This window comes from Leucopleurus acutus (assembly GCF_964270905.1).
Source record: "Leucopleurus acutus genome assembly, chromosome: 1".
Classification (NCBI taxonomy): domain Eukaryota; kingdom Metazoa; phylum Chordata; class Mammalia; order Artiodactyla; family Delphinidae; genus Leucopleurus; species Leucopleurus acutus.
Window position 1 is genome coordinate 146,173,410 of NC_139142.1, and position 288,358 is coordinate 146,461,767.

At 43.9% G+C, this 288,358-nt stretch overlaps 1 protein-coding gene across 2 annotated transcripts; it reads right to left on the bottom strand.

The window, feature by feature from the left end:
• Positions 1–29,371: 29,371 nt before the first annotated feature.
• On the bottom strand, positions 29,372–225,784 carry OTUD7A (OTU deubiquitinase 7A; the record flags this gene model as incomplete). 2 transcript variants are annotated; one of them, XM_082841749.1, is made up of 12 exons in its annotated part: positions 29,372–30,805; positions 31,902–31,986; positions 32,161–32,275; positions 53,079–53,228; positions 55,350–55,477; positions 76,752–76,864; positions 77,603–77,730; positions 81,138–81,239; positions 117,547–117,765; positions 133,243–133,425; positions 206,465–206,619; positions 225,723–225,784. In XM_082841749.1, the coding sequence occupies 12 exons, from the start codon at positions 225,782–225,784 to the stop codon at positions 29,372–29,374; spliced, it is 2,874 nt and encodes a 957-aa protein (XP_082697875.1). The 2 variants fall into 2 exon arrangements, with proteins under 2 accessions (XP_082697875.1, XP_082697876.1); XM_082841750.1 differs by lacking the exon at positions 225,723–225,784 and having other exon boundaries at positions 76,752–76,843; positions 206,465–206,615.
• Between the last annotated feature and the right edge of the window lie 62,574 nt (positions 225,785–288,358).

Sequence of the window (288,358 nt, forward strand, 5' to 3'; positions counted from 1 at the left end):
TCTGCTTCCAGTTTCTTGGGAGGTGACACTGCTAACTCCCTTACAGTCAAGGGTCATGTGACTCGTGGTGGCTGTGCACTGTGAGTGGAATGCTGTCTGTGACATCCAGGGCGAGGCATGATTCTCCGGGCCCTCTCCCTCTTCCATACACATTGACCAGATAGGAGGTCTTGAGGGGAGACAGAGCCACAGGGTGGGTGCAGCTTGGAGGGCCACCTGCCACTTGGCTAATCGCATCCCTGAGAGTGGCCCAGATCTGAAGCGTACTGTGTGTGAGAAACAAACGTACAGAAGTGAACTAAACCTTTGCTGTGCTCAGACTCTAAGATCTGGGGCTGTTTGTTGCTGTAGCATAGCGTGACCTCTCCTGACAAATACACCTTGACAGTCTTTTGGACAATTTGAGACCTGGCTTTGCTCTGAGATGGCCCCAGTCTGTTCATCCTTTCAGTCTCTCAGGATCTACACCCCTGCCTTCCTTCTTCTCTATCAAATATTCCTGGCTGGCTGATGGGGTGCTCATTTGAGCTAAGGTCTGAATGGCCTATGAGGGTTAATCTTGCCCATCCAACATTCTCTCAACCTTAAACTCTAACCAAACTGAGCATCCTCCGGAGTCCTCTCCCCGGGATCTTTGTTGTCCAGGGCCTTTCCCTCCTGTTCCTGCCATGGGGCCTCGCTGCCCGCTTGGATGCGTGCGGTCATAACAGTCCCTTCCCACCGGCTCATATCAGGCTCCTGGACGACCTTCCCCAGGAGGTCCATGCGGACCCAGCCTGGACTCTCCTGCAGGCTGAGCTTGTAGCTTCATCTCGGAACCACGTCTGTGCTCGTCTGCCTCTCGACATACTGGGGCTCCTGGAGGGGAGGCGGGGCCAGCCTGGCCCCCGGCGCCCAGGGACTTTCACCTGCGCACGGACCTCACTTTAGCAGAACTGTCGATGCGAGTCAAGGGCACTAAGACACCTCCTCCCGCCCAGCTCGCGGCTTCGTGACGGGGTCGGGGGTGGAGGTGCAGAACGCCCGGGGACACCCTGAACCCCGCCGCTCGCTCAGTCGTCCCTTCTGTGGCACTTGCGGCCGCCCACAGGCAAGGCAGCGGGTGGCCCGCGCTAACCTCGCCGACATTTCCTGTCCCGGGAAACGCCCCGCGGAGAGAGCGGAAAGTGCAAGTCTGGGCGAGCGCGGCGCCGAGGTCACGGTGACCTGCCAGGGAGAGCGGTACCTGCGGCCCTACGGGGAGACGCCCGCGCCCCCAGGCCCTCCGCCGCCCCCGCGTGCCACTGCGCCCCAGCCAACGCGACCTTCCGCGACCCCGCGGCGCCGGCCCTGCTAGCGCACCGCCAAACCGCGCACCCGGCCTCAGCTAAACCCAGAGCCTATTTTTAAACCTGGAAGCTGGCTGGAGACCAGTTTGCAAAGACAAACCTTTAATAGAAAGAGGTCCATGAATGAAAGAAAAAGCAAGGCACGTTAGTGTGGGGACTAGTCAGTGGCCACAGAAAACCCTTGGTGTCTTTTCTGTGGTTCCAGCGACGGGGCAGCTAATTCCCACATAACACCATTTGCTGAACACTTACCTGTACTGGGAGAGGGGCGGGTGATGATAGCGATGGCCGCCGCTGTTTGCTGCTTGAGTACGTGCTGTGTGCCAGGCGCGTCGCCAGCCACTTTATGTACATTGTCTCAGGGGTTACCCCAACAACAACTTTTTTTTTTTTTTTTTTTTTTCGGTACGCGGGCCTCTCACTGTTGTGGCCTCTCCCGTTGCGGAGCACAGGCTCCGGACGCGCAGGCTCAGCAACCATGGCTCACGGGCCCAGCCGCTCCGTGGCATGTGGGATCTACCCGGACCGGGGCACGAACCCGCGTCCCCCGCATCAGCAGGCAGACTCTCAACCACTGCGCCACCAGGGAAGCCCCCAACAACAACTTTTTTTACTGAAGCATAAATACGTCAGTCCAAGGCACTTCCGTCTTCGCACAGCAGGAGATTGACTCTTACCCGTCTTCAATTTCGACATCAATGCACACTTCCCAGTCACTATGGTTGTGTGGCAAACCATCCCCAAACTTAGTGGCTTAACAATGACATTTATTTTGCTCATGAATCTGCAAAATAAATTCCCCTGGGGCTCAGCAGGGAGCGTTGTTTCAAAAACACCCACCTGCCCCCAGGAGGCGTTTTGCCAGGACAGAAATTTTTCTTTGGCCAGAGCCACCTAGGCTTTGCTGGAGGTGGGCAGGGGGGAGGGTGGGGGATGGACGTCACGGGCTGCCAGGGCCTGTGGAGCCACTCTATTCCTTCATTCTGTGCCCTTAGATTGGAGAGAACAGAGATCAGGAGGTGAGATCTACAAAGAACAAAGGATCCAGTCTGGTTATCCAGAGTTACTAGGCAGTTAAATTAGGATGAATTTAATTAATTAGGCGAACTTAGAAAGGGGGACACATTGGTACCCAGGGCTTCTTCACAACGTGGCTCACAGCCGGGTCTTCCATCGCCAGTGCACTTGGCATCTCTCCTACAGGTCCCAGTCCAGGGTGTTGTGATTTACACTCAACCTCAATGACCCCAGCTGGCCTGGGGCAGATGCAGGAAGGGATGGGGCTCTGAGAGGCCCAGTTGGAGGCCCACAGCTGGGAGGAGGATGCCAGTCCCTGGCCCCTGGCCTGCAAGGATGAGTCTCATCATAGAATAGGCCTTCATTTTATTCATCAAGACTCGATATTTTTTTTTCTCTTCTAACTCATTTACTTTTGTTTTTATCCTTGTGCATGCCCAAAACACAGTCCTCACGTCTTATTTCTCTTTTTTGAAGACATCTCATTTCTATTCATTCCTTCTTGCTTGGTTATAGAACAGGTGGTGGCCATGTCCTGGGAGTTTGGCTGGGCAGTTTTCTCATCGTTCCTGTCTGTGTTAATTGCAGTTTCCATTTCTTCTGTCATACAACATTTATCTAGGAGAGTGTTTTTATTTTCAGTTTCCAGTGGGTAGATTTTTAGGGTTGAGGTATGATTTGCATTTTAAAAATTAAACAAGTTAGTAACTTGTACATTTATTGCACTGAGGTTTTAGGACTTCCGTACACTTTCTGCCTTTTGGTATTTATTGAGATTTTCCTGCAATATGTAATCATTTTTTATAAATATTTCTTGACTGCTGGGAAGGAAAGTGGTCTTTTTAAAAATAAAATTTGATGTAGTTATGGCTCACGGGTCACCAGCCTATGACCACAAAGTAATAGACAAGTCCTTCTTATACCTAAATTATACCCAAACTATGAAGACACAGTGCACCCCCATGTCCCATTGCCAAGGACACAGACCTCTGCAGAAAATGGCCTGTCTTCCCATAACAGTGGAAAGACTGATGGGGTCCATCAGTTCTAAGCCACACTTTGTCACCTGGACCAAGCAGAACTCCTCTTGGGCCCCAGTCTGACCTCCAAGACTTTGTCCTCAAAGGTTAGGTGACCTCTGACTATAACCCCATGGCTCAGACATTTTCCACATTGCTCCAGAAACATCTATTCCTCAGCTCCTGCCCTCACTCTCAACACCAAGAGCTCAAACCCAGTCCAGGCACCTGGGAAAGGGCATCTGCCATGGTGTCCCCTCTACTCCATGCACTCACCAGTCCCCCCAAAAGGTTCCTGGTCCTGAAATAAACTCCTCCATTAAAAAAAGTGAAAAGTTCACATGACCACGGATGTGTCTGAACAAAGCTTTATGGTGCTGAAGGGAGAGGTGGGGGTTGATCCAGAATCACTGCTGCTGATTTTGCAGCCTGTATCAATACTTTACTTTTATTGCCAGTTAATATTCTGTTGTATAGATATACCAGGTTTCATTTATCCACTCTTCAATTGATGGATATTTAGTGTGTTTGCCTATTATGAATAAGGCTGTTGTGAACATCAGTGTGTAAGTATTTGTGTCGGCATACGGTTTCATTTTTCTTGGGAATAGACCTAGGAGTGGAATTGTTGGGCCATACAGGATCTCTATCCTTAACCATTTTAAAAACTGCCAGACCATTTTCCAAAGTGGTGGCATGATTTTACATTCATGCCAGCAGTGTATGAGTGTTCTGATTTCTCCACATCCTTGCCAGCATTTGTTGTGATCTGACTTTCATTCTAGTCAGATCTAGTCTGGTAAGTGATATCTAATTGTGGATTTGATTTGTATTTCCCTGATGGTTAATGATGTTGAGCATCTTTTTATGTCTTGTTTGTTGAAATATCTGTTCATTTTTAATTGGGTTATTCGCCCATTTTTAGTTGGATTATTTGACTTTTTGTTGTTAGGATATCATAGTTCATTATGTATTCTAAATGCAAGTTCCTTATCAGATATATGATCTGCAGTTTTTCCCCTCCCGTTTTGTGGGTTGTCCTCTTACTTTTTTGTGTCCTTTGAAGCACAAAATTATTTAATTTTGTGAAGTGCAATTTATCTATTTTTTTCTTTTGTTGTCTTTGCTTTTGGTGTCTTATCTAGCCTAACCCAAGGTAATGAAGATTTATTTCTATTTCCTATGAAAAGTTTTATAGTCTTAGGTGTTTCATTTAGTTCTATGATTCATTTTGAGTTAGTTTTTTGTATGGTGTGAAATCTCAACCACAAAAGGGCCTTCAACTGATGGGATGAGTTCCATCCATATTATGGAGGGTAATCTGCTTTACTCAGGATCTACTGATTTAAATGTTAATCACATCTAAGAGATATATTTATACACATATACATATATAAATATATATATATATTTATAGATAGATAGATATAAATATCTATCTAACTATAGAGAGATATTTGTTGTAAGGTATTGACTCATGCAATTACAGAGGCTGAGAAGTTCTGTGATCTCTCACCTACAAGTTAGAGACCGAGGAAAATAGGTCATGTAGTTTGAAGGTCCAAGAGCTAGTCCAAGGCTGAAGGCCTGGGGACCAGCGGCACTGAAGGCAAGAAAAGATCAATGCCCCAGCTCATGCAGTCAGGCAGAGAGCCAATCCAACCTTCCTCTGCCTCTTTGTTCTATCAGATCCTCACCAGATTGGATGATGCCTACCCAACTTGGGGAGGACCATCTGCTTTGCTCAGGCTCCCAATTCAAATGCTAAAAATCTCTTTCCAAAACACCCTCACAGCTACACTCAGAAGTCACGTTTAGCCAGAGATAGGAGCATCCTGTTGATCTTGGTTGGCCTCGGCCTGCAGTGGCTTGAAGGATTTCAGTTCCTGGCCAGAGATTGAACTCACAGGCCAAGGCAGTGAGAGTACTGAATCCTAGCCACTAGACCAGTGGCCAGTGACAAGGCCCTGGCCTGTATGGCTTTGCAGAAAATGAATTTCCACAAAGAAACAGAAAGTAGTGAAACAGGTAAAGTGTTTATTAGGAGGAAAAAGAGTACGTGTGGATAGACAAATGGGAGGGCTCAGGGAGAGAGAGCTGCGCCCTCATGGTAGTTTGAATCACTTATATGGGGCACTTCTTCTGGGCTTCATTTGGCCAGTCATCTTGTTTTGCCTCATTCTGAGTCCGTATTTGGTTTATCTCAGGGTCCTCGCGTGTGTGCACGTGCATCACTTAGCCAAGATGGATTCTAGTGAAGAGGCCTATGGGTAGGTTGACATCACTCCCTTTTTGACCTCTAAGGAGACTTTCTGTGCATGTATGGTTGGGAAGGTCTCCTTGACCTTGAGAATGAGAAATATGTGGTTTCCACCTTTTATCTGGGCAAGGCTCAGCTCCTCTCTCACTCCTGCTATTTTGGAGTATCTGTCCACAGGGGACAAACTCCAGTGGCGCAGCATGGGACCCATCTATCTCCTGCCTCACTGTGGCCAAGCCAAGGTGACACATACAGTTAATCATCACAATTTTCATTCATTTCCATGTATTTAAATCTTTCCAGTGAGATTTCTTCTTTGATGCATGGATTACTTAGAAGTGTGTTGTGTAACTTTCAGTGTTTATAGATTTTTCTGTTGTGTTTTTGGCATTGAGGTCTAGTCTGATTCCATCTTGGTAATAGGACATCCTCTGTACGACTGTCTGCAAGTTTTAAAAGAGCAGATCATTCATCTGACCAACTCCTCGTTCTTCAAATGTGACCAGAGACGCCTGTTCTATAGGAGGAGGCTTCAGGTCCACAGGGTGGGAAGCAGCATTGTCTTCATGAGGTCCAAGAGCTGTCATTGTGTCCTTTCTAAGTGGTCTGCAGACAGTGCTGGGTGAATGCAGAACCCTGGATGGTAGGGCCCAGGTGAAGCGTCTGATCGTCCACGTGGGGCCTGAACCCACCGGTATCAGAATGGGGCTGCTATACCATACAGTGTATCAGACTCAGGCTTGGTCTGCGCCACCAGCCCACACTCAGCAGTGAATTCAGGAGTGGGAGTCACTGACCTGGGACCTGGGACCCTTTGCTGCAGTGCTTGCACCTGGACAAAGGTCTCCTGGAGCAACAGAATACCAAGAAACTGTAAGGGACTAAAAATAACTGTGTGCATGCGCAGTTGGGACAAATTATGCGCAACAAGATACAAAGAGACCAAAAAAACCCCCAACTGCCGCTTCTGAAGAGCCAGGAGCAAAAACAGGGTGTGGGGAGCAAAAGTAGGGTACTGCGCATACCCCCTCACACAGCACCACCAAGGGGGTGGGCAGATCACCTAAGCCAACCCTCCGGCCTGACCCTGGGCACACCCCTTCCCTCACCCCATATTAAGAATCAGCTCGCTAGTGCCCCCAGCCCAGGGAGGGAGCTAGCAAAGGAAACTGTTACTTGTTCTCTCTCCTCCCTGCTGCAATAGGGGCCCCAGTAAAGCCTTGCCTGAATTTCTTGTCTGGCCTCTGATCAATTTCTATTGATTAAGGAGGCCAAGAACCCTGGTCCGTAACAATTGGGTGGAGCCCACCCACAGGCCCCCAGGCAGCAGAAGGCACTCTGGGTCCTGGCTGGAGGCCTCCGCTACCCTCTAAGTCCGCAGGTGGGTCCCAGACCCCGATGGCCTAGGAATCCCACTTGTGGCCGCCTCCCGTCCTGGGTGCCTTGGCCCAGGCAGAGGTATGGAACGTGAGACACAGAAGACAGGCTTGGCTATGGGGCCAACTTTGGGAGGGATGAACCGGAGCTTGAGGGGATAAAGATGGAGGTTGACGAATGACGCTTAAGCTGGGCCCCGCATTGACTCTGCTTGCCTCCTAAGTGCAAGAAAACGCCGCTCTTCCCACGCTAGTGCAGAAGCAGCTTGCCCTTGCCAGCTGCCTCCTGCTCCTCTGGCCGGCGGGTCAGCAGGGACATGGGCCCCGGTGCTCCTCTCAGCCTGGTCCTGGGTGGGGAGAGCTCGGTGGGCATTGACACCGCCTCATCTGGTGCTGAGTGTCTCTCCAGCTCCCCCCAGCCCCCGCCCCCAGGGTGGTGTGGCAACAGGTGGCACTTGTCACCTCTCTGGGGCACCCTGGCTCTGCTCCTTTGGCCCCCACTGGGCATGTGGCTGAGGTTGGTGGCTGCATGGCTAGTGTCTGGCCACTCCTGGCTCTGCCCGCCTCCATGTGCTGGGGCACCAGCAGTATCATTCCACATGTGTTTGCACACAACTGACTCAGTGCTTCTGCCTGGAGGATTTTATCCTGCAAAGGTACTCGAAATTGAGTGAAGACAAATGACAAAGTTGGGCTTGTGACCAAAGAAACACCTACTGCTCACGATATGGCCCAGTTTCAGTCTAGGATTGCCCACTCACACAGTGGCCCACGTCTGCTGCCGTAAAGCGAAATTCTGCTTTCGGTGCTGACTTTGACGTGTGCACAGTCAGCTCCCACGGGTGTGGAAGCACTTGCCCAGGCATCCTTCTCCAGGCTCACGCAGGCCTGGACACCCGGACACACATGAGCTCTGCAGGCTACGGCTGTTGCCTTGGGGTATGCGTGTCAGACCCCAACTCCCTGCATCACTGTTTCCTTTACCTAAATCAGGATTCCATCCCTTTTAAGTCTGCTTTCCATGTCCTTCTATCATGCATGTTTAAAATTCATTCACAGTTTTATCAAAACATCTCTTTGGGAAAAAGTGAGCCTGGCATGAGCTGCTTGGGAATTTCCTGTTTATTTACTGAGGCTTCCAGACATACCTGGGCTCCTGTCCCACACAGCACGGCCAGCAGCCGCTTTGGCCTGAGGAGCCATCTGGACCGGAGCTAAGAGCGACTCACCTCAAACCTTCCCACCCCAGCAGCCCCTGCCCACGGTGGACCCCAGGCTGCTGCAGAGGAAGGCACCAGGTGCCTCCAGGCCAGAAGGAAACCCCCACAGGATGCCTTCCAGCAGGAGAGGGATACCAACAGGATCTCAGCCTGCAACGGAGCAGGCCTGTTTCCCCCTCTTAGCCTCCCTTGGGCAGAATTGGGGGGACAGCTGTGGAGGAAGAAATGTGCCCCCCCATGGTCACAATGTGTGCACAGGAGACGCACAGACCCACAGACCCCTCACCTCTGCAGACACGCTGCCAGGCACAGACACACGTGCACGCGTGCGCACACACACACACACACACACACACACACACACACACACAGGCACTCACTCTGCTCAGCCTCCTGTACACTCATCTCCTCTTCTGTGGAGGCTGCGTCAGAGCCAGGCTTGCAGCCGCCCTGCCAGGTCCGAGACCAAGGAGCCTTTTCTCTCAGGTGCCGGCAAGGCTGTCAGATGCACCAGCCTCACACCCACGTCCACGCTGGGAGCAGGGAGAGGGTTGGCCCCTTCCCCACCTGCTGCTGCTCTCCTTGCAGAGGCCTCCAGAGCTCTGTCTCAGACCCTGCTGTTCTGCTCTGCCCATTGGCCCATTTCTCAGACTCGAGTAAGTGAATTCCCACAGTCAGGAAGGAGTAGCCTCCGTGTTCCAGGGCTGCAGAGGTCTGAGCACTAGATGGTCCCTCCGAACATGGAGCTGAGGGGCCCTTCAGCCAGTGCATCCTGGGCCACCCAGCCCTCTTTCCCCCAGCCCCTCCAAGCCCACTTGGCCAGCAGGTCTGTCACAAGGCCAAGCCCTCCGGTGATGGGAGACCAGGAGTGATGTGTTCCCTGCTTTCGTTTCCTTTCTCCCAGATTTGCTTCCCCGTCAAGAGCAGGTCCTCAACTCAGGGGAGTCAGACATGGGATCATGAATTCTGGTGATGGAGTTTTCATGATGGTTTAATGTCAGCATAAGTGTTGAGGGCCCTTCTCCCACCTCTGTGCCCAGATAGTTGAAGGGACATTTGTCCCTGAGGAGTTGCTAGGCTGGACTTGCCAGAGAAAATCCTTGATGCCCACATGCTGTGGACTCAAAGTTTATGTGGCAGCCCTGCTCCCCCTAATTCTTATGTTAAATCCTAATCTCCAATGTGATGGTATGAGGAGGTGGGGCTTTTGGGAGGTGATTAGGTCATGAGGGTGGGACCTTCATGAATGGGATTAGTGTCCTTATAAGAGAGCTCAGAGAGCTCCCTTGCACCTCCTGCCAGATGAGGACCCAGGAAGAGGTTGGCCATATATGAACCAGGAAGCGGGCTCTCGCCACACGTGAACCTGCCAGCACCTTGATTTTGGACTCCCAGCCTCCAGAACTGTGAGAAATAAACATCTGTTGTTTATAAGCCACCCAGGCCATGGTATTCTGTTGTAGCAGCCCAAACGGACTCCTACACCAGTTGAATTTGAATGGAAAGTCAATGGAAAATTGTTTTTAGTGTATGTCCCAAATAGCGCATGGGACATACTTATACTAAAAATTGTATTTGTTGTTTATCAGAATTTGAAATTTAACTGAGTACCCTATATTTTGTGTTTTCTTTCTAAACCTGGCCACCCTGCCCAGACCCATCTATCTGAGGCTCGCTTTTCCTTCACGAAGCAGCTGACTGGAGGATGCTGTGCGGGCCTCTTCCTGCAGGACCAGCCCTGAGAGGAGGTAGCTCCTGGTGGGCCCTCTCCCAGTGTCAGTCCTCCCAGCCCCGCTGGTCTTCATTCTGCCCAGCTTGCCCTCCCCACCCTGTCCCACCCTTGGCCTCCTGAGCCTTGCCTCCAGTACTCTTGAAAGGTGCCCACCCCAGGCATTCCTTCTGCCCCTGCTGGGCCTCTGGTCCTTCACCCTCTCTGTGCTTCTCCCCCAGCAGAGGTTCACTGAGTACTTTCTCAGCTCCAGGCCAGGCAGAGGGGGAAGGGGGAGGCGGGTGGGGGTAGCAGGACCACAGGGCCCTGCCCTCAGGAGCCTGAGTGCCAGGGTGGAGGCTAGGTACTGGGAAGCATTCCAGGGCTCTGCCCCTGGTGATGAGCTGCTAGCAGATATGCTTCCTGGTAAGGGCTTGCTTTGGCATTTGCAGATGGCCGTCTTCTTGCTGTGCCCTCCCTGGGGGGAGGGGGGTGTGGGGGGTGGGGAGAGAGAGGAAGAAGAAGCTCTCTGGCCTCTCCTTATAAAGACATTAATCCCATCACAAGGATCCCCCTCATGACCTAATCACCTTCCAAAGGTGCCACCTCCAAACACCATCATATTTCAACATATGAATTTTGAGGGGGACACAAATATTCTGTCTATAACCATCTATAACAGAAGGCAAAGACAGGGACTTCCCTGGTGGTCCAGTGAGTAAGAATCCGTGCTCCCAATGCAGGGGGGCCTGGGTTCGATCCCTGGTTGGGGGGCACTATATCCCACATGCATGCTGCAACTAAGAGTTCACATGTGGCAACTAAGGAGCCCGCATGCCACATCGAAGATCCTGCGTGCTGCAACTAAGATCCAGTGCAGCCAAAATAAATAAATAAATAATTTAAAAAAAAACATGGAGACGGATGTCCATTTGCAGCATCCTATGCCAAAATAAAAAAAAAAAAAAGAAACTAAAGACAGAGGAGGCTTACAACTATTATCGGACAGCTTTCGCGGGACGCGGGTCACGAACAAGTGTTCCTCACAGCCAGGTCCTGCCCAGGGGCCCTCTGCCCTCTCCTTACTCACTGTTTTCTCTGTCTACTCTTCAGCATCTGGGAGCTCAGCACACCTGCAGGAGTGGGTACCCAACGGGTTTCATCCATGATCACAAAGCACCTGCAATATGGCCACCAGAATAACAACACCTGTGGCAGTGGGTAATCACAGCATTAACCAAATGGGAAAGATCCCTAGCATTTTGGGGGGGTTATTGTTGGTGGAGAGGTGCCTTAAAAAATATTCAATGGGATCCTAACCTTGAGACCATTAAAACCACTTTTGAAGCATTTTCCTCTGGAGGCAGTGGTTTGTGATTATATCTATTGCATCTCTCTTTGAGGCATCCAGAAAAGGATTCTTTAACACATGGTGTCAAAAAATCTAACTGATGGAATTGATTATCTTTAAATAAAAAGTTGTTTTTGAAGTGGATGTTTTTTGGTATCATTATTCATTTCTATTTCCCAGCAGGGAAATGGATGGATTGGGCATTTCCCCAATCACTTGTCGGTGGCAAAGAGACTGGGCTTTATTTTATCATAAACAAAATGTTGTGTTGAGTCCAAACTTCTGATTTAGTTACTGTTGGGTGCACCATAGTTATTGTCGGGTGTGATCACAGATCACAAACTGCAGCAAAATCTAGAACTACAGAATCAACCGGTCTTGGATTTGAAAGGAGAAGTAAGTGGTGGGTTTGCTAAAGACAATTTGCAGAGTATTTTGTCCCCTTCTGGGTAAAGGAAACAACACGATGAAAACCCTGTTGTGGGTTTCCTGGCCCTCCTGACACCTCAGGAGAGGAGAGCTTGGGAGACCATCCTTCACAGCCTCCCCAGAGCCTCAGGCCCTGCGTGGAGGCCCCGACCACCAGGGGGCAGCGCTGGGCTGCTTGTGGCTCCAATGTCCCTGCTTGGTCTGTCTGCCGGCGGGGCGGGGTGCGGCGGGGCGTGGCGGCCGCAAGCAGGCTGGTTACCTTCTCTCTGCCCCAGAAGCAAATACAAAAGTCACCCGTAGTCTCCAGCTGGATTGCGTGTGAAGGGCAGAATTAATACATTTACTACTGTTGAAGTTTAAAATGATTAATCAACAGAATTAGAATTAGTCCCAGATCCAAAGGACACGTTAGTCCTCCATTTGGGTCAGTGTAATTTACGCTGCCCAGGACGCATAGCCTTCTCCCTTTTATGGCTTCAAATCTATCTACAGAAAACAAAAAGCAGTTAAAAGCCCTCCAAGACTGAGTCGAAGGTAAAAAATTTACTCCCTGCACTTTCTTATCATCATATGGGTCTCTGTTTACAACTTAAATGCAGCTTTGCACACCGTAAGGACAAAGCCAAAAGTCCTGCGAATGCAGCAAAGCCTTTTTTTTAGAAGCACAGGAGCCACCAACCACTCATCCAAAGACATCTCCAGATGCAGTTTCGTTGACGTTAGTATTTGTTGTGCGCAGAACGTGTGGTCTCCTCTGGCTCTGACATCCCCTTAGTAACACTGCTGTTGGCCCGTCTCACAGGGTGGACACAGTGACTGGACAGGTGTCACGGTCATCATAGGACAGCAGACCTCCTTTGATTGCACTGCACTTTACTGCATTTTTTACAGATTGAAGGTTGGTGGCAATCCTGTGTTGAGCAAGTCTATACGCACCATTTTCCCAACAGCATTTGCTCGCTTCGTGTCTCTGTCAAAGTTTGGTAATTCTGGCAATATTTCAAACTTTTTCATTATAATTATATTGTTATGATGATCTGTGATCAGGGATCTTTGAAGTTGCTTTCTGAGGGTTCAGATGATGGTTAATATTTTTTAGAAATAAAGTATTTTTAAATTAAGGTATGTATATTGTTTTTTAAAAGACATGCTATTGCACACTTAATAGATTACAGTATACTGGGAACAAAACTTATTTTTTAATGATTTTTAAATTGAAGTATAGTAAACTTACAACATTGTGTTAGTTTCAGGTGTACAGCAAAGTGATTCAGTTTTTTATATATATATATATATTCCCTCAGATTCTTTTCCATTATAGGTTATTACAAGATATTGAGTATAGTTCCCTGTGCTATACAGCAGGACCTTGTTGTTAGTGTGTATCTGCTAATCCCAAACTCCAATTTAATCCCTTCCCACCCCTTTCCCCTTTGGTAAACACAAGTTTGTTTTCTATGTCTGTGAGTATATTTCTGTTTTGTAAATAAGTTCAGTTGTATCATATTTTAAATTCCACATATAAGTGATATCATATGATATTTGTCTTTGTCTGACTTACTTCACTTAGTATGATAATCTCCAGGTCCATCCATGTGCCTGCAAATGGCATTATTTTGTTCTTTTTTATGGCTGAGTAATATTCCATTGTATATATGTACCACCTCTTCTTTATCCATTCATCTGTCGATGGACATTTTGCTCCTTCCACGTCTTGGCTAATGTAAACTGTGCTGCAGTGAACATTGGGGTGCACGTATCTTTTCCAATTACAGTTTTCTCTGGATATATGCCCAGGAGTGGGAATGCTGGATCATATGGTAGCTCTATTTTTATTTTTTTAAGGAACCTCCATACTGTTCTCCATAGTGGCTGGACCAGTTTATATTCCCATCAGCAGTGCAGGAGGGTTCCCTTTTCTCCGCACCTTCTCCAGCATGGGAACATAACTTTTATATGCATTGGGAAACCAAAAAAATAGTGCAACTCTCTTTATTGTGGTCAGGAACTGACCCTGCAGATCTCCGAGGTCTGCCTTAGCCAGAAGGTTCCAGGTGGAGAAGGGAGAAACAGTGGGGGGACTCAAGGGCCAGCCGTGGGTGACAGACCTCAGCCGAGTGCTGCTCCTCAGGGCGCCAACCTCCTCACCCACATTCTCTTGTCCAGACAACATCCTCTTGGGTCCAGCACCAAGATTTCTCCTTCCTCACGAATCCAAAAACCTCTGGAGCCGGCCAGTTCCTGCTGTGTGTCCATCCTGGGAGGGTCCAGAGCTCACTCCGGCATCGCAGGCAGCAGCCCCTCTGCTCTTCCTGCTGTGCGTCGTGGTCCAGCCCTCCCCCCAGGGGACCTGTCTGCTCCATCAGTGGACTTAGCTGTCAGCTTCTGCATTCATGTCCCCTGGTTGGGGTTTAGCCCACACCATCACACCTGGGGAGCTTTCCTTCCGTGGTGGTCATAAAATGGCTTTCCGTCTCATGTCACTGATTGTGGCCAGCTATTTTCCAAGATCCCTGGACTGACAGGCAAGAAGCAGTTTGACCCCTTGTTTGTTCACACCCCTGCCATCCTCTGAGTTGCTTGCTTGTCCTTGGGGCTCACCGTCCTCTCCTCGCAGCCCCCTTCCTCGGGCTGCTGGGCTTTCCAGAGGCAGAGGGCACGAGGCACGGACGCTCCCAACCCAGGTCCCATGGTGAGTGCTCATTCCAGCAACTGTGCTGCTTTTACTGAGATCTGGAGGTTCAAACATTCAGACCACACGTTTGGACCTGATGGATGTCAGGGCTCTGCCAGGGTAGAGGGGGCCTCGGGAAGGCAGGACTGTCCCCACTTCTCTGTCAGGGGGCCTTGCCACCACCTCAGGGCTCGTTCTAGGGCACCCGTCCTGCCAGAATGAGCGTGGGTGCTGGCCTTTGGTCGAAAGTTCAGACAGCGCTGTGCACATCATGTGTGTTCTGCTCAGACAGGCAGGGGACAGAGGCCAGGGATAGCTGAGTGCAGTGCAGGGAGGGCTGTGCTGTCTTCCTGGGGGGCAGCCTGGGCTGGGCTGAGGACTTGCCTTTGGGGCCCCTGTGTGGGGTGTGTGATTGACAAGGGGAGGTGAAGAGGCCAGAGAGGATGGTCTTCTTGGCCCCCTACCTCTAGGCCTGGCCAGCACCACCAGCTGCTGGACACACGGTGTTCCTGAAACCCTCAGCTTCCCCTCTCTCCACAAGCACATCGGGGACAAGCACGAACCTCGGGGCCAGTGGTGCTGTCTGCAGCCCATCCGCTGCTTCTTTGCTGTGGTACCTGGGGAGGAGGCTCTTACTCTCTCTGGGCCATGGTTTCTTGGTCCACCAGCTGCAATGGTGATCCTCCCTGTTGGTGGGAGAGTGGCCAGGCTGTGCCAGGATGGCCCCAAGTCCCCTGCAGGGGCTCCCCAAAGCCTTCCCCAGTCCTGGGACCCAGGGCTGAAGTGGCCACTGCCATGGGGCCACTGTCCCTGTCCATCCTCTTCCCAGCAGCCTCTACACTAACCGGTTGCTGCCCCCTTTCTGCCTTCTCCCCTCCCTGCCCCCCACCTCCCGGGGGCGGGGTGGGAAAGGAAGCTGGTCTGTCGTATTCATGGGCGGGTCCCCAGCACTGATGAGCCCAGCACAAAGCAGGCTCCTGATCAGTGTTTGTGTAAGGAGTGTTCACCCTGCCTGCTGGAGAGTCGTTTATCCCCTTCTCTGTCTGATTCAACTCTCAGCTCTCTGAGAAGTCTCCCTTACCTGGCGATCCCTGCTTAGAGCCGAGCTCAGCCCCAGTGCCCCGCTCCCAGCTGCTACCTGGAAAATGCAGAGCAGGTAGTCGCCCCCATTCCCTGGGCGGCTGCTTGCTGGGCTCACCTGGGCACACAGGGGAGGGCTCCTCTTCTGCACGGAGGGAAAATGTGCCGGTCACACCCATGGTCTGGGCCCCCTGGGCATCGGGGAAATCAGACAACAGTTCCGATGTCCAGGAGCCGAACACCCAAGCAAGGAGATGCACGCATGTGAGTCTGGCCAGGGCAGAGGGCAGACGGAGCTCAGCCTCCCAGAGAAAGGCGTGTAAAAGCCTGTGTGTGCCGAGAGCCCACGTCCACCCAGGCTGCTCCAGGGAGGGGGTTGTTGGAAGGCCTTGGGGCCTACTGCATGGGCTCCAGAAAAGAAGGACAGGGTATGTTCATGTCTCAGGTAACCAAAACCATTTTCTGGTAGGATTGGAAAACCATACAACCTACTTGGAACACTGTTTGGAAATTTCTAATAAAGTGAAATATACACTCATTCTGTGATCCAGCAATTTTGCTTCATTTGTATTTATCCAGAAGAAATGAAACTTTATGTCCACAAAACATTCACGAAGGCTCATAGTGACTTTATTCATAATAGCCCCAAACTGGAAGCAACCTGTCCATTAACAGGAAAGTGGATACACAAATTATGGTACAGTCACAATGCCCAGCAATAAAAAGTTACAAATGACCGATGCCGATACCAATGTGGGTGAATCCCCCAAACCAGTGGAACAAATGAGAACTGGCACCAAACAGTACATATATTGATTCCCTTTGTATGTTTGTAAGGACAGAGCAAATCTAGAGCAGTCTGGATAAGAGCTGCTTTTGGGGGTGGGATGCACTCGGTGTGGCAGGGTGTGAGGGTGATGTTCCGCATCTCGACCATGCTGGTTGTGACCAGGGAGTAGACATTTGTCAAAACGCATCCAACTGTACGTTTGATATTTGTGCCTTTGGCTGTACATAAAATACGCCTCAATGAAACTGATGTTATAAAAAATCACTTTTGGTTTGAAAGAAAAATTCCTCGCTTAAGTAACCACACGGTAGAGTCACAGCTGTTCATGGACTTGGCAGGTCTGAGCCACTTCACACGTCTGGAGCCCCTTGGCTCCCCTGAGAAAGCCCTGCCGTATCGCCTGGCTGACACTGCACATCCCCTCCAGATCTCCTCCAAGGGGCCTGAGACCTTTCCCGAGGGCAGCTGTGGCCTGCAACTGACAGACGTGTTCTGACAGATGTCTCTTCCCCTGTAACCGCGGGGAGACAGGGATACTCTGAGAATTCAGGGTACTCAGCACTGGCTCTGAGTTGTCACTCATTTCTGGTGACTTCAAAATACCACCGTGGTTCCACAGTCAAAGTGGGGGCTTGTGGAGGTCAGGAGACAAAAAGAGTTTTGTCCCAGGTGCGGGTGTCCATGGCGCTGGTGGGTCTGTGGTCATCTCCCCAGCTTCCAGTGCGTCGTTGGCAGCTGGCTGAGCCCCCACATCAGTTCTCCCGCCTTGGAGTGGATGCTACTTTGGTAGAAATGGGACAAAAGGGAAAGTCCTGACACTTCCCCTCCCTACCATGAGAGTAAATCCAAGGTGATTAATTTGCATCCTGGAGGAATTGCAGAGATTCGTGGGGCTATCAGTGACTCGAGAAGGTTCCTAATGCATCCCTTTATCGTTCCACAGCGTGGGCGCTGATGGGTGGCTTTGGTTCTCCCTGGGCATCTGCAAGGACCACCAGGAGCAGTTTGCTCATGTCCGGGGGTGCCTGGGACTCATCCTGTTTTCCTGCCACAGCACAGCTGGCAGAGGTCCAGCAGAACACCACGCTGGATCCCACAATTGATGTCCTCATGCAGATTGCACCTGCCTCCCTGAGACACAAAAGAGGGAGAAACCCCCCCACACAAATATTCAGGGGCCCATCCTCTTGACGAAGCTGTGGGGAGACCATGGAACGTTTCAGGACAGCCCAATACAGTGAAAGAGACATCATTATACCTAAAAAAAGCAGGCATGACGTTTGCGGAGACTTTCTGGAGTTTAAAAGCAACATATTGGCCATTTGGGTGTACCCTCCCAAAGCCTTTACCAAGGAACCTGTAAGGCCACCAGGTGTGAGGGGCCCCTGGACCTCATCTCCTAATAGACCCAGTGACACTCAGTGTTTGTGGCCAACAGCAATGCTACCAGTGGGCAGACCACCGTGCAGAACACCAGAGTTCTGGACAAGGCCATGCCCTCCTCTGCATGTGACTATTCTTCTCTCCAAGAAAGAGGTCCTGGCTGCTACTGGGTCCTGGTGGGGACTGAACAGCTGAGGGGACATCAGTGGACTACAGTCCTGAGCTCAGTGCATTATGGGCGGGGTGTGATCTGCCCCGCCCTCCCAGGAAGTCGGGTCTATGTGGTTGCAATCTGTCATCTCGTGGAGATGGTGTGTGAGAGCCTAAGAAAACCCAGAAGGCACACGCAGTTGCGTGAACAGGTGGCTCAGACCCTGCAACATGTCCTCTTGCTTGTGGCCTCCTCTCCCGCAATTGATACCTCCTGGGAAGTTCCCAGTAACCAAATGGCGGAGGAGGCTTGCTTTCCGGTGGTTCTCTGTGACATGCTGGCTCCAGCTGAGAGCAGGCTATGAGGGCATTACAGCCCCAGCCTCAAGTGTCCCTGGAAGATGGTGGGGAAGGGAAATCATCCCAGTGGACAGAGCTTGAGCAGAACAAATGGTTATCACTTTTCTGGAATGAAAGACAGCCAGAAGAATTCACCTACACCAGTGATTCTTCCCCTCCCCCCACCGCCTTGGGGATATTTGGCAATGTCTGGAGGCATTTTTGACTGTCACATCCAGGTGGAGAGAGCTATTGGCATCTAGTGAGTAGAGGTCAGTCAGGGACTTGCTGCACATCTTACCATGCACACAGGACTGCCAAAAAGAACGATCTGGCCCCAAACATCATTCGCGCCACTGTCGAGGAATCCCAATCCACACTGATTTATGGGCAGGGACAAATAGTTGACTGGACAGTCAAGAACTTGGAAAGAATAGGATTCAAAGATCAGTGACAAGGAGGTGTGGTGACGAAGGAAGATGTCTGGGGACGGCTCTCCTAGAGCGTGGAGATATCATGTCCCATGTTTATGCTCATTAAATGTACCCTGTGCAGAGGAGGCTCTCAGGAATCGGTTGGACAAGATGGCAGGTCCTGTGATGTCAGCCAACCCTTTCTCCAGGCTCAATCGGCCCCAGTACAGAGGGACCCATTTGCAGCGATGCAGGCTGGGGATGAGCGAAACTACACGATTTCCCCTCCTCAAGGCCAGCCTGGAGGCCGCCCCTGCTGAGCGCGAGTGACATTTGGCAATGGGGAACGGTGCAGAGCCTCCGTATGGTTCCCTCCCTAGGGTGGCCAGTCAGACGTGGCTGGCTGATTGCGCTGGACCCTTTCCATTATGAAGTAAGGCCATTTCTCTCACTGGAATACATGTATTCTGGATTCAGGTGTGCCTTCCCTGCCTGTAACACTTCTGCCAAAAACTACCATTCATGGGTTCAAAGGATGCCTTGCTCACCATGATGGAGCTCCACAGTGTTGCTTCCGCAGAAGAATTTCAGCTTCATGTCTATGGGATCACACACAGGGGCTTCACTCACTGCGTATCCAGCTGACCTGGGAGCAGCTGGCCTGATGGAGCCGGGAACAGCCCGCTGGAGATTGAGCGATGGTGCCAGCAGGGAGGCAGCTCCTGCAAAGGCAGGAGCTTGGTCTTACAGATGGACCTGATGATTTGAATCAGCCACAGCCGTACGGTGGGGTCTGTCCCATGGCCAGAACACATGGTCTGGGAGTGGGAGTGGCTCTTGTCACCATTTTGCCTCGTAACCAAGAACCTGTGCTTTCCCGCCCCCACCCCGTTCCCAGGGAGGGAGGGCCTCCTCCAGGAGCCATTCAGGGTGTCACTGGTCTGGAGGCTGAGACCCAGCCATGGGGGCTTCTCAGGCCACCGCCTCAACGCAGAGGAGGGAGCTATTATTTGGCTGGTGACGAACTTTAATCATCAAGGCAACATGGAGCCGCTGCTACACAGAGGGGTTGATCTGTGACATTCAGGGGACTCTTGGGGGTGCCTTTTATTACATCCACGCCCCCAATAAAAGTTAATGGTCAACTACAGCATCCAACAGGGGGCTTGTGATGATTCAGACCTCTCGGGAATGAAAGTTTGGGTTATTTCATCAGAAATGAAAGATCCCAACAAGCTGAGGTCCTGGCTGAGGGCAAAGGAAACCAGACTCATTCTGGAAGGAGGAGGTCAGGAATGTCAGCCATGGTCCCCGGCTGGTGACAGACACGCGGCTTGTCTATTCTCATTTTCCTCCTTGCTTGGGGTGTGTGTGTGTTTGTGCGTGTGTGTGTATACAGACAATACGTGTATATGTACACACATACATATGCGTACATGCACATGGGCGTGCATGCATGCACATGTGCACACGCGCGGGCGCACACACACACACACACACACACACACACACACACACACACACAGGACTTGCTCTTTTCTTTTACTTCCAGTATCTCTCAGCGTTGTCCTGGCAACAGTTCGCCACTTGCCAGCTGCAGTTTGTTCTAATTATGTTTTCCCCCACACGGAAGGTCCTGCCGAACCGTGTCCCCCTCAGAGACACCAGCTCTTCCTCCTCAGAGGCCTGCTTCCAGCCCTGGGTGCCCCCCACCCCTCATGCTTGTAGCTCATAACCACCTGGCCCCTGAGCTTTGCCCCCAGCCCTGTGATGAGCTTCACTTTCTCCATGCTGCCTCCATGGGCCCTTTTTGTTCTTTTCAGTCTTCTGATCCCTGTTCAACCAAGTCCCCATATTAAATTCTCTCTGTTAAAATAACTGATATGACTTCTCTTTTCCTAAATGATACACGGATTCCATGACGTGTTGGGGATTTAGAGATCCTTCCCTCAAGTCCCTCATTTTACAGAATATACTGAAATTTTATAGAAAACTGGGACCTGGAAAGGGGAGATGCCTTTCTCAAGGTCACTGTAATTTAGGGGCCAGAATTTCTTTCTTCCTGTGCAGGGCTCCCACCACCATCCTGTAACGCCTTTTAAGCACCTCTCAAAGCTGCTGGTGGAGGAGTGTGCCTTTCATGTGGGATTCTCCACCTATCCTGCAAGAACTAAGTACAGTCTCCTATTTTCTAGTGGAGAAGAACGTCCGAACCAGAAATGGAAGTTGGAGCCCTGGCCGGACGCTGTCCCCAGGGCCACAGTGCATCCCACAGGCCAGCTGAGCATCTTTCCTCTCCCTCTCCTTCTCCTTGTGTGTCAAGTCCACCCACTGGACAGGCTGGGAGTTGCTCCTGGGTGGCCCTGCAGCTGGGAGCGCGGGTTCTTCCATCAGGCAAATTAGAGCTGCAATCTTGGTTTCGCCACTTACCTTGCCAAACTTCCCTTCTTGTCTGCACAACAGGGATTTTGACATCTAACTCGCAGGGTTGTTGCCTGGATAGAATCCCACGATGTCCATGATGTGCCTGAGGCAGAGCACAGCACGTGGTGGCCGCCACCACCACCACCACCGCCCCTGCCCCAGCTCCTGGGAGGTGCTCAGCTGTGACTGTGCTGGAGCCCATCGCCTGCCTGGGACAGGCCCGCAGCCCACAGGGAAACGACTTGCTTTCTTTTACAGACACCATGCCTCTCCTGCACAGAAAAACATGTGCAAATAAAAATCCACAGTAAAATCCTCTCATTCTCTGTGGCCTCCCAGTTGCCGTCTTGCTGACCTCTGGCGAACACACGTTAAGGGAAGCTCTATTGTTTTCATTTTGACAGAAAGTGTCCTGACCATTTAAAAAGGACAGAAACTCTTGTCTCACATAAAACTGTGATACCTAGGTTTACATCTCATCTGATTGGAAGAACACTTAAAATAAAAATGGGTAAGGATGGACACCTGTTAGAATCCTCTTCCTCCGTGCCGTAAAACTTTTCTTAGATGGTGTTTTACCAGGGACACTGGAGTGGGTAAATAATTGGACCAGCCAGTGCTTTACAAACATGTTAATTTATTGAGTAGGCATCAAAGCTTCTCTCCATGTCAAGTAATGGAGAAGCCATATCACACGGATTACAGGGCTATTGTTACTTGAAATAATCTTTCATAAAAGAAAGAAATGAAATACAGTTCTTCTATAAAAAGTGCAGTAGTAGTCATTACTGGAAGTTTTCCAAAATGAAAGCAAGATTTACTACATATTGCAAAAATCGGTTTAGTGCTTTAATACTTTACAAAGTAACAACCCAACCACCAAAGACAAGCTCTTACAATGGGTTCCTTCTCCAAGGATAGACCAGATGGAAAAGAATATTTGCATTGAATCAGAAAAGGGTTCTGGACAACTCGGTTGAAGCAACAGGGATTTCTGACCCCTTTCTGACTCAATGTTTTCCTTCGTCCATGGTAACAAGTAAACTGGGGAAACAAAGTCATGTATTTCATCCCAAATCAGTCAAATGAACCAGTAAAAGAAAAAAGAAAGGGAAAGAAACAGAGGAACTACATTCACTTGCCAATGCGTGTTGGAAGGAACCAAGCAAATACACATCAGCAATCATCAGTTAAAACGAGACACACTGGTCAAAGCTGAGGGTGAACGGGGTTCAGGTTCTGAGTGCAGACTCAGGGGAGCCCCCTGTGGCTCTAAGGGCCCCGTGGGTGGTGGAGGGCCCTGGGCTTCCTCGGGGTGTTGAATGATGACTGGCTCTGGGAGGTGGCGTTTGCCTCGTGTACAGGGACTCTGGGCCACTTGCCCGTCTCCAACTGTGCTCACGGTGGCTTTACTAGTTTTGGTCACGAGTTAGTGGGGACAAGCTGCCCCACTCCCACCTACCAAATCATCACTCCAGGGCAGGCGTTTGGATTCCATTCCAGGCAAGCAGGAAAAACTGGACGGGCTGCAGCGCTCCTGCCTTGGAGGAAGTTTTGCAAGGGCCAAGGAAGCAGCCCTGGAAAGGTCGCCCTCTCTGAGCACTGGCCAGGAACATGTCTGCCACACCCGCGTGTGTCAGGGCAGCAATGAAAGGGGCCTTGTGTATTTGGCAATTCAAGCAAAGGGACACACACGTGTGGGCTCACTCACTGTCTGCAGCTGCCGAGGGAGTGCTACGAGGGAGCTCCTGGCCCCCCAAATGGGGGACCCTAAAATATGGCACCCAGAGAAGTGACGTCAGAACCACGGAAAGGGAACAAGAGAAGGACAAAGACTTTTAACCAGGCCACAGTAGGACAAGGGTCCTATAAGAAGCTTGTAACAGTATTTTGCCAACAACTGGTAGAGGAAAACACATTTGGCCAAAGGACCTAGAAGTAAACACCAAGGTTAGGTAGTTGGGAAGATCATCCCGCAGGGGTAGGAAGTTCAGAGGGGGAAGCATCCCTCCCCTGCTGGTGGGCGAGGCCACCAGGGGGCCTGGCCGAGGAGGCTGTGTTGTTTGGCTCTGCTATGTCCAGGCTCTGCCCCTGCAGTACACACACACCTGTGACCAAGGGGCGACAGGGGGCCTCCAACTTTGTCAATGCAGTCCCCCCACACCTGTGTGAGCAGCACCCCTTCCCTGAAGGCCTGCTTTTGGTGACATAAGAACGGGTCCTGCTAGTGGTCAGGCTGATGCCCTTTCCTGGGCAGGGTCATCTGCTGCCACTGAGTTTGCTCTAGGAAGGAAGGCCTATCTCCCTGGAGACACTGTGAAGGCACAGCGTCCTAAGGACCCATTATAAGGGACTCTCCAGAATGGTCCAGGCCCATGACGACCTCATGGAGGGGGTGTGATCACGAGAGGTGCCCTGGAGGAAACTGTCCCCACCTCATCCTGTCCCAGAGGGCCCTCTGTAAACAGCGGAGTACCTTCTCTATGAGGGAGGGCCCCGGGGCAGGCGTTTACACGGAAGACCTGCCACCATCAGGTCTGGTGCTCACTGCCGCATCCGGCCTTCGTAAACCACAGGCTGGAGAAGCAGCCAGGCTGCTGTATCAGCTAAAATTCTCCCCATTTAGGGGCAAGAGTAGAATCTCGACTTGATAAAGGCTGCAACTGATACTTTTAGGCTTCTTAATAGCTATCAAATTATTGATTTCATTTTCTTTTTTCAACAAGTGTTTATCCAGCACCTAATACATGTCAGGCGCTGTTGTAGGCACCAGAAGTACAGCAGTGAGCAAAACATACAAAAATTCCTGCCCGCGTGGAGCTTACATTCTATGGGGGCTGGAGGGAGGCATACAATGAATGAATGAATGAATAATTCACACGCAGCCCTCAGGTGGCGATAAATGCACAAGAGGAAGACGCACAGGGAGGCGGCAGGGAGGGTGGGATGTGTTGGCTTATTAAATAAACAAGTCAGGGAGAGCCTCATTGAGAGGTGACATTGGAACAAAGACTGGCAGGTAGTGAAGGGTGGCTGAGGGTGGGTGTTGGGAGAGGACATTCCAGGCAGAGGGCATGTGCAAAGGCCCTGGGCCAGGCTTGTGTCACTGGGGCAGAGGTTGGAGAAGTACAGGGGTGGGAGTGGTCTTTGTCAGAACCTAGTTGTTTCTTTGAAGTCATCCTGCAGTGTCTGTTCTATCACAGATGTTCTCAAGGAGCTGGCTCCACTAATTTACCCTCTTTAAAATAATGGGTTGCTTTGGTCTTGAGCATATTCAGCCTATATTTAAAAAGCCAGTGGTACCCCTCTTCTTACATTAAAGAACTGATTGTGCGTGTGTGTGTGTATTCTTGAGATGCTTTCTTGGAGGAATAAAAAAGGATAAGCAATGGGCATCATTTTGTACATACATAATTAGGGTGGGACTCTTTTTGCAAGCATCAAACAGCAAAAATTGAAATTTCAGCAAATTATTTTGCAAAATAAAATGGAAATAGTAATATTTTAGCCTTGTTTGGAGATTCTGGTTTCTGTGCTGTTCCTGCAGTGATGTGTGTATTAAGTCAGCCGGTGGGGGGTGGGGGTGGGGGTGGAGGAGCACGGCATCTTGACACAGCACAGACTACACACTTGTTCCCGAGAGGTCTGTGCAGGGCAGCCCCCTCTCTATTCTCTGCTGGGGGTGGGCATGGAGCGAAGAGGAAGGACTGGTTTTGGGGAACAAAGTTACCCACATGCCTGCGAACAGACCATCTCGCGCATTGCTCGGAGCAATCATGAAAGTCTTCCTGATCAGGGTGCCTCGGAGCGCTCCCTGCAGCCTCCAGGCCCCCTGAGGGGAGTGGGGGCCCCTCGTCATCATGTGTGCCCTGTGGGTCTCCTGGGGATGAAGCGCCCTGGGCCCAACCCCGTGTCAGCAGATCCACCATTAGAATCACGCTCTGGGCCGCTGGGACCTGTGCTGGAGAGTGGATCTGGGCACTGGGGGGACGAGACAGAAACAAGAATGAAGCTGGGCACCTCTCCCCACCCTGGAGCCCCACACCAAAGCGGCCCAGTTCCAGTAGCAAGGAGAACTTATAGTTAGGACTGAAGGGCAAGGTGGGGCCCGGAGGTCTCCAGAGAGCCACCGCTTTAAGGCTTTTTGGAAGGGGGTGTCTGCTCCCTGATGCCAGGGGTGCCAGCCACTGTGGGGCCCTTTCTTGGATGTGCTTGCGCTCAGATGACAGCAGAACCAGACTCTGGACAGAGGCAATGTCACAGCGGCCGGGGTCTGACAAGGCAGGGTCCGCTCAACCACGACACACGTTTTCTTCTTATTTATTATAACCGTTGGAACAAAGAAAAAGAAAAAAGCACTCGAGGAACTTAATTTGTAAAGTCCACACCACAATGAGGAAAACTGAATCGTGTCCTAAAGAAAGAAACCCTCCCAAACGTGCATTACTCCACGTCTCTTAGTAAACATGAAAGACACAGCGAATGGAACACATGGTTTGGCAAAGCCTTTTTTTTTTTCCTCACACAAATTTCCCACCACTGATGGGTACAGCCCTTTTTTCTTAACCAATGTGAAATATATTTTGATCGGTTAAGTTTATTTCTGCAAAGTAGAGTAGTTCGCAAAATAAGCTTGAAGTCGCTAAGCGAGGAGGTGAGAGCCACGTAGCCACGGCCCTGCCCCAGAGGCGGTGGGCACTGCCTGGAGGATTTCACACCTCGAGGTGTGCCCCCTGCTATCTTGAGTCACTAAATTCCTGACAGTAAGCTACCAGAATTAATAAATCAAATCACTTTGGAAAACATAAAGTTTGTAAAGTAACAGATCCCAACTTTTCAGAACGCCACTGGAGCCACTGGGTGGTGATAGGCAAGAAAAAGGTCCACAGTAACTTAGTGAATAGAAAGTATTCATTTAAGAGGAAAGATGCAGTACCAAAATCCAGGAACAGAAAACAAATCAAGCCTTCCATGGAAAAAGAGGAGACATTTACACAGTTCTACTTTCAGAGGGGATTTGAACAAAGAGCAGAAAACATTTCACCCCCAAGAGCCCACAGCGGAGCCCCACCCAACCTAAAGTTAGCCCCCCGAGGGGGTAACCCTGTGACAATATAAGGGTGCAAAATATTGCTCTCTGGCATATTCTGAAAATAATATAAAAATAATTTCTATAGTACAGTTTAAACTTGGCTTGTAAAATCTCAACATAACAGCATAAAATCTACAAACAGAATACACTTAAAAACGCCTTCCTTTCACAATATATTATTTTTTAAAAAGTCATATACCCAGGTAACGCAGTTGCAGGAAGTGTGAAGCAAATGACTGAAATAACCTCCACTGGGGTTTAGAAGTATCTGGGATCCTTCTGGAAACTTGCTGTCACTTAAGAGACATCTGACCTTTCCAGAAAGGGAAGTTTGGCCAGGTCAGACCGGCTGGGGAAGGCGGCCCACAGGTGGGGCAGCTGCTCAGCCCGTGTCCAGGACCTGTGCCTAGGTGGGGCTCATGTCCTTTCTAGAATCGGAACTGGCCGTCTCCCTTTTCTCTAGCACCCCCAATCCACTTCCTTTTCCTCCCACTCCACAAAGGGCCCCCAAGTCACAGAAGGGCATTAGAGGACCTCTTGACCCACACGTGAGAAACACAGCAGTTTCTAATAGTTCCCGTCCAGCCTGATGAACTCATTTCGCCTGAGAGATGTCTGGCTTGGGACCAGGGCTAAAGGTCTCTTGTGAACACTGGGGCGGGGGTGGGGTGGGTGGCTGGACTAGCACATTTAAGGGAACAGTGGGCTCTCTCAGTTTTTAACATTGTTTTTAGAGGAAGGATGGATCCAGATCTCTCACAAGAGGAGACGTCTATTTGTAAACGATGTGGACGGAGGGCATCGTACCAGATGGGAGTGACACCCACAGGCGCCCTGCACATGGAGCGGCCGGTGCAGGGGTCTTCCATTTTGTGGGGGGGGGGGGGAGGGGAGGAGCCTGGGGGTGGGGTCTGGGGTTGGATCTCAGGCTCTTATTTATGGCATATATGTCAGATGTGGGTGTGGTGGTGGTGACCCTGAAATCCGAGGAGCTTGAACAGGTCACTGTTTTTTGATATTACCTACAAATAACACTGCCTGGCTTTAAAGGTTTTCCTTTTTCCTCTGGTACTACAAATGGACGCCTTTTTTTTTCCTTTTTTTTTTTAACCTGGCAGAGAGCATGAGAAAGATAAAATATTTGCACAGCCAGTTTTGGAAATTTCTGGTTGGCTGTTTTCATGTTAAAAAAATTAAAAAACAAACACGAGATTACTTTCTGCCTCCTTGACTTCTTGTGCGTGTGTGTTTGGTTTCTGAATGCGCAGGGGAGCATTTTCCAGGCTGGCTGTTCCACCTTCTGTGAGATGCAGGGCAGGAACTGGCGTCTACACGTGAAGCCATATTTATTTCCTGTGACCTCACAGCTTTGGATGGCAAAGCAGTTGGTCAGCATGACGTGAAGAATCAGTCCAAAAAGCTGCCACAAACCCTCTTGAGGAGAGAATTTTTAAAAACTACTTTTTTTTAACAAAAGAAACCCCAGTAATATGAAGGACATGAATGTTAGTAATTACCACACACTGAAAGTATCGTTTAGCATGAAAAGTAAAACTTTCGAAAAATTTAAGATCCTATTTAATAAATAATTTTAAGGAACCACTTACGTAAACCTTGAATAAATTACTGAAAACTCCACGTGCTGTGGATAATTAAAAACAAAAAGAAATTACTCACAGGAGATACTCAAATTAGTTTATTATATCAATAATTCTTCAAACAAGTAAAAACAAAAATCCCCTTCCGTATTTTTTTTTTTTTTTTCTGCTCTTTATCTCGGGGGAAAGCATCCTTTCTGGAGAAGGAGAAGCTGGCGCCAATGAAGAGATGGTCTACCTCCTGTGTTTTCTGAAGATACACCCACAGAGAAGCTGGGTGCTTTCTCCTCTCTTTCTTGGGATTATTAGAGGCTATTCTAAGGCTCTCACAGGTTTTAAAGGATTCTTTTGCTAGTGAGGATTTTACCCATCGTATCTGTATTTCTTGGAAACGAGATCTTTCCTTAGTGAGGCAGGTTTAACGCCTCAGTGTCCTTGGCCAAGAACGGTATTCTCCAGAGGTAATCTTGGAAGGAAGACGCTGCATATTGCTGCTCAGAACAGGGTAGCTAAGGACACATTATTTTTTCCTCAAGAAATGTAAGGAGGCACCAAAATAGGGACTGCTCAGGGATGGGGCTGCCCCTCATGTGCTCTGGAGCCACAGTCAGGGTTACCCGCACCCTGCAGAGGGGACCCCGATGGGAGCGGTGCCCCTCCACCTGGCTGATCCCAGACAGATGCGGGTGGAGGTGGAGGTGGGGGTGGGCTTCCGTCCCGGCGGCCCTCAGCCCCTCCCCTCTGGAAAGAGGCGCAGGCCGGGTTTCAGGGCGGCCTAGAGGGGGCTTACACAGTGACCGCAGGGTCAAGTTCTCGCCTCTCTCCTGGGGCACCGACGGTCGCTTCCTAGTGGCCACTCTGGTGACAGAGCATTGTGGAAGTGTCTTCGAAGGAGAAATGTGAGCAGGCTGTCATCTTTGCTCATATATGGTCAACTCCAAATTGTGAGTTCGGAACCTTGCCTTTGGGCCCCGAGGTGTCTTTGGAAAGCTCCTGTCGCCTGAGCTGCCCGGCACCGGGAGTGATCGCTACACCTCACCGCGCCCTGCGAGGTAGGTTGTCCGGTGCCCATCCTACAGACGCCCGCGACTTTGATGGCAGTGTGAATGTCGCTCGAGCCGGGGACTGTGGGAGGAGGTTTTGCTTATGAGATGGAGCCGTGTATTCCTAAAGGGTCACAGGGACCACCAGGGCGCCAGTGGGAGGCCAACCGCCCTGTCCTCCAGGGACCCGGGAGGGGCACAGGTGGGAGCCCGAGGCAGAGCCGCCACCGCGGTCCCGGGGCCGCGCGTTTGCTTCGAAACCCTGGGTGGCAACAATCGCACGCAGGTGACCGCTACATGGAAGAGGTCAGTCGCCGGGTTAGGGAAAAAAGAAAAAAAAAAAAAAGGCATGTAAAACACTCCCTTCTAAAAACAAAGGGCTGCAAATTTCTTTATTTCTCTTATTGAAGAACAAAAATACCCTTGCAATGGCTATTGAGTTTCCACAGGTACGAGGCAGATGCTAGCTAGCACACCCACTTCCAACAGTATGACTTGTTTCCTATCCGTCTACTACCTGAGTGGCGTCAGTGTAGGTTCAGGCACCATTAGGAACGTTTGACCAAACACGTACACAGCACGGACAGAGGATCGCCGGCCTCCCGGTGGACCAGGGCGCGGAGGAGACACCAACAGCGTGGAGAGGACAGCCCAGCCGGCGGGGCCGCGGCGCGCGCTCAGGGCCGGGCCGCGCGCGCCTCGCGCCGCCGCCGCAGCTCCTCGCGGTAGCAGTACGAGCAGTAGTGCTCGGTCTCTGCGCGTCCGTAGAACGCGCAGTTCTCGCGCTGGCAGCGCCGCTGCGCCGGCCCCGCGCCGGGGCCGCCCCGGCCGCCCTCACCGTTCGATCGCGCGGCCGGCGCGTCGGCGTCGGCAAACTCCAGGCCGTCGCGCGCCGCGCCGAAGCCGTTGGTGTAGGTCTGCGACTTGGGCTCGGCCGCGCCCGCCGCCCCCGCCGCGCCGGGCAGGGTTATTGGGACGGCGCGCGCCAGCGACTCGACCGTGTTGACGGTGCGCAGGGCAGCGGCGCGAGCCGGGCTGTAGCTCTGCGACGACAGCGAGCGGTTCTGCTGCGGGTACGTGGCGCACGGCCGCAGCGCGCCCACGGCCGGGGCGCACGCCTCGTCCCGCGCGCCCGCCGCCTGCACGTGGATGACGCTCTGGCGCCCCGGCGCCGGGGGGCTGCGGCCCGGGACCGGTCCGCTGGCACCCGCGCGTCGCGCGCCGCCGCCGGGGCCCGGGGAGGCCGCGCCGCCCGCCGCTGCCCGCGTCGCCCGCGCGCCCGCCGCTGGCCCGGGGCTCGGGCGCTCCTTGAGCTTGAGCACCAGCTGCGTGGGAGGCCCGGCCGGCGGGCCGGGCGAGGCGCGCTCGGGGCCCGGCGCGCCCTCGGCCTCTGGCCTGCGCGGCGGCCGCTTGGCCGTGGAGGCGGCGGCGGCGGCATCGCGGCGCCGCTGCTCCTGCTCGGCGCTGAAGCGCTCCTGCGCGCTGGTCAGGTAATAGCCGATCATCTCCTCGTGGAACTGGTGCCGGTGGCTGGTGAGCAGCAGGCCGGCGAATATGAACTTGCGCTCGCCCTGCATGGCGGCGCGCAGGATGTTGAGGCTCAGCTTCACGTCCGTGCTGTACTTCCAGGCGTCGCCGCGGGGCCCGCCGCCCTTGTCGGCCGGCGACGCGCCCGCCGTCTTGTCCGTGGGCGACGGCGTGGTCTTCTCCGAGGGCGACGTGCTGGCCGAGGCGCCCGACTCCTCCTTGCTGCCCTTGCGCGCCTTGGCCTTCTTCTCCTTGCCGCGCTCGGGCGGGTCGCTGTGCTTGCCGTTGGCGGAGTTGGCGCGGCTCATCTTGCCGTGCACCAGGCCGCCCAGGCCGCCCATGTTTTTCTTCAGCTTGATGCCCAGCGTCTTGCTGAAGCTGCCCAGCTTGTTGGCCACAGAGTCCGCGCGGGTCTTGTCCTTGTCCTTGCGCTGCTTCTCCTTCTCCTTGTCCTTGCCATTCTTGCCATTATTGCTGTTGGAGTTGCTGCACACCGAGTCGCGGTCCGAGTCCAGCGAGTCGGGCAGGGACTGCACGTCCTCCCCCGCCGAGGCCGTCGGGGACTCCGGCTGCGCCAGAGGGGCCTGCAGGGGAGAGGGAGGGCAGGGACGGGAGGAGGTTAGAGATCAGTTGGCCCCACGCGGCCGGTGGAGGCAGACCCCGCCGCCGCGGTGTGGCTTCCGGCCTCACTGCCCGAAACCCGAGCTGTGTCCCAGCTTGAGAGTCTCCTGATTCTCGATCTAGAGCCGCTGCCTTCACAGCCCTCGTGGGGGTGAGAAAAGAACACCCACAGCCACGTCATGACATACTCCAGGCAGCTGGACTCTGGAGCCAGACTGCCATCCACTGTCACTCGTGCCATCAGTAACATGGGGTATCGGGACCTGCCTCAGGGAGCCCTGTGAAGTTTAGATACACGTAAACGCTGGAGTACAAAGCACTCTGAGCAGTGCCAGTTTGTCCTGGGTACTGTGTGCCAGGCACTGCCCTCCTTGCTTTCCTCATGAAACTTAAAAAATATTCGTTACGAGCCCCACTTTATGGGTAAGTAAATTTATGTCTGGGGAGGGCCAATTATTTGTAATTTTTGTTTTTTAAACAAATCCCTTTTCCTGGGACTTTACTACTGAGATCACAAAAACATCGGTCAGATACTTAAAGCGAATCCCTCTTAGCATCTGGAGGCAGGGCCAGCATGGGTCCTCCCTGGGGGAGGGGGCCAAGTGGGGCGCCAGCCCCCTGTCTCACAGCCCTCCCCTCATGGAGGGGAGAAAAAGAGGGGAGAGAAGAAGAAAAGGAGGGGGTGCCGAGGAATCGCGCCCTCGGTTCCCTGCCTTTTCCAAGGACCCACACACAATTTTATAGTTAATTCCGCTCCGTGGCAGCACATCGTGTTCCCATCTCGGCAAGAGAGAGTTTTGTGTTGTGAGTTGCCTACGGTTTGTTTTCTGAGTGGGCGTGTTTATTCCTGTCGCTCTGGAGAAAGTAAGGGGACAAAAACTCCCCTAGCCGGAGCGCGCGCCTACGTCCAGACTCGCAGGCACAGGCGCACAGAGGCACGCGTTGCAGCCCAGCCAGGGCGGCAGGGCGGCGGGGCCGCGGGCAAGGCTGCGATGCACTTCGCCTGCCCGCCCCGGGCCGAGTGCGCCTGCCGTCCGTCCCGGCGCGCGCCAGGCTCACCCGGGTCTCAGAGGGGATCCGGATCCACGTCACATTCATGTAGCTGTGCAGAAGGTTCAGCTTGGCTTCTAGCGACAGGATCAGGCTACCGAGAGAGGAACACCAAGTGAGATGCGCCCCAGCTCGCCCTCGCGCACCCCGCCAGTGCAGCCAGCCACCCCCGAGGAGCAGGGGCGCCGTGTCCAGCCCCTCCCTGGGAAGCCCGGAGACAGACCGCCCCGTAGGGCGCCAGGGGAGGGGACACAGGGTAGGGTCTTACTGGGCCAGCCGGGCGTTATCATTGTCGTCTTTCCCCCACTCCCAGTCCTTCCCGGGGTCCACCGCAAAGTGCAGAGGCAGCAGCTTGTGCTCTGAATCCGTCAGGGGGATCACGGCTGGAACGCAAAAGAGAGAGACCCGTGCCAGGTGGCTCGGGGGCGGGGACGGGAGGCTCGAAGTCCCCGTGACCCCCAGGGAAGACAGGAAAAGGCCACCGAGACCAGGTGTCTCCATGATTGAGGAAACCGAATGGAGTTGTACACAGGACCTCTACGCCAGGAGTGGTGTTAAGGCCGGAGGTTTCAAACGCACCATGAACAGTTTAAAAAGTTTCCTCTTTATTGTGGAGGCTGAAGAGCATTTGGAGACCTGGGCTTGACCTGGGTCAAAAGACAGGTGCCGTCCTTGGGCAGCAGACAAAAAACAGCTATTACTGCTTCTGTGGTTTCTAACGAACGACCCAGGCCAGACAGCGCAGTGAGCGAGGTCACCTGGGAGGGGGCTTGGGGCCAGGCCCGCCCATCTCCTCCCAGAGAAGGGGAGCGAGGGCTGCCTGCGCATCTGCTCTGTGTTGCTGCGGGACCCACGGACCCTGTGGCCCTTGCCACAGGGAGCTCACATCCTGTACTAGGGACATGATGAACAGGTGACATACAGCTCAGGCTGAGGGTGAACAGCAGGCTGAGGGAGCTTTGGCAAGCTTTTCTAGGGCTGACCAGTGAGCCTTCTGGGGAGGGAACGCGTAGGTGGACAAGGCAGTGAGGAGAGATGGGCTCCACACTGCACCCAGGGATGGATTCATCAAAACACACCCCTGCCCTGGGGGAACCTGGGCCCTCCTCAGAAAGGCTGGGCTGGAGGCTGCTGTTTACAGGTTTGTCTGGGATCTGCTGGGAGCTTCTGAGCCTGGTGGGATCAGCTCCCTAGTGACGGGCTTACTCTTGTTGTCAGGGCCAGAAAGAATGCGGGGAGAGGACAGGCGCCATCCCGTTTCTGCCCTCTGGGCACAGCGTTGCGTGGGGACTGCACTAAGCTTCCCTGCAGGCCTCACCTGAGCATCAGGCCCCAGCAGAGTAGCACAGCCTGGGGCTCCGCCAGGCCAGCTGCTATGTTTGCTGGAGCTGGGCTCCATGCCTGTGGCTGGTGGAGAGAGCACTGGGTGCTGCCCTGAGTGCTGCCTGGGGAACCAGCCTGCCCAAACGCTGGGGCTGGCACGTGTGGGTGCAGGGCCTGGTGCACCTTCAGGTGTGACACTCAGACCCTGCTGCGGCCTCCACAGGGAGGTCTCGCCTCCGCTGTCGCACCGGCTTAGGAGGCAGTTGTGGCCGGGCCCCTTTCTAGAGGGGGAAGTGGGCTAGGAGCTGAAAGCTCATGGATGGGGCCCTCCCTGTTTCAGGCTTATCCTTGCCTATTCAGGCCCTGGAGCACCTCTTTCCTGCTCCTATGCTGGCGGCCAGATGTTGCCTGTGCCTGATTGAACACATGGGGCCTCCCACACGCTGCTTTCCTTTGGCACCGAGAGCCCCATCTTTGGGGACACTGAGCCCCCAGGCACCACTCCAGGATGCACGGGGCCTTGCTCCTTCCTGGGGTTTACCTTACCTTCTCCTTACGTCCCCCCCTCCCCCACCCCATGCTGGTCATGAACCTGGTGTCACTTCCCCAAGATTCATGACAAGGGAATCATGGCAAAAACAGAAAAGACAAATCAATAAACAATAAATACATAAAATCTATGATTGAATACCATTAATAATTGATTTTCTGGTAAGAAATCAGAAACATTGACTCAGTGCTGCCCTCCAGTTGCTAAAGACACACAAATAATCCTCTTCCTCTACCCCAGCCCCTAACCCCTCATATCAGGGAAACACAGCTTTGCTCCAGAATTTCCTTTTCATCTCGATGTGGCTGGGTGGCACTGTGCTCTGGTTTGGGAGGTCAGGGGCCACGTGGTCTGCCTAGGCCACAGACTGCTCAGTCCAGCCTTGATGTGGCTGTGACACACAGGCTGCCCCTCCCCAGGCTGAGCTGCAGGGTAGTCACACCCAGGGAGGGCTGCAGGATAGCTCAGGACCAGCCTCCCTTGGGCCATACCCAGGAGCTAGTCCCATAGTTCCAAGGGTCACCACGACAACAGAGAGAGGGTTGCCCTGGCTTCCCACCCATGGGGGTGGGCAGGGGGTAGAGGCTCCCTCTGTAGACAGGGCAGCATGGCTCCCTGGAGGGCTTGGTAAAGGCACCCACTCCAGGCGCCATGCAGATGGCCAAACCAGTGTCCAGGAAACGGGCCCAAGGACTCTTTTAAATAAGCATCCCCTGTGGGTCTTAAAATCAAGCAAATCTGGGAAACATTGTTCTAGAATAATCTGTTAGGAGCAGTTTCTGTGGGTGCAACGTGGGCGATTTGGGGTCTGGCCGTCCACCTTCCCAGGGGAGAGGTGCCTTGAGGGTGCCTGCCCAGGCCCCCACCCTAGCATTAGGAAAGAGCACATGCTTACTCGCACCCATGGGGCGTGAGCAGAAGTGCTGGGGGAAGCCCTGGGCGATGTGGTTGTGGGGCGGGTGTGCCTTCTCCCCTTCACCCCTTCCCGCCGTGATGCCTTCTGATCATGGCAGCCCTACAGGATATCAGGAATGCGCTCCTGACTCCCCACTTGGAGGGGAACTGCCCGCCCGTCAGGAACACCTGTTTTAGACTTTATCTGCAGGAGAACCAAACTCCTATCACATGAAGCCACTGTGATTTTGGTTTATTTGTTTCAGATAAACCAGCTAAAGTAGTACAGCTGTACAGCCCCCCTCAGCCTCCCTACCAAAGGGCTCCTGGAAATTCCTACACTCAGTAGCTGGGCTGGAACGGACTTCCTGGACTCCCCACCCTGACCTCCCCAGCTCCCCCGCCCAACACACAAAGCAGAAGGTTGGAATCACCTGAAGGTGCTAGGGCCTGACCACCCAGCAGGCTCCTGGCAGCCTCTCAGCCTGGATGTCAGAAGGCGTCTTCTGTGCAGAGGGCACAGCTGTGGCCTGCTGGTCAGGGCTGGGGCTGCAGGGCCCAGGAGCCCCACCTGTAGCCGTACAGCCTAGAGCGGCCTCAAAAACAGGCCTCTGTGAGCCTCAGGTACTTTCGTTGCCTCTGCCTCTCACTTTACACACTTACTTTTCCCTGTTGGAAACCTGGCCTCACCCAGTGAGAGGGGGAGTGATGCGGTGACTTGCCCTCTGGTGGCAAATGTCAGGAACAGCAAATACTTTTCAAAATAAACCTGCAACCTTTTTTTTCCCCTTTGAAAAAACTCTCTTCTATCTTTTAACCTGGAAACATATAGGCATCATCTCAAACTAGCCTGGACAAAGGATAACCGAAGCAGCAACCAATTTTCAGTACTTATTTTCCAAAAAAGAGTGGAGACCTCTGGTTTCTGTTTGGGATGTAAAAAGCCGAAGGAGCAATGTCCCACCAGTATAATAACAACAAGCTGGACGAACTGCAGATTCACAACTTTCCTTTAACCCGTCTGAGAGCTGAAGTCACAGGCAACTGGCCAGCCACAGGTGGAAAGACAGGTGCCTTTGAGGAGGGATGGACATGAGCTTAATTGGACCCCAATAAGCTGGACCCCACTAAGAAGAATTCAGCTAAAATTGTTAACAAGTTGGTAAAGGAAGGGTGTAGCCTAGTGAAAGAATACAGAACCTTGGGGGCCACAGACATAAGGGAAATTCACAAGAACTTGCAGGCCCCTCTCCATGGGACCTGACCTGGTGCTCACAAAAAGACTGGCCAGAATTCTGAGAAAGTGTCCTTCACGGACCTCTCCCATCTGCTAAGGAAGGAACTGCAGAGAGCAGGGCAACACACACTGTTGGTCTTAGGGCACTGGGCCTTTCCAGTCACTCCCTCCCCCCAGATCCAGGGACACAGCACCCACCTAAGATAGAGGCTTAATCAGAACAACAGAAACATTACCCTTCTGGGCTCTGCCTCCTGCACCCAGGCTAACAAGCTGCTAGAAAAGGGGCAAGAATATGGAGAGAGACCCTCAGCACAAAGGTATAGCAGACAATGAGAAATACCAGCCCCACCATAAACACAAGATACAACTAGAAGGATTTGAAGGCTGGATAACCAGGGCAGCATCAGATCCTGACTAGGCTGATCCAAACCCCGTGCAGCAAAAGGGAAGGAGTCAGAACGATATGCCTTAGTCTTTGTTGCCCTACTCAAGATGGCTAGCTTTCAACGAAACATTTTCGGCATAAGAAAAGACAGGAGAAAACCAACACATTAACAAGAGAAAAGACAGGTGACGGAACAAGACAGATATGACACAGGTATCGAAACTATAGGATGTGATTTAAAATAACTGATTAGGGACTTCCCTGGTGGCCCAGTGGTTAAGACTTTGCCGTCCCATGCAGGGGGTGCGGGTTCGATCCCTGGTCAGGGAGCTAAGATCCCACATGCCTTGTGGCCAAAAACCCAAAAAACATAAAATAGAAGCAATATTGTAACAAAGTTAATAAAGATTAAAAAAATAAAACAACTGATTAATATCAACAATAAAATAATATTGTAACAAAGTTAATAAAGATTAAAAAAATAAAACAACTGATTAAAAAAATAAAACAACTAATTAAAAACAATTTTCTAATAGAAAAAGTAGGTACCATGCAGAATTTGATGGTTAATTTCAGCAGAGAGTAAGAAAGAGTCAAATCGAAATGCTAAAAATAAAAAAACACAATAATGGAAGTAAAGAATGACTTTGAGGGGCTGATCAGTAGACTTTACACACCTGAGGAAAGAAGCTGTGAACAGTAAGATAGGTCAATAGACATTAATCAGATTGAAACAGAAAGAGAAAAAAGTGGGGGGAGGGTTGCAGAACAGAAAACCCAAGATCGGCGGGGCAGTATCAGATAGCACCAGATCTGTGTAAGTGTAATCCCAGAAGGAAAAGAGAGACAGAAAAAACCAGAAGAGATATTTAAATAAATAATGGCTGACATTATTTATCTAAATATTTCCAAAATGAATGACAAACTCTACCACAGATCAAAGAGGCTAAGAAAAAAACAAGCAGGAAAAACAACAGCAACAAATCTGTATACATAGTATACTCAAACTGCTAAAAACCAAAGACAAAGAGAAAATCTTGAAGGCAGCAGGGGAAGAAGACACATTACATACAGAGAAACAATTCTAAGGATCACAGCAGACCTCTCATGATAAAACAGGTAAGACAGAAGACAATGGAGTTATATCTTTAAAGTGCTGGATGAAAAAACCCTGCTAATCCAGAATTCTATACACAGCAAAAATAGCTCTGAAGCACGAAGGAGAACTTTCTCAGACAAAAATGAGAAAACTCGTCCTCTGTATACCTGCACTAAGAAATGTTAAACGAAATTCTTTAAGGGGAAGAATATGTTCCCAGTAGAAACTTGGATTTACACAAAGAAATGAAAAGTGATAGAAATAAAATAAATGAATTTGAAAATAAAATTCAGCTTTCTTCCTTTTAATTACTCTGAGAAGTAAGGCAAAGAGAGCAATAGTGTATTACATGTTTACAGCACATGTAAAAGTAAAGAGCTTGATAATGATAGCCCAGAGGATGGGAGGGAGGGGTTGGGAATACATTGTCATGAGATCTGTATACAACACATGAAGTAGAATGTTACTTGAAAACAGAGTCTCAGTAATTAAAGATGTTCACTGTAAACCCTAGGGAAATCACTAATAATTAAAAATACAGGTATAATAGTAAATCAACAGTGGAGATAAATGGAACCATTAAGAAGCCCAATTAACACCAATGAAAGAAGCGAAAGATCCTTAAAAAACTAAAAATAGAACTATTGGGTTGGCCAAAACGTTTGTTTGGGTTTTTTCCATAAGATGTTTGGAAAAACCCAAACGAACTTTTTGGCCAACCCAATACCATATGATCCAGCAATCCCACTCCCAATCCCATATATCCAGAGAAAACCATAACTCAAAAAGATACATGCATCTCAGTGTTCATAGCAGCACTATTTGCAATAGCTAAGACACAGAAGCACCCAAAATGTCTATCAACAGAAAAATGGATAAAGAAGATGTGGTGCATATATACAATGGAATATTAGCCATAAAAAAGAACTAAATAATGCCATTTGCAGCAATATGATGGACCTAGAGATTGTCATACTGAGTGAAGTAAGTCAGACAGAGAAAGACAAATACCATATGATATCACTTATATGTGAAATCTAAAAAAAGGGTACAAATGAACTTATGTACAAAACAGAAATAGAGTTACAGATGTAGAAAACAAATCTGTGGTTACCAGGGGGTAAGGGCAGGGGAGGGATAAATTGGGAGATTGGGATTGACATATACACAGTACTATATATAAAACAGATAACTAATAAGGACCTACTGTACAGCATAGGGAACTCTACTCAGTACTCTGTAATGGCTTATATGGGAAAAGAGTCTAAAAAAGAGTGGATGTATGTATATGTATAACTGGTTCACTTTGCTGTACACCTGAACCTAACACAACATTGTAAGTTAACTATACTCCAATAAAAATTAAATAGAAAAGTAAGCAAAAGGAGACAGGGAAAGAGAAAAAAAGAACAAAAAACAGACGGAACAAATAGAAAAGAGCTACCATTAAACGTAAATAGTTAAAATGTGCCAATTAATAAGTGACATTGTCAGATTGGATATAAAAGCAAAACTGAAGTATATACTGACTGTAAGAAATCCATTTTAAATATGAAGACATACATAGGTTAAAAGATACTAATAAAAATAAAAAAACTGGAGTGGCTCCAGTGCACGGCCAGTTACCAAAGATATAGAAGAACATTACAGTTCTCCATGAAGCTATCACAATCCCACATGTGTGCATGGGCTTCAGAGTACATGAAGCAAATACTAACAAAAATGAAAGGAGAAGGACACATTCATTATGGATGGAGACTGCCACTTTTCCCTTAGGAAACGACAGAACAATAAGAAAATCAGCAAAGATATAGAAAACTGAACTATGTCATCAGAGACCTTGAATTAATGGACATTTATGGAACCCAACAACAGCAGAACACGCATTCTTTTCAAGACCCCATGGAATATTCACCAAGGTGGAACATATTCTTAGCCAACCTTCACAGATTTAAAAGAATAGAAATCATAAAAAGTTTGTTCTCAGACCATAACTAAATAAAACTATGTACCCATAACCAAGAAAGATATTTGGAGAATCCTCAACTATTTGCAATTTAAACAGTGTGCTTCTAAATAATCCTATCGGTCCCTAATCCCTGTCCACCGCTGTGAAGGTTAATGTTATGTATCAACGTGCCTGGGCTAGGGGATGTCCAGAGAGCTGGTACACATAATGTCTGGGTGTGTCTGGGAGGTGGTCCTGGTAAAGATTAGCATTGGAATTGATAGACTGGGTACAGAGAACTGCCCTCACCAACATGGGCAGGCAGCATCCATTCCATGGAGGGATCGAATAGCACAAAAGAGCCAAGGAAGGAGGAATTTGCTCTCTTTGAGCTGGGACATTGATCTTCTCCTGCCCGCAGACATCGGTGCTACTGGTTCTTGGGCGTTTGGACTCAGACTGAATTACACCACTGGCTTTCCTGGTTCTTCAGCTCGCAGTTGGCAGATGGTAGAACTTGGCCTCCATAATTATGTGAACAAATTCCTATAATAAATCTCCTCTTATATATATATATCTATATGTATCCCATAGGTTCTGTTTCTCTGGACATCCCTAACAGAACCACTCATCTGTTTTCCATCTCTATAATTTTGTCATTTCAAGAATGCTATAGATCTAGAACCATACAGAATGCAGTCTTTGGGGATTGGTTTTTTCCCTTCAGCATAATTCCCTTGAGATCCACCCAAGTAATTGCATGAGTCATAGTCATTCATTTTTATTGCTGAGTAGGATTCTGTGGCATAGACGGTATGTTGAACCATGCACCCGGGAAAGACATTTGGGTTGTTTCCAGTTTTTGGATATTACAGATAAAGCGGCTATAAACATTTGTGTACAGGCTTTTGTGTGAACATAACTTTTCATTTTTCTGGGATAAATGCCCAGGATTACAATTGCTAGGTTATATGGAAAGTGATGTTTCCTTTTATAAGGAGCTGCCAAACTGTTTTCCAGAGTCACTGAACCCTTTTTACATTCTCACCAGCAATACAGGAGCAATCTGGTTATTCCACATCCTCTCCAGCATTTGGTGTCGTCAGTTTTTAAGATTTTAGTCATTCTGATAGGTGTGTAGGGACGTCTTACAGTGGTTCTAATGTTGACCATCTTTTCATGTGCTTATTTGCCATCCGTATATCCTCTTTGGTAAAATGTTTGTTCATGTCTTTTCCCAGTTTTTATTTGGATGGTTTGGAGATTTTTTTTGCTATTGAGTTTTGAGGGGTCTTTGTATATTTTAGATGTAAGTCCTTTGTTGATAGGTGGTTTTCAGATATTTTCTCCCAGTCTATAACTTGTCTTTCCTTCTTTCTTCCTTCCCTCCCTTCCTGTCCCCCCCTCTCTTTTTCTCTTTCTCTCTTTGCAGAGCAGAGGTCCAAGTTATTAATTTCAGCTTTTTTGGGGGATCATTCCAATCCCAAAAGACTGCATTCTCTGTATGATTCCAGTTATGCAACATGCTGGAAATGACAAAATTCTAGAGATGAAGAACAGATTTGTGGTTCTATTAGTCAGGGATCTCCAGAGACACAGAACAAACAGGAGACATATATAAGAACTCTTGGGGCTTCCCTGGTGGCGCAGTGGTTGAGAATCTGCCTGACAATGCAGGGGACACGGGTTCGATCCCTGGTCCGGGAAGATCCCACATGCCACGGAGCAACAAAGCCCATGTGCCACAACTACTGAGCCTGTGCTGTAGAGCCTGCGAGCCACAACTACTGAGCCTGCATGCCACAACTACTGAAGCCTGCACGCCTAGAGCCTGTGCTCTGCAACAAGAGAAGCCACCGCAATGAGAAGCCCGCACACTGCAATGAAGAGTAGCCCCCCTGTGCCGCAACTAGAGAAAGCCCGTGCGCAGCAACGAAGACCCAATGCAGCCAAAAATAAATGAATAAAAAAAAATAAATTTATATTTAAAAAAACCAACTCTTCACCTACCTCTAGGTCCATAGTTGTGCATTTTACATTTACTTTATGGTTAATTTTGAGTTAATTTTTGTATAAATGAGGTTTGGGTTTAAGTTTTTGTTTTTTTTTTTGCTTATGGATGTCCAATGACTTCATCACCATTTGTTTGAAAAGACTATCCATCCTCTATTGAATTTATTTTGTGTCTCTGTCAAAATCATATTTTGTGGGGTTATTCCTGGGTTCCATATTTTGTTCCATTGATCTCTGTGTCTAACTCTCCGTCAATACCAGGTACTGTGTCAGGAGCTCTACATTCATTACTTACAAGTCTTACACCAGCTACAGGATTTTTGCTCCAACTTTACAGAAGAGGAAGTGAAACTCTGGTACATAAGTGACTCCAAGCCAAAGCTGGAGCTGTGATTGAAAAGCAGGTCTGCCCTCCTCCACACTGTGTACTTTGTCTTCCACTACTGTGTCACCCTGCCTTTTTTTGAATTATCTGAAATTAGTAGATCGTGAGCATCTAATCTCGTTCATTCATTCATTTGTTCATTCAACATTTAATTGCCTCCCAGGTGTCTTGGTGCTGGAGACACAAAGATGAGAAAGACAGGACATCTGGCTTCAAGACATCCAGGATCTGGCCAGTGAAGAACAGGAGCCTCCGAAAGGTGGTCCTTGTCATCCTTCTCCTCTCCCTGTTCCCACCTCCACGGCGACCTTGGCTGTGGCTCACCAGTGCCTGAGAACAACCTCCAGCGGGCCTGACGTAGAGTCCCCGGCTGGGCGAGAACCTTGCATCCTTGCGCCTCTGGGAAAGATCAGACTTGCTTTATGAGGATTTGCTTCATGAGACCTCGAGGTGCAAAGCAATGGCAGCCCTGTCCGCTCCACAAATGCAAGGAAAGTGGTGAGTTCCTGCTCGATGAGCTGCCCATGGCCTCATGCCCCAGACCACCCACTAGGCTCTGATCAGGATGCTTTCTTTCCCACAGACCCTTTCCCCAGAAAAACGTCCCCAGAGACAATTCTCTGAGCGGACTCAGGTTATCAGGAAGCCGGCCATTTCTTCTGGATACGTGTCCTCTCATGCATCAGACGCAGCCCTGGGGGACGGTGTTGAGGGGGGCTTCTCGGAGAGCAGAAGCAGGCTGTCACGCTGGCTGACCAAGAGGTTCCCTCCCCATGTCCAGGGGGCAGGACAGGTGCCTGGGGCTTTGTTTTCCTTCTCTTCTGCAGGAGGATTGATGAAGGCCGTGTCCTGTTCTGACACCACCCATCAGAAGCCTGCAGGTCCACAGGGAGCCTGGGGCAGCCTGAGGGAGAGACGGCACTTCATATGGAGATGGGGGCTGGGCTGATTCAGGAGTGGGGGAGATGGCGGCTGGGGGTGCTCCTGGGGCCACTCTTTCTGTGGCTTAGACACCCTGGGGAGGCCTGAGGGAGCCTGTGTCTGTGCCTCCTGCTCCCTCATCTCTCCAGGCCCCGATTTCCTCGTGAAAGACCCTTGGCCAGTTCTTTCCGTGTAGCTGAGCACAGCTGGCATCTCTCTGGAACTGAGTCTCAGGCTCCAGAGCTGATGGTCCTTGGGGTGATGCAGGTGTTGGTGGACAACTGGACTCTTGGGCATTTGATCAGCAAGACCCAGCTCTCTGAATTCGCGTCCCCCTGCAAGGCCAGGACAGAGCTCATGGCCTTGAAGTTCCACACATGGCTCCTGGTCACGTAGGGGCCCTTCGAGATATTCTTGGGTCAAGAACCAACAATGTCAAAGATGACACCCCTCGTCTGGTCCCCAGGCCCTGGGGTGCAGGGTCTGAGCTAAGAGTTTGGATGCCCCCAGAGACTCTTCCTCTTCTCCAACAGTGAGGGGCCTTTGCAGGCGTGGCCCAGGCCTCCAGGGGCCATGCTCGAGGCTACAGCAGGAGCAGCAAAGGAACGGGGCGAGTGGTTCAGTAAGGCTGCCTGCAGACCACGCGGGGAGGCAAGTTGGCTCTGCACGCCCAGGCCGAGTGTGTCTTTTAGTGGCAAACTGCAAGCCTAGAAGGTGGCTGAAGAGGAAGGAGCCTGACTGCAAAGACAATGCAGGGAATTTGCATTTTTTAGGCACTTTCTGGTTTCTACAAGCCTTCTTGCTACCATGAGTTCATCTGATTCTTATAATGTCCAGTAACAGGTGGGTTGGTACGTAATTCCTCCCATTATTGTATTCAGACAGGTCCACAGATGGGCCAGTTTGATTAGAATATGATGATGAAGTGATTTTTAAGTAAAAATCACTTTATTTTAGATAGCTATATTAACAAAATTATATTATAAAATCCATTTAAATGGAATATTTAATAATATTCGTAGCCTAAGACCAATTTCTACTTAATAGGAGATAGGTGCTGTTTATTATAAATCAGTCCTGTAAGAAAGAGCACAGTTTGTCGTCAAATAGACTGGAAATGAAATGTCACATTATATATGGTTCAAGAAATCATAAAATATAGATTGGCATTTAATTTAACTATGAGCTGTGCATAAAATACAGATTGAAGACAGAGTTCATGTCCTGTGTGTGGGGTTATTCTGTTTGGCTCCACAAAATTCCCAAATTGCTCAGTTTTGTAAACGTGGGGTGTTGTTTCTAAGTGGCAAGAGATAAAGTTTCAGGCTGCTCTTGCAAAAACTTTTTTTTTTTCCAAATATCACATTTTGGGTGTGTTGAGTCTGTTTCCAGTAAATAAACTACAAATTCTGGTGTGATCATCCGTGGATGTCAGTCTCAGCCTTCAGAGCTGTCTGACAGCTGCGTGGGCATCACTGTCCAAGCCCCTTGTTCACATCAGCATCCCCTCCTCCATCTGGCTCCTTAGAGGCTGCAGAACGCAGCTCTCTGGGTCACCTGAGCGGGAACCCCTAGGGAAGGCACAGGGACACCGTGAGGGCACCCTGACCCCCATGTGGCCCCTGGATGTGCCCCAGAGGCTCTCAGGCTGTTTGCATTTAGGAGGAAAAACTATTGAAATAATTTCTCTCTCTCTCTCTCTCTCTCTCTCTCTCTCTCTCTCTCTCTATATATATATATATATATATATATATTTATTTATTTATTTAAAAAGAATAGAAACAGATGGTATTAACATCTCCCAGGAAGCGGGGCACCCCTCCCCCACCTTCTCCCATCCTGAAGGTCCCTAAGTCACCAGGTGTGAGTTGCCTTTATATCCCAAGCAAACTTTGGCTTGGGTACCACTTCCCGGACCTTGTCTCTGGGAGATGCCTGTTCCCTGATTATCACCCTGTTTGGCCAAGTCTCCTTTTTGGAAGTCGCACCATCCACCCTACTAACCTGCCCTAGTGACCCTTCACCGGCTGTGACCATTCCCTGGGGATGGCCCTCCTTCCTCAGTGTCCTCCTCTGTCAGGTGGGCACAGAACATGCAGAGGGTCAAGTGTTGCCCTTGGAAAGGACCTAGACCAGGCCTGCACACAGGAAGTGCCTGCAAGTACTGGCGTGACTGTGGGGTGCAGACTCAGCCCAGGTCTGAGTTTTGCAGAGCCATCTGAGGACGTGGCACAGGGAGGCCACGGGCACCATGCTGTGGGCATGGGAGGATCCTTCCTGCAAGCTGCAGAACTAGGGTGCAGGTGTCCTGGGGGCAAAGGACTAACATCCTCCCCATGGAGAAAGCAGGGGACCATCAATCATCTGTGGAAGTTACCACGAAAGTACGGGTAACTGTTATTTACAAAAAGTTCCAAAATGCGCTGGCAAAGCCTTGCCCACTCAGCTTGCCCACACCTGACCAATCCCTCCAGCCCAAGCTTGCCCACTGCAAGCAAGCCCTGCCTTCTCCCCACAGGAACCCCAGCCTGCAGGACACAGCGGGGTTCTTCTTAGAAGCCGGCCAACCTCAGCAGCGGCAGGGGCGGGGCGGCGGGGGAGGCAGAAAGAGCTGTAAGGGAGCAGTGGATTCTTTCCCAACATAGTTTCAACACAGGGAAGGACGAGAGGTTTAAAGGACACCTCATGGAATTTTTAAGCCGCCAGGAGCTTGGACACATTCAGATGAGACGCACTGGGCCAAGCAGAAGGAAGGGAGTGGCGGGAAGAAGGCAGTCCCATGTCACATCCTACAACACATTTTGTCTCATTCTCAGGCTCCCAGAACATCATTCCTCAGACGCAAGAACAAGACAGCTGCTCTCTCTGGGCCTGTGATGACTGTACCTGTCAGCCTCCATCCCAGGGTGCTGGGAGGTCCGGGGTGGGGGGCGCCCTCCACAGGTGTCCTTTGCTTGGGGCAGGGCGACAGCTCTGCTTGGCAGTGGGGGACCAGCAGGTGCCCTGGACTTTGATGCTCTGTGTCCTACACCCTTGCCTCCTCCCCAGGCTCCGAGACCACAGGCCTGGTGGCTCGGTCCTGAGTCTGGGCCCCGCTGTGGTCTGAGAGTCTCTTATCTTGGCTTCAGAGAATGATGCCCGGTTCCATCCTAGAAACTGGTGTTACTGTACTTTCTTAGTCCCTCTCCTAGCCGAGCTGAGGGCACAGGCTGGGACTCTGTTTTCTTGTCTGCCACACTGAAGGAGGGCTGCAGGCAAGAGAACCGATGGGGCCAGCAGGTGCATGACAAAGAGCCCCACCGCCCCCCGGCCCTCCTTCCTAAGGCCTCCAATCTGAGGACACCAGCCCCTGAGTTTGGGGTACCTGGTAGTAGAGCTTGTTATGGCCACTTATGAGCTGTCTCTGGGGCCCAGCTCACCTGGTGAGGCTCAGCTCCACTCAGACCCATGCCTGAGGCCTGGCTGACCCCGGGATGGAAGGAATTCAACTCCAAGCTCTTACCATGCCAGGTGTGGGCTGTCTGGTACTGTCACTGTCACAAGTGTGCTGTCACACTGAATACTTGTTGAATGAACCTCCCCGTGGCTCAGGCCCGTGCGGCTGTACACAAGAGAGCTGGAGCCCGCCCACAGCCTGTCCCCTGGACCACGGCCAGCTGCTCATCCCCAGACCCAGACCTTGCTCTCAGAGCAGCTGGCGCCCACGGCAGGTTTTGGGGGCTCTCGACCATGCATACAGTGGGCCTGCTCTTTGTTCTGCTGGGCCTCCCAGTGGGACCACCCCTTCCCCTGGAGAGGAGTTGAGAGACTAGCCACGTTCCAAACATCTGCTGGGACCTGGATCTACAGAGCTTGCAGAATATTACTTTGTAAAAAGTCCGCCACCAGCTACAACAGGTCCCAGGACCCCCACGCATGAGCTGCTGAGGGGTGGGGAGCTCACACACTCTGACCAGGCCCCTGATGGATCTGAACGCAGCATCCGCTGGTCAAGAAGGTGACAGTGATGAACTGAGCCAGAAATAATGAGAAACATGGCAGTTTCTCATTCATTCCCATGGGCTTGAATAACCTGGTATTCTCATTCTGTCTGAATTGGTTTGCTCGGGTGGCCATAACAGTGGAACACAGAGTGAGGGGCTTAAAGAGCAGACATTTATTCTCTCACAGTCTGCAGGCTGGAAGTCCAAGGACAAGGTGTCAGCAGAGTTGTTTCTTTTTGAGGCCTCTCTCCTTGGCTTGCAGGTGACTGTCTTCTCTGTGTCCTCCTGCAATCTCCTCTCCGTGTGTGTCTGTCCTAACCTCCTCTTCTTATAAGACCACCAGTCACAGTGGATGAGGGTCCACCCTGATCACCTCACTGTATTTTAATTACTCCTCTGAAGACCCCATCTCCAAATACAGTCGCAGCCTGAGGCCTGGGGGTTAGCTCTTCAACACATGAATTCAGCCCTTACCAACACCTCTCCCTTCATGACAAGCCAGGGTACCTGAACTCAGAGGAAGGTCCCGTCACTAGTTCACCAAGGAAACGCAGGATCTCGCCTGATACTTTCCTGCTTTTTATGTTTCCAAGGTGGTGGACCTGAGCTTCCTGGAGAGCTGATGAGGGAGGCTTTCCCCGAGCATCATCATGAATTCCTGGACCGAAGCAACTTCATCATGTTTCTACTCTTTCCAGTGGTGGTCCTCACTGTCCCTCTCGTCCTGTAGGAGCCTCGTCCATCAGCCCGGAAGCCCTTCTGACACTACCCTCGCGGTCTTTGAAGATGCCTTGTTTCTTCCAGGACAAGATGCGATAGGATCTTTGTGCATACTTCCTGCCCCAGATCTGGCCATGCTCTTAGACACCGGAGTTTGGGGGCGAACAGGACCTGCTTGCAGCAGGGGATGGCGGCAGGGGCTTGCCTGGAACAGAAGGTGAGGAGGCTGCAGGCAGGGTGGAGGTGCCTGGTCATCTCCAACATTCCTGAAACGCCCCACCTGCCCCGGGGGACCTGCCTGCCCCACAATGTTGAGAGTGTGGTGTGTGTGACAACCAGCCCTCTTCCTGTCTGAGCCATGTCGGCTTTTGGTGACCTGTGGTCGAAGGGGCTCTAACCTGCAACCAGGAAGCCCTGTGAACTGACGGAAGCCCCGCACGGCAGGGAAGGGCAGGAAGGAAGAGGATGGTTTCCCACTATCTTTCCTCTCACTGAGCATCCTTGGTCCCCGTAGGCAAGGATGCTATGGGGGTGGTGACCTTAGTGTCTGTAAAGAGCTTCCTGGGAGGCTCCCTGGGGGCAGAGTGCAACGCAGCTTGAAGGCACAGAGCTGGAGACTTTCTGGAAGACGGAGTGAAAAGCCCCGGGCCAGGCCGAGGTCTCAGTTCAGCAGGGTCAGAAGGCTCCTGCCCGCTTTGGGGTGGGGGTGGGTTCTGGCACAGAACCAGGGCTCTAGGAGAGAAAGCCTCTGGGCATGAAACTTCCTGGTGGCATTTAGATGTGTGTGTGGGGGGGTGGAGACAGGAGCGTGCCATCAAGTTAGCCGCGTGGCGCCAGGTCTGTCTCTCAGCAGGACCGCCCCCGCCCCGGCTCTTCCTCCTGTGGGGGCGTGGCCACGGCCAGGACCGCAAGACGCATGCGCCACCCTCACCCAGGCAGCTCGGAACTTGACATCCACGGTTGGTACACGGCGGCCCTGGGAGTAAGGCTGCTTCTCTCTCTGCGTTGAAAGAGAATGGATTTTCTCCTAAGGAGCACAGCACTGACAGCCTCACGCACCACCGCTTTTTAGGGAATTAAGAACCTAACAGCCAACGTGGTTTATTTCCAGATGAGGACCCAAGTTGGTAAAGAACTCATTTTTGCACTTTTGCTCTTCCCCAGATGAGTGGTCATTGCTGGTGAAATAAAGAGGAGAGTCCAGATGGAACTGCCTGGAAACATCACATCCTCTCCCTGATTCAGAGCTGGCTCACTGAACCCCCACCCATCACCTCACCCCCTTCTTCCTCCACTGCACTCATTTCTCAGGCTGCTCTGAAGCCGGGAAATTGCAAGTATAGAGCTCAGCCTTAGTAAGATGCCAGCACGTGTCGAGGGAAGGTGTTCTTCCCAACTAAAATGACAAAGTTTCAAGAAGAGAGGCATTTGGTCCAGCCTGGAATATGGATGTGATGCCTGGAGCTGCAGCACCTATTCTATGACCATAAGGCTGAAACCACACAATAAGGATGGTGGAGCAGGGAGAGGCTGGAGCCTGAGTACCTAAGAATGTCTAGAGCTGATGCACCAGCCCTGGACCACCTACCTCAGGACTCCCTGTTAGAGAAGCAGCTGCAGCAGCCATTTTCTCCTTTGAGCCCCTTGCATCCCAATGCTATTCTGAACTGTCTTCTTTTGGGGGCTAATATCATGGCCTTCTGTGGTTGCTTCCATTTTCTTGGCATCATAAAGGCTGAGAAGAGAGGCTGAGTCTGTTCCCTGAGCAGGTTCCTGACGTCTTCTCAGCTTCTCCCCACCATCCTCAACCACTGGGTAACAATGGCAGAATTGCTAGGATCTGGTATTTGCAGAAAGCCCCCGACAGCCTCTACCATCGGGCTGGAAGGTAGGACAGTGCCCCACAGGAACCCTGGGGTAGGCTTCCTCTGGTGATGGCTCCCCGGGCAATGTCTGCTCTGTTCCTCCTGCCCATGGCAGGTCCTTTCAGGGAGATGCTGGGCACTAATGGTGGCCAGGAAGGGAGCCAGTCAAGGCCTTTAGGTTTATCTTAGAAGCAGCATTTAAGGATCAGGGGACAGGCCTGGCTTTGCGACAGGCAATGTCATTCCCAGGGCTGACTGAGGACTTCAATGTGTGGAAGTGACCATGGTGGTCACTTTGTAATTAAGTGGTGATGTCCTTAAATGTGTCAAATGAAAAGAGACCAAATGGGAGAGTGGGCAGAAAGGAAGAGGAAGGGCAGAGGACAGGGGAGGGGGGAGGGAATGAGGGTGAGGAAGGGGAGGAGAAAGCATTCATTTCCAGGGAGATGGGTGTTATTGTACCGGCAACAGATAAGGGGACAGGCTGGGAGGGCACATGGCGCCCCTCGGGCAACGCGGTGAGGACACGGCAGCACCCAGGCCCAACACCATCACGCTCCTATGACATGTGCTTGCTGGGCCACACCAGCAACATGCCAGCCACCCACCAGCAACACCCCTGCATCAGCCCAGCACTTCTGCTCAGGTCTATCTGTCTGTTCTTCCCAATTAGAGTAATTGCTCCCCTGCTGAATGGAGCTCGTGACTGCTCGGGAAACATCCTGCCTTGTGTAGTGTGTGGCTTGATGGGGGTGCCTGTCTCCCCTACAAGGTGGTAAGGGCCCCAAGGCAAGGACACTGTCATCTTTGGGTCCCCAAACCTGGATGCAACAGGTGCTTCACTGAATGGGCCCTCGGCCCCCCAAACAAATACTGCATGCAGGACCACTGGACTTCAGGCCAGTGGGAGGAGCAGGAAGCAGGGTTGCGCCTACCAGCACCCACCAGCTCAGTGAGGGTGGCACAGGGGATGTGTCGGTAGCAGTACTTAAAGCCTCAAAGTCTGCAGAGCATTTGTATTCTTTCCCAATGTGTGAGGGCCTGACGTGTAGCACAGAGGTTACCCAGCCAGTGGGAGCCGCTTACATGTTCTTTGCTTCTGCTTGTGCGATGGTCGTGAGGACTGAATGGGTCAACGTGCAGCTCTGCACATTGGTCACGTGAGGGCTGTGGAGGCAGGGACCACACTGCTATTAGGAGCAAGCCAGCAGGCGGAGCTGCAGGAGCCTACGACACAGCCGCTCAGAACCCACACTGGGACCAGAATCCACTTATGGGAAAAAAAGTCTTCAGAGGTGAAACCACCTGCACCTCTGCAACGCTCCCTTGCTAGGCGGTAACCCCTCCACATTTGTCCTTTTATTGAAGAGCACCTTCATATTGGCCTTGAAAGCATCCATAAGCAGTATCTGGAAGGCCTGAAAGAAAGCTCAGTGCCTCTGTGAGGAGGGAGCCGGGCTCTGAAGGCCCTGCTCAGCAACTGGAGATGCCAGCCCTGGGACTTTGATCTCTCCCTGACCACAGAGTCTCTGGGAGACTGGATGAGAGGCCCCGCACCTGGCCTGGATCCCTGGTCCTGAGAAGGGCCCTCTTTTTAAAATTTTCTAAATGAAACACAGCCAATTTTATTCAAATTCTCCAAAATTTATACTCGATATGTTAATTGTTTCTAAAATGTTTCACCTTTAAATCATGGATTTATTATTTCACCTTTCTTTTGGAGTTTTTTTTCATTTTTTTCTGTATAGTTCTTCTATAGAAGTCAAAGTCCTGAGTTGCCCAGTTAGGAGCCTCTGACCTACTATCCTGATTAAGTTTCTTCTTAATATTCATGGCCAACATCTGGCTTCTAAATGAAAGGCTTTTGGTCTTTTCAATCACTTGCTGATAGGGTGAGGCTGCAGAGAAAGGGCCCTCCTGTCTCTCCAGAGCCACGGTGAGCTTTGAGAAGAGCTGGAAGCCATGAGGGAGGTGCCAGCTCTCACTGGCCAACACGCAGAGAGACAACAGAAAAGGCAAATGACACCTAGGCCTTAATGACGAAACATGTCTTCCTACGGCTAAAGTGAGATGTCTGTAAATAGCACAGGAAAAGGACGTGATAGTCCCCTTACAGCCAGTGGCAGCCCTGCTCCCTCTCCTTCTGGACTCACATCACCACAGGATGAGCCACCATGGATTTCCTGGGACCACATCCTATGGCAGGGACCCTGAAACTGGCCAGTCTTTCCTTCTTTTAGTATCCTGGGAGTTCTCTGTCTAACCAGACACAGAAGTGAAAAAGGAAGAGTTTCCCTTTATTTGCTCAGTTAGTCACACGTCCGTCAGCAGTTAACATTCCAAACAAAATCCCGCCATTTCCACAGCAGACACATAATGCATTGACTGAAGACAGGCCCCACATGAGTCTATGTGACTGCTGGTTGGAGTTGTGCAGTGCACAGCCTGTGGGCCCAGCCCGGCAAGCCTCTCTGCAGCACTGAAATGGCTTCTGGCAGGAAACTCCCATGTAATGATTTGAATGGAAAAATCCATCTTTTGATTCAAAAGCTTACTTTAGAGCAGAGGCTGGCAAACATTTTCCGTAAAGTGCTCATTAGTAAACATTTTAGTCTTTGCAGGCCACACAGCCTCTGGGGTTGCTTCTCAACTCTGCTGTTAGGGCACAAAAGCAGTAGCCACAGACAATACGTCTTTGAACAAGTGTGGCTGTTTCCGATAAAACTTTATTTACAAACAGGCAGTGGGCTGTAATTTGCTGACTCTCTGCACTAGACGGGCTTTTAATTAATTATTTATTTATTTGTTTATTAAGTGTAAGTTTATTACTAGTCCAGAGTTTTAATATTTTGATCGTCTGGTTGGTCTAACAAAGTAGACAGGCTTTTAAAAATTACATCTGAGGGCTTCCCCGGTGGCACAGTGGTTGAGAGTCCTCCTGCTGATGCAGGGGACACAGGTTCGTGCCCCGCTCTGGGAAGATCCCACATGCCGCGGAGCGGCTGGGCCCGTGAGCCATGGCCGCTGAGCCTGCGCGTCCGGAGCCTGTGCTCCGCAACGGGAGAGGCCACAACAGTGAGAGAGGCCCGCGTACCGCAAAAAAAAAAGAAAAAAAAATTACATCTGAGATTAATTACATCCATATAGTATATGCGTACATGTGAAAGGGAACCACAGTGAAAGTTATTTAAGGGTGGCTTGATTATTAATTTGCTTCATAATTTAAATTAAAAGTTGTCTGTGGCATTATTTTCTTTTTTTAAAAACTGAAGTATAATTGATTTACAATGTTGTGTTAGTTTCAGGTGTACAAGCAAAGTGATTCAGTTATACATATATATTCTTTTTCAGATTCTTCTTTCTTAGAGGTTATTAGAAAATATTGAGTATAGTGGTATATAGTAGTTTCTTGTTATTCATCTATTTTATATATAATAGTGTGTATATGTTAATCCCAAACTCCTAATTTTTCCCTCCTCCCCTTTCCCCTTTGGTGACCATAAGTTTGTTTTCTGTCTGAGTCTGTTTCTGTTTTGTAAATAAGTTCAGTTGTATCATTTTTTTTTAGATTCCACGTATAACTGATATCGTATGATATTTGTCTTTGTCTGACATCACTTACTATAATAATCTAAGTTTCTTAGTATGATAATCTATGATAACGATAATCTAAGTCCATTCCATCCATGATGCTGCAAATGGCATTATTTTCAATGATATTTTTTTGCATGCATATGGTAGTTTTAGGCAAAATCTATCATTGCTGAGTGCGCTTCCCAGGGAGGTCTCCACATTCCGCCTCCTGCCCCTCCCGGCCCACCCCTTCCCCACCTTGCACTGTTAGGTGGCGCCGGGTGTACCTTGTTCTCTCTGCTGGTCTCTCTGCTCCATGGACACAAGGGCAGAGAAATGCGCTTGGTCGTAGGCAAGAACCAGAGGTGAGCAGTGGCATCTGTTGGGAGGCACCTCCAAGGGCAGGTAAATCCCTCCGAAGGGGATTGGAGCAAATGCTGCAGACACAAACAAGGGTGAGGGCATGTGGATCTGGAGGGGGCGTGGACAGCATCCCTCACCATCCTGGGGGAGGTGACAGGGCGGAGGGAAGGGAGGGCGGGCTCAGGCTGCAGCCCCGGGTGTTGTCATCTGTCACCTACTCCACAGCAGAGGGGCCTCCACCCACCTGGCAGGAGCTCCCTGGGAGCTAGGTGACGCTTGCCACTGATGGATAGGGAAGCCCAGGCTCGCAGGGGCCAGGCCCATTAGACCCCAAGTCCTGTACCTGACCAGGGCACCCTGCTCCACCTGCCTCCTTGGGCAGAGTCCTCCTGGCTCGTTTGTCCCTGCACCCTGTCAAGCTGCACCCTAGGAACAAGCAGGGCTGAGGGGATTCTGCTGTGACCTGCCGGGCCTGCCTGCTGCCCTGAGTCCGGCCAAGGTGATCAGAACGCCCACCCCAGATGGTCAGCCAGGACGTGTGCTGATGGCCACCTAGAAACCCGTGTTTTCCTGAATGTACTTATTCCTCTCCTGTGTTCACAAAAGCATCTGCATACAGAACAACGTATGTGCTGCTTGAGAGCTTATTTGTTCTAGGTTTTGAGAAGCTCAGTGAGAGCACTCCAGGCCCAAGTCGTGAGTCAGATGGGAAATGAGGCACGGGGATCAGCTCCTTTAGCAACCGGGACACAGTCTTGTTCATTTCCTTACCAAAAGGAGGAAAAAGCCTAAATCCTCACTGAAATACAGTAACTACTGGAAATACCTGCCCTGACACGGCATCTGTTTTTTAATTACAAAGAACCTTGCCTCTTGGCCTCAGACTCAGTGACTCACTGCCCTTCTGTGGAAGGAAAAGACAGTCGACATCAGGGATGGCTTTGATGAACTCAGGATTCCTCCCCACCCTTGCATTGTCTATATCAGTGACCATGGTTCTGCCCCCCTCTCTGCTGAGAGGCAGGGTGGGTCCGCCTTTGAGAGGGCTGCACCCTCCAGGACAGGTGCAAAGGAAGGAAGTGTGGACCCAGCTCTGTGGGATCTGATGAGTACAGGGACCCCGATGGGAGGCCGGGCTCTGCACCCAGAGAGCTGCAGACCCCGGCAGGCCTGTGTCACTGGGAGTGACCAAGGTACTCCCAGCTCCCTGCCTTCTGTGGTAACCACAGCCACGAGAGGCAGGACACTTACACTAGGGTGACCTTCCTGGTCCATCCACCATCCTGGCCCCTCCTGTGTCCCTCCTTTTCAGAGAGCATGGTGCCCTGTGGGCTCCAGCAGAAAGGCTAGAGGGAGGACACACGTGGAGCCCTCCCTGCCTGGGTCGACCCTGCTTCCTCAAGGCCTCAGCTGAAGGCGGGGGCACATTGTGTGGCCTCTCTGAGCTTCGGGCTCCTCGTCTGTAAAGCGGGAGGCAGTGTCTACCCTGGGAGGTAGTGGCCTGGCCGAGGGAGAGGGTGCACATGATTGGCAGTGCAGCGGGTACCGGCCTTGGGAAGTCCTCCATCCCTTCCTCCTTCTCCCCCAGCCCTGGTCCCATCACAGCCTTGCGGATGACTTTGCATTTTCTGCCTTTCTTGTTTCTTCTTTAAGACACATGCGAGGGGCAGGAGGGGACTGGAGTGGCTGAGTGGCCAAGTGGCCCTGGGATGAGGCCGGCACTGCTGGAGGGTGTGGGCAACGGGTGGGGCCCGGAGCCCCTCGGGGTTCATCCCCACCCCCACGCAGCCACATTTCTCCTGCCGTGGACACACAGGGTGGATGGACGGCCGAGAGTAATCTCTCCTGGGAATTCCCTGGCTGTCCAGTGGTTAGGACTCTGCACTTTCACTGCTGAGGGCCCGGGTCCAATCCCTGGTCGGGGAACTAAGATCCCACAAGCCGTGTGGCACGGCCAAAAAAAAATATAAAAAAAAAAAAAATAAAAAAGAGTAATCCCTTCTCTACTGGGAGGAGCCAGAAACATGTGGAGTCGAGGAGAAACGAGGAGAAATAAGACCTTTGTCCAGGCAGAGTAAGGCTCTGTGTCCTTCTGGAGGCTCAGCCATTACGTTGGACTGTCCCTTCCTTACTCGGGATGTTATGCTTTCTGGGTGATGAATAAAATACATCTGTTTCATTATGAGTAAACTTACCTTCCCCGCCTGAGTCCCTCAGCATCGTATCTGCTACAACGACGATGGGCCTCCTTAATATGTGGGCAAGGACGAAAACGTGGAACTCCTCCAGACTCTCGTACACAGGGTCCTCGGCGTTGTCCATGCTGGGGACACAGTGAAGCAAGCCCGTCACTGGAGCGAGTCGGGACAGGGAGTGGAGGACAAAACACCTCCCTGTGGCCCTTCCCTGCGTGGACCCTGGCCGTCGCGGCCAGCTGAGGCCACGGCCCCCCTCCACGCCACTCGATGTTGGCAAGCACACTGAACCCAGCTCTCCACCCTGACCCTGGGGTGGGTGGTCTCAGGAGAGAAGCCGAAGCAGAGAACCTGGCAATGTGGGCAGCCAGCTCCCTTTAAGATGCAGTCTCCCTGGGGGCAGAGGCGCCCAGAGTGTGTGACAACATGCGGGCTGGTTCTCTGGGCGGGTTGACGGGGATGCAGTTGGGGCAAGAGGCATGGAGGTTCCCCCTTGGGTTCATGCTCACAACCAGCAGCTTAGGCTGAAGCTTTACCCTCAGGGGGTCAGGTATGCCTGGGCATGTCTGATGGGCCGGTGGGTCCACTGCTACCAAGATCTGTGGGCCTTTCTAGGGGATACCCCGACTGAAGATGGTGGTAAGAAGGCTGTCTTGAGTGGTAGTGGAGGGAGTGACAGAATGCCCAACCCAGGCCACTCGGACCCTCCCCAGCCAGCCCCTGGCTCTTCTCCGAGGCTCAGGGGAAGAGTGGGCTCCAAAATCTGCATCACTCATGACTCTAGGACATGGGCAGAGAACTGTAGCCTTGACGTCTCTCAACAACCAGGCCAGTCCAAAGGGAAGAAGCATGGAGAGAGGAAGGCCAGTGCCCCGAGGTTGATGGGGCCTCTTGGGCACTCGAATGGGGCGGGGCACCCAGAATTAACTGAGGGCGGTCTCTAAGCAGGTGGGGCAGAGTTAGCAAGTGTGGCCCTGCTTGAGAATTCTGGGGTGGGGTGGCCTGGGGAAAGGGTTCTATGTACATAGCCTGCAGCCAACTGCTTGTGTGGCTTCTAAAACAAAGGCTCTGAATCCTTGGGGATGCCTCATAATCACCTGGGGAGTTTTGTTGTTATTGTACCAATAGTTTTTTCTTGTTCTTTTTCTGGTGACTCAATATACCTTATCTTAAGACTTAAAAAAAATTGGCAGCACCTAAAAGCTCACAAAAAATTTGCAGAGTATAAGTAGCTTTTTTTCCTTCTGAACCATTTGAAAGTAAATTGCCAACCTGAAATCCCATCACCCGGCAGAACTTCTTGTGCACTTCCTGTGAGTGGGGTTACGTTCCTGCAGATATATTCTCCTACATCACCACCAGAACTGGGAATTCATCTAATCACGAAGGCAACAATGCATCTGTCACCGTGAAAGACCCCAGTCACCACGTGCCATCTGCCCCAGTTCTGGATGGTGTACTGCATTCAGCTGCGGTGTCTCTTTAGCTGTCCTCAGTCTGGAACATTCCTCAGGGTACTTGACGTTCAAGACCTAGGCCGTTTTGAAGACCACAGGCCCAGTATTGTGTAGAATGTCCAAGGTCTGGGTGTGTGTTTCCTCACAATCAGAGCAGATTGGGTTACACTGCATCCTTCTCGTGGTGTCCAGTTGGGTGGATCTCTCTCGTGGCCGTCAGCCAGGCTCCCCCTTGCAGAGCTGCTCCCTTCCGCTCCGTAATTAATAAGCATTTTATGGGGAGGAACTTGGAATCTACAGACATATTCCACTCCTCACCAAGCCTTGATACATTTACTGATTCCAGGCTTCTATTTGATTCACTGTGTTATAATCCATCCATGTGATTATTTTGATGCTCAGATACCCGCCCTGGTCAGTGGGGCTTGTTCAAGTGGGATCTGTGTCTGTGTGACAGCCCCCGTCATTTTTTAGAGCACATCCTTGCTTTCCAGCACAAGAAGATGGTCAAGGTTGTGAACTAAAGACGCCGCCTGCCATTTCAGTAAACAAAGGCTGTTGCAGCCATCAGCCACTACAGGTGCCCTAATGGTGAGCCCTGAGGGAACTCAGGATGGAAGCAGGATTCCCCCCCCCCCCCCAACATCTAGCAGTCAGCTGCGGCAGCCACCCCCGACGGTGCACACTGAGAGGACTCAGGATGAGAAAACACAGAATACTGGCCACAGAGAGCTGAGGTACATATTGACAGGAATGATTTCAGTGAGCCCAGACTCTTGCATCTTCCCATACATAGAAAAGCACTGAATTCCTTAACTTGAGATGTCTGGTTTTCTTTAATTAACAGTAAACTTTTGATGTTCTGACCACCCGGTCTTTGTTACAAAAATGCCTACGTATCCTGGTTCCCCTCCTTACCTCTTTGGAGCAGTCCCTCAGAGCCACCTGACAGTCTGTGTCCCAGGCTTAAGTCCTCAGTTCTGTCCATCGAGTAAAACATAACTTTCAACTTTTAGGCTGTGCATTTTTTTTTTCAGTCAACAAGATTCATCTTGTATCTCTTCTGCTTCAGCCCTGGATTCAGCCATTTCTCCTGTTTGTTTTTGTTTTTTAAGATAGTGGATAATGGTGTTTAGAAGCCAAAATATGATTATTGCTGATGTCATTGCTCCTAGACTCAGTAAGTAGAGCTGGGGAACGCGTGTGTGCATGCGTGTGTACACATCCACACGTGTACAGACATTTTCATCTGTCATCTATCTATCCATCCATCTATTATCTATCTATCTACCTATCATCTATCTATCTGAAACTCTGAGCCCCCTGATACTCCCAATTCCAATCTAACACCCCAGAGTTCATTCTACTTGTAACTCCTTTCTCCGAAAGTGAGAAACCTGGTTTCTACCAATCTTAAGCTATCTCCTTATTTGATCCTGCTATGTAAACAGCCCCCAACCAATGCTGCTTCCCTTCCCCTGAGTTGCCCTCTTCACTCTGTCTGGCTCTGACACCCTGATCTTGGTCTCTGTGTCCTCTAGGTCCTGAGCTGGGGAGAAAGTGGGGAAGATTTGGGTGTGCATATGCCCCCGGAACTGTCCCGGCTCCTTCCATAGTAAAAGTATTTGTATTCTGAGAAGTGTCCTTCCCACCTTGGCCATCCAGAGAGACTTCTCTGGTCTTTCTGGGGTCTGTATGGCCTCATCCAAAACCTGGCCCAGCTGCCAAAAGGAGTTGGGGAGAAGGAGGTGGGAGGGCCAGACTCAGTGCTGCTCTGGGGCTAGATGTTTCCCTTTTCTGCAAGGGTGGACTGACCTCTAATCCAAGTTGAGTGCAGTTGAAAGGTTCTTCCAGAGTTTTGTTTTTTTCCCCTTTTAACGATGTCACTTAGTGTTACACTGGTTCTGCAATGTCTCTGAGGTGCGAAGAATGCCCTTTTCCCCTTGGGGCCCTGAGTTTGCCTTTTCTGCCAGGCAGTTACCATACTTCCCTGCCCCAGCCTGTTTCTTTTGGCCTCGTTTGGACCACAGTCTTCTGCTACCTGAGATTTTAGAGCCCCCTGCTCTAGAAAACAGTTGTCAGTTTAAGAAATCATTGGCCCCTTCCCAGCACATCAAGTGGGGAAGAAAGAGCTGTGATTTAGTCACCCAGCACTAACTCCACCTCAGTTCTCCCTGGAGAACAGCCTCTCCCTCCAGCCCCTTGCTCTAGGATGACACAATGAATAACACCTAGTCATAGAAATCAGTCTCTTTGGTTTGTTTTGTATTATGTTGTACATCATTAAAGATCTAAATACAAAGGATATACAGTCTTGATGAATCTAAAGTAATTTGCTAACTATTTTGATTTTTCAGAGAGAACTACTAATAAAAACCTAAAAGGTAAAAAAACCCACAAAACACCACTCTGCCCACTGCAGGTGCCCACCTTGCTTTGATGAACCTATGGATTTAGGACTGAATTTTTCAGGGAGGGAAGGGAAGTGGAAGGGGAGTGTGTTAAATACATACACACATGCTGAGTCTCACACAATGCTCTCGGGTGTACATTTCCAAACATCCTGGGTAGTTATCCTGTCCAGCCATGGGTATGTGAGGTCAAGGGCTCTGAGCGGGTGCTCACTCACCCCTGTCACACAGTGAGCGCTCACAGGCAGGTGCATGGCTGAACGAGACAAGCAGCAGCACGGAGAAGACAGAACACAGACTTACAGCCTGCGTACTCAAGAGAAAAATACCCGACCAGCTACGCAGAGGGGACCCACAACAACCACGGTGCAACGTCTGACTATTAGGCACCACTGTAGTGGCGTGGCTTTCTGCTCATGCAAAACTCAAAGCAGGGCCATTGTATTTCAAACTGAAAAAACAGCACATATTTATTGAGTACTTGCTACAAGCTGGCACCATGAAAGGCACTGCAGAGGCCCCCAGGTAACATCTGTCCATCCAGCCATCTTTTATCCCTCCATCCACTCATCCACCCACCATCCATCTGTTCACCTGTCCATCCATCCATCCAAGCACCCATTTGTCTATCTATTTGCCCATCCATCCATCCATCTACCCATATATCCATCCATCCAATCATCCATTTGTCCAGTAATTCACCTATCTACCCATCTACCCATCCATCTATCCATCCATCCACCCATCCATTTGTCCATCCATCCATCCACCCATCCACCTGCCCACCTGTCTGTCTGTCCATCCATCCCAGATCTGTGCTAGGGCTGGAGCATGCAGTTTCACCACATACATCAGGAGGCCTCATGGCCAGACATGGGCAGCAGTGATGGGGGTATAGGCCCAGCTGGGAGGGGGTTATGGAGACGAGCCTGGAGCAGAGCGACCTTTCTTCACTCCTGTTTTGGTGTTGAACATGAGAGCCAAAAGTCAACTGTGACTCTGCTCAGTGGCCCAGGAGGTTGCAGAGGGGGTCCCAGCTCTAGCCTGGGCATAGGTTGCAGAGAGGGTCCCAGCTCTAGCCTGGGCGTAGCCGGAGAATCCCAATATCCTTCCCTACTTGCTCCAGCTCCTTGTTCCCAGGGTGCAGGGAGCAAATTTGAACTGGGGGTGGGTCCTGGTTCTGTGCTCTCCCTTCAAAACCATGGCCATGCCCTTGTGCTTCAAAAGCCTCAGTGACTATTCCTGTTCATTAAAGGCAGGCTGGAACATTGGCTCGACAACTCCTCAGGCTCCTCTGCGGGGCAAATGGGCTCATGACTGGGATGACGCTTTGGAACAGTGACCTGCGCATGTGAGTTACTGTGACAGAGCCCGTTGGTAGAAATCAGCTCCAGCAAAACCAGTCCTGAATATTAACGTCCACTTCTCATCCCAAGGCTTCACATCACAGTAAACCTGTGAGTTTACTGAGCAAATGCTGGATGCGGGATTGTAAATAGGATCTCGCCTCTGGGAAAAAACACTTAAAATCCCTAAAATACAACACCTAATTGGTGTTGACTGTTAAGACTAACACGCAATATAACTGCTTCATCCTCACATCTGGGCGTGTCTGAGAGCTTCCTCACATGCTCTAGGCCACAGCACACCTGTTCCCTCTTCTTCAGTGTGTACCTGGGGAGGGGGAATCAGGAGCATTGGGATACCTCACCCACCCAGTGAAAACCCCCTGAGGAAGACAAGGGGTGACCTGGACTGAGGCTGGGCCAGGCCCCCCCTCCTGGTGGGACCAAGAAGCAAGAGCGGTGGAGTGAGGTCCAGATGGCATGGAAGTCGGTGGCAGGAATGAAAAGGCACAGTGCAGATTTGGGGGTGTCCTGGCTTAAACGGCAGCCACAGCCTTAGCGGCCACCCCAGCAAGAGCCCATGTCATGGACAAGGAAGCCGGTCTGGGCAGCCGGTGGGGTCTTGCCCAAGGGCAGTCACCCGGCCGCACAGAGGCACAGCTTGGGTGCAGGCCCCCCAGGACACTTCCCCTGTCCCCCTCCCCAAGGTGAGGTGACCACACCTCCTGTTTTGCTTAGGAAAGTCCTGCTTTATGTGTCACCAATGACCAGTGGCCACTCTCCCTCCTCCAAATGTACCAATTTGGATAAATTATAGAGTCGTCATCCATGGTGATTATCTATGGTGACATAGTTATCAGTTTCTGGTGTACCCTCCCATCCAAACGTATAAGCACACATGGATGGACCTAGAGATTATCATACTAAGTGAAGTAAGTCAGAGAAAGATAAATATCATATGATATCACTTATGTGTGGAATCTAAAAAATGATACAAATGAACTTATTTACAAAACAGAAACAGACTCACAGACATAGAAAACAAACTTATGGTTACCAAAGGGGGAAAGGGGGAGTGATAAATTAGGAGTTTGGAATTAGCATATACACACTACTACATATAAAATCAATAAACAATAAGGACCTAATGTATAGCACAGGGAACTATACTCAATATCTTGTAATGACCTATAATGGAAAAGAATCTGAAAAAGAATATATATATATGTACAACTGAATCACTTTGCTGTACACCTGAAACTAACACAATGGTGTAAATCAACTATATTTCAATAAAAATTTAAAAAATATAAGCATATATGTGTTTGTGTGTGTGTGCATACGCGCACATATATAGGAATATGAATGTATGTGCATATTTAGATTCTATACACATACCCTCCCCCTACCTCTAGGTGAAAGGCAGGGCACTACATGGGCTATTCTGACCCTTGATTTTCCTAACAGTACATCTCAGAGAGGCCTCCGTCATAGTATGTGGGTCTCCTCCCCTCTCACTGCTGCACGGCAGCATTTCTGCCAGTGGTGGGACTCGACCCCTTCTCCCAGGCAGGGTTTGGAGCCATGATGACATCTTTGATGAGCTGGCACATAGGTGCAGAGCAGGGCTGGAGAGTCAGCCTGAGGGGCTCACAGGGACTGAGGCCAGCCGGTGCCCTGCTGTGGGCCTTTGTATCCAGTCAGGAACTGTGTCTGCCCAGACGGGAAGCTTTTCCAAAAGATTTCCTAAGGCACAGTGTAGGCTGCTGGGGCCTTACTAAACGCTATGGCCTGGGGATCCAGGACGGAAGGAGGGTGGCACCTCTGGCACTTTGAGGGGACAAAGAGGGTCTCGGGCTCTGACAGGAGCTTCTCAACTGTGGCCAGGGTAGCCTGGGGGTGAGGACTCATTTCACTGCCTAAAATGAATACGCTGGGGTCATTTGTGTGACAAATATTTACTGAATATCTGCTCTGGGTATAGCACTGTTGCTAGGGGTGTGTGTGTGTGTGTGTGTGTGTGCGTGCATGTGTGCACATGCATGCAGGTCTAAGTGGTAGAGACAATTAACAGATGATCAAACAAATAACTATCAGGTGTTAATAAGCACAGTGGTAAAAAGGGGCTGCTTTATACAGGAAGGTCAGGGAAGGCTCCTGACAGATGAAGAGTTGGCTTCAATCATATTTTCAATTAGCAATGTCTTTAAAAATTTGACCTGGATTCCACGTTTGCAAATGTGAGAACTCGTTAGGTGAACAAACATTCTTCCTGCTTGGTTCACTGGTAAAAGTCACAGCACCTTGAGGAATATTTGTAAGAAAGCCTCCTTTTCCACAAGGGGCCAAGCCCTGACCCTGCGGGGTGGGCACCTCCCAGCAGTGGCCTGCCACTCACCTTTCCTTAAAAGACTGACTTAAGTTCATACCTCTGAGACTGTACATCAGGTAACCATTTAGGATTCTAGTTATTTCTGAAAAAGTCCAATAAAATAGAAAGGCAGCAAACATATTATGAAATTATGTAGACACAGCAATGAAATTATGGAAAGTCAGTTACAAAATGAGCAGCACACAAGAGAAATAGGGGCCTGGGGTGTCAGTCACTCTGTGGGGGCTGCCCAAGAGTCCTTGAAATGGCCCCCCTCTCTCAGTCTCTTTTTCTCTTTGTTCAAACAGCCTCTCAGCCTCCATAACCTGTCTCATCTAATGGTGAGCAAGTAAGCTTTTCTTTTATAAAAGGTTAAAGAACAAAATTGATTACTTTCATCACAAATCTCAGGATAAGTTCTTGATTCTTGCTTTTCATGCCTGTTTTGCATTTGATAAGAGCATGGGTTTATGTTTGTGGTCAGTTCCAAGTTCAGATCCTGGCTCTGTCTCTTCTGGGCTGTGGGATGCTGGGAACTGACTTAATTTTCTGAAACTCAGGTTTCTGTCATTGGCCATGATAAGGACAGCTTTGCAGCCCTGCTTGACGCAGAACATAACACGTGTGCTCAGTAGACGACATGGCTCTAATTCCTGCCTGATGATGCTATTCTTCCCCATCTCTAGGGAATCCTTATCCTCTAAGAAGGCCAGCCCTCCCTGCACGAGTGTGGGAAAATGGTGTGAGCACTCATCCCACGAGGGCTGGCCTTTGCTCCCCGCCTGCTAATGGCTCAGGTCTGGGCACTGGTGTCATGGGCTCCAGGCAGGAATGCCTCCCCTGGGGGTGTGTGGAGGCACAAGTGCTTAGCTCCGTGCCTGCTGCTCCTGGATCTGGCTCTGTAGGTACACACAGCCCCAAGTGGCCAGCACTGAGCTAGGGTTTGGAAAAGAATCAAAAAGAAGCATTGGGTTGGCTGCACCAACAGGATACTGCAGTCTGAAGGGGAGACAATATAAAACATACACAAGTCCTGCATGAGCAGGGTGCAGGACAGGGCTATGTGCACAGTGGTGCATTCTGGCTGGAGGACAGAAAAGGAAGTCCCAGGGAACCAAAAAGTACCTGGAAGATTATAAAAAGAGGGCTTCAGAAAACAATCCCATGAGGTTGTTTATGAACTCCTGGACTCCCCTCTCCCCAGCTGTGAGCTGTGCATGCGTGGATCTGTCCTAATCAGTACACCAAATGCTCTGACGACTTACTGAAGAGACCCCCGCCCAGGTCACAGACTGCATAATGTGAAGCTTAGCCAAATAGGACAGCAAAGGCTTTGAAAACCACAGCCCAGAGAAGGCAGGTTGAAATTTACAGTATGAACCTACCTGATAGAATTAAAAAGTCAACATGTTTCTTAGATTATAAACAAGACTCAGAATCTCATAAGATCCAAAATGTCCAGGATGCAATCCAAATGTACTCGACATATGGAGAACCACAAAAATCTCAATGCCCAAGGAAGGGAACAATCAAAAGACACCAACTCTGAGTTGGTAGATATCGGAATTATCTGACAAAGATTTTAAAGAAGTCATTATGAAAATCCTCCAATAAGTGATGGAAATTTTAGAACCTAAATATACAACAATTGGAAGAAAAAATTCACTGAGTGGACTCAACAGCAGATTGGAGATGAGAAAGAAAAAGGGTCAGTAAATCTGAAGATGGATCAACAGATGACCCAATCTGAAGAAGAGGGAGAAGAAAAGATTGACAAAATGAGGATTTCGGTGACTTGTCAGTCAACGCCAAAGGTGTAATACTCATGTCATGAGGGTCCAATAAGGAGAAAGAGTACAGTGCCCCTAAAAAGAAAAAGAATATTTAAATAAATAATGACTGAAAGCTTCCTAAGCTGTGCAAAGATACAAACCTGTAGATTTAAGAAGCTCAGAGAACTAAAGAGGATAAACCTAAAGAAATCCATGGCCAGACACAACAAAATCAAATTGCTGAAACCTAAGGACAGAGGAAAAATGTTGAAAGCAGCCAGATAAAAGTGACACTCTCAACAGGGGAACAATAATTCGAATGACTGTAGATTTCTCATCAGGAACCACTGGAAGCCAGAAGAAGGAGAAACAAGATTTTTAAAGGATGTTAAACTAGAATTCAATATCCAGTAAAAATATCCTTCAGGTATAAAGGTGAAATAAACATATTCTCAGATGAAGAAAAGGGGATTCATAACCACCAAATCTTCCTAAAAAAATTAAAGGAAAATGTTCAGATTGAAAGAAAATGATACAAGAAGAAATGTTGGAATATCAGAAATGAAGGAAGCACAACCGAAACAGTCATGATCTGCATACCTATTAACAGACTATCCTTTTCCTCTTGAGTTCTTTAATATATATTTGAAGACTCACGTTAAAATTATTATATTGGCTGGTGGGGTATTTAAAGTATGTAGATGCAATACATAAGAAAATTAAAACATAAAGGAGAAGATAAGGGACCCATATAGTGACAAGGATTTTGAATTTCACTTGAATTCCAAAAGGGATTGCTTAAAGTATGTATATTGTAATTACTAGAGCCACCACTTTTTTTTTTTTTTCGGTACGTGGGCCTCTCGCTGTTGTGGCCTCTCCCGTTGCGGAGAACAGCCTCCGGACCCGCAGGCTCAGTGGCCATGGCTCACGGGCCGAGCCGTTCCGCGGCATGTGGGATCTTCCCAGACTGGGGCACGAACCCGTGTCCCCTGCATCGGCAGGCAGACTCTCAACCACTGTGCCACCAGGGAAGCCCTAGAGCCACCACTTAAAAATTATATGAAGAGATGTTAAAATCACAAAAGTTAAATTAAAATAGAAACTTAAAAAATTCAAATAACTGAAACAAGGAAAGGGTAACATAGGAACAAAAAAAAAAAAACACAAAAGGAAAAAGAGAACAAATAATAAAACGAAAAAGCTAAATTCAAGCATGTCAATCATTACATTAAATACAGATTGTTTAAATGCAGCAGTTAAAAGATAGAAATTGTTAGAATCAATAAAAACTATTTGCTGTGTTGAAGAAACTCACTTCAAATATAATGATATAGGTAGGTTAAAGGTAAAAGGATGGAAAATTACAGATCATGAAAATTTTAATCAAGAGAAAACTAGAGAAACTTTATCAATATCAGGCAAAGTAGACTTCAGAGCAAAGAAAATTGCCCCAGATAAAAAGAAATACTACATAATGATAAAAGGATAAGATTCAGTAAGAAGATAGAATAGTCCTAGATGAACGTGGATTTAACAATAAGACTTCAAGATACTTAGAAGAAAAAACTGACAAAACTGAAAGGAGAAACAGAAACAGCCACAAGTATAATTGTAAGGCTACAAACTTCTCTCTTGGTAACTGAAAGAACAAGTAGACAGAAAATCATCAAGTGTATAGGAAATTTGAACAAAACCATCAGTCGATTGGATCTAACTGACATCAACAGAATACTCCATCTAACAAGTACAGAATACACATCTTTTTAAAATGCACATGGAATATTCACAAAGTTGGACAATATGCTTACTCCTTAACAAAACTGAACACATTTTAAATAATTTAAATCATTAAATTTAAATTTAAAATGTCAGACCATAATGCAATTAAACTAGAATTAGTAAAGAAAGACAACAAAAACATATTACACAATACACTTTTAAATAATTCAGTGGTAAAAGAGAAAGTCTCAAGGGAAATTAGAAAATATTTTAAACAGAATGAAAATAAAAATGCAACGTATAAAAATTTGTTGTATGCAGCTAAGCAGTTCTTAGAGGGAAATTTATAGCCCCAAAATGCATATATTACAAAAAAGAAAGATCTCAAATCAATAATCTAAGCTTTCACCTGAACAAAGTAGAAAAATCAGTGTAAAATAAACCCAAAGCAAGCAGAAGGAGGGAAACTCTAAAGGTAAGAGCAGAAACCAATGAAATTAAAATCTAAAAGTCAATAGGGATAATCAATTGAGACAATATTGGTTCTTTTAAAAGAACTTTAATAAAATTGATAGAACTTTAGCAAGGCTGACCAAAAAAAAAAAAAAAAAAAAAGAGAAAGACACTAATTGCTGAGTCTGAAAAGAAAAGGAATATCACTAAAGTCCCTCCAAGATATTTATAAGTTAAAAAAGGGAAAATTACAAACAATATTATGCACATAAATTCAACAACTTAGATGAAATGGAACAACTTCTCAAAAACAACAAGCTACCCAAACCTACTTATTTGTTTTCTGTAACTATTAAAAAAATTGAATTTATAGTTAATAAACTTCTGAAATGGAAATGTTTGGTTGCAGATGATTTCATAGGTTCAGTGAAGTCTACCAAACATTTAAAGAATAAATATTACCAGTTCTATACAATCTCTTCTAGAAAATAGAAGAGGAGGTAATAGTTCCCAACTTGTTTTATGAGACTAGCATTACTCTGATACCAAAACTAGACAAAGACAGTAGTATATAAAAAGAAAACTACATTCCAATAACCTCCATGGTCACAGGTACAAAAATTCTCAACATAATATTGCCAAATTGAATGAACAAAATAAAAAGTTCAGTACACCAAGAGAAAGTGGAATTAATCCCTGGAATTCAAGGATTCCCTGCAATGGAATCCCTGGTTCAATATTCAAATATCATTCAATGTAACCCACCACATTAATGGTCTAAAGACAAAAAAAAACCACATGATCATATTAATTGATGTAGAAATGTATTTGATAAAATTCAGCTTTCATCAATGACAGAAACTCTTGACAAAAGGAATAGAAAGAAACTTCCTCAACCTGATAAAAGATACCTACTAAAAACCTATAACAAACATCATATTGATGAAAGATTTCTGACTAAGACTGATAACCAGGGAAGGGTGTCCTCTCTCACCATGTCCACTCAACATCATACTAGAAATCCTAGTTAGTGCGATAAGTCAAGAAAAAGAAATAAAAGGCATAGAGATTGGAAAGGAAGAAATAAAACTATCCCTACCCATAGATGATATGAATGTCTATGTGGAAAATCCCAGGGAATCGATAAAAAACCTCTTAGAGCTGATAAATGAGTTTCGTGACATCACAGAATACAAAGTCGAAACAAACATCAAATCACATTTCTATAACTAGCAATGAATAATTGCAGACCCAAATGAAAACACATACACATGTGCATGTACACACACACACACACATACACACATTTACAATAGCTCCAAATGAAATATTCAGGTATAAATCTAATAAAACATGTATGGAACTTGTGTGATGAAAATTATAAAATGTTAATGAAACAAATCAAAGAAGATCTAAATAAATGAAGAGACATATAGTGTCTCCCTAATACATGGAAAAAGATGTGTAAGTAGACTCAACATTTTAAAGATTTCAATCCTCCCCAAATTCATGTATAGATTTAATGCAATACCAATAAAAATCCTAGCAGGATAGTTTTCAGATATAGATAAGATGATTCTATAAATTTGTATGGGAAAGCAAGAAAAAAAAGACCAGAAATATTGAAAAAAGAGAATAAAGTTGGAGGAATGATGCTACCCAATTTTAAGACTTATTATAAAGTGACAGTATTCAAGAGGGTGATATTGTCAAAAGCATTGACACATATTTCAATGGAACATAACAGAGAAACTCCCCTCAAAACCCATATAAATATTGCCTATTGGTTTCTGAAAAAGGTAAAAGCAATTCAGTGATGAAAGAATAGTCTTTTCAAGAAATGATATTGGAAAGGTGGACATTCATGTGTAAGTAAATGGAACCCTGATCTGTTCTCTATCACTATAGTTTTGCCTTTTGGATAATGTCGTATAAATGACATCATACATACAACATAAAACTTTTTGAGACTTGACCCTTTCATGCAAGTTGTTGCATGTATCAATAGTTTGTTTTTAATTCATGAATAGTATTCCATAATATTGATGTACTCCAATTTGTTTATCAATGGACATTTGAGTTATTTCCAGTTTTTGGCAATCATGAGTAGAACTTCTATAAACATTTTACATAGAACTTTGTGTGAATGTACATTTTCATTTCTTTGGGGCAGATTTTCTCAATCTTGGCACTATTGAAATTTTGGACCAGATAATTCTTTGTTTTGGGGGGCTGTTCTGTGCATTTTAGAAGGTTTAGCAGCATCCCCGGCTTCTGCTCATTAGATTCTAGCAGTATCCAGCCCACCCTCCAGTTGTGACAACCAAAATATCTCTAGACCTTGCCAAATGTCCCATGGGGGCAAAATCATCCCTGGTTGAGAACCACAGCTCTAGGGTAAATACTTAGGAGTAGGACTGCTGGGTCATATGGCAAACGTATTTTTAAATTTACAAGAATCTGTCAAACTGTATTCCAGAGTGGTTGTGTCATTTTACATCACCAACAATGTGATGTAAAATTTGCTTTGCATTCTCACCACCACCTGGTATTGCCAGTATATTTTCTTTTCGACTTTCTTACAGGTATGTAGTGGTTTTAATTTTCATTTCCCTAATGGGGTCTACATTGTATTCTTCAAACTGAGAGGGTCCTGGTTTTCTCCCTGCCTCCCAAGAGTATAGTGACTGTTGGATATTGCTTGGTAATTTAAAATAATTCCTCTCATTAATTCATCATAGAACTAGTGCTTACAAAGGTTTTCAATATTTGGCAAGGAGGAAAGGGAGACTCAGGGAGGCTGAGTTGGAAAATGCCTTTCTGTACATTCACAGAGAAAGACAACTGATGGTAAAGGTTTAGTCTGTTGTTAATGAAGGCTGGGATCTGAAATGATACTCCCTTGAAACACATCCTGGAATTGGACTAGAAAACAAAGAGGCCTTATTCTATCACTCACAGAAAAGAGCAAGAACCCAATTCTCTATAAACAGAGACAGAGGCTTCTGAGCCAAGGGGTAGGAGGAAAAGCAGGGACCAGGGAACCTGGGAGGCAGAATACCTGAATTTGAACTATGGCTTTTCCACTCAGTAGATTACCCTGGACAAATCATTTTTATCCTGAATCCAAGTTTCCTCATACTTTAAATGAGAGTTACAATCCTTATCTCACAGGGTTACTGTGATGGCAGAATGAGATAGTGTGTGTGCAAATGCACAGCACATAGCAGGCAATTAATACATGTTGATTTAATGAATAAATCTTTTTCAGAGCCTATAAAGACAAAGTAAGAAGTTGAATATATTTAGTCTTTGATTTTATATAATTGTTTTATTTCAAATTAGCCAACCTGGACTGAGTGCCAGGAAGCTGATAGCTTTCTGTCTGATTTATTTCCTTTGATGACATCATTCATTCCATGAATTTAAAGTTAGAATTTTATACCCAAACTATCCACCAAGGGTGAGACAGAATAAAGACAGATTCAGATACGCAAGGACCCAAAAAAGTCTATTTGCAAGTACACTCTTTCTTGAGAAGCTATAAAGCTTGTCAAAGTGTATGCTCTGGGAAACTGCAGGGTTCTGGACTCAGGTCTGGGTCTGCATTCTAGCCCCAGCAGTTACAAACTGGAGGTAAGTCAATTAATCTCTCAGAGCATTAGTTTTCCAATGTACAAAGAAGGATGATGCCTAATTTATAAAGTGGAGATAAAGGGTGTAAGGTGGTGACACTTAGGTAGTATGTAAGGCAGGTAGGTGCCCAGTAGAGGTTCATGCCTTCCTCTCTCCAATCCTCACTGTGTCCAGTGCAATCCTATAAGCTGTTTTTGTGTTCCATTCCCAGAGGTCCAGGCTCTGGAGGTCAGGCTGCAGAATATACAGTGCAGTAACCCTGACATATAAGCTCATAGGAAGGATCTGCTCTACAGTCAGAGACTCCTGAAAGCCCCTAAAAGCTCCAACGTTTTCAAGACTCAAAGGAATGAATTTCTAAGGGTGGAATATCAGACACTGAGATGAGCGAGTGTGAGGCGAATGTGATAACCACTACACTATGGACAGTGAGATGAACCAGTGGAAAGTCAGGGAAAAGGAACACATTTCAAGTATTTGGGATGGGCCTTTACAACATACCATATAGGCAGCAGGCAGGCCAGCTCACAGGCTGAGTGTGAACAATGTCTTAATAAACATTATTTTTACAGTTGTATAAACTTCTCTCCAAACACTTTCAAACCCATGATTTCACCGCCTCATCCCAACAGCATCAGAGAATGTGGCTGATTGCTTTCATGGCCACAGAGCCTTCTTACTGCTGTGTGCTTGTCTATTTGCAATGTGACCTTGCCCCTCCTCTTATTAAGGATGGAGTCTCTTTCTCTGCCCAGAGGCTGGCTCAGCCACGGGACTTGCTTTGGCAAGTGGGACATTAGTAAACACGATGCAAGCAGAGAGTTGAGCCGCACCTCCACCATGGGGGCTGCCTCCTCTTTCTGCTCTGATCCATGTTGTAAGGAGCCTGAGCCTTCTCAAGGATGAAAGCCCATCTGGACAGAGGCCCAGCGAGAGCCAGAGCTGTGAACCAGGCCATCCTGGACTATGCAGCCCCACCCACACCAACTGCCAGATGCTGCAGCCCCAGGAGCAGCTCCAGGCAATTCCAGACCAGACTGCTGACCCCCAGCATACGAGCAAATCCAGTGGGTCTGCTTTAAGCCACCCAGTTTTGGTGTGGTTTTCTCCACAACCATCAAAAACCGATACAGCCTGGCAGGGACGTTATTACCAAGTGCATTTTGCATCTGAACAACACGGACGTTCAGAGAGCTTGGGAGACGGGCCTGAGATCACACGCCCAGCCTGGGACTCTAACCCAGGTCATCTGAGTCTGGGCCTCTGGTCGGGGTCCACCAGGCATCCCCCCTTCCTAGTTCTCAGTTGCCTTGAAACCAGATGAAGCACCCAGAGGCCACCACTAACTGACTGCTTTCAGAGATTTTACCAGTTTTGGAACAAGTAATGGATTCCTCCTGTTGCACACACCCCCTCTTCCCGCAGTGTCCAGCATGGGGGGGGGGGCAGCGCTGCACGTGCCAGCCGGTGACAGACAACTTCACCTCAGCACTGCTTTGCCTGCAGACCTGCATGACTTAGGCTGGACTTATTTTCTTCTCTCCTCCGTGTCTTCCTTTTCCTTCTGGGGAGCAGTCCTCTTCCCCATGGCCCCACTTGTAGCCCTGGTGACGGGCGAGCCTAGTTCACCTTTGGTGGAGGGGCTGTAAACCCCAGCAGCAGTGTGAAGGAGGTCACACTTCACACGTCGTGCCTCAGAGGGTCTCTGGAGGAGCAGCAGCACAGAATGTCTGATTTCTCATTTTAGCCACAGAGAAACATACACATTTTGATTTGCAAGTAGGAGCAGCAGAGACAACGGGTCCTGTAGTTCTGAGTGCGCCTGCGTGGAAGCCCCCGCCTCTGCCTGCTTCGGCTCTCACCATGTTTGCCGCTTCTGCGGGTGCAGGTGCCACCCCATCTTTCTCACGCATCTGAACTCAGCAGGGAGCTCACACTTGCCTTGCCTTCCTGAGGTCTTGGAGGGCATCCCACTCTGTGGTCACCAGTCCTGAGCAGCCTGTCCATGGTGGCTCTCTGGCTGGTGGCCCGCCCTGCCCAGACCCCAGCCTGGTCTCCACCCTTCTCCGTGGTCAAGTTGTGGACAGGCATCCCTGCCTCCAGGGTCTCCTGCTGGGGCTTGGCCAGTGAGCCTGGGGACCGACCACTGCGAGTCGTGCAGGAGGAATGCAGGAAGCAGGCCAAGTGCATCCCTGGGTCTGGCCCTTGGTCCCTTCTGGCCTCTTCAGATACTTAACCTGGTTCCTTTCTGGAAAAAAAATGATACTGGGCCAGTGTCCATGCTGGGAGCCACAGTGTGGCGTCTGTCTCCATCTGTCCCAGGGCCAGGCAGCCAGGGGCTGGCTGGGCAGGAGCAGTGCTTGCACTTGTCACTCACCATGGTGGCCAGGTTCCCAGGGCGTGGGGGGAACACGAGGAAAGCCACTGTAGTTTTTCTCGCCATTGTACCTGCAAATGCACTCATTTGCCCAGCTCTCTCCTTTCCTCAGGATAAACTCTGTGTGGCCTTTCTGGTCACTTTTCCTAGTTCTGTTCAGGGGGCTATCACATCAGCCCTGAGCCGAGCCCACTGCAGGCCTAGCCGGTTCTTCTCTGTTTCTCGCTTCACCTCCTCCCCATTCTCTGGCAGCACCTGTGCCCCCTGAGGGGCCAGCACAGGCCAGACAGGAGAGGCCAGAGGGCAGCCAAGGCCATCTTGGCTCTCCTCCTTTGGGTGCCCACTGGGCTTGGGGGAGGTCCTAATGCTGACTCCAATTCCAAGGACGTGCTTTTGCAGGTCTTCAGACCTCCCCCCAGCTGAGGGTCTCTGCCCTCCATTCCCTGGACAGAGGTAGTGGTGCCCCAAGCCAATGGCTGTGCCCGCCCTTCAGGCCTGGCCTCTGGGCTTCTCCCTCATAGGCAGAGTCCTGAAGACAGCGTGGCCCAGGCCTCCTCCCAGGATTCGCGCTCAGTCTCCGCAACCCTGGAGCCCCAGGGATGCTCCCCGTCCCTCAGCTCAGCACGAGGAGGGGACCCTCTTCCCCTTGCCAAGAGAAGACAGAGGCAAAATGCAGAGATGCTGACAACTTGCTCAAGAAATGTCTCTCTTTTGGACTTTTGCACCCCAAGAGAAGGTGGACCCCCCAGCAGGGGTACACCTCCTAGAAGGAGGAAACAGTCCTGTTCTCTGTGGTGTGACCGCATAAGAGCTCTCCAGGGAGGAGGATGTGGGGAGGTCCTGTGAGAGTGACTAAAAGCCTCTGTGAGGTCTCTCTCACAGAGCTCAAATGTTACCATAGTAATGTGTCAGAACCAAAACAGCCTTGGTTCTAGAAGCTCCCCACCTGTGTCTGGGATCTACCTGCTGCTGTGGGTCCAGATGACTGTCCGGAGCCCACACACAGCCCTGCAGACTGCAGTTATTGGGCCAGAAAACCCTGTGCCCTCCACATATATACAATGGAATATTACTCAGCCATAAAAAGAAACAAAACTGAGTTATTTGTAGTGAGGTGGATGGACCTAGAGTCTGTCATACAGAGTAGAGTAAGTCAGAAAGAGAAAAACAAATACCGTATGCTAACACATATATATGGAATCTAAGAAAAAAAAGAAAATGGTCATGAAGAACCTAGGGGGCAAGATGAGAATAAAGACACAGACCTACTAGAGAATGGACTTGAGGATATGGGGAGGGGGAAGGGTAAGCTGTGACAAAGCGAGAGAGTGGCATGGACATATATACGCTACCAAATGTAAGGTAGATAGCTAGTGGGAAGCAGCCGCATAGCACAGGGAGATCAGCTCGGTGCTTTGTGACCACCTAGAGGGGTGGGATAGGGAGGGTGGGAGGGAGGGAGACACAAGAGGGAAGAGATATGGGGACATATGTATATGTATAACTGATTTACTTTGTTATAAAGCAGAAACTAACACACCATTGTAAAGCACTTATACTCCAATAAAGATGTTAAAAAACAAACAAACAAAACAAAAAATCCCTGTGCCCTGGCTTGGGAGGGCATGGGGTGGGGGAGGATTGGAGCCCCTGGGATCATTTAAAATCCAGGAGAAACCAGACATGGGGCTGGGACACCACCTGCAGAGCATTTCTGTGCCATGATCTGTGCAGAGCGACAGGCAAAGGGATCCTCCCGAGGCCCTGGCACGTGTCAGAATCCTGCCCGCACCTGGGGTTGCCCGCCCAGCACCTCTCACGGAAGAGGACACTAGTGGCCAGTATGATGCTTACCTGCTCCCCAAACCTTCTGGTCCAAGTTGCATGGAGGGAACTTAAAAAGACCAGGGCGGGAGTTCCCTGGTGGCCTAGTGGTTAGGATTACAGGCTTTCATTGCCGTGACCTGGGTTCAATCCCTGGTCAGAGTTGCGTGTTGTGGCCAAAAACACTTCCATCTTTACAACTGAAACCAAACTAATGGTGAAGGGGTCCTGCGAGGAGGGGGGCATTTGGAGGCACAGGGCAGCTACCATCGGGTTGGCAGGTCTCAGCAATGCCCGAGCGCCGGGCGAGTGGTCAGCTGGTCCAGCATCTTCTCCCCCGACCCCATATCCTCAGGGCGTAAGGAGTGGGAGAAAGAGGAGGGGACAGTAGGGGACACAGCCGCTGCCCATCACCTAGGGGCCTCTATGTGGTGGTCCTGCCTCGGCCTTGGCAAACCCGAGTCCCTGTGAGGGGCGACAGGGACAAACAGATGTCGTCTGCTGCCTGCCCCCACTCTCCTGCTCTGAGTCCTCCGGGGCCCCAGGGAGCAGCAGCAGTGCCCAGGCCATGGCCTTAGGAGTCAGATGACCCGAACCAGCCATGTGACTGTCCGTCAAGTGCCTCCTGGATGGGAGGACTTGGGGGGGGACACAGTATGTGGTGACTGTGACCTGTTATTCTTATCATTACTGCTGTCATTCCCCACATCTTCCCCACCCTGGAAGAGTCACCAAGCAGGATCCAATGTACCAGCGTCTACAGAGCAGCAGGGGCTGGAGAGACAATGGGGAAAAGGATGGCGAGGAACCCTTTAGACGTGTCCCAGGCAAGACTCAGCAGTGTGGGAAAGTAGAGAGCAGGCTTTCAGGAGTGGATTGAGTCTTTAGGATATTTGTCCCCAAATGTCCTCAACAAGACAGACTTTTGGTGTTGACAAGTCTCCCGATTAAAACAAAGTGACAGGGAATTCCCTGGCTGTCCAGTGATTGAGACTTTCGCCTTCTAATGCAGGGGGTGCGGGTTCAATTCCTGGTCGGGGAATTAAGATCCCACATGCTTCGGGGCCAATAAAACAAAATGTAAAACAGAAGCAATATTGTAACAAATTCAGTACAGACTTTAAAAGTGGTCCACACAAAAAAACACAGAAAAACAAAGTGACAAAACAACCCTGTAGGAATAGTGTTTACAGGTTCCCTTATCATCTCTAAGCCTTGTCTTTGAAGGGCCTCTGTCTGGTGCCGGCCTGGAAAGCGCTAGGTCCTGCTGCAGAGGCTGAGGACCCGGATGCAGAGATGCATGGGGGCAGGGTAGGGCCTGGGATGCACTGCCTGCAGGGGCTGTCTAGAGCCTCTGATCCTTTCTTGGGTCTCCCGGCTGTCAACAAGCACCCTCTCTCGTGTTTGGCTGAGACTTTTTCTGGGGGGTGACAACCTGGCCCTCGGTTTCAAAAAGCTGGGGCCAAAGGGGCTGCAGCTGCCCTGTTGGCTGCACCTTCATTCCCATGTGGGGACGGTCCAGCCATGTCTGCAGGAAGAACAGCCGCTGCCCACGTGTGCAGAGCAGTAGAGCCTGGGTGCCAGGAACATGCAGGATGTCCCTGGAGCCCGTCTGGGAGACGCTGGGCTCGCCTAACTATCTTTTGTTTCACTGTGACTTCTTAAAGTCAGAAATTAGACGTTCAGATGAAAAAACCCAAATCAGCAGCCTGAGGCTTCAGAGCCTGGTGAGTGCGTGGGCAGTGTGGGCCCTCCCGAGGCTGGCTGGGCGGTGAGTCCCTCCCTGCTGTGGTGTCGGGGGGCACATGTGAGCTCATGAGATGCACACGGGGACTGTGCACACTTTCGCCCAAACATCTGGCAGGGTCCTGCTGTCCCGCCCGCCCCCCCACCACCACCTGCCCTGCATCCTTGGTAGAATCTAAGGTCTGAAGGCGGGAGTCGTTCTCATGTCACCCCCAGCTTGGGAGTCCCGCGTCCTCCCAAACTTCCTGCGCCGCTGGGGGTGGGGGCACGGCCGGGGCAGCACTTACCCCCCGCCCGAGCCGCCGTGCTTGCTGATGTGCGTGCGTGGCTCGCTGGAGGCCAGCTTCAGCAGCTCTGTCCACTCTCGCTCCCACTCTTCCTCCGTGTACACCAGCCCTGACTGGCGCAAAGGGGGGCGGGCTCAGGAGGGGGCGGCCACCCCTTACCCCCCACCCAGGTGATCCTGGCCGAGAGCCTCACCTCCCGGTTTCGTCAGCCCCTGGGCCTGGGGCACCTGTTAGTGGCCGAGGACCATCCCCATTTGCTCTGACAGAATTTGTTCAGAACCCCCAATCTCCAACCTCCATGCCGTTGGGAGTCCACCCAGCAATAGGGGTCATTCCCAGGGGTGAGAACGACCAGTGTAACCTGTACGCGCACCGGGCAGGGCACTGACCACTGACACGTGCGTAGGGACCCGGGCAGACCCATCTTCAAGGGCTTCCAGGCCAGCGAAGGGCCAGTGCTCACCGAGGTTCAGGGATGAGGATTCCCTTTGGACTGAGCACACACACTGGGGCTGGGGCCGTGGGCCGTGCCAGGGCCAATCTGTGGCTGCACTGGCAGTGACCTGACGGGTGACCATCTAATTCACCATTCAGGTCGGGACAGCCTTGCGAGTGAAGGCGATTGGTTTTCATAATTACACCAGGACGGGTGGGGGAAATGGACGTCTGGTCGCTGTGGGCGGGGCCTGACTGTTGCAATGGGCTCCTCTTTAGTGGATCTGAGTGGGGGATGGAGCCATTGCTGCTGATCTCACAAGACATACTTGGCCTCGGGGCCCAGATCCGGACCCCACCCTGGCTTTGGCCACGCATGGTGTGGTCCCGGCTCTGCCACGCCGACAGGTACCTACCTCCTTGTTCTGCTGCGTCTGCTGCCACCTCCATCTTCGCTTCAGGGCCTCCCTCTCGGCCCCCGTCCTCATCATGGTGTAGAGAGCTTTCCGCAAAACCAGGTCCCGGTCGTGAAAGCCCCACATGCCTGCAGCCGGGAGGCCCGTGAGGGGCAGAGGAGAGAGGAGGGACGTGAGGAGGAGGGGGGCAGGCCGGCAGGCGCTGAGACCACCACCGCCTTCCAGCCTTGGCCCCCGCAGCTGTGTGAGCAGACTAGCTCAGTAGCCAGCTGTTCAGTTCTGATGATTAGCAAGCAGCTGCCCTCTGTGCTCCCTTGTGATGTTTCCCGTGGAAAACACGGCCCCTCCTTAGAGCAACAACAGTTTCGCTAAGTGCTGCCTGTCTCAGGGGCCCTTGGCAGGCTGCCCTCAACCTCTCAGGTTTGCTCTGAGGGATATAATGTTTGTGGTTCGGGCCTTGTGTTCGAGTGGGAGAGAGCCTGTGGGGACAATCGGTGATGTGCCCTCACACAGGGCCCAGAGCCAGGATGGCAGTCAGACTCCGGCTTCATCGAGGGTCTGCCGCATCTGATGTCTGTAGCCCTGAGGCATCTCAGCACACATCTGGGGCCCGCGGAGGGCACCTGCTTCTGAAGGAAGTGCCCCTCCCGGCCTGTGCCGGGTGCCCAGGGGTCAATAAAGACAAACCAGCATCTCGAGTACGCCTTTGGCGCAGCTCAGAAGTGGCCAAGAAACCCAACCAATGGAAGAAGCGTCGTGAAAGAGAGATGCAGCTCTGGCTACAGGGAGAGAGTGGGGGAATTCATTCATTCATTCATTTGTTTAATTGAATCCCATTAATTCCACCTAATTCCATACTTATTTCACAGTAGGGGTGAGGCACCATTCTGAGTGCTGGGAATATCCACAGCAGCAACCAGGACAGACTGAATTCCTAAAATCCCACGGAGCCCACATTGAGGGGAGGAGAGGCAGGCATCGAATTAGCATGGAACACCCTATGTTGCGGGCAGCAGCACCGTCGGGGGGATGAAGCAGGCCAAGAGGGCAGAGTGGTGGGTGGTTTGGTCACGGCGTGAGTGGAGACATTGGAGCAAAGACTTGAGTGGTGAAGGACGGGGCTGAGTCACAGGAAGAGGCCAGGGCTGGCCCCGAGGAGGCCCACGTGGCATACTAGGGAGGGAAAGGTGGCTGGGATGGAGGGGAAGAGGTGGAGACTGGAAGGGTGGACTTGAAGTGAGCTGGGACCCCCTGGAGAGCTTTCAGAGAGCAGTGACCCGCACTGACTGCTGATCAAAAGCCCAAACTGGCTGTACATCCTTTAGTGCAAAGACACGCGGATAACCTTGGGCTGCTGCGGGCTTTCTGTCCAGGGAGGCTTTGGTCTTTTTCTGCAGCACAGGCGGAGGGAGGTGGCTATCAACACTCCTTTTATGAACAGGCTGAGCTGAGCTTTCTCATCCCTCAGACCTGCCTGCAGCCTCCTCCCAGGCAGGGCAAGTCCCGGGTCCAGTCTACAGGCCATGGCTCCTTGTTTGGGTCTCTTTTGCAAAGAGGGTCTCCTTGTCCCATACATGTTTGCCCACAAGCCTGACCCCAGGATTACCGTCATTTCTATGTGTGCCCCACACCCTAGGTCAATGCCAGGGCTGGTCAGCAGGTCCATTAAGCACTGCTGGTGAGTGTGGCATGGCCACTTCGGGCAGTCCTGCTCCTGTGGGGTTCAGCAATTTAAGTACAAAAGGGGAACAAAGTACTGGGAGAAAAGAACCAACAGGCCACGAGTCCCAGGCTCAGTCTTGGCCTAGCCTCTCTTGCAGCTGGAGTGAGGGCCACCTGCAGAAGGCTTTCTCTTCCCAGGCAGACCTGGAGGGCCTGCTGGGCTCATGGGGAAACACATGCCATCAGACAGGACCACAGTGGCGTGTGGCCAGCTGGTTTGTGGCCTTATCCACCCATGGTCATGCCGGGGACAGTGCCTCTGCATGCTGCAGTTTCAGAAGGACAAAGGCATTTCCATGCCTGAAACTTTGTAAAGAGGCTGCTGGTTGACACAGAGGAGAGATCTCTTCTTTCATTTTCCTTCTCCAGGTTTTATACAGAACAAGATGAAATAAGTTCCATAAGAGGGAGATAGTGAATACATTACGATGGAATAGGACACAACTAGCAAAAATATGTTTTTGAAGAACAGCATGGAAAATTCTCAATACAATTTTAAGGGAAAAATGTTGGATTCCAAACTGTGAACACCGTGAGATCCTAATTTCACTGGAAGAATAGACAAAAGTGTGGAAGACAATATACTAAAATGTGAAAAGCAGCCATCGCTGGGCAGTGGGATTGCTGATTGTTATTTTACTATGATGAATGTGGAGTCAACAGACAGAAATGCGTTAGTTTTGAAAGGGAGGAGGTGGGTGGGTACCCTTGTCTTCCCCATCACTCCTTGTCAAGCCCATGGAATGTGGGATGTTCCCTTTGCTCTTGGGCTCCATCCTCCTCTGGGCATCTCGGGGCCCTTTCCAGGTCCCCTCATTACCCTCTAAGTCTTTTCAGGCTCATCTCAGCCCACCTCTTACAGAATAGGCCTCATTACAGGTCTGAGGCAAGGTCTGGGGCGTCCTTGCTCTGGGACACAGCATCGGGTTAAGGTCATGTTTACCTGGGGACGCGAGTTTGACCAACAAGGACCATACTCTCGTCGGAGGGGCCCATCCCTGGAGAGGGTCCTCATACTGCAGGACTGATAAGGCGCCACTGGCACTGATACTGGGGTCCCCGGCACAAATTCAGTTCTGCCTGTGTTGTAAGCCTGGGTCCAGAGGGGTTAAGTGAGCTTCCAGAAAGTCTACCGTGACCTTCCATCATCCAAATATTGCCACCCACACTTGTGCATTTGCTGGTGTCGCTTTTTGTAACCAGGAAGCTTGCATCTCCGTTGGAGGAGGTTGCTGACCTCTCTCTGGTGTATTCTGACTGTGCCGTGTTATTTACCCAAGCAGTACCTATGTCTGTCTTTTTGTCAGTCTGAGTGCATCAGCTGCAGTCAGTGTGGTGGCCCCAGACCTACCCAACCTCATGCATTGCTCCCCAGACTTCCTGCTCGAGCCCAACAGGGCTTAGCCCCGACCCCAAACACCATGTTAATTTCTGCCTTTCTGCTTTATCTTTGTGGTCTCCCTGCCTGGAAGGTCCTTTTTTATAGTCTTTCAAGTTCTTCAAGTCTCAGTAAAATCTCACCTCCTCCAGGAAGTCCTCCTTGATTGCTCTAGATCACGATGTCTAATGCCCATCCCTGCAGCTCTGCTCAGGCCTCCTTCTATCAGGACAGGCCTTTTCTCGTGTGTGCTCTATGTCCCCACCAAGCCTGCCAGCTGCTTGACAAGAAGGGCAGGAATTGTTGGCTCCATCCCTTGGGGATTCTTCCAGATGACAGTAATGCACGTGGTTCTACTTAGTACATGATTGTCTTTTAATGACGCACAGAGCAGGCCTGGGCACTGCCACCCTCTGTCTACACTGTGGGGCTTACCCAGTGAGGCAGCGTGTAAAAGGCAGTTCCCGTCCCCTGTCGTGGCCAAAGGAAGAAGCCGTTTACAGCTCGTGCACACGGTGGACCACCAGTTCAGGCGACCTGGAACAGAAGCTCACGTTTAGAATCCCAGGACAGGCAGGGATGTTTGCTGAGTAAGCTTAAACATTGGCGGATGATTTTCTAGAGGATTCTAGAGAACTTCATTGGTAAGGTGGAGGGTTATGGCTACTTATTCTCAAAAAATATATAGATTTTTTTCCTAAGATAAAAAACGGCCAAATTCTCCCATTAACTAGCAAGAAACTCAAGACTAAAGCCTTCTCTCCTTGAATCTGGGAACACATTTTACACAAAATGTAAAATTTTTCTTTGTGTAATTTCCTTGAATACAGTTTCCCCTCCCAAAAGTTATTTTTCTAAAAAAATATCATCCTTCTTTGTTGATGCATACACACCTTTGAGAGTATGGTTTATATTTAATTTTTTTAATTGACGTATAGTTGATGTACAATGTTCCAGGTGTACAGCAAGGTGGTTCAGTTATACATACATGTATATATATATATATATATATATATATATAAAATTTTTCAGATTCTTTTCCATTATAGGTTATTACAAGATATTGAATATATTTCCCTGTGCTATAGAGTAGGTCCTTGTTGTTTATCTGTTTTATATATAGTAATGTGTATCTGTTAATCCCAGACTCCTAATTTATCCCCCCTTTCCCCTTTGGTAACCATAAGTTTGTTTTCTGTGTCTGTGGGTCTATTTCTGTTTTGTAAATAAGTTCATTTGTATTATTATTTTTTTAAGATTCTACATATAAGTGATGTCATGTTATATTTGTCTTTGTCTGACATTGTAGCTATTTTGGTAAGTCATGTTAAATTTCATCAACACATCTCGAGACTTCTGCTTGCAGGAAGACAGAGTAGACATCCTCTCCACTACCCTTTCTACTAACTACAACTAAAACCCCTGGACATTACGTATAAAACAACATGGGAAGACTGAAAGGTGGAGAGAAGAAGGCAGACTGGCTAGGAACCTCAGGACTTGAGGCACAACCTGGTGGTAGGTGCCCTGGGTTCCTCTTTGCCTCAGAAACCCCAGAGTAGATGCTAGAGAAGGTTACAATCTGGAAATAATGGAGGCTGTCAAAAAAATCATGCTCTCTCTAGTCAGAACACCAGGAGAGGGGCCTCTTAGCCAGACAGCCACTGCTTAGAAAACAGCTGTTCTATTCCAGCCACACCCACAGAACAAACTGTAGCCCTCCCACCACTCTTCTAGCAGAGGCCGAGTGGGGAGCTGAGGCTTCATCCTTGCCAGGCTGCCATGAGTCACTCTCTACCCCTCCCCCACTGCCAGGTGGTGCGGAGTCAGCAATTGAACCCTGCTGGATGGTAATGAGGATTCCACCCTTACCAAATGGAGAACATATGGGGAGCCTGGACTTTCACCCCAATCTGATGGTGATGAGGTTCGCCCACTACTGCCCAGCAGTACCAAGAAGCCCATGCCACATTAGGTTCCAGCAGAGGCAGTGTGGAAAACATGTACGTTCACCCCCATCTGATGGCTGTGAATCAATGGTGTCCTACACCTAATGGAATGGTGTCAGAGAAGGTCTGCTAAAACACAAGATTTAAATGATTCAGAGTCTTATAACTTAGTACTCAAAATATACAATTTTCAACTGAAAATTATTTACACCAAGAACCAGGAAGATCTCAAATGGAATGAGGAAAGACAACTAACCAACACCAACACAGATGACACAGATGTTAGAATTATCTGACAGAGATTTTAAAGCAGGCATCATAAAAAATGTCTCAACAAGCAATTACAAACAGGCTTGAAACAAATGAAAAAAAAAAGAAAAATGTCAGCCAAAAAGTCTTAACAACAACAAAAGAAGATACAGAAAAGCCAAATTAGGATTTTGGAACTAAAATAATCCAACAATTGGTTAAAAAAATTCAATGGATGTGCTTGATAACAGAATGGAGAGAATAGAAGAAAGAATATGTGGATGACAAGGTATAACATAGAAATTACAGAAACTGAATAATGGAGAGAAAATAAACTAAAAAAGATCACGTGACCATAGTCCCATAGGAGAGGAGAAATAGGGTAGAGCTGAGAAAAGTATTCAAAGAAATAATCACTGAAAACTTCTTAATTTTTGTAAACAAACAAACCTATAAATATATGAATTCAAGAAGCTGAGAAAATTCTAAATGGGAAAAACCCATGGAAATTCATGCCAAAACACATCATAGTCCAATTTCTGTAAACTAAAGACAAAGAAAAAGCCTTAAAAGCTTCTAAAGAGAAACAACTCCTTACCTATATGGGAAAAACGATTGTAATGACAGTGAATTTCTTATCAGAAACCATGGAGATCAGAAAGAAGTGGAACAATGTTTTTCAAGTGCTAAAAGAAAAGAGCCATCAGTCCAGAATTCTATGTACAACAGAAGTATCCTTCAGAAATAAAGGGGAAATCAACACATTCTTAGATGAAGGAAAACTAAGAGAATTTAGGTTTCCAGTAGACCTAATTTAAAAGAATGGCTAAAGGAAGTTCTCTAGACAGAAAGGAAATGACAAAAGAGGAAATCTTCAAACATTAGGAAGGAACAACATGGAAAGAGCAAAAATATGAATGAATACAGAGACTTTCCTTCTCCTCTTGAATTTTCTAAATTATGTCTGACAGTTGAAGAAAAAATTATAACATTGTCTCAATGTGTGTATAAGAAATATTTAAGACAATTATAGATGGTGGAGGATAAAGGAGCATAAAGGCAGGTAAGGTTTCTATGCTTCATAAAAGTGGTAAAGTGTCAGCACTTTATGTGTATGCTTTGATAAAGTATGTATATAACATAATATCTAGAGCAACCACTAAAAAGCCTATACAAATAGACATACTCAAAAAATCCTATACAAACTCCTGCAGAAAATGGCCAGTATTACCTTGATACCAAAACCAGACAAAGAAAATATAAAAAAGAGAGAAGTACAGATCAATACCTCTCATGAATATGATACACAATTCTTACCAAAATAAAAACAAGTAGAACTCAGCATTTTATAGAAAAATTATACACTACATTTAAGTGGGGTTTATTACTGGGATGCAAGGCTAGTTTAATATTTGAAAATCAATCAATTAATATAATTCACCATATTAACAGTTTACAGAAGAAAAATCACTTGATCATATCATCAATGCAGAAAAAGCATTTGACAAAATTTGATACTCATTCATGACAAAAACTCCCATTAAAAGTAGGAACAGAGGGGAACTTTCTCAACTTGGTAAAGAACATCTACAAAAACCATACAGCTAACATCATATTTAAATGTTAAAGACTGAATTCTTTCCCCTTAAGACTGGGAAAAGGTGAGGATGCTCTCTCTCTACCTGCTCTTCAACATAGTACTGGAAGTCCTAGCCAGTGAAATAAGTCAAGAAAAAGAAATAAAAGTAACACATATCAGAAAGAAAGACCTAGCACTGTCCTTATTTGCAGATGACAGGATGGTTTATGTAGAAAATCAGACGGAAGCTACAAAAAATACTATAACTCATAAATGATTTTGTCAAGGTCACAGAATACATGATCAACATACACAAATCAACGGTATTTTGACATACTAACTCTGAACACATGGGCCTCAAATTTTTAAATATCATACTATTTACAATAGCTCAAAAATTAAATACTGAAGTATAGGTATTACATTTCAAAATAACATTTTCAGTACTTGTATGCTAAAAACTATAAAATGCTGATGAAAGAAATCAAAGAAGATCTAAACAACTGGAGAGATATACCATATTCATGAACTGGAAGACTCTCAACACAGTAAAGATGTGAATTCTCTCTAAATTGATGCATAGATTAAATGCAATTTCTATCGTAATCTCAGCAAGGTGTTTTGAAGAAAGGCGATTATTACCAATTTAGAATTCTATACCCCAGAAAAATAGAAAGAAAAAAATTCATCACCAGCACACCTGCAGTAAAGAATTCTAAAGGGAGATCTCCAGACAGAAGGAAAATGACTCTATGGGAGGCAGGGTATACAAAAGGAATAAAGAGACTTGAAAGGGCAAATATGTTGGTAAATATTGATTGTTTAAAGCAATACTAGTAATGGCTTTTGGGGATCAAGTTATATGTAGAATTAAAACACATGACAGCAACAACACAAAATATGGGAGTCTGTAACAAATGACATAAATTCTAAGGTTCATACATTGACCAGAAAGAGGTAAAAGTGCTAACTTAAGATAAATTCTAATAACTCAAAAATGCATGTTGTAAACTCTAGTGTAACCACGAAAAGAATAATAAGAAATGTATAACTAACAAGATAGTAGAGGGGAAAACAGAATGATAAACATCCTTAAATAATTCAAAACAGTACAAGAAAGAGAAAAAAGAAACACAATAACAAAAAACAAACAGCAAGATAACAGATTTAAACCAAAAGAGCATTTATATTAAATGTGGATGGACTAAATATTCCAATTAAAAGACACTGTCAGCCCTCCTTAAAAACCAACTATATACTGTTGACAAAAGAAACCATAAATATAATGACACAGAAATTTGACAGTAAGTAGGTAGAGAAAGATATATCATTCAAAAATAAGCAAAAGTAAAGCTGGTAAACTTTTACTGCTATCAGATGAAGTAGACATCATTAAGACATGAGATAAAGAGGGATATTTCATTGTGTGGTCCGAGCACATACTCTGAATGATTTCAAATCCTTTGAAATTTATTGATACAATCTTTATGTCCCACCATGTAGTCAATTTGGAAAATTGTTTACTTGAAAAGAATATATATTTATTCTGCAATTGGTAGGTGCCATGTGGTATATATGTAAATTAGGTTAAGCTCTTTATTTATGTTCATCTGATCCCTACTGATTTTTTTGAATATTGATTCTATCATTTATCAAGAGAATTCTGTTAAAAATCTCCAGTTTTGATTTTAGATTTGTCTATTTCTCTTTCGAGTCTGTCAATTTTTGCTTTATATATATTTTAGGCTAAATCTTAGGTGTATACACATTTAATACTGTTATATTTTCAACTGACTTGACTGTGTTGGAGTTTCCTAAGCTATGGGCTCTGAGCTTTGACACAAATCCACTGTGTGCACAGTATCCCCCCATCCCTGCTTCTGCAACACCCATGGGGTTTGGAGGGCAAGGGAAACTGACATAAACATGGAACTCGTGCTGCTTGCTATGCTGTGAGTGATGAAGTCCTCTGTCTCTGACCCAGGAGTCTCATGTCTTTTGCCAGCATCCTTGAACCTGTGTTGGGCTGACTAGCTAGCTTGCAAGCAGAGTAGGATCTTCACAGTTCTGGACAGTTTTTGAAGATGGGGATGAGATTCCAACAGACACCGGGCTTTCTAAAAGAGACAGGACATGGGGCCTCTTGGGCTAGGTTAGGAGATGGGAAAAGATGCCCTAGGATCCTGTAGGGAACTCTCTTACCCAGGTGATAGGCAAAGGGCCAGTGACTAAGGGCCTAACAGTCCTATCAACAACTGTTTAGAGGTGAAGCAGTGAGAGGTAGCGCTGAATGGGGGCCGATGCTCACTCCCGTCCTGTGTGACTCCAAGGAGCCCCCAAAGTTGATACAGGGCTTCTGGTGGACCAGACCATGGGAAGTTCATTTGGCTGAACTGCAAAAGTGCTCAGATGTGAAAGTAACTGCACCTGGCTCTCTCCCTCTGTACCTCCTGGCCCCTCCCTACTTCTCTACCCTGGCATCAGCTGCTTTCATGAAAGGTCGTAGGGATGGGGCCCAGGTCTCCCTGCCCCAGAGGAGGACCAGAGGTCACATGTACCTGTCCAAGTGAGCTGGGACACCTCACGGAGGAGAGGAGCTCAAACTTTTATGGCTATGTTGGAGAAAGGTGCCAAAGTCACCATCCCACACAGTCACGGGGGAAGGGGCATCTGAGTTCAGCTGATGGGGGTTGGGTATGCTCATAGTGGGGAACAGAAGCTCGCGGGATCCTGTGAGTGGTAGTGCCCTTGGGTCTAATCCAGGGCAATCTTGTTGCTGCTTCTACACTTGAATGTACCACAGGAATTAAGTCCACATGCATGGACATCCCATCCCATAAGTGCCAGAGGGGATTCTCCTGATCAGAAGAGCCAAAGGTAGAGAAGGGCCAATGGGGAAAATGCTCCTGCCATTTACTCCTCATGGATGGGTCAGGGTTGCATGTAAGGGCTCTACCCACTGTGTCCGAGCTTTCACCTTGTAGATGGTGACTGCTGGCCTGCACGTCAGAAGCTCAGCCTCGGGGCCTGGACTGTGTGATATCACACCTCAGCCAGCGGGGTGGCTGATAAGTCCCAAAAAAATTCAGGGGCCTCCTTGCCAAGTCAAGTTCCTTGGGAGGCTGTTGGGGATTCACAATGCTCAATCCCTCTGGTAGTCAAGGAAAACTGCTGTATCTTCAGCCCCCACACCCCACTGCCAAAAGAAGGCTCCTCCTTGCTCTGGGATGAAGATGCAATGTGCCTCAGCTGGGCATTCTAGTTGGTCTTTTATGACCTCCAACTTGCAAATCAGCCTCCTGTGAGTGGAGCCAGCCTATCAGGCTATGTTGAAAGTGGTCCAGCAAACTCTTGGCATATTTGCTACTTTTGGGGGCCCTTTGAGTGCCAAGTGTCTGTGGCCAGTGCTCTCGCTGACCAGAACCTCTGGCAAGGGGAGGCGGCATCCACCCAGAGGTGCCCCTTGGGGTTTCAGACTTGTCACATCCCTGACATGGCTACCATGTTCATCCCTTTGGGAAAGCTGCAATTAACCTGCTACTGGACTCCAGCCAAAACTGGACATCTCCCCCGTGGAGGCCCAGTGACCCTGGCCTGATATTCCCATTTTGGGGTGGTCAACTCAGCTTCAGTGCAAAACAAGGTGAGAAGTGCCCGGTGAGCATCACTCGTCAGATGCAAATGGTGTATTCAATCACACAGCAGGCCTGGTCACAGCAGCCTCTGGGTTTTACATGAAAAAGTAGCAGCTGCCCCTCTGGAAGAAACTATCCCCCACCCTGAGCCTGAAGCAGAGCTGCTGGCTCAGCAGGGCCCTGGACGCAAGGAAGCCCCTGAATGCCTAGGCTGTGCACTGATGCATCAGCTAAGCTGAGCCTGGTAGTGGTGGCTGGACCATGGTGGCTGTGTGGCCCCAGTGCCAGCTCTGCAGATACCAAAGTGGACTTGGTCATTCTGTCCAGTGGGCAGGGCTCAAGGCTGTTCTCATAGCTCTGGCCAGCACTCCCTGGAGGAAGTTTGCTATGTCTTTACTGACCCTTGGGCTGTTTGGCCTACTGGTTTGGTCTGTTACTTGGAAAACTACAGACTGGTAGATTAAAGACACACTTTTTTGGAGCCAGGAAATGTGATGAGAAATCACACATGCTGATCAAACTATCTGGGTCAGTCTTGTCCACGGGCATGGTGAGGGCCCGTCCTCTGATGAGACTAACTGGAATCAAGCTGTTTGTTGAGGCTGCACCTCTCAGACCACCACCACTGCTGCCTGGACCCCTTGCTGCACTGCACATGGTGACTGCCACCACACAGGGCCAATGAAGGAAGGACTCCTAGGTCTGATGCAGAGGCTGCCACTGCACGCCACACCTGGGACTCCTGCCAAGAGTCAACCCATTTGTCTTGTGGTGGAGGAGGATGCCCTGCCCCTGCCTGTTCCTGGCGGGCTGACTGTCAGCTTCGCCTCACCGCTGTTGACACTTTTAACAGAGTTAACTCAGGCCACACCACTGTGACCCTTGAAACTAATCCATGATATGCTTTTGGCTTTCCAGACCACGTTCAGTCTGACAATGAGAAAAGGGAACACTCTTGCACTGCTGGTGGGAATGTGAATTGGTACAGCCACTATGGAGAACAGTATGGAGGTTCCTTAAAAAACTACAAATAGAACTACCATATAACCCAGCAATCCCACTACTGGGCATACACCCTGAGAAAACCATAATTCAAAAAGAGTCATGTACCACAATGTTCACTGCAGCTCTATTTACAATAGCCAGGACATGGAAGCAACCTATGTGTCCATCATCGGATGAATGGATAAAGAAGATGTGGCACATATATACAATGGAATATTACTCAGCCATAAAAAGAAACGAAATTGAGTTATTTGTAGTGAGGTGGATGGACCTAGAGTCTGTCATACAGAGCGAGGTAAGTCAGAAAGAGAAAGACAAATACTGTATGCTAACACATATATATGGAATCTAAGGAAAAAAAAATGTCATGAAGATCCTAGGGGTAAAACGGGAATAAAGACACACACCTACTAGAGAATGGACTTGAGGTTATGGGGAGGGAGAAGGATAAGCTGTGACAAAGTGAGAGAGTGGCATGGACATATATACACTACCAAACGTAAAATAGATAGTTAGTGGGAAGCAGCTGCATAGCACAGGGAGATCAACTTGGTGTTTTGTGACTGCCTAGTGGGGTGGGATAGGGAGGGTGGGAGGGAGGGAGATGCAAGAGGGAAGAGATATGGGAACATATGTATATGTATAACTGACTCACTTTGTTATAAAACAGAAACTAACACACCATTGTAAAGCAATTATACTCCAATAAAGATGTTAAAAAGAAAAAGAATGAGATGGGTTTCCATGTGCTGACAATAAAAAATCTTCAAGATATATTAAGCAAAAAATAATAATAATAATAAATAAAAAGGGCACTCAGTGATGGGCTGATAGTCAAGATATGCAATGAGCTTTCCACATTCCCTACCACCCCCAGGCATCCGGTTCAACTGAATATTGGGTTGCCCTCTAAAAAAGAGACTCAAATGATTTCTGGCTCTCCCTCTCTCCTCTTCTGGGTGTGTACCTGTTTTAGTCAGCTCATGCTGCTATAACAAAATACCATAGACTGGGAGGACTAAACAGTGGAAATATATTGATCACAGTTCTGGAGGCTGGAAGTCCAAGAGCAAGGTGCTGGCAAGGGCTCTCTTTCTGGTTTGCAGACAGCCGCCTTCTCACTGTGTCCTCATACGGCAGGAAGAGAGCAAACTCTGGTTTCTCTTTCTCTTCTTAGAAGGACACTAATTCCATCATGGGGCCCCACCCTCCTGCCATCATCTAAACTTAATTACCTCTCCAAGGCCCCATCTATAAATAACATCACATGGAGTGGGGTGTTAGGACTTCAACATGTGGATTTGGGGGAGACACAAACATCCCATCCATAATGGTGCCTTAGTATGGCAGTTTGTTCACTGTATGTCTGCCCTAGAAAGGGATCATCCTCATTCAGCTCTTCCCTAGTAATGATCAGGATGAACAGTTAGGGGGTTACACAGAGCTGGCCGGCAAATTTAATTCCATCCTGACCATTTCTGGGTTATATTAAAATTGCTTGTAAAATTGTTTCCAGTTTATGAATGGTTTTATCTTATATTTCTAATGTTATGTGAAATTACTAGTGACATATTTGGGAATGAAATCTAATGGTCACCTCTTAGGGCCTTCAACTCTTTGTGAAATTTCAATCAAGTGAGAATGTTTTTTTTGTTGTTGTTGTTGTTTTTTGCGGTACGCGGGCCTCTCACTGTTGTGGCCTCTCCCATTGCGGAGCACAGGCTCCAGAGGCGCAGACTCAGCGGCCATGGCTCACGGGCCCAGCCGCTCTGCGGCATGTGGAATCCTCCCGGACCGGGGCACAAACCCATGTCCCCTGCATCGGCAGGCGGACTCTCAACCGCTGCGCCACCAGGGAAGCCCGTGAAAATGTTTACGATACCTATTTCCAACAAGTTGTGCAAGTACTTAATTAAAACTTTTTTTTTTTTTTAGGAAAGAATAATACTAAGAGGATTGGAACAGTTGGAGGGGCATTGCATTATTTAATAAACCATCTGTCATTATTAAGAATACATTTTAATAAAGGGTGTTATTGTTTCAGTAAATAAATAAGGAAACATGAAGGATAAGAATTGCAAGTAATACTAGAAAATTAAGGCCCTCAAAAGTACATTTAGTTCAGAGTCAGAGAGAGAGTCAGAGCCTAATAGATTACCACATTAACCAAGTTTAATATAATAAATCTTGACAGGGTTTCATTTAAATGGGGTACTTATCAGCTCTACAGTGCTTTTTTGACTAAGATTCAGAAATTGCATTTTAATGATAAGTGAGTTTATTAATATAAAATAATGGTACCCTTATTTCTGAATGAGAACGTATTAACATTACAAAATTAAATAGACCAGCATCTATTACATGAAGACACTGATGCTTATGCTAACAAATTGGTAAATTCTCGCCATGCGCAAGTCATCTTATTAAGGCTAAATGAGAAATGCAATCAAGGGCCTCACGTGACAGTGCCCCTGGATGGCTGGTTGGAGACATAATTAGAAACAACATGTCTGCACTTAGTAATTTTGTTTTTCCAGACTGCGAATTAGCAACCTGTCTCACCTTACTTTTACAAAGCCCTTTTATAAACAACCAGGCTGGGAGAAATGAAAACTGGGTTGCCACAAAGTGAAAGAAAATGACAAGATTCTTGCTTATAAGGTATGAAACTCAACAGAGTGGCTGTCACACCTAAGAGCCCGACACATCAAATATGAAAGTGGCTGGACCCCATCCATCCTCTGAATGGGATCTGAGTTGGCGGTGGCCACTCGCAAGAGACAGTAGGTGCAGCGGACGGGGTGGGGTTGGGGGCCTGTCATGGAAATGGGGGGAGCGGAAGGGGACATGCTAAGAGGCCTGTGGTCTGCATTTATGACTGACCTCCCATTCTTACTCACAAACCCCTGATCTGTCTGGTGTTTCTCAGGTGAGAGGAGGTTCCCTGCCTGGCCCTGTGGAGAGCCAAGTTTGATGTGTTCAAGACAATCTGTGCAGCTCCATGCCCCTTGGCAGGGACGGGCGTTGGTGTGGCCACAGGCTGCCACTTGGCCCATGAGATGTAACAGGAAATGTGCTGGGCAGCTACTGGGAAATTGTTGGTCACCCTTCAAAAGGGAACATGGGGCCTCTCCCTTGCTGCCCTGGATGATGCTGGGTGAGGATGTGTCACTGGGTGCATCTACAGCCACACTATACCCGAGTGGAGGCAGCACTGAGCTGCCAGCCGAGGACAGGAGGGAGGAGCAGAAAGGTGGGTGTGCCTGGGTTCCCCACTCCCCCTCACCCAGGACACTGCGGAGCTGCCAGCCCTGCCCCCAGACTTACTGTGTGTGGGGTATAAAAATGTGGGATGGAAAGGTGGAACTCCCGCAGGCTGTGTTAGGGTCTCTCCTGCTCACAGCAGGACCCACGGTACACCCACCAGCTCTGTGTGGGGTGCATGTTGCCATTTTACAGACAAGGAAACAGACTCAGGGAGAGAAATAAACCTGCCCAGGGTGCACTGACTCTTAAAGGAGCCCTCTCACCCAGGGCAAAATCAGATCATGAACAAAGCTGGTCTAATTCAGTCGGACATGGTTGAGTTTGGGGCAAGCAGTTTTAACTTCTCTGAGCCGCTATCATTTCAAAAAACAGATTCGTCACCAACTAGCAGAGCTGCAGCTCAAGTGAAGTAAGATTCCGCATGCCGTGCAGCGGGGCCAAAATATGTGTGTGTGTGTGTGTGTGTGTGTATGAAGTCGCAGACCATTCCTTCTACCGGGCTTCTGTGGAGAGACCAGGGGCACCCAGTCCCCCTTTCCGGTATGCTCTTGCTCTCTTGCTGGTTTCTCTCATTCTATTTTTTCTTTGAAAGTTTTAAAAAGGGCTGAGAGCAATACTCCCATCCCTCAGGACCAAGCAAATGCCAGCTCTCTGTCATAATCTGCTTCAGCTCATGCCTTTCAATGTATTGAATAAAAGAAAACAACACTAAAGATCAAGTTTAAGTTCCCTTTATGTGCCTCCCCAATTTTCATTCTCATTCTTCCCTTCCCAGAGGGACCACCACATGAATTTGGTAACGTTTTCATTATATAACACGAAGATAATGTCTTTTAAGTCATATCATAAGCAACATTAATATGCCATTAAATGTTGAAAAATGTGTGCTGTGCACAAGGCTCTGCCTCTAGTTTCTACATCAAAACCATATTATCTCTTTCTCTCCCATGTTTCTTCCCCTGTAGTCTCTGTCTCCCTCCCACCCCCACTCTCTGGGCTCACCAGTGTCCAGGCAGAGCAAGCTTATAGAGGAATGGAATATGGAATAATTGGCTGGGACTCAAAAAATTATTATCACAAAAAACAAAAGAAAAGAAAAGATATGGGACATTCTTGTAGAGAGACTAAAGAGCCATAATCAAATGCAACGTAGAAACTTTGTGTCTTGGAATGAAAAACAAATTAGAAATGAGATTTGGGGGTTAATTGGGAAAATATGAAAATGAGCTCTGTATTATATAGCATATTAAGTGAATGCTATTTTTCTTAGGAGTGATAGTGTTCTGGTTTTATAGGAGAATTTCCAGAAGATACATGTTTGCAATACAGAGTCAAATGGCTCAGGAAAAGTTTTATATACTTATTTATAAGTTTTTTATATATATATGTGTATGTTTATATATATATATATTTATTTATTTATATATATATATATATATATATATATATATATATATATATATATATATATATAGAGAGAGAGAGAGAGAGAGAGAGAGAGAGAGAGAGAAATAAAGCAAATGTGACAAAACTGAAAATTGGTGATTCTTGGTGCAAGATTTATAGATACTAATCTTCCAACTTTCCGTAGATTTGAAAATGAATGCCATGTGAGTCTGTCCCGCAGTTTTACATGTATGAGTGGAGACATTCTATTCTGGTGCCAAAGACAATTCCTCACTTGTAAAGGAATTGACTCACTTGTCTTAAGTTTTAAAGGATTGGTTGAATTTAGTTAAACATATTTGGGGGGAACCTAACTGATGCTTGTTGGACTGAACCTAACTGATACTTGTTGGACTGAAATTTTCTCCTCTTCAATAGATGAGTTGGAATTTTAACAGTTTGGTTATAATGTTTTACTTTTTCAGAGGCACAGAGCCCTGAAGCTTACAGGTGATTCCTCTGACACATATCATGTCCATGCCCTTTCACACCCATGCAGACAACATTCATAAATCACCATCCTTTTCAAGGCAGACATGCTAATCAATCATCACTCTTCCCACAAAGGAGACAGAAGACCTGCTCATCCTTGATTCAGAGCTTTATGCAATAATGGCCAAAGTTGACGATGATGCTGGAATGAATTATTCACCCATAAAGTGGGCTTTGGAAAATCTGTATTTGAAGAACTGAGACCAAAGGGTCTAAGATAGTGAAGGGCTTGGAGAGGCAGCTGTCAGAGTGGTCAAGTGCAGGAACTCTGGGGGTAGACTCCATGAGTTCAAATCTCAGTTCCACTGTTTCTTAGTGGTGTGACCTTGAGCAAGTTACTAACCTCTCTGTGTCTTGGTCCCCTCTTCTGAAAAATGGGGATAGTAACAGTATTGACCTAATAGAGTTTTTATGAATAATATATTATTTAACATTTGGAAATCACTTAAAACAGGGCTTGACGTATAGAAAGCATCGTATATGTGTTTTTGTTAAAACAGGTTCAAAACCCTTGGTTAAATCAAGGAGTGTATTTACAAATAAACCAATGGTAAATGACTGAATGAACCAATACCCTTTGGCTTAAAAAGTACCTTCACATACTAAGGTCCTTTTGGGGGTAAGCAGGGTTGCTTTCGCATTCACAGAGGAAACATCTAAGAAAAGGAAGCTCTTTTTGTGCAGACTGCCTGGTACTGCTCAGTAAGGTCCATTGGTGCACAAGGAGGTGAGGAGCCATCTAGGAGCTTCTACTGGGCTTTGCTGCAGTATTTTTTTTTTAGAGGATTTGCTTGTTTCCTTGTTTCACCTCATTGCTTCATCCAAAGCTTCACATAATGGTGTATGGCCATCTGATTCTGAGAGGTGAGTGCCAGAAAGAGAAGACAGTCCACCACTTCTTTGGGTGTGAACATAGGCGAACCTTGTTCATTTTCTGATTGACTCACAACTTTGTTCACTTTTGGTTAATTCCTCCCTCCTCCAACCCAAGAGTGACCCTGCCTCATCACCCTCCTTGCACCATCAAACTTCACCCAGGCGACAGTACCATTGGCCATTTAAAATTACTGCCTGTTTGTTTTTTAATTTTATTTCGCTGCAGTACTTTTATTGAATTTTATAGAAGTATCAGTTCATAGCACATTGGGAATTTAAAAAAAAGTGGCCCTTCGGTACACATGACTTGAGAAGCACTGTCTAGAGGTCATTGGAAATGCAAGTTACACTCTTGAATCAAGTAGGTGTCTGCAAATAGCATGACAATTTTTTTGCCTACCTTCATTGTTTAGGTTGTGGTATTTGGAGAAAGAGACTTTAAAGAAAAAAGTTGAGTAGGTGTAAGGGGAAAGGAATCCTGTTAGGAATATAAGGGAGGAATAGGAGCTCAGCTAGCCTTATAGGTACCAAGTCCAAGGGACCAAAGAAAATGACTTTAAACACTCTGAACTATTTCTTACATCCCTACAACCTCCCATGATATTTACTTTTGTTATTCTCTATTTAATTATTCTCAATTTCTCTGTAAGGCTTAACAAAAAGTAATTTAAAATAATAAATTATTTTAAATTGTGTGCATGTGTGTAGAACAGCAAAGACAGTGGGAGAGGAAGGCTTTGTCGTCCAACGTTAGAAGAGAGAAGCTCCCATCTCTGAGACAAGGGGGAGGACATAGGTTTAAAGAGAAAAAAGGATCAGAGAAAATAAAAGTCCTCTGCATCAACAATCCTTTGAAACATATATCTAAGATTGAAATAAAGTGTGGTAAATCCCTAATGACCAAAAGATAAATATGGAATGGAAATTAGAAATAAGCTCTTAACCTGCAACTACCTGTGGGTGGAGACATTTTGCCCATTTAACCACTACACAAGAACGAGAAAAAAGGCCTTGAGGCCTGTGATGTGGGGAATTGGCATTGAGGACCCCTTCCCTACTCCCCCAAACATAAAGTTAGGACCCTCAAAAACTATTCCTTGAGTCCAAGGATTAGAAGTAATTTTCCTACTGGCAAAGGAAGCTGAGAAGTACATTTGTCTCTTCTAGACTGGGATTAGCACAGGAGAAAAAAAAAGGAAGCCCAAAACAACTTCTCCCAGAAATGTTGTAATTATTGACTTGGCTCTGATTTGAGCTAAAATTGATTTGTGGCTTGGAACCCCTAAGCCAAGAAATTACCATAAAAGTTGATTATAGGATGGTAATTTCCCTTGGGAGTCTGGCAAAAAGGATCAAACAAATATATTGCTCAACGTCACTGAGTACACTCTCAACACAGGCCATACAAGATTCCCACAGATGAATGTCCTGCTCACAACCCCAAATTACAAACCTATCAGGAAACAAGCTATGTAAGAGCCACAGACACAAAATCAGCTATTCATATATATCTATGAACTTGAGGTTAAGAATTGTCAGCTAGAGACTATAAACAAGTATATTTAATATGTTAAAGACATAAAAGAATGAAACAGAACACGACCAAAGAATAGGAGGTAGGTTTGGAAAACAAAAATAGAAGTTAAAAATGGAAGATGACAATTAAGATAAAAAACTCAGAATCAGTTTAATAACAGATTAGACATCACTGAAGAAAAAAATTAATATACTTGAAGATAAGTCAGAAGACATTACCCAGAATGCAATTAAGAGGGGAAAAAAGAGAGAGAGAGAGAGAATACAAAAAAGAGGTTATGAGACAAGAAGTACAGACTGAAAAGTTCTAACACTGTCTAACTGAAATTTGGAAAAAAATGAGGCAAGGCAATAGTGAAGAGATTCTGACTGAGGATTTTCCAAAAGAAATATATAGAAAGAAATTCACAGATTTAATAAGGCTAAGACATTTCAAGTAAAACAAACAAAAATAGTATGTTCCTTAGCAAATCCTTGTGAAACTGCAGAATATTAAAGACAAAGAAAAGATCTTAGAGCAGAGTTTAAAAAGATTATTCTCAAAGGAGTGGCAGACTGACAGCTAATGTCTCAAAAGAAACAATGGAAAACAGAAGTCACTAGAATAATATCTTCAATGTGCTGAATGAAAATAACTGGTAACCTAGGATACTATTTCTAAGAAAAATGCTTTTCAAAAATGGGGGTAAAACAAACACATTTTAAAACTAATAAAAACTGAGAGAGTAACACAGAAGACACTCATCCAAGAAAATTCTAAAGGATGAACTTCAAATAGAAGGAGGATCTGATATGTAAGAAGAAATGAAGAGAAACAGAAATGGTAAATATATGGGTAATGCTAAATGAACACTGACTGCATAAAACAATAATAATAATCTCTGATGAGATTAAAAACACAGAACTAAAGTATTGATAAATGACACTAACTTATAAATCAGGAGGGGTGGTGAATAAAATGAATCCAGTGTAAGGTCCCGGTATTATCTGGGCATAGGTTAAGATGTTGATTAATCTGAGATGTGATTCATATGCATGTTAGATTTTTTAAGGCAACCTCTCAATAACAGATAGAGAGTGTATACCTTCAAAACTGGTAGAGGAAAAGAATAAAATGATTAAAAAATAATCAGAAGATTTAAAAGAGGGCTTGTAGAGGGAGAAAAAAACCCACATAGAACAGGGATAAATAGTGGTTACACTAAAAATTACTGCATTCACTAAAAGATAAAAGTTGTCAAACTGATTTTAAGAATAAAGCAACCACATGCTGTTTACAAAAGACACATGTAAAACATAGGCATCCAAAGTGCTAAAGGTTAAAGTATGACAAATGGTGCAAATTTTAACATAAAGAAAGCTAGGATAACTGTATTAATATCAAAGGCAAAAAGCATGACTAGAGTTAAATAGACACTCCACAATGTTAAGCAACTCAATTCATAAATATGTAAATTTAGTTGCTGTATCTAATAACATATCTTCAGATTTAGATATGATTTAGTATCTATAAAAATAAAAGAAGATACAGACAAGTGTACAATCACAATGGGAGATTTTAATGCATCTCTCGCAGTAATTAAAAGAACAAGTATAAAAAATAGATATATAAATTTGAAAAACACAATTAATGACAAAATGGACATATGCAAAACAATGCAGTCCCAACAGAAGACTATATTCTTTTCAAACACATATGGAAAATTTAAAAATGAACCATATTTTGGGCTATAAAGCAAAAGTATGTACACATATAGATCATGTGCTCTGACCACAGAGCAATTAAGCTAGAAGTCAATAATAACAGTAACTAGGAATATTTCAAAGATTTTCCATATATTTAGAAATTGAGAAACAGTTCCAATAATTCATGGGTCAAAGAATAAATCAAAGTGAAAATCAGAAAAATTTTGGGGGCTGTATAATAGTGAAAACATTACATTTCAAAACTTGTGGGATGTAGCTAGAATAATCAGAAAGAATTAATAACTTTCAATGCTTATAAGACAAAAGAAGAGGGGCTAAGAATTAATGAATTAAGCATTCATCTCAGGAAGTTAGAAAAGAAACATTAAAAATGTAGAAAGAGGGCTTCCCTGGTGGCGCAGTGGTTGCGAGTCTGCCTGCCGATGCAGGGGACACGGGTTCGTGCCCTGGTCTGGGAAGATCCCACATGCCGTGGAGCGGCTAGGCCCGTGAGCCATGGCCGCTGAGCCTGCACATCCGGAGCCTGTGCTCCGCAACGGGAGAGGCCACAACAGTGAGAGGCCTGCATACCGCAAAAAAAAAAAAGTAGAGAAAGACCTTCAAGATGGTGGAGGAGTAAGAAGTGGAGATCACCTTCCTCCCCACAAATACATCAGAAATACATCTACATGTGGAACAATTCCTACAGAACACCTACTGAATGCTGGCAGAAGATCTCAGACTTCCCAAAAGGCAAGAAACTCCCCACGTACCTGGGTAGGGCAAAAGAAAAAAGAAAAAAACAGAGACAAAAGAATAGGGACGGGACCTGCACCTCTGGGAGGGAGCTGTGAAGGAGGAAAAGCTTCCACACACTAGGAAGCCCCTTCACTGGGGTAGACGGGGGGGGGGGGGGGGGTGGCGGGGGGAAGCTTCGGAGCCACAGAGAAGAGCGCAGCAACAGGGGTGCAGAGGGCAAAGCGGAGAGATTCCCACACAGAGGATCAGTGCCGACCAGCACTCACCAGCCTGAGAGGCTTCTCTGCTCACCCGCTGGGGTGGATGGGGGTTGGGAGCTGAGGCTCAGGCTTTGGAGGTCAGATCCCAGGGAGAGGACTGGGGTTGGCTGCGTGAACACAGCCTGAAGGGGGCTAGTTTGCCACAGCTAGCCAGGAGGGAGTCCGGGAAAAAGTCTGGAACTGACTAAGAGGCAAGAGTCCATTGTTTCGGGGTGCGCGAGGAGAGGGGATTCAGAGCACTGCCTAAATAAGCTCCAGAGACAGGCACGAGCCGTGGCTATCAGCGTGGACATCAGGATGGGCATGAGACACTAAAGCTGCTGCTGCAGCCACCAAGAAGCCTGTGTGCAAGCACAGGTCACTATCCACACCGCCCCTCCCGGGAGCCCACCACTGCCAGGGTTCCGTGATCCAGGGACAACTTCCCCAGGAGAACACACGACACACCTCAGGCTGGTGCAATGTCACGCTAGTCTCTGCCGCCGCAGGCTTGCCCCACTTTCCGTACCCCTCCCTCCCCAACCCGGCCAGGTGAGCCAGAGCCCCCTAATCAGCTGCTACTTTAACCCTGTCCTTTCTGAGCAAAGAACAGACGCCCTCAGGCGACCTACATGCAGAGGCAGGGCTAAATCCAAAGTTGAATCCTGGGAGCTGTGTGAACAAAGAGGAGGATCCCACAGGAGCAGCAGATTAAACCTCCACAATCAACTTGATGTATGCTGCATCTGTGGAATACGTGAATAGACAACGAATCATCCCAAAATTGAGGTGGTGGACGTTGGGAGCAACTGTAGACTTGGGGTTTGCTTTCTGAAAATAATTTGTTTCTGGTTTTATGTTTATCTTAGTTTAGTATTTAGAGTTTATTATCATTGGTAGATTTGTTTATTGATTTGGTTGCTCTCTTCTTTTTTTAAATATATATATATATTTCCTTTTTCTGAGTGTGTATGTGTATGCTTCTTTCTGTGAGTCTGTCTATATAGCTTTGCTTTTACCATTTGTCCTAGGGTTCTGTCTGTCCGTGTTTTTGTTTTGTTTTTAGCATAGTTTTTAGCGCTTGTTATCATTGGTGGATTTGTTCTTTGGTTTGGCTGCTCTCTTCATTCTTTCTCTTTTTAATTACTTTTTAATTATTATATTTTTAATAATTTTTTAATTTAATAACTTTCTTTTCTTTTCTTCTCCCTTTTCTCCTGAGCCATGTGGCTAACAGGGTCTTGGTGCTCCAGCCAGGTTTCAGGCCTATGCCTCTGAGGTGGGAGAGCCAAGTTCAGGACACTGGTCCAACAGAGACCTCCTGGCTCCACGTAATATCAAATGGCTAAAGCACTCCCAGAGATCTCCATCTCAACGCTAAGACTCAGCTCCACTCAACAATAAGCAAGCTATAGTGCTAGACACACTATGCCAAACAACTATCAAGACAGGAACACAAACCCTCCCAAAAGCTGAGAGGATGCCTAAAATCATAATAAGGTCACAGACACCCCAAAATACACCACCAGACGAGGTCCTGCCCACCAGAAAGACAAGATCCAGCCTCATCCACCAGAACACAGGCACCAGTCCCCTCCACAAGGAAGCCTACACAACGCAGTGAACCGACCTTAGCCACTGGGGGGAGACACCAAAAACAATGGGAACTATGAACTTGCAGCCTGTGAAAAGGAGACCTCAAACAAAGTAAGTTAAGCAAAATGAGAAGACAGAGAAACACACAGCAGATGAAGGAGAAAGGCAAAAACCCACCAGACCAAACAAATGAAGAGGAAATAGGCAGTCTACCTGAAAAAGAATTCAGAGTAATGATAGTAAAGATGACCCAAAATCTTGGAAATAGAATGGAGAAAACACAAGAAACATTTGACAAGGACCTAGAAGAACTAAAGAGAAAACAAACAATGATGAACAATACAATAAATGAAATTAAAAATACTCTAGAAGGAATCAATAGCAGAAAAACTGAGGCAGAAGAACAGATAAGTGACCTGGAAGATAAAATAGTGGAAATAACTACCACAGAGCAGAAGAAAGAAAAAAGAATGAAAAGAATTGAGGACAGTCTCAGAGACCTCTGGGACAACATTAAACGCACCAACATTCGAATTATAGGGGTCCCAGAAGACAAACAGGAAAAGAAAGGGACTGAGAAAATATTTGAAGCGATTATAGTTGAAAACTTCCTTAATATGGGAAAGGAAACAGTCAATGAAGTCCAGGAAGTGCAGAGAGTCCCATACAGGATAAATCCAAGGAGAAACATGCCAAGACACATATTAATCAAACTATCAAAAATTAAATAAAAAGAAAACATATTAAAAGCAACAAGGGAAAAACAACAAATAACACACAAGGGAATCCCCATAAGGTTAACAGCTGATCTTTCAGCAGAAACTCCACAAGTCAGAAGGGAGTGGCAGGACATATTTAAAGTGATGAAAGGGAAAAACCTACAACCAAGATTACTCTACTGAGGAAGGATCTCATTCAGATTCGATGGAGAAATTAAAAGCTTTACAGACAAGCAAAAGCTAAGAGAATTCAGCACCACCACACCAGCTTTACAACAAATGCTAAAGGAACTTCTCTAGGCAGGAAATACAAGAGAAGGAAAAGACCTACAATAACAAACCCAAAACAATTAAGAAAATGGTAATAGGAACATACATATCAATAACTACCTTAAATGTAAATGGATTAAATCCTCCAACCAAAAGTCATAGTAGAGTGGCTGAATGGATGCAAAAACAAGACCTGTATATATGCTGTCTACAAGAGACCCATTTCAGACCTAGGGACATATACAGACAGAAAGTGAGGGGATGGAAAAAGATATTCCATTCAAATGGAAATCAAAAGAGAGCTGGAGTAGCAATTCTCATATCATGCAAAATGGACTTTAAAATAAAGACTATTACAAGAGACAAAGAACGACACTACATAATGATCAAGGGATCAATCCAAGAAGAAGACATAACAATTATAAATATTTATGCACTCAGCACAGGAGCACCTCAATACATAAGGCAAATGCTAACAGCAATAAAAGGGGAAATCAACAGTAACACAATCATAGTAGGGGACTTTAATGCCCCATTTTCACCAATGGACAGATCATCCAAAATGACAATAAATAAGGAAACACAAGCTTTCAATGATACATTAAACAAGATGGATTTAATTGATATTTATAGGACATTCCATACAAAAACAACAGAATACACTTTCTTCTCAACTGTTCATAGAACATTCTCCAGGACAGATCATATCTTGAGTCACAAAACAAGCCCAGTAAATTTAAGAAAATTGAAATCATATCAAGTATCTTTTCCGACCACAATGCTATGAGACTAGATATCAACTACAGGAAAAAATCTGTAAAAAATACAAACACAGGGAGGCTAAACAATACACTATTTAATAACCAAGAGATCACTGAAGAAATCAAAGAGGAAATCAAAAAATACCTAGAAACAAATGACAATGAAAACATGATGACCCAAAACCTATGGGATGCAGCAAAAGCAGTTCTAAGAGGGAAGTTTATAGCAATACAATTATACCTAAAGAAACAAGAAACATCTCAAATAAACAACTTAACCTTACACCTAAAGTTATTAGAGAAAGAAGAACAAAAAAAACCCCTAAAGGTAGCAAAAGGAAAGAAATCATAAAGATCAGATCAGAAATAAATGAAAAAGAAATGAAGGAAACAATAGCAAAGATCAATAAAACTAAAAGCTGGTTCTTTGAAAAGATAAACAAAATTGATAAACCATTAGCCAGACTCATCAAGAGAAAAAGGGAGAAGACTCAAATCAATACAACTAGAAAGGAAAAAGGAGAAGTTGCAACTGACACTGCAGAAATACAAAGGATCATGAGAGATTACTACAAGCAACTATATGCCAATAAAATGGACAACCTGGAAGAAATGGACAAATTCTTAGGAAAGCACAACATTCTGAGACAGAACCAGGAAGAAATAGAAAATATAAACAGACCAATCACAAGCACTGAAATTGAGACTGTGATGAAAAATTTTCCAACAAACAAAAGCCCAGGACCAGATGGCTTCACAGGCAAATTCTATCAAACATTTAGAGAAGAGCTAACACCAAACTTTCTCAAACTCTTCCAAAATATAGCAGGGGGAGGAACACTCCCAAACTCATTCTATGAGGCCACCATAACCCTGATACTGAAACCAGACAAAGGTGTCACAAAGAAAGAAAACTACAGGCCAGTATCACTGATGAACATAGATGCAAAAATCCTCAACAAAATACTAGCAAACAGAATCCAACAGCACATTAAAAGAATCATACACCATGATCAAGTGGGGTTTAACCCAGGAATGCAAGGATTCTTCAATATATGCAAATCAGTCAATGTGATACACCATATTAACAAATTGAAGGAAAAAAACCATATGATTATCTCAACAGATGTAGAAAAAACTTTCGACAAAATTCAACACCCATTTATGATAAAAACCGTCCAGAAAGTAGGCATAGAGAGAACTTACCTCAACATAATAAAGGTCATATATGACAAACCCACAGCTAACATCGTTCTCAATGGTGAAAAACAGAAAACATTTCCTCTAAGATTAGGAACAAGACAAGGTTGCCCACCCTCAAAACTATTATTCAACAAAGTTCTGGAAGTTTTAGCCACAGCCATCAGAGAAGAAAAAGAAATAAAAGGAATCCCAAGTGGAAAAGAAGAAGTAAAGCTGTCACTGTTTGCAGATGACATGATACTATACATAGAGAATCCTAAGGATGCTACTAGAAAACTACTGGAGATAATTGATGAATTTGGTAAAGTAGCAGGATACAAAATTAATGCACAGAAATCCCTTGCATTCCTATACACTAATGATGAAAACTCTGAAAGAGAAATTAAGGAAACACTCCCATTTAGCACTGCAACAAAATGAATAAAATACCTAGGAATAAACCTACCTAAGGAGAAAAAAGACCTGTATGGGGAAAACTATAAGATACTTATGAAAGAAGTTAAAGATGATAGAAACAGATAGAGAGATATACCATGTTTTTGGATTGGAAGAATCAACATTGTGAAAATGACTCTACTACCCAAAGCAATCTATAGATTCAATGCAATCCCTATTGAACTATCAATGGCATTTTTCACAGAACTAGAACAAAAAATTTCACAATTTGTATGGAACCATAAAAGACACCAAATAGCCAAAGCCATGTTGAGAAAGAAAAACGGAGCTGGAGGAATCAGGCTCCCTGACTTCAGACTATTCTACAAAGCTACTGTAATCAAGACAGTTTGGTACTGGCACAAAAACAGAAATATAGATCAATGGAACAGGATAGAAAACCCAGAGATAAATCCACACACATATAGTCACCTTATTTTTGATAAAGGAGGCAAGAATATACAATGGAGAAAAGACAGCCTCTTCAATAGGTGGTGCTGAGAAAACTGGACAGCTACAAGTAAAAGAATGAAATTAGAACACTTCCTAACACCATAGACAAAAATAAACTCAAAGTGGATTAAAGACTTAAATGTAAGGCCAAACACTATAAAATTTTTAGAGGAAAATATAGGCAGAACCCTCTATGACATAAATCACAGCAAGATCTTTTTTGACCCACGTCCTTGAGAAATATAAATGCAAAGAAAAATAAACAAATGGGATCTAATGAAACTTAAAAGCTTTTGCACAGCAAAGGAAACTATAAACAAGATGAAAAGAGAACTCTCAGAATGGGAGAAAATATTTGCAAATGAAGCAACTGACAAAGGATTAATCTCCAAAATTTACAAGCAGCTCATGCAGCTCAATATCAAAAAAACAAACAACCCAATCCAAAAATGGGCAGAAGACCTAAATAGACATTTCTTCAAAGAAGATATACAGATTGCCAAGAAATACATGAAGGATACTCAACATTACTAATCATGAGAGAAATGCAAATCAAACCTGCAATGAGTTATCATCTCACACCAGTCAGAATGGCCATTATCAAAAAATCTACAAACAATAAACGTTGGAATGGGTGTGGAGAAATGGGAACCCTCTTGCACTGTTGGTGGGAATGTAAATTGATACAGCCACTATGGAGAACAGTATGGAGGTTCCTTAAAAAACTAAAAATAGAAGTACCATATGACCCAGCAATCCCAGTACTGGGCATATACCCTGAGAAAACCATAATTCAAAAAGAGTCATGTACCACAATGTTCACTGTAGCACTATTTACAATAGCCAGGAAATGGAAGCAACCTAAGTGTCTATCGACAGATGAATGGATAAAGAAGATGTGGCACATATACAGAATGGAATATTATTCAGTCATAAAAAGAAATGAAATTGAGTTATTTGAGGTGGATGGACCTGGAGTCTGTCAGAGTGAAGTAAGTGAGAAAGAGAAAAACAAATACCCTATGCTAACACATATATATGGAATCTAAAAAAAAAAAAAGGGTCAGAAGAACCTAAGGGCAAGACAGGAATAAAGATGCAGACCTACTAGAGAATGGACTTGAGGATATGGGGAAGGGGAAGGGGAAGCTGGGACAAAGTGAGAGAGTGGCATGGACATATATACACTACCAAATATAAAACAGATAGCTAGTGGGAAACAGCCACATAGCAGAGGGAGATCAGCTCGGTGCTTTGTGACCACCTAGAGGGGTGGGATAGGGAGGGTGGGAAGGAGGGAGATGCAAGAGGAAAGATATATGGGGACATACGTATATGTATAACTGATTCACTTTGTTATAAAGCAGAAACTAACACATCATTGTAAACCAATTATACTCTAATAAAGATGTTAAGAAAAGGAATACTTATACTAGAATAAAGTATTAGTTGTTTATCTGAAATGCAAAAGAAAAAATAAAACCTAATGAGAACATTACAGGAGATGAAAGATCAATATTTCTCATGAACATCGATGTCAAAATTCTAATCAAAACACTAGCAAATCAAATTTAATGATATATAAAAGGCATGATATCATAACTAAATGAGGTTTACTCCAGGAATGTACGAGTGGGTAAACATTTGAAAATCAACAATATAGTCCACCAGTGTACTGAAAAAAAGGAGGAAAATCATATGATCACTTCAACAGATGAAGAAAAAGCATTTGATAACTTTCAACATCATTTATGAATGATAAAAACATAGGAAACCAGGAATGGAAGGTGACTGCCTTAATCTGATATGTAGTATCTACAAAAATGCTACAGCTAACATCATATTTAATGGTGAAATAGTACAAATTTCTCTCTGAGACTGGAAACTAGCCAAGGATATCTGCTACTAACTCTCCAATTCAAAAATTTCCTGGAGGGTCTACCCAATGCAACAAGACAAAAAGAACCACCCCCTACCAACTGGAAAGGAAAAAATAAAACTATCATTCTTTGCGGTTTATAGGTCATGAACCTAGAAAGTCCAAAAGATTCTACAAATTACTAGAGTTTATAAGTAAATTTAGAAAGGTTCCAGAATACAAGATCAATAAATAAGAAGAAATTGTATTTCTATATCTCAGCTGTTGCTGGCATTTGAAAGATGTGTTTTACAATAAAAAAAATACATAAAATGCATAGAGATAATCTAATGAATAACATTCAAGTCCTTTACTTTGAAAACTAAAAAATATTTATGAGAGAATTAAGTAACATACCATGACCATGACTAGGAGATTTAACATTGCAGAGATATAAATTTTCTCTCAATTAATCTATAGATTAATTTATATGTAATTAACTTACATAGGTTCCATATTAAATATATAGTTATTCTATATAGAGTTCATATACATTAATTTATATAGAAATGCAAAGGCTGTGAATAGCAAAGACAAATCATAAGAAGAAAAACAAAGCTGGAGCACTTACACTGCATGGTAAGACTTAAACTGTGGTCATTTTGTTCCAAGGACAGAAACACCAATGGAACAAAATAAAGTCTGAGTCAGACCACACATATACAATCACCTGCTTTATGTCAAAGTTTACCTTGCAGCATAATAGAGAAAGAATTGTTTCAACAATGGTACCAGGGCAGTTGTGTAAACATATGGGAAAATGGACTTTCACCACATGTCACACCATATATAAAACTTATTTTTAGGTGGGTTGTAGATTTAAATGTGAAAGGCAGGAGTTTTTATCTTCAGAAACCTGGGGTAGGCAAAGATTTCTTAAACCAAAATAAAAGTTCTCAAAGTAAAGAAAAAAAAGGTAAATTTAACTACTTTAGTATTAAGATCATCTGTTCATTAAAGTGTATCAGTCAGAGAGTAAAAGGCAGCCCATAGAGTGGGTGGAGTCCGTGATACACATCTGATAAAGGACTCATATTCAGAATGTGTAAGGAGTTCCCACAAATCAATCAAAAAGACAAAGGTAAAAATGGGCAAAATCCTGAAAAGGCACCCAACAAAAGAGGATATTCAAATGGCCGGTAACATGAAAAGGTACTCAACTTTATCAGCCATCAGAAAATAGAAATTAAAGCCACTATGGGACTACCACACTTCCAACACAGTGACTAAAATGGAAAGACAAAAAATGTGGGCTATCCAGAACCCTCAACAGTGGAAGAGTGAATTGGTACATCCACACTTCAGAAAACTATTTGAAAAACTGTTATAAAGCTGAATATATGTAAATCCTATAATCCAGCAATATTGTAATAGGGAAGAAACTTGTATTCTATTACAAATGAATCACTAAAGGGAAGTTTCCTCTAAGCTTAAATTATACATAATGGCCCATCTCTGCAAACCCTGCCTCCCAGGTAATGAGCATTAAGCTAAAATACCTCTGTTTAGCTCACAGGAAACATCCTGACCAGGCCCACCTGTGAATAACTGCTGGAGGAAGAAATTAACACCTCCCCTCCGGAGGCTGATGGGAACCAGGAAGTGTTTGACTTTACTCCCTCCCCTTTTAGTATAAAAGAAGCCTGAATTCTAACTCAGGCAAGATGATTTTGGGGACGCAAGTCCACCATCTTCTTGGTTAGCTGGCTTTCCAAATAAAGTTATTATCCATTGCAGCTGGCTTTCCAAATAAAGCTGTTATCCCTTGCCCCAACAATTCATCTTTTGATTTACTGGCCTATTGTGCTGAGAGCAGTATGAGCTTGGACTCCATAACAATACCACTCCTAGGTATGTATCTTCAGAAACATATTCATGTGTTCATTGAAAACATGTACAAGAATTCCATAATGACCCTCTTTACAATAATCAAAAATTGGAAACAACCCAACTGTTACAGACTGAATGTGTCCCCCCATATTCGTATGTTGAAGCCCTAACCCTGGTGTGGCTATATTTGGAGATGGGGCCTCTAAGGGAGTAATTAATGTTAAATGAGGTCAGAAGGGTGGGGCCCTGATCTGAACAGGATCAATGTCCTTGTAAGAGGCACCAGAGAGCTCATTCTGCCTCCCTTTCTCCCCCGAGGGTCTTTCACAGGAAAGAACACATGAAGACAAGAAGGTGCTTGTATACAAGCCGGGAGGAAAGCCCTCACCAGAAACAGGATCAGTTGGCACTTTGACCTGGGACTTCCAGCCTCCAGGACTGATAGAAAATATATTTCTGTTGTTTAAGCCACCCAGTCTGTGGTGTTTTATTATGGCAGCCCAGACTGACCGTGACACCAAATGTCCATCATAATATGATGGATAAATAATTTGTAGTATGTGCACGTAGGCACATCTTGTTCTATTGCACTTGGCTTTAGTGAGCTTTTTACAAACTGAAGGTTTGTGGCAACGCTGCATCAAGCAATTCTGTCAGCATCATATTCCAGCAGCATTTTCTCTAACTGTGTCTGGGTCGCATTTTGGTAATTCTCACAATATATCAAATTTTGGTAATTCTCACAATTTGGTAATTCTCACAATATATCAAACTTTTTCATTATTATTATATTATTACAGTGATCAGTGATCTTTGATGTTACTACTATGACTCACGAAGACTCAGATGATGGTTAGCATTTCTTTAGCAATAAAGTATTTTTTAATTAAGGTATGTACATTGGTTTATTAAATATGCTGTTGCACGATATAGTATAAACATAACTGTTACACGCACTGGAAAACCAAAAAATTTGTGAGACTTTCTTTGTTGCATTATTTGCTTTACTGTGGTGGTCTGGAACCAGATCCAAAAAATCAGAGGTCTGCCTGTACATTGCAACATTAATTATGAGAAAAAATAAACTATAATTACACTTAACAACATGGATTCACCTCTCATACCTCTCAGGGACCAGGAGCGCCCCTGCTCCCCCTGTCACTTCTGAGCCATCTCTCCTCCCTCCAGACTTGCACCCTCCCTCTAGGGACCCACACCGGCAACATGCTGGGCATACTTAGCAGCATCAACTTTCTGTCACTGCCCCTCAGTCCTGGAGATGTGGGACCTTGGTGCAGGGACTGCCGGCCACCTCATCCCCAGTCACTTCCAGGGATTTGAACGAGTACTTCTTTTCAGTGGTGTCCCCAAGCATGCTTAATCCTTGCCCCCAGGTTGCTGTATGTCTGTACTGCATCATGTACTCCACGGGCTCTCTGCAGGTGTGTCTACCTCTGGCAGAACTGCATCTCTGTGCCAGGCTTGGGCTCAGGGTGGCTGATACACACTGGGAGATGGGGTCTGGGGCCCCCAGGCCTCCTGTGTGCTGATGGGAGGACAGAGAGAAAGTGTGACCTGAGCTTGAGTGAGACAGCGCCATTACACGAGGCCAGGCGTAGGGTTGTCCTGCCCAGAGGGAAGGGAACTCACTCCCGTAACTTACAGAAGCCGCTTTATCTGATCCCACTCTCATCCTCTAGACCACAGATTTCTTCTTTTCCTTCCCGTTCACCTCACGATCTGAGATACTAATGTAACTAGCACTGTCTCCCTGCAATGATTCAAGGCTCTCCCTGGAGCTTCTGAGAAATCAGGGAAAGCACGTACATTTTGGGGTGGGAATGCCACCTGAAAAGGTGCCCCTTTGATACAATTCAGACAGTGTTCTTGCCCAAATTCTCCTTCTAAGCCCCCTCCTCTTCACCACCACGCTCACCTTCTAGAAAATATGTCCCAGGGTTGGTCACCAATGTGTTCCCAGGTCAGGGAGAGGATGCCTTGGAAATCAGCATGTGTGTCAGATGACACTTCATTATCTTCAAAAACTTAAGCACTAATTAACTGCTCATATATGTCAAATAGGGCACCCCATGAAGCCAGGCTTAACCAGACAGAATCTGCTCCCATCAGACCCTAAGCCCCCTCCTCCAGGGGGGCTGTTTCCCCACCTTGCCCAGGACTCTGGACACAGGAGGGGAAGTACGGTGGTGTGAATTCACCAGCACCGCATGTTTCATCTTGAAGTAATCTTGCACACTAGAAGTCATCCTTCATCTAGAAGGAATCTTCTACACCTAGAATTAACCTTTTGTGATCTGAGAATTAATGCCATCTTCAACAAGGCATCTTCCCTAGACATGCTACCTTTCATTCACATTTCTTATGGGAAATTTATCATTTTCTAAATATCAATTCAGCCCACATATTCAGTCACACTTTTCACATAACTGAATCACAACAAGACTTAGTTATGTGGCTAGGGGATGGAAGGCAAGATTTTAGTGGTTTGATTTAAGTTTGGTCCTGGAAGTTAAGACTCTTACCCAGTTGAGACCATTCCTGGGGCTGTTAGTCAGCTGTGGCTACTATGGAAGATCACCCAGCTATGGTAAATGCCAGCACCTTCCAGCCTCTGGAGAACCAAAAATGGCCCAGTGCTATTCTAACATTTCCAGCTGGATCCAGAATGGGATGCCCAAGATAAAGGATTTTTTGCAGGAGCAGTGGGATTGAGAATATGGTTCAAAGTTCCTACTCCAAGCTTGGACAGGGTGGTAGTTCACATCTCCCCACACAATGACTTCATTTAAGAACAGGAAAAAAAAAACATGGGAATGAATACTGTGAATGTTAAAAAACAAGAAAGAAATCTTGAGCTCCTGCAGAGACGAAAATCAGATGAACATCACTAAGGGAAGGCTGTAGTATTACATAGTGGTGAGGGGCCATTAATCACTTATTCTGCCTTTTCCAAGTAACATGATAACAGGACAACTTAATTTGGGTGGTTACTGCATAGTTTAAAATAAGATGTCATATGTATCACAATGTTCATTGCAGCTCTATTTACAATAGCCAGGACATGGAAGCAACCTAAGTGTCCACTGACAGATGAATGGATAAAGAAGATGTGGTACATATATACAATGGAATATTACTCAGCCATAAAAAGAAACGAAATTGAGTTATTTGTAGTAAGGTGGATGGACCTAGAGTCTGTCATACAGAGTGAAGGAAGTCAGAAAGAGAAAAACAAATACCGTATGCTAACACATATATATGGAATCTAAAAAAAGAAAGAAAAAGGTTCTGAAGAACCTAGGGGCAGGACAGGAATAAAGACACAGACATAGAGAATGGACTTGAGGACACGGGGAGGGGGAAGGGTAAGCTGGGACAAAGTGAGAGAGTGGCATGGACTTATATACACTCCCAAATGTAAAATAGATAGCTAGTGGGAAGCAGCCGCATAGCACAGGGAGATCAGCTCGGTGCTTTGTGACCACCTAGAGGGGTGGGATAAGGAGGGTGGGAGGGAGACACAAGAGGGAGGGGATATGGGGATATATGTAAACGTACAGCTGATTCACTTTGCTGTACAGCAGAAACTAACGCACCATTGTAAAGCAATTATACTCTAATGAAGATGCTAAAAAAGAAAAGATGTCATTTTGCTTGTCACCCATGAAGACACTTAGATGAAAGAAAACAATGGGACAATTCTCTAGCAGAAAGATGAGCACATTTTTGCCCTAAATATGACCCTGTGATTCCCTTTAATATCCCTGCCCTTCTGCAGCCACCCCACACACCCAGGGCCACTGACCTCCCTTCTCTGGGCATCACTGTGCTGTGCATGTGCTTCTGAGATTTCCTCCAATGGGACTGTGATGATTTGCTCCTGGTCTGTCTCCCTTATGTTTCTGCCCATGCTCCAGACTCCCTCATCCACCTGGTACCCAACAGTGCACAGGGCTGTGTCAGGGGTGCTGTGGGAGGCCCCTACGATGGGCATATCCCTCCTGCAGATTTCATCCCACACTAACTCCCATATTTGCATCCTTAGCCCAGACTGTTCCTGAGCTCCACACCCACATTTTCAACTGGACAGCAATTTTCCAAGTCTCACCAGGATCTCAGACTTTGCTTCTCCATCCCCCCCAACCCCTCCTCCAAAGGTCTGCATCTCTGCACAGCACCACAATCTACCTATGTGCTAAAGGCAACATTTTCAGGGTCACGCTCGACTCCTCTCTTTCTGCCATTGCCCCATCCAATCCATCAGCGAGACCTGCAGGTCTTTCCTCAAAACAGATCCTGCCTTCACATCTAGCTGCTTCTTATCACCTCCACTGCTGCCCCCATGGCGCTGGGCTAATGCAGCAGCTGCCCGCCTCGCTGTTCCTGCTCCTTTTTCCTCTGCAGAGTCCACTCTCAACACGGCAGCCAGGACGTGTCAGTGTGAATCCAAACATGTCACCACCCCTTCTCAAAGCCCTTCCGGGGCTGCACAGCCTCCTTACTGTGAACCCCAAGGCTCAGGAGTGTTCCCTGGCCCCTGCTACCATTCTCTCACCTTCCTTTCCAACCCCTCCAGCCCTCACTCCATCCGCTCCCGTGTCCCGCCTTACTTAAATGTGCCAAGGCTCTGATGGTGTCCATGGCTCATTCCTCCCTGCTCTCAAGAGCCCTGCCTCGTGCTCTCTCCCTCCACTTCAGAGCCCCTACCTCATGGCCTCACGCCATACTGAGGGCCTACCTTATCACCTTTCTTCCCCACTAGAACTTCGCCTCCATGAGGGCAGCAATTTCACCTGCGTTGCTCGCAGCGGTGGGACACCCAGCACCTGGATGGGGTGTCTGTGGGAGCGCAGGTCAAGCTTGCCTTGGCTGAATCTGCCTTGGCAGCTGTCCTGCCTACAACTTCAAGTTGGAAGGAAGTGAGGCTCCAGGGGGCCTCTCAGCTGATTTGGGATAAGGCGGGGCTGGGCTGACTCACATGAAAACCTGCACATCTTAGGGCTTCTCTGCCAGATCTGCTCCAATCCAACTCTACTCCCGTGGAGACAGACTCAACACCACAACTCAGAGGTGTCCCCACACTTTCTGACCTCTAGACCTCAGTGTCCCGTGTGTGCAGTAACTGCTGTATGCAGACATGCCTCTGCCTTTGGATCCATGAACTCACGGGAGCATCACACCATCTCATCCTCACTGTGGGGGTGTTCTAAAGGGCTGCCAGAGGTTACTTTCCAAACCGAGAGACCCATGATCTCTGCGTCTTCTTATGTGTGAATGCAGCAGGATAACCCGGTTGAGAAACAAATGCTTTCTTGCATTCTCATCTTCCTTCCTCTCTCAGGAGGTCAGCGGTTTTATGTCCTGAAAATGTGGCCCTCCTGTTGTCCCCGACTGTCATGGGGTGGGAGTATGTCATGCCCTCCGGGGTTTTAAGGCCCGAGGAGAACGGCACTCCCTCTCCTGTGGGTTCTGTGGGAGGTGAAGCTTCACTGCTCGATACACAGACTCCTCAAACAGGTGGGGTTACCCATGTGCCTTGGGGAGCTGGAGGACCATTCTGGATACCCAGCCTACGCTGGGCTCCGAGGGAGTGGAGCTGGGTCCCTGGGAGGGACAGCTGGACCATAGGCAACACAGGCCATCTTCTTGGCCCATTTTCTTTCTTTTTTAAAAATTTGTTTATTTTATTTTGTTTTTGGCTGTGTTGGGTCTTTGTTGCTGCATGTGTACTTTCTCTAGTTGCGGTGAATGGGGGCTACTCTCCGTTGCTGTGCGCGGGCTTCTCATTGTGGTGGCTTCTCTTGTTGAGGAGCACAGGCTCTAGGCGCGTGGGCTTCAGTAGTTGCAGCATGTGGGCTCAGTAGCTGTGGCATGCGGGCTCTAGAGTGCAGGCTCAGTAGTTGTGGTGCACGGGCTTAGTTGCTCCACAACATGTGGGATATTCCCGGACCAGGGCTCGAACCCGTGTCCCCTGCACTGGCAGGCGGATTCTTAACCACTGTGCCACCAGGGAAGTCCTTGGCCCATTTTCTGGACCACATGAGCCCTGGGTTCCCGTCCAGCCCCCGGGGAGGGGGACGTCCCCCACCCTGAGGCCCTAGGACAGAGTTTACATTTCCTTCCAAACACAACTTGAATTATGTCTTGAACAAGTAGATATTTTTCTCTAAAATTTTTTTGACATCTGTATTTCCATCTCCCATGAACACAGTAAATAATATTGATTATCAATGGTTGATTCACAGCGATCCGAGCACTAATTACTGGACCGAGGAATGGACACGCTACACCTGGCCACAGTGAGCAGCTTTTTCCCTACTGTTCCTCGGTGGAGTTCTGTCTGCCCCACGGAGAGTGACAGCAGGGCCCAAGGGGCGCAGCCTGGGCCACCTCCCAGCGCCTGGCCTCCTCACTCAGCTGGGGTGGGGGGCTGAGAGGGACTCGCCGGCAGTATCTCCACCAGGACCCGGCACGGAAAGAGCCTGAAGGATGACCGGGTCTACTGCTTAAAGAGCTCAGAGAAGTTGATGGACAGTGGTGGTGGCGGGGGGAGAGGAATGAACGTGTATTCTGCCCTCTGTGATTTTCCAGTCCTCACCTTCCTGTCCTCGTTGAACCCTGACGTTCAGACCCTCCCTGCCCAGGATCACATTCCTGAAGGCCGGGGCACCAGTTGGCCTCCCCAAGGCCTCCTGCGGCACTGACGGGGTGCTGTCCGCAGCCCCGGGTGGGCCACCCTGCTGTCCCTTCTCTCCATCCTCTTGGCACGTGACGGAAATAAGGTACTGTGGGTGAATGTAGCATCTTAACTCCTTAAGTTTGGGTTTGTAAAAGGTGTTTTCCAAAATTGGATAGTTAGGGTAAAATAGCACCCTTTGAAAATGCTGGTCTGGAAGGTCAAATGTAAGTGATAAAAACTAATAAGTGATTTATGAAAAAAACACACAAGAGACCTTCCAAAGGAGCAAGGGCTCTTGCTGAGCATGACAAAGCTGGAGGAAAAGGCTGGCACGGTGGACTCCATGCCCTTTACCAGGACTTGAGCTTTATTTTTTATTTATTTTTATTTATTTTTTATTTATTTTTTTTTTCTGGTACGCGGGCCTCTCACTGTTGTGGCCTCTCCCGTTGCGGAGCACAGGCTCTGGACGCACAGGCTTAGCGGCCATGGCTCACGGGCCCAGCCGCTCTGCGGCATGTGGGATCTTCCCGGACCGGGGCATGAACCCGCGTCCCCTGCATCGGCAGGCGGACTCTCAACCACTGTGCCACCAGGGAAGCCCTATTTTTTATTTTTTTAATATTTATTTATTTATTTGGCTGCATCAGGTCTTAGTTGAGGCATGCAGGATCTTTTGTTGTGGTGTCTGGGCTTCTCTCTAGCTGTGGTGCGTGGGCTCCAGAGCGCGTGGGCTCTGTAGTTGTGGTGCGTGGGCTTAGTTGCCCCGTGGCATGTGGGATCTTAGTTCCCCCACCAGGGATGGAACCCGCGCCCCGTTCATTGGAAGGCGTATTCTTAACCACTGGACCACCAGGGAAGTCCCAGGACTCAGCTTAAATGAGGCAGCAATTACCGGTGCTACTGGCAACGCTTGGGGCTGAACTTTTTCAAGGGCTCGGCTGCTGTACCCTTCAAGAGAAATTAGCTCATGAAATTTTTTCTTTCTTAACCTATACCAATTTTCCCTTCTCTATGAATAGTGACTCTTTGGTTTAAAATATCTCATCTGATTTACTCTCAAAGAGTCATCTTTAAAATAACCAGCCTCCAGAAGGAGGGCTTTAAGATTGCAGGTAATCTAGAGAGGCTGTTTTCTGTGTGTCGATCAGTAAAAGACCTGGAGGTAAGACAGAGCCAGGTGTGGGTGTCGGTCTCTGGGTTGCTTCTGGCAGCTGTGCAACAGCCGAGAAAATGATTTTTCCGTGGTCACAACATCAGATCCAACACAGTTATCAGGATTGCAGATCCTATTCTCAAAGCAAACACGCCACGGGTGAGGCCCCCGAGCCCTGCGCTGAGACTTATGCTAGGCAACCGCCAGGTTGCCTAGCATAAGTAAGGCCCCACTAACCACCGTCCCCTCTTTACCTGTGTGGATTTTGTGCCCCCATGGGAGATGCACAGGGGCCTGAGAGGAAGGGCGTAGCATCCTCTACATGCATGTCTGAGAACCCCCTGAACGTGTGACTGTGCAAAGATTTACAATGCAAATGATTATGAGTGAGAAAGGGGCCGCGCTTCTCAGGAAGAACAACATCTGTTGCAGAATTTGTTTGGAACTAGTTATTTTATCCTTAGGCACTCCAAAGAAGACAAGTTTTGGTTTGCTCCCTGAATCCCATCCTCATCAGGATGTCAGAGAAACATTAAGGAGAGGGAAGAAACCAAAGTCAAGTTTTATGTTTCCTTAACCTGGAGGCTGGGGTGCCGGTGAGGGTGGGAGAGAAGCAGCTCGGTAGGGCACGTGCCATCTAACAGCTCAGACTCACCAGGCCGGCATCCATCTTCTCCAAGTCTTTGCAGACTGGAGCACTGAGGCTCAAAGAGGTCACCTAACTTGCCTGTGTCCACAGGAATTGACAGGGTCTCTTATTTCTCTCCAAGCCCAGGGTCTTTCTTATCTTTTGTTCTGCACCCAACTGGGGGCCAGGGATTGGATGGGAAAGGAGAGAAGTAAGGCAAAGCAGCCTGGGGCTCTCTTTGTAGGGGGGCTGACCTGGCCAGGCTGTATTAGCGACAAAGGGAACACTCAGGAGATCTGGGCACCACGTGGTCCTTGCTCCACATCCACCGGCTCCAGGCTAGGGCCGGGCAGGGCCCGCAGGCACCCGAGCCCGACAGCGTGTGGAGCTGGATCGCGCATCCCTCTCGCCCCCGCCCCTCCTCCCGACCAGGCGGACCTGCCTGGGGGGTACTTACCCGCCTGCTCCAGAGCCACCATTGTCGCCTGCTCGATCAAGTCTCGCTCCACGAAGCTCCGGAAGTCCTCGCTGTACACGCTCAGGTCCGGCAGCTGGAACGTGTAGATGGGCATCTCCAGTGGAAACTGCTCGCTGCTGCACTCGCTCGCCACGTGGGACCGCGCCAGGGACACGATGGCTGAGCTGGCGTGGGAGATCCCGCGCGAGAGTCGCTTCTCTGTGGGGGTGGGGGGAGGGAGATGAGGGGGGTTGAGAGATGCCGGCCTCTGCATGAGCACTCGACACATCCCACACGTGTGCACACGACACACGCACACACATGCTCACACACGTGGATGTACACACGACACACATCCCACATGTGACCATATACATGACACACCCCACCCGTGTGCACACATACACGTGCACGCACACACGACACACGCACATGTAAACACACATGACACACTCATGCGGCACACATACACATGTACACACACACACCCCACACACAGAGGCACACCCATGGACACCCATACACCCATTACCCGCCGCACCAGCCCTGCCACCCTCCCAGTGTTCTCTGCAGGCCTCCCTCATGCTGGGCTAACATCACCACAACCTGGCACATGGCACTTAGTCATGAAACCACTTAGAAGGAGGCTAAGGGTAAGTCCACCACACAAATACTCAGCATCCTTAAAGATAACCAGACTTGCTTCCTGGGTCTTAAGTTACATGGAATTCAGCTCAACAGAGCTGCCCTCCTCTGGAATGAAATGCTACACGGGAGACTGCCTTTGTTCTTATGCATTTATATATATATATATATATATATATATTTTTTTTTTTTTTTTGCGGTACATGGGCCTCTCACTGTTGTGGCCTCTCCCGTTGTGGAGCACAGGCTCCAGACGCGCAGGCTCAGCGGCCATGGCTCACGGACCTAGCTGCTCCGCGGCATGTGGGATCTTCCCGGACCGGGGCATGAACCCATGCCCCCTGCATCGGCAGGTGGACTCTCAACCACTGCACCACCAGGGAAGTCCGCATTTATATTTTTAAAGTGAGAAGCAATCTACTCGGCTTCCTCCACTGAGGCTTGTATTTTAAGATAGGTCACCTTTATTAAAGTTACTCTGGGAGACAGGAGAAGATGGCGGAGGAGTAGGACGCGGAGATCACCTTCCTCCCCACAAATACATCAGAAATACATCTACACGTGGAACTGCTCCTATAGAACACCCACTGGACGCTGGCAGAAGACCTCAGACCTCCCAAAAGGCAAGAAACTCCCCACGTACCTGGGTAGGGCAAAAGAAAAAAACAGAGACAAAAGAATAGGGACAGAACCTGCACCAGTGGGAGGGAGCTGTGAAGGAGGAAAGGTTGCCACACACTAGGAAGCCCCTTCGTGGGCGGAGACTGCGGGTGGCAGAGGGGCAAAGCGTCAGAGTCATGGAGGAGAGCACAGCAACAGGGGTGCGGAGCACAAAGCGGAAAGATTCCCGCACAGAGGATCGGTGCCGACCAGCAATCACCAGCCCGAGAGGCTTGTCTGCTCACCCAGCGGGGCGGGTTGGGGCTGGGAACTAAGGCTCTGGCTTCGGAGGTCAGATCCCAGGGAGAGGACTGGGGTTGGCTGCGTGAACACAGCCTGAAGGGGGCTAGTGCGCCACGGCTAGCCGGGAGGGAGTCCGGGAAAAGTCTGGAGCTGCCGAAGAGACAAGAGACTCTTTCTTCCCTCTTTGTTTCCTGGTGCGCGAGGAGAGGGGATTAAGAGCGCCGCTTAAAGGAGCTCCAGAGACGGGCACGAGCCGCAGCTATCAGCATGAGACCCAGCATGAGACGCTAAGGCTGCTGCTGCCGCCACCTAGAAGCCTGTGTGCAAGCACAGGTCACTATCCACACCTCCCCTCCCGGGAGCCTGTGCAGCCCACCACTGCCAGGGTCCCGTGATCCAGGGACAACTTCCCCGGGAGAACGCACAGCGCGCCTCAGACTGGTGCAATGTCATGCTGGCCTCTGCTGCCACAGGCTCGCCCGGCATCTGTACCCCTCCCTCCCCACGGCCTGAGTGAGCCAGAGCCCCCGAATTAGCGGCTCTTTTTACCCCGTCCTGTCTGAGCGAAGAACAGATGCCCTCAGGCGACCTACATGCAGAGGCGGGGCCAAATCCAAAGCTGAACCCCAGGAGCTGTGCGAACAAAGAAGAGAAAAGGAAATTTCTCCCAGCAGCCTCAGAAGCAGTGGATTAAAGCTCCACAATCAATCTGATGTACCCTGCATCTGTGGAATACATGAATAGACAACGAATCATCCCAAATTGAGGAGGTGGACTTTGGGAACAAGATTTATGATTTTTTCCCCTTTTCCTCTTTTTGTGAGTGTGTATATGTATGCTTCTGTGTGTGAATTTTGTCTGTATAGCTTTGCTTTCACCATTTGTCCTAGGGCTCTGTCCGTCCATTTTTTTTTCCACTTAAAAATTTTTTTCTTAATAATTATTTTATATTTTAATAACTTAACTTATCTTACTTTATTTTATTCTTTCTTTTCTTTCTTTCTTTCTTTCTTTCTTTCTTTCTTTCTTTCTTTCTTTCTTTCCTTCTTTCTTTCTTTCTTTCTTTTCTTTCTTTCTTTCTTATTTTTTCTCCTTTTTATTCTGAGCCGTGTGGAGGACAGTCTCTTGGTGCTCCAGCCAGGAGTCAGTGCTGTGCCTCTCGGGTCCAGCCAGGAGTCAGTCCTGTGCCTCTGAGGTGGGAGAGCCAACTTCAGGACACTGGTCCACAAGAGACCTCCCAGCTCCATGTAATATCAAACAGTGAAAATCACCCTGAGATCTCCATGTCAACACCACCACCCAGCTTCACTCAACAACCAAAAGCTACAGTGCTGGACACCCTATGCCAAACAACTAGCAAGACAGGAACACAGCCCCATCCAATAGCAGAGAGGCTGCCTAAAATCATAATAAGGCCACAGACACCCCAAAACACAGCACCAGACGTGGACCTGCCCACCAGAAGGACAAGATCCAGCCTCATCCACCAGAACACAGGCACTAGTACCCTCCACCAGGAAACTTACACACCCCAATGAACCAAACTTAGCCACTGAGGACAGACACAAAAACAACGGGAACTACGAACGTGCAGCCTGCGAACAGGAGAACCCAAACACAGTAAGATAAGCAAAATGAAAAGACAGAAAAACACACAGCAGATTAAGGAGCAATGTAAAAACCCACCAGACCTAACAAATGAAGAGGAAATAGGCAATCTACCTGAAAAAGAATTCAGAATAATGATAGTAAAGATGATACAAAATCTTGGAAATACAATAGACAAAATGCAAGAAATATTTAACAAGGACCTAGAAGAAATAAAGAGGAAACAAGCAATGATGAACAACACAATAAATGAAACTAAAAATACTCTAGAAGGGATCAATAGCACAATAACTGGGGCAGAAGAATGGATAAGTGACCTGGAAGATAAAATAGTGGAAATAACTACTGCAGAGCAGAATAAAGATATAAGAATGAAAAGAACTGAGGACAGTCTCAGAGACCTCTGGGACAACATTAGACGCACCAACATTCGAATTATAGGGATCCCAGAAGAAGAAGAGAAAAAGAAAGGGACTGAGAAAATATTTGAAGAGATTATAGTTGAAAAGTTCCCTAATATGGGAAAGGAAATTGTCAATCAAGTCCAGGAAGTGCAGAGAGTCCCATACAGGATAAATCCAAGGAGAAATACGCCAAGACACATATTAATCAAACTGTCAAAAATTAAATACAAAGAAAACATATTAAAAGCAGCAAGGGAAAAACAACAAATAACACACAAGGGAATCCCATTAGGTTAACAGCTGATCTTTCAGCAGAAACTCTGCAAGCCAGAAGGGAGTGGCAGGACATATTTAAAGTGATGAAGGAGAAAAACCTACAACCAAGATTACTCTACCCAGCAAGGATCTCATTCAGATTTGATGGAGAAATTAAAACCTTTACAGACAAGCAAAAGCTGAGAGAATTCAGCACCACCAAACCAGCTTTACAACAAATGCTAAAGGAACTTCTCTAGGCAAAAAAGACAAGAGAAGGAAAAGGCCTACAATAAGAAACCCAAAACAATTAAGAAAATGCAAATAGGAATCTACATATTGATAATTACCTTAAATGTAAATGGACTAAATGCTCCCACCAAAGGACACAGACTGGCTGAATGGATACAAAAACAAGACCTGTATATATGCTGTCTACAAGAGACCCACTTCAGACCTAGGGACACATACAGAATGAAAGTGACGGGATGGAAAAAGATATTCTATGCAAATGGAAATCAGAAGAAAGCTGGAGTAGCAATTCTCATATAGACAAAATAGACTTTAAAATAAAGACTATTACAAGAGACAAAGAAGGACACTACATAATGATCAAGGGATCGATCCAGGAAGAAGATTTAACAATTGTAAAGATTTATGCACCCAACACAGGAGCACCTCAATACATAAGGCAAATACTAAAGGCCATAAAAGGGGAAATCAACAGTAACACAATCATAGTAGGGGACTTTAACACCCCGCTTTCACCAATGGACAGATCATCCAAAATGACAATAAATAAGGAAACACAAGCTTTCAATGATACATTAAACAAGATGGACTTGATTGATATTTATAGGTCATTCCATCCAAAAACAACAGAATACACACTTTTCTCAAGTGCTCATGGAATATTCTCCAGGATAGATCATATCTTGGGTCACAAATCTAGCCTTAGTAAATTTAAGAAAATTGAAATCGTATCAAGTATCTTTTCCGAACACAACACTATGAGACTAGATATCAATTACAGGAAGAGATCTGTTAAAAATACAAACACATGGAGGCTAATCAATACACTACTTAATAATGAAGTGATCATTGAAGAAATCAAAGAGGAAATCAAAAAATACCTAGAAACAAATGACAATGGAGACATGACGACCCAAAACCTATGGGATGCAGCAAAAGCAGTTCTAAGAGGGAAGTCTATAGCAATACAAACCTACCTTAAGAAACAGGAAACATCTCAAATAAACAACTTAACCTTGCACCTAAAGCAATTAGAGAAAGAAGAACAAAAAAACTCCAAAGTTAGCAGTAGGAAAGAAATCATAAAGATTAGATCAGAAATAAATGAAAAAGAAATGAAGGAAACGATAGCAAAGATCAATAAAACTAAAAGCTGGTTCTTTGAGAAGATAAACAAAATGGATATACCATTAGCCAGACTCATCAAGAGAAAAAGGGAGAAGACTCAAATCAATACATCTAGAAATGAAAAAGGAGAAGTTGCAACTGACACTGCAGAAATACAAAGGATCATGAGAGATTACTACAAGCAACTATATGCCAATAAAATGGACAACCTGGAAGAAATGGACAAATTCTTAGAAATGCACAATCTGCAGAGACTGAATCAGGAAGAAATAGAAAATATGAATAGACCAGTCACAAGCACTGAAATCGAAACGGTGATTAAAAATCTTCCTGAAGACAAAAGCCCACGACCAGATGGCTTCACAGGCAAATTCTATCAAACACTTAGAGAAGAGCTAACACCTATCCTTCTCAAACTCTTCCAAAATATAGCAGAGGGAGGAACACTCCCAAACTCATTCTGTGAGGCCACCATCACCCTGATATCAAAACCAGATTAAGATGTCACAAAGAAAGAAAACTACAGGCCAATATCACTGATGAACATAGATGCAAAAATCCTCAACAAAATACTAGCAAACAGAATCCAACAGCACATTAAAAGGATCATACACCATGATCAAGTGGAGTTTATTCCAGGAATGCAAGGATTCTTCAATATATGCAAATCAATCAAAGAGATACACCATATTAACAAACTGAAGGAGAAAAACCATATGATCATCTCAATAGATGCAGAGAAAGCTTTCAACAAAATTCAACACCCATTTATGATAAAAACCCTGCAGAAAGTAGGCATAGAGCAAACTTTCCTCAAGATAATAAAAGCCATATATGACAAACTCACAGCCAACATCGTCCTCAATGGTGAAAAACTGAAACCATTCCCACTAAGATCAGGAACAAGAAAAGGTTGCCCATTCTCACCACTCTTATTCAGCATAGTTTTGGAAGTTTTAGCCACAGCAATCAGAGAAGAAAAAGAAATAAAAGGAATCCAAAGCGGAAAAGAAGAAGTAAAGCTGTCACTGTTTGCACATGATATGATACTATACACAGAGAATCCTAAAGATGCTACCAGAAAACTGCCAGATCTAATCAATGAATTTGGTAAAGTAGCAGGATACAAAATTAATGCACAGAAATCTCTGGCATTCTTATCCACTAGTGATGAAAAATCTGAAAGTGAAATTAAGAAAACACTCCCATTTTCCACTGCAACAAAAAGAATAAAATATCTAGGAATAAACCTACCTAAGGAGACAAAGACCTGTATGCAGAAAATTATAAGACACTGATGAAAGAAATTAAAGATGATACAAATAGTTGGAGAGATATACCATGTTCTTGGATTGGAAGAATCAACATTGTGAAAATGACTCTACTACCCAAAGCAATCTCAGATTCAATGCAATCCCTATCAAACTACCACTGGCATTTTCCACAGAACTAGAACAAAAAATTTCACAATTTGTATGGAAACGCAAAAGATCCCGAATAGCCAAAGCAATCTTGAGAATTCAAAACGGAGCTGGAGGAATCAGGCTCCCTGACTTCAGACTATACTACAAAGCTACAGTAATCAAGAAAGTAGTGTACTGGCACAAAAACAGAAATATAGATCAATGGAACAGGATAGAAAGCCCAGATATAAACCCACGCACATATGGTCACCTTATCTTTGATAAAGGAGGCAAGAATATACAGTGGAGAAAAGATAGGCTCTTCAATAAGTGGTGCTGGGAAAACTGGACAGTTACCTGTAAAAGAATGAAATTAGAACACTCCCTAACACCATAGACAAAAATAAACTCAAAGTGGATTAAAGACCTAAATGTAAAGCCAGACACTATCAAAGTCTTAGAGGAAAACATAGGCAGAACACTCTATGACATAAATCACAGCAAGATCCCTTTTGACCCACCTCCTAGAGAAATGGAAATAAAAACAAAAATAAACAAATGGGACCTAATGAAACTTCAAAGCTTTTACACAGCAAAGGAAATCATAAACAAGACCAAAAGACAACCCTCAGAATGGGAGAAAATATTTGCAAGTGAAGCAACTGACAAAGGATTAATCTCCAAAATTTACAAGCAGCTCATGCAGCTCAATATCAAAAAAACAAACAACCCAATCCAAAAATGGGCAGAAGACTTAAATAGACATTTCTCCAAAGAAAATATACAGATTGCCAACAAACACATGAAAGAATGCTGAACATCATTAATCATTAGAGAAATGCAAATCAAAACTATAATGAGATATCATCTCACACTGGTCAGAATGGCCATCATCAAAAAATCTAGAAACAATAAATGCTGGAGAGGGTGTGGAGAAAAGGGAACCCTCTTGCACTGCTGGTGGGAATGTAAATTGATACAGCCACAATGGAGAACAGTATGGAGGTTCCTTAAAAAAATACAAATAGAACTACCATACAACCCAGCAATCCCACTACTGGGTATATACCCTGAGAAAACCATAATTCAAAAAGAGTCATGTACCAAAATGTTCATTGCAGCTCTATTTACAATAGCCAGGACATGGAAGTAACCTAAGTGTCCATCAACAGATGAATGGATAAAGAAGATGTAGCACATATATACAATGGAATATTACTCAGCCACGAAAAGAAACAAAATTGAGTTATTTGTAGTGAGGTGGATGGACCTAGAGTCTGTCATACAGAGTGAAGGAAGTCAGAAAGAGAAAAACAAATACCGTATGCTAACACATATATATGGAACCTAAGAAAAAAAAAAAGGTCATGAAGAACCTAGGGGTAAGATGGGAATAAAGACACAGACCTACTAGAGAATGGACTTGTGGATATGGGGAGGGGGAAGGGTAAGCTGTGACAAAGTGAGAGAGTGGCATGGACATATATACAGTACCAAACGTAAAATAGATAGCTAGTGGGAAGCAGTCGCATAGCACAGGGAAATCAGCTCGGTGCTTTGTGACCGCCTGGAGTGGTGGGATAGGGAGTGTGGGAGGGAGGGAGACGCAAGAGGGAAGAGATATGGGAACATATGTATAACTGATTCACTTTGTTATAAAGCAGAAACTAACACACCATTGTAAAGCCATTATACTCCAATAAAGAGGTTAAAAAAATTACTCTGATAAACACATCCCACACGAAGATTCCCAGGACACAAATATTAAGCCATCACATGCTTCTCTGCCTGGATTTTCTGTTGTCATGGCAATCTCAAAAAATGATGGTCTTATTCTTCACAGTACATCTCAGAGACAGTGTCTGTCTATCAAACGGAAAGTTTTGATTCACCTTCAATTTCATTCTGAGATGAATTCAAGGTGTTTAAGTATGTTGTATTTTGAAGAAGGACGAGAAGAAACAGCAGACCAAAGAGGCCATGTGGTAGAGGATCTGCAGAGCACGTGGGCCAGCCGCTTGTCCTGTGCCTGGCCCAGTTCCCCCAGTGCGGGATCAGAGGAGACCCCCTGCCCCTCTCCCCCTCACAAGCCTTGCTGAGGTCACATCTCTTGCCTTCTGGAATCTGGGAAAGTAGGAACTGCCCCATCCTTCGGGACCCGATGGGCTGCTCAAACACCTGAGGTGACGTGAACCCGCACTTCTCCCAACAGAGGGAATGTGCAGGGCGGGGTCATCCATACGCCTTCTTGGCTTATCAATCAGCACCTATTGCCAATTGATGAGGACCTTGGAAACGTTGTGACTCACAGTGTAATATGATGCTATTAAGCTGTTCCAAATATTAAATATTTGGAGTCTTCACATGAAGACTTCACATGAAGGGAAAAAGTCTTTTTGAACTAAAAGTAAATTATGTTAAAGATCATATAACAAGAAACATACACTCCTAATTCTAACTCCTCCCAACTACCACGTCCATGAATGCATATATGTGATCACACACACACACACACACACACAGACACACTCACAAACTGATTCTTTAAACATGAACGCAGCAATCCTTCCTTTGGAAGTATAAATAAAATAAATAAAACCGGAATTACCGTGTTCAAAGTTATGCCCCAGAGAAATACAGAGAGCTTTTAAAAAAATAGTGAGGGAATTAGAGAATTTCCCATCCCTTGACAAAGCCAACTCAAACATCTATGATTTCGTGTAGCAGAGGGAACTATACTCAATATCCTGTGATGAACTATAATGGAAAAGAATATAAAAAAGATGTATACATATGTGTAGCTGAATCACTCTGCTGTATAGCAGAAATTAACACATTATAAATCAACTATACTTCAATTAAAAAAATAAATTTAAAAAACCCAAAACAAAGAATCGAACAAAAAAAAACCCATCTATGATTTAGGCCAGGGGATGTGTCTTAACTCTGTTTTCTTATTTTCTGTATTCTTGAGGCTCTGGCATTCAGGGCCTCCGTGAATGGGGAGAGGATTTCCCTACAGAATTAGCCAGTTCTTAGAGATACCAAAGGACTCACGCAGGAGCACATCTTTCCTATGCAAACCAACCAACTCAGAGCCCATACTCTGGATCACCTTCTTTATCTGGTTCTTACACCAGCAAGCCATGTTCCTGCCCTAATTACCCCAGGCCCAGGTGCCAGACAATGAGAGATGGCCCCTATGCCCCAGAGAGCTGCAGAAATTACTCAAACTGGCCAGTCCTAAGTCTGTTTACCCTGCCTTATCTTTCCCACAGAAACACAATACAGGCTCTTGCCCTTGTTTTCCTCTGTCCCCTTGGCCTCCTGATCAACCCTGGTGCTTCCCCGTGTGTCCCTTCAGGGTGTGCCATGCCTCCTGTTTCTAGGGAACTGTGAGTATAAGAACCTCTTCCCCTAAGATAGCCATGTCCATGTCTGTGTGTCTCACTATACCTGAGTAAAACAAATCCTGGGTATATTTTAAAGCAGGTAGACAAAACTTTTCTAAAAGGGACAGATATAAATATTTTAGGCTTTATGGGCCATACAAGTCGCAGTCACAACTACTCAACTCTGCCTTTGTAGTATTAAAGCAGCCATAAACAGTGAATAAATAATAAATAAATAAAGCAGACATAGACAGCCATAGACAGCAAATAAATAAATAAAGTTTTATGGGTTCCAATAAAACTTTATTTAAAAAAACAGGCAGTGGCCAGATTTGGTTCATGAGTCATTGTTGCTGATTTAGAATTTAGAATATGGAGGACTTTATTTTCCATTTTAGGGCACTGTGATTTCAGGAAGAATTCAATTAAAGGATATATAGATCTAATGCAGAAATTACAATTTCTATTTTATTAAAAATACATATGTTTGTTCACAAGGCTCAGTTAATGAAATTATCTTATGATAGACTTCTCTTTTTTTTCCCCTTAAATAATATCTGATAAAAATCAGATAGCAGCAGGTATCAGTATAAGGCCCTGATTCTGGAATCTGTGTGAAAACAGAGAGAAGGATCCTTCTAGCCCCTTTCCTGGGAGGGTGAGATAATGGTTTAGATTGTTTGCCACTCGAAAAGGGCAGGAACTGCCAAGTTGTCAGCTCTCTGGATTTCCACTGCATGAGAGATGTCAGGAGGTGGTCCTGTGTGGTTCTGAAGGAACACACAGTCACAGAAGGCCTGGGGGAAAGACTGAACCAAATGATTGGAAGAGGTGGTTCCACCAGAGTCATAGCTAAGGGCAGAATGAAGGAGAACTTAAGAACAATACAACAAGATCGACAAGTCAGTGACCACACCTCAGCACCCTCTTCCTAACCCACCCAGGAAGCCCACAGGAGCAGAACAGTGGGAATGGGCTGGGTTCCATGGGTGGGGGCTGAGGGCAGGTGTTCTGGCTGTGCCTTTCCTCTCCCCAGCTAGCCCTTGGTGGCTCACTGCCTGAACCATCACCACCACAGCGTGGGCCAGCCCCACCTTGGCCAAAGCCAGCTGGAAGAGCGTCAGGGCAATGCTCATGCTCAGCTGGGACGGGGCTCCAACCACGATGGGAACAGGTGGGCTGGCCAGGCCTGGAGCCTTCCCTCTTCTCTCCTACACCCCCTGTGAGCTGACAGTTAGAATAGAAGGTGGTAGCCCCTGCAAATGAGCAATTTCTAGAACAGATGAGCTGAGAGGTTCCCTAAGGAATAAAGCCAACTGTGGGGAAGAGAGCCAGTGGAGAACATTTTGAGCCCATATTAAAGCATTCAGAACTCGCCAACTTGAGTGTGCTTCCCCCCATGCTCTCATTCACAGGAAGGCAAACCAGAGTCCATGCCTTTGTCCCTTTCCCCTGATACCATCAGCTAAGATGGCTGGTAACTGCAAGGTGCTGTGTGTTCACAGGGAAAACTTAGGAAACATCTGAGCAGTGCAAACACAGTTACAGAAAGTCCACAAAGTACCCAGGGCTGGAATGCACAGGAGGACATGATTTTAAAGTAAGCTTAGTAGATGGGACTTCCCTGGCAGTCCAATGGTTAAGACTTCACCTTCCAATGCAGGGGGTGCAGGTTCAAGCCCTGGTCAGGGAGCTAAGATCTCACATGCCTTGTGGCCAAAAACCCAAAACATAAGACAGAAGCAATATTGTAACAAATTCAATAAAGACTTTTAAAAAAAATAAAGTAAGCCTAGTAAATATGTTCAAAGAGGGAGAATATGAGAATGTGAAATAGTAATAATAATGAGAAAGGCTAATTTGGAATGAAATAATGTGAATGCTGATTAACAGAATGGATTCATGTGAAGAATAAATTAGGATGTTAGAAGGGCAAGTGAAGGAAATCTCTTAGAAGATGTGAAATTAAGATGCAAGAAGACAATGGAGGAATGGAATTGTTTTAAAGGAAAATAATTTGGACCCAGAATTCTTATTCCACTAAACAAAAATTTAAGTATGTCATGTAAACTCCTCTAGATACTGACAGCGTTAGGAGACTGATCATGCAAAAATTCTTTTAGAAAATAGTCTTTGAAAAAGTATTCTTTCAGCAAAAGATAAATGTGAGTAAATAAAGAAGTTGATTGTGGTCTAAACAAGCAACAGAAAGAACCTAAATATGTTTGAGGGCACATGGAGGCAGGAGGGAGAAGATAAAAACAAAGACACATGTCTTTTTCAGGGTAAAATATAGTTGTTGATAAGTTTTAAAAATTAATAGGGAGAAAACCTAAATATAGGTTTTAATAGAACAGGGGTAAGTATAACATAAGGAGAATGTATAACTTTCAAACCAGTTGAAAAATTTAATTAGCCAGAAAAGATAGAAAAGGAGAAAGATACATACAAAAAGCATGGTGAATAAAACACACAACATAAAGCAGCACAGATACGACAATAATAAAAATAAAGTAAGGGGATTAAATTCACTGCTTAAAAGACAGACTCGTATTGGATAATAAAATAATACCTGATGATAAATTACTTCCAAGAATCACATTTGATATAAAAGGATGAGGAAAGGTTGAAATAACGGCTGAAAAAATGTTATTCCAAATATGAACCAACAGAAAGGCAGAGTAGAGGCTTAACATCAACTGAAACAGATTTAAAGATAAAAACAGGGACTTCCCTGGTGGTCCAGTGGTATGGAATCCGCCTTCCAATGCAGGGGACACGGGTTCAATCCTTGGTCGGGGAACAAAGATCCCACATGCCGTGGGGCAACTAAGCCCGTGCACCACAACTACTGAGCTCATGAGCCTCAATTAGAGCCCGCATGCCTCAAACTACAGAGCCCACGTGCTCTGGAGCCTGCATGCCACAACTAGAGAAGAGAAAACCCCCATGCCACAACTAGAGAGAAGCCTGCTTGCCACAATGAAGAGCCTGCACGTCGCAATGAAAGATCCCGCATGCCTCAATGAAGATCCAGCATGCTGCAACTAAGACTCAATGCATCCAAAAATTAAAAAAAAAAAAAAAAAAAGATAAAAACAATTATGTGGGACAAAGAGACACTCTATATATTGGTAACAAAGCATATTAGAGCCAGATGACCTAACAATGATGGATACATATGCACCTACCAATACAGCCCCAAAGCGTAGTGGAAAGGATGAAGCTAAGAGAAGAAACAGGTCATGAGTATTAAACTTTCTAACTCAAGTGTGGCTTTTCTAGACAACAGAGTAAGCATAGAAGAATAATCCAAGATAGAGATTCCAATGTAGCTTGAATAATAAGGCTGAGCTAAAAGAAACAGACAACATTGACTCACAACAGTTTGGGAGGGTTGACCTAATGCAATAGGAGAAGTGGACTTCATTGTGTAAATATTAAGAGGAATATTAAATTATTTCAGATCCTATGATTATATATTTAGAAAACCCAAGATATTCTCTGAGAACAAACAATTAGTATTAATAAGAGAACTTATGTAATGACTGGATAAAAGATAAATATACAAAAAGTAAGTTGCTTTTCTCTGTGCCTAAACTCTTAACAGAATGTGAATAAATGCAGAGGTATATGCACTGTTCTTGAATGGAAAAACAATATTACAATATGCTAATTATTCCTAAAACAAAATAAAAATCCAATCCAATTCCAATCAGAATTCCAATTTTAAGGTTACTATGGCAGAATAAATATCCAAAAATAGTGAAAAAGTTTTGGAAAAGAACAGCAGTAAAGGAAATTGCCTTTGCAGAAAGTAATACTATATGAAACAACAAGAGTCAAGTGTAACAGGCTGGGTGGGCACACAAACAGACAGAGTCCAGAAACAGAGCCAAATACATTTTGGGGAAGTTAATGTACAGCAAAGTTGGCATTTTAGTTCAGTGGGAAAGGAATGCTTTATTCAATAAATGTGCTAGAATACCTCATTCTCAATCCAGAGAAGCAAAACTAGATCCTTAGCTATTATTCGTAAAAATTTCAAATTGATTATAAGACCTAAGAACAAAATTTAAAAACAAATATGGGAACATATGCTAGTAACTTTGCACTCCAGGAGAACTTCTAAAGTGAAAAAGGATACCCATTAGCCATGAATGTATAGTAATGTAAACATTCTGTAAGGCAGAATACTCTGTGAAGAGTCATAAGGCAAAAAATGCAGTGGGATGTATATATAGACATGAGTATACATATATATGTACACAAAATGTTTTTAGTCTTCATTATAAAGAATGCTACAAATTGATAAGAAAAATGCAAACAAATCAATGGAGAAATGGGCAAAGTATGTGAACAAGCATGTCACAGAGGGGGAAATCCAACTTGGCTAACAAGCAAATGACAAGATGAAAGTTAAAATACACTATTTTTTGCCCTTCGGAGTAGAAAAACAATGTAAAACCATCATGAGAACACCCAGTCCTGGAAGAATGAAGGGAAACACCCAGTTTCACACATGGTGAACAGAAATGTGTTTGGGAATGAAGTCTTGAAGTTATCAAATAAAAAAACACATGTGTTGGCCCAGCAAACCCACCTTGGAAATGCCAACCTATAGAAATAACAGCACTAGTACATACAAATTACAGGTATAAAGTTTATTTTAGCAGCGTCTATAGTGTCAAAAGCCACCACCACCAACAAAATCCAAGAAAAAACAGAATCACGATGAGCAGGCATGGTTTAAAAATGATCATATGCTGTGGAATAAAATATTTAGAGAGAATGTTTGTGATTTATTTTTCAATGAAACAAGCACTCTGTCAAGTGCATTATGTGCATTCGACTCTGATGCGTTTGCACTTTGAACAAGCAAAGTAAGAAGGAGCAGAGAAGACAGAACAAGCTGGGGCCACTGGTCAGTCTCCCTGAGGTTTGGGAGGTGTGGAGAAGAAAACTCTTATGTTTCTTTCATAGATCTTCACATTGTTTCCTTTGTTACAATGAGCTTTTCTCATTTCTGTAATTAAGACATGGAAAACGAAGCACATCGGATGATGAACATCAATCTCGAACAGGTTTGGAGGCTTCTATGCTACTTGAGAAATAATTGCAGGGGGCTTCCCTGGTGGTGCAGTGGTTGAGAATCTGCCTGCTAATGCAGGGGACACGGGCTCGAGCCCTGGTCTGGGAAGATCCCACATGCCGCGGAGCAACTGGGCCCGTGAGCCACAACTACTGAGCCTGCGCGTCTGGAGCCTGTGCTCCGCAACAAGAGAGGCCACGATAGTGAGAGGCCCACGCGCCGCGATGAAGAGTGGCCCCCTTTTGCCACAACTAGAGAAAGCCCTCGCACAGAAACGGAGACCCAACACAGCCAAAAATAAAATAAAATAAATAAATAAATAAATAAATAAGAAGACCCCAAGATCACTATTAAAAAAAAAAAAGAAAAGAAATAATTGCAGGGAGCAGAGATGCTGGATCTGGAAAAACCAGGACTCCAGGAGGAATGTGGGGTCCCAGAAAAGTGGACACACTCTCCAATTTTTCTGAGGCGGGAACGGAAGCTGTAAAGGAGTATGAGGTGTGGTGCCCAGAGAGCGCCATCTGCCTGCAGCTGGGAGGCGATGACCTCGCCCTTCTGTGTACCCCCACCCCAGCCCCCTCGCAAGCCAGGGCGGGTCCCTCAGCTGGTACCTTGGGCGATGTCGTCCTGCCTGGGCGGGCAGGGCCGTTCGGCCGTGTGCGCAGGTGGGGGATGCTCTCGCTCGGGCTGCTTGGGGCACCTGCCCTCGTTGAACACAGGCGGCAGGTTGGCTGTGTGCACCTGTCGGAGCTGCTCATAGTCACTCAGAGCGGCCGTCAGGTCCCAGTTTTTGCCTGGAGACGAGAAAGGACAAGACATTACAATACTGATGCATGAACAATGGTCACATTTTAGGAAAGAATCACGCAAAGAAGGGTCTCTGTTAGCACGTGTTCACTCATGAACTCCCCACCAGTAGTTCTCATTTTTCTTTTTGTTCTTTTCTGTTTTTGGTTTTTCACTCAATGCTTTTTAGTATACTCACAGAGTTGTGCAACCATCCACACTATACGATCCCAGAACACTTTTCATTACCCTGAAAAGAAACTTTTTTTAAAAATTGAAATATAGTTGATTACAATGCTTCAGGTGTATAGCAAAGAGATTCAGTTATACATACACATACACAGATCTATTCTTTTTCAGATTCTTTTCCATTGTAGGTTATTACAAGATATTGAATATAGTTCCCTGTGCTATACAGTAGGCCTGTGTAGTTTTAGTTCTCAGCTTTCGAAGGAGTAAAATGGCCTGACGCGTACTCTCTAAGAGTAGAATTTCACACCCACGCCTGAGATCCATCCCTCTGAAGTATGTGATGTACCTACAGTAGTACATCATGTAGTATCTAAGGATGCTAGCCTTAGATTCACACACCCTGCAGAACATTCCACGCCTCTGAAAACTAAGTCATAGAGCTTAATTTCCAAGGGGAGCAAAACATTGAGGGCAAAAAAAAAAAAAAAAAAAAAAAAAAAAATGGAAAAGAAGTTCCCAGTGGAAAAAAAAAGCAATGAAAGGAATTCTCATGTTTTCTTTGGGCTTTTGCTCAGTATTTCACCTTTTTCTTGAAGCTTAGGTTGGAGAGGGCAGAGCCTCCAGGGGGCTGTGTGGGAGGCTCGGTGGGAGGCGACCTCAGAGCTCAGGTGCTGAACTGGGTGAGACTCCAGGCGGGACAGCTGTGTCCGTCCCAGGCAGCGCTCAGCAGGGATGGGTGCTGGGGGTTCACAGCATGAGGGGGAGCTCATGGGGGGCTGGACTCAGTGTGGAGGCTCTAATCCCTGACTCTAAGACTTAGTGGACTTCGAACAGAAGGAAGGAGGTGGCACACACCGCATCCGATTCCATTAGGCAACCATGTGCTTCTTAAAGATTTTTTTTTTTTGATATGGACCACTTTTTAAAGTCTTTATTGAATTTGTTACAGTTTTGCTTCTGTTTTATGTTTTGGTTTTTTGGCCAGGAGGCACGTGGGATCTTAGCTCCCTGACCAGGGATTGAACCCACACCCCCTGCATTGGAAGGCGAAGTCTTAACCATTGGACCCCCAGGGAAGTCCCAACCATGTGCTTTTTAAAGGCAAAGAATTAAAAGCTTAGCTCTAATTTTAAAGAGCGAATAAAATCTTATCCTCTCCCGATTAACTTCAAATTGCAGTATTCACTATATTGACTAACAATATGATGAATTATGCGGTGTAGACAACAGAATGAGGCTTTGAACGTCTAAAATAATATCTGAACATCTTCCTCTGGTCTTTCTACTTTTTTCTGCTGCAGACTTGATACTATCAATCAGAATGTTTAAATTCTATCACATGGACATGTACAATTTAATCATATTTTTTTCCTCCACAGTCAGCTAACAAAGACACCACTGAAGCATCTTTGCACATCTCAGTGGGGAAGAAAAGGAAACGAAACCATCCGGGTTATTCAACAAAACCCTAGCAGGGTCTGGGGGCACTTTTGTAAGTGGTGACAGGTGGGGACATGGGTGGAATGCAGCCCCACTACTGTTAGTAGTTGTATCGTGCAACGTGGCAGTGATGAGAGAGTCGTTTTAGGGGAACCAGCTGAAGCAGAAATGCAAGTATGCACTTTCACTCTTACACTCGACTAACAATCACAGTGTACACACACTGCCTGTCTAAGTGCTTTCGAGTCTAAGTGCTTGTGTCTATCAAATGGACATCCTCGTTCCAGGGTGCAGTCCAAGAAGGGCAAGACAAGGGATATTATTCCTTAGCAGGGGCAATGACCTGGGTGGGCACCTTGCCCTAAAGTAGGGCCAAGGGTGGCAGGTGCCCCAGGGAGGGCCAAACCTGTGTCCGGGAGGAAGGTCAAGGAGAGGGGAGGTGGAGGAGAGGCACCCGGATTGCGATCCTATCACGAAATGCAAACACGTTAAATATGGGAGTGTGTATTAGCAATGACACCAGCCCCACAAATCCTGGTTGTGAAGGGAAAGAGCCTGCATGGAGCACCCAGGTGTAGCCGGGGGTGTCATCATCCCCGAGCCCCACAAGGAGTAGGCACTGTCCTGGCTCCTCACAAACAGAAATGGAGGCTTAGAGGATTGCTACACCATAGTGTTTGCATATGAACCCTCCATTCTGGATCTGTCCACCAAGCTGCATCTCCCCTGCAGGGCTGCCATGGACATAAGACCCAGTCCTGAAAGAGCTGTGGCCCCCCAGCTCCTGCTCTCAGGAGCCAGCCCACTGTGCTTCTCCCACCAACTGGAAAGAGCCTGTTCTGCTGTTCCTGTCTGTTCCCAACAGCAGACCCTTTCGGAGCCCCCGATCCACGTTCCATCACAGGTAATCAGGCCCGAGTATGAAGGCAGGACCACAGTGCTCATGCGTGGCTTCTGTGGACCAGAACTCCAGGGTGGGGGTGTGTTCCCACCGTGTGCCTCTGTTAGAGCATCAGCTGGGGCAACGCCGAGAAGCACGTGTCCAGCCATCAGCAAAGGCCGGTCCGCTCTTCTCTCCCACCCGGGGACCTCTCACTCGCTGATTTTTCCCACTTGCTCTTGCCTACATTGTCTTCTCCCATCACTGCCCTGGGCTCCTGTTCACTTTGCTACACACCTGCCCGTATCCTTAACCAGCAAGCATCCTGGTTCTAATCTGGGCCGCACCTCTTAGCAAACAGGGATCCAGTGTCAGGTGACAGCGAAGATGGAGGAGGGGGTGGCACTGTCCACAAAGCCCAGCTCCCAAACGATCCCCAAATGCTCGATTTCAGATTTTAGAGAACTCCTCAAGGATCCAGGACTCCAGGGTCTGTGCACTTGAAAAGGGTCCAAGAGGCCACTGAGAGGGAAGAAAGCAAGACGGAAGGAAGACAGACACACTCATCAGATGTTTAGGGGGTCAGAGCCCCTCGAGATCTGCTTCCTGCTCTGCCCAGTCCCAAAGACTGCAGCTCCGGACAACCAGGAATGCCAGTGGTGACTGACAGATGTGTGGACAGGGGACACCCAAGGGATGAGCTTGACATTGGAGGGTTGTACAGGTTGTATCTAAAAGCACGAAACCTAGAGGAGAGGGACAGGAGTGGGCCCCTGGTGGCCTGGGAGCAGGGTTTGGTGTTCAGAGAGCATACATTTCAAGATCCCCTTTCATCTTCTCCAGTGTAAGTCTTGGAGGGTCCCAAAAGGTGTCGCATGGAGGGAGGATGAGGTGGAAGGGCACACAAGCCCACCATGGTGACACCACCACAGTGATGCAACGGGCTGAGGCCAGAAGGAATCCATAGCCAGGTGACTGGGGTGGCCACAGGCTGTGAGCCCTGAAGCCAGCACACTCATTAGAGGGGGGGATCAGTCCAGCAGAGCAGTAAAGAGCTCAGGCTTTGGGCCTGGACCTACCTCCTGGCTACTTCTGTGACAGTGAATACAGAATACCACCACGTGAAACCTTGGGTTACATTTCTGAACAATTGGGATAATAAAATCCACCTGATGAAAATTCCTAGGAGGAGTAAGTGAGGTGAGGAGACTACATTTGTAAAGTTCTTAGCACACGGAAAGCAATTAGTGTTACAACCATTTATGATAAGTTTTCACTTATGCCTAACTTCTGTCACTTATGGTTGAGATCCAGCTGGTAAGTGACAGAAGTGAGATTCAAATCCAGGTCTGTCTTGATCAAAACCTAAGCTTTTGGGGCTACAGTTCCTTTGAACCTGACCTTGTTTTGGGAGTCACGGCTCCTGGCTGCTGACCACCCTTGAAACCTCCCTCTCCCGTGGCCGCCCATCATGACTCCATAACAGGACTTGCCCTACTTCCCAGATCCCTCCATCCCCACCTTGCCACTGTTTTCACCTGCTGGGTCCTTGCTCTGTTCCCCACAGACTCACCTGTACTATGTGAAATTCTCATTCAGGTGTCACTTGTGCCATCTCCCAAACACCGGCAAGCCACCAGGCTGCTGGGAGGACACCAGAAGGCCTCTCTCCAACACGACATCTTAACAGACCCCTTTACTATGACTCTAAACACTCCATCTCCCCTTTTCTGGCTGCTTTGCCTTTCCCTGTCCTTAAAGCACATGGATTCCCTCCACTTTTCTTGTTTTTCTTTTCTTCTCTTAATTTATAATATATTCTCTTTTGAAGATTAAGTCCATCTCTATGGGAATAATCATAAATCTAGTTACAGTTTGTATCCTAAGCTTCAAGGCCAAATGTTCAAAGATGGCAGATACTAGTCAACTATCCGATCTCTATTCCTGTCTGATTCTATATGCACAGAATCCTAATTTATTTGCAAGAGCAATTTGCACAGTTAGAAATATTCATTTTTCTCCTGCAGCCAACCTGAGGGTTTCCAGTGATGTTCCAACAGTATTTCTCCAAGGACAGTATTTCTGGTAGGACAGTATCACTGTCTGGAAGACCTCAAGGAGATGGAGACAGTTGCCTGATAAATGTTTCCTTCCGGGTGCTGCCTCAGTTTTTTATTGTCACATACAGCAGGTGACTGGGGTACCAGCAGGTACAGGTTTTACCCTCTAGCACAGTTTACTAGTGATGTGCTTGTGCTTTAAACTTTTAATTCATTTTATTTTTTATTGTCTTAAGAGGAACATCAAGCAGGGTCTGATCTCAGGTTAAATGGCTTATTTTGTTTTGTCTCTAAAGCTTCACATCCATTAAGGAAAATGATGAAGCAGAGATATATGAGCCCACAGGTGATGGGAAACAGGAACTGACTAAACTCAGGGAAAAAGGAAAAGAGTTAATTTCAGAGATGAAGTCTAGTTATAAGGGACCAGACAGAAAACAAGTACAGATAGCATAGTAAGGACCATAAAAATGAAAATTAGTAAAGTGAGCAAAATGAAATAGAAATAAAGAAACAAAGGGTTACAGGGAAATGGTAGATAGAGATTATAGGTGAAGGAAATGCCATGTACACATCACTGGAGCCCAAAGTAAGAAATCTAAAACAATGGAAAAGAAAAAATAATTTAAAAACTATGATTAAAAGAGAAAACTTTTTTTTTTTTACCATAGGGAGGTATTTTATTATTTCCTTATAATCAGGCAATCTCAACAAAATGGTATGCTAATTAAATTTGTAAAATGCTGTGGTAATAAAGTTTCACGAAATTTTAAGACAAGGAAGAGCATTTGTCACATGAAACCACATCACATTGGACAGGCACTGTGGTTCACATTCTGGGTACTTGTGATTCCCTCTTTTGCTGATTCTCAAAAAGAGAAATTAAAAAAATACATGGTACCATGCATATATATTCTGCTTTATCTCATCATTTCATAAAAAATTATTTGCACACAAATGTAAATACTAAAACAATTTAAAACATACAGTCTCCTCATATCCTTTCATTAATTAAGAAGAAACAAAAATGGATAGCCATCATAGAGTGACCTTGGGTATCCAATCAGGGAAAAGTGGAGGAAAATCAGGAGCAGAGGAGATGGTAGTTTTCGGAGAGAAATCTAAGACCAGCAATCACAGATTGAGCCTTTCAAAAGAGAGAACTTCTGACATAAATACTTGATCCTACACACTGAAAGGGTACATTGTATATGAGGAAACTGTCTTAGTATAATCAATACAATGATATAGCCTTATAATATGATTATGTTTTAAAGATAAAGAGAATTATTTGAATATTTCAGCAAAAAGGAAAAACAATCAGGCTGGTAACATACTTCTTGGCAGCCAAATTCAATGCCTGAAGATAATGGGCCACATTTACAAGATACTGAAAGAAGTAAAGAAGTGCGAGCTAAGAAATGTTTATACCCATATAGGCCATTCCTTCATGGATAAAGGCTACAGACAAATCATTTAAAACAGGTCTGAGTTCAGGAAACATTAGTCAAATGGATCTTTCTTGAGAAAACTACTAGAAGATGAGTTCCAGCCAATCAAGAATGAATGGAGGTTTGGCAAAGGGAAATTGAGGCAGCACTAAATGTAGTTAACTGTACAGCTAAGTAAAAGCAAAGGTACAGATACAAATGACAGAGAACATTCTGCCAAAACAAAAATGGTAGAAAGGGGCTTCCCTGGTGGCGCATTGGTTGAGAGTCCGCCTGCCGATGCAGGGGACAAGGGTTCATGCCCCGGTCCGGGAAGATCCCACGTGCCGCAGAGCGGCTAGGCCCGTGAGCCATAGCCGCTGAGCCTGTGCATCCAGAGCCTGTGCTCTGCAACGGGAGAGGCCACAACAGTGAGACGCCCGCGTACCACACACACACAAAAAAATGGTAGAAAGTAGAAAGTAAAGTCCACTTACAGTTGCTTCAGCTGTACTACATGGGAGTACAAAGTAGTACTTAAAGTCAGCAGATCAAATATAAATATGTGAACATACATAATAGTACAAAGGAAAACACTAGAAACATGTGAACGACATACTACTAACTAAACTGGATGGTAGAAGAGAGAGAGGGAGGAGGAGGAAGATATAAACTAGTTTTATTGAGGCAGATCATTGGAACCAACTATAAGGAAAAGGGAAAGAGGATAGTACATCAAGGTAGCAGTTTTAAAAGTAACCACTAGATAAAAATATAACTTTTAAAAATAAAAAGCTAACTGATTCCATTGATCTATATGTCTGTTTTTGTGCCAGTACCATACTGTTTTGATGACTGTGGCTTTGTAGTATGGTCTGAAGTCAGGGAGTATGCTACCTCCAACTCTGTTCTTTCTTAAGATTGTTTTGGCTATTTGGGGTCTTTTGTGTTTCCATACAAAGTTAAAAAGTTTTTGTTCTTGTTCTGTGAAAAATGCCATTGGTAATTTTATAGGGATCGCATTGAATCTGTAGATTGCCTTGGGGTATATGGTCATTTTAACAATATTGATTTTTCAAATCAAAGAACATGGTATATATTTCCATCTGTTTGTGTCATCTTCAGTTTCTTTCATCAGTGTCTTATAGTTTTCATAGTACAGGTCTTTTGCCTCCTTAGGTAAGTTCATTCCTAGGTATTTTTTTTTATGCAATGATAAATGGGATTGTTTCCTTAATTTTTCTTTCTGACCTTTTGTTGTTAGTGTATAGAAATGCAAAAAATTTCTGTGTATTAATTTTGTATCCAGCAACATTACCGAATTCATTGATGAGCTCTAGTAGCTTTCTGGTAGCATCTTTTTCTATATATAGCATCATGTCATCTGCAAACAGTAACAGTTTTACTTCTTCTTTTCCAATTTGGATTCCTTTTATTTCTTTTTATTCTCTGATTGCTATGGCTAGGATGTCCAAAGCCAAGAAATAAACACAGGCACTTACGGTCAATTAAACTATGGCAAAGGAGGCAAGAAACAAGGGAGAAAAGACAGTCTCTTCAATAAGTGATGCTGGGAAAATTAGACAACTACATGTAAAAAAATGAAATTAGAACATTCTCTAACACCATATACAAAAATAAACTCAAAATGGATTAAAGACCTAAATGTAAGACCAGATACTATAAAACTCCTAGAGGAAAACATAGGCAGTACACTCTTTGACATAAATCTCAGCAATATTTTTTTGGATCCATCCCCTAGAGTAACAGAAATAAAACCAAAAATAAATAAATGGGATCAAACTAAACTTAAAATCTTTTTCACAGCAAAGGAAACAATAAATGAAACAAAAAGACAACTTATGGAATGGGAGAAAATAGTTGCAAATGATGTGACTGACAAGGGCTTAATTTCCAAATAATACAAACAGCTCATACAGCTTAATATAAAAAAAAAAAACCCAAACAAAAAATGGCAGAAGAAGCATAAGCCTCTTAGATAGCCTCATCCACCAGAAGGCAGACAGCAGAAGCAAGAAGAACTACAATTCTGCAGCCTGTGGAACAAAAACCACATTCACAGAAAGATAGACAGGATGAAAAGGCAGAGGGCTATGTACCAGATGAAGGAACAAGATAAAACCCCAGAATAACAACTAAGTGAAGTGGAGATACACAACCTTCCAGAAAAAGAATCCAGAATAATGATAGTGAAGATGATCCAGGACCTTGGAAAAAGAATGGAGGCAAAGATCAAGAAGATGCAAGAAATGTTTAACAAACACCTAGAAGAATTAAAGAACAAACAAACAGAGATGAACAATACAATAACTGAAATGAAAAATACACTAGAAGGAACCAATAGCAGAATAACTGAGGCAGAAGAACGGATAAGTGACCTGGAAGACAGAATGGTGGAATTCATTGCTGTGGAATAGAATAAAGAAAAAAGAATGAAAAGAAATGAAGACAGCCTAAGAGACCTCTGGGACAACATCAGACACAACAACATTCGCATTATAGGGGTCCAAGAAGGAGAAGAGAGAGAGAAAGGACCAGAGAAAATATTTGAAGAGATTATAGTCGAAAATTTCCCTAACATGGGAAAGGAAATAGCCACCCAAGTCCAGGAAGCGCAGAGAGTCCCATACAGGATAAACCCAAGGAGAAACATGCTGAGACACACAGCAATCAAATTAGCAAAGATTAAAGACAAAGAAAAATTATTAAAAGCAGCAAGGGAAAAATGACAAATAACATACAAGGGAACTCCCATAAGGTTAACAGCTGATTTCTCAGCAGAAACTCTACAAGCCAGAAGGGAGTGGCATGATATACTTAAAGTGATGAAAGGGAAGAATCTACAACCAAGATTACTCTACCCAGCAAGGACCTCATTCAGATTCAATGGAGAAATCAAAAGCTTTACAGACAAGCAAAGGCTAAGAAAATTCAGCACCACCAAACCAGCTCTACAACAAATGTTAAAGGAACTTCTCTAAGTGGGAAACACAAGAGAAGAAAAGGACCTACAAAAACAAACCCAAAACAATTAAGAAAATGGTAATAGGAACATACATATTGATAATTACCTTAAACGTGAATGGATTAAATGCTCCAACCAAAAGACACAGGCTTGCTGAATGGATACAAAAACAAGACCCATATATATGCTGTCTACAGGAGACCCACTTTAGATCTAGGGACACATTCAGACTGAAAGTGAGGGGATGGAAAAAGATATTCCATGCAAACAGAAATCAAAAGAAAGCTGGAGTAGCTATACTCATATCAGATAAAATAGACTTTAAAATAAAGAATGTTACAAGAGACAAGAATGTTACAAGAGACAAGAGACACTACATAATGATCAGGGAATCAAACCAAGAAGAAGATATAACAATTATAAATATATATGCACCCAACATAGGAGCACCTCAATACATAAGGCAACTGCTAACACCTATAAAAGAGGAAGTCGACAGTAACACAATAATAGTGGGGGACTTTAACACCTCACTACACCAATGGACAGATCATCCAAAATGAAAATAAATAAGGAAACAGAAGCTTTAAATGACACAATAGACCAGATAGATTTAATTGATATTTATAGGACATTCCATCCAAAAACAGCAGATTACACTTTCTTCTCAAGTGCCCACGGAACATTCTCCATGATAGATCACATCTTGGGTCACAAATCAAGCCTCAGTAAATTTAAGAAAATTGAAGTCATATCAAGCATCTTTTCTGACCACAGCACTATGAGACTAGAAATCAGTAACAGGGAAAAAACTATAAAAAACACAAACACATGGAGGCTAAACAATACGTTACTAAATAACCAAGAGATCACTGAAGAAATCAAAGAGGAAATCAAAAAATACCTAGAAACAAATGTCAATGAAAACACGACAATCCAAAACCTATGGGATGCAGCAAAAGCAGTTCTAAGAGGGAAGTTTATAGCTATACAAGCCTACCTCAAGAAACAAGAAAAATCTCAAGTAAACAATCTAACCTTACACCTAAAGGAACTAGAGAAAGAAGAACAAACAAAACCCAAAGTTAGCAGAAGGAAAGAAATCATCAAGATCAGAGCAGAAATAAATGAAATAGAAACAAAGAAAACAATAGCAAAGATCAATAAAACTAAAAGCTGGTTCTTTGAGAAGATAAACAAAATTGATAAACCATTAGCCAGACTCATCAAGAAAAAGAGGGAGAGGACTCAAATCAATAAATTAGAAATGAAAAAGGAGAAGTTACAACAGACACCACAAAAATACAAAGCATCCTAAGAGACAAGCAACTCCATGTCAATAAAATGGACAACCTGGAAGAAATGGACAAATTCTAAGAAAGGTATAACCTTCAAAGACTAAACCAGGAAGAAATAGAAAATATGAACAGACCAATCACAAGCACTGAAATTGAAACTGTGATTAAAAATCTTCCAACAAACAAAAGTCCAGGACCAGATGGCTTTACAGGTGAATTCTATCAAACATTTAGAGAAGAGCTAACACTCATTCTTCTCAAACTCTTCCAAAAAATTGCAGAAGAAAGAAAACTCCCAAACTCGTTCTATGAGGCCACCATCACCCTGATATCAGAACCAGAAAAAGATACTACAAAAGAAATTACAGACCAATATCACTGATGAATATAGATGCAAAAATCCACAACCAAATTCTAGCAAACATAATCCAGCAACACATTAAAATGATCATACACCATGACCAAGTGGGATTTATCCCAGGGATGCAAGGATTCTTAAGTATATGCAAATCAATCAATGTGATACACCAAATTAACAAATTGAAGAATAAAAACCATATGATCATCTCAATAGATACAGAAAAAGCTTTTGACAAAATTCAACACCCATTTATGATAAAGAACTCTCCAGAAAGTGGGCATAAAGGGAACCTACCTCAACGTAATAAAGGCCATATATGACAAACCCACAGCAAACATCATTCTCAATGGTGAAAACCTGAAAGCATTTCCTCTAAGATCAGGAACAAGACAAGGATGTCCACTCTCACCAATATTATTCAACACAGTTTTGGAAGTCCTAGCCATGGCAATCAGAGAAGAAAAAGAAATCCAAATTAGAAAAGAAGAAGTAAAACTGTCACTGTTTGGAGATGACATGATACTATACATAGAATCCTAAAGATGCCAGCAGAAAACTACTAGAGCTAATCAATGAATTTGGTAAAGTTGCAGGATACAAAATTAATGCACAGAAATCTCTGACATTCTTATACACTAGTGATAAAAAATCTGAAAGAGAAATTAAGGAAACACTCCCATTTACCATTGCTACAAAAAGGATAAAATACCTAGAAATAAACCTACCTAGGGAGACAAAAGACCTGTATGCAGAAAACTATAAGACACTGATGAAAGAAATTAAAGATGATACCAACAGATGGAGAGTTATACCATGTTCTTGGATCGGAAGAATCAGTATTGTGAAAATGGCTATACTACCCAAAGCAATCTACAGATTCAATGCAATCCCTAAAAATTACCAATGGCATTTTTTATGGAAGTAGAACAAAAAATCTTAAAATTTGTATGGACACACAAAAGACCCCGAACAGCCAAAGCAGTCTTGAGGGAAAAAAACGGAGCTGGTGGGCTTCCCTGGTGGCGCAATGGTTGAGAGTCTGCCTGCCGATGCAGGGGACACGCGTTCGTGCCCCGGTCTGGGAGGATCCCACATGCCGCGGAGCGGCTGGGCCCGTGAGTCATGGCCACTGAGCCTGCGCGTCCAGAGCCTGTGCTCCGCAATGGGAAAGGCCACAACAGTGAGAGGCCCGCGTACCACAAAAAAAAAAAAAGACAATATGGTACTGGCACAAAAACAGAAACATAGATCAATGGAACAAGATAGAAAGCCCAGAGATAAACCCACGCACCTATGGTCAACTAGTCTATGACAAAGGAGGCAAGGATACACAATGGGGAAAAGACAGTCTCTTCAATAAGTGGTGCTGGGAAAATTGGACAGCTACATGTAAAAGAATGAAATTAGAACACTCCCTAACACCATACACAAAAATAAACACAAAATGGATTAGAGACCTAAATATAAGACCGGACACTATAAAACTCTTAGAGGAAAAAAGAGGAAGAACACTCTGTGACATAAATCACAACACGATCTTTTTTGATCCACCTCCTAGAGTAATGGAAATAAAAAAAAAATAAACTAATGGGACCTAATGAAACTTCAAAGCTTTTGCACAGTAAAGGAAACCACAAACAAGATGAAAAGATAACCCTCAGAATGGAAGAAAATATTTGCAAACGAATCAACGGACAAAGGATTAATCTCCAAAATATATTAGCAGCTCATGCAGCTCAATATTAAAAAAACAAACAACCCAATCCAAAAATGGGCAGAAGGCCTAAATAGACATTTCTCCAAAGAAGACATACAGATGGCCAAGAAGCACATGAAAAGCTGCTCAACATCACTAATTATTAGCGAAATGCAAATCAAAACTATAATGAGGTATCACCTCACACCAGTTAGAATGGGCACCATCAGAAAATCTACAAACAACAAATGCTGGAGAGGGTGTGGAGAAAAGGGAACCCTCTTGCACTGTTGGTGGGAATGTAAATTGATACAGCCACTATGGAGAACAGTATGGAGGTTCATTAAAAATCAAAAATTAGAATTACCATATGATCCAGCAATCCCACTACTGGGCATATATCCAGAGAAAACCATAATTCAAAAAGACACATGCACCCCAATGTTCATTGCAGCTCTACTTACAATAGTCAGGACATGGAAGCAATGTATGTGTCCATCGACAGATGAATGGATAAAGAAGATGTGGTACCTGTATACAATGGAATATTACTCAGCCATAAAAAGGAACGAAATTGGGTTATCTGTTGAGACATGGATGGATCTAGAGACTGTCATACAGAGTGAAGTAAGTCAGAAAGAGAAAAACAAATATCGTATATTAACATGTATATGTGGAGCCTAGAAAAATGGTACAGATCAACTGGTTTGCAGGGCAGAAATTGTGATACAGATGCAGGGAACAAACATATGGATACCAAGGGGGGCAAGTGGCGGGGTGGTGGGGGTGGTGGTGTGACGAATTGGGTGATTGGGATTGACATGTATACAGTGATGTGTATAAAATTGATGACTTATAAGAACATGCTATATAAAAATATATATATTATTCAAGTCAAAAATAAAATGTAATAAAATGAACGTATTGTTTGAAAAAAATGGCTGAAGAAATAGATATTTCTCTAAGGAAAACATATAGATGGCCAACAGGCACATGAAAAGATGCTCAGTATCACTAATTATTAGAGAAATGCAAATCAAAACTACAATGAGGGGCTTCCTTTGTGGCGCAGTGGTTGAGAGTCCGCCTGCCGATGCAGGGGACACGGGTTCGTGCCCCGGTCCGGGAAGATCCCACATGCTGTGGAGCGGCTGGGCCCGTGAGCCATGGCTGCTGAGCCTGCGCGTCCGGAGCCTGTGCTCCACAACGGGAGAGGCCACAACAGTGAGAGGCCCGCGTACCGCAAAAAAAAAAAACAACTACAATGAGGTATTTCCTCACACCCGTCAGAATGGCCATCATCAAAAAAATCTACAAACAATAAATGCTGGAAAGGATTTGGAGAAAAGGGAACCCTCCTACACTGTTGGTGGGAAATAAATTGGTACAGCCACTATGGAGAACAGTATGGAAGTTCCTTAAACAACTAAAAATAGAGTTGCCATATGATCCTGCAATCCCACTCTGGGCATATATCTGAAGAAAAGTCTAATTTGAAAAGATACATGCAACCCAGTGTTCACTGCAGCACTGTTTACAATAGCCAGGACATGGAAGCAACCTAAATATCCACCGACAGATGAATGGCTAAAGAAGATGTGGTATATATAATACAATGGAACATTACTCAGCCATAAAAGGAATGAAATAATGCCATTTGCAGCAACATGGATGGACCTAGAGATTATCATACTAAGTGAAGTAAGTGAGAGGAAGACAAATACCATATTATACCACTGATATGTGGAATCTAAAAACATGATACAAATGAATTTATTTACAAAACAGAAATAGACTCACAGACATAGAAAACAAACTTATGGTTACCAAAGGTGATAGCAGGTTAGGTGGGGAGAGATAAACTAGAAATTTGGGATTAACATATATACACACTACTATCTATAAAATAGGTAAACAATGACCTACTGTATAGCACAGGGAACTATACGCAGTATCTTATAGTAACCTATAATGGAAAAGAAACTGAAAAAGAATATATATATATGTATAACTGAATCACTTTGCTATATACTTGAAACTAACGCAACATTGTAATTAACTATACTTCAATAAAAAATAATTACATTAAAAAAAGGAAAAAGGGAAAGAGGATAGTACATAAAGGTAGAATTTTAAAAAGTAACCACTAGATAAACAACATAACTTTCCTAAATATCAGAAAAACATTTAAAAATAAAAAGCTAATAAAATACAGTGAAAGTCATTTAAATATTTATATATTAATAGTAAATATAATACGACAGAATTAAGACCAACCATATCTGTCATAGCAATAAATTTAAACAGGTTTAATGCAGGTATTTAAAGATAAGAATTTTCATATTACCTCAAAAACAAAGATCAACTTGTGCTGTATATGGGAGATATAGTCAGAAAAGTGATTCAGAAAGGTTATAACTAAAGGGGAGGAACCATGGTTTATCAGGCAAAGATAAAACAATAGCAACGATAATAACAACAAAAGGCAATATAGGGGTCATAATCTTATATCAAACAAATAGAAATTAGGTCAAAAGGCATTAAGTAAGATGCGGAAGGCCACTTTATAATGCTAAAGGGTTCAGTCCACAGTGGAGATGAATTAATCCTACTTTTTTATTTTCTGTAGTTTTGAGGTCTTGCTGACCCGGGAGAAATCGCCCTTCTCAGAACGCTCTAATTCTTGGTGATGGCAAATGACTCCCTGCAAGCATGCCTTTCATATGAAGAAGGAGCCAATCCAGAGTCCACACCCGCAACCACCTCCTCTGTCAGGCCCTCATGCTCTGGGTCAATGTTCCCTTTGTGCTAGACACCCAAGGCCAGAGACAGCATATGGCAGCCCCTCCACCCTGGAACCTGCTGCAATGATTCACACCAGCCAATACTAAATCCGCCTACCCCACCTTGCCCATTCCTTCTTGCAGAAACCATAGTAAATCCTAGCCCACGTGTTCCCCTCAGCCCCTTTGCCTTCCAACCCTGGTGCTTCTCCAGGTGGCCCTGGGTGCCATGCCTCCTGCCTCTAGGGAACTGGGAGTAAAACTTTCTTGCTTCATGACAGTCATTTCTGTGTGTGTGTCTTACCAGACCCGGTTAAAACAAATCCCCAGCACATATTAAAACAAGACATAAGAAATACAAATATATGCATATTAAATAAAAAGTAGAAACCATATAAAACAGAAGTTACCATGAGACGCTACGATAAACACACTGACATGGACTAGTAACAAAAGAACACCTGCTGTTTATGGCAATAGCTTCTAAACCCGTGAGACAACCACAACAAAGGTTTGCTTTTTGCTCAGCCCACGAAACTGCTGTGGGTCGGCCCCTGATCTGTGTCACACCTTCTCACTTCAGGATTCAGGCTGACAGAGCAGCTGCTCTTAAAAACCGCCCATCAGTGTGGCAGAAGGACAGAGATCCCTGGAGCATCTCCAACTAAGGATCAAACACTGGCTCAGAAGTGACACCTCATTTGTGTTCACAACCCCGTGGCCGGAACTAGTCAAAGGGACCATCCAACGACAGGGGCCAGGAGGAGCAATGCACTCATGTCCCCACTAGGCGGAGGCAGAGAGCCAGACATAGTCTGTGAACAGCCTTGATGCAAAACTGACATACATGAAAAATAGCCTTCTTATATAAACAAAAATAAGTTAGAAGACATAATGGAAGAGAACATGCCACTTATGATGGCAACTAAAAGAAAAAATACCAAGAAATGAACTTAAAAGAGATGTGTAAAACACACAGGTGGAAACATTATAATATCCCTGAAAGGCACAAAAGTAGAACCGCACACACTATGTTCTTAATTTGGAAGACTCAGTATCATCATTTCTTCCTAAGCTAATCTGTAAATTTAATATGATCCTGTAAGAAATATAAGCACGTTTTTTTTTTTCTTCTTGGAATCAGACAAACTGAGTTTAAAGTTCATTTGGAAAACTAAGCAAGAATAACTAGAGAGGCTCTGAAACATAAGAGCAGTAAGGAGGGAGGGGCACTTGCAGTCACCAAACCCACTCCACTGCCTCAATAATTGGTATATGAACAATCAGACAAAACCATGGAATGTAAGGGGAAGTCCTGGAGAGACTTAAATACATACAAAATGTCAAAAGGCCAATGTCAATCTGGGAAAACGTTCGCAACTCCTATCACATACAAGGCGGCATCTCTGAGGCAGTTCTGTTCCCAAGAAAATCTGAGGAGGGGGCATGCTGTGGGGGATGAGGCGGCAGGACTGGGTGGGAGCAGCAGCTGACCCATCAAGAAGGTTCAGTAGGGCCTTGGCTGAATTGGCAGGTGGCATGGGAGTGGGGGTGGCCCTTCAGAGGTGTCCGCAGTGTGGTAAGGGGCCAGGCCATTATACTCAGACATAAAGAAGGCACCACATGGAGGCGCCCCCAGGAGGGGGAGAGTCTTGGGTGAGGTGATATTCTCTGGCTGGGATGTCACCTGCAGAGGCCTCAGCTGTGAGCCCCAAGCAGCTGCGGCTCCCCATCTGGGCACAAAGAGCAGACATGACACCCTCTGTTTTCTCCTGTGTGGTGTGTGTGCATGCATGTGCATGTGTGTATGTGTATGTGTTTTGCCCAGAAACCAGTAAGAAAAAAAAGTGATTAACTACTCAAAAGACACACAGGCAAAGGACATGAACAGACAGTTCACACAGAAAAAGAATTTCATATGTCCATGAAACATATGGAAAGATGTTTGATTTTATTCACAAAAGAAATGCAATTTACAAATATACTAGAAAAAAATCTGAGAAGTTATTTCACACATATCAGAGGGGCAAAATGAAAAGTTGGCAACCACCTGGTTACCAAGTTAGTGTGCAAACCATCTTGCTCAGCTGCTGGCTGGTGGAAGTATGGAATGATATATCCCCCAAGCAAGACAATTTCCCAGGATTCACCAAAATTACAACACCCTTATCCTGTGATTCAGCCAACCCACTTCTGGGAATTTATCCTATAGAAATACCTATACACATAAATATGAGGTATGTACAATATGGTCACTGCAGCATTGTTTACAACAGCAAAATAATGGAAACAAGCTAAGTGTCCATCTATAGAAGAATATTTAAGTAAACCACAGTCCACTCCCCTGACATAATGTTCTGTTGTTACATGAAGGAATGATGTGGGTCCACGGGAAGGTCTCCAGCATACACTAGGTGTGAAATGAGCAAGGTGTCAAATATTCATAATGCCACCTTTTGAGTAAGGATAGAAAAATACATATATGAATGTTTACTTGCATCTGCTTACACAAAAACTGGAAGACTAAATAAGAAACTAACACAAGTGGTGACCCAGGGGTCAGGGAGGAGTCGGGTAGAGGGCACAGAAGGGCGTACACTTCCTCTTTTAAGTTTTGAACTGTTTGAATACATTCGTTATCTAAAACAAACAGCAAATAAAATTTAAAAAGATTTAAAGTAAATTACCCAGTATTTTAAGTATTTTAGAGTGAGAACTTTTCCATAATGTTTCATCTGCCATATTGCTATAAGTGGAAGATCTTATTTACGTTTGCAGGAAACAATGTCAAATTTCTGGGCCATTAAATGCAGACAGAAATAGAACCAATAGAAATAACCAGTCCTCTAAGCTAGCTGGTAATTATAAGATCAGTTTTAGTTAGTTTATTTTTATAGAAATGTGTAGAAGGAAATTAGTCCAAAGGCTGCCTCAACTAATCTTCCAAGAGGTCATAGTTCACCAGATGCTTGTCCAAATATAAAAAAATCATAATATAACCAAATTATATGACTGATATTTTGCATATAGAAAACTTAAAAAACATTAGTATTATTTTGTATTCCATTGCCAGCTATAGAGAGGCTAGTATGTGCAGACAATTTAAACAAAGGTTGAAGGACAAGAGATGTTATATTTGTGAAACTTCATTCTCTGACTCACTGCAGGATGGCTTTTGTGATCACTGCTCTATGAAGCAGCTCTTTTCAAAATGACCAATGACTTTGATGTAGACAAATCACTGATCTGCCCCCATTCATATAGCTGACCTCTCAGCCTCCTTCTTGATTCACTCTCTTTTTTGGGGTGGTGGGGGAAGCAGTATCTAATGCACAGCATGGTGTCTGTCACTCTCACTTCTTTCAAGACACTACATTCTCTTACTCCAATGGCTGCTCTATTCCTCTCCTTTAACAGCGTCTCTTCCTCCTTCACTAAATCTCTAGATGTTGTCATTCCTCAGTGCTCAAATCTGGGCCAAACTCTGTTGGGAGGTGTCGGAAAAGAATTTTTATTTCTGATTTAAAGGAATGTAGACTTAAGAGGAGGGTTGCCTTGTGCTGTTACTCCCCATTCTTACTGACTGGAACACAGATGTGAGACCTGGGGCTGTGGCAATCATCTTGCAAACATGAGGTAACAAGCATGAACATGAAAAGGACAAGAGCTAAGAATAGCTGAGTGAGGGGAAAAAAAGAAGCTGAATAAGAGTTTGGATAGATTACTGCCAGCAACCAGCTAACTAATATAGAGAAAAGAGTCAGGAGGCCAGAGGACTACAATGAGACCTAAGTGTTGTGCATGAGTACAGCGTCTGACAGAGGAGGACGTCTAACTCAGACTTGGAGGATGATCAGAGGTGCTCTCTGGAGGATGTCTCATTTGGCTGAGACCTCACAGCAGAGTAAAAGCTATTTTAGCAAAAAGTCAGGAGCAGGTGAGCAGAGAGAGGATAGCACGTGAGTAAACCTGGAAGTAGCATCACCTGGCACATTCAAACACTGAAGGCAGTTATGTGTTAGTGAAGCCCAGAGGGGAGAAGACAGGAGAGGCCTGGTTAGGGAAACTGAAGGATGCAGGGAGACGGAGATGCTGAGAGAGCGCATTCCCTGAAGGGTCTTGTGAAGTTTGCCATGAAGTCTGGACTTTATCCCAGGGCAAAGACCAGTCACTGAAGCATTCCCCAACAGGAGTGGGGCTGGATCAAATTTTTATTGTAGAAAAATTAAGTATTTGCATTTAAGAACAATCACTCTGATGAAACAGCAGACTGCATTAGAACTGGGCCAAGCTAAAGGCAGAAGGAACGTTAGGGGGTGACTGTAGCAGCACAGATGAGAGATGAGAGGCCCCCCCCCCACCGGCGACAGTGAGGATGGAGAGGTGGGGGTTCTCCCAGTGTTTGACCCTCAGGGAGGGAGTGGGGAGGGAGGCGTCCAGGACCAAGCTGACTGGTCGAATGGCTGGCTGAATTACGGTAATCCACAGGTGGAGATGACTCAGCCACTGAAGAGAATGAATGTGCACATACAACTGATGTGAGGGGGTTTCAGTGAAGGATTGTTGACTGAGAAAAGCACTACGATGAAAGTGTGTTCTATACAATCACCTTTGGTGACAGAAGGACCGGCCCTGCCTGGTCCATGCCCAGCATCCACGTGCTTTCCTGCCCCCGCTGTCTTTGCACACCCTGCCTGCAATGCAGGAGAGGAACCCACGGAGCTGTTCGCAGAATCCCCTTCCTGGTTATTGTTCTGGGACGGCCTCCAGTGATCGGTATTCATGCAAGATTTGGAGGAGCACCTCAGGCCAGTTTTCTACAGAGGGTTGCGAGCAGATGCCTGGGCAGAGAGCAGGCGTGAGGCTGGCTGGAGGTTTGGGGCCATGCCCCGAGAAACTCCTGCTTTGGTGATCCAGCCACTGGGTGGGTGGTGGTGGAGGTGCCTGGGACCCCTGAGGCTGCGAGGACTCCCAGTGAGTGCCGGCGACCGCCCTGCACAGCAACCTGTCCTGAGCACAATTTCCTCCAAGGGTACACACTTCTGTGGCTTCCTAACCCTCTAGCTCCCATCCCCCCGGGAATACTGGAGTGGCTTCCATCTTCCCCACCTAATGCTGATGGATACAGGTGGTACTGGACGCGGTGCCAAGAATGCAGAAGTACAGAGATGAGACTGGTTCTCTGCCACTGTGGGAGAACCAACAGGACTGTGGTGGGCTCCCCTTCCCACTGCACCGGGTAGCATTCTGGACAAAAAGGCGTGAGAGGCTTGGCTCCAGGCACGGCTGTGGAATCAGAGCCCTCACGACCTCCCTTTAGGAACCTCTGAGCTCATATAGCTATGCTGTTGATTCCAAATCTAGACCTTTTTGATGCTGCAAGTGGCTGAGTTGTGCAAGCTTAATTCAAAGCCTTGCCAGGTTTCCCATGAACAAGGTAGGACAGTGAGCAGGAAGGATGAGGGCTTGACAGCTGCATGGGGTCCTGAGAACATTGAGGTGGGTTCTAATGAACGTGGGGGCCTTGAGTCTCCTGAGCCAGCAAAAGCACCCCTCCTCCCTTGACTGAGGCTAGCCCCCTGCTGTCTGAAGACCCAGCAATGACCTTGTCTGTGCAGATGCCCTACAGGGAGATGCCCAGCTCTTTTTAGTTTTCAGATTTGTAACTAGGAAGATGGCCTGGGAAGAGGTCTCACACACATCAAAAGAGCTGCAAGAATTTCGCCAGCAGAAATCTGAAGGAAGTGCAGAGGAGTAGATTTTACAACTGTTAAACCAGGACTTGCCCAGCATGTGAACGGCAGAAAAGGATCCTGGGTTAATGGCACAGACTCTGGATATGAAGGTCTGGGAGCTGGGTGAGGGCAAGTAGAGCAGGGCAAGTGCCCTGGGGAAGGCATTACAAACACCCAAACCAGAGTCGGCCAGGGGCCAGGTTCAAGACCACAACGGTTTGCAGATTTTCCCCCTCACTTTGTTATTTATCTATCGGTAAGATGAACCGAGTACCCTTCTCCCTTCCATGTCATAGAATATAAGGAAGGCTAAGCGTAAGCTCTTAATTCAGTCCTCAAGTTACAGTTTATCAGAGATGGTCACAATCCAACCAGGTGAAGGATGAGCAAAATTCAAGATGGGTCCAGTGCCTCGTGGACTTCCTGTCTCCACGGTTGGTGGGAAGTGAAGCATTTTTACCTGCATGATGGACGGTGACATTAATGTGCTGCTTGATCATTTAGATATGCGTCAAAGGATGTATATGGATGGGGATTGGACAAAGGGGTGAGTGCCGGAGAGCCCACTGCCAACTCAGTGGCTGCCTCCCCTGCACCCTTCTTTTTCATTCTCTGGAAATGGGGAAGAAGCCTGCAATGACACTTCCCAGATTGTTTTCCTGACAGGTTCCAAGAAGCACTCATGCAAGGTTTGCAAGGCTGCAAGAGGAGCAGCAGGGACACACAGCTCCCGGGGTCGGGGGGCTCTGGGGAGTCCTGTCCTCAATAGCCCGTGAGTCACAGCTGCTTCCAGAGGAAGCCCTCCAAGGAGGGCTTTGGTGCTTTGATGGAGGAGATGGTGATAGCAGCCCGACCCCGGTGACATCCCTGAGGTTGAGGGTGACTCCCTTCTCACCTGCTTCTCTCCGTGGTTTCCCTGGCCTTCACTCTCCCAACCCTTCAGTGGTGATGTGAGCATCTAGGTGCCTGTATTAAAATCCATCACACTTGCAAAGCTCAAGATTTCCTGACAGATTCTGACTGTATTCATATGTGTGTGCACACATACACATACATAAATATGTGTGTATGTATATATTATACATATATATTACATACATATCTGTAGATAATTATTTGAGCTTGGAGAAAAATACAGAAGTATACATATAAGGTTGCTAATATGGGTTTCTAGCAGTTGAGAAGAAGAAGGTATGGGGAACCAAGCAGAAAAGAAATAAATGATATGTATGTTATAATCTATTAATGCAATATTACACATGTATGCATATGTGGATGGACATAATAAAATACAGAAAAAATAGAGAACGGTAGGTGGGGTCTGGGTGGATGCTTGGCAGACATTCTGAAGGGCAAGGACATACTGGTCCACCCTGTGCTGTCCCTGGGGGGACACTCCTGGCCAGTTACTATTAGGTGCCTGTCATCCAACCCTTAATATTACTCTAGGAGCAAATGCATTTATCCAGCTTCTTTCCTCTAAGATAGAAGGACCATGGAGACATGGGGCTATGGATACAGACCACAAAGGCCACACAGAGAGGGGGGATTGATAACTGGGACCCATCAGCCTCAGCTGAGACAGTCCGTTTCTCTGAAATTAACTAACTTTTAACTTGAATGAATGTCTATATCCTAGACAAACAATGTGAATGAGTCAAATATCTCTAAATTCGAAACACAGCTCTGCTGCAGTAACTGGCAAGCCCTCCAATGACTGGGAGCTGGGATTTCTACATGAGAGCCTCCCAGGGCCGTGAGGAGCACAGGTGTTTGCCCCGGGTGTCCTGCATACTAGCCCGTGTGAGTCCAAGGCCCGTGGGAAAAGCAGCCAGCATTGGGCACCATGTTCTCGTCACAGGCCTGCCTTGACTTTGCTCTGTGACCTTGGGAATCTCTGTCTCCTCTCTGAGCCCCAGTCTTGGCAACCTTAAGGAGAGATGGTTGAAAGTCTAAGGAGTACTCTAAGTCTTAAGATTCTAAAAGTTAGGAAACAATGTAGTGTAGAGGCTTCTGTTGTTTAGAGGCGTGGCTGGAAACAAGATAAAGGCACTGGAAGCAGGTGCTCAGTGGATTTGGAAGCAGGAACCAAATCCACACTTTTTATCATCTATTAGAGCTGTTTAAAGAAACTTGACAATACCAAGTGCAGGAGGGGATGTGGGTCAACTGGAAATTCCATACATTGTCATGAGAATGCACCAGGATATGGCCTTTGAAACCGGTTTGTCTGTTCCTTATAAAGTTGAACATACATTTACTCCATGATTTAGCAATCTCCTTCCTACGTTTTCACCCAAGAGAAATGAAGACATATGTTCACATGAAATTCTGTTATTGTATTCATAAATACCAAAATGGGCAACTGCTCATAAAAACCCCCGTGGTTCACCCATACAGTGGATACTCCTCAGTAAGGATGAACAAACCACTGATTCATGGAAAAACATGAACAGATCTCAAATGCATTATGCTAAGTAATTGAAGCTCTATACTGTAAAAAGGAAAAAACAAGATAAAAGTGCTAATAACATACACACTATGAATTTCAGACACAAGAGACCAAATCGACACTATTATGGGAAACACTGGCCACAGAGACAAAGGAGTGGGGGATCTGGAATGACCCCAGGGACACAGGCACCTGAGGCTGGGCTCTAGACTTGTTCTCTGCACTCACTGTTGTGACCCTTTCCCCTCCCATCACTGCCTGAGCCCTGGTCCCCCATTCCCAGCCCCCATTGATGCTACCCTTGTGACCTGTACCCATGGCTCCCACAGACCCTCAGAGGCAATCACTCCCTTCTTTGACCACATCCTGTGTATGGCACTGGGACAGGACACCACGCTCTGTTTGGCCTCCTTCCCACTCATGGTCCTCCTGGGTCTCCTTCTGGATCCTTCTCAGACTCCCGACCTCTGCCTGCTGACAGGCCTCCAGCCGTGGGGCCCCTTCCCTTCCCCATCCGTACTCGCTCTCTGGTTGTCCTGTCAGCCTCCTCCCTCTGCGTACTGACTTCCCCTGGATTTTTGTCTCTGGATCAACTCCTGACTCAGCATCTCACCTTGGAGGTTGCTGTGCAGCAAACTGTTTCCCTCCAAAATTCATATATTGAAGCCCTAACCCCCAGGGTGACTGCATTTGGAGAGAGAAATGAAGGTTATATTAGGTCATAAAGGTTGGGACCCTAACCTAATAGGGCTGGTGTCCTTATACGAAGAGATAGCAACCTCAGAGAGCTCTCCCTTTTCACCCCATGAGAGCACAGAGGAAAGGCCATGTGAGGACACAGCCAGAAGTCTGCCAGCCAGGATGAGAGCCTTCACCAGAGGTCGCATCAGCCTCTGCCCAGTCCTGGGACCTACCAGCCTCCAGAATGATGAGAATAAGTGTCTTGTTTAAGCTGCCCAGTCTGTGGCCCTCGGTTACAGCAGCTCAGGCAAATGAATCCAGGCATCCAAGGGAGGCCCAGCCCTGACGTAGCCCAAGCCCAAGGCTTGAGCTTCCTCTGGCCTCTGGCCTCACAGAGATTGACTTTGACATGAAAATCCATGCTGTCAACTTTCAGTCTGTTCTCACTCTCACAGCCCACATCAGCCAATCCTTTAGGCTTTACTTTAAAATATATTCTCTTGATCTAATCCCCTCTCAAAATCTCCACCCTTCCTACCTTAGGTCAGCTGCACCTCTTGCCTGGCTTATTGCAAGAGGCTCCCGGCCCCTGCTGCTCCTTTGTGCCCTGCTCACCGGGCAGCCAGAGTGGCCCTTTGAAAATGGAAACCTTGTCATATTCCTCTCCTTAACCCCAGAGACTTCCAATAACTTTCCAAATAACTCCTCTCTGTCACCCCCAGGTTCTTTGCTCTCTGGCCCCGGGGCACCTGTGACAACCCTGTGATGTCACCTCCTCCCCTTGGGGATGCGGCTGCTCCGGTCTCCTAGCTAGGACTGTCTGGCCACAGGGCCCTGGAACTTGCTCTTCCTTCTGCTTGGAATACTCATGTCCCAAACACCAGCACTGTTTTCTCCTTTAGCTCCTTGAGGTCTCTCCTGAGGTACCACCTCACCAGCGAGGCTGTTCTCGGCCATTCCCTCTAAAATGCCATAGACTCTGGGCCCCATGGTCCATATATAGGAATTCCTATATCGAGAGACGCCTCTGCACCCACCACATGCCCAAGGAGCCTGTAAAAAGCGTGCATGGCGGCCTGGGTCATAACAGCAGAAACAAGAAATAGCCCAAATGTCTATTGAAAGTAGAATGAACCAATGAACATTTCGGTCTCTTCAGACAATGGAGTGCTATGCAGCAAGGAAAAGTCAATTAAACTTCATATAACAGCCCAGAGGGATCTCAGAGGCATACTGTTGCAGGAAAGAAGCAAGTCCCTAAAGATTCATATAGTCTCAGTCTATTTATGTAAAGTTCAAAACATGCAACTTGAAACAGAGTATCAACTAGAGATACAGACACAGTGGGTAAAACCCTGAAGATGCACAAGCGATGCAAGTGAACCCACAACCCAGGTCGTGGGGACTGTGGTGGGGAGGGGCAATGAGATGCAGTTGGGGAGAAACCCACAGAGGGCTTCCAAGTTCATGACAAATTCCACTCCCCCATTTTAAAAGCTGGGTGCTTTAAAAATGCATTCTTTTTATAATTAATTCTGATAAATATGATTATGTATTGTCTCAGTATTTAATAAAAATAACGTACTAGTTAGTGTAGGTTAAGCTGCGGTAATCGGCAGCCCCCCAACCCCGCCCCTGTTCAGTAGCTCACAGCGGAAGGTGTGTTCCCTTCACACGCAGACTCCATATGGTCCCCCTGAGATCCAGGGGCCGCCTGTAACACGTGGCCCCCAAGGCTACCCTGGGGACCCTAGCCCCTCAGTCAGAGGGGGTAGAGCCCAGAAGCTCACACATTTGTCCCCTGCTCCACTGCGGTCGCCCCTCAAGCCTCATCCCCTCAGATGGGCTGTGCTGGCCGTGACTGTCATTGTCATGGCCCTTACATGGTGGGAACCAATCACGTGACTGGTCCAAGTCCAGGGGCCTGGGGGATGGAGGTCCCTCTCAGGGAGAAGGGGGCGGACTTTGGCAAACCACTAGATGTCCCTACTGCAAACATTTGAAAAAATATGTCTATATATACAACAAATCCTGGGCATGTATATGTGTGTATTACATCTGCACATACGTGTATGCATACATATGTATAAGAAGAACTGGAAGAGGAGACGGCGAAACATCGCTGGGATTCTCTTTAAAGGGTATGATCATGAGTGATCTTATTTCCTCATTTTGTTGTATTTTCTTAATTTTCTTTGAGGAATTCATACTAATGTTTGAATTAATTTAATTAGCATTAAAATGCAGGCTTCAGTTTACCTGAATACTGGGTAAACATGACTTGTTTGTCTAGGTAATTAATTGGCTCCCTTTTGGTTTGTTTTGAACAAATATGCACATATTCAAAAACCAAAATGAATTTTGAACTCAACCACTTTGGGCAACTGGTTAAATAATATAGAAAAGTAAATGAAAACATTCAATTTTAGCATCGAGTGATGAGTATTTTGTGTTAGCCTGTAAAGTAAGTGATAAGTATTTTGTGTTAGCCTGTTAAGTAAGTGTTGAAACTACCAATGTCACAGTGATGTGAAATATAATCTAGTTAGTATATTTTAAAACATACTAATGAAATAATTCTGAAAAGACAACCTTCAATTTGGTCATGCATATACAGCAACTGAATGAAAGACAATTTCTATATACACAGCAGATTTGTTGAATTACTCCACAAATGAAATTATTACATTGTTGTGTGAATACATAAATGACTATGAACTTACAGTCCGAGAAGTTCTGTTCTGGGGTCTCACACACTTCAGAGCTTATAAACAAAGCATAACTTTCTAGCATTTCCTGGGCTCTGTACACTCAGGACACAATTAATCTAAACAATGATGCAAGTGCATGATGAAACAGCTTCAGAGAAGCTGAAGCAACATCTAAACCAAACAGCCAGAAGCTCAGGACAGGGACTGCCCCGATGCTGCACTACGAGGAGTCTTCAGCAGACCCCCAGCTCCTGAGACATCCCGAGGTGCTGATGATATAAATGTAAGGACCCATGTGTACCTTTTTTTTTTTTTTTTCTGGCTACGTTGGGTCTTTGTTGCTGTGCACAGGCTTTCTCTAGTTGCGGCGAGCGGGGGTTACTCTTTGTTGCGGTACACAGGCTTCTCATTGAGGTGGCTTCTCTTGCTGCAGAGCATGGGCTCTAGGCACACGGGCTTCGGTAGTTGCAGCATGCGGGCTCAGTAGTTGTGGCACGCGGGCTCAGTAGCTGTGGTTTGCGGGCCTAGAGCGCAGGCTCAGTAGCTGTGGCGCATGGGCTTAGTTGCTACACGGCATGTGGGATCTTCCTGGACCAGGGCTCGAACCCGTGTCCCCTGCATGTTGGCAGGAGGGTTCTTAACCACTGCACCACCAGGGAAGTCCCCTCATGTATGCTTTTAAGAGGCCAACAGGGCAAATGTAAGACAGACGTGAGCTGATGCTGTGGACTGGAATGGCTGAGAGGTGTGGACAGAGAGCCAGAGGGGGGTCTGCACAGAGGCCGACACCCCCATTGTTCAAGAGCGGGGAGTGCAGACTTCCCAGAAAAAGAGGAACAGCATATATGAAGGCTCAGAGGCTTGTAAAATCACCCTCTGCCAGAGAATTGCAGAGGTGTTGGGGGCTCCAGAGATGTGGGGGCTGATCAAGGGAAAAAGATATGAGCAGCAGGCAGCCGGGGCACAGGCGAGCTTTCCTGGGCAATGCTCCGACATGTGCGCATCTCCCAGCAGGAGACCGTCCAGAGGCTACCTGGGAGTCTCTACTCAGAAGAGGAGGAGCACAAGGGGGCTCCCAGGGAGACAGGGATGGAGTGGAGGCTTCGGTGTCGGGTGGTATCGCTCAGCAGCCTGGGGAGTCTCGAGGTCAGGGAGGACTGAAGGACAGCAGTGGCTTGGGGTCTTACAGCCACAGGCTCAGTCTTATCAACAGTGAGCAGATGCTGGGGGAAGGTCTGCAGGGAATGCAAAGCAGGCAGGCTCTCAACGGCTAACGGTGTGCTCAATGGGGCTGTGTTTAAAACAACTGGATGTGTAAAAACATGAGTTTGGGCGGGCAGGCTTTGGAGCTCCGCGGTCTCAGCCTGCAGTGAAGAACCAACCAACCTCAGAGGCCGTCCTTGGCTCACTGATACAACAGGGGTCAGCGGGGCTGGGCTGCAGGCTGTGACCAGAGAGGACCAAAATGATACTCTCCGGTGAAGTTTAAAAAATGCATAATTTGATTTCAGTCTCAGAAGGATTATTTTAAGCATCACTTGATTTGGAAGACAAACAAATGAATTCCGTGGGCATCTTGTACCCAGTCACGCACCCTGCCTGCCATTCTGCCTGGTGTCTAAGCCACACCGTCCCTACTATCACTTCAGTTAAGATGGAGACCTGTCCAGCTAAAACCTCATGCTGCAGACAGCATCCTTGGGGCTCTGGCTTCTCACCTTGTCTGCAGCCAGGCTCATGCTTCTTACTGAAATCAGCAGCAGCAGCTTCATCAACTAAAGTAAGATTTCCTGGCCTTTGACCTTTTTTTTAAAAACATGTATTTTATTGAAGTATACTTGATTTACAATGTTGTGTTAATTTCTGCTGTACAGCAAAGTGATTCAGTTATACATATACATATATCCTTTTTCAGATTCTTTTCCATCATAGATTACTAGAGGATATTGAATATAGTTCCCTGTGCTATACAGTAGGACCTTGTTGCTTCTGGCCTTTGATCTTGAAATCAAACTCTTAGAGGAAAACATAGGCAGAACACTCTACGACATAAATCACAGCAAGATCCTTTTTGACCCACCTCCTAGAGAAATGGAAATAAAAACAAAAATAAACAAATGAGACCTAAGGAAACTTAAAAGCTTTTGCACAGCAAAGGAAACCATAAAGAAGACCAAAAGACAACCCTCAGAATGGGAGAAAATATTTGCAAATGAAGCAACTGACAAAGGATTAATCTCCAAAATTTACAAGCAGCTCATGCAGTTCAATAATAAAAAAACAAACAACCCAATCCAAAAATGGGCAGAAGACTTAAATAGACACTTCTCCAAAGAAGATAGCAGACTGCTAACAAACACATGAAAGAATGCTCAACATCATTAATCATTAGAGAAATGCAAATCAAAACTACAATGAGATATCATCTCACACCGGTCAGAATGGCCATCATGAAAAAATCTAGAAACAATAAATGCTGGAGAGGGTGTGGAGAAAAGGGAACCCTCTTGCACTGTTGGTGGGAATGTAAATTGATACAGCTACTATGGAGAACAGTATGGAGGTTCCTTAAAAAAATACAAATAGAACTACCATACGACCCAGCAATCCCACTACTGGGCATATACCCTGAGAAAACCATAATTCAAAAAGAGTCATGTACCAAAATGTTCATTGCAGCTCTATTTATAATAGCCAGGACATGGAAGCAACCTAAGTGTCCATCAACAGATGAATGCATAAAGAAGATGTGGCACATATATACAATGGAATATTACTCAGCCATAAAAAGAAACGAAATTGAGTTATTTGTAGTGAGGTGGATGGACCTAGAGTCTGTCATACAGAGTGAAGTCAGAAAGAGAAAAACAAATACTGTATGCTAACACATATATATGGAATCTAAGAAAAAAAAGTCATGAAGAACCTAGGGGGTAAGACGGGAATAAAGACACAGACCTACTAGAGCATGGACTTGAGGATATGGGGAGGGAGAAGGGTAAGCTGTGACAAAGTGAGAGGGTGGCATGGACATATATACACTACCAAACGTAAAATAGATAGCTAGTGGGAAGCAGCCGCATAGCACAGGGAGATCAGCTCGGTGGTTTGTGACCACCTAGAGGGGTGGGATAGGGAGGGCGGGAGGGAGGGAGACCCAAGAGGGAAGAGATATGGGAACATATGTAGATGTATAACTGATTCAGTTTGTTATAAAGCAGAAACTAACACACCATTGTAAAGCAATTATACTCCAATAAAGATGTTAAAAAAAAAAGAATCTGGATACTGATATTCATAAAATCAAAGACAGTCGAGTCAACTGTCCAAAGGAAAGATTCAGTCCTGAAAATTCCAGTCTGCTTCGCTGACCTTCTAATGTTGGTGCCTGTCCACCCTGAGTGAGGTCCCGGCTCTGTGTTCTGTGCCCTGGAGCTGCACAGTCGTTAAGAAACAAATTTACAAAAAAAAATAAGAAGAAGAAGAAAGAAAGAAATTTACTCCTTTTGGTTTAATTGTTTCTGTTAAAAATTCCAGAGGTAGCAGTTTAAAGCTGAAATCAAACTGAATCCTGGAGAGCTAAGAAGTAAATCACTTTATGTCTCTTGGATGTTTGCCAACCTAGACTCCAGAAGTCTTAATCTGTGGCTTCTAAGAAAGCCTTCTAGCTTTTTCCATCCAATCCTACCAGGAGGTCCACCAGCTCCCTCCCACAGTGTATATGTACCCCAAGGCTGGAAATGGAGTCTGCCTCAGCCACCGGGGTCCAGGCGTTACACCCCAGCCAGGTTCTTCCCTGGGGAGCGAGGGCCCTTGAGGAGGACTGGCCCCTCAAAGTGAGCCATTGAGAGCACATTTAAACAGCTGCCCCGGGCAATCAGCCGTCTGCACAGCTGAGAGAGGAAGCCTGCTTGGCCTCCTAGGATATTCTCTGCTTATGCAGATTAATAGTCAAGTTATAACCATGTAGGGATTGGGATTCGGAAATGCAGTGGCTTCACCCTTCTCAGGTTCCCTGGTGGAGAAGGCAGAGCGTCCAGGAGAAGCAGGTGAGGGTGATGGCAGAGTTGGGTTCAGGGTGGGGACCCACGGGCTCTGTAAGGCCTGAGGGCCTGGATACCACACCTGCCCAGCAGGCCTGTGCGTGTACTCTACGGGATTCAGGAGGCACCTACTCTGTGCTGCTTAAGCATTCTGGCACCAAAGAATTCCCTAATAAAGTGAGAGATCCAAAGAAATAAGGAAGGAGTCCTGAGGCCCTTTGGAGGACAGCATTCTCAGTCATTGTAACAGCGAGGTCAGCCCCTGCCATGGGCCTGTGTGGCTGCCGTGTGTCCACAGAGGAGCGAGGCAGCCCAAGCATGGAGTGGGTGCCGCAGAGCTGCAGGATTTTGTTTTGGGAGTGATGAGACCATTGGCAGACTGGCAGCTGCAGAAAGAATGTTCTGACATTCTTGACTCTTTTAACATATTCGTGGCATCTATATACACTGTGGAATGAATGCCCAGATTCATGTTGAGTTCGATGGTTTTAAGTGCCCACCTGTGTAACCACGGCCACAGCAAGACCTAGACCATGTCCATCGCACCAGGAAGGGGGCACATCCTTTCTCAGTCCCTCAGTGGTAGCTTCCTATCGCTTCGTAACAAATGATCACACACTTCGTGGTTTAGGCCAGCATCTACTGATGATCTCAGGGTCAAGGTGTGGGCAGGGCTACATCCACTTCCAGGATCCTCCACATTCTGGTGGGATTCAGTTCTGCATGGAAGCAGCATGGAGTCCCTCTCAGGAGGTCACCGTCAGCTCCCAGAGGCTCCCTTGTTCCCTGGCTTGGGGCCCCTCCTCCTTCTTCAAGCCAGCGATGGTGGGTGGCGTCCTCTACACACTTCAGATCTCTCTGACCTTTTCTCCCTCATCGAACTCACTGCCTCATAATTCTGCTTTCAAGCGCCCTTGAGATGACCTTGTGCCCGCCCAGAAAATCCAGGAAATCTCTCTATTTTAAAGTCAGATGATGAGCAACCTGAGTTCGACTTGCGAAGTCCATTCCCAGCAGCACCTGGATCCTTGTCTGACTGCAGAGCAGGGAACGGGAATTGTGGGGGCATCTTTAGAACTTTGTCTATCACATAGCTACTGTGTTGAGCTTCATCTAAATGGAATCCCGCAATAGGAACTCTTCTGTGTCTGGCCTCTTCGCTCAGATTAAGGTCTCTAGGATTTATTCATGTTGTAGCATCAACAGTTTATTTCTTTTTTATTGCTGAGCAGTATTCTGTTTTGTATGGGTATATCATGCTTGGTCCATCCACTCACTTTTGGAGGGGCATTTAGTGGTTTCTAGATTTAGGTGATTATGAATAAAGCTGCTATGAACATTCAAGTACAGGCTGTTTTGTGGACATCTGTTTCCATTTTTCTGCAGTAAACACCCAAGAGTAGAGGTGCTGGATCAAGGGGAAGGTGTATTCCTAATTTAATAAGAAATCATCAAACTGTTTTCCAAAGTGGTTTATCACTTTACTCTCCTACCAGCAACACAAGACAGTTCCATTATTCTGCATCCTCCTACCACTTGGTATTCTTTTTTTTTTTTTTTAAAGATATTCACCATGTATTTCTTCTTTAGGTCTTTTTAAAAAAATTTTATTTATTTATTTTTATATTTATTTTTGGCTGTATTGGGTCTTCGTTTCTGTGCGAGGGCTTTCTCTAGTTGCGGCAAGCAGGGGCCACTCTTCATCGCGGTGCGCAGGCCTCTCACTACCGTGGCCTCTCTTGTTGCGGAGCACAGGCTCCAGACGCGCAGACTCAGTAGTTGTGGCGCACGGGCCTAGTTGCTCCGCGGCACGTGGGATCTTCCCAGACCAGGGCTCAAACCCATGTCCCCTGCATTGGCAGGCAGACTCTCAACCACTGCGCTACCAGGGAATCTCACCACTTGGTATTCTCAGTCTTCTTAAATTTAGCCATTTTGGTGGCTGTGTAGTGATACTACACTATCTGTGTAGTATTTCTATCACTACACAGATAGAAATCACTGTGTAGTGATTTCAAGTGACTGACTTGAAAATCTTGCCATGTGCTTACTGGTCATTCACATATCTTCTTTTTTGAAAGTCTTTTGCTCACATATTTATTGGGTTATTTTTATAGTTAATCTTCAGTTGCTGTTTATATATTATTGATATTTATAAATTATATATTATTTTATACATTTATACATTACTAATAATTTGCAGTTCTTATATGTATACAAGTGCTTTATCAGATATGTTTCATGAATGTTATTTCCCAGTTTGTGACTTCGACATTAAACAGTGACTTTTGATGCACAGACTTCTGATTCTGATGAAATTCAATTTATCCTTTGTTCTCCCCTTTACCATTAGTACCTTTTTTGGCCTCTCTGAAGCATGTTTGCTAACTCTAGGGTCATGAAGATTTTCTCCCCCATGCCTTCTTCTAGAAGCTTCATAGTTTTTGCTTCATGTTTAGTCTACAACCTACCTTGAAGTAATGTACGTATATGGTATGAGGCAGAGAGTCACGGTTCTTTTTTCTTTCTTTACTTTTAAACATAGTATTGTATAGGTGTTCCTGAACCTATTGTTGAAAAGACTTTCCTTTCCTTTCCCGTGGTGACTTTTCTAAAAACACATCAGTTGACAATGTTGTGGGTCCACTTCCGGACTCTGTCCTCTCCTGTGATACATGGCTCATCTCTCCTCGTGGTCCCTCACTGCAGCTGGAAGGCAGGTACTCAAAGTCCTCCAGCTCTCTTCTCCACTGCAGGGCTGTCCTACCCCAGGTCCTCACAGACTCAATGCCATCTCAATCAAATTCCAGACGATTGTTTTCATTTGGGAACCTGACAAGCTGAACCTAAAATTTTTATGTAAATGACTCATATTTTACATTTTACCCTGAAGAGAAGAGCAGAGAGAAGGAGACAGAGGCTCACAGGGCTTGGATTGTGGTCCTAGCGGAAGGGCTAGGGCTTCTTGAAGGGAATTCAGCAGGATTTCCTGATGGATGGATGGATGGTGGGGGGTCAGGAAAAGTAGAGGAGCTCTCAGGCTTTCAGAAAAGCATGACAATTGCCTACTCTGCCACGGCCTGAGCTCGGATGGGCTGGGTGGACCCTGGAGGTTCCAAGGGAGCCAGAATGGGTTTGCCGGGGACATGGTTGTTGGGGACCCAGTGAGCCTAGTGGTTCTGCAGCAGTGATGCTGTCCCTAAGGGAGGCTCAGGCACTTGGCCCTTGTGGCAGCCAGAGCAGCTCCACCCATCTGACCTGTGGGCGTTCCCTAAGATTTTAGTCAAAACCACATTCAGAGACCTTCAAGATGGTGGAGGAGTAAGACGTGGAGATCACCTTCCTCCCCACAAATACATCAGAAATACATCTACATGTGGAACAACTCCTACAGAACACCTGCTGAACGCTGGCAGAAGACCTCAGACTTCCCAAAAGGCAAGAAACTCCCCATGAACCTGGGTAGGGCAAAAGATAAAAGAAAATATAGAGACAAAAGAATAGGGACAGGACCAGCACCTTGGGGACGGAGCTGTGAAGGAGGAAAAGTTTCTACACACTAGGAAGCCCCTTCACTGGCAGAGATGGGGGGCGGCGGGTGGGAAGCTTCGGAGCCATGGAGGAGAGTGCAGCAACAGGGGTGCAGAGGGCAAAGCAGAGAGATTCCTGCACAGAGGATCGGTGCCGACCAGTACTCACCAGCCTGAGAGGCTTGTTTGCTCATCCGCCGGGGTGGATGGGGGTTGGGAGCTGAGGCTCAGGCTTTGGAGGTCAGATTCCAGGGAGAGGACTGAGGTTGGCTGCGTGAACACAGCCTGAAGGGGGCTAGTGTGCCACAGCTAGCCGGGAGGGAGTCTGGAAAAAAGTCTGGAACTGCCTAAGGGGCAAGAGACCATTGTTCCGGGGTGCCTGAGGAGAGGGGATTCAGAGCACCGCCTAAACAAGCTCCAGAGACAGGCGTGAGCCGCGACTATCAGTGTGGACACCAGAGAGGACATGAAATGCTAAGGCTGATACTGCAGCCACCAGGAAGCCTGTGTGCAAGCACAGGTCACTATCCAGGATCCTGTGATCCAGGGACAACTTCCCCGGGAGAACACACAGTGTGCCTCAGGCTGTTGCAACGTCATGTTGGCCTCTGCCAGCTCAGGCTCGCCCTGCATTCCATACACCTCCCTTCCCCCCCCGCCTGCGTGAGCCAGAGACCCCTAAAGAGCCGTTACTTTAACCCCATCCTGTCTGAGAGGCAACAGACACCCTCAGGCGACCTACATGTAGAGGCGGGGCCTATCCAAAGCTGAACCCCAGGAGCTGTGAGAACAAAGAAGAGGAAGGGAAATCTCTCCCAGCAGCCTCAGGAGCAGCGGATTAAAGCTCCACAATCAACTTGATGTACCCTGCATCTGTGGAATACCTGAATAGACAACGAATCATCCCAAAATTGAGGCAGTGGACTTTGGGAGCAACTGGAGACTAGGGGTTTGCTGTATGTGACTGACTGGTTTCTGGTTTTATGTTCATCTTAGTTTAGTATTTAGAGTTTATTATCATTGGTAGATTTGTTTATTGATTTGGTTGCTCACTTCTTTTTTTCTTTCTTTTTTCTCTATTTTTATTACTTTTCACTTTTTTATTTTAATAACTTTATTTCTTTATATTTTCTTTCTTTCTTTCCCTCCCTCCCTCCCTCTTGCCCTCTCCCTTTCTTTCTTTCTTTCTTTTTTCTTTCTTCTTTCTTTCTTTCTTTCCTTCCTTCCTTCCTTTCTTTCTTTTTCTTTCTTTCTTTCTCCCTTTCTTCTGAGCCATGTGGCTGACAGGGTCTTGGGGCTCTGACTGGGTGTCAGGTCTGTGCCTCTGAGGTGGGAGAGCCAAGTCCAGGATATTGGTCCACCAGAGACCTCCAGGCTCTATGTAATATCAAACAGCAAAAGCTCTCCCAGACATCTCTATCTCAACGCTAAGACCCAGCTCCACTAAAACCCAGCAAGCTACAGTGCCGGACACCCTATGACAAATAACTAGCAAGAAAGGAACACAACCCCACCCATTAGCAGAGAGGCTGCCTCAAATAATAATAAGGTCACAGACATCCCAAACCACACCACCGGACATGTTCCTGCCCACCAGAAAGACAAGATCCAGCCTCATCCACCAGAACACAGGCACCAGTCCCCTCCACCAGGAAGCCTACACAAGCCACTGAACCAACTTTAGCCACTGGGGGCAGACACCAAAAACAATGGGAACAACAAACCTGCAGCCTGTAAAAAGGAGACCCCAAACACAATATGTTAAGCAACATGAGAAGACAGAGAAACACAGAGCAGATGAAGGAGCAGGGTAAAAACCCACCAGACCAAACAAATGAAGAGGAAATAGGCAGTCTACCTGAAAAAGAATTCAGAGTAATGATAATAAAAATGATCTAAAATCTTGGAAATAGAATGGAGAAAATAAAAGAAACGTTTAACAAGGACATAGAAGAACTAAAGAGCAGACAGACAATGATGAACAACACAATAAATGAAATTAAAAATATTCTAGGGCTTTCCTGGTGGCGCAGTGGTTGAGAGTCCGCCTGCGATGCAGGGGACACAGGTTCGTGCCCAGGTCCAGGAAGATCCCACATGTCGTGGAGTAGCTGGGCCCGTGAGCCATGGCTGCTGAGCCTGCACATCCAGAGCCTGTGCTGGGCAATGGGAGAGGCCACAACAGTGAGAGGCCCACGTACCGCAAAAAAAAAACAAAGAAAACCGAACAAACAAACAAACAAAAAACCTCTAGAAGGAATCAATAGCAGGATAACTGAGGCAGAAGAACAAATATGTGACCTGGAAGATAAAATAGTGGAAATAACTACCACAGAGCAGAAGAAAGAAAAAAGAATGAAAAGAATTGAGGACAGTCTCAGAGACTTCTGGGACAACATTAAGCACACCAACATTCGAATTATAGGGGTCCCAGAAGAAAAAGAGAAAAGAAAGCGACTGAGAAAATATTTGAAGAGATTATACTAGAAAACTTCCCTCTATGTGAAAGGAAATAGTCAATCAAGTCCAGGAAGTGCAGAGAGTCCCATACAGGATAAATCCAAGGAGAAACATGACAAGACACATATTAATCAAACTATCAAAAATTAAATACAAAGAAAAAATATTAAAAGCAGCAAGGGAAAGACAACAAATAATATACAAGGGAAACCCCGTAAGGTTAACAGCTGATCTTTCAGCAGAAACTCTGCAAGCCAGAAGGGAGTGGCAAGACATATTTAAAATGATGAACGGGAAAAACCTACTACCAAGATTACTCTACCCAGCAAGGATCTCATTCAGATTTGATGGAGAAATTAAAAGCTTTACAGACAAGCAAAAGCTAAGAGAATTCAGCACCACCAAACCAGCTTTGCAACAAATGCTAAAGGAACTTCTCTAGGCAAAAACAGAAGAGAAAGAAAAGGCCTACAATAACAAACCCAAAACAATTAAGAAAATGGTAATAGGAACATACATATCGATAATTACCTTAAATGTAAATGGATTAAATGCTCCCACCAAAGGACATAGACTGGCTGAATGGATACAAAAACAAGACCCATATATATGCTATCTACAAGAGACCTATTTCAGACCCAGGGACATATACAGACTGAAAATGAGGGGATGGAAAAAGATACTCCATGCAAATGGAAATCAAAAGAAAGCTGGAGTAGCAATTCTTATATCAGACAAAATAGACTTTAAAATAAAGACTGTTACAAGAGATAAAGAAGGACACTATATAATGATCAAGGGATCAATCCAAGAAGCAGATATAACAATTATAAATATTTATGCAGCCAACATAGGAGCACCTCAATACATAAGGCAAATGCTAAAAGCCATAAAAGGGGAAATCGACAGTAACACAATCATAGTAGGGGACTTTAACACCCCACTTTCACCCATGGACAGATCATCCAAAATGAAAATAAATAAGGAAACACAAGCTTTAATGACACATTTAAGAAGATGGGCTTAATTGATATTTATAGGACACTCCATACAAAAACAACAGAATACACTATCTTCTCAAGTGCTCATGGAACATTTGCCAACATATATCATATCTTGGGTCACAAATCAAGCCTTAGCAAATTAAAGAAAATTGAAATCATATCAAGTTTCTTTTCTGACCACAATGCTATTAGACTAGATAGCAATTACAGGAAAAAAATCTGTAAAAAGTACAAACACATGAAGGCTAAACAATACACTACTTAATAACCAAGAGATCACTGAAGAAATCAAAGAGGAAATAAAAAAATACCTAGAAACAAATGACCATGAAAACACGACGAGCCATAACCTATGGGATGCAGCAAAAGCAGTTCTAAGAGGGAAGTTTATAGCAATACATTCCTACCACAAGAAACATCTCAAATAAACAACCTAAGCTTACACCTAAAGCAATTAGAGAAAGAAGAACAAAAAAACCCCAAAGTTAGCAGAAGTAAAGAAATAATAAAGATCATATCAGAAATAAATGAAAAAGAAATGAAGGTAACAATAGCAAAGATCAATAAAACTAAAAGCTGATTTTTTGAGAAGATAAACAAAATTCATAAACAATTAGCCAGACTCATCAAGAAAAAAAGGGAGAAGAGTCAAATCAATGGAATTAGAAATGAAAAAGGAGAAGTAACAACTGACACTGCAGAAATACAAAGGATCATGAGAGATTACTACAAGCAACTATATGCCAATAAAATGGAAAACCTGGAAGAAGTGGACAAATTCTTAGAAAAGCACAACCTTCTGAGACTGAACCAGGAAGAAATAGAAAATATAAACAGACCAAACACAAGCACTGAAATTGAGACTGTGATTAAAAATCTTCCAGAAAACAAAAGCCCAGGACCAGATGGCTTCACAGGCAAATTCTATCAAACATTTAGAGAAGAGCTAACACTCATCCTTCTCAAACTCTTCCAAAATATAGCAGAGGGAGGAACACTACCAAACTCATTCTACGAGGCCACCATAACCCTGATACCAAAACCAGACGAAGATGTAACAAAGAAAGAAAACTACAGGCCAATATCACTGATGAACATAGGTGCAAAAATCCTCAACAAAATACTAGCAAACAGAATCCAATAACACATAAAAATATCATACACCATAATCAAGTGGGGGTTTATCCGAGGGATGCAAGCATTCTTCAGTATATGCAAATCAATCAATGTGATAAAGCATGTTAACAAATTGAAGGATAAAAACCATATGATCATCTCAATAGGCGCAGAAAAAGCTTTTGAAAAAATTTAACACACATTTATGATAAAAACCCTCCAAAACGTAGGCATAGAGGGCACTTTCCTCAACATAATAAAGGCCATATATGACAAACCCATAGCCAACATCATTCTCAATGGTGAAAAACTGAAACCGTTTCCTCTTAGATCAGGAACAAGACAAGGTTGCCCACTCTCAAAACTATTATTCAACATAGTTTTGGAAGTTTTAGCCACAGCAATCAGAAAAGAAAAAGAAATAAAAGGAATCTAAATCGGAAAAGAAGAAGTAAGGCTGTCACTCTTTGCAGATGACATGATAGTATACATAGAGAATCCTAAAGATGCTACCAGTAAACTATTAGAGCTAATCAATGAATTTGGTAAAGTAGCAGGATACAAAATTAATGCACAGAAATCTCTTGCATTCCTATACACTAATGATGAAAAATTTGAAAGAGAAATTAAGGAAACACTCCCATTTACCATTGCAACAAAAAGAATAAAATAGCAAGGAATAAACCTACCTAAGGAGACAAAAGACCTGTATGCAGAAAACTATAAGACACTGATGAAAGAAATTAAAGATGAAACCAACAGATGGAGAGAAATACCATGTACTTGGATTGCAAGAATCAACACTGAAAATGACTATACTACCCAAAGCAATCTACAGATTCAATGCCATCCCTATCAAACTACCACTGGCATTTTTCAGAGAACTAGAACAAAAAAGTTTACAATTTGTATGGAAGCACAAAAGCCCCCATATAGCGAAAGCAATCTTGAGAAAGAAAAATGGAGCTGGAGGAATCAGTCTCCTGGATTTCAGACTATGCTACAAAGCTACAGTAATCAAGACAGTATGGTACTGACATAAAAACAGAAAGGTAGATCAATGGAACAGGACAGAAAGCCCAGAAAAACCCACGCACATATAGTCACCTTATTTTTGATAAAGGAGGCAAGAATATACAATGGAGAAAAGACAGCCTCTTCAATAAGTTGTGCTGGGAAAACTGGACAGCTACTTGTAAAAGAATGAAATTAGAACACTCCCTAACACCATAGACAAAAATAAACTCAAAATGGATTAAAGACCTAAATGTAAGGCTAGACACTATAAAACTCTTAGAGGAAAACATAGGCCGAACACTCTATGACATACATCACAGAAAGATCCTTTTTGACCCACCTCCTAGAGAAATGGAAGTAAAAACAAAAATAAACAAATGGGACCTAATGAAACTTAAAAGCTTTTGCACAGCAAAGGAAACCATAAACAAGATGAAAAGACAACCCTCAGAATGGGAGAAAATATTTGCAAATAAAACAACTGATAAAGGATTAATCTCCAAAACTTACAAGCAGCTCATGCAGCTCAATATCAAAAAAACCAAACAACCCAATCCAAAAATGGGCAGAAGACCTAAGTAGACATTTCTCCAAAGAAAATATACAGATTGCCAACAAACACATGAAAGGATGCTCAACATCACTAATCATTAGAGAAATGCAAATCAAAACTACAATGAGGTATCACCTCACACCAGTCAGAATGGCCATCATCCAAAAATCTACAAACAATAAATGCTGGAGAGGCTGTGGAGAAAAGGGAACACCCTTGCACTGTTGATGGGAATGTAAGTTGATACAGCCACTATGGAGAACAGTACAGAGGTTCCTTAAAAGACTAAAAATAGAACTACCATATGACCCAGCAATCCCACTACTGGGCATATACCCTGAGAAAACCATAATTCAAAAAGAGTCATGTACCACAATGTTCATTGCAGCTCTACTTACAATTGCCAGGACATGGAAGCAATGTATGTGTCCATCGACAGATGAATGGATAAAGAAGATGTGGCACATATATACAATGGAATATTACTCAGCCATAAAAAGAAATGAAATTGAGTTATTTGTAATGAGGTGGATGGACCTAGAGGCTGTCATACAGAGTGAAGTAAGTCAGAAAGAGAAAAACAAATACCCTATGCTAACACATATATATGGAATCTAAAAAAGAAAATTCTGAACAATCTAGGGGCAGGACAGGATTAAAGATGCGGACGTAGAGCATGGACTTGAGGACATGGGGAGAGGGAAGGGTAAGTTGGGACAAAGTGAGAGAGTGGCACGGACATATATATACACTACCAATTGTAAAACCGATAGCTAGTGGGAAGCAGCCACATAGCACAGGGAGATCAGCTTGTTGCTTTGTGATCACCTAGAGTGGTGGGATTGGGTGTTTGGGAGGGAGACACAAGAGGGGGAATATACAGGGATATATGTACATGTATAGCTGATTCACTTTGTTATAAACACACCTTTGTAAAGGAATTATACTCCGATAAAGATGTTAAAAAAAGAAACAAACCACATTCAGAAAAAAGCCTGCAATGATGTGACTGATAAGGGCTTAATTTCCAAAATACACAAAGAGCTCATACAACTCAATAACAAAAACTCAAACAACCCAATCAAATAATAGGCAGAAAACCTAAATAGACATTTCTCCAAAGAAGACATACAGATGACCAACAGACGCATGAAAAGATGCTCCACATCACTAATTATCAGAGAACTACAATGAGATATCATCTCACACCAGTCAGAATGGCCATCATCAAAAAAATCTACAAACAATAAATGCTGGAAAGGGTGTGGAGAAAAGGGAACCCTCCTACACTGTTGGTGGGAATATAAATTGGTACAGCCACTATGGAGAACAGTATGGAGGTTCCTGAAATAACTAAAAATAGAGTTACCATATGATCCAGTAATCCCACTTCTGGGCATATATCCAGAGAAAACTGTAAGTTGAAAAGATACATGCACCCCAATGTTCGTTGCAGCACTATTTACAATAGCCAAGATATCGAAGCAACCTAAATGTCCAACAACAGATTAATAGATACAAAATATGTGGTATATATAGACAATGGAATATTCACCATAAAAAAGAATGAAATAATGCCATTTGCAGCAACGTGTATGGACCTAGAGATTATCATACTAAGTGAAGTAAGTCAGACAGAGAAAGACAAATATCATATGATATCATTTATATGTGGAATCTAAAATATGATACAAATGAACTTATTTACAAAACAGAAACAGACTCACAGACATAGAAAACAAACTTATGGTTACCAAAGGGGAAAAGGAATGGAGGAGGGATAAATTAGGAATTTGGAATTATCAGATACCAACTACTATGTACAAAATAGATAAACAACACTGTCCTACTATATAGCACAGGGAACTCTATTCAATATCCTGTAATAAACCATAATGGAAAAGAATTTAAAAAAAGAAAAAAGCTTGCAAACACTGCCAGGGCAGCACGTAAAGGAGAGCTTTACCTAAGGTGCACGGAGTCAGGAACTGGCTCATGCAGGTGGCCAGAAACATGGGTTGGGAGAACAACGTGTGGCTCCCACTGGGGAATCCAGGGGAGGGCGTCCAGGGCCGGGTCAAGCACCAAGCCCAGACAGACAAAGCCTTGCCCCTCACCTCCACTTGTTGGGCTTTAGATGGGCTGGTGGACTGGAAAGCAGGTCCTGCCTGAGACTGTCAGGCCTGAGTGAGCCTTCGCAGCAGCCAGAAGCTTCTGTGAGCAAGACCATGAGGAGCAGGTTAGGGAGGCAGCTGAGGAGGGATGCAGGGCAGCACAGGAGGGAGGCAGCTGAGGAGGGATGCAGGGCAGCACAGGAGGGAGGCAGCTGAGGAGTGCTGAGGACGGGGCTCCAGCCTGGGGGTTCAGTGTGGCTAGAATGTACTAGCCACAGGAGAAGGCCCAATCTTCTATATTTGTCTGTTTCTTTGCTTTTGAGTTTGTTTGTGTTGGGAGGGATTTGCATATACCTACTATGTGTCAGGAATTGTGCTGCTTTACACCTGACATCTCCTTTAATACTCATGACAGTCCTGCTGTAGACAGGATGATGATGGTGATGTCTGCTTTGGCTTTGAAGAAAACCAAACAGCTTAAAGAAATCAAGCAGCATGGTAAGCTCACACAGGTGCAAGGAATGTAGCCCCATCTGGAACCCAGGTGTGTAAAATGCTCACTCTCTGGACCACAACTTCCTGTTGCCTGGGAAGTGAGAAGGAAGACAATGGGGCCCCAGGGGCCCAAGAACAAGAGCCAGTGTGGACAAGTTTTATGTACATATTACATTCAGATTTTATATTCTATGTTCTGTGTGTTTCCCAAATTACCTGTCACTATGGTAGAGAGACACAAATTGAATTCTTAAGGTCCAGAAACAGCAAATTGTACATAAGCACAAAAGTTAGGTGTGTGTATCATTTTAAAATATACATATGTATACATTATATATTTATAATATATATACATGTTTTCAATCCCAACTGAAACATTTACAACCTATTCTTTTCCTCTTTCTGTCCAGATGAGGCCCTTACTCTGCTCTTGTTCACACAGGGCCCTCGGGGAGTGGTCAGAGGGGACAGGGAGGGGCCAGGACACAGGATCAAAGGCAGAGGCAGAGAAAGGGCTGACAGATTCATGGTGCAGAGTACGCTCGTGTGTCCTGTGTGTTGTGTGCATGTGTATTGTGCATGTGCAAGTTATTTGTGGGGCGGGGGTGGAGTGGGTATGGGTTTCTGTCTATGGCATGTGCATGTGCAGTGAGTGTATGCCATGTGTTGTGCTGTGTGGCATGTGTGAGGTCTGTGTGTAGACTCTGCATGCATTTGTGGTGGGGGTGAGGGGGTGTTTTGCATGTGTGGTATGTATGGCTTGTATGGTGTGTGTGGTGTATTATGTCCTGGATTGCATAGCATGTGTGGTGTGACTGGTGCATGATACGTATGTTGTATGTTGTGTGTGCACATTGTGTGTGGTGTGCATGTGAGATCTGAGTGCACAGTGTGTGTGCGCAAAGGGGCATGCGCACCCATGTAAAGTGTGCATGCATGTGAGATATATGTATGCACATGAGATGTGTGCACGTGTCATGAGTGTGTGCGCAAAGGGGCATGCACACCCATGTAAAGTGTGCATGCATGTGAGATATATGTATGCACATGAGATGTGTGCACGTGTCATGTGTGTGTGATGTGTATTATGTGATTGGCGTGTGTGCTGTCTGGCAGGGGTTGAACGGTGGGTGTGCAGGGTGAATATGTTGTGTGGTGTGTGTGTGTGTGTGTGTGTGTGTGTGTGTGTGTGTGTGTGTGTTGGGTATGGATTGTGACTGTGCAGTGCGTGTGTGTGTGTACTGTTGCATGTACACACTTAGCCTCCTTGGGGGCAGCTATTACTCTGTCTCCCTCAGGGCAGTCACAGACATGAAGGGTCGCTGAATCGTGAAGGATGTGGGGGATGCACTGGATGCACAGGGGTGCGCTGGCGACTGCAGCCACGCATGCATTCAGTTGCGTGGGGCTGCCTGCATTTGAAACCCAAGCTGCCCTCCTCTAAGTGCCCCACCCAGGCCCAGATGAGCAGATGACTGATGCTCCTCGGTAGCCTCTGAGCCTGCATCCTGAAGGGGCGGGGCCGGGGGCAGTTCTAAATGTGCACGCACACCAGCAGTGTGGACCCTGCACGGCTGGGGCACCTTCATGCTCACCCAGCCCCATCACAAATCTGCTGGGAACTGAGGCCTGAAATCATGGAATGAACTGTTGAAAGTGGAGAACAATCAGTTAGTTTTTCAGACTCGTTTTCTGGAAGGGCTTAATCTATGCCTCGGGCCAAACATTCCATTACTTAAGTCAGGAACTCCGATAGCTACACTCCCGTGTGGTTGCCCCAGTGCTGCATGAAGAGTCTGCCAGCCTTGGTTCTGGAGTAGGGCCCTCCTCCCACCCCACTGCATTTCTCCAACCACAAGAAAGACTGTGCTGGCTGCACATGGGCAGGAAGTGATGAAGGATGAGGCTCACGCCCCCAGTACTGAGCTATCTCCGTGGCGGCTATGGGGAACCCACGAATGTCACACCATGGGAGCAGCGCCAGTATCAACATCAGTGGGCCTTTCTGGATATTCTTAGAGTCCAGTCTCCATTACAGAAGAACATTATTAAGAACACAGCTCATTTATCTCAACCAAAGTTAAACATCTAGATAAGCCTCCACCAAAATCACCGGTTTGAATCCAGTGGTCCACATGCATCCTAATATTCCAGTCATGGATGCTCTTGGCTTGCAATGTTTGGCCCAAGCAAACGCAGAATAACCTAGATTTCACATCAGCATCTCTTGCTAGATCCACAGAGTTATTGTGAAACTTTACTATTTTACCATCTTCACTTGCAAAGCCCTGGCAAGTTGATTTTAGCCTCAGGGAGATACAAAGTGCTGCAGACCTGGGGTAGGCTTTTAGAGGAGTCCAGTTATAAACACACACACACACACAAACGCACAGAAGTAGAGAGTTGGAAACATGTCAAATTCCTCTCAACATGGGAAGTCAGTACTGTTGGTACATGGAGTTCTTTAAAATAAATTGGTCAGAATGTAGATGGCTAACAAAATTAACTGAATTTTCTAACATTACTTGTAAAATGTAAACCATAGCAGACAATCTGTGTTCGTGGTTTTGAAAAGTTCCCTTTACTGCCAAAATGTATGACATCTAACAACAATGGAATTATACATCCTGTACACAATTCATCTGTGTAAACAACAATCCTGTAAAGCTACATAGCTGATGTTGACATCTGTCACATTAACTGTCTAATGTACAACTTCTGTTTTGGAAGGCAGTAGTCCATCTGGAGATTAAATAGGTAATATTTACAACCACCCTTTTCCACATGTGAGTTAAGTAATACTATTCTATTTCAAGAATAGCTATATAATGCTAACATCAGCCAGTTTGGGATTCTTTGATTAAAAAATATCATATACAAAACTACTGCATGCTTATTCTAATACTGAAGCATTGATCAGTGATATCAGTGATATCACAGTAAACTCAAACCATACTTGGGAGTTTTGTTTCTGGCAATGGAGGACTAGGTTGTTTCAGACCAACACTCACATTAGAAAACATGGCAAAATGTAAGAAAGAAGGCTGTTAGGTGACATCAGAGAATACAAGGGCAGTGAAGAATTTTAAGGCTAAGATCTGGGAGGAGGCTGAAGATAGGAGAGGTGAGCCTTGCACTGAGAGCCACTTTCCCCACTGCAGGTATCACCAATGATGAGAGCAGTGGCTAAGAGGCTGAAAAGGTGAGCAGAGCTTTCAACAAATCTGGATCTGGGAAGACAAAAACTAGAATTCAGGGCCCATGGAGAAGAACAGACCTTGGTCAACACCCTGGGCTTTCAGCTGGGAACTGAAAGGATGGTATCCCAAGAGTCAGAGTGAACTAGAAGTAGAGCAGTCATAGTATAGAAATAAGTCCAACTTCAGATCACTTAAATCTCTGATTCTCTCATTAAAGTGGTCTTGCATTGCTAATACCCCCATCCAAACTGCCTGAAATAAACAAGTTGAATCACCTCTGGAAAATGATAAACCAGAGCCTAAATTTGTATCGCAAAATTTTAATATCTAATCCAATATCCAGTATTTGTTAAAATGATCAGGATTATGAGAAATTAAGACAGGACAGAAAAACAACAGAAAATCAAACAGCAGGAACAGAAAAACAGGAGATCTAGACAAACATATATTTTAAAATAATTATAACAAATATGTTGAAATTAAAGAATTTTGGCAGAGAACTGGGAAATATAAAATAAGCCAAGTGGACCCTCTGGAACTGAAAAATAGAATAACTAAAAATAAGAGCTCAATGGGTATGTTTGAGAGCTGACTTGGTACACACATAAAGAGAATTAATAAACTGGAAGACAGGTCAGAAGGAAAACTCCAGTCTGAAGCTTGTGTGTGCATGTGCACATACAGACACACACACATACACATATGCATGCACAGTCAAAGTGGGGGTGGGAAGGTGGTGGACGAGAAATAAAAGTGTAAGTGCATAAGCATAAGCACAGACAAGGAGCATCAGATCCAAAATACATATAATTGAGTCCTAGAAAGAAAGAATACAGTATAGAGGATGAGACAGAAGCAATATTTTTAAAAAGATAATGACAGAATTTTCTGAAATTAATGAAAGATACCAAGCCACAGATTCAGAAGCGGTATGAACCCCAAGGAGGAAAAACAGAAAGAAAACACAAGTAGGCACATTTTAATAGAACTGCTGGAAACCTAAGATGAAGAACAGAATTTTACAACCAGGAAGAGAAAAAAAGACACATTACCTTCAAATGAGCAATAAGGAGATAGACATTGACTTCTCAATGGAATAATGAAGTCCAGAAGAAGATGGAATGATATATTCAAAGGGCTGAAAGAAAACAAATGCCAGTCTAGATCCTTATATCTTGTAAACATTATCTTCCAAAAGTAAAAGCAAAATTTAAAAACATCCAGGTAAACAAAGTCTGAGAGCATTTATTGCTAGTGGACCACAGTAAGGAAAATACTTAAGGGTGTTCTTTAGACAGAAGGAAATGATCCCAGATTGAAGTCCAGAAGTACAGGAAAGAATAAAGAGCAGTGGAAAGTTTCTAAATGTCGAAATGAGTACTGACTCCATAGAGAATAATGTTTGCTTTATGGGGTTTAAAATAGAATCAAATTACGGGACAGCATTAGCATGAAAGACAGGAGGGGGTAAATGGAGTTAAATTCTAAATTCCTTGAACTATCTGAAGTGTCATAGAGGCACTAATTTAAGGGGAACTCTGTTGTCAAGGATGCATGTTATAATCTCTATAGTAACTGCTAAAAGAATAGGAAGGGATGCATGGCTAATAAACTAGAAGGGGAAAATTGATAATAAACATTTTGATTTATACAAAATAAGCCAAGAAGGATGGAAAAAGGGAACAAAGAACAGATTGGAAAAACAGAAAACAGTGAGATGTTAGATCTATAACCAAATATATCAGTTATCACATCCAGTGTAGGTAAACGAAATACTCCATGTTATAGATAGATTATCAGACTGGATGAAAAAAAAAAACCCTAATTATATATTGCTTAGAAGAGCTACATCTTAAATACAAGGTGTCAGGAAGGTTGAAAGTAAAAAGATAGAAAAACATATGTGCAAACACTAACCAAATGAAAGCTAATGTAGAAATACTCATTTCGGAAAAGTAGATTTTAAGGAAAATAAAACTTTAATAAAGTTAGAAGAAAAAGTGTTTATCATTCTAAAGGAGTCGGTCCAATAGGAAGATGTGACAAGACTGAATGTACTTAATCTCAAAGTATACAAAGCAAAATCCAACAGGAAATAAAGGAGAAATATACACGTCCACAATCACAGTTGGAGGTTTGAACAAAGTGCTTCTTCAGAACAAGAGGATGAAATTAGTATAGATTTAAATGCAGCCTATAGTCGGCTCCTCAGCCATGGGAATCCCATGGCTCACACTGCAGACATGTGGCTCCAGTGTTTCGGTGTTGCCCTTTTTGGTGTGAGCGATGAGGACCTAGGGCCTGGCACCCCTGGCTACTCTTCCTTTCACTGTCTATGTAAGTAATAAACTGAATCCAAAGGTGGTTTGTTGTATCTTTACCAGATGAGTCAGTCGGTGCTTGCCCTTGTCTTGTTTTGTGTGTGTGTTAGAAATCAACGACAAAAAGATAAATAGAAAATTTTCAAAAGCTTGGGAATTTAGCAGAAATGTCTAGCCTTCAATATAAATACATGAAAAGAAGAGGTTGAACTGAACATCAATAATCTAAGTTGGGGGTTGGCAAATTATGGCCCGTAGGCCAATTCCAGCCTGCCTGTTTTTGTGCGATGCACGGGGTAAGAACAGCTTTTACATTTTTAAATAGTTAAAAAAGAATGTGACAGAGACCATACATGGCTTGCAAAGCCTAGTGTGTTTACTATCTGTCCTTTTGCAGAAAAATTTGCCAATCCCTGATGGAAGTATCCATGTTAATTAGTTAAAAAGAATAGCAATTTAAACCAAAAGATAACAAAGGAAGGAGAAAAAGGAACAAAAAATGGTTAAAACAAAGAAAAATCAGTGAGTTGATAGAACTATAACCAAATATACTAAGCATTTATAAAGATAAGACCAGAACTTCAAGAAATAGACAACTAACAATAGAAAGAATTAATAAAGCCAAAAGGTTGTTCTTTGGAAAGACTTAACATAATCAATAACCCTGGAAAGACGGATCTATCTCTCTCTCTCTGTCTCTATCTCTCTCCATCTCCATCTATATGCAAAAGAAGCCAGACACACAAGAATATATATTGTATGATTCCATGTATACAAAGTTCAAGAACAGAAAAAAACTAATCTAAGGTATTAGAAGCCATGGTTGTGGTTACCTGTGGGGAGAAGGAAGGTTAGTGACAGGAAGAGGGAAAGAAAGGGACTTACGGGCTACTGATAATGTCATAGTTTTTGATTTATTATCAGTGATGGTTATCAGTGATGAAGTATGAGAATTCATTAGACTGTATACTTATAATTTTTGTAATTTCTATGTGCATACAATACTTCAATAAGAACCTTTAAAACATTATTTTTTTGGTTTTAAATTGCAAATACTTTGTAACTGACTTTGTACCAGGTTTTGCACAATGTGACATGTTAGGTGGCTACTTAGAATACATTTGATTTTAAAAGCATCTGGGGATAGAAACTAGAAGAATGGGAGCAAGGGGAGATGGAGACGCTTTCCACTGAACAGCATTTTGTCCCTGTTAGGGTTTGTATTATGTGCATGCTTTACTTATTAAAAAGAAATGAACTATTAAAAAGCGGGGAAAAAGTTATTAATATGCAACAAAATATAAATAGCATATTTATAAATACAAATATAAAAATATAAATAAGTAGGTAGTTTTATACACTTGTACCTTTTAAATTAGTCTGTTATGATTCATTCTTAGTCCAAATTTAATACCAAATTAAAAGCAACAGTATTTATTCTTATAGGCCTGATTATTATCACCAAAATAATTCTGGCAAGAAGAAGAGGGAAGTATGCTAATAGCTCCAAAATCATGACATAAACATTAACAGTTCACAACAAACTGTTAGAGGAACAACCATGACTAATAAGGCAAATGATACACAGTGATAGAATAAAACTTCCTAAATATCAGGAAATAAAAAGAAAATGAATCTGAAACTGGTCTTTTCCAAGGGCTTATCAGTAGTCCATTGGGATCTTTCCAGATGGACTTTGGCACATCTAGTCCTCAACACTGAAATGAAATAAAATTACATTGTGTGAAGGGCGTAAAACTGCCATGTGTATGAAGTATTGATAATTGCCCTCTACTGGGACCCTTTTATGTGCTTGGTGCTGTACATACATGATTTCATTTAATCACACCACCATTTTACATCTGTAGAAACTGAGGCTCAGATTTAAACTCCTTTGTCCAGTGATCCTAGCAGGCCAGGAAGTGGTGGACTAGAACTTGGATACAGGATAGTCTAACCAACTTCAGCAAATTTCACAGAAACACTTCAGCTGATTGATATTCCAATCAGCCCTGACAACAATTTCCCTCCCCTGCCAGTAGCTGTTTCTATCTTCTTCCATGTATGGTAGCAAGACTCCAAGACAGCCCCCCAGAGATCCTACCTACTGTTACTTACACCTTTGTGCCATCCCCTCCACATTCTACCAGGGTTGGTTTGTGTACCCAGATATGGCAGAAGTGATGGGATGTCTCATCCAAGATTGCATTGTGAAATACTGTGGTTTCCACCTTGGGGTCCCTCTATCCCTCTCCCTCTGTCTCTCTTTCTAAATCAACTCACATCTTCTGAGGATACTCAGGCATGTAGTGAGACACTGATGTCCCCCAATAAGCGCCAGTGAAGAGTGGAGACCTGCCGGCTACCATGTGAGGAGCCTGGAGCAGATCCCCCAGCCCGTCAAGCTTCAGATGACATAACCCCAACTTGACTGCAACCTCATGAAAGATAGAGCCAGGACTACACAGCTAAGCCATGCCTGGGTTCTTAGTCCTCAGAAATGGTGTGAGAAGATATATGATTGCTGGTTTAAGCTGCTAAATTTTGGGATTATTCAGTATGTAGCAATGCATAACAAATACACCATGACACTAGACTTTGATGACGTAAACATTCCTAATTTTAAGAAGAAGTGCTGCAGGATATCATTACATGTGCACCAGAATGGCTGAAGTAAAGGAGACAACAGTACCAAGTGTTGGAAAATTATGGAGCAACTGGAACTCTCATGCACCATTACAGTGGGAGTGTAAAACAGTACAAACATTATATGAAAAGGTCCTGCAGTTTCTCTAAAACTGAACACATACCCACCTATGATCCAGCTATATCTACCTATGATCCTAGATAGCTACTCCTATGTATTTATCCAAGAAAAATGAAATCACATATCCATAAAAAGACTTGTACAAGAATGTTTGTAGCAGTTTTATTCATAATAGCCAGATCTGGAAACCACTCAGATGCCCATCAAACAGTGAACAAATAAATGAACTGTGGTATATACACATAATTGCAAGACCACTCAGCAATGAAATGAGCTACACGAATGCACAACATGAATGAATCTCAAAATCATTCTCAGTGAGAATAACAGACACAAAAACAGCACATACTGATGATTTGATTTTTGTGAGGTTATGGAACAAGCAAAACCAATCAAGATGGAAAAAAGTTGGAACAATGGTCACTGGGGGTTGGGGAGATGTGGGGATGAGTTTTGACTAGGAAAAGGAGTGGGGGAACTTTCTGAAACCATGGTAGTACTTTATATTTTGTTAACAGTTTGGGTCACACAAGTGTGTGCATTTTGCAAAATTTGTTAGTGGTACACATAAGGTTTGTGCATTTATTGCATGGATTTTACTTAAAAAAGAAGCATAAACAAATATTGCACCCTAGTCGATGGTATTTAAGGTAAAATGTAAGTGACATATCTGCAACTTATTTCAAAATACATGAAAAATTAGATGGATTGATGGGTAGAGAGAAGAATGAGAGAAAATACATGTGATAAAGCAAGTAGAATAAAATGGGTAGTTTTATTTTTAATTGAGTTTTGAGAGTTCCGTACACACATTTTAGAAACAAAACCTTTATTAGATCTATGGTTTGCAAGTACTGTCTTCCAACGTGTGGTTTATCTTTTAGTTTTCTTAACACTATAAAAAGAAGTTATTAATTATGATGAAGTCCAATTTATCATTTTTTCTGTTATGAATCATGTTTTTGGTCATATCTAAAAAAATCTTTGCCTAGGTGAGTTAACTAAGATGGCAACACAGGAGTCTTTGGAGCACCCCCCCCTTCCACAGATGCACTGAAAGTACAACTAAACACAGAGCAATGCCCTCTGAGAGAGATCCAGAAATAAGTCATGTGACTCACATATCCAGTGAACAAGAAAATACCCACATTGAAACAGGAAGAAAAGGCTAAGACACAATCCTGCCATAAACCCTACCTTAGCACTGTGTCATACATTTGGGAGGGGAATTCCTAACCCCCAGCTTCTTCCTGAGAAGCAAAGGGTTTGGACCCCACATTTAGCTCCTCAAATTTTAATACTCCCATCTGAGAAATGGACCCCCCCAAACACCTAGATGTGAAAGCCAGTGGGGCTTTTATCCAGGAGACCCACAAGACTATAGCAAACAAAGAAGCAGTTCTTAATGGGCACCTCACTGTATATATCCCCTCACCACCAGGACTCAGTGCAGAGGGAGAAGCAAAAACGTCCATCTCCCAGTCTTTGCCTGAAAGGGGTCTGTTTATCTGTGTACTTTAAAAGCTGCTGCCTGAGGGCCAGGCTTCTAATTTAGCATGCATCTAGGGGCCAGCTATGATGCTTCCTGAAGACCTAGGAAGCTGGCAGACACCCTATCCATCTTCTCCCTCCAGCCCACTCCAAGTCACCAGTATCTCCGTGGAGGAGTTTGTAGCCTCATCTGCACCCCAGCTTCTATGGCTGCCACCTGAGGGATAGGTCCCTGGATTGTCTGGATCTGAGAGCCAACAGGGTTTCCACTCATGAATTTCATAGGACTAGAGAACGTGAAGTAGTTCTTAACAGGTTATCATCCCAAGGCCCGGTACAGAGGGAGCAAGAGCTAAAATGCCACTCTCTCAGTCTTTCCCTGAAAGGGGTTTATCTGCATATTTTATTAATTTTTTTTTTAATTTTTATTGTTTTGCGGTACGCGAGCCTCTCACTGTTGTGGCCTCTCCCGTTGCGGAGCACAGGCTCCGGATGCGCAGGCTCGGTGGCCATGGTTCACGGGCCTAGCTGCTCTGCGGCATGTGGGATCTTCCTGCACCGGGGCACGAACCCGTGTCCCCTGCATCGGCAGGTGGACTCTCAACCACTGCACCACCAGGGAAGCCCTATCTGCATATTTTAAAAGCTGCTACTTGAGGGAGAGAAGGTATCTAGGGGTTGGAAGTAATCTTCCCCAGAGACTGGGGAAACTGATGGACACCTCCCCCACCTTCTTCCTCCAGCCGGCTCCAACAATAAAACCAAGACACCAATATTTCCCTGGAAGGGACTTGTACACATGCCTAGAGCCCCATATTTTGTGGCTGCTGAATGAGGAATGGACCCCAGGATCTCCTCACTCTGATAGCCAATAGGACTTACATTCATAAGTCCCACAGGACTGTAGCAAATGAAGAAACAGTTCTTAATGGGTACAGGAGCAACCCCCACCTCCACCCCACCCCAACACACACACACACACACACACACACACACACACACACACACCCCATAGCTACATACCCAGGCTTGGCACAGAGGGAGCAGGAAAAAATGGCTCTTCTCTAAGTTTGTCTCTGGAAGGACCTTAACTATATACTTCCCCAGCAGGTGCCTGTGGGTCCAGCTTCTAATTGGCCTGCATCTAGGTGCTAACTATGATCCTTCCCTTGGAACACTGACAGGTCTTGGCACATTCTCAACTTCTGGGAGCCACTAAGAACAAAAAGGCAGCTTGGAAAAATCACCAAGTTTTGAGAGACAATTAAAAGCTTAGGCTGGGCTGAATGGTAAGATTCATCTAACTACACAAGACCACCCTGCCAAGACTGGGGGAGGTGGTTGTTTTATCTAATGCACAGACACTAACACAGAGAGTCAAGGAAGATGAATAAATGGAAGAATATGTTTCAAACAGAAGAACAACATAAATCTCCAGAAAGAGATCTTAATGAAATGGAGATAAGTGATTTACATCATAGAGAATTCCAAATAATGGCCATAAAGTTGCTCACCGAGGTCAAGAGAGCAACACCTGAACAAAGTAAGAATTTCAGCAAAGAGAAAATATAAAAAAGTACCAAGCAGAAATCACAGATCTAAAGAATACAGTAACTGAACTGAAAAATTCAGTAGAGAGGGTCAACATCAGACTACATCAAATAGAAGAAAGGATCAATGAACCAGAAGACAGAGCAGGGCATTCATCAAATCAGAGGAGCAAAAAGAAAAAAGAATGAAAAAGAGTGAAGAGATCTTTGGGGGATACAATCAAGAGGATCAATTGCACATTACAGGGGTTTGAGAAGAAGGAAGAGAAAGGGGCAGAAAGTTTATTCAAAGAAATAATGGCTGAAAACTACCCTAATGTAGGGAAAAGAACATCCAGATCCAGGAAGCCCAGAGAGTTCTAAACAAGCTCAATCCAAATAGACCCACACTGAGACATATTATAATGAAACCGTTAAAAGTTAAAGACAAGGAGAGAATCTTAACAGCAGCAAGAGAAAAGCAATGTGTTACGTACAAGGGAATCTCTATAAGACTATCAGCAAATTTTTCAGCAGAAACTTTGCAGGCCAGAAAGGGGTGGGATGGTATTCAAAGAGCTGAGAGGCAAAAACTGCCATCCAAAAATACTCTACCCAGCAAAGTTGTCCTTCAGAATTGAAGGAGAGATAAAGAGTTTTCCAGACAAACAAAAGTTGAACACTTTCATTACCATTTGACCAGCTTTACAAGAAATGTTAAAGGGAATTCTTCAAGATGAAACAAAAGAATGCTAATTAGTAACATAAAATATATGAAGTATAAAACTCACTAGTAGAGGTAAATATAAAGTTAAATTTTGAATACACTAATTTTGTAATGGTGGTAGGTAAATCACATATAATTCGATCATAAAGGTTCAAAGACAAAAGTATTAAAAATAACTACAACTATAATAATTTGTTAATGGATACAGAATGTATAAAGAAATTTTGACAAAAAATATGAAATGTGGAAGAGTGTAAAAATGTAGAGCTTTTGCATGTGTTCAAAGTTAAGTTGTTTGAGCTTAAAATAGACTATTATAAATACAATAAGTTTTATGTAAGCCTCATGGTAACCACAAGGCAAAAGCCTACAGTAGATATGCAAAAGATAAAGTAAAAAAAAAAGAATACCATTATAGAAAATCATCAAATCATAATGGAAGCCAGAAAAAGAGGAAGAAAGGAACAAAGGAATTTTTTTTTAAGAAACCAGAGAACAATGAACAAAATGGCAAAAGTAAGTCTCTATCTATCAATAATTACTTTGAATGTAAAAGGACTAAGTTCTCCAATCCAAAGAGTAGTTGAATGGATGAGAAAACAACACCCAACTATACGTTGCCTGTAAGAGAGTCACTTCAGTTTTAAGGACACATACAGTCTGAAAATGAAGGGATAAAGAAGATATGCCATTCAACTGGAAACCAAAAGAAAGCTGGGGTAGCCATACTTAGACAAAAACCACTTTAAGTCAAAAATGGTAACAAAAGACAAAGAAGGTTATTATATGATGATAAAGGGGTCAATTCATCAAGAGGACATAACATTTGTAAATAACTATGTACCCAACATAGGAGGACCTAAATATATAAAGCAAATATTAACAGATCTGAAGGGAGAAAAATACACAGCAAAACAATAATTGCAGGGCACTTCAGGATCACACTTTCAACAATGGATAAATCATCTAGATAAAAAACAATAAAGGAACATCTGGATTTAAACATACTTTAGAACACATAAACCTAACAGACATATACAGAACATCCCATCCAACAACAACAGATCACACATTCTTCTCAAGTGCACATGGAACATTCTCCAGGACAGATCATACGTTAGGCCACAAAACAAGTCTTAAAAAATTAAAAAAAGACTGAAATCATGCTACGTATCATTTGTGACCACATTGGTATGAAACTAGAAATCAATTACAAGAAAACTGGAAAATTCACAAATATGTGGAGATTTAAAAACATGTTCCTGAACAACCAATGAGTCAAAGAAGAAATCAAAAGAGAAATAAAGAAAATCTTGAAACAAATGAAAATGGAAACACAACACACCAAAACTTATGATTTGCTGTAAAAGCAGTTCTATGAGGGACCTTTTTAATGATAAATGCTTAAATTAAGAAAAAAGAAAGATCTCAATTAAATAACCTAACTCTACACCTCAAGGAACTAGAAAAGGACTAAAAGTAAGCCCATAGTAGAAGGAAAAAAATAACAAATATCAGAGTGGAAATAAATAAAATAGAAACCAGAAAAACAATAGAAAAAAATAAAGGTAGAGCTGTTTTAGAGCTGTTTTTTAAAAAGATAAACAAAACAGAGAAATCTTTAGCTAGACTTAAGAAAGAGAAGACTCAAATAAATAAAATTATAAGTTAAAGAGGACACATTACAACTGAGACCACAGAAATGCAAAGGATCATAAGAGGCTGCTATGAACAATTATATGCCAACAAATTGGACAACCTAGAAGAAATGGAAAAATTCCTAGAAACATAAAACTTATCAAGACTCAATCATGAAGAAATAGAGAACCTGAACAGACTAATTACTAGCAATGAGACTGAATCAGTAATCAAAAACCTCCCAACAAAGAAAAGTCCAGGACTAGATGGCCTCACTCATGAATTCTAGCAAACATTTAAAGCAGAACTAATGCCAATCCTTCTCAAACTCTTCCAAAAAAACAGAAGAGGAAGGAACACTTTCAAAATCCTTTTATCAGGCCAGCATTACCCTGATACCAAAGCCAGACAAGGACACTACAAGAAAAGAATATTTTTGACCAATATCCCTGATAAACATAGATGCAAAATTCCTCAACAAAATACTAGAAAATTGAATTCAATAATACATTAAAAGGATCATACACCATGATCAAGTGGGATTTATTCCAGGGATGCAAAGATGTTTCAACACCCACAAGTCAATCAATGTGATACATCACATTGATGCAATGGAGAATAAATATCGTAACATGGATATCTATATCACCAATGGATCATCTCAATAGATGCAGAAAAAGCATTTGACAGAAGTTAACTTCATTTCATGATACAAACTCTCAACAAAATTGGTATAAAGGAAACATACCTCAACATAATAAAGGCCACATAGGGCAAGCCCACAGCTAACATCATACTCAATGGTGAAAAGCTGAAAGATTTTCCTCTAAGATCAGGAACAAGACAAGGATGCCCACTTTCACCACTTTTATTCTGCATAGTACTGGATGTCCTAGCAAGGGCAATTAGACAAGAAAGAGAAATAAAAGGCATCAAAATCAGAAGGAAGAAGCAAAATTGTCTCTATTTGCAGATGACGTGATCTTATGTATAAAAAATATTATATTTATAAAGACTGCACCAAAATGCTGTTGGACCTAATAAACAAATTGAGTAAATTTTCAGGATACAAAATTAATATACAAAATCATTTGCATTTCTATACACCAACAACAAATCATCAGAAAGGAAAATTACAATAGCATTTATTTAGGAATAAATTTAACCACAGAAGTGAAAGATCTGTACACTTAAAACTATAAGAATTTGATTAAAGAAACTGAAGAAGTCACAAATAAATGGAAAGAGATTCCATTAAGTTGGGAGAATTAATATTGTTAAAATGTCTATACTACCCAAAGCCATTTATAGATTCAATGCCATCCCTATCAAAATTACAAAGGTATTTTCTACAGAAGTAGAAAAAAATCCTAAAATGTGTATGGAATCACAAAAGACCCTGAATAGCCAAAGCAATCCTGAGAAAGAACAAAGCTAGAGGCATCCCACTTTCTGATTTCAAACTATATTACAAAGTGACAGTATTAAAAACAGTATGGTGCTGGCATAAATGCATACACATAGGTCAATGGAACAGAATAGAGAGCCCAGAACTAAACCTGCATTGTATAAGGTCAACTAATTTCAACAGGGGTGCCAAGAATACACAATGGGGAAAGAATAGTTTCTTCAATAAATAGTGTTGTGAAAACTGGACAGCCACATGCAAAAGTATGAAACTGGACCACTATCTTACACCATATACAAAAATCAACCGGAATGGATTTAAGACTGGAACCTAAGACCTCTCAGGAGAAAATGAGAGAGTTGGATCTTTGACATTTGTCTTGGCAACGATTTTTAGATTTGGCATGAAAATAAAAAATAAACAAGTGGGACTACATCAAACTAAAAAACATTTGCACAGCAAAGGAAACCATCAGCAAAATAAAAAAGCAACCTATTGGAATGGGAGAAAATATTTGTAAACTGCATATCTGATAAGGAGTTAATATTCAAAATATACAAAGAACTCCTATAACTCAGGAGCAAATCCCCCAAATAATCCAATTAAAAAATGTACAAAGGGCCTGAATAGACATTTTTCCAAAGAAGACATACAAATGGCCAACAAATATACGAAAAGGTGCTTGACATCACTAATCATCAGGGAAATGCAAATCAAAATCATGATGAGATATCACCTCACACCTGTTAGGATGTCTATTTTAAAAAAGACAAGAGATAACAAATGCTGGCAAGGATATGGAAAAAAGAGAACACTTGTGAGCTGTTGGTGGGAATGTAAATTAGTATAGTCACTATGGAAAACAGTATGGAGGTTCCTCAAAAAATTAAAAATTGAACTACCATATCCGGCAGTTCAATGGGATCCGGCAATCCCATTCCTGAGTATTTATCCTATGGAGACAAAATCATTATCTCCAAGAGACACCTGTACTCCCATGTTCATTGCAGCATTATTCACAATAGCCAAGATATGGAAACAACATAAATGTCCACTGATGGATGAAAGGATAAAGAAAATATATATACACAATAGAATATTATTCAGCCTTAAAAATGGAGGAAATCCTGTCATTTGCAACAGCATGGATGAACCTGGAGGGCATTATGCTAAGTGATATAAGCCAGACAAAGACAAATAATGCATGATCTCACTTATATGCGGAATCTTAAAAAAAAATTTGAACTCATAGAAACAGAAAGTAGAGAAGTGGTTTTCATGGGGTTGGGAGGTGGGGGAAATGGGGAGAGGTTGGTAAAAGGGTACAAACTTTCTGTTATAAGATGAAAAAGGTCTGAGGGGTTAACGTATTATGTGGTTCCTATAGTTGATAACACTGTATTGTATAACTGAAATTTGCTAAGAGGGTAGAGCTTAAATTTTCTTACAAAAAAAGGAAAAAGGCAAACAGTTGATGGATGTGTTAATTAACTTGGTAAGGAAATCCTTTCACAGTGTATACGTATATCAAATTATCATGTGTGCACTTTAAATATCTTGCAATTTTATTTTTCAATTAGATCTCAATAAAGCTGGAAAAAAAACTTTGCCTAACCTAAGGCCATTAAGATTTTCTCCTATGCTTTTTTCTAAAATATTTTTGAGTTTTAGGTGTTACATTTAGGTCTATCATCCATTTTGAGGTAATTTTTGTATATGCGTGAGGTATAGCTCAAAGTGGGTTTTTTGGTACATGAATATCCAATTATTTCACCGTCATTTATTGAAAAGATTATTTTTTCTGCACTGAATTGCCTTCGTTTCTTTACTGGATTTCAGGAGTCAATATATATGAGCTATTTCTTGACTTACCAATGTTTCATTGATCTATTTCTCTATCTGTATGCCAATTCCACACTCTTTGGATTATGGACCTTCATAATGATTCTTTTTTTTTTTTTTGCGGTACGCAGGCCTCTCACTGTTGTGGCCTCTCCCGTTGCGGAGCACAGGCTCCGGACGCGCAGGCTCAGCGGCCATGGCTCACTGGTCCAGCCGCTCTGCGGCATGTGGGATCTTCCCGGACCGGGGCACGAACCCGTGTCCCCTGCATCGGCAGGCGGATTCTCAACCACTGCGCCACCAGGGAAGCCCCATAATGATTCTTAATAACAGATATTGTTAGCCTGCAACTTTGCTCTAATTTTTCAAAGTTCTTTTGTTTATTCTAGGTTTTTGCATTTCTCTTTGAATATTAAAGTAGCTTGTCAATTTTTACAAGAAAATGCCTGCTGAGATTTTGACTGGAATTGTGTTGAGCTTAAAGATCAATTTGGGGAGAATGACATCTCAACAATATTGAGGTGTCATGGATGTGCAACAACCCTCCTTTCATTTAGGTCTTTAATTCTCTAAGCAATGCATTGTAGTTTCAGTGTATAGGTCTTACACACTGTTGTCAGATTTATCCCTAGTATTTCATATCTTTTGATGCTATTGAAAAAGTTATATTTTGAAATTTCAATTTCCATTATTCATTGCAGATATATAGAAATGGAATTGACATCTGCATATTAATCTTGTATCCTGTAACACTGCTGAACTCACTTATTGGTTCCAATAACTTTTTGTAAATTCCACTGGATCTTATACATAGGTCATTATGCCTTCTGTGACTAGAGATAGCTTACTCTTCCTTTTCAATCTGGATGGTTTTTGAAATTATATTTTCTTGCTTGACTACACTGGCTAGAATCTCCAGGGAAATGATGTATACAGTGGTGAGGGTTGGCATCCTTGTCTTGTTCCTGGTCTTAGCGCGAAAGCATTCTTTCTTTCACCAGTAAGTATCTTGGTAGCTGTAGGGCTTTTTGTTTGCTTATTTGTTTGTTCTGTAAATGCTCTACATTAGATTGAGAAAGTACCCTTCTATTCCTAGTTTTCTGAGAGTTTTTATTTATTTTTTAAATCAGGAATGAATGTTGGATTTTGTCAGACTCTTTACATTCCTATTGAGGTGATCATACAGTTTTCTGTGTTTTGGTTTGTCAATATGGTAAATTACATTGATTGATTTTTGAATGTTAAATTAGTTTTGCTTTCTTGGGATAAAACCCACTTGGTCATGATGTATTATACTTTTTATATATTACTGAATTCCACTTGCTAAAAATTTGTTTAGCGTTTTCATATTGATCTTCATGAGGAACATCTGCTCTGGACCGTTTGGTTTTGTATTAGGTACTACGGGCTCACAGCATCGATTGGGAAGTATAGCTCTTCTTTGATTTTCTGGAAGAGTTTGTGTAAAACTGCTATAATTTCTTCTGTGTGTGGTAGAATTTACCAGTGAAGTGTTTGTGCCTGCAGCTTTCTTTGAGTGAAGGCTTTTAACTCCAACTTATATCACTTTAAGAGATAGAGAGATATCCAGGTTATTTACTTTTTCTTGCATCGGCTTTGGTAGTTTGCACCTTTCAAGGAATTTGTCAAGTTCATCTAAGTTGTTGTAATTATTAATATAAACTTGTCCATAATATTCCCTTATAATACTTTTAGTGTCTATACAATCTGTACTAAGGTAATTTCTCATTCTTTATATTGTTAATTTATCTTCTTTTCCCCTGATTATCTGGCTAGAGGTTTATCAGTTTTATTGATCTCAATGAATTTACTCTTGAGTTCATTGAGTTGTCTATTATTTTTCTCTGTTCTGTTTCATTACTTCTGATATTTATTGTTTCATTGTTTCTGCTTACTTTGGGTTTAATTTGCTCTTCTTTTTCTAGTTTTTAAGGTGGAAACTGAGGTCATTGATTTGAGGCCTTTCTTTTTTTCTAACAAGGTTAGTGATAGAAATTTCCCCTACGTACTGCTCATTTCTTCAGTTATTTTTTTCTGTCCCTCACGCCCCTTTTCAGGAATTTCAATTACACATATTTTAGGTTAACTGCACTTCTTTCACAACTCACTGACATGTTTTAAATTTCTGTAATTTTATTTTCTCTTTCTCATTTTGGATAGTTTCTATTGTTATGCTTCTATGTTTATTAATCTTTGTTTTTCTGTAATATTCAATCTGCTCTTAATCCCACTGAGTTAATTTTTAAACTCATGTAGTTTTCATATCTGGAAGTTTGATGTGGGTCTTTAAAAATATCTTCTACATCCTTACTTAGATTTTTGAACATACAGAATACAATTTATTCAACTCTGCTGTTTTTACAACTTTTAATAACTCTTAATGTCCTTGTCTGATAATACTACCATCTATGTCAGTTCTAGGTTGGTTTTGATTGAATAATTTCTCCTCATTATGGGTCATACTTTCCCACATCTTTGCATTCCTGCTAACTTTTGATTGGATGACAGACAATGTGAATTTTATATTGTTTGGTGCTGGACGAGTTTATATTCCAATCACTATTACTCAGCTGTGTTCTGGAATGTAGTTACATTTCTTGGAAACAATTTAATCCTTTTGGGTCTTGCTTCTATGGTTTTAGGTGTGACCAGGGCAGTTTTTATTCCAGGGTTAATTATTTGCCATTACTGAGGCAACACCCTTCTAGAAATCACACTTGGTGCTTTTGCTATTTGATGGGTGGGCACAGACACTGTACTTAGCTCTGTGTTGCTGGTGGGCACTGTTCCCTCTAATCTTAGTTGGTTCTTTCCCCAGCTGCACATAACTTCCTTACACACATGCCAAGTAGCAGAGGCAAACCCTTGGTACATCGCTGGCGTTCTTCCTGTGCATCTCTCTCCTCTCTGTTCTGATCTCCTTCACTCCCCGACTCTCAGCTCTGACTCATGACAGGCAGTCTGCTGGGCTCCATCTCGGATCCTTCTCTCCACACCACATCCTGGAAACACTCTCAAGGCCATGAGCTCGGCAACCACAGGACTACCCTTGTATGCTTCCCATCTTTCAGGGATAACTGTCCTTCATTGTCTATAGTTCAGTGGCTTGTTTCTTACACACTGCTCTCTTCTCTTTTCTCAAGCATGAGGGTAAGCCCATTTCCTAATGCTCCATCTTGGCTGGAAGCAAAAGTTTCCTGATGCTGTTTTTAAACTATTGTTATGGAAAGTTGTATAAGCATCCAGAAATATACAGAAGATTATTATGAACACTTGTGCATCCATCACCCAGTTTTAATAAATAATCAGCTCATGGCTGATCTTGTTTCATTTCTAATCTCACCCATTCCCCCACCTCCCAAATCCCAGAGTGATATCATTTCATCCATCACTATTTCAGTGTGTGTATATTTCTTAGCATAACCTCAGTAACAATATCACACCTAAAACTAACTGACAATAATTCTTTAATATCATCAGGTATTGAGCAGTGAGCTGCTTGACTAGGGGGCAGGAAGAGGCTGGGAGAGTGGCAGTGAAGACACTTGGAGGGGGTTAAAGGGACACAGATCCTACTAACTGCATCACATACTCCATTAAGAAGTCCACCCACAAGCTGCTGGGGATGCCTCTTCAATGAAATTCCATTTAGTCTGCGTTACTGAGTACACAGGACTAGGAGCCCTGGAGGAACATGCCTATCAGGGGAGCAAGGTAGAAGAACACAAAAAGGTGGGTAGCTCAGGTGGAGACATCCTCCAGAAAGACCGAAATGGATGTGGTTGGCTTTCCAGAGAGGAAGCATTTAATTTCAAGCAGCCAGTGATGGTACCTGGGGTTACAATCTTCCCTAAGGGAAAGGAAACGAGGGATCTACTTAATTGATTAGCGTGCCAGAACAGAACTACCACACATAGTCCTAATGGTCTCAGTTTGTTTTCACAAGTATTTAAATACACTCACCCGTCTAAGGAGAAAATGTTTCCTCCTGAATGGGACCATGCCAGAGGAGGTGTCTTGGAAATTGGATCCTGGAGAGGACTTTTTTTTTTGGTTATTTCAAATACGACTAATCTGGGGACAGGACAGTAGGGGGAGGAACCTGTGGTTTCATTTCAGTAATCATTTCTAGATTCAAAAGTAATCCCGGCTCTGGCCAGAGGCCATCCGACCTTCTCCTCTAATTCCCACTCAGGATTCACAGTCACCAGGCTGCTTTTTTCTTCCCACTCAGGGACGTGGGACTTGCTCACAGCAGCCCTCTAATCATGCAAATTTGAAAAAAGTTAGAGCAGTGAATTCTCCTGGTAAATCAGGTGACGTGTGTTCAAGACTGGGCTTCAGATCTAGCTTGACTGCAGAGAAAGGATGCTCTGGGTAAAACATGTGGTGAATCTGGCCTTGGGACACTTTTATTTCTCACTGTAATTAAAAGTGTGACCATTCTGGCGCCCACTTTGGTTTCCTGGGTGTTTAATAAGTTAGTGTGGCTCTTGGAGCCAAAGCATCCTGGGTCAGCCACGGCGACTGGCCAGGCTCCAGGCAGAGGGCCTTTGGGCTCCTCCCACCTGTGAAATGTTCCATGGCAGCCTTGTGGGTTTGCTGGGGGTGGATGATCAGCTGTCAGGCTAAGGAGAGACTTCTGCTAAACACATGCTCCCCTGAGTTGCCTCCATCTCTCCCCCATTTCTTGGGTGTATGCTTTGGAGCATTACTGCATTTATCCAAGCCAGCAGCTGCTGTCCCTGTATCATAGGAACATTTTCAAAGGCCAAACGTAAAGGTTAATGGAATTACCTGTCAATATGACTGGCAAGTGATTGGGAGTTGCCTCTCCATACGAGCTGGACCACCATTTGCATATTTCCAAACTAAATATACTTCAAACCCAAGGAACCCAGTACTGGAAAAGGGTATATTTCCTCATAAACAACTTTAGAAACTTTGGTTATCAAGTTACCAACTCAACTGGTAAACATACATGCATTTTAAAATACGTGGACAGCTTCCCTACGTGCATATATAGTTTTGAGAATACGATTTAACTCACTTGTCACCATGGTCCTTAATTTTGAAAATTCCACAAAGATTCTGAAAAATTAGACTAGGGACAGGTGAGATGTTAATTTCCAGTTAATGTTTTTTCTAAATGCAGCCTGGTTTCTTTGCTCAAGGATATTTGTCCCCCATGGATAGCAACATAAGTGAGGCATGGAAAGAATATCTTGGTAAAGCTGCAAGGCCTGAAATTCAGTTATTGTAAAAGTGTAAGAGTCGCTTTCTCTTTAAGTAGGGAACTGACACTTCAAGAACCCACGTGTTTGGCCTCCCACTCGAAAATCTTTTTAACCAACTTTTAATATATGTCAAGTGGCCAGACAGTGCCTGGCACATGAATGTTAGCTATTAGTTCTAGTTTTTGAAGAGTCTTTGTGGTCTCTTGAAGTGGTATTTTATTTGAAAAGTTAATTAGTCACATCATAAAATGGGTTACTCAAACATTCCTCCAGTGATTCATTAAAATTCTTCCAAATGGACATAGCATGCGAAATGCTGCTATACTCTACAAGGACACAGTGGGTACAGGAATCAATGGTAGGTGATCCGGTTTTGCAGGAAAAAACCTGGTATTTAGTGTCACAAGTGGATTCACATGTGGTTCTGCTACGTCCTGACTGTAAATTCAAGGAATTTTCTTGGCCTCGGTTTTCTTGCCTACAATGGGAAAGCTAAGACTTTGTTAATGTGTTGCAAGGATTAAATAAGACATCACATTTAAAGAGCCTAGTGTCTGATATAGAACAATGCCTCATAAATGCTAACTACTGTCATCAATGCTACTGTCCTTGTTTTTAAGAACTTCTTTTTCTTTATATTTTATATATCCCTTTAATTTAATCAGGAAAACTCCCTTTAGATTGGTTCCATTATTATCTTTTTTAAAAAACTGAAGTATAGTTAATTTACAATGTTGTGTTAATTTCAAATGTATAGCAAAGTGATTCAGTTATACGTACATACACACATATATATGTATATATGTATTTTTTCTTTTTCAGATTATTTTCCAAAGAACTTCTAATTTAATGAGGAAAAAAAGTATGTGATCAATTATCAAATAAGACACAACCAAATATCTGTTGTAATAGAAGTCTACAAAGTTCTGAGGAATGGCAAGGAATGACCAACTCATTCCAACTGTTCCTAGAAACTTCTTTCCCGGGTATCCACTCTCTCATACCTCAAATCTTTGTTCAGATTCCATTTTTTTTAGTGAGGCCTTCTCTGACAACCTTAACTTAAAATTGCACCCATACCCACACCCAATACCTGCTCCCCTTATACGGGTTTCGTCATGGCATTAACCATTAAAATACCATCTAACTCATTTATGCTGTTTATTGTTTGTCTCCATGCACATGAGGATTTCCTTCTGGTTGCTTGTTCCTGCTTCCCAGCAGCCAGATCACACTATTGAGGGGCTAGCATGTGCCAATGGTGGGGGGACAAAGTGGGCAAAACCTGGAAGGGTCCTTGCTGTCATGGAGCTTGTGGTCTAACTTGGAAGAGGAGTAGAATAAAGAGTGAGACAGAGTGTGTGTGCGGGGGAGTGGGCAGCACTAGACATGAGCTTAAACACAAGCACAGAGGTGTATGGTGTGTCTGGGGAGAAGGATGGTGAAGGGATGCAGTGGGAGATGAGGTAGAAGGGATGGAGCAGGGCTGGATGCTGAAGGGACCTGAGTGGCTTGTGAAGGAGTTTATTCTGCAGGTAGAGGGGATATCAGAGGAATCTGGGAAACAAAGTCACCCAACCTGACCTTTGTTTCAGAAGGACCACTTGACCAACTGGCAAAGGGAAGCCCGCGACCAGGTAAGGACACACCCTTTCACCCAGAGGTTGATTGTTGTTCACTTCCTCTGCCTTTGTCTCTGCTTATCCCGTTGTCCCTATCCTGCCTTTTTTGCCAGATTTCTATCAGCCTCTGCTACTCTTTCTTCTCATTGACCTTCCTCTGCTGTACTGTGATTCCCATCACTGTGTGTTTTTAACTTTTTATTTTTTAAAAAAATTAATTAATTAAAAACACAATTTTTTTTACTTTACTCTTTTTAAAAATTGAAGTATAGTTGTTTAACAATGTTGTGTTAGTTTCAGATGTATAGCAAAGTGATTCAGTTATACATACACACACACATATATGTGTAGGTATATATACATTTTTTCAGACTCTTTTCCCTTATAGGTTATTACAAAATATTGAGTATAGTTCCCTGTACTATACAGTAGATCCTCGTTGGTTATCTGTTTTATGTATAGTAGTGTGTATCTGTTAATCCCAAACTCCTAATTTATCCCCTCCCACATTTCCCCTTTGGTAACTGTAAGTTTGTTTTCCATGTCTGCGGGTCTTTTTCTGTTTTGTAAATAAGTTCATCTGTATCATTTTTTAAGATTCCACATGTAAGTGATATCATATGATAATTGTCTTTCTCTGTCTGGCTTACTTCACTCAGTATGATAATCTCTAGGTCCATCCATGTTGCTGCAAATGGCATTATTTCATTCTTTTTTATATGAATAATTGAGTAGTATTCTATTGTGTGTATATATATACCACGTCTTCTTTATCTGTTCATCTGTCGATGGACATTTAGGTTGCTTCCATAAAAACACACAAATAGTTTAAAAAACACTACAGAGAGGGTCCATGTACCTTTCACCCAGCTTCTGCCATCACTGAAATTTTTTTACCCTTAGAAAGATCTGAGACCTCACAATGAAAATAGTTTGTTCTTTGAAACACTGACTTTTAGAAAAATCTTGACCCAAATACCTTTGACAATTTAAAGAACCCACCATACGTAGGTAAACATGGCCTTCCCACTTGTAAAAACAGAAGACAGGTTCCAGGGTATATGAAGGAAGGACACCCCACTGCGTCTCTCCTACTGAAAGCATCTATTCACCTGCTACTATTACTTCATTATTACTTCACCTATTACTTCATTATTCAGAGAAGTAATGAGAGCAGGCAGACTGAGGAAGAAGACCACAGAACTGGTGGTGAGTTTATCACTTTTTATTTCCAGTCTCTCTGACGTGAACTCAGTGCAGCCCAGAACTCAGAAGTGGGCATTGGTTCCAAAGGAGACCTCTCCTCTGGCTCAAGAAGCAGGAAGGGGGTCTACAATGTTCAGAGAGAGTGTAGAAGTCCCTTATTTATCTTTTTTTTTCTTAAATTTTTTTCCTCAGTTCTCTTGTGCCCCAGACCTCAAGCAATCCTGTGGCAGCAATGGGAGATGGCAGGAAATCAGAACAGGAAGGCAGAGAACCTTCCTCTCTAATCAGAGGAGCTGTGGATCCCAGCGGGTGTGGCGAGCCCCACTGCTGTTGCTCTCTCTCTGGCCTCTGCTCAGCTCTGAGGTGGGTGCAGTCAAATCAAGTGTGCAGGAGTGCGGGGCACACACAGCCTCAGGGTGCTGGCTGAAGGGCTGGAGAGCAGAGTCCCAGGGACGCAGAACTATCGAGGCAATTATGGTAAGGCAGGAGCTTGGGAAAGCAACCCCTTAAAGTTGTTTATGAACTCTTGGGCTTACCCCTGAGCTGCACATGTATGGATCTGACCCTAAATAGACTCCAGAGACTTGGAGCAGTAAAATATGGGACAGACGGCTTGCCTAAGTCCCAGACTGGCCAGTAGGTGGTACATACACCAGACAGATCCAACAGCACTTTCGACTTCTCAAAGTCGAAACCACGATCCACAGAAGTCTTGGGGAACTGAGGACTTGTGGTCTGAACCCTACTGGGTTAATTACTTCCTAAAACAAAAATAACAATATCTGCCATAAGATTTAAAAAACAACCAAAGTCTCAAAACATAATATTCAAAATATCTAGGATACAATAGAAATTTACTCACTATACCAAAAAACCCAGGGAATCTCAATAGCAATGCTGGGATGCCATAGATATTGAAATTATCTGACCAAGACTTTAAAGCAGTTATTATATTTTCTAACCAGTAAGAGAGAGCAAACACTCTTGAAAAATACAGAAAGTCTCAGCAAAGAAACAGAAGATATAAAGAAGAATCAAGTGGATATGTTAGAAATGAAAAAATTCAACAACTAAAATAAAAAGTCATTGGATGGGCTCAGTAACAGAATGGAGATGACAGGGGATTCAGTAAATTTATAAGTAGATTAACAGAAGTTATCCAATCTGAAAAATTGACGGAGAAATGACTGGAAAACAAATTGTGTAGAACTGTAGGGACCTGTAAGACAATAACAAAAGGTCTAACCTTTATATCATCCAAGTCCCATTAAGAGAGGAGAAAAATGTGCAGCAGAAAGAATCTTTAAAGAAATAATGGCTGAAAGGCTGGTTTACTATTAGAAGGCAATCAATGCAATACATTACATTAGCAGTTTAAAGAATAGAAACAACTCAATCATATCAGCTGATGTAGAAGATGCATTTGGAAAAAACTTAACAACTATTCATGATAAAACTTTCAGCAAACTAGGACCAGAAAGGTATTTCCTTCACCTGACAAAGAACATCAACAAAAACCCATTCTATATAAAGCTGAAAGACTGAAAGCTTTCCCTCTAAGATCAAGAACAAGGCAAGGATGTTCCCTTTCACCACTCTTATTCAACCTCTAACTGGAAGTCTTAGCCAGTGCAATAAACAGGAATAAGTGAAGAATAAGAGTAAGGTAAGAAATATAAATAAAAGGCATACACATTGGAAAGGAAACAACATAATTGTCTACATAGAAAATTTCAAGGAATACAGACACACACTCTTGAACAAATAATTGAGTTTAGTAAGACTGCAGGATATGAGGACACCATGGAAAAATCAATTGCATGTTGATTATATACGAGCAATGAACAATTAGAAACCAAACTTAAAAAAATACCATCTACAGAAGTTCAATTCCTCCCTAGATATAGATCTTACAAAATACGTACAGGATCTGATATGCTAAAAACTACAAAATGTTCATGAAAGCACTGAAATAAGGCCTAAATAAATGGAAAATATAGCTACACTGACTTCATGGGTTGGAAGACGTAACATAGTTAGCATTGATTTATAGATTTAACATAATTCCAATAAAAATTCCAACAGGAAACTTTATAGATAGAGGTAATCCAATCTTCAAGTTTATATGGAGAGGCAAAAAAATAGGATACTTGAAACACTTTTGAAAAAGAAGAATAAAATTGGAAGAATCATGCTGATTTTAAGACTCACTACAAAGCTATGGTAATCAAGACGGTGGAGTATTGTCTAAGGAATGGACATATCCATCAGTGGAACTGAACCGGCATCAATAAATAGTTTCCTACAAATACCCTCAGTTGGTTTGTGACAAATGTGCAAAGGCAATTCAAAGACGAAGGATAAGCTTTTCAAAAACTGGTTTGAACAACCGGTCATCTATATGCATAAAAATGAACCTTACCCTAAATCTCACACAGTATACAAAAATCAACTCAAGATGAGTCAGAAATCTAAATGAAAACATGAAAGTATAAAACTTTTAAGAGTTCACACAGGAGAAAATCTTCATGACCTGGTTATGCAAAGGTTCTTAGACATGTCATCCAAAGCATGATCCATAAAAGAAAAAAAAATGATAAATTGGACTTTATCAAAATTAAAAACTTCTGCTCTGCCAAGGGCACTGCTAAGAGAGTGAAAAGTCAAGCACAGACTGGGAGAAAATATTTGCAAATCAAGTATCTGACAAAGGATTTATACTCAGAATATATAATGAACTCTCAAAACTCAACTCTACAAAAAATAGCAACCTAATTTTGCTGAGAAATAGGAAAAAGGCTTGAACAGATATTTTGCCAGGGAAAATACATAGATGAAAAATTATAACATGAAAAAAACTCAGCATCATTAGTCACTAGGGAAATGATAATGAAAATGATGAGGAAATACCATTCTAAACCTACTGCAATGGCTAAATTTTTTTTTAAAAAAGCCAGGAGCTGGTGAGGATGTGGGGCAGCTGGCACTCTCACACGTTTCTGGTGGAAATGCAAAACGGTATTGTACTCTGGAAAACAGCCTGGCAACTTCTTTTAAAGTTAAACATATACTTACCATGTGAACCAGCAACCCCTCCCCTGTGTTTACCCTAGAAAAATTAAAACTGTGTTCACAAAACCCCTGTTCTCAAGTGTATCGCAGTTCTAGTCTAACTGTAAAAACTGGAAACAACTGAATGCTCCCTACAGGTGAATGGCTAAACAGTCCATGGTCCATCTCTACAATGGGTACCACTCAGTAGAACAAAGGAACAAACTATGGATACGCACAACAGCTCAAATGAATCTCAAAATAATTATGCTGAGTGAAAGGAAGCCCGTTTAAAAAGATTAGGTTCTGCGTGACTCCATGTATAGAAAGTTCTCGAAAGAGACAAAGCCAAAGTGATAAAAAAACAGAGCAGGGGTTGCCAGTGCCCAGGGTTGGGGAAGGCACAGCGTTAAAGAGAGCAGGAGGGGTACTTGGGGGTGATGCGACAGTTCTGTGTTCTGAGAGCGGTCATAATAACACAAATCTATACACATGCTCGAATTCTTAGAACTGTACACAAAAAGTCATTTTCCCTTAAAAAATAAAATTAAAGAAAAAAGAAAAGAGTTGACAACTCTTGCTTCCAATTGAAGCCTAACCAGATCTCAGCAGTGAGGTCAGTACCAGTTGCAAAGAGGGCAACCACGGACAAGATCTTCTGCTACTGTCTGAGCATCTCTACACGCTGCTCATTCCACCTGAGCATTTACATCACAACTCCTAATGTTTACGATCGCCCTGGAAAGTGGGTTAGGCTCACTGTATAGAAAAAAAACCTGAGGCTTAAGGGAAATGAAATAATTTGCCCTGCATCTCGTAGCCAGTAAATGTTGAGTCTGGACTTGACCCCAGCCCTTGTTGCCAATCTCACTGTAAACCTACTTCTCCATATGACTGCTCACTGAAATTAAGAAAAGCAGTGAAAGCTATCAGGGAGACATTGGAACAGCACTTTGATTCACATATGTCACAGATATTCTCTAAGCATATTTTATTGTAAACCTCGAGTTTGTTTGAAATTCTGGGAGGTTCAGGGAAATTTAAAAACTACTGCCATTTAATCAGAAACCCCCAATAAGCGGCTAATTTTCAATAGGATTGAATAGTTACCTCCAGTCATACAAATCTACAGTAATTCATATTTTTCCCTAAGTGAATGAAGGAATCATTGTGACTTAACACGACTTGACCAAGTATTTGCTAATTTCACAAGTAGGAATTTATACATATGAAGCAAAGATTAATTGTTTAAAAATGTTCCCCTTTCACACACAGGACTCTCCTAAGAAGCTGTCATTGGTTCTTCCCACTTCTTCCCTTCACCCCACCACGAAAAAAGAAATTTCAAAAATACACAAAGTAAATCCATTTTAGAGACTGAAACTAAACATTACTTTTTATTTCATTATGATTATAGCTGAATAACTATCTCAAAACATTCTAAATATGGACTATGCACATTTTTCATGTAGTGAATGATACCTACTCTAAAAGCTTGAGGATGAATTTGCCTTCTTGCTTGTGAATTATTTTCAACTATTTTATTGGCTATTAGTTGTTTTTTCACCAAAAACTTTGACCTAAAGTATTTTTGTCTCAGCTAAGACAAAGATAAGAAGCTACGGTCTCCAATAAAAGTGTTTTTTTGAATGTTCTCTAATTTCTGCTTTACTAAATATCTTTTCTTTAAAAAATAGGTATTGGTAGATTTTGACTCGGTATGTGTAAGCTTTAATGCAAAGCAAAGCTTAGCTAATGCCTTCTGCTCTTTTACTGTAGAGAGTTGGGTGATCTATTCCATTCCCCAAAGAAAGACAAGAATAACAAAAGTGATTTCATCATCCACACCTTCTTTTGCTTTTTTAGGAGTCTAAGTACCACCCTCGTCAGGTAAGAGAAAACTTCTTATCTTTTGTCACTGGGTTGGGGGGTGGGCTGGAGGAGGCCTACCTTCCAGCAGGTCTCTGGCCAGACCAGGTTCTGCCCCCGTGGACCGAACAAAGTCTGACAGGACTGCGTCCATATCAAGAGTCATAGGATCGTGTAGAAGGGCCGCCCAACACTCAGCTGAGGTGGGGTTTGGAAGCAGGCTAGAAACCATCCATCTGCAGGAGAGAACAGAGAGGCAAACATGATGGAGAGAAGAAACCAGTTCTGCTTGCTGTGCCATATATTTGAGCCAATGTGGGACATTGCCTGATTGCCTGATGTGTGACAATAAATAATAAAAGTCAGACTCAAATGTCTTCCCTTTGTAGCTGCCACAGGAGAGAGGGGGCATTCCCAGCTTTGCGTTCTGTCTATTTCAGTGACTACCGATTGAAAAGGTTGGTCTAGGTTGGTCTAGAAAAATTAAACACCGGATCTTAAGATTCATTTGGAGTCGCTAGATTTCTAATCCCCTTCCAAGTTATGCAGACGTGTAACACTTACACAAATGTAATTGTGTTGCCACTATATCCCACCTATGCCTTTATCACTGACCCATCCCTGTGCCCACCTCAGCCCTCCCCCTCACTTGGCTCTCAGGAAAGATTCCACATCAATCCAGAGTCGACAGAAATACTACGCTTGCTGAAGAGGACAAACCGTTCGCCAACTTTCCAAGAGTTGTCATTCTCACAACAACAATCCAACAAAATTCATAAAGCTCTCAGATTTCCTAGGCAGAATAATCCCAGGTAGGGGGATAAAACAGTGCCCTGCAGCTTGACCACAGGCCGACTGTGCCAGCCGGCTGCTGGGGAAAACCAACCAGCACACAGCATGTGAGGGTGACTCCCACCAGTGAACCAGGGCCACCAGTGGTAATACAGTCACGCCTGATAAAGCACAAATGCACCCTCTGTCTCCTTCGATAAGGGGTTGGCAAAGTATGGTCCACCACTTGACTTTGTGAATAAAGTTGTATTGGAACCAGCCACGCCCACTCGTTGTACTGTCTGTGGTCGCTTGTGCACGTGGCTGAGTCGAGCAGTTAAAACAGAGAAGACCACAAGGCCCACAAAACCAAACATACTGGACTTCCCTGGAGGTCCAGTGGTTAAGAATCTGCGCTTCCACTGCAGAGGGCATGGGTTTGATCCTTGGTTGGGAAACTAAGATCCAGCATGCCATGCAGTGCGGCCATAAATAAATAAATAAAATAAACAGATCAAATTAAAATTAAAAAACTAAACATATTTGCTATTTGGACCTTCACAGAAAGTTTGCTGAGTAAAGATGATGGAAAATGTTATCCTAATGAATATGTAATTAACTTTACATGTCGTGGGGTGAGTTTAAATCCCATGCTATTGATGAGTGTCCCGTTCCTTTTTCAAGATAAGCACTTGGATGGGCTCTGCTCAGAGGGCTAGGTCTGTGCCGACTGCTGCTGCTTTAGAGCCAGAAACGCTGGCCTAATCTCAGCCCCAGCTCTGCCCCTGTGATGAGCTGTGTCATGCTGTGTAACTTCTCTGAGCCCGCCTGAGCATTTGTAAGAGTTGGAGAAATAAGCTCATCGAAGGTGCCAGGATGGAGGAACGAGACAGTGGGGCCTGTGACCTCAGAGACATTCACTGTTACTATACCAGCTTGCACATGGCTCTGACTGGGGTGTGATGTTTGAGTTGGTGTGGCTCGAAAATAAGAAAATGCTTTGACCTAATGTATATGGCTCCAATTAGAAGATTGCTGTCTTCCTTCTCTCCATGTACTGGGGCCTCGGCCAGGAGAGCCTCTTCTTTGGTCACTGCCACCTGGGGGACAAAGCAGAAGATAAGAGCATGTTACTCTCCTGACAGTCAGCCAGAGGCTGAGGCTTTGCTTCGTGTCACAGGAGGTGCACCTGGGGCTCGGCTGACTGCCTGCATCAAGCCCGCTGCCTTCCTGGGCCCTACCGGCACCTACTTACTGGGTGGCCATCACCTCCCACGTCTGGGGGCTTCTGCAAGGGGGGTGGTGTCTCAAATTTCTTCCTTGTAGCAAGTACTTATATTTCAGTGAGGATCCCTTTCCCATTACAGAGCTGTTTTCAACCTTAATAGTAAGCACCCCATCAATACATTGAATCTTGCATGTTTTTATTGTTGTAACACATACATAACATGAAATTAACCATTTTACGCGTGCAGTTCAGTGGTATTAAGTACATTCTGCATTATTGTGCATCATCGTCACCACCATCATCTTCAGAACTTTTTCATCTTCCCCAACAGAAACTCTGTCCGCATTAAACAATAACTCCCATTTCCCCCCTCCCCCAGCCCCTGGAAACCACCACTCTACTTTCTGTTTCTGAATTGATGGCTTCAGGAGCCTCCTATCAGTAAATCACATAATATCTGTCCTTCGATGACTGGTTTATTTTGCTTGGCATGGAGTCTTCAAGGTGCATCTGTGTTGTAATAGGTGTTGGGATTTCTTTCCTTTTTAAGGCTCATCTTAGTTCAGGATGCTGTCACAAAATGCCACAGACCGGATAGCTCAAACAAGGGACATTGATTTCTCACAGTTCTGGAGGCTGGCAAGTCTGAGATCAAGGTGCCAGCAGCTCCGGTGTCTGGTGGGAGCCCACATCCTGGCTTGTAGATGCCACCTTCTCCCTGGGTCCTCACGTGGCAGAGTGAGCAAGCGCTCTGGTATCTTCTCAAAAGGGCACTAACGGTATCATGGGGGCTCCATCCTCATGACTTCGCCTAAGCCCTATCACCTCCTGCAGGCCCCACCTCCTAATACTATCACATTGGGGGTTAGGGCTTCAACATATGAATTTTGGGAGGTCACAGAATGCAGGCCACAACAAGGCTGAATAATAATCCACCATATGGATGGATCACACCTTGTTTAGCCATTCATTTGTAGCTGGACCCTTGGTTGTTTCCAACTTTTGGCTGTCACGCATAACTCAACCTAAATCATTTCTACACTTACACCAGGTTGCCAACCTGGGACCAAGACCGGCTTTCACCAACGCTGCAATGCAGATTCATGCCCACACCTCCTCCTCTGTGCCTTGTCCTCCACACAGACAGAAATTAAAGGGTGGGCTTCAAAGGACCTTTTCGCCACATTCAAGTACAAACATTTGTGCGCAAGAGGCTAATGTGCACATCCCCTTGAAGACTTGTTTCTTAAACCTAATGCCACTGAGGCCACACATTCACATGCTGTGATGACACAGGAGGAGCCAGGCCAGTGGGGACACGGGCTCCCGGCCACCTTGGCCGTCCTCACCCCCACTGCCCCATGCCAGCCCTCCAGAGAGCACTGCTAGGCCCCTCGACCTGCCTTGCATGGCCAAGGCACCCCTGGCCCGTTCTAGCCCTGTGAGGGCCTGGGTGGCCATATCCCAGCTCTATATCTTGGACCTTGGACAGAACTTCTCTGAGGGTCTTGCCTCCTGCCCTGGGGACAGGGGTGTGTCAAGCTGTTCCCGCTGTGGCTTTGCCTTAGGAGACGCAGTGCAGTCTGGGGATGGGGCTTGGCCCTGGAATCAGTCTCTTGGTGCCAAAGTGGCTCCTCCACCACTGCCTGTGTGGCCTCAGGTACACTGTTTAAGTTTACTCATTGGTGGATTAAAATCATAATAGTACCTCTTAGCCGATCTAAAGTTTGAAGGAGTTAGTGCATGAAACACACCGGCCCACAGCACATGCTCAGTAAAAGTGAGCTATTCTCCAACCGGTGATGATAAGGACAAAACTCTCCTGCCCAGGTCTCCACTGAGGAATCGAACTGCTGCCTCTGGAAGCGCTGAAGAGCTAGTCTGGATGATAGAGGGGATACATGTGTTCTCACTGCTCTCGCCCAGTCCCGCTGGAAATACCAGCAGGTTTGCTAATTGATTACGTGTAGGCATGGATGCAGACAGGCAGGTGCTCGTTCCTGAGAGCACCAGAGGCACGGTGTGCCCCTACCTTGCTGAGTATCACTGTTCAGACACAGGCAGGATGACAGGCACCCTCCTTCCTGGCTGTGCCCCAGTCCCTGAGTCCAGGGCAGATGGATGTGGAGGCCTGGAAATGCACAGTGGGACTCTGTGGGGAACCCAGGCAGGGGGGTCAGGGGAGTTGCTTCTGCACCCACCATCCAAGCTCATCCTGGAGCCTCCGGCCCCTTCCCTGCAAAATACAGCGCTTTGGTTAAGTGAGCTAAGGACACTTTCTGTTGTAACATCCTGTGGTTTGAATGTCTCAAAAAAGAGAGAAGAGCAGAAGTTTCTGGTTGTTATGTGAAAATTGATAAAAAATGAAACCGAGAGTCCTTCCTTCCATTTCTACATAGCCATGAACTTGCCCTTCTCCTGCTCCCGGCCGCCCTGTGAGGACGACTCCACGTGGGCGGGGGTGTCTCTGTGGCTTATGCAGCAGGTACAGTGAACACAGCATTGTTCCCTTGAGGCCATGGTGGGGGGCCGCCAGCTGCCAGCTCCCTTCCCGAGGGCCACCTATGTGCCTACAAGGGGGCTGTACCCTTGGCTCTGGTCACAAACCACCAGCATGGGGGCAACTCTCTGAGAATCAGAAGAGTCACTAACCACGTCCTGAGGACCAGGCCCCTGGCTAGGCATTTTCCTAAAAACATTTTGGGGGACACGCTCTTTAACCTTGAGCAGGTATTTTAAAAAATAATTTATGTGCTCTTTAAAAATATATGTTATATATTTTAATAAATCATTTTATTTATTTTTTTAAATTGAAGTATAGTTGATTTACAACGTTGTGTTAGTTTCAGGTGTATAGCAAAGTGATTCAGTTTTACATATATATAAATATATACATATATATATTCTTTTCCAGATTCTTTTCCCTTATAGGTTATTATAAGATACTGAGTTTAGTTCCCTGTGCTACACAGTAGGTCCTTGCTGGTTATCTATTGAGAAGGTATCTATTGAAGGTATTTGCATGATTCCTCTCTGTGTGTGAGGTGATGGAGGTTTGAGAAGGGAGAGCTGGGTGGCGCTGAGGGGATGTGTCCTGGTCTTCCTCTTGGGACAAGAGCTGTCCTCGGCCTTTTACCTTCCCCTCAACAGGCAATGAGACTGAGGTGGCCGTTCTTCTGCTGGGAGCCCTGCGAGGGTCACCCGGGAGCCCAGAGCACAGAGGTCCTTCCCATGCCCTTCTGTCTGGGCAACTGTAGCCTGGCTCCCTCTCTCCCTCCCAGGCCCCTGATTCCCTGAGGCCACAGTCCTGGGAGGGTGTCCTGCACACTCACAGGTGCTCTGGTCTGTCTGTCACATCGAGGATGTCTCTTGTGCGGCTCCCCTCAGCGTCCTGCCTGACTCCTGACCAACCAACCGCAGTCGTGCTCGGTCCCAGCGGTGCTACCCTATAACCCCTGTGACAGTGTAAACTCTGTCACGCTACACACGCAGGGACCCCAACTAGATAGGACAAAAGCTATTGCCACGGAGACACCCTCTTAACACGCAGATCTCTCTTGCCCACGCACACACACACACACAGAGGACTGTGCACGTCACATGTGGAGGCTGGGGGCCAGGCTTATCCACAGGCTGGGCTATTCCACACTTTGGGAAATATTGCTAAAATGGAAATAATGCTAAAAATGCACTTCCCTCACATTTTATTATGCATTAGGCTTTTGTTCCTTATTAAATCAGCAAGTTGATGTCAAGTTTAAATGATAAGCTCCTTAAATGATAAGGTTTATATAATCAAATAGAGTAAAGAACCATTCAACTTCCTAGAAAGCACTCCACACATTTATTTGTTTGCTTCTTTCCTTGGGTAAGTTAGTTTCATTAAATATGAGAACGTGGGCCAGTTTTGGATTTCTCCCTGAGAACTCCCAAGGTTTCGAACCAACAAATGCACAACACCAAGAGTGAACCCTGATGTACATTATGAACCCTGGTTGATGAGGATGTACCAGTGTAAGTTCATTGATTGTAACACATGTATCACTTTGGTGTGGGATGCTGACAGCGGTGGAGGCTCCGTGTGTGGGGACAGGAGTTATATGGGAACTGTCCATACTTTCTGCTCAACTCTGCTGTGTACTTAAAACTGTTCTAAAATATGTCTGTTAAAACTAGTTTATATATAGTTTTCTATCTTTTCCTTTATGCTTCTGGATTCTGACTCTTAATCTGAAAAAAAAATTCCCATTACCAGATTATAGAGGAATTCACTCATGTTTCCTGCTACTAACTGAAGGGTTTTATTTTTTTATATTGAAAGCGCTGATGTAGTTGGACTTGATCTTGGTGGATCAAGTGAGGAATGGATCCAATTTTATCATTTTCCCTGTCTATCCAGCTATTCTAATACCACTTAGGAAAAAAAAACCCATCAGTGGGGAAGCCCCTCTGATTTCAGATGTCTTCATCGCTATATGGTAGGTTTGCATATGCAATTGGGTCTATTTCTGTATTTTCCTGTTATATTTATGCCTAGGTATCCATAAAAGGTATCTTTTCTCCCATTATGTGTGTTAACTGGTTATCATATTTATAAACAATGCTATTGACTTCTGGCTGTTAAATTTATATCCTGCTCTTTTACTAAATTCTTAATTAATGTTTGTAGAAATTTATCCATAGGGTCTTTTTTTTCACTTATTTTTGGTTTGCTAGATATACAATCATGTCATATGCAAATAGAGATTGTTACTCTGAATTTTCAGTTCTTAAGCCTCTGTTTTCTCTTACCTGATCAAATTGACTAATTCAATATAATATTAACTATTCATAGAGGTAACGGGCATCTTTGTTTTGCTCCTAACTTTAGTGGTATTGCCACACTGAGTAAGATGCTGGCTGCTGGCTTTTGGGCTATACACACATGTGTACATATGTTTAGAAAGAACCCATATACCTTACTGAATAGTTTTATCATGGATGGATGTTGATTTTCACATGATATTTTTCTTAAGATCTATTAATAAACTTCTAATAGTAAACCTTACTCATACTTCTGGACTAAATCTCCTTTAATCATTCATTGGTATTTCTTTTCTTGTGTGTTTTTTTCTTTAGTTTGCTAGTTTTTATTTAAAATTCCTATGTTGATATTAATGCATTAGCTTGATACACGGTTTTTATTTTTATGTGCAATCTTTGTCAAGTTTCACAGTCAACATCCTACACACAGAGCAAAATCAGAAGTTTATCTTCCTTCTCAATTCTCTTGCAATAACCTAAGTAGCATTGGAGTCACCTAATATTTGAATGTTTGGCAGATATTCCCTGTGAATCAATCTGTTACAGATGCTTCTTTTGGAGGGAACCCTTTACAACCTCCTCTATTTTTTTTCTATGGAAATTACCCTGTTTAGACTTTCTATTTCTATAGGATTCAGTTGTGTTAGACTGTACTTTCCTACAGATTTATTCCATTTCATCTTAGTTTCCAAATTTATTTGAAAGGAGTTGGACAATGAAAAACATTCTTCCCATGGGTATAAATCCTCTCTATAGCTAAATGAGGAAAATAACTACAATTTGCCAAGGGCCCAGGATGATGTTGAGTATACCAAGGGCTTTATGGGTGGGTTAACTCTCATTCAGACAACAACTCCGCGAAGCAGGTGGCTCTGTTCCATTTTACTGAGAGCCCAGTAGCAGAGTAATGATTCCCACAAAGACCCACTTACACCTAAGGTTGCCATTCACCAACCCTTTATAATGGTGTGGGGTCTTCCAATGTTCTCATGTCCAAACGTATGGTGCCTTTGAAACACAGTATATGCATCGATGTATGATCAGAAGTAAAACATTTCCTTAGTAGATACTCAATCACACCTTTTAATGATTTTTCTCCCAGGATGGAAAGATGGAAAAAAGTCTCTCCGAAAATTTATACTTTTGGTAATAGTACTGAGTGTAGGATCTACTGCAGTTTTCTATTGTGTGCATGGAAATGACATGTTAATAAGTGAAATCTCTAATTCTTCAACAGTTCTTAACATGAGAACAGACGTACAGCTGTCATCACATTCAAGGCTCAAGATCCCCGAAGAGTTACAGACTGCTTTTTCCATGCTGCTTCCCACACTGAACTCAAATTAAAGACAAGACAATTCTTAGAGAATCCACAAGAAATAATAATCACTAATTTTGAAGATAATACTTGAACATGGAAGAACATTTTTAAGGCCATGAGACATGGTGGTACTTATTCTGACCTGTAGAGGACAGCGACATCCCTGCAACTGTGGAAGGCGCCCACACCCAGGAATGATCACCTTCCAAGGGCACTTGGATGTCAGAGCATATCTGCATCCTTGCAAATCTCCAGCAGAGCTTCCCTGCACAATTCAAGCCTCCAGCACTGGAATGCTTGCAAGACTCCCTCGCTTTGAAGGATTTATGCTTTTATTCTCCAGCCTCACAAATCTAGCTGTTACACAGGCATAAAATCTATGTCTGAACCAGACTAACGTGGCATCAACAAGTGTTTAAAAAGATCCAAACAACTCACTAATCAGGTTTATACTTCTAATATTGATTTCAATCATTTTATTCAGGTCTTCTGGGAAACGATGTACTTGCTATCGAGTTAAAAGAGTCTAAAAAAAAGCCTAAAGGGTCAGGCTCCTTCCATGGCCTCATGACAGGAGAGGAACACTTCAAGCAGGTGTATAGGTCCTGGGCTGCCACTGCTGACCTATTTGCCTCCTTCTCTCTCTGAGCATTGTCCTGGAGGGCAGGGTTCCTATCTTTTGCATTAACATCACCATGAGCTGGAATATATCAGATGTTAAATAAATCTGCTGAGTGAACAAACAAAATAAAAACATTAAATCCAAGTTCCTACTCCATTCTGATGGGTAGACTCGAAAATAACCATAATTCAACTCAGACTAGTATAAATACTATAATATGATTTATAAGCAAAATCATTAGGGTACTAGAAAGGGGGCAGTTCCTTCTGCCTGGCAGAATGAAAAAGGCCAAATGTAAGATGAGTTTTTGAGGAGGATTTAGGAAGGCTGAAAAGAAGACATTCCAAGCTCGGTGAGCACCATGAGCCCAGGCCAAGAGGCAAAAACACACTTGTATGTCCCCAGATCCAGGAATACCACGAGCAGGAGAGCTGTGGGCATGGTTACTGCAGGTAAAGGTCAGAGTCAGACCTACTGGCTGTCAGGGTGAGTATCTGGACTCTAACATGAGGCCAGTGGGAAACTGCTGGGAGTTTCTGAGTAGAGAATGGATAGATGCTGTGCTAGGAAAACAAAGACACAAAAATTTGGTAACAGAGTGAAAAATGGATCAAGAGTGTAGAAAGAAATGGAAAGGTACTCACTCTTTTTCTTAGTAGACTTTGTACTAGCCTACTGCTGGTAAAGTCTTGGTTTATCAGGTCGCAGTGGAGAACCCTTGAGTTTTGGAGACTGACAACATTCCTAGTACCAGGGGATGAATCAAAATGGGTCAAAGCCAGTTGCTGGTAATCTCTCCCCCTTGAGCTGGGATCCACCAATCTGGATGCAGCCACACTGAATGATTCTGGTCTATGTGATGGAGACAGGAGTCAACCGGGTTGAGTTTATCGGAAAGATTTTGCTTCCCTAATAGAAGGGGTCAGGCTTAACTGATAGTCCTTTCCCACTTGCCTTTCCTCCTCCTTTCTGCCTTAAGCAAGGAAATACCATCTCCAAGAATACCCGCCATCTTGGGTCTATGAGGTATTGTAGAAAGTCAGAGGACAAGACGCAAAGTGCAAGGTTGGTGGAATTACAAGTCCATCCCTGATGGTATCACTGAACATTTGCCCAGGTCCTAGACCTCACCCCTCTGGACTTCCCATAATTCTTCTCGTATGAATACCTCTTTGTTCAAGCCAAATAAGTCAAATACTTGGTGATTTATAGTGGAACTTATTCCTAGTTGCTACATGAAGAGAAGATGATTCAGACGTCAGAATTAGAAAAGAAGCAACAGAAAAGAGAAAGTCACAGGCCAATGTCATCTATAAACATAGATGAAAACCTTAAAAGATTAGCAACTGAATCCAACTGTAGAAAAAGACATAAAAAGACAAAGAAGGGCCCTGGAGTCCCAGCCCCATCGAGGGTCTTTGATATTGGAGTAAGGGTACAGGGAGATTCAGTTGGCAGGAAGGCAGTCCTGGGGATCTGTGGAGTTGCCATCCCTGAAATGCTCACCCCAGACTCACGAGAGAGAAGCAAATTACCCTCTTATTAAATCCCCTATTATTTTGTCTCTCTGTTACTAACAGCCAAACATATTAGCCAAATGCTAATATGCTATATTAACACTTTCCAGAAGAAAAACCATATGGTCATCTCAAAAGATGCTGAAAAGCTCACATCCTTCATTATACTAACTCGAAACAAACCAGGAATAGAAGAAAACTTCCTTTACTTATTAAAGGCTATTCCAAACTTATAACAATGATCCTACCTAATAATGCAAACTTTAGAAGCGATGCCATCAAAGTTCAGAACAAACCCATGACCAAGTCTTAGAACAAACAAGAACATTTTAAATGGCTGGAACAAGACCAACACACAAAAATCAATACCTTTTTTACATACTAACATTAGCCAGTTAATCATTTTTGTAAAAAACAAAAAAGATACATTTCATTAAAATTTCTATAATTAACTAGGGATCACACAACAAACATGAGAGAAACTTTTTTTTTGGACAGAAAACAATCTTTATTGAAGGAAAGAAAGAAAAATAAATGGACGGGAAGACTATATTTTTAAGATTCTAATTCTTACAATAAATTCAATGCCATCACAACAGAATTTTTACGGAATTTGACAGTTTCTAAAACTTAGAAGAATAAAGAAGCAAGAAATTCCAAAGAGCTTTTGATAAAGTTCGAAGTGGATGCAGAAGTGTGTTCCACCACACATCAAACATAAAGTACTTGATTAAAGTAGTGTGGAAAGGGGCAGACAGAGATCAATGAGAGAGGATGGAAAATGTGTGTGTGTGTGAGAGAGAGACAGAGACAGAGTGAGAGACAGAGAGAGAGAGAATGGGAGAGAGAGCTCTCCATGCTACCCACACTGGGCTGACATATGGCAAAAAATAAAACTGTACTTTGTTAAAGCACCAGGATTTGAAGAATGTTTGTCGTAGCATTTAGCCTGCCCTGACTCATACAGAAAGCCTTCTTAAGATACAAAAAGCAAAAGCCCAACACAGAAAAATTTGATAAAATGAGTAACAGCAAAAATGCCAAATCAATAAACTTCTGAATGACAAAAAAATCCTGTAAAAACTTCAAAATTAGATAGAACAGGAGAAAATTTTGGAAAATATATAATAAACAAGGGATTGACATTCAGAATAGATAATGAACATATCCGAATAATTAAAGACACACGGAACAAGAAAAATTTGGCAAATTTTATGAAATGTGCAGTTTACAGGAAGCTCGCGTGACAAATCAGTATATGGAAAGATAAGCAACCTTAGTAATAATGAGGGGAATACAAATTAAACAATAAGATAACCATTAACCATGCCCACCCAACCCCTACCTCACCAGAATGGCCCCTCAAAAAATTAAGTTTGAAAAGATCAGCTCTGGTGAGGTGAAATGGATCCTTTTTTCCACCGCTAGGGGGAATATATGGGGCTCATGGTGAGGTCAGTAGAGGGCATTTTGTTCAGTATATAATTTTTTAAATGTGAATAACCTGTAGCTCTGTACTTCTGCCTTTTGGTATCTTCCATAGAGTCAGCCTTGCTCAAGTGCACACGGATGTGTGAATAAGGATGTTCCCTGCAGCACGGCTGGAAATATCCAAAATGATTGTCAAAGGGGAACGGCTGCATCACCTATGGCACCAGGACATGACCTGCCTCAGAGGTGTCAATATGAAAATTTCTCTAAGGCACATGAGAATGTCCATGTATTATAGAGTAATTAAAAGTAGTGAAGGGAAAAAGAATCTCATGTGTAGGAAAATGTCTGAAGGAGGCACAGCCCTCCTTTTACTTTCTGGCCTTCTGAGCTCTCTGCCCTTGTGCTCATATAATACACATTACTTGAAGCATTGTTTTCCACGGAAACTATTCAATTAGGTAAGCAAGAAATGACAAGTGGGCTCAAGTATGCAAGCAGAAGGGAACAAGAGAAAGGAAAGGCTCAGATTGGTCAGGCAGTGATGGGAACTGGAGAAGCAAAGAAGAAAGGCCGGGCCGATTGGACCTGGGTGCTGCCATTCTCTGCAAGAATGACCTTTGGACGGTCACTAAAGCCCCTTGAATCTACTTCCTCATCTATACAGGCGGGAATATACCACACCTTCCTTAGAATTTTGTTAAGATTAACTAAAATAAAAATATTACCCCTTCCTCCCTCCCTTCCCTCCTTCTCTATTTCTACCCACCTACATATCTGCCTACTCACCTATCTACCTACCTGTCTACCTTTCAATCTCTCTCATTTTCTGTTTGGCTACCTATCTGATTATATGTTTATCTATCTCACTATATATTCATATAAATATCTGTCTTTCTCACTGTTAGTCTACCTCCCCTTTTCCTGATTTTCTATCTATCTTACTACTATCTGTCTATCTGACTGTTTATCTAATCTAGTAACTGTCTGTCTATCTGCTGGTCTCTATGTCTGTCTGTCTTTCAACCCATTTGTCTATCTACATATATATGTCTGTCGATGTATTCATCTGATTTTCTGCTTTTATCTGTCTGTCTGAATGTCTGTCTGTCTGTCCACCTTCTTCTATCTTCCTCTCTCTCTCTACATGTTTATGTCTATCTGTTTTACTGTCTTTCTGTCGATCTAATTTTTCTGTATCAATCAATCTATTTATCTATCTCTGCCCTGCACAGTGATTGACACAGACTAGCGCCTATTAACTGTTAATTTATCTTCCCCCTTCATTTCCCTTCATATCTTTATTTCTACATTTCCATAATCAACTGCTGTTAACTGAGCCCTTTCTCTGTGTTGTGTGCCAGGCATACAATCCAAAATCAGGCCTGGGCTCTGCCTTCAAAGAGTATTCAGGCTGGTGGCTGAAAGGAACAAATTAAAGAAGCAGTGACATTATGTGGTGCTTAGTGCTATGAGAGAGACAAGCCTGACCTACGTTGGCATGGAGGAGAGAATTAGCGGGGGCTGAGGAAGCTACCTCTCATCTGCAAACCACAGAAGAACCAGGAATTCTGCAACTGAAGAGGAAGAGACCTGGTCTTCATGTGAGTGTGGGTGGAGGAAGTATGGACAGAGCCAGAAAGATAGAACAGGATGTTTACAGGCCTGGAGATCAACAGAGCAAGTACATATTCCAGGAACAAAACTGTAGGGAGCTCACAAAACTCAGACAACAAAAGAGACCAACCATGGCCAAAATAAATGGTGAGATGTACTGTTTGCATGGATTGTAAAACACAATACAGTTGTCAATTACCCTCAAATCATCTACAAATTTAATGCAATCCCATTCAACATCCCAGCAGGATTCTTTGTAGACATGGACAAGCTGATTCTAAAACTTATATGGAAAGATGAAGGAACCAGATTAGCCAAAACAATTTTGAAAAAAGAGAAGTTGGAGGATTCATGCTACCCATTTAAAAATGCATTATAAACCTACTGTGGTCAAGACAGCATGGTATTTGGGAAAGGATAGATACACAGTTCAGTGGAACAGAACACAGACAACTGGGATTTTGTATGGGGATGGGGAGTGATGGGGAGGGATGGGGAGTGATGGGGAGGGATGAGGAGGGATGGGGAGGGATGGGGAGCGATTGGGAGGGATGGGGAGGGATAGGGAGGGATGAGGAGGGATGGGGAGCGATGGGGAGCGATGGGGAGGGATAGGGAGGGATGAGGAGGGATGGGGAGCGATGGGGAGCGATGGGGAGGGATGGGGAGCGATGGGGAGGGATGGGGAGGGATGGGGAGGGATGAGGAGGGATGGGGAGGGATGTGGAGGGATGGGGAGCGATGGGCAGGGATGGGGAGGGATGGGGAGGGATGGGGAGGGATGGGGAGGGATGAGGAGCGATGGGGAGCGATGGGGAGGGATGGGGAGGGATGGGGAGCGATGGGGAGAAGCAGATGAAGTTCGCTTGCTTGCCGCTCACCTCCTACTGTGCGGCCCAGCTCCTAACAGGCTGCAGACGGTTAACAGTCGGTGGCCCAGGGGTTGGGGACCCCTGGTCTAAGGGACATTTAGATAGAAGTTCCAGTGAGCTGGACATTTACACTTGGAATTTTCCAGCATACTTACAGTAAGTGAAACAAAGGGAATAGATGTCATAGTTCTTTTCCATTAAAACGTAATTAAATTTCACAAGCACAGGAGAATTTCAGCTTTTGGGCTTTTGAACAGGCTCCTATTAGTTGAATATTCACGTGTTAGTGACTGGTAAAATTCAGTCTTATCTAAGTTTCTATCTCTCCAAACAGAACAAGCCAGTTTACCTAAACAAAGGAACAAATAAATAAAAGGAAAAAGACATTTATAGACATCCATCAACCTGGATGGCTCTGAACATTTTATAATAGCTGACATTGAGATAGGTAGATTTTTAAGAACCCAACCAGCTTCCTATACTAACCTGACAAATTTATGACCTGAATGTGTTTAAGCTACTAACTGTGTTCTTTGGATACCTGAGTTCCAATCTTTAGTCACTACGAACACTTATCTTAAAATACAAGTGCACACAGCCCTGCAAATAAACTGGGACAATCAATTTCGTCCCCGGCTCTCACTGCTTCACCTTTGAAATGAAATGAGGATAGCAATTCCTGTTTTACACGGTGATTCAGTTATACATATATATATCCTTTTTCAGATTCTTTCCCCTTATAGGTCATTATAAGATATTGAGTATTGTTCCCTGTGCTATACAGTAGGTCCTTGTCATCTATTTTACATACAGTTGTGTGTATATGTTAATCCCAAACTCCTGATTTTATCCCCCACCCTCTTTCCCCGGTTGTAGCTGTAAGTTTGTTTTCTATGTCTGTGGGTCTATTTCTGTTTTGTAAATAAAAAAGAACTCATAATTTTTAAAAGGTTGTTTCTATACTTAAATGGATGCATACGAAGTTAAAGATATGGGATCAACTGTTTGAGTTAAGAAAGAAATGGCATTTTTAAGCAGAAAATATATATGTCCAACTCCCCCGAGGAAAGAATGGTGAAACCAGTTTCACTCAAACACGAAGCATTGGATCAAGACCAAATAAGAAGCATCGCAGCTTTGGAGGAAATGTCAGAGCAAGTTTGAGGCAACTGATTTCAATAATTCTTTTTCTTTTTGCTGGGAGGACAACCCCCCCAGGCACTGCTGACCACCCCCTCTACCCCGGGCAGCCTGGGGGTCGTGGCCACCCTGCTAGAAAGTGGGAGTGAACACCTGACCCTGAGACCCTGGAACCTCGGAGCCCACAGGCTTACGCTTCACATGGATGGAGCACAGCATCCCCACCCCACGGCCCTACAGTTTGGCACCCGTGGGCAGAGCCTGGTCCCACAAGTGGACCTCAGGCCCCTCGCTCCACCGCCCTTCCTCATGGCCCGGATATGCCAGCTAGCCTGGGGCTGTTGCAGGGTCTGTCCTTCCTGGGGAGGTGTGGGTGTGTGTGACACAGACAAATACAGTGCCCTGCTCACACTTGCCCCAGAAAAACGTGAGCTCCTATAGGACTCAGGCAAACAGCTGCAGGAGAGGACTCCCCCTGCCACCCCAACCACCACGGCTCCTGTCAGGGGCGAGGAAGTGGAAAAAAGGGAGTGGGAAGAGAGGGACTCAGGGTCCTGGCCCAGGGCTGCCAGGGAGGCCCCCCGCGAGGCCCAGGACCTGCCAAGCTCTGGGAGGAGGCTTCTCCAAGAGGGGCTTCTCCTTGGCTTCAAGCCGCCTCCGTGCCATCCTCAAGCACACTGGCTGGGAGTGTGCCTCTTACACAAAACCAGGTAACTCGGGTTTCCAAGTGGGCAGAAATTCCCCAGGGTCCACTTTGGGAAACGGAAAAAAGGCAGCCCTGATATTTCTATCCATGTGTTCAAATGAAACTCAAGTAACCAACAAGGACCTCCTGTATAGCACAGGGAACTGTATTCAATGTCTTGTAATAACCTATAATGGACGAGAACGTAAAAAAAGAATATATATATTTATATACATATATGTGTAAGTGAATCACTGTGCTGTAACCTGACTCTAACACAACGTTGTAAATCAACTATATTTCAAAAAACCAAAGAAACCCAAGTGATTTCTTCTGTGTTTCTGCAGAAGCAGAGATTTGATTTTCGACTGAGCTTCACCCATCCCATCAAGAATTATGTCACACCTGCACCCTAGTCCCTTCCCCAAGGAGCTCATCCCAAGGGGACACAGAGACAGGCAGAGGGTCCCCGGCTCATGAACGGCTAAGAAGGAGGAAAATGGAAGGAGGAGTTGGGAGACTTCAGGGGAGCTTTGGGCTGGGGTCCATGCCCCACACAGAGGTGTCACCCGCGGGTCTGCAGGACCTAGCCTTTGCCCTGGCTAACCATGGGCCAGCCAGGCTGGCATCACCCCAGGAGGTAGGAGAAGAGGTGACACCACAGAGACATCCCACAAGCTCAGCCTGACAGGCAGGAAGCACGCTGGACGCAGCCACAGGCATCCTTTATCAGAGCAGCCCTCATCTGCTTTTAAGAATTGTGGGGAAGGGTGCCAAGGGGGAGGGTGGGGTTAGCAGATGTAAGCTTTTACATAGAGAACTGGAAAACAACAAGGTCCTACTGTATAGCACAGGGAACTATATTCAATAGCCTGTGACAAACCATAATGGAAAAGAATATAAAAAAAGAAGGTATATATATGTATAACTGAATCACTTTGCTGTACAGCAGTAATTAACAAAACACTGTAAATCAACTATACTTTAATCAAAGAAAAAGAAAACAAAAGCATTGCAGGTAAGAAAACAAGACAAGTAAAATGTACAGAGGAAGCATTCTGAAGATACTCTAGCTAGAAGTGTTCTCCAACGGCCACCTTTTTTTCCCTCCTTAAGACCCAGTCTAATCCATGTCCACGTGTAGCTTGTAAATCACATGTATATTCCTAAGCTATTTCCTTGGTAAAATTTCTAAAACATTCTCAAGGAAGATTCCATGGCCAGAGAGCTCAATAAAACCATGGGGACTTAATCTAAACAGAAAGAAATCTAATAACCTTCAGACAAGAAGTCCAATTAGTAACCTGTGACTGAAATGCAAACAGACAACAGGCCAGGGAGGTCCAGGCATGGGGCAGGGAGGAGGGGAGTGTGACGGAGAGCGTGAGGAGTAACCAGAACAGTGGTGGAGGCACCTCACTGGGACATTGTTCGCTGGTGGACGCTTCCTGCCATGGTGAGTTTGCTTCTCTATGCAACCTTCTAGCAGGGACTTACGATTATGAGCACTTACGAGCACTCAGACCAGGGGGATCCTCTGCTCTGTTGTTCAGGTTCATCAGCCTTTTGGCCAAAGGTCTTAATCAGCTTTCATGGCTTACAAACTATCTCAGGGGTGGTGCAGTACCCAATGGGCACTTAGCCATCCTCCCTGCCTCTGTAATAATATCCGGTGAGCACCAACCATGGCTCCAGACCTGCCGGACACCTCTCGCAGGACTTACTCTTGTCTCCAGAGTTAACGACAAGGGCACTGAGGGTTTATGAGGTGAAGCCTTTGCCCAAGGTCATCGGGTCAGTGTATGACAGAGACAAGGGGCACACCTTAGATGGTCTGATTTCAGAGTCCTTCTCTTGACCACCCAGATACTCCCTTGTGTGATATCTCACAGCCATGGAAAAGCGAAAAATGAAGGACTATGTGACAGGAAAGAGAGTCTGATGCACTGATTGAGCGATTGGGTGAAAGTTATCTGGGAAAGGGAATATTCCCATGGCCTGAAAAATCATAATACAACCAGCAATGGATGCTAAAGCCATTGGGTGAAAATTATCTGGGAAAGAGAATATTCCCATGGTCTCAAAGCTCATCCCACAGACTACTTATTAATTAGAAAAGAATAAATACGGTAACATCATAAAGGAGAGCTCTGGCAGAAATCACCTTAGCCAGGTAAACCGTTCACTACCAATACCAGGTCACGATGATGTGGTGGGACCACTGATGTGAGGCAAATACACGAGATGTCTACCTGGAGCTAAGCATGAGGGAAACAGTCAGACAACTGTGAGATACTCTATAAAACAAACGGCTTAGATTCTTAAAAAAAAAAAAGTCAGCATCACAAAAAACAGTTTTGGTTCAGGTTTAAAGAGACATAACCAGATTCAGTGCATGTCATGTAATTGAATTCTAGATAAGGGAAAACAGCTATAAAGAGTACTTTGGGCAACCAGGGGTATTTGAATTGGGACTATATATTAGATAATATTACTTTATCAGTGTTGACTTCCACAGTGATAATGGTATCATAGTATACCTTTGAAGAAGACAATCTATGAACTTAGGAGATATATACAAAGTATGTCATGATGTCTGCAACTTACTTTCCCATGATTCACATGATTCAGAGACAAAAGCTGAACACACATCCATAACACACAAATCCATATTTACAATCTCTCCATGTGTGTATGTATCTGTTCACGTGTGTATTTGGGTAAACATCTGGTAACTCTGAGTGAAGATTATATGTATTCACTATACTATTTTTCCATTTTCCTATAAATCTGAAGTTTATCAAAAGAAAAGTAGGCAAAAAAGTAAGTGAAGACATTTGTTTGAAGAGTCATAAGGCAAAAGAATTGCTATGCTCTGATATCAGCTAGATAAAAATTCTATTTTTGGACAAGAACAAAGAACATTAAAAATAAAAGCAATTAATATGTTAAGATGAGACTTTTGTCTTTTGTTTAAATGACTCGTAACATTTTAAAAATCAATCATGATAGCTACAGATGGCAACAAGTTGCTTAATAAATTTTGCATTAGTGTAAATCAAATCACCTGTTGGTCACTCACTACAGCCACATTCTTTTTAAGGGTAATGTTTACTATTCTAAACACAAATCTTAATGCAACACGAAATTCATTTCACAATTTCCTCTTGATGGACTTTAGTGGATAAATTAACATACCATTCCTCCCTGGATTTAAACCTGATTTTCAGGTCATTTGTTCCCAGGACCACTACAAGCTCTGTTGTTGGAGATGTTGACTGCACTTGGCCCCCCAGCACGGTCCCAAGGGACCCCATGAACACGGGACTTACTTTTCAGACACTGAGATTCTCTGGAGGTGGGTGGCAGTTAGGCACCGGGGGCAATGCGGCATCGTCCCTGCTGGAAATGGCCCATTATTGCCCCAGTGAATGGCGTGAGATCACAGCCCCTGAGAACTCTGGAAAAGACAAGAATAAAAGAGAATATTCACATTCCATTAAAAGTGAGAATTTAAAATTTAAGAATTTAAAAAATATTTTTAAATTTGTATATTTCAAATTTTAACATGATTTAAAATATTTGGTATGAACTTGAAATGCTCTTTTAAAAATTTTTAATTAACTTTATTGAGAAATAATTTACATACAATAAAATACATGTATTTTAACAAAATGTGTACAACTGTGTAACCACCACCTCAATCAAGATAGAATTTGAACTTGAAATGGTCTTGATAGTGAATCTCCCTTCTTCACACACCATCCCACCCTTTAATTTTTAAATAAATACAGGCATTGGGAGGTAGGTCAGGATAAATGGAAAAGTCTCCCAGGCAGGTGTCAACTCACAGAAGTGACTGTGAGGTCAGAGCCATGAGAAGTTCACAGGCTATGCTGATGTTCCAGGGCAGGTGCACAGAGGCGCTCACAGACAGAACCCCGACTTCTGACATCCCAGGAGAACCTCAGGTGGCACAGTCCACGGGGAATCGCAAAGTTAGGAAGCTGTTCATCATCCTTGCCAGGATCGTGGTGTGATCCTCAGGGAATTTGAGAGGTCAGGCTGATGACCACTCCTCATTCCTGGTGGGGTGCACCAGGATCCAGTGTGGGGTCAAAGTGTTATTGATAGCATCCTGAGTCAGGAGGGTCCCTGTGGACCATACCTCAGTCCAGGTGAGTGCAAGCTGATCCCCAGTGGTGATGGGGTGGTGTTATGAACAGCATCTTGACGCCTGAGATCCATTTGCTTATCTGCAATGTGGGGTTTTCTTTCAGGCATCAGACCCCCAGGATGCTTGTGAGCTAGGAGGGCCATGACTGCACAGGTGAGGAGAAGGAGCTGGGTCACCTCTGTGCCCCCTACAGAGACTATATCACATGGGGTACAGGGATGGGGAGGGATGGGGAGACTATACCACATGGGGAGGGATGCTTTCCTCCATGTTAACACCTAGGTTCTGGGTGAAGTCTGAGGATCTCACCTGCATCTAGGGATTGCCCCTGTCAGGGGGTGTGCCCAGAGCCTGGGGATGGCCTATCCTGTCCCTGCAGGTCCTGAGCCTCCAGACCCCCAGCTGGTTTCTCCTTTGACCTTTCCCATCCACATGGATAAATCACACATCTTCAGAAACCTAGCTGAATTCTTAAACAGACATGGGAAGACACTAAATGCAAAAGAATGAGAATCAGTAGCCAAAACAATCTTGATAAAGAAGAACAAAGTTGAAGGTCTCGCATTTCCTGATTTGAAACTTACTATGAAGCTATAATCATCAAAACAGTGTGGTCTGGGCATAAAGACAGCTATATAGACAGATCAATGGGATAAAATAGAGAGTCCAGAAATAAACCCTTGCATATATGGTCAAGTAATTTTTGACAAGGGTGTCAAGACCATTCAATGAGGAAAGGACAGTCTTTTCAATTAACCGTGTTGGGAAAACTTGGATATCCACATACAAAAGAATGAAGTTGGACCCTTACCTTACACCATATATAAAAATTACCTCAAATGGATCAAAAACCCTTTATGTAAGGTCTAAAAGTATAAAACTTTTGGAAGAAAACATAGAGGAAAATCTTCATGACATTGGATTTGGCAATGATATCTCGGGTATGTCACCAAAAGCACAAGCAACAAAAAAATTGGACCTCATCAAAATTAAAACCTTCGTAACAAATGATACCAACAACAGAGTGAAAAGGCAACCCATGAGATGGGAGAAAATATTTCCAAATCATATATCTGATAAGTGATTAATATCCAGAATATATAAAGAACTCCTACAACTCAACAGAAAACCCAAACAACCCAGTTTAAAAATGGGTAAAGAACTTTAATAGCCATTTCTCCAAAGAAGATATACAAATGGCCAATAAGTACATGAAAAGATGCTCAACATCAGTAATCACTAGAGAAATGCAAACTGAAACCACAATGAGATACCACTTCATAGCCATTAGGATGATTATTAAAAAAGCAAACAAATAGAAAATCACAAGTGTTGGTAGGGATGTAGGGAAATTGGAACCCTTTTCCATTGCTGGTGGGAATGTAAAATGGTACAGCCTCTATAGAAAACAATATAGTGGTCCCTCAAAAACGTAAACAAAGAATTACCATATGATATAGCAATTCTACTTCTGGGTTTATCTGTTCAAGCAGAGACTTGAACAAATATTTGTACAGCCTTGTTGATAGAATTATTCACAATAGCAAAAAGGTGGAAGTAACTCAAGTACCCATCAATGAGTGAACACATAAACAAAATAAGGTCTATCCATACAATGAAGGAAATTCATTTAAGCGATATCATATGATATTTGTCTTTCTCTGTCTGACTTACTTCACTCAGTATGACAATCTCTAGGTCCATCCATGTTGCTGCAAATGGCATTATTACATTTTTTAAAATATTTATTTGGATGCACTGGCTGTTAGTTGCCACAGGTGGGCTCCTTAGTTGCGGCTCCAGGGCTCCTTAGTTGAGGCTTATGGGCTCTTTAGCTGTGGCATGTGAACTCTTAGTTACAGCATGCATGTGGGATCTAGTTCCCTGACCAGGGATTGAAGCTGGGCCCCCTGCATTAGGAGCGCGGCGGCTTATCCAGTGTGCCACCAGAGAAGTCCCCTCGTTCTTTTTTTATGGCTGAGTAATATTCCATTGTATATATGAACCACATCTTCTTTATCCATTCCTCTGTTGATGGACATTTAGGTTGTTTCCATGTCCTGGCTAAAGTAAATAGTGCTGCAATGAACGTTGGGGTGCACATATCTTTTCAAATTATGTTTTCTCTGAATCTATACCTAGGAGTGGGACTGTTGGATCACATGGTAGTTCTATTTTTAGTTTCTTAAGGAACCTCCATATTGTTCTCCATGGCGGCTGTACCAGCTTACATTCACGCCAACAGTGTAGGAGGGTTCCCTTTTCTCCACACCCTTTCCAGCATTTATTGTTTGTAGATTTTTTGGTGATGGCCATTCTGACCAGTGTGAGGTGATACCTCACTGTAGTTTTGATTTACATTTCTCTAATCATTAGTGATATTGAGCATCTTTTCATGTGCTTTTTAGCCATCTATATGTCTTCTTTGGAGAAGTGTCTATTTAGATCTTCCAAAATGTAGAAAACAAACTTATGGTTACCAGGAGGTAAGGAGGTAACAAACTTATGGTTACCAGGAGGTAAGACCTTCTCCAAAGGTCTTCTTTGGAGAAGTGTCTATTTAGATCTTCCAAAATATAGAAAACAAACTTATGGTTACCAGGAGGTAAGGAGGGGGAGGGATAAATTGGAAGATTGGGATTAACATATACACACTACTATATATAAAATAGATAACTAATAAGGACCTACTGTATAGCACAGGGAACTCTACTCAATACTCTGTAATGGTCTATATGGGAAAAGAATCTAAAAATGAGTGGATACATGTATACATATAACTGATTCACTTTGCTGTACACCTGAAACTAACACAACATTGGAAATCAACTATACTCCAATAAAAACTTTTTAAAAAAGGAAGGAAATTCTTACACTTGTTACAATATGTATGAACCTTGAGGACATTATAAGTGAAATAAGCTAGTAATAAAACGACAAACATTGTATGATTCCACTTATGTGAAGTAGCCAGAGTAGTTAAATTCTTAGGGGCAGAAAGTAGAATGGAAGTTGCCAGGGGCTGGGAGATGAGGAATTGTGAGTTAGGATTTAATGGATAAAGAGTTTCAATGGGGTAAGATGAAAAAGTTCTAGGAAGGGATGGTAGTGATGGTTGCACAACAATGTGAATGTACTTAATACTACTGAATAGACACTTAAAAGTGGTTAAAATGGTACATTTTATCTTATGTATATTTTCCCACAATAAAATAGTTTCAAAATAAACAAACACACAAAAGAATGAGAATCAAATTAAAGATTGTTCCATTGGCCACACAGCATTCAAAGAAGTATATTTTAAGACTGGGTGTGAGGGGAGTAAAATTTGGAACCTAGGACTATATGGACAAAAGGTGATGTATGTATGCAGGCACACAGAGGCTCAGAAAATTCATTGTCCACAGACTCCTGAAAACATTTACAGAGAAAATATTGAAATAAAAAGAAAAATAAATCCAACAGGAGAAGGTGAGATACAATAGCAATGGTGAGTTAAAAGAAATGGTAAGTTAGTATTTATTTAGATTAATCAACTGATTTTTATTAAAAACTAAAGGTTAAAAATAAAAGGACAAAGTGAGTTATCTTATTCTAAGATTAAAACTGTAAATCTTAAAGTAATATTAATAGTCAACAAAATAAAATCAATGTGTAAGGCTAGTTTGACTTTATACATTTACCACATTATAAATTAAAGAGAAAAATCAGATGACCATTTCAAAAAATATACACTGACATAATTCAACATTTATTCATGATAAAAGAAAATATCTCTTAGCAAAGTGGGAATAGAAAAGAAGCTCTTTAACCTAATATAGGATATCGTTCAAAAAACGACTACAATATTACACTTAATGGTGAAATGTTGAATAATGCTAACTGCCTTTCCTTTAGGATCAGGAATAAGATAAGGTCACACTATCACCACTGAAGGTCACCAATCTCCTGGAAGTCTTAGTCAGTGCAGTAAGGACACATAAATAAGTTAATAAATTAAAATAAAAGGTATGAGAAGTTTAAAAGAAAGGAGAAACCTGTCATTATTTGTGGATAATATTACTTTATACAGAGAAAATAATCTTGCTGATAAATCATTAGAGTTAATAAAAGCTTTCAGATATAAAATTAATACACAAAATCAATTCTGTGTGTATAACCAAAAAGATTCGAAAATCAAGCAAAAAATGCCATTTATAATAGCATCAATATAAAGTATGCAGGACTGAATGCAACAAAAAGTGTACAGAAACCTCATGGAGATAAAGTATGTCTGAATAAGTGGAGATATAGATTAGGAAACATTATGCTTCTATAGGTTCAATATAATTACATTCAATATCTTAAAGGGCATGTGTGTAGGAGGGTATGGGGGGGTGTGCACATGCGTATGACTTGCAAATTAATTCCAAAGTGCATTTAGAAGCTCTAAGTCCAATGCACTTCGAAGAAAAAGAGTGAGGTGGAGAAAGGCCCTACAGGGTAACCAGACTCATCACAAAATGACAGAAGTTAAGACAGTGTGTCATTGGTACAGGGATAGACACATAGAGAAGCAGCCCAGAATAGAAGACCTGAAAAAGGATCACATATATATGGACATTTAATACATGACAGATGATTTTACAGATCAGTTGGAAAAGAACAGACTTTGCACGATACAATGCTAAGACAAGTTATTATGCAAACTGAAATAATGAAATTGGACCCCCACCATACCAAAAATAAATTTCTAAGTTAAGGCTAAACTACATAAATTCTAGAAGAGAATATAGGAAATTTCTTATGACTTAGAGGAAGAAGTTTTTTAAATAAGACTAAAATGGCTGGGCTTCCCTGGTGGCGCAGTGATTGAGAGTCCGCCTGACAATGCAGGGGACACGGGTTCGTGCCCCGGTCCGGGAAGATCCCACATGCCGCGGAGCGGTTGGGCCCATGAGCCATGGCCGCTGAGCCTGCGTGTCCGGAGCCTGTGCTCCGCAATGGGAGCGGCCGCGACGGTGAGAGGCCCGCGTACCGCAAAAAAAAAAAAAAAAAGACTAAAATAGCTAAAATAAATTATTAACTGCTTCGCGTGAAAAGTATTAAAACTGTTAAGAAAGTGAGTAGACAGACCACATACTGTGAGGAGATATTTACCAAACATATCACTGATTAAGGAATGGTACTCAGATGATTTAAAGCATTCCTAAGATTTAATAAGAAAAGACAAACAACCCAATGGAATAATCGAAATAAGTAGAAATTTTGCAGAAATGCAAGAACAAAAAAGTGATAGACACGGAAAAAATTCTGACAATCTAATTTTTATGAAAATAAATAAAAAATAAGACCGCACAGAGATAATAGTTTATACCTACCAGACTGGGAAAAAATTTTAAATGAACAACGCCATGTATGGACAATAATATGGAGAAAATGTAACTTTCTTTTGATGCTGGTCAAAGGCAAACGTTGTGCAATTGTTTGTGGCGCAAACTGCACGTCCTGACCTAGATGTAATGCACTTGCATCCCAGGAACTCTCCCACATCCTTTGATCCTCACACGCATGCACCAGAGGGCAGACACAAGCTCCTATGAGCACAGAAACCACCAGATGCTCATCAACTGCTGAATGGAATCCGAATTTCAGGGAAAATGAGTGCATGGTGGCTACAAGCATCAACATGGCTGGATAGATAAGCTATATTAAGGGAAAGAAGCAAGCCACAGAAGGATGCACACAATCCACTTATATAAAGTGCAAACAGCAGGCAGATCCAGGCACTGTTTAGCTGGGCAAGCTAGACGGTCCCGGACTTATGATGCTTCCACTTACATTTTTTCGACTTTAAGATGGTGTGACATTTATATGCATTCAGTAGAAACCGTACTTCAAAACTAAAAAAAAATTATTTTATACTGAAGTATAGTTGATTAACAATGTTGTGTTAGTTTCAGGTGTACAACAGAGTGATTCGGTTATACATATACATGTATCTATTCTTTTTCAAATTCTTTTTCCATTTATGTTATTACAGAGTATTGAGAAGAGTTCCCTGTGCTATACAGTAGGTCCTTGTTAGTTATCCATTTTAAATATAGCAGTGTGTACATGTCAATCCCAAACTCTCAATCTGTCCCTCCCCCCATCCTTTCCCCTGGGTAACTGTAAGTTCGTTCTGTAAGTCTGTGAGTCTGTTTCTGTTTTGTAAATAAGTTTGTATCTTTTTTTTTAGATTCCCCATATAAACGATATCATATGATTTTTGCCTTTCTCTGTCTGACTTACTTCACTTAGTGTGACAATCTCCAGGTCCATCCATGTTGCTGCAAATGGCATTATTTCATTCTTTTTTATGGCTGAGTAATATTCCATTGTATATATGTACCACATCTTCTTTATCCATTCCTCTGTTGATGGACATTTAGGTTGCTTCCTTGTCTTGGCTATTGTAAACAGCACTGCAATGAACATTGGGGTGCATGTATCCTTTTGAACCACGTTTTTCTCTGGATATATACTCAGGAGTGGGATTGCAGGATCATATGGTAGCTCTTGAATTTTGATCTTTTCTCAGGCTAGCGATAAGCAGTACGATCCTCTCTCGAGATGCTGGGCAGTGGCAGTGAACCACCCCATCCCAAGGGTAAACAACCGATATACTTACAACCATCTTGGACCCAGACAGCCATTCTGTCTTTTTGATTTAAGTACAGTATTCAATAGATTACATGAGATATTCAACCCTTTATTATAAAATAGGCTTTATGTTAGAGGATTTCGCCCAACTATAGGCTAATATAAGTGTTTTGTGTATGTTTCAAGGAAGCTGGGCTAAACTATGATTTTTGGTAGGTTAGGTGTATTAAATGCATTATTTATTTGTTTGTTTATTTATTTTTGGCTGCTTTGGGTCTTTGTTGCTGTGCACAGGCTTTCTCTAGTTGTAGTGAGGTGGGGGGGGGTACTCTTCATTGCAGTACATGGGCTCCTCATTGCGGTGGCTTCTCTTGCTGTGGAGCATGGGCTCTAGGCATGCAAGCTTCAGTAGTTGTGGCACATGGGCTCAGTAGCTGTGGCTCACGGGCTCTAGAGCGCAGGCTCAGTAGTTGTGGCACATGGGCTTAGTTGCTCCGCAGCATGTGGGATCTTCCCAGACCACGGCTCGAACCCGTGTCCCCTGTATTGGCAGGCAGATTCTTAACCACTGCACCACCAGGGAAGTCCTTACATGCATTTTTTTTTTTTTTTTTTTTTGCAGTACGCAGGCCTCTCACTGTTGTGGCCCTCTCCCGTTGCAGAGCACAGGCTCCGGACACGCAGGCTCAGCAGCCATGGCTCACAGGCCCAGCCACTCTGCAGCATGTGGGATCTTCCCGGACCAGGGCACGAACCCGTGTCCCCTGCATCGGCAGGCGGACTCTCAACCACTGCGCCACCAGGGAAACCCCTTACATGCATTTTTGACTCGGGATATTTTCCATTTATGATGGGTTTATTGGGATGTAACCGCATCATAAGTTGAGGGAGATCTGTGTAAACATAGGTGATTTAGGACAGGGGTGACCTCTGTGGGTTGGGGACGGGGGACATCCATGAATTCTGGAGTACAATCGTGTTCCTCCTGTGTGATGGGTGCATGGCTGTGTATTTTGTTCTTTAAACCATTCACATAGTTTTCAATGCATTTTCTTTGTCCATATGCTATTGTTTATAATAAAAAAAAGAGAGGGAAAGAAAACAGTCATACGCAGAGCAAAAAATCCTAAAAGATCCTTATGAAAAAGACTAATAACAAAGGTATAGGAATCATCTGAAAAACCTATAGAACTCCACTGAAAAACATGAATGTACACCCAATAAAGGGAGAATATTTCCTGGACAAGTAGACAGACAGTACTGCAATATCAATTAGTCTGTAATTAGTCTTTAAAACCAGTAGAATCTCAACAAATTTCGCAGCAATCTTACAAAGCCACTTCTAAGATTCCTAGAGAAGGAATGTCAAGGCCAGGTGAAAGAGAAGAGGGCTAGTTGTACCAAATTTTAATTTTACTGACTTGCTTCGGACCACGAACCTGTCAGTGTAAAACACCCAGTGGTCTGGACAAACAACCAATTTGTTTCTCAATACATTTGGGCCCAAGACGAAATGGGAAGTAACCAGGCACTAAACTGAGTTGCAGAGGCAGACCCGCTAGCAGACAGCCTGGGCACAGCCCTGGCATCCTTGGCGCTGGGTCCTGGAGCCTACAGAAGCCTGTGCCAGGCATGGAGGTGGGTGGAAAGGGACCCACAGAAGCGGGACCACATGGGGCTGATCAATTCTGCTCTCAAGCCTCCACAGAGAGAGGTGCCTTTGTCTGAATTGCCAGGTGGGATAAAAAGTCTCCCACAATAATATTTCAGAATCATGAAGGCAAACTACTGAGTATTATATATAGAATGGATAAACAATAAGGTCCTACTGTATAGCACAGGGAACTATATTCAATATCCTGTGATAAACCATAATTGATTGAAAGAAAAAAATATATATATATATAAATGAATCACTCTGCTATACAGTAGAAATTAACACAGCATTGTAAATCAACTATACTTCAATAAAATAAATTTTAAATAATTTATCCCCTAGGTTCATCATCCACTTCATGCTAGTGGATGGCATAGAAACTCTAGTAGAGGTGATGATTATGATTTTTCACTGCAGCTCCTATTTACTGAGCGCGTACTACATACAAGGTACCAGGCTGAATGCATCACAGGATTTCTTTTAATCCCACAAGAACCCCGAGAGGGGGGTCTCCCGTCCCAGCTTGAATGTCTGTTCTTCATGAAGCTTCTCTGTTCCTCCCAGCATCTCCTGGGCTCCCAGAGCCTGTGCTCCTCGGATGCCTGGCTTGCTTGCTGTAAAAACGCAGGGCCCTCCTCCACACATAACCTTCACCCACATGTATTGGGACAGGCTTTATTTCTTAGCCTTCCTCAGAGCTTTAAAAGAAAAGTGAATTTCTATGAAACGGGCTTTAATTCACACACTGACCACTCAGTTCTTCTGCCACTCAGGAAGGCACAGAAAAAAATGTGGACGCCTCAGTCCTCCTGGAACCCAGTTTGATTTCCAGTTCTCTAAGGGAATCAAAACTTGCAGCATGTCCTGGCTAAAGTTTCAAGAAATTTAAATTCAGGAAAAGTCTGTAACAACTTCTGGAAACAAAAGGGAGATTCTCTTTTTGTACCGTAAGATATTGCAAGCACAAAATATGTCTAATAAATTATGTAAAGATTTGGGAGGCTGAAGTGCTTTTCAACATGCAAGCTCCTCTAGAGAGAAATGCAAGAACATTGCAGAGACTTAAAAGCAAGTTTAGATCAAGAACACAGTGAGGGGAGAGAAAGGCTATCAGCCAAAAGGAAGGGTGTTGATGCTTTGCATGCACTTTAGTCCTGGAAGACAAGTTTCTAAAATCAAATAGCCATTTTAGACCCGTATTGCTGTCTTGAAAGGCAGGATGTGGCTGGCTTGGACACCGTGATGGTGAGGCCCTGGGAAGCCACTTCAGCTCTGCTTCATCTATTACCACGGGCTTGGGCTGTTCCAAGGGTCCTGGTAGAGACCGATGGGGAGGGCCCTCTGAAAATACTCTGGGGACGGAAGGGGGCTCACAGCTGTAAGGTGACATTATTCTAAAGTAAAAATATATGCACAGAGAGGGGCTAAAGATGAAAGAAGACCAGGCAAGCTCCCAGGCCTGACTGCTGGCAAACAGCAGGTGAAAAGGAGCTGCGGTCACCCAGTAGGGTAGCCAGGCCGCCAGCTGCCCAGAGGCTGCCCGATACACTCCAGGTGGCCCCAGGCAGGTCACCACACACAGGGGCTCTCTGGCCTCCCTGGGGGTGGCCTCTTCCCTCAGACCACCCAGACCCTGGTGCCTCCCACTCCCACCTAAGTTCTGCTGTGTTTTTCCATCGGGTTTCCCTCTACCTATCCTAACGCCCCTCTGCCCTTCACAAGCCAGGGTCCCTTCAAGTCCCTTATCCTGCAAGAAATCTTTGCTGATCATTCAACCAGCAAACTTTCACTGACCACCTACTTTGCGAGGAGCCGTGGGAGGTGGGGTATAAGCAGGTTGGATATTTTCCCTGAAGACCCTGTGCCTTGAAACAGTAGAGCGGCTGGGAGAGCAGGGCCTGCAGGGCAGCCTGCTCCCTGCTGAGCCTCAGGGGCCCAGAGAAGAGAGAGGAGATGCTGGGCTTGGAACCTACACCCTGAGGAATTCCCAAGAGAAGCGGCAGGGACGTGGTATTTATTGAGTGACTGCTCTGTGCACCTGGACTAGGTGTTCATGAGTTCCCTCAGGGCATTCTCAGGCTGCAGCTGAGAAGAGGGCTGGGGTTGGGGGGCACAGACCTCTCCTTCCACTTCACCCTGGAGGAGAATTCTCAGCAGCGTGAACTGTGCCTGCAAAGACGATGCCCTGCGTGCTTCCTGACCCCCCTGCCAACCCCACTCTCAGCTCCGAGATGGATAATACTGTTTCTTTCAGCTTTTTCCCCCTACTTGCTTTCAATTGCCTAAGCACACTCACCATGTGGACTTCACACCAACCTTGGGGCCCACTGGTGGTTCAAGGTGACAGCAGGATGTCAGAGAGGCCCCCTTCCCTCTGCTCTGCCTGTTTCCCAAGGCAGCTTCTCCTCATCCTTTGGCTTTAATATTCCCTCCTCAGAGAGGCCTCCCAGGACCACTCTTTATAAAGAATACACCCCGACCTTTATCCTCAATGACTCACCCTCTCTATTTTCTGTGGATAATCTACAATGACCCTGTTTATCAGTTTACTCATATGTGGGTGAGCGACTATCACTAGGTGGGTGTCCCAGGAGGGCCGTGACCCGGGTCACCACACGGGGACACTGCATGCAGGCCAGAGGGCTTGCTCTGGGCCTAGGGCTCCATCCAGGATGCCAGCTGCTTTCCTGGTGGGCTCTGCCGGGCTGGAAGGCATCAGGACAACCCATGGGCGCCCATCTCTGTAGTATCTGAAATGACTCTCTCGGCTCGGCAGAATCACTCCTACACCCTGTTCACGCTGCACCAGGTTCACGAAACTGGCCCTGAGCAATCTGCCCTTGACAGTTTTCCTTTCCTTTAACAATCTAAAGCATTTCCAGTGGGTGCATCTCAATTTCACATTTCCACTGTTTATTACCTTGAAATTTCCCCTACTTTTTTCTAAAGTTGAAGCCTTGCTTTTTCAACTCAGAGCCAGAGTTTCATCCTTGTAGGAAGGGTACAGGAGGTGCTCAGTGAATGGCAAAGAAGAAACCCTCCAACCTCTAACAAGATGTGTCAGCAACCTTTACATGGGTCCCACTCCAGTGGAAGCCACTCTGCTCCACCAACCTGGCTGTCAAAGCAGTGATACTGATGCAGCTGCTGGGAGACTGTACTCACCCGTGTTCCCCAGCTCTGCTCCCTGCAGCATCGCAGCACTCCACCCGATGGTCCAGAACCCAGGCCAGTCAGCTTGCTCAGGACCACACAGCAAAGCACCCAGCTGTGCCCAGCCACTCACTCCGTTCCTGCCCTTCCAGCTCTGTCATCCCTGGGGCATTGTTTTTTGTTTGTTTGTTTGAAATTGGCAACCTACAAGCATTTTAGTATCAAAAGGAACAAAACGGGTGCAGCATGGGAAAAAGAGGGGGTCCTTCTGTCCCCTCAAGGGTGGTGGGCAAAGTAGACCCCAGGGTCTCAAGCAGGTTGGAATCAGACAGAAGTACAAAAGTGGTCACTGTCCAGGCAATATTGACCTGCCAGACATTTATCTCCTCATACACATCTAGGGCCACCTGGAATTGGGCATGCATGAGGCTGCAGGGCATGCAGTGCCGCTCTGCCCTGGAAAACCTGACATGGGGCCCTCTGAGACCAACTCACAGACAGAGGCAAATGTCACACCTGCTGGTCTCTGGGTCCTAGCTGTTGCCTCTTGTCGCCTAGAAGTGAGCCCTTCAGCCCCTAATTGCTTCCCCCACGCCTGGATCTGGGAGCAGGACAGGGTCCGCGAAGGGAAAATGCCAGGCCAACCCTGTCGGGAGGAGCCCGCTAGACCAGCCTGTGCCTCCACGTGGCCACAGAGGCCCAGGGTCTGTGATTTTAGGGCCTCGGGGGTGACTGCAGACCAGGTTTTGAGAAAATCAGACACAGAGCTGCTTGAAATGGAAGAGTCTTCTGTTTGACCTTGAAGCAGAAAAGGGACTTTTTGAGCATCTCCAACATGCCAGCCACAGTCCATTTGCTCCATCCTTATATTTGACCATAATTCTGTGCCACAGAGGCTACCATGCCTACTTTAATGACCACCTCTCCTGGGCCTAGAGGAGTTAAGTAACCTGACCAGGGTCACACAGCAGTAAGTCACCTAGAATCTGAATGCAAGTCAAAGCTTTGACATTGTGCCTCTTCTTGAGATGCTCTGAGATGCTAATGATATTTTATCCTGCTGTTGGAAGGCCATGGTCAGCTCATCCCCATGTTCCTGGAGCCCCAGAGGTGTTTTGCCTGCCTGAAGGTCCTTCTGTGATAATCAAGCCCACAGGCCTGTTCCTGCTCCTCCAGAGAGGGCTTTGCTTCTCTCCCAACAATAGCAGCCTAACGTTCTTCTTTCCTAACCTCTCCCTTCTCCACCGGGGATATTTTCTATTTCAAAATGGTTGAAATTATACTGTGACAATTACATTTCTTATTCAAGATGAAAATATTTTTCACATCAGGAATGAAAATGGTTACTCTCCTGTTCTTTATTAAACTGGGACATTTTCGCATGGAAGCTAAGCAGCGGAAACACTTTTTATTCTAACATCTTGACCTTTAGCAACCTTTGATACCTTTAATTTATGTTGTTTCCCTGGTATCGTGACCTCTGCTGGGAGACAGGCAAGAGCGGTGAGGCTCCCTGTTGTGGCTGTCCCAGAGGAGGTGACCCTCCTTCAGGACCCCATCCTCCCACCCCAGCTCCTCTGCTTCCAGATGACCCGACCCACCTGCACGGAGCAGTGGTTCCCAAAGTGGGTGCCTGGACCACCTCATCAGCATCACCTGGAGATCTGTTAGAAATTAACGTTCTCAGGCTCCACCCAGAACCTGCTGAATCAGAAACCCCAGGGGGGCTGCCTATCGGTGTTTTCACAAGCCCTCCAGTTGGAGAACCACCGAGCTAGCCACTGCAGACCCCCTGGGCCTGGCCTCCACATATTCCATCCCCTCTCTCTTCTCACGCAGTCTCATCCTTTTTTGTTTCCCAAGAGACCCACCTTCTGCAATTATCCCTTTGCCCCTCCCTTCCCAATACCTTCAAGCTCCTCCTCTCTGCTAGTTTTTTCCTCAGCTTGTTTCAAACATAATGGGGGGTGGGGTGGGGGCTCTTCTTGAAAAGGCATCTTTTATTTGACCTCCTGTCCCATAGAGACAACTCCCTCCTTGCTGTATTACCTTGGCAACTTATTTATTCTTTTTATGCATCACGTTTTCCTTTCTAAAAGTAGGAGTAATAGTACCTGTTAAACAGATAAGGTTGTAAGAGTTTAATGAGATAACATTAATAGAGGGGATGTGCTATGGGGATTAATTCCGCCGTCTTGGAATCAGCCTCAGCGGTTTTGCTGATGTAAGAGGTGTATTTAATGCAGAGATGAATATTGGTACATTTTTTTGATCCATGGCTCCAAGGTGAATTTCAGGGTGGGTTGGGCCAGCTTGTCAGCATTGTTTATGGATAACAGTGAGATGGATGGTTTTTATCTAGTTTCAGTGAGGTGGAGGGAGGGCTGTGATGCTGAAACTGGTCTTGTAGCAATAATGTGCCTATGTGACTGGCGGGGTATAAGAAGTCCCAGCTGAGACTCCATTTGGGCTGCCTCATTTTGAGGCGTTCCTTGCAACCACCTATTATTCCAAGAGAGGAGTTACATCTGGCCTCCGCTGCAGGGGAGGCCAGTTGGAGGGAGCCTCTTCCTGGTAGGCAGCCTTTGGCTCCAAAGCAGTCCTGACCTTCATATTTGTTGCTGTATTACATCCTTTCTCAGCAATAACCTGTGGACTCGTAAGTGTTGTCGTTTGGGGCCTTACGAGTCTTCTTTAGCAACAGAGTGCTGTCTGGCTGCCACTGTTAGTATAGGTGACATTACAGTTATTTTTCCTTCTGCCACGTTATCAAACACAATTCCTTGTCGAACTGCTCACAAGAATTGTTGTACATTGCTTTCTTCATCCCTTCCTCCATTCTCTGCGCTCCCATCTCCCCTACCCAACTCTGGATCTTGTCCCTACTACCCAACCGAAACCAGAGTCACAAAAGTCACCAAGTCACTAACCTTTCAGCCCTTAGTTTATACAACAGAACACAGCTGCCATCTGGAACTATTCTTTATACACAATACCATCATCCTTCATGATCTGATCCCTCCTCATCTCCCCTCTACTTCAGTTTCTCTCAAATCCCTTTTTCCAACAAACTATGCGTGTTCTCCCAAATCTGTCCCTGGCTCAGCTCTCCCCTTCAGATAACTGATTCATTCAGATGACTCCCAAGTTTCTTGTCTTGTTTTCTTTTCTACCCTTCAATTCACAACTCCCTGAAAGTATGTCCACCTGTACACCTCACTGGTACCTCAAAGTCAAGAGAACTTATCTTCCTTGTAAAACGTACCTGTTGACCAGATCAATCAAGATTTAAAAACTGGATTCTCCCTTCCCTTCTCCCTCTCCATCTCCATGGGCCCTTTAGGTGTCTCTCTTTCTCTATGAGTTAGTCTTTCCTATCTTCTCTCTTTTCTTCTTTGTCTCTCACCTCTCCTCTTTTCTCCCCAACCTGGGCAACCATAAAATCCTGACATTGATAGAGAATGGCCTTCCTCCATTTTCCCTGCTTATTCTCTTGACACCACCATCACTGGGCTACCCGACTTCATGCAGTGGTGTAACAGGATGGCTTGAAGAGTTGCCTCTGAGACCTCATACCTTGCCAACTTGAAGGTATAATGAGAAAGAAGATATCTCCATTGTAGTCTCAAATGTCTCCAGGAAGATGTTTATTAATTACAAATGGTAACTTTATACTAGAGACACTTGGCAGATACAAACTTAATCAAATGATCAAGGTTAATGCAATGGACTAAATGTTCACGTTCCGCCCCAAATCATATGTTGAAAATCTAACCCCCAAGGTTATGAGGAGGTGAGGCCTTTGGGAGGTGACTAGGTCATAAGGGTGGAACCCTCATGAATGGAATTAGTGCCCTTATAAGAGACCCCAGAGAGCTCTCTCACTCTCTTTCGGCCATGTGAGGATACAAGGAGAAGCTGGAGTCTGCAAAATCTTTCATGAATTTGGATGCAAAAATCCTTAACAACATATTAGCCAACAGATCAAGCATATATAAAAATAACTATACACCATGATCAAGCAGGGTTTATTTTAGGGATGCAATGCTGGTTCAGTATTTGACAGTCAAGTAATGCAGTCCACCATATTAACAGACTAAGAAGGAAAATTACATGATCATATAAAGTGATGCATAAAAAATTTGACAAAATTCAACACCCCTTCAAGGTAAAAATTCTGAGAGAAATAGGAATACAAGGTAACTTCCTCAATTTAAGAAAGAGTATCTACAAAAAACTACAACTAACATACTTAATGGTGAAAGTCAGAATGCTTTTCTGCTAAATTGGGAACAAAACAATGACACCTACTTTCATCACTCTTATTCAATACAGTGCTAGGTGCTCTAGCCAGTTTAACAGGTAGGAGAAGGAAATAAACAGCGTACATTGGCAGGAAGGAAAGAAAACTTCTGCTACTTCTGGATGACATGATGTTCTATGTAGAAAATCTCAAGGAATCTACAAAAACTCCTAGAACAAAGAAGTGCAGAAGGCAAGGTCCCATGATATAAAATCAACATACAAAAATCTAGTGTATTTCTCTATGTTATCAATGAACATGTGGACACTGAAATTAAAAATACAATATTATTTATAATTACTCATTTAAAAATGAATATTTAGTTTATGTATAGGACTTGTAATTTGAACACTACAAAATAATGATGAAAGAAATCGAAGATCTAAATAAATGAAGAAACACAATGTGTCCATAGCATGGAAGACTCAACATGCTAATACTAATGCACTAATATGAAGGTGCTAATACTCTTCAGATTGTTATACAGATTTAGTGCAATTCCTGTCAAAATGCAGCAAGTTTTTAGATATAGGTAAGACTATCATAATACTTATGTGGAAAGGCAATGGAATGTGAATAGTTAAAACTATTCTGAAAAAGATGAATAAAGTGGGAGGAATCAACCTACACAATATTAAGGTTTACCATACAGATACATGGTGAGAGAGACATAGAGACTGATGGAAAAGAATAGAGAGCCCAGAAATAGACCCACACAAATACACCCAATGGATTTTTATCATGGATAAGAGAACATGCAGTAGTTTTCCTTTCCATTTCTAACAGAACCTCCCAGGTATCAGGAGATTACTTCCTTCTAGGTCTTCCTTTCTCAGGTCAAGAACCCTTCAGACATGATCTGGCCCACAGGATTGAGAAGCCCAGGTCAAGAACCCTTCAGACATGATCTGGCCCACAGGATAGAGAAGCCCACTGCCTTGACTAGTTGGGACCCATTTCTCCCATTCTGTTTACTGTAGCTTCAGAAATTGGCATGAAGCTACTGGTTATGAGACTGCTCTTCTTAAAAAATTTATTTATTTAAACGTTTTTTTATTTTAAATTTTTAAGGATTTATTTTATTTTATTTTAGTTGAATAGCTGATTTACAATATTATATTAGTTTCAGGTGTACAACATAGTGATTCAATATTTTTATAGATTATACTCCATTTGAAGTTATTATAAAATAATGGCTGTATTTCCCTATGCTATGCAATATGTCCTTGTTGCTTATTTATTTTATATATAGTAGCCTGTATATCTTAATCCCTTACCCTTATCTTGTTCCTCTTCCCTTCCCTCTCCCACTAGTAAACACTAGGTTGTTCTCTATATTTGTTTCTGTTTTGTTATGTTCATTTGTTTGTTTTATTTTTATATTACATATAAGTGAGAACAAAGAATATTTGTCTTTCTCTGTCTGACTTATTTCACCAAGCATAATCCCTCTAGGTCTATCCAAGTTGTTGCAAACGGCAGAATTTCATTCTTTTTTATGGCTGAGTAATATTCCATCGTGTGTGTGTGTGTGTGTGTGTGTGTGTGTGTGTGTGTGTGTATACACACAATAAGTAATATTCATATATATATATATACACACACACACACACACACACACACACACACACACACATACACCCTGCATCTTCTTTATCCATTCATCTGTTGATGGACACTTAAGTTGCTTCCATATCTTGCATATTGTATACAATGCTGCTAAGAACACTGGGGTGCATGTACAGTATGTTTTCAAATTACAGTTTTCTTTTTCTTTGGATATTTACCCAGGAGTGTAATTGCTTGATCATATGGTAGTTCTATTTTTAGTTTTTTGAGGAACCTCCATACTGTTTTCCATAAAAGCTGAACCAGTTTACATTACCACCAACAGTGAAAGGGTTTCCTTTTCTCTACTTGTTTTTTTTTAATTGTTATTCTTTTTTTTAACATCTTTATTAGAGTATAATAGCTTTACAATGGTGTGTTAGTTTCTGCTTCATAACAAAGTGAATCAGCTATACAGATACATATATCCCCATATCTCCTCTTGTGTTAAATAGCTGTTCTTTGTTTCTTTGATTTTATCTTTCAACCTAAATTTACTGTTCCATTATCATCAGTATTGAATTTCATTGGATTAGATTTAGCACACCACAACTCCTGTCTATCAGAAGTCATCTGGACTCCTTTTGGTTCCACTTGTTGGCCTAACTCTGCATGTTTGCCCACCCCTGCTCCATAGCATTTACGAAACAGCTAGACAGGAAGGAAAACATGGCCTTACAGCAAACTACTAAAGACCCATTTCTAGGCTTAACTAAATGACTAACAGAAAATGTGTTCTTTGGTCATGGCAATGGTAAATCAAGGTTACATTTTTCCATCATTATCATAGGACTGCCATGAGGCATTTACAAGAGCAGAGAGTTATAGCTTGAAGGGACCCTAGAAGTAACCTAAAATCCAACACCTTCATTTTACAAATGGAAAACTTGATCTCAGAGGTAAAGTGACTTCTCCACAATTAAAAACAGGTAGTTGACAGTTTAGGGATTTGAACCCAAATCTCCTGAGTGCAGTTTTTTGTTTGTTGTTTGTGTGTGTTTTTATTTAATTTAGTTACATTATGCTACATCTTTACTAGGTGCACTGCAAAAATTCAGATGTATGATGTCTAGCATCTCCCCACAAAAACTCTATCCAGAGAGAAAATGAAGTAGGAACCTACACTCACCTGTAGTAACACCACTTCAAGCTGCCCTCCTTCCTTCTGGTCATCTGTCCCAGAACATTATGTTACTTGGACATCACTGCCATAATTTTGAAGAATCAAATTTTTAAAATAAATTTATTTATTTTATTTACTTTTGGCTGCGTTGGGTCTTTGTTGCTGTGTGTGGGCTTTCTCTAGTTGCAGCGAGCAGGGGGCTACTCTTTGTTGCAGTGCGCAGGCTTCTCATTGCGGTGGCTTCTCTTGTTGCAGAGCACAGGCTCTAGGTGTGCGGGCTTCAGCAATTTCGGCACACGGTCTCAGTAGTTGCAGCTCGAGGGCTCTAGAGAACAGGCTCAGTAGTTGTGGCACCTGGGCTTAGTTCCTCTGTGGCATGTGGGATCTTCCTGGACCAGGGATGGAACTCGTGTCCTCTGCACTGGCAGGCAGATTCTTAACCACTGCGCCACCAGCAAAGTCCCCAGAATCAAATTTTTATTCTTCCTCTTAAAACTCCTAAAAATTCTTAGGGTACTATCAGAGGAAAATCTCCTGGATACCTTGTTGATTTCACACATTAATTTCCACATATCTGTAATCAGCACCTGGTCCTTGGGATAGTGTACTCCAGCTTCTACTTATCTGTAGGTATGGTATAGAGAGAGGGCCTAGTAATTTTCTTCCTTATTTATAACAAATGATGCTAACAACTCATTAAACATTGTTTTCCCATAGGAGTGTGAGAGCACAGGATCTAGTTTGGCATATGGCACCCAACTGCCTCATCCTAAGAGTTGGCACCCCTGGATGCCATGTGTCTTCTATGTCAAATTTCAATTCAAGAGGTTATAGAATGTGTTTTCTAGTTTTGAAACATAATTTCAAGGAATTGTGACTTTTGTTCAAAAACTTTAAGTTCTAAATAAATGAGAGCACATGCATAAAATAGAATATTGAGACACTGAAATTGAATTTTTGAAGTTTTAAATGCCATGGGGAAACAACAAGGAAGTAAAAAAAGTTACAAGAAAATCATATATAGCATCACCTCAAGAATGTAAAAGTGCAGATATAAAAGACCAAAAGAAAATATGCTAAAGGCTTATCATGTAGCCAAATCTGCCAATCTATTTCTTTATCATTCTGGGATTTCTGTCTGACTTAAGAAGGCCTTTCTGGATAGCCTTCCTAATATTTATTTGTATGAGGTGACTTTTTACCCAACATTCAGATTTAAAACCCATCTGAAATTTATTCCTCTATAAGGCATATTGTTGGCATCCAATTCTATATTCATCCAACAACATCGATCAGGGCAAGATATTTATTAAATATGCCATCTTTTCCCATTGAGTTAAAATACATCTATGCTTCAATCTGTTTGCAAAATTGCCCATCTCTTTCAGTGATTTTTATTATTTTTTCATTTTGTGTCAATACTATACTATTTGGACTAGTATAGTTACATAATACTTTTAGGATATGACACAACTCTCCTCTTACTATTCTTTTCCAAGCATCTCTTGCCAATATTTATGGGTTTGGGCTCAGCTGAAACAAAAATCTAAGGTACTGATTGAAACTGTATATTGCATTTATATATTAACATCAAAAGGACTGATGTCTTCAAATATAGTTTCCCCATCTATGCACGTAGTATATTTCTCTGTTAGTTAGATTTTAAGTCCGTTATTAAAAATTTATACTTCCATACTTGTTGCCTTTGGCATGCATTCCTAGGGCAAAATAAAAATACAATATACACAAAGTAAAAAAGAGTCAGATAGATTATTTCCAACACTCAGCCCAAAAATTAGACTTCCTGATGTACAAAGAGCTTACATAGTTGATAAAGAACAACAATCATAATTATAAACTGGTGCAGCCACTATGGAAAGCAGTATGGATGTTCCTCAAAAAATTAAAAATAGAACTACCATATGACCCAGAAATTCCACTTCTGGGAATATATCCCAAAGAAATGAAAACACTATGCTGAAGAGATATATGCACCCCCATGTTCACAGCATCATTATACACAACAGCCAAGACATGGAAATAACTAAGTGTCCAAAGAAGCTGTTAGTTGTGTATACACACACACACACACACACACACACACACATCCTCACAATATATAAAATGGAATTTTATTCAGCCATAAGAAAGAAAGAAATTCTGCCAACTGGGACAACACAGAAGGACCTTAGGACCTTGAGGGCATTATGCTAAGTGAAATAACCCAGATGGAGAAAGACAAATACTGTATGATCTCACTTATATGTAGAATCTAAAAAACAAACAAACAAAGAAACCCAACCAAACTCATAGAAAAAGCGATTAGATTTGTGGTTTCCAGAGTTGGGGGTGATGGGTGGGAGGATTAGGGAAAGGTGGTTAGAAGGTACAAACTTTTCGTTACAAGATAAATAATTACTGAGGTTGTAATGTATGATATATTTGAAAGTTGTTGAGAGTAGATCCTAAAAGTTCTCACCACAAGGGTGATATTTTTATCTGTGTGAGGTGCTGAATGTTAACTAAATTAATTGTGGTAATCATTGCACAATATATATAAGTCAAATCATTATGATGCACACCTTAAACTTATACAGTGTTGTATGTCAATTATATCTCAATAAAACTGAAGGAAGAAAAGAACAACAGTCATAGAGGATAATGGGCAAAAGCCATTCTTGTAAAAGAGGGATTGGGGACAGCTGATGAGAGTATGAAAGAAGACACCACCTAACACACCTCACAAGCAATCAAGGAAATGCAAAGCAAAACACAATACTTTTGTTTACTAATCTGATGAGATGTGCAAAACAATAACAACAAAAAACTCTAATTTCCAGTGGTGGTGAAGATGTGCATCTCACACATTACTGGTGGGAGTGTAAACTGTAAAAGGATGTGCCAGCATAGGCTAAACATTAAAATGCACACATCCCTTGAATGACACTATTAAGATATTATCTTACAAAAGTAAAGAGTTCTAGTACAGAAAAAAGCTGTATATAAAAGGATCTCCCCATCCTGTGTCCCCAGCATCATTTGTGATAGCAAAAGTCTGATCAAAAATAAAGGATGTATAGTTATCCCTATAAAATCCTTTGTTTACTTCTTTGATCTAATTAACATGGGGAAATAGGGTTTAAAATGAGAAAGCATGCAAATGAAACAGGACCTCAGATGAAGACATGTGACCCTCATACTTGCTGCAAGGTATTGGTCAGTGAGTGAAGTCTTCAGTCTCAGAACAACACAAGGTATGGATTAGAACAATATGGCTCCTCTCAAGCACACCCAGCTTGTAAGAATGGAATAAAATAATTTAACAAGGTGAATCTCTAGTTCCAGGACAAGATAGAGCAGAAAAAAAAAACCTGGTGGTGAAAAAGTATTTGAAGAAATAGTGTCTGAAAATTTCCCCAATTTGGCAAAAGACATAAGTCTGCAGATTTAACAAGTTGAGCAAACCTGAAACATTATAAATCCAAAGAAATCTATGCCAAACACAAAATAATCAAATTCCTGAAAATTAAAGACAAAGAAAAAACCTTGAAAGCAGAGTAAGAGAAATGACATCTTACCTATAGGGGAGTATAATTCAAGTGAATGGATTTCTCATCTGAAACCATAAAGACAAGAAGCAAGTGGAATAACATTTTTCAAGTGCTGAAAGAAAAGAACAGTGAACCCAGAATTCTATATCAGTAAATGTATCCATCAAGAATGAAGGGAGAATTAGGGCATTATCAGAGGAAGGAAATCTAAGAGAATTTGTCACTAGCAGACCTACCTTAAAAGAATGGCTAAGAAAGTTCTTAAAATGGGAAGAAATGATAAAAGAAGGGATCTCAGAACATCAGGAACGGAGGAAAAAACATTGGAAAAAACAAAAATTTGAGTGATATATGAAATTTTTCTTCTCCTTTTCTAAATTATTTTTGATAGTTAAAGCAAAAATTATAACACTGCTTGATGTACTTCTCAAAGTTCTATATAGAGGAAATATTTTAAATAATTATAAATAGGAGACAGTAAAGGGACTTAAACGGTGGTAAAGTATCTACATTTCATTCAAGCTGGTAAAATATCAACACTAGTAGACTGTGGTAAGTTATGTATACATAATGCAACACCTAGAGAAACCACTAAAATTCAAATAATTGAACTTATACAGAAGGTGTTCTCTAATCACAATGGAATCAAAATTGGAAGTCAATAATAGAAAGATAAAAGGAAAATATCCAAACACTTGGAAAACTGAACAACACACTTGTAAATAATCCATGGGTCAAAGAGGAAGTCTGAAGAGTAGTTTTAAAAAAATGAATTAAAAGAACACTAAAATACAACATATCAAAATTTGTAAGACACAGCTAACATACTGCTGAGAGGGAAATTTACAGCACTAAATGCTTACATTAGAAAAGAGTAAAAATCTCCACTTAATAATCTAAGATCTTGGTTTACGAAACTAACAAAATAAACCCACAGCCAGCAAAAGGAAGAAAATAATAAATATAATAGAAGTCAATGGAATTGAAAAGAGCACAACAATAGAGAGAAATCAATGAAACAAAAAGCTGGTTCTTTGAAAATATCAATAAAATTGGCAAGACTCTAGCAAGACTGACAAAAAAGAGAAGACATAAATTACCTATAACAAGAATGAAATGAAATATTGCTACAGATTCTCAGACACCAAAAGCATAATAAGGGGATATTAAAAACAACTCTATACACATAAACTTGGTCACTTAGATGAAATGGAACAATTCTTTGAAAAGCACAAGCTACCACAACTTACTCAAAATGAAGGAGATAATTTGAATATTCCTATAACTATTAAATAAATTTCATTTGTAATTTCAAATCTCCCCAAAGAGAAATCTCCAGGCTCACTTTGTTCCTGAAGAAGTTTAAAGGTTACTACCACACATTTAAAGAAGAATTAATACCAATTCTACAAAAAATTGAGTATAGTTCCCCGTGCTACACAATAGGTCCTTGTCGGTTATCTATTTTATATGTAGTGGTGTGCACATGTTAATCACAAACTCCTAATTTATCCCATAATTAAAATAAAAAAATAAAATAACTAATAAATAAAAGAAAAAATGAAATTAATAATGAAATAATAATAAAATGATAACCAAATTTGCCATTTTAACTGTTTTTAAGCTTGCAATTCAGTAACGTTAAAAAAAATATGAAATACTTCACAAATTTGCATGTCATCTTTGCACAGGGCCCATGGTAATTTTCTCTGAATCGCTCCAATTTTAGTGCTACCAAAGTGAGTGCTGGCCAACTGACTTTTGATAAAGGTGAAAAAGTAATTCAATGGAGGAAGGAGAGTCTTTTCAAAAAATGGATATGTTTGCAAATTGGATATCCATCAGCAAAAAGACAATAAAATAAGCAAAAACCCCTCAACCTCACATTTTATACAAAAATTAAGTCAATGGAGCATAGATTTATATGTAAGACAAACCTATAAAATCTTTAGAAGACATAGGAGAAAAATCATTGGGACCTGGGGCTTAGCAACATCAAAAGCAAAATCAATAAATTGGACTTCATCAAAATTTAAACCTTTTTGGTCTGAGAAAGACCCTTAATGTTAAGAAGATAAAATGACAAGCTACAGAGAAAATACTGGGAGAAAATACTTGTAAACCACATACCTGACAAAAGACTCATATCTAGAATATATAAAGAACTCTCATAATTCAACACTATAAGAAAAACATTACAGTTGGAGCATGGGTTAAAGCCCTGAAGAGACTAGATATAAAGAAAGGCTCCAAAGAAGACGAACAGATGGCCAAAAAGCACATGAATAGATGCTCAATACTGCTAATTATTAGAGAAATGCAAATCAAAACTACAATGAGGTATCACTTCACAGTAGTCAGAATAGCCATCATCAAAAAGTCTACAAACAATAAATGCCAGAGAGGGTGTGGAGAAAAGGGAACCTTCTTGCACTGTTGGTGGGAATGTAAACTGATACAGCCACTATGGAGAACAGTATGGAGGTTCCTTAAAAAACTAAAAATAGAGCTACCATATGACCCAGCAATCCCACTCCTGGGCATATATCCAGAGAAAACCATAATTTGAAAAGATACATGCACCCCAGTGTTCACTGTGGCACCATTTACAATAGCCAAGACATGGAAGCAACCTAAATGTCCATTGACAGATGAATGGATAAAGGAGAGGTGGTACATATATACAATGGAATATTGCTCAGCCATTAAGAAGAATGAAATAATGCCACTTGCAGCAACATGGATGGACCTAGAGATTATCATACTAAGTGAAGTAAGTCAGACACAGAAAGACAAATATCTATATCACTTATATGTGGAATCTAAAATATGACAAAAATGAACTTATTTACAAAACAGAAACAGACTCACAGACTTAGAAAACAAATGTTTTCTAAGGGGGCGGGCGGGGAGGGATAAATTAGGAGTTTGGGATTAACATAGCCACACTATTATACATAAAATAACTAACAAGGACCTACTGTAGAGCACAGGGAACTCTACTCAATATTCTGTAATAACCTATATGGGACAAGAATCCAAAAAAAACAATGGATATATGTATAACTGAATCACTTGCTATACACCTGAAACTAACACAACATTGGAAATCAGCTATACTCCAATACAAAATAAAAATTAAATTGAAAAAGCCAACAATTAGAGCTAATTAATGAAAAAATAAAAAAGTAAAATAAAGGCTTTTATGTTTAGAACCATCACTGCTACTGCAGCCAGTATGTAAATGGGGCTCAAGATGATTAAACAGCAACACCCAGGCCCTGTGCCCAGAGAGGTTTGTGGGTGTAATCCAGAGAAGACCACAGAGAGGGACACCCAAAAGGGACCAAGGTCAAGGTGTGCAGACATGGGACCTTCCCTGTTGCTGAACAGAGAGGGGAAGGGATTCAAACCAACCTTTCAGCACTGCCTGCACCAGGGCATCACCAATAAGGACAGGAAGAGTCAGCCGTACCTACTTGAAGCACTTAAATTTGAACTTGAGCCTATCTTTGCAGTTATGGCATCTGCTCTGGAGGACTGCTGGGTGGAGTGGACAGGCTGTCCTTGAAGGTTCTCAGTGCCCAAATCACGGGTTCCACAATGCCTTTTAAGTGAGTTTCCTATGGTAGTGCAGTGCCAGGCAGGGTTAAACTGCCAGGAGCTCCTCTGGAGACGTGTGACATACAGGAGAGGGCCAGCGGGTGGCCAACACTCCAGTACAGAAGGGTGTAGCCAGCAGGGCAGAGGTACCCCACCTCAGCGATTCCATCTCCTTTGGGAAGGAGGGGTCACCATGATCACGGGACCACATGTCCGGTCAGTACTGCACTTCCCCCGAAACCAAGCAGGACCCTGTGGGGCTCCTGGGCACAAAAGCCTTCCTGTGTCCCCCATTTCTTGATTACAGGAAATAGGCTTCATTCAGCCCCCATGACCTTCTCTGAGTTCCAAGAGGCAGGTTCAAACAGTTGGTAATCAGGGAAGGGAGGGGATGCAGAGACAAGGGAGTATCAATCGAGAAACAATAGTGCAGCCTTGGGGTAGGGTGCTGGTTTCCCCTCAAGGGATATACATAACAATATCTTTGAGCTGTTTTGCAGATACTGAAACCCCCACCAGGTGGAAGTTAACTGTATGCTGCCCACAAGCACATAGACACCAGACTGGTTGGAACCAGAAGGTTGATCTCCCCACCAACCAATCAGAAGAATGTCTATGAGCTGATCACGCCCTCCTTGAACCATTAATATAAAACTTCTCACTTCCCCCTCCAGGTCAGGACACACAGTTTTGAGGGCATTAGCCCTCTGTGGCCCCCTTTGCCTGGTAAAGCAATAAAGCTATTATTTTCTACTCCACCCAAAACTCTGCCTCCAAGATTTAATTTGGTGTTGGGGTACAGAGGCTGGATTTGGCTTCACTCCCACCACCCCCAAATGAGCTGGCACTGCAAAGGAGTTGCATTTGTGGATGAACCATCTTTTATTACCTATATTTGATGCTCTGGCAACTTGGGGCCTTGCTGATCCTGGAGAAACGGCCTCTCCCAGGGCCAATTCCTAGAGATGGTAAAGAACCCATCCTCAAAAAAGTCCCTTCCTATACAAACAAACCAATTCAGAGCCCACATCCCCAGCTACAGACTCTGCTGGGGTTTCACACTCCAGGCCACTGTCCCTGCTGCCCTAATCACCCCAGGGCCAGGAACCCGATAACTAGGGACACCCCCTAGGGCCCCGAACCTACTGAAACTATTCAGACCAGCCAATCCTAAGCCTGCTTACCCTGCCTGGCCTGGTCCTTGCATGGAGAACACAGTAATGGCTCTTGCCCACATTTTCTCCTCACTCCCTCTGCCTTCTGACTTCCTGGTGCTTCCCCCTGTGGCCCCCTGTGGTGTGGCATGCCCCCTCCTCCAGGTAACTCTGAGTCACAAACTATCTTTCCAATGGCAGTCATCTCCTGATCTGTTGCTTTACTATGCCTCAAATTATCTATTAATTCACTATATTTTACAGTATTGGATTGGCCAAGAAGTTCATTTGGGTTTTTCCATAAGATCTTAGGAAAAACCCGAACAAACTTCTTGGCCAACCCAATCATTTGTCCTTGAGGTTATGACTGTTAAACTTCACATACTCAACCTCCCTTTCTATACCACGTGGCTCCATTCTTCACAACAAGACTTTTGGGTTGCTTCATCAAATCCTGAGTTAAAGGGGACCCTTTAGAATACTGAGAGAGATGGAACCAACTCCCAGCTTGGTTTACAGACTGTGAAGGAAGTCAGCAGCCTGTCCCAGGGAATGAAGCCCACATGCAGGGTGAGAGACCCTGGGCACCGCAGCAACAGGGGTGGTTAAGCGAGGTGTGAAAGGAAAAATGTTGCCTGCCATATCAGGAAACAGAGGATGTTGCAGCCGTCAAGCCATCACATTACAGCCTCCCTGGGGTTGTGAGCCCTGAGGGAACTTAGGATGGAAACAGGATGCCTGCCATCAAGCAGTCAGTCACTGCAGCCACCCCTGTTGGTGCACCCTGAAGGGACTCAGGATGAGAAAACACAGGATACTGGCCCCAGGGAGCTGAGGTGCATATCAAAGGAATGATTTCAGTGAGCCCAGACTCTTGCATCTTCCCATATACAGAAAAGCGCTGAATTCCTTAACTTGAGATGTCTGGTTTTCTTTAATTAACAGTAATCTTCTGATGTTCTGACCACCTGGTCTTTGTTGCAAGAACTCCTAATGTCCTGGCTCCTCCCTTCCCTCTTCAGAGCCATCCCTCAGAGCTACCTGAGAGGCTGCCGCCCAGGCTTTAGTCCTCAGTTCTGTTCACCAAATAAAACATAATTCTCAACTTTTAGCTTGTGCATTTTTTTCCCAGTCAACAGAGGTCTAGGTCAGAGTCTGGGGGCACTGAGTTTCTTCCCATTCTGATTGTAGTTTAGTCAAGGGCACACACAGGAGGGGAGTGTTACTGTGACCAAAACAGAACGAGAAAGGGCAGTGAGGGAATGAGCCTTATGCTAAACCTTGTTAACTGATTGGTTTGTGAGCTGATGAAAGCTTGATTTCCCAAACCAGTAATGGGAAGCATTCCAACCTAAAAAGGTGTGAAGGATGAAGAAGGCAGATTATCCAGCAGGCCCTGGACTTAAAGGGGAAGTGAAGTGGGCGGCAGGCTCTCAGTTACTACATCAGGGTGTAGCCCAGAGTGATGTCATTGCTTTCCCTCCACTCCCATGGAGCAGCTCCCCAGGGCAGCAGCCAGTGCTTCTGGCTATAATATGTTGGGTCCCAGCATCTCACTTTTTTCCCTGTGCTTTAAACCACATCACCTGGTCCTAAATCCCTGCTCAAAATTGTTTTCCTTCCTTTCTTTCCCTCTCTCTCTTGCCTTACCTTAATCCTTTCTTTCTATTTTATTTATTTATTTTATTTTTTATTGAAGTATAGTTGATTTACAATATCAACTATAGTTGATAGTATAGTATCGTTGTTAGTATTGGGTATACAGCACAGCAGTTCAGTTATATATACATATAAATTGGGTGGACCAAAAAGTGCCTTTGGTTTTTTAAGTAAAAATAAAAGACACATTTTTTATTTTCACCAAGAACTTTATTGAACAACGTATTCACCCTTTTGTTCCACTACCTTCTCCCATTTTCCAGGCAGCCTCATTATTCCATCTTCCCCAAACTTTTTATCTTTTTGAGCAAAAAACTGTTCCAGGTGCCTTTTACAGTCTTCCAAGGAACTGAAATTTTTTTCCATTAAGAGAATTTTATAAAGACCGAAATAAATGGAAATCCGAAGGTGCAATGTCTGGTGAATAAGGTGGATGAATCAGAACTTCCCAGCCAAGCTGTAACAGTTTTTGCCAGGTCATCAAAGAAACATGTGGTCTTGTGTTATCCTGATGGAAGATTATGGGTTTTCTATTGACTAATCCTGGATGCTTTTTGTCGAGTGCTGCTTTCAGTTGGTCTAACTGGGAGCAGTACTTGTTGGAATTAATGGTTTTGTTTTCCAGAGGAGCTCATAATAGAGGACTCCCTTCCAATCCCACCATATACACAACATCACCTTCTTTGGATGAAGACCAGCCTTTGGTGTGGTTGGTGGTGGTTCATTTCGCTTGCCCCATGATCTCTTCCGTTACACATTATTGTACAGTGTCAACTTTTCAACGCCCATCACAATTTGTTTTAAAACCAAAACGTTTTCATTACGTTTCAGTAGAGAATTGCATGTGGAAATATGGTCAAGAAGGTTTTTTTCGCCTAACTTACGTGGAACCCAAACATTAAAGCGATTCACATAATTAAGCTGGTGCAAATGATTTTCAACATTTGATCTGGATATTTTGAGTATGTTGGCTATCTCCCACGTGGTATAACATTGATTGTTCTCAATTATTGTTTTGATTTGATCACTATCAACTGGTCTACCCAACCGTGGAGCACTGCCCAGTGAGAAATCTCCAGTACAAAACTTCGCAAACCACTTTTGACACGTTCGATCAGTCACAGCACCTTCTCCATATGCTGCACAAATCTTTTTGTGCACTTCAGTTGTGTTTTTACCTTTCTTGAAATAATAAAGCATAATATGCTGAAAATGTTGCTTTTTCCTTCCATCTTCAATATTAAAATGTCTACACAAAAATTCAACAATTTTGATTTTTTTTAAATGCACGCTGATATGACAGCTGTCACATGTAATCTAACAAAATTGTTTTGAATGAAGTTAAAGACAACTAAGTGCTACTAGAGCCATCTTCTGGAAAAAACCAAATTTGGCCCACCCAATATATATATACTGCTTTTTAGATTATTTTCCCTTAGAGGTTATTACAAAATATTGACTATAGTTTCCTGTGCTATACAGTAGGTCCTTGTTGGTTACCTATTTTATATGGAGTAGTGTGTATATGTTAATCCCAACTTCCTAATTTATCCCTACCTCCACCCCCCTTTCCCCTTTGGTAACCATAAATTTGTTTTCTATGTCTGTGAGTTTCTGTTTCATAGATAAGTTCAGCTGTGTCATATTTTAGATTCCACATATAAGTGATATCATATGATATTTGTCTTTCTCTGTCTGACTTATTTCACTTAGTATGATAATCTCTAGGTCCATCCATGTTGCTGCAAATGGCATTACTTCATTCTTTTTTATGGCTGAGTAATTCCATTGTATGTATGTATGTGTGTGTGTATATATATATATATATATATACACCACATCTTCTTCATCTATTCATCTGTCAATGGACATTTAGGTTGCTTCCATGTCCTGACTATTGTAAACAGTGCTGCAGTGAACTATGCATGTATCTTTTAAAATTAGAGTTTTCTCTGGACATATGCCCAGGAGTTGGATTGCAGGATCATATGGTAGCTCTATTTTTAGTTTTTAAAGGAACTTCCATACTGTTCCCCTTACCTTAATTCTTATCACCACTCTCCATAATTCTTTAAACCTCACTTGATATAAATCACCTTGAAGCCACCTGACTCTCCAGGGGGAATAAATTCTAAATTGCACGATGATATCTGTAAAACCTTCAGAGTCTTGAAAAAGGGGAAAGAACAAACTCAAGAATGAGAAATGCTTTACCTCCTTAATGCCTCTTAGAGCAAGATATTTTGCTCCCTAGCAAACATGCAAAATGCCCCTGGTTTTAAGTTTGAGAGCTGATCCCATGGTTTGCACTGAGGTTCCAGGAACATAATGCACATTTGAGATAACTAGAAATAAAGGATAAATAATGCATTTTGTTTGTGTCATCTCCAATTAAGATGCACCACTTGCATTCTTTAAGGCTCTCCCTGTGGGTAAGTTGTGAGTGGCTGGGAATTCACATACCAGGACAGCGGCCTGAAAGAGGATTTTTCCTCCCTCCCTCAGCAGCTGGTTACTGTTTCTCTATCCACTTCTTTGGCAAAGGTTGCTTGAGCACCTACAAATGCAAGCAACTGTGCAGCAAAGAGCACAGCTCTGCCCCAGGGCACAAGGTGGGGTCCTGCCCTGAAGGCTCTTGTGGGTTTACAGGAGGCCCGTGCCACACAGGTGTGACAGGCCCTGTACTCAGGCACCTTGGCCTCAGGCAGTGCTGATTAGGGAGCTAGCTACCTGCCCAGGTAAACACTCCAGGAAACTGAATGAGCATGACTTGGGGGATATAATCAAAATACAACTTAATTCTTACCTCCGTCTGACCTCTAAATATATTCAGTTGGGGGAACTCAGAAGGGGTGTTCCTTCCACTGGGTGAGAAACTGGCTACCCCCTCACCCCCTGATTTACAAACACAACCTGAATCACAAATGGACTGTCCTCTGTTCTCCTGGTGTTAATCTCTCAGGATGCATTTAAGGTCAGCCTTCCCCTCTGGCCCATGGTTGGGGCTCCCACCTGCTGTTAAGGGGCCAGGCCTGGCATCTTTTGCTGTTTAGAGGCAGAAGGAGGGTACTGCACACCCTATCCTGTGCCCCGGGCCTGGCAGATGTTGAAGGCTCACTTGCCCTTGTGGGCGTTTTTATTTGTTCCTCGGAGATTCCCAACATGGTGTCACTTGCAGTTTCCTTGACATAAGTTGCCACATGCCTGCTCTAATGGTAGCGTGTAGCAACTTCAGCTTTCTTAGGAATCTGACGTACATCTCTGGCTTCTTGTTGTTGGGGTGCTTCCGCCCCTCCAAGTGGCCCCAATAAAAGGGCCCAGTGCGACCAACACAGCCTCCAGGAAGGTGGGTTGATCTCTTTCCTCACCCCATAGATGCCCAGGTGAGGCCCAGACCCTGGCCCACTCTGCTGCCAACCAAGAGATGGCACCTTGTTCTCCAATGTCCCCACTGATCTTCAGCCTAAGGGCCTTGAGTGAAAGGCAGGCACTTCCTCATTCCCCCATTAGACAAAGGGGCTGACACCTGCATTCTAATGGCCTTTGCAAACACTTCTCATCACAGAACCCCTTCTCCCACACCTGGTTCCTTCCTTGGATCCCTGATCAGCCTGAGAAGTCCAAAAACCAAGGGAGTGATTCTAGCTCATTTCCTTCCCAGCTTGTGAACCTTGGCCCAGCGCCTCACTTTGGGATGCAGTAGCTGCCACACTTCCACACCTGTGTCTAAACTTAAATACTGACATCCTGTTACAGGCGGCTTTACAAAGGAGGTCATACTTGACTGAAATGGCATAATAGAGTATTTGAGAGATTTGTTTCCACAGGAAAAGTGCTGGGTCAATGGGATGGCCATATGAGCACATGTATCTTGATCCCTATTTCACAGCATACAGAAAAACCAAGTCCACATTGATAGTATTTCTGAATGCAAAGGGTAAAACAATAAAACTTCTAGAAAGTAATATAGGACACCTTCCTAAACTTGGGATGGGCAAAGAGTTCTGAAACAGGATGCCAAACTACCAACTATTAAAAAAAAGTGATAAAACAGACACATAACATTAAGAACTTCTTTTTGCTCAAAAACATTATTAAGAGGGTAAAAAGGCAAACTACACAGAGAGAAAAGATAATTGAAGTCCATATAATCAAGAAAGGGCTGGTATTCAGAAAATATACAGAAGTTAATAAGAAATAGTTAAATGCAATAGAAAAATGAAAAGATACCTGAACATACACTTTACAAGAGGACATCTGAATGGCCAAGAATCAATGACAATTTGCTCAACCTCATTAGTTATCAGATAAATTAAAATTACAATTAGATACCACTGGTGACTAAAATTAGTAAAACAGAAAATACCATTGATGAAGATGTGAAGCAACTGGAGCCCTCCTATGGGGCTGATGAGCGTGTAATTGGTTCAACAACTTTGGAAAATTACTTAGCAGTGAGACAGGAGGAAAAGGGGCAGGACACAAACACTAGATAATGAAGAAGGGGCGCAGCTGTTGGGATGCGATAGGCTGGAACCAGCTGAAACCAAGGTGTCTTTGAGAAGAGTCCAGCCATTGACCTTTAGCTCATTATACCTTCAATGTAATACTAAAAATCACTCCCCCTTAAAGCCATGACAGTTCCGAGGAGGACCATAGAAGGCAAAAACTAGGCAGTGGCTCAACTCCTGGGAAATCCCCACCCTACCCCAAAATAGCAAGAATATTCCTCCCACGTGTTAGCCTATGAAATTACTTAACCCATAAAAACCTACAACCCCATGCCCTGGGGCCGCTCTCACTTTCTGAGACAGTCTGCATTCTGCCTATGGAGTGTATATCTCTATAAATCAACTTGCTTTCCCTTTGCTCTGGCTCACTCTTTCCTGCGTGAAGCCAAGAACTTGGTGGTCATAAGGACTCCTGCAGGTCCCAGGATGTGACATCTCCCTCTCCTGCAACAGCAGGATCTACCAAAAGCTGATCATTCGTATACAATATATATACATCCTGTATATCATACATATACAGTATGACCAGCAATTTCAGATCCTGGTATATTTCCAACGAAGATGTATACGTGTATACCAAAACATAGGGAAGGTATTTCCACAGCAGCATTACTCATAGAGAACTAGAAGCAACCCCAATGATAAACGATGGGTATATGGGTGTATATTCACACATGGACAAATAGCATGTTAGCAGCAGAGTATGAACGAATGATCCAGTGGTACACACAACAGACATACTATTTGACTCATCACATGAAGTTTAAAAATAAGCAAAAATAATCTACAGGTTAGAGGTCAGGACAGTGGAGAGAGTGGGTAGAGGAAAAAGGAAGCAGAGTGAGGAAAAAACACAAGGGGGCAGAATGGCTGCAGATAATGCTCTATTCTTTGGTCTGAGAGGTGATTATGAAGCGATATTTGCATATTATAACTCATTCTGATGTGAGTTTTTCTGTAGGTGTATTACACTTCAATAAAGAGGATGGGCAATGAGGATCTATGGACCATAAAAGAACTCTACGTAAAGTTAATAAATAGGCTCATGAAGGGCTTCTCCAACTTTTGTCTGCACACGTGTTTGAAAAACAGCCTTACTGGCATGTAGCTGGACATTTGCTAGTATGCTATTGATCGTTTCACTCGGTTTGAATGCCTTTAATCACATCAGCAAACCAGTCGGCCCCTTCCTCCAATCCCTTCTCCACACAGCCAGAAAGAACTTGAAAAGATGAATTTATGTCATGGCTTTCTCTGCCTGAATCCTATCAGTACTGCACTAAAATAAAACACAAACTTTTAAGCCTTCATTGTTTCTTTTGGTTCTGCAACTTGTGGCCATGCCCACCTCTGCAGGCTCACCTGGCTCCAGGCTCTCCTAGGTCAGCACTTCAGGCTGAGCCTCCCATCCATCCCCAAACACGCGAGTTGATTTCTTCACCCCTTCTTGCACTTGTGATTGACTTTGTCAGAAGAGCTTTCACAGCGCTTCCCCTCCTCCTCCCTTTATTCCAAGTGTCTGCTTCAATTTCACTCCTGCTGAGAAGACTTCTTTGTCTCCCCTGTCTAAACTACCCTCCCCCTCATTTTATTGCAGGACCAATTACTTCTTCTGTAGCACTATCATAATCTGTAATAACATTGCCCATCCATCCATCCATCCATCCACCTGTCCATCTGTCCATCCATCCTGTGTATGCTCTCTCTGGAGAATTTAAGTTCTGGGAACTTGCCTGCTTTGAATCCCCAGGACCTAGCAAAGTTCAGGGCATGTAATAGCTACTCAGTAAAAGCATGCTGAAGAAATAAATGAAAATTAAAAAGGGAACTAACCATTCAATACATTCCTCTGCTTTATATCTGAGCACTTTCCCCTTTTGTTAAAATCTAAAGTGACTCTTTCTTGAAGAATACATAACTATTGATATTTTCATTCAACAAAATTATATTGAGTCCCTCCTAATTCAGCAGCGTGTTGCACACAGAGGGTACACTAAGACACAGACACTGCCTACGTTTTAGTGGTGGAGTGAGACTCCATTACATTATTGTGGTTCATACTGGTTTGTAAAGAAGTTACATAATTGTAAAAAAAAATTATGAAAATGAAAACAATCATCTTTTTTTTTAGTCAGAAACTCAAAGAAACAACCAGAGAAAAAGGCTTAGAAAGGTTTACTGGGAACTATTCTGACCTACCAATTTTTTAAATATTGCTTAATTATTTCAATAATGCAGTCTGTATTAACACCTTTATTCTGTGGTCTAAAAGGAGATCATGTTGTTGAGATGCAGTAGCAATGATACAGGATGATATGATGCAGGAAGTGACAGTGGGTAGGACCTTCACAGACATGGCTGGAAGGAAGGGCTAGCAAACTTGCAAACACACCAGCATTAGCACCAGGAGAAGGTGTTGTGGGCAAGAAGGGACACATGCTCTGATGGAGCTCGAATACCTTCCTTACCGCCTCCTGATAGACAATCTCCCTGCCCCGAAACACACATATCTAGTTTCAACATAGCAGCCACAGGGATCCTGTTAAACCTAAGTTGGATCAAGTCCCCCTGCCCAGGACCCTCATCCCATCTTACTCAGAGGAAAAGCCAAAGTCCTGCCACGCCTGGCAATGTTTTGAATGACATGGCGCTCCCCTCTGATCCCCTCTGCTTCCACCCCCTGTCCCCCCAGTCTCTCCCTTCCCATACCCTCCTGGCTGTTCCCTGAAAATGCCAGCACTCACCAGCTGCAGGCCTTGCGCATCTCCCCTCTTCCTGGACATCCCGACCTCAAGCCTCCCGGCTCCCTCCTCTCCTCCTCCAGATCTTCACAATCAGCTCTTGGTGAAGCCTTCCCAGACCACCTTCCCTAAATGTTCTCTGTGGGTCCTCACTGCTTCAAATCCCCCTTCTCTCCTTTATTTGTTCTCTGCAGCCTTGATCACATATATTGCACACATACATGTTGTATTTATTGTCTACTGCTCTCATTAAAATGTAATTTCCACGAGGACATGGAGTTTGTTTGTCTATTCATTAATACACAGTGCCTGGCACAAAACAGGTACACAATACGTATTTTAAAAATCAAATTGAAATGCAATGAGTTCTACATTTCCAAGGATGTTTCTTATTTGTTCTTCAGCTCTTCTATCTAGAGGAGCACTTTTCAGGATGTCTAGTGTATCCTATCATGGAAAATCTATGGCACGTTTTCTACATAGAAAGAAACACTGGTGGCCTTAGGCTGTTCTTCACTCTTAAGTCAGTTTGGAAAACTGTCAATGGATTGTTCGTCTCTAAGCAAAGGAAATCCAACAGCATCAGGTTAGAAACAATCAGACTTATTTGTTCTTTTTTGCTTTTAAGTTTAAATGCTAAAACATTTTGTACCCAGAGACTAATTAAGAAATGTATCTGCTCCCTGTAAAGGCTTAATAAAAATGTAAATGGTAATAATATTAATGGTAGATTAATTAAACATTCTAAAACAGAGAAGGAATTTTGGAAGTGTTTAAAGTTACTGACAAGACACTTGCAGACAGGGAGTCGGGTGATTCACCCACATTTTAAAGTAAGTTCCATCTGTATCACATCCAATAAAGTTGCTATTTGTTTCTATATAATCAGTGCGTGTGGCGTATGCATGCTCACACGTGTGTATGTGCCTGTGTGTTCTCTTGAGATACTCAGGATGCAATATGACAGTACAAAATGGAATGGTTTTACAATGGGAGAGAAAGTGCTAGAACAATATCATTAAGTTCTGGCAAAGTCAAAGGCGATGCTGCTTCACATGCATGTTTTGTAAGAACGTGGAGCCTTTAGGCTTCGAATTCTGTCCTGTGCAAAGTAAGTGGCCTCAGGCTGCTCCTTCCACTCTGGTGTTCCCGTTCCATCAATATCCCTTTCATACTCTCCTGCCTCACAGTCTTCAGCCACCGTTAGCCTTTTACAGCATTTTTCAAGAACAAAAGTTGAAATCGATTAAAAAAACCTAACTCATTTTCTCCAGCATCATTTGGGAAAGACATTAATTACTCTGTCCAACAAACTAATGATTTTTCTATCCTTGTGATCATTACTTAGTTTCCATTTTCTACCCATACAATTAAAATTCTCCCTTAAATTAACGGAGGCCATTGAGAAGTCACAAAGCCCAGTGACAGCTGCTGTACACAGCTTGCCCGTGTCTCGAGTTGAAGGCAAACGCTCTGCCCATCAGCCTCCGCATTGACGCCGAGGCTCCCTGAGGTTAGGACCTGTGTCTTTGTCATCAGATTCCCCACTCCTAGTACAGCATCTGACGTGAAGGAGGTGCTCAGCAAAAATCTGTTGACCAGCTGACTGAGTGAATGAATAGATAACTGAGAAGAGGTGGGATCGCATGTGTAAATGGTAGATGAAGGGAAGTTCCACCAGCACAGAGGCTGGCCTCAGCCTGTGGCAAAACCTCATGGTCCCTTGCACGGATGCTGGGCATTGAGCCCAGACGTGCCATGGGGCTGCAAAATGCCCTGCAGTTCCTCTGAGATCAACAGAGGGAGGGGAGAAAGTGCTTCACCCAGAACCACCCGACAGGAAGCGGGGGAGGGTGTGGAGGTGGAGTCTGATGGGCAGGGAGAGGGTGGCACCAAAAACACCATGAGTCGCTTCTATTTCAGCAACCCCGAAACGGCTGTGACGTTTCTGAGGCTGACATAACTCCCATTTTGAGAAAATCTGGGCTGTCCTGGGCCCCACAATGAGTATGTATCCTGTGGCTGTTACCCAAGGCTTCTTGGAGGATGTTCCTGGATTTCCTGGAACACGGGCAGCTCCTCCTGGATGTCCACTAGCTGGCCCCCAAAGTGCTCCCTGGATGGAAATTGCAGGCACGCAGACCTGCTTCTGAATGAATGCACTTTCAACTTAGCAAACGCATAGCCACGTGGCACGGAGTGACAGTCTGCACGGAGCGGTGGCCCCGAAGGCCATGGTGGGACAAGGTGTGGGAATGCCGGCTTGAAGGCAGCCTGCAAAGGGGGCAGCTGAGGCCCAGGGAGAGTGACCAGAACTGGCCCGGCTGCCACCAGCCAGGGAGCACGAGGACACCAGAGAGTTAAACTGTGTTACAGAGAATTATAGTCTTCTCAGAACCTGTTCCTTGTCATTCCTTGTGGTTATTATTATTATTATTATTATTATTATTGCGGTACGCGGGCCTCTCACTGTTGTGGCCTCTCCCATTGCGGAGCACAGGCTCCGGATGCGCAGGCCCAGTGGCCATGGATCACGGGCCCAGCAGCTCCGCGGCATGTGGGATCCTCCCAGACCGGGGCACGAACCCGTGTCCCCTGCATCGGCAGGCGGACTCTCAACCACTGCGCCACCAGGGAAGCCCTATTATTATTTCTTAATCACTTAAATTGCATGTGATCATGTAAAAATAAAATCAATTATGTGGGGCAAAAACAAAACTCTTCCTGTACTGGGGTCCACTCCTGACTGCAGAGGAGATCAGTCAAGAGCGTGTCAGGGGCCGCCAGCATTGCTGGTGCCAGGCTGCTGGGGGGCAACACTGGGGCTGCAGGATGCTCAGGCAAAAGGACCCCAGCAGGACCTTGTCCACACCTCATCTTACAGGACCCAGGGCTTTCAACTGGCTGTCAAAAAGGAAAGTTCTGGATGCCTCGCCTGACTGTCCTGGTAGCTGTGACTCCAATCCCGGTGCCCCTTGACAGCAGAGTGGTTGGAAAGAGGGCAGGGAAGATGTTGGTGGTCAGTGGTTCCCAGAAGCACCTCAGCACTTACCAGGACAGTGAAGCCTACCATGGGAGGCAGGCCCGTGGGGGGAGAAGTCGGGAGGGTGATGGGTAAATGGAAGACAAAGGATGCGGGAGAACAAGAGCGAGTGGGAAAAGAGGCAAGGATCAGGGCCTTGTCTAACTACCTTTGCCTGCATGGGCAGAAACGGCTGGAGGAAAAATTCCTGTAAGTGGGCTTGCTGGGTCAAAATGGAATTAGATGTTACATTTAGATAGATATTTAGACAGATAAATTACCCATCATGAATCACAGCCCCGTGTATATACCACCACCCACTAACCACGTGAAGGCTTGGCCCCCGGCACCCACACCAAGACTGAGTGTCTTTACTCTTTTAAATATTTGCCAACCTGGTGAACAAAATGTGGTACCTCAGACTTTGTTTTTGCTTTTCTTTATTTCCTTCATTTGCATTTCCATGATTACTCATGGAACTGATGAACTTTTCACTGGTATATGGACCATTTGTATTTCTTCTGTGAATCTCTTCTGTATATGCTCTGATTAATTTTACTTGTTTAATTTTCTTATTGATTTGAGGCACTCTTTGTGGATCATGGATATTCAGCTTTTAATTACTTTCCCATGATTGGTTTGTCTTTTCATTTTTTATGATGACTTTCATCTACAGAAGTTGAAAATTTAATGAAATGAAATCTGCTATATCTCTTGAATGGCTTGTGAGCTTGGTGAGCTTCGTGACTTGCTTAGACTACTCTTCCCCCAAGTAAATGCTATTCTCTGGTATTTCCTTTGAATAGTTCTTGTAGTTATTTCCCCCAAATGCTCCCATGCTAACGCATCTGGAATTAACGTCTGTAAGTGGTAAGAGACTGAGCGAGGCAGTTGCTTCCACTTGGATGGCCATGTGTTCCCACACAGTTAAGTGGTACATCTTTTCAGCCCTGATTTAAAATGTCACGTTTATCACACACACACACAAAGATGCCTTTGATGCAGCCCTAAGGACAAAAGGAATGGGTAGTGGGAGCCGTGGTGGGGCAGGCGAGGGCTTCAAGGAACTGAGAGTAAGTTGAATGTGTGTGTAGTTCTGTGTGCGATTGTGTGTGTGTCCGTACATGTGATTGTGTGTGTCTGTACATGTGATTGTATGTGTGGTTCTATGTGTGGTGTGTGTGCTTGTGTGTATGGGGGTTGTGAACGTGTGGGGCTGTCAGGGGACTGTGTGTGGTGTGTGTGACTGTGTGTGGTTTAGAGTGTGCATAGTTGTGTGTGCAGCTGTGTGGTTGTGTGTGTGGATATGTTTGTGTGTGAGAGGTGTATGATTGTGTTAGTAGTTGTGTGAGTGTGGTTTTGTGTGTGTGTGTGGTTCTATACATGTGAGTGTGTGTGTGAGTTATGTATGTGTGGGTTATGTATGTGTGGGGGGGGCTATGTGTGTGTTGTGTGTTGTGTGACTGTGTGTGGTTGTGTGGTTCAGTGTGTGTGGATATGTTGTGTGTGTGAGGGGTGTATGATTGTGTTAGTAGTTGTGTGTGTGGTTTTGTATGTGTTCTGTGATTGAGTGTGTGTGACTGTGTTAGTAGCTGCATGTGTGTGTGTTTCAATGTGTGTGCATGCTTATGTGTGTGTGGGTTGTATGTGCTGTGTGTATGGTCGTGTGACTGTGTGAATGTTTGTGTGGTTGAAGGGGTGTATGTGTGTTTAGTTGCATGTGTAGCTGTGTGGTGTCAGCTAACTTGTCTCTTTAGTCCACGGGTCTGCAGACTCAGGGAAGCTGCATCTGGCTCTTACAAGGTGACTGGAATCACACAGAATCCCTGACCTTCAGGCTGAGGGGACTTTATTTTTTTTCAGCGGGAGCAATTCATTGGATATTTGCATGGGAAGACAACTGAGCCAGATCTTTGGTGAGCAGAACTGCGCTGCGGCAGGCAGGGACCCTGCTCACTAATCTCCGCGTTTCTCCTGTTCCCAGCCACCAAGCAGAAGGGCATCCCTGGCCCCCAGAAGTGACGTGTGCACTTATAAGTTGCTTTGGTCAGTGACACATGAGGAGAAGTGACAGGTGTCATTCTGGGTGGATGTATCTCATTGTCAGTCCTTCTCTTATTCCCGCTGCCATGTCTGGTGACCTTCTAGACGGCCGCGGCTCTATCAGCATGAGGGTGACGTGGAGCAGGCTCCCAGCACGGCAGACCTGTGACACAGACCTTGCAAGTGACGCCCCTGAGATCTGGGGGCTGTTAGTCACTGTGTCTAACTAATTGCTGTGCTAAGTCTTTCCATTCACCCCATGGCTTCAAACATCCTCTCTACGGATGACTCTACGCTTTAACATCCTAGCACACGCCTCACCCCTGAGCTAGGAACCCTGGGTTTTCTTTTTTGGCTCTGCCTCTCTCAACCTATGAACTTTCCAGTGCCCAGGGTTCCACTGTGGGCTCCTTTCTCTTCTCTGTCTGCACCTTCCCCCTGGGAAATCGATCCCACACTAGGCTTGGGAAATAGCATTTCTGTACCCGTGTTTTCAAAAGACCAGCGAACACCAGTCCAGGACAACCCATTTCACTTCTGGATGGTGCCTGTGTTACTCTGGACTCTCAAAACTCAATACAAATATTGTCCCTGCCTCCTGAATTGCACTCTCGAATTGAACAATAGTGCCTACCATAAGAAGATCCTTGAAAATGTCAAAACACGCATACACGCACAATTTGAAAAAGAGGTTGGAGCAAACGTAATAATTCAAAAAAAAAAAAAGCTTGAACAGTGTAACCAGGAAAGAAATAAAGTAAGGAAAAAAGAAGGGAAAGGTAGATGCAGCAGCTTCATCACCTCAAACAGAAAATGCAAAACCTGAAAACAGAATGTTGTCCTACGTCATCAGGAACCTTCTCCAACAATCATATTTGAAAAGCAACAGAAAAAACTGAAACAAGGACCTACTGTATAGCATAGGGAACTATACTCAATGTTTTGTAATAACCTATATGAGAAAAGAATCTGAAAAAGGAGCTATATACATATATAAATATATATATGACTGAATCACTGTGCTGTAACCTGAAACTTACACAACACTGTAAATCAACTGTACTCTAATAAGAAAAATTTTAAAATAAAACATTAAAAAAAATGAAAGCATTGAAAGGCTTTAGAAATCTAAATAAATAAATAAATGCAGATTTTCATTTGCTGATAGAGGCTCTTCTATGTGTAGACTTGAAAGTTTTTCATTTGGATATGATCTTTTTATTGTACAGATTTACAATCATGGAAACTTGGTCTGAAGTTGTAGTGGTTTTGAGATTCCCTTTCTACCACAAACTGTTATGCTGAATGCCCTTACTTGTATATTCTTAAGCTCATATGAGACCATGATTTTGCTTCAGAAAAAAAAAAAAGGAAAAAGAAAAAAAGGAAAGATGCGAACCCAGCCCCCTTTCTAAGACACATATTCCTCAGTGAATGTGCCCTCAAGGACACAGCTCATGCAGGACCACAGTCAGCAGGACCCTTCAGTGGGGGAGACCCAATTGCTGCATTAAGTCACTGCCCCTGCCAGCCATGAGCACATTCTGGAGGTGATCTGAACGCTAGAGGTGGTGGCAGCACTGCCAAGGCTCCCTTGGTCAACAGTTTGCAATGGGAAGATGGTTCTCATGGCATGATGAGAACCAGTTTCTGGGAAGAGCTGCCTGAATACAAGATAGAAAATGGCAACAATAATAGAAAAATACACTCAGCCTACCTCACTGTGTTATATCAAGAAACAAAAGTCTTCACTTACAACCTCGCATCAAGCCTACGATCAGAATGGTGAGGCCGACAGAGGTGGAGACAGCAGCGTGTGGGATGGGCCACCCTGTGCAGCCTGCAGGGGTGCTGGGCCATCCTGGACTTCTCACCCTGGAATCCCATACTCTTGGTGGTTCATCCCTCTGCCTCACCCCCATGTCCCAATGCCGGGCACAGAGCAGCTGTGATGACCCCCACTTCTGCTCTCTATTCCTGCCCCCACCATTCTGTTCCCCACAGAGGAACCTGCATGATGTTTGAAATCAGATCATGTTTTCCCTCACCTTAAATTCTAAAGTGGACTCTTCGTAGATATGGAATCAAAATAGAAGCTCCTTTCCACGACCTAGGACCACAGGTCATCTGGCCTCCGGCTACCACTCTGAGATTTCCCTTCACACCATTTTCCTTCCTTCATTTCACTCACTACACTCCTGCCCCACCAGCGTCTCCCCTCAAATCCTCTATACATGCTTCCTCCTTTGCCTGCAATTTTCCTGCATTGACTCACACACACATCCTCATGTCCTATGTCACTTGCTAAGAGGTTTCCCCTGGTTAACGAACCTAAATTAAGTCCCACCTGTATCTTCTCATAGAACTCACTTTTTTCCTTTACTCTGCTTCACGTTAATTGCAGTATGTGCATGTGCGTGTGGTAATATCTTTATCCTTCATTGTACTGGAAGCTCCAGGAAGGGCTGGGCCACGTCTGTTAATCTCCATTGGGAACCAGTAGTTGGTCCAGCGTCTGGCACACAGACACCTAGAAAGTGTTGAATAAGGATAAACATATTGTTTATTGGATAAATAGATAATTGAAGTTTGTAGCTGTGATGCCCATAGGTTAGCAAAACAGCACGGACTCTTGGGCCTGGCCTGTGTCCTAACTCTGACACTGAGTGTCGTGAGAAGGAAGAGGTAACAGCAAGGAAGTTCAGTGCCCAGTGCATGGCAGGCAACTGGTTACAGTCACCAGTGGTTGCATTACAATTGAAGCTTGAACTTAGGGTAGCAGGGAAGGTGAGAACAACAGGCTGAGGGCAGGGGTTGCTGAATGTGGCCCTTCCATGTTTTTTGTTTTAAAGTTAAAACAACATAACACATCTGACACCTGGTGTACCTTCAAGGGCATTCCATATGGTGCCCGGAGGGAAAAAAAAAGTACAGCTGAAATTGGGTTTTGGGACTTCCCTGGTGGTGCTGTGGTTAAGAATCCTCCTGCCAATGCAGGGGACATGGGTTCGATCCTGGGTCCGGGAAGATCCCACATGCCACGGAGCAACTAAGCCCGTGCACCACAACTACTGAGCCCATGCACCACAACTACTGAAGCCCATGTGCTCTAGGGCTCATATGCCACAACTACTGAGTCTGCATGTTGCAACTACTGAAGCCCACGCACCTAGAGCCCGTGCTCCGCAACAAGAGAAGCTGCTGCAATGAGAAGCCCGTGCACCGCAATGCAGAGTAGCCCCCGCTCACTGCAACTAGAAAAAGCCCGTGCGCAGCAACGAAGACCCAACACAGCCAAAAATAAATAAAATTAAAACAAAATAAAATTGGCTTTTATTTTCATTCTCTACTTTCAGACTTTAATCCCCTGCTTCCTGTATGCTTAATCCCACCTCGCTTGCATTCCTGGTGGGAGCTGGCTCCCGTGCCTCCCCCAGATCACAAGCACCCTCCCATCAACACAGCTCGCCCCCTCCCTGGACCACAAGGCCTCCTCCAAAGCCCTGTCACAGTTCCAGCCTCCCATCCATTGTCTGATCTCTCAACCCTGTCGTCCACATCTGCCCCACCACTTTCCTCTTCATGTGCACATCCTCAGCCCTCTGCCCTTTGTTTTCTACATTATTTCTCCCACTGGGTCTCATGTGCTGTATTTTCACTCTCCCATGATACCAATGATCCCTGCCATGGAGTGAATGTTTGTATCCCCCCAAATTCACATGTTGACATCCTAACGTCCATCGTGATATTAGGAGGTGGGGCCTTTGGGAGGCAATTATGACCCTCATGACCTATTAGTGTCCTTATAAGAAGAGACCTGAGAGAGATGATCTCTGTTTCTGCCACATGAGGACACAGCATGAAGAAGGCAGCCGTCAGCAAACCAGGAAGAGGGCGCTCACCAGAACCCAACCCTGATATTGGACTTCTAGCCTCCAGACTGTGTACAATACATTTCTATTGTTTAAGTCCCCTAGTCTGTGGTATTTTGTTATAGCAGCCTGAACTGACAGAGATTATTTCTTGTACTTCAGGTTCTTGTCTGTTATGGTATTTTATTCTTCTTTTCTCCTCCAGGTCCCTGTCTCCCACTGCATTTTTTTTTTTTTTTTTTTTTTTTTGCAGTACGCGGGCCTCTCACTGTTGTGGCCTTTCCGGTTGCGGAGCACAGGCTCCGGATGTGCAGGCTCAGCGGCCATGGCTCACGGGCCCAGCCGCTCCGCGGCATGTGGGATCTTCCCAGACCAGGGCACGAACCTGTGTCCCCTGCATCGGCAGGCGGACTCTCAACCACTGCGCCACCAGGGAAGCCCAGGAATAATTTTTAAATACTCCAGAGTACTCTGTTCTTAACAAGGCCTGAACTATTAACCAGAGCCTAACCTGGGTATTATCAGAGCCTAACTGACCTGTGGGAAGGGGAATACACAACTCCAGCCCATTCTAGCCATCCTGCCCCACCTAAGGGAGGAATAAAAACACGGAGAAACACTTGCAAAGTTCAAACTCCAGAGGCACAAGCTCACTAAAAGACTGAGCCCTCATCATAGGACTATACAACACTTCCTCACCTCCCACACCTCATCACCATATTACTAAAAGCCTATTTACAGGCTTCCCTGGTGGCGCAGTGGTTGAGAGTCCGCCTGCCGATGCAGGGGACACGGGTTCGTGCCCCGGTCCGGGAAGATCCCACATGCCGCGGAGCGGCTGGGACCGTAAGCCTTGGCCGCTGAGCCTGCGCGTCCGGAGCCTGTGCTCCGCAACGGGTGAGGCCGCGACGGTGAGAGGTCTGCGTACCGCAAAAAAACAAAAAAACTTAACAAGATAATATTTCAAAATATGGCAAAAAAAAAAACATAAAAAGGTATCTATAGACTTAGAAAGATAGTTGTAACACATATTTCAGCAAAGTGCTAATATCCCTCTAAAAAAACTATTAAGATAAAGACAAATGACTCAACAGAAACTCATGCAAAAGACATGAAGAGGCAAAATACAGAAAAATAAAATCCAGAACGCCAAGAATGCGTAAAAAAGATGTCCACTCCGAGCAGTACATGAGCTGCTCCTGAACAAACAGTGCAAATTTCCAACACCATATCATTTTCAGACAGACTGGCAAAGAAGCTGGTGATGACATCCACACGCAAAGGGACTGAGGGAACTCTGCACATTTTTGCATTTTTGGTGGAAATGTAAATTTCAAAGCCCTTTGGGGAAAGTTATCTGAAAACAGCAATTCAAGTTCAAAATATAAGAGCTTTTTGACACAGTGGTCCCATTTTGGGAAATATATCTTACAGAAATAAAAGCGGTAGTATATTAGAAAGTGTTCAATAATATCTGATAAAGAATTCTGAAGTGGCAGAAAACTGGAGAAAATCAGAATTCTCAACAGAGAATAACTAGATAAATTGGATGGGTTTTTATGTTTAAAATAGATAAATCAGACTTGATTTGTTGATCTGGAAGAACATACGTGACACACAGTTTGCCAAGGAAAGGAAGCTTCAGAGTAACATGGATTACGTGGAATCATTGACATCTGGTTGTAGAAACAAGTGCAAAAGCCTCTTCTGTATTTATCAATAGGAGCGCAGGTGTAGCTAGCAATTTGTATACAATATCTATTAGCAAAGGAAGTATAAATTGGGTGGCATTATTAACATTTTAAAAATGCTTTTCACTGTTTCACTGGCTGGAAAACTTCTATTACATTTGTGATAAAAAAAATTTGAGAGCATTTCTGCAGAAAGTGACGATTTGCCAGAGAAGCCAAGTAACAGGGGAATTTCAAGGAAGCAATAATTGGTTAAGGAAAAGCCAATAAAGGCTGAGCCTCAGGAGAAGGTGGGCAAGCCCTGGTACCCCAGAACAGGCACAGGGGGAGGAGGGGGCAGGATTTGGGGCAAATGATGAGGATTCCATGGTGTTGGAGGCCACTGCTGTAATCATTAACTTCCAGCTCTGCAACTAGCATCCTCACTGTAAAGTGCAGAGGTGAGGGATGTGGTTGAAAGCAGACCTAGTCATAGAGGAGGGGAAGGTTTACCAGGGCTGCTCTAGGCCCCTGGACTACCCCAACAGTCCACCACAATTTCAGAGGGTCCTAGAGGCAACCTGATAAGAGCAGCACAGTGAGCCCTATAACCTGGGCAATCTGGGAAGATTATCTGCCCACCAGGAAGATATCAACAGCTTTCCTGGGAGGAAAGGACCAGTGCTGGGCCACTGTTGAGGCCCTTTACTGTGGCACATGCATGCACTGTCAGCGGCGTACCTCTGTGATGTGCTGTGCACTGTGAGCCTTGAAGTACAGCCCAACCGAAAGCATAACCCCAACAAGATGATGCTTCCTGAAACAGGATGCAGAGCCCCAATGCCTGCCTGCCTGCCTGTGGCACGTGACCCCCACAGACAGACCCTGGTCCAGAGAGGCGCAAACATGATGCGTGGATATCAGGGCAGGCCCCGCACCTGCATCATTTAGCCTTTGTGCTCCGACAGTCTGGGGGCGGAAAAGCCAAGAAGCCGTCCTAGTTTTAACACTATTTGAATTGTTCCTCAGATGAGGATTTTAAACTTCCATTTACACCTCCCAGGCTCGCTGAAATCACTCCCACACTCATGCCAGACTCCCACAAATGCCACATTGATGTGATTGGAAGCTGAGTGCAGTGGTCCCTGGGGAAGCTGAGGACTGCTGGGGAGGGGTGCTCGCCACCGGGTGGGGGCTTCAGAAGGGCCAGGGACTCGTAAAAACACTCATTCCGGAGGAGCAGCCCAGACTTATCAAAGGGAAACTTCTGAGTGTGGGGTCTATAAGTACCAGAGGTATTTTTTTTGCCATTTACCTGGAACCAGTTGTCTTTGGAAGCCAATGAAGGCCCTCATCGTACTGGTGAGTGTGTGAAGCCAATGTAGGAACTGATAAACACCTGTGCGTTGGCTGATTTCTATCAAAAGGAGAATTCGAGGCCCTGCATCTCAGTCACACACTTCAACTACTGGATTCAGTTTCCCACAAAACAACTGAGTTTTCATCCTTGCCTGTCCCCTTCCTCAAAAAGCAAACAACCCCCCGCCCAAATGAAAAACGCACAAAAAACAAAACTTAAATAGAGTATCTTAAAAGTGTTCACAGGTCATTTTAAAGTCCAGGAGGAAGATAACAGCGTTGGTTAACTTTAGGCTTTGAATAGTAAAGTATGCATGCTGTCATTTCCATGGTAACGTTAAAATAAGAGACATAAGTGTTTATAACTTTCAAATAACTAAAAGGGAAAAAATGCAATTCCCACATTTGCTCACCACTATCTTCTGAGTGCCTATAGTGGGCCAGGCTCTGTTACAGGGCCTTGAGATGTGCTCCTGAACAAAATGGGCAGAAACCCTCCTGGGGCTTCTTTCTAACAGAGGCAGAGACACAAACACATGGCACCATAATCGGCAGGGTGACAGAAGCGGGCTGACCACTATGAGAGAATAGGACACGGTCAAGAGCAGGTGGAAGGCGAGGGGTGGTCAGGGCAGGCCTCACGGAGAAAGTGATTCTGGAACAAGGGCTTGGAAGAGGTTAGCTGTGTGCCTGGCAGCATAAGAATGTCCAGCCCTGGGACAGGCTGGAGGGGCCCTGTCTTGTCAGAGGACCTGCAGGCGGTCAGGTGTCTGGAGCACATGGAGCAAGGGCAGTGGGCAGTGCTGAGGCCCATGCACCGTTGTCAGGGAGCAGGCGCCGCAGGCCTCCATGATCCCCTAAGCACCATGGACAGTCCACGCAAGGAGCCAAGGCAGACTTTGGAGGGAAGGGAAACTGGCTGATATGCTAAGAGGCTCACTTTGGCTGCTGCTTAGTGAGCAGATGGCGGCAGGGGGAGGGCAGGGAGTGGGAAGAAGGACAGAAGCAGGGAGATGAGTCAGTAGGCCACAGCCTTACCCAGAGGAAGGAGGAGATGGTCTGGGCGGGACAGCAGCAGTGGGGGTGGTGAGAAGGGGTTGAATTCATGCTATATTTTGAAAAATCGATTTTAAAAAGAATCCAAAAGAAGGCAATAAACAAGGCAGGGGGCGGGGGAAGCAGATGTAAAACAAGTAGAAAGCACAAGATGAGATGAATAGATTTAAACCTAAATGTGTCACTAATTAAATTAAATGTAAAGACACCAGATGCTCCAGTTAAAAGCAATAAATTGGCAGACTGAATACAAAATCCAACAATATGCTATTTATAAGAGGCTTCTAACATGTAAAGATACAGAAAAGATAAAATTTTAAAGGTAAGGTAAAAAATACACTATGCAAATTATATTCACCAGAAAACTGGTAGAGCTATGTTAATATCAGAGGTAGAAGCATTTACTAGTGATAAAGAGAATTACTTCCTAATGATCAAGTCAAATATAAGAGTGGGGACATAAAAAATTTGAATGTACTTTTGACAAACTTCACCTAACAGACATATAGAATTATATTCCCAAGAGCTGAAGAATATAAAATGTTTTTAGTGTGCATGGAACATTTGCAAAATATTTATTATATTATGGGACTTAAAGCATATCACAAGAAATTTCAGAGGATGAATTCACACAGACTATGTTCTCTAAGGAAACAATTAAGTCAGACAGATAACTAGCAAATTCCCATATAGTTAGAAAATTTAACACATACAAATAACCATAGGATTTACTTCAAAATGATATAGGAGGTTGGGGTAGATGTAGGGAAGGGTATAGAAAAAAGCAAGATTGGCCCTGACTGGATAATTATAAAACCTGGGTGATGGGTACATGGGGATTCATTATACTATTCTGTATACATTTATAGGTATTTTATATTTTTCATAGTTAAATGTTCAAAATGTAAGTAAAATAAAGTCAATGGAAAAAATCACTATGAAAAATAAAATGAAATAAATAACCCAAGAGTGAAAGAAATCACAACTGAAATAATATTTTGAACTAAATGAATCAAAATCCTTGTGGGATACAGTGGGATACAGTAAAAGCAATAGTTAGAGGAAGTTTGATTGCTTTCAGTGTAAAATGAGAAAATAAAAAGGACCAAAAATTCATGAGCCAGCAGCCATTTCAGTAAGGTAGAAAAAATTAGCAAAATAAACACAAAAAAATTAGAAGACAATAATAAAGACCAAAACAAATAGATGGTAGATAGGATCAACAAAAATCAACCATTAGTTTTATGAAAAGAATAATACTACTGATAATACGAATTATCTAATATCTAATACGAATACTGTGCAAATAAATTGGCAAATATAGACAAAGTGGAAAAATTCCCAAAAAATGAAAATAAAATTACCAAAATTGACTTTAAATAATAGAAAACCTGAGTAGTCCTATAACTGTTAAAAAATTAAATTAATAGACAAATATTATTCTTTTTCTAAAAAAGAACCGCCAGGCCCATATGGTTACCTCAACAAAATGAAGAAATAATTCAGTATTACAAAATCTAATCGAGGGTACAAGAATAAGAGGGTACAATTCTCAACTTGTGTTATGAAGCTGGCACATAAACTCAGTATGAAAATGTGACAATGGTAGTAAGAGGGAAAGAAGAATAAAACATTACAGGGCAATCTCGGTCACAAATATTGATGATATACATTTATTATATAATATCAAGAAAAACTTGCATTTGTCACAGGAATGCAAGGATGGTTTAGCATTATAAAAAATGACATCAATGGATTAAAGGAAAAAAATCAATCAGATAATCGTATTTTAATACATGTACGCAGAAAGAGCATTTAAAACACTGAAGAAATTTCTTTAACCTGATGAGTTTCCTTAAAAAGAGAAAAAGCACAAATATTCACATTTGTAAAATGCCAAAAGCTTTTCCTACCACAACAAAATAAAACTAAATCCAAACATAAAAATAAATAAATTAAATGTTAACGGACTATATTCAAGTTGCTCATAGATCATTCATTTCAATTAGAAGTCAGAGATTGTTGTACTATATAAAAAGCAAGACCTGGGCTTCCCTGGTGGTGCAGTGGTTAAGAATCACCTGCCAATGCAGGGGACACGGGTTCGAGCCCTGGTCCAGGAAGATCCCACATGCTGCGGAGCAACTAAGCCCGTGAGCCACAACTACTGAGCCTGCGTTCTAGAGCCTGCAAGCCACAACTACTGAGCCCACGTGCTACAACTACTGAAGCCCGCGTGCCTAGATCCCGTGCTCCTCAATAAGAGAAGCCACAGCAATGAGAAGCCCGCGCACAGCAACAAAGTGTAGCCCCCGCTCGCCACAACTAGAGAAAGCCTGCATGCAGCAATGAAGACCCAACAAAGCCAAAAATAAACAAATGAATTTATAAAAAAAATTAAAAAATCAAGACCCAACTCTATGCTAACTATAAGAGAATCATTTTAAATATAAAGACACAGGTAGCTTGAAAGTAAAAGCATGGAAAAAATATACTATGCAAATTGTGAGCACAAGAAAGCTGGAATGGTTGTATTAACATCAGGCAAAACAGACTGCAAGAAAAAATGTATTACTAGAGACAAACATTTCATTATGATGAAAACATCAGTTCATCAGGAAGATGTAACAATGATATATATAAATATACAACTTTAAAACACATAAAGTAATATATAAGACTAAAAGTAGATATAGGCAAATCCATGACCATAGTGGATGATTTTAATATCTCTTTCTCATGGAATTGCTAGAAGAATTAGGTAAAAAAATTAAGAGGAATACAGAAGATCTAAACTACACCATCAAGAAATGACTCAACTGTCATTTTCAGAACACTCAGTCTGCAGAATATAAATTCTTTTCAAGTGCAAAAAGAACACTCATTTCTTGGTGGACAGGCCATACACTGAATCACAAAACGTGTCTCAAGAAAATTCAAAATGCTGAAATACTATAGAGTATATTCTGTGACACTAATGGAAGTAAATTGGCAATCATTACCAATAAAACGTCAAAAAATTCTCAAATATTTGGAAACTAACACACATGTAAATAATTCTTATGTCAGAAAGGAAATCACAGGAAATTTAGAAAATATTTCAAATTGGCAGATAATGAAAACATACCATATCAAGATGGGACAAAGGAGAAATCACAGGGAAGTTAGAAATACTTTAAAATCAAAGATATGAAAAACATTATGAAAATGTTGGTGATGTAAACTGCTTTGAGTAAAATTTATAGTATTAAACATATATAAGAAAAGAACAAATGCTTAATATTAATGACCTAGCTTTTCACCTTAAGTATCTTTTATAAAAGATAAGCGACTCAAAATCAAAGTAAGCAGAAGGAAACCACAAAGAGCTGAAATCAATGAAAAAGAAAGTAAAGAAAAAAACAGAGAAAATTAAACTAAACTTTGGTTCCTTGGAAAGGTTAATAAGATTGATAAACGTCTAGTAAGATTAATAAGAGAGAGTGAGAGACAGTGAGAGAGAGGAGAGGAAATAAAAGGGGGCTAGAACCTTAGGTTCTACAGACATAAGAAGGATAATAAAGGAATATTACATATAATTATTATAATAAATTAGATAATTTAGATGAAATGGACACATTTATTTAAAAACATAACTCAACAAAATGTGACATAAGATGAAACAGAAAACCTGAACAGCATAGTTTATTCTGAATCTGCATCTAACTATTAAGGAAATGTATTCATTATGAAAATTCTTACTTTATTTTGTTTAATAAATTTATTTATTTATTTGTTTATTTTTGGCTGTGTTGGATCTTCATTGCTGCACGCGGGCTTTCTCTAGTTGTGGCGAGCGGGGGCTACTCTTTGCTGCAGTGTGCAGGCTTCTCATTGCGGTGGCTTCTCTTGCTGCGGAGCATGGGCTCTAGGAACACGGTCTTCAGTAGTTGTGGCTTGCCGGCTCTAGAAAGCAGGCTCAGTAGTTGTGGCCCACGGGCTTAGTTGCTCCGTGGCATGTGGGATTTTCCCAGACTAGGGATCGAACCCGTGTCCCCTGCATTGGCAGGAGCATTCTTAACCACCGCACCACCAGGAAAGCCCCCAAAATCCTTACTTTAAAAAAAGATATAGATGATCTCACTTATAAATTCTACGAAACATTTAAAGGAGAAATTAAACCAACCTTACATAAACTCTAAACATAGAAGAGAAGGAAACACTCCCAAAGTTGTTGTATAAGGCTAGGCAAAATTAGAGACAAATATTAAAAGAAAATTACACCATAACCATCATGAACATAGGCATAATCATTCATAACAAAATACTAGTTGAATCCTGCAATATATAAAAAATATCATGACCAAATAGAGTGTATCCCAAGAATGCAAGGTTGGGTTAACATTCAAGAACCAATCAATATTATTCAGTATATTAACAGAAAAAAAGAGGAAAACATTTGACTACATTCATCAGTTATTCATGATTTTTTAAAAAAGAAAGTCCTGAAATCTCGGAATAAAAAGGAATTTCCTCATTGGATACAATACATTTATATGAAAAAAATCCTACACCTACCGTCAATGGTGCAATATTGAATTTGAATTGAATTTGAATTTGAATTGAATTTGAAGTGAATATTGAATTGTTTTCCCCTAAGATTAGAAGCAAGGTAAGCATGTCCAGTCTGAACACTTGGATAGATGCCAGAGCAATAAGGGAGAAAGGCTGAAAAGGAAAAGTTTCTCTTTTCGCAGATGACATGAATGTCAGTATAGAAAATTCTAAGAACTCTACAACTAATAAATGCATTTAGCAAGACTGCAAGTTACAAGGCTGATATATAAAAAATCATTTGTATTTATATATATTAGCAGTAAATAGCTGGAAATTGCAATTAAACTAAATCAATTCACAATGGCTTTGGAAAACATAAAATAATTAGGAATAAATTTAATAAGAGATACCAAGATTTTCTATACTGAAACATAAAACTTTGCTGAGAGAAATTAGAGAAGACCTAAACAAATGGAGCAATATACCATGTTTGAGGATTCAAAAAGTCAGTATAATGGTCATTTCTCCCAAAATTGATCTGTAGATTCAATGCAATTCTATTTAAAAATTCCAGAAGGCATTTTTGTAGAAACTGATAAACGGAGTCTAAAAATTAAATGAAAATTCAATTGACCAAGAATAGCTAAAATTATCTTGATAAAGAATAAAGAGGGAAGTCTTATAAAACTTCAAGAATTACTACAAAGCTATAGTAATAAAAGCAGTATGATATCGACATGAAGATAGATATGCAGACTAGTGGGACCAAATAGAGAGTCCAGAAACAGACCCACAAACATGCCAAAGCAACTCAGTGGTGAAAGGAAAAACTTCAAGAGATGGTACGGGGAAGAGCTACATTTTCATACGGAAAAAAAATGTTCCTCAACCCTACCTAATACCACACATAAAGATTAATTCAAGATGGATCACCAAACTAAATATTAAAGCTAAAACTATAAAACTTTTAGAATAAAATGTAGGATTATATCTTTGCAACCTAGGGGAAGATAAAGATTTCTTAGGACATGGAGAGCAACAATCATAAAAGAAAAGAATTCAGGATGTTAGACTTGATCAAAATTCAAAACATCAACTCATCAAAAAGCACTATTTAGAAAATAGACAAATCATAAACTAGGAAAAATATTCCCAAGACATATATCTGACAAATGACTTATTTGCAAGACATATACCTGACAAATGACTTATTTAAAAAAACTTCTATGACAATAATGAAAAGACAAACAGCCCAATTTTTTAAAAAAATAGACAAAAGATTGGAAAAGAAACTTCAAAGGAATATACAGAAATGTCAATAAGTGCATGAAAATGTGCTCAATATCATTAGTTATCAGGAGTTATCAGGAGTTAAAACCACAAATAGATACCCCACATGATACCCACTAGAATGGCTAAAATTAAAAAGTCTGCCAACATCCTATGTTGGCAAGGATGTGGAGCACCCAGAACTCTATTATAATGCTGGAGGGAGCATGAAGATAATGCAACTAATTTGGCAAATATATGGTATTTTTTTTATAAAACTAAGCACACACCAACCCCGTGACCCAGCAGCTCCACTTTTTGGTATTTATGCAAGAGAAATGAAAATGTGTCCACACAAAGTTGTGTACAGGAATGATCAAAGCCACAATATCACAACCTGATGTCCATCTACAAGAGAATGGGTAACTGATTTTGGCATATTTTTACGATATAGTACTTACTACTCAGTAATAAAAAGGAACGAACTTTGGCTACATGAAGCCATGTGGATGAATCTCACAAAAGCCGGAAATAAGAGAAATCAAAGTATTACATGAAGTTTTACACTTGGCAAAGTAAATCTACACTAAAAAAATTTAGAAAAATGGTTGCCTCTCGAGGGTACTGACTGGGGCAGGTCACAGTGAAACTTTCTGGAGTGATGGAAAACTTCAATATCTTAATAGAGGTTTCATTTACACAAGTACCTGCATTTGTCAGAATTTACTGAATTGTGCAATTAAAATGTGCATTTCACTTATGTAAATTTTACCTCAAAAATACTGCCACACAAATACCGAACTATAGTTAGTTGGTTTATTTTTTTTTCCTTTGGTATTTAATGGCAATTCTGATACCACTTTCCATATATTCTAGATTTGAGCAAATAAGTAAATATATTAAGGGACTTGAAAGCAAGGTATCCCACTACTGGTCAAAGGAGTTACAAATATGGAAAGGGTATTGCAGATTGGAGTTGAAAGTACTAATATAAACTCTTGTTTTTCTGATAGATGGATAAATAGTTCCACACAGATATATACATTTCCTAATTCTGATAAGGCCTAGAAGCAATTAGCATATCCAGCACCCATGTCTTGATTTATGAATAACATTCTCTAATAAATGGAAATAGAACTTCCAAAAAAGGTTGAGTTCCGAGCTGGAGCATCATCAAATCATGATCTTGGAATACTTTGTCACATAGGAAAGGAAGGGAGTATTAAAATAATGATGGGCACAAATCTAAAGGCCACAGAGCTCGGTTGAAGGGACCCCCTATCTGCCAAATCTGGGGCAATTTGAGCATTAAAATAAATAATGGTAGTAACACAATAAAACCCATTAGCTAAAATAAGATCCACAAGTCCATACAAATAGATGAATAAATAAATGCAGAAGATACAGCTCTTCAATACAGAAGATGTCAATATAGGACAAGTGACAGAGTTAGAAATTCATCAAAGGGTGCTAAAACTAGAAGACAAAATTTTGATGAGAAAAATCCTACTAATTACAAAGGGAAAATAGTAATTTTACAGGGGAGAAACCTAGCTACACAACCTTACCCAAGTGACCAAAGTTAACATAACCGGTAAAGGGAGAGATCAATATCACATGTCTTTTGATATAAAGGACTAGGAAGGATGCAAGACCCCTTCTGTGGTATTACTGAAAAAAATGCATAACCTGACTAATAATCAAAAAACTTCAACAACCCCCAAATTGGGGACATTCTGAAAATTAAATATCAAATCAAGATAAGTAAAGGTTTAGGAACTGTTCCTGATTAAAAAAACATACAATTAAGTGTAACCTAAGATCCTGAATTAAACCCTCGATCAGGAAAATGAAGAGTTATAATGGACATTACTGGGAGAATTTATAAAATTGAATATGGACTGTGGATTAGATAGCAGAATTATACCAATGTTAAATTTTCTGATTTTAGTAACTGTATTCTGGTTATGTAAGATAATGGCCTTCTTTTAGGAAATATACACTGAAGTTTTTCATGATAAATGGGCTTGATATCTCTAAGTCTCAAACAGTTCAGAAAAACAGTTAATAGATAAATACATATATAAATATATATTCATATACCTACAGATACCTACATATACACATATCATATTATACAGAGAAAGGGAGGGAAGGAAAAAGGGTAAGAGGAAGGCACAAATAAGGTAAAATATATACAGTCGTAATTGGTTTATATGGGTAAAATATATGTGGCAGTTCTTGTACTTTTCTTGCAACTTTTCTGTATTTGTGGAATTATATAAAAATAAAATTTATGAAAAAGTTAATTGTACTCATGAGACTAAATTAGGACAACAGCATAGAAAACCATTTGGCAGTACCTATCAAAGCTAAACATAAATACCTTGTAAACCAGCAAGTCCATTCCTAGGTATTTACTCAATGGAAATACACAGATACAGTCATTGAAAAAGCAGGCACAAGAATATTCATAACATTATAATAGTATGGGATTCCTTTGCATCAATATATCACAATTTATTTATGCATCCTACCCTCAATGGGCATTTAGACTGCTTCCAGTGTGGGGCTATTACAAACAATATGAAAAGGTACTGAATTTCATGTTATCAAGGAAAAATGATATTCAAACTTCTACCACATGAGCATAAATTTCAAAGTCTGTTAGACCAAGTTTTGGTGAGGATATGGAGCAAAGAGATTTCTCTTTGGAAAACAGCTTGGCATTACCTAATTTAAATTAGGTAATTACCCAAATTGCCTAGATTAAAATTTAAGACATGTATACCCTATGAGCCAGCAATGATGCGTTTCTTTCTGAGGATATGAAGGCATCAAACCCCACTGTCCCCAACACACATGCACACTCAATTTTTATTAATCCTGAACCAACCTGAGCTCAAGTATAAGCTGGGATAGCCTATACAAGATAAATGAATTCCATGAGACTGGTTAAAATTGACCAACATTTGAGATTTTGATGAAACCTGTAGGCCTAATGATTATTCAGCACCCCTCTTGCTTCTAAGAAGCACACAAACAAGAGAGCAGCAAAGGCTGTGTGCTGGATACAAGGTGGCCATCATCGTTGCTCCCTGTTGTAGAAATGATGGCGAGAACCCATTCTTGTCCTCAAAGCAGACTTCTCCAGCTCACCTCAAGGAGTAACTGTAATGCCAGAATAGGGGAGACTGAGCAGATGGAGAAGATAGAGGTGTGCCCTGCATGGGGGCTCTTCACCCTCCATGCCTGTCAATGCCAACGCAACCTCCCTGTGGCACCATATTCACCCCCACATCCCATCTCCCACTCCTGTCTGGGACAGAAGCAGATCCATTAAGGCTGCATCTCCAGGCACTGTCCCATGTGCTGAATCTCTGGGACTCAAACTGGAGCAAGTGTGGCCAGGGTTCTAATTCTTCTGCCCTAAAACCTGGGCAAGTTACTTAATTTCTACTTCTGCAAGTTGAGGATGGAAATGGAACCTTCCTTACAGGGTTACTGAGGAGATAAAATAAGGTAATATATGTAAATATGTCAAGTGTGCCTGGCACAGAGAGAGGACGTGACAGAGGTTAGATCTTATGGCATCACTCCTAGTGCTACTGCCCTTGCTGCCACTGGAACATGATAGTCCAGGGGATGCTGCAATATTGTTTGAGATAACCCTAGGTATGCAGACAGAAGAGACAGAGACAGACTAAACAACAATGCAAGATGGAGTTTGGGTACCAGCCTCCTGGTCATTTCTGGTCTCTTGCAACATTTTCCCCGGAATTGTACCATGTACCCTGGCTCTGAGGCATAAACCCAAAGTCAGTATAAAATGTCAGTTCAGTTTCTAAATGTACTTATGGGTCACTGTAATCTGGGCAAAATATTATTTTACATGATAAATTAGAATTTAATGAGGAAGACCTTTAAACTAATTCTGTAGAATGTGTTGAGCCTTTGTAAAGAAATAGCTCATGAAAATAAAGAGGAGGATGCAGAGCGGCTTACACAGATGCAGCTGACCCACTGATGACTCTTCAGACAGCAAGGCAACACCCAAAACAATGGCTAGATTCTCCCTTGAAACAATTGCAAACATACACACTGTGCCAAGTGGTTTGAAGTACATTTGAAGAATTTTAATGGAACACACAAAAAGTAATGTCTTAGATTTTTATTTTATACAAATCCAAAAATGCAGGGTTTTGCTTAATTTTAATGTTGGTAAATTATCAACTTAAAAGGTCATGCTGTCAAGTTCAAAACCTACTTCAAGATAGCAACTTCCTCCTAAATCTATCTAGAAATGTGGGAATGGGAGAATACGATTTGAATGAAGAAAAATAACAACATGTTTTTTATATCAAAACACCCACAAAAACAGGAAACAGTATATCCTTTCCTGCCCAAGTATGCCATCATCTCCCTCTGGGCATGTGGCCAAGGATAATGCTGCCATGTAGGTCAGGAGACTCAGCTGGTCTGACTCTGCACTGATTTCTGTAGGACCTGAGTCTTTTACCAATCTGTGAAACTAGTTTGTACGATCAGATAAACTCTACAGAACCCATCCTTCCTTGACACTGTCTTATGACTGTATTTTACAAGCATCCTGCATCCTTACCAGAACTGTGTTCCCCTCTCTAGTTCTGTGAATGCTGCTCAAAGCAGAATGCATACGTGTGGTTATTTATAAAGACTAGGGATTTTATCGGAACATCTCCCGATTATTATGTTCTAAAAATATACAGCTATCAACAATTCACCCAGAGTTGGGGGATTTTTCTCGCTTCAGCTTAAGCCGCCTCTCCCAAGCTTCAGACCTGGAACTAACTTCCTCTTTGACATCTCCACCTGGATGAAGCATAGATACCTCAATCTTTGCATGAAATGATCAAATCTCCTCCCCAAACTGCACTCCATCCAGTGTTTCCTATCTTGGAAAAAAAATGGCACAGCTCTCTCCACAAGGCTTCTGGATGACGAAGAAAAATGTCTTGGGAGTTTTTTTAAGTCCTGATTTAGCCTGGGCTTCACCCATTTTGATGTAATTAGTCTGGGATGCCATTTTGGCATTGAGATTTTTATTTCAAAGCTGCCCTTCCCCAGGGCTGAGAATCACTGCTCCAGATATTTTAAATCCCCAAGACTAATGGGTCTATTCCTCCTCCAATGTGTCCTCAATTCTAGATGCCCTCAACTGCTACAACCTGCCAAATGGGGTCGCCATGAATGTGGTGCCACTGGGGGCTGTGCAATGTGGCAGCTCTGCCTTCCAGCCCCAAGATCTCCCAGGACTCCAGGCTCTGCTGTAGTCATTATCAGCTCTAGCTACATGTTTGAATCACCTGTGCTCTTTTCAAAGCCATAGATGCTCAGAGATTCTGAATCAACGGGGTTGGAGCCCATGCATGACATTTTTTTTAAGTTTTCCAGGAGATTATGATGTGCAGACAGAGTTCAGTACAACTTATTCAGTAGGTTATTTAGTGTCCCAAAGAGAATTTCTAATTTCTGCAAGGTATCCATTGTGCGTCCATGAGTCTGCCACTCCTCCAGACCTCCAATTTGCTGATCCTGTCACTTTTCATCCTTCATCCTCCTCCTTGAGTCCTCACTTCTCTAAGTGCCCAGCCTAAACACTGTGGTTCAACACACAGCCATATGTTTACAAATAATATTAACACATTGCTCGTCCTCGCCTCCCTTCCCCTCCACTTACTCTGCACTGTACCAAAGCATCCAAACATTTCTGGAAAAAATCTTGAAATGCTGATGACAGGACTTTCTTCAAATTTATACCATATACCTCACAGAAGCACTCAAAACTGCCAAACTGTCATATTTCCTTAGAAATTTCACTTTCCCATTCTGCAAGATGACTATTTCATGCTTTTCCATTCCTTTCAAATATCCAAACAGCCTCTTCAGTCTCATCTGGTGCTTTTGCTGCCTACTCAGTGGTCTGTGGAGAACCTTGTGATCTTACGATCACCAACCCTTCAGCTTCTGTACCCTCATCCTTCACATTTCTCTCCCATTACCTTCCTCTGTAGGGTACCCCCTTCACCTACTAGAGGTTACTAAGGAACATAATCCCTCCAATTACCCCCCAGTTTCTGACCCTCCAGTGTCATCAACTTCTTCTTCTTTACCTGATTATGCTTTCAAATTGCTTTGATTATGCTTTCAAATTGCTCATCCTAAAAATAGACTTAATATCTCCCTCCAGCTGCCACTCCTTTTTCTGCTCTCCTTGGCAGCAACAGCCTTTGAAGATTTATCTATACTCCCTGTCACTAAACGCTGACTTCTTTTCCCTTCATTTTGTAAAGATATTTGCACTGGGAATAGAATTTTAGATTTGCGGGTATTTGCATTGAACACACTGAAGTTATTAATACACTCTCTTCCAGCTTCCAATGCTGCAGTTAAAAGACATCCCATGTTCATGGATCAGAAGACTTAATATTATCAAGATGGCAATACTCCTAAAATTGATATACAGATTAAGTGCATCTCTATCAAAATCCCAGCTGGCTTTTTGCAGAAATTGAAAGCTGATTTTAAGATTATCAAGGGACCAAGAATAGCCAAAACTCTCTCAAAAAGAGAGGTCTCAAAATTTGCTACAGATCTAAAATAATTAAGACAGTGTGGTATTTGCACAAACCCTTATACACTTATGGTCAACTGATTTTTGACAATGGTGTTAAGACAATTCTGTAGGGGAAGAAGTTATTTTCAACAAATGATGCTTGGACAACTGGATAGCAACATTCAAAAGAATAAAGTTGGATTCTTACATCACAATGTACACAAAAATTAACTCAAAATGGATCCTAGATTTCCTAAAAGTAAAAACTAATACTATAATACTCAAACATAGAAGTAAATATTTGTGATCTTGGGTTAGGCAATTGTTTTTTAGGTATGATACCAAAAGCCCAAGCAACCAATGAAAGAATAGATAAATTGGACTTCTTCAAAACTAAAAATGGTTTTAATTCAAAGGACACCATAAGGAATGTGCAAAGACAACCCACAGAACTGGAAAAATATTTGCAAATCCTATGTCTGATGAGGGAACTTATATCCAGAATATATAAACAATCCTTGCAACTCAATAATAAGAGGACAAATAACCAATTAAAAAATAGCAAAGGATTTGAATAGACACTTCCTGAGAGAACATATACAAATGGTCAATAAACACATGGAAAGATGCCCAGGGGCATCATGAGGGAAATGCAGATCAAAACCCCAATGAGATACTGCTT